The 288,358-nt window shown below is 41.4% G+C and overlaps 1 protein-coding gene across 5 annotated transcripts; it reads right to left on the bottom strand.

Annotated features, from left to right (window-relative positions):
- Positions 1-49,368: 49,368 nt before the first annotated feature.
- Positions 49,369-261,477, bottom strand: ADGRG6 (adhesion G protein-coupled receptor G6). 5 transcript variants are annotated; one of them, XM_077283104.1, is made up of 29 exons: positions 260,596-261,477; positions 248,260-248,360; positions 168,768-169,109; positions 165,105-165,725; positions 148,002-148,070; positions 146,041-146,226; positions 139,691-139,759; positions 135,774-135,848; positions 123,624-123,706; positions 112,579-112,631; positions 107,699-107,764; positions 103,595-103,648; positions 102,530-102,663; positions 102,252-102,366; positions 92,163-92,224; positions 90,297-90,504; positions 89,913-90,078; positions 88,927-89,067; positions 85,604-85,732; positions 83,869-83,914; positions 79,636-79,745; positions 77,992-78,119; positions 76,919-77,187; positions 60,590-60,695; positions 60,087-60,370; positions 59,617-59,718; positions 59,331-59,489; positions 53,204-53,250; positions 50,434-50,570 (listed from the first exon to the last, which is right to left on the bottom strand). In XM_077283104.1, coding segments are annotated over exons 1-28 (3,894 nt in total). In that variant the 5' UTR covers positions 260,598-261,477; the 3' UTR covers positions 50,434-50,570; positions 53,204-53,236. The 5 variants fall into 5 exon arrangements, with proteins under 5 accessions (XP_077139218.1, XP_077139220.1, XP_077139222.1 ...); XM_077283103.1 differs by lacking the exon at positions 53,204-53,250 and having other exon boundaries at positions 49,369-50,570; positions 260,596-261,473; XM_077283105.1 differs by lacking the exons at positions 53,204-53,250; positions 146,041-146,226 and having other exon boundaries at positions 49,369-50,570; positions 260,596-261,471.
- Between the last annotated feature and the right edge of the window lie 26,881 nt (positions 261,478-288,358).

Raw genomic sequence — 288,358 nt, 5'->3', positions numbered from 1 at the left:
TCTATCATTAATACATATTTAAAGGTGATCCCTATGGTCTGCATACCTCTTTCGGTTCTTGTTTATACTATTTGGTATGTTTTAGGTTGACCTTGTAACAAATATACTTTTGTGGTGCTCATCTTAACATTATATATCTAAATTAAAATTCTGCTATACCACTGTACTGCTGTATCTGTACGACATATAACCTATGAGAATAATGAACAGCGCCACATCCACGTGTAGTAGTAGAAAAAAGCTTTCATTCCGCCATAGAGAAATACAACGTTTTGATCAAAGGTAGATCTTTGTCAAGTATACAAAATGGTGCACAGGGCTGGCCTTAAATAGTGTGGAGCTACAGCAAGCACCAATCACCTTCAGATCACAGCCGCCCACTCATACAAGATATTAATAAAAACTGTAAATAACAAACATCAGAAATACAAATGATCCATATCTATTACAATATACAACATTCTAATGTGCATAATCAATAAATACCTACAAACCATATATATACAAAAAGTGTCCATCTAAATATCAACAAATGAGCATACAGCTTCCCCATCTCCATAGTAACCAACATCAAATCGCTGAGGCATGATGTTAATTAATGCAGAGAAATGCAAAAGTATACCTCAGAATGGCCCAATCATACTCTGTAATGATATGTACTTTTGCCCTGTCCTGTATTTGAATAATATGCCATTTGATGTATGTAAAGGTACCTTCACACAAAACGACTTTGTAACGATATCGCTAGCGATCCGTGACGTTGCAGCGTCCTCGCTAGCGATATCATTTAGTTTGAAACGCAGCAGCGATCAGGATCCTGCTGTGATGTCGCTGGTCGCTGAATAAAGTCCAGAACTTTATTTGGTCGTCCGGTCGCCGTGTATCGTTGTGTTTGAAAGCAAAAGCAATGATACCAGCGATGTTTTACACTGGTAACCAGGGTAAACATCGGGTTACCAAGCGCAGGGCCGCGCTTAGTAACCCGTTGTTTACCCTGGTTACCAGCGTAAAAGTAAAAAAACCAAACAGTACATACTCACCTGCGCGTCCCCCAGCGTCTGCTTCCTGACACTTACTGAGCGCCGTAAAGTGAAAGTGAAAGCACAGCGGTGACGTCACCGCTCTGCTGTTAGGGCCGGAGCTCAGTCAGTGTCAGGAAGCAGACACTGGGGGACGCTCAGGTGAGTATGTACTGTTTGTTTTTTTACTTTTGTGCTGGTAACCAGGGTAAACATCGGGTTACTAAGCGCGGCCCTGCGCTTAGCAACCCGATGTTTACCCTGGTTACCCGGGGACCTCGGCATCGTTGGTCGCTGGAGAGCGGTCTGTGTGACAGCTCCCCAGCGATCAAACAGCGACGCTGCAGCGATCGGCATCGTTGTCGCTATCGCTGCAGCGTCGCTTCGTGTGAAGGTACCTTAACTGTTCTCTGGTTTCTATTAGGTGTAATTTATGTTATTTCTTGTGCTGGGAGTTCACCAATAACAATGTCTCCTTCCCCCAATACTTGCAGCCCTAAGCTATAATGTAATTAAGCTTTCTCATCATCACTAGTGAAGGAATAGCCATTCTTCCTCACAGCAGGTGGCTAGTCAAATGTACATACTACGGAGCCGCCCAGTCTAGAATCTTCTGATGGACCCAACCATTGAATAGAAGGTGTGACCCCTACCCCCCTTCATGGGCGGATCCCAGGAGCTCAGACAATCCATTCTTATTTTGAGATCAGATGTGAGTTGATCCTAAAAGGAGAAGGAGTGGGGATTCTTAGCTGAGGCAAGACCCCACGTCCATCTGTGACTGCGGAAGCGAATGGGGCGAGACTTGAGCTGAGGACTAGTGTTGAGCGATACCGTCCGATACTTGAAAGTATCGGTATCGGAAAGTATCGGCCGATACCGGCAAAGTATCGGATCCAATCCGATACCGATACCCGATACCAATACAAGTCAATGGGACTCAAGTATCGGACGGTATTCCTGATGGTTCCCAGGGTCTGAAGGAGAGGAAACTCTCCTTCAGGCCCTGGGAACCATATTAATGTGTAAAAGAAAGAATTAAAATAAAAAATATTGCTATACTCACCTCTCCGAGGGAACCGGCAGCGTTGTTTGCTTAAAATTCGCGCTTTTCTTTCCTTACGTGAAGTCCCGGCTTTGTGATTGGTTGCGTCGCAGTCACATGGGCGACGCAACCAATCACAGCAAGCCGTGACGTAATTTCAGGTCCTTAAGGATTTTAAAATTACGTCCCGGCTTTGTGATTGGTTGCGTCGCAGTCACATGGGCGACGCAACCAATCACAGCAAGCCGTGACGTAATTTCAGGCCCTTAAGGATTTTAAAATTACGTCGCGGCTTTGTGATTGGTTGCGTCGCAGTCACATGGGCGACGCAACCAATCACAAGCCGTGACGTCACGGGAGGCTGGACACACGCGCATTTTAAAATGCGCGCTTGTCCAGCCTCCCGTGACGTCCCGGCTTGTGATTGGTTGCGTCGCGGTCAACCAATCACAAGCCGGGAGGCTGGACACGCGCGCATTTTAAAATGCGCGCGTGTCCAGCCTCCCGTGACGTCACGGCTTGTGATTGGTTGCGTCGCCCATGTGACTGCGACGCAACCAATCACAAAGCCGGGACGTAATTTTAAAATCCTTAAGGGCCTGAAATTACGTCACGGCTTGCTGTGATTGGTTGCGTCGCCCATGTGACTGCGACGCAACCAATCACAAAGCCGGGACGTAATTTTAAAATCCTTAAGGGCCTGAAATTACGTCACGACTTGCTGTGATTGGTTGCGTCGCCCATGTGACTGCGACGCAACCAATCACAAGCCGGGACTTCACGTAAAGGAAAGAAAAGCGCGAATTTTAAACAAAGAACGCTGCCGCTTCCCTCGGTAAGGTGCAGGCTGCGTCGGAGAGGTGAGTATAGCAATATTTTTTATTTTAATTCTCTCTTTTACACATTTTTACATTAATGTTGTTTCGATACCGATACCCGATACCACAAAAGTATCGGATCTCGGTATCGGAATTCCGATACCCGCAAGTATCGGCCGATACCCGATACTTGCGGTATCGGAATGCTCAACACTACTGAGGACATATCTCGTCATTCGTGAGATTGTTTTGGGATCCCTTGGACTCGTGTGGACTATTGCTTTATTAGCTGGCACAAGGATCATCGGGAGGTGCCCCCGTATCTGTTCTGTGGGACTCGTGGAAGGACTATTGTTTCGTTTATCGGGTGCGGGATTACTGGAAAGCACCTCCAGATCTGTTTCTTTACTTGGACTTATTGTGGACTTCTCGTGGATTTGAAGGACATTATGGATATTTGATGTTGTATGCTCCCTGCTTTAATAAATCTCGTTGGATCGTCCCTCGGCCTGTTGTCCCTTCCGGCTCTGCCGTACACCCCATCACATACTCTCTTTCAAAAAATACACCAGATAGTCTGTAGTCCGGGGGGATCACCAATCCATGATCTTCTCACATCATGACTCGGATAGGCATCCCTAAAAATACCCATCCTATGTGCGCTATTATAATCCAGCAGCTGAGCTACGCACATGTCACCTCGTAGCGTCATTGGTGTGTGACTCACAGCCAGGCCACGTAATACACCAGAGACTCCCAGCCAGCGTGCAGGCATGCATATCCACCGGAAGAGGCACCACTACAGATCCGGCACAAAGCCCCATCTGTCGATCATGCAGCACCCACATCACAAGATGGCGTCATCAAGTACCAGTCACCTGACCGGATCACATGTGCACCCAGGATGCACCACAGACCCACGTGTGCATATAACATTACTCAGAAAGACCCCACCATCCCGTTCAGATGCATTACTTTACTGAAGGGAGACCGCTCCTCTATGAATTAATGTCCATCTCCATAGTAACAGACAAATACAGGAGAAAATAGAAAAAAAAGGCAGCCAGCTTATTACTCCTTTTCATAATATCTCAGGCAATTTATACAATCATCAGATCATTACTAGAAAGTAAATGTATGTATAGAGCATTACAAATGATCTTCACAATCTTTATTTATTATTTGTTATATGGCAGATCAAGGAATATGTAGCTCTAAAAATACCAAAAACACAAAAATACATAAAGTCAGGGGGCAGGGGGAGAGAGAATGAACAGTATCTTAACAGTATCTTAAACGATTTTCAATCAAAAAAGTGTCACGGTTTGTCTGGTTTGGTTCTTTTAGGGTTAACTCCTGTAGCCTCACATTGGTCCTGGGTGGACTTTATATAAGTCTCCTTCTGGGAGATTCCTTTGTCAGTTATACTTCCGCCCTTGGCTAAGTGTGTTGACCCCTGAGTGTGCTGTGTGCTAGTTTGTTTGATCTCTTGGCTTTCTGACTCGGTCTGTTCTCTGGATATTGCTTATTGGATTCCCTATTTGTACTTTCTCTGTCCGTTCGTTATTGACCTCGGCTTGGCCCCTACTATCCTTTCTGTCTAGTCCCTTGGTACTGTTACGCTATCCTGTGCTCTGACCCTGGCCTGATCTGTTTTTGTCTCTATCTTTACCCCTTGGTAGCTTTGCTTCTTAGTTGTCTTTCTAGGAGTTTTCCTTCACCTTCTAGTTCCCTGGAGCTTAGGCCACGCCCACTTGCAGTCAGGTAATTCAGGTCCTCTCAGGCCTGGAGCCAGTCTTGCTGGCTCTGCATTCCTGGGAGTCTGCGGCTCTCTCCAGATCCTGTCTTTCCAGGAATTAGTATCGGTGAGTGTCGCTCATATCTCCCACTCTGACATTATAACTGACCGCTAAGTTATTTCTGTGTTTCTGCAGTTTTGGGCGTGTATTGATTTGAGGGTTATGGATCCCATACAGTCTTTGTCTGAGCAGATGAAAAAACTAAGTCAGATGTTTCAGGCCTTAACCCTGGAGCAGCAGGCCCTGGCTCGTTCTCAGCAGCAGGTCACTGAGACTGTGCAGGGAGCATTGTCTTCTGGTGTTCAGGGGGCTATGGCGAGTGACGTTGCGCTGGTGTCTCCAGAACCCCCTGTTAAATTGCCTGACTTTTTCTCTGGAAATAAGAAGGAGTTCAGGGTTTTCAAAGAGGGTTGTAAACTTTTTTTCAATTTGAGACCACGGTCCTCTGGGGATGAAAGTCAGAGGGTAGGGGTCGTCATGTCCTTGTTAAGGGGGTCCCCTCAGGCTTGGGCATTTTCCCTTCCTCCCACCGCTCCTGAGAGAATGTCAGTGAATGCGTTCTTTGAGGCCCTCGGGCATATATATGATGAGCCTGACCGTGTGCGATTGGCAGAGGACATGGTGATGAGTGTCTGTCAGGGGAAGCACTCGGCCGAGTGGTTTTGTACGGAGTTCCGCCGCTGGGCCGCGGAGGTTTCTTGGAACGATGCCGCTCTCCGAGGACTTTTTCGTAGAGGCTTGTCCGAGCGGCTACAAGATGCCCTGGCGTTACACCCTCCACCAAACACCCTCGAGGATGCCATGACTCAGGCCGTCCGGATGGACCGCAGGTTGCGGGCCAGAGGGGCGATGCAGGTGGAGACTCCGTTATTTCTCAGTGGAAAAGAGACTGTTTCTGAGCCTATGGAAGTAGGTGCCCTCAGCTTAAAAGAAAAAGAGAGAAAACGCCGGCGGGAAAAGCAGTTATGTTTTTACTGTGGTGAAGCTGGACACTGGAAGAAGGAGTGTCCTTCTTGCCCATCATCGACCCGGTCGGCGGGAAACGACTAGGTCTGGGTAGTTATCGAGGAGACTACTCAGACCCACAGGTACATTTGTCCTCATTTTCTAAGGTGTTGCTTCATGTGGAACTATTAGTGGATGGTTGTTCTTCTTTTTCGACAGCATTTGTGGACTGCGGCTCATCTATCAATCTGATTGACTCCCAATTGGTCACACGTTGCAAGATAGGGACAGTTAGGCTCAAATCTCCAATCAAAGTGGTGGCCATTGACTCCTCCCCCCTCACAAAAGAGGGAATTCTCTTTATGTCTGATTTGTTTTCGCTCAGAGTGGGTGCTGCTCACGAAGAGAAATTAAGTTGTTTTGTTCTGGACAATCTGCCAGCAGGCTTAGTGTTGGGTATGCCCTGGCTTCAACGTCATAATCCAGTTATTAATTGGAAAACGGGGGAGATTGTTCAGTGGGGGTCTAATTGTTCTAACTTGTGTTCTAAATCTGCATTGTTGGTTAAACCTGTCAAATCTGTGTCTGTGTCGTCTGTCGAGCTGGACGGTATTCCGGAGTACCTGATAGACTTCGAAGATGTGTTCTCTGAAAGCGAGGCTGAGACGTTACCGCCACATAGACCTTTTGATTGTGCCATCGAATTAGTCCCAGGGGCTAAACTACCTAAAGCCCGTCTGTTTAATTTGTCTGGCCCTGAACGCTTGGCTATGAAAAATTACATTGCTGAAAGTCTTCGTAAGGGACATATACGTCCTTCTGTCTCACCTATAGCTGCAGGGTTCTTTTTTGTAAAAAAGAAAGATGGCGGTTTACGTCCCTGTCTCGACTTTCGAGAACTTAATAAAATAACGGTTCGGAATACATATCCTCTCCCGTTGATTCCTGATTTATGTAACCAACTTTCGGGGGCTAAATGGTTCTCCAAACTGGATCTTCGGGGAGCATATAACTTGATAAGAGTCCGGGAGGGGGATGAATGGAAGACTGCGTTCCTCACGTCCGAGGGACTTTTTGAAAATTTAGTCATGCCATTTGGTCTTACCAACGCCCCCGCTATATTTCAGAATTTCATCAATGTTGTGTTTGCTGATCTTATTGGTCGTTTTGTTGTGATTTACTTGGATGATATTCTGATATACTCATCTGACAGTCAGTCTCATCTGATTCATGTACGAACCGTCCTCCAAAGACTTAGGGAAAATCATCTGTTTGCTAACTTAGAGAAATGTTTGTTTTTTGTTCAAGAATTATCTTTTTTGGGGTTAATTGTGTCATGTGAGGGTTTTCGTATGGACCCCAAGAAGGTGCAGGCCATTGCCAATTGGGTACAACCCCGAGATCTTAAGGGGCTTCAGCGTTTCTTGGGGTTCGCCAATTATTACCGTAAATTTATTCGGGGGTTTTCGCAGGTGGTCAAACCTCTCACAGATTTAACACGCAAGGGTGCGGATGTAAAAAATTGGTCCTCATCTGCTGAGGAGGCCTTTGCTGCTCTTAAAAAATGCTTTACTACCGCCCCGGTTTTGGTACAGCCAGATCCGTCCAAACCTTTTATTGTGGAGGTGGACGCCTCTGAGGTGGGGGTGGGTGCTGTGTTGTCTCAAGGGTCCGTCACTCTGACCAACCTCAGGCCATGTGGGTTTTTTTCCAGGAAGTTCTCTGCTGCTGAAAGGAATTATGATGTAGGCAACAGAGAGCTTCTTGCGGTGAAGCTGGCGTTTGAAGAGTGGAGGCACTTTTTGGAGGGGGCCAAACATTCGGTCACTGTAATTACCGATCATAAAAATTTATCTTATATTGAATCTGCCAAAAGACTTACGCCCAGACAGGCCTGTTGGTCACTTTTTTTCTCTCGTTTTCAGTTTACCATAACGTTTCGGCCTGGGTCAAAAAATATCAAGGCTGATGCCTTGTCTCGTAGTTTTCATTCGGTGTCTCCACCTGAGCCACCGTCCTCCATTCTTCGCCCTGGGGTAGTGTTGGCAGGGGTTTCGTCTGAGTTGGAACAAGAGATTGAGGGGGCTCAGTCTCTGGCTCCTGCTGTCAAGCCGCGGGGTAAGTTGTTTATCCCGCTCCAGCTTCGACTTAAACTCCTGCAGGAGTTTCACGAGTCCAAGCTTACAGCTCATCCTGGTATTTCAGCCACACGCCTAGCGATAGCTAAGACTTTTTGGTGGCCTACTCTAAGTTCGGATGTTAAAAAATTCATTTCTGGTTGTGGGGTCTGCACTCGTTCCAAAAACTCTCACGGTCGGCCGGCCGGGGAACTGATGCCCTTGGCAGTTCCTGAAAGGCCATGGACTCACTTGTCCATGGACTTTATTACCAATCTTCCCCTGTCTAGGGGCAATACTGTGGTATGGGTAGTGGTGGACAGGTTCTCGAAGCAGGCTCATTTTGTTCCTTTGACCGCGTTACCTTCTGCTGAGACTTTATCCGGATTGTTTGTGCAGCATGTGGTCCGGTTGCATGGGGTACCCCTGAATGTGGTGTCTGATCGTGGGGTGCAGTTTGTGGCTAACTTTTGGCGTGCCTTCTGTAAAAAATTGGGAATTTCTCTGTATTTTTCATCTGCATACCACCCTGAGAGCAATGGTCAGACAGAACGCACTAATCAGTCTTTGGAACAAATTCTCAGATGTCTGATTTCCGCTAGGCAGAATGACTGGTGTTATGTACTGCCATTGGCGGAGTTCGCTTTCAATAGTCGTGTGAGCCAAGCTACCGGTATGTCTCCTTTCATGATTAATTATGGTTTTAATCCACATTTCGGCGAGTTTTCTCGTATGGATTCTGGATGTCCTGGGGCTGAGGGTTCTGTTCAGAGTCTGAAAAATACATGGGCAGAGGTCCAGCGGAATATCTCCAGGTCTCAAGGGAGATATAAATTTTTTGCTGACAGGAAAAGAACCCCAGGTCCGGTGTTTCGGGTTGGGGACGAAGTTTGGCTTTCCACTCGAAACATTAAGCTGAAGGTTCCTTCAGCTAAATTGGGCCCTAAGTTCATTGGTCCATACAAGATTGTAGAAAAGGTCAATCCAGTTGCTTACAGGTTGTGTTTACCAGTCTCATTCAAGATCCCTAATGTCTTCCATAAATCCCTACTGAAACCTTTTGTGCCAGTTCGGGGGGAGTCTGGGTCTGCTGCGCCCCCTGTCTTGGTGGAGGGACACATGGAATATGAAATTGGTCACATCGTGGATTCCAGGTTGGTGCGGCGGTCGGTACAGTATCTGGTTCACTGGAAGGGGTATGGGCCTGAGGACAGGTCCTGGGTTGCTGCCCGCTCGGTACATGCAGATCGCTTGATTCGTGCTTTTCATTCCAGGTATCCTGGTAAGCCTGGGGGTCCAGTGGCCCCCCGTTGAGAAGGGGGTACTGTCACGGTTTGTCTGGTTTGGTTCTTTTAGGGTTAACTCCTGTAGCCTCACATTGGTCCTGGGTGGACTTTATATAAGTCTCCTTCTGGGAGATTCCTTTGTCAGTTATACTTCCGCCCTTGGCTAAGTGTGTTGACCCCTGAGTGTGCTGTGTGCTAGTTTGTTTGATCTCTTGGCTTTCTGACTTGGTCTGTTCTCTGGATATTGCTTATTGGATTCCCTATTTGTACTTTCTCTGTCCGTTCGTTATTGACCTCGGCTTGGCCCCTACTATCCTTTCTGTCTAGTCCCTTGGTACTGTTACGCTATCCTGTGCTCTGACCCCGGCCTGATCTGTTTTTGTCTCTATCTTTACCCCTTGGTAGCTTTGCTTCTTAGTTGTCTTTCTAGGAGTTTTCCTTCACCTTCTAGTTCCCTGGAGCTTAGGCCACGCCCACTTGCAGTCAGGTGATTCAGGTCCTCTCAGGCCTGGAGCCAGTCTTGCTGGCTCTGCATTCCTGGGAGTCTGCGGCTCTCTCCAGATCCTGTCTTCCCAGGAATTAGTATCGGTGAGTGTCGCTCATATCTCCCACTCTGACAAAAAGTACATCAAACTCAATAGTCCTTAAACATCTCGCTCCCCATGTCCACCGAAAGACACAATAGGATCCTAGAAAAACAGAATAAAATAGAAAAAAGTAAATACCTAAAAAACCAAGTGAAGGCTGACGAAGCCGAAGGCGGTGAAACGCGCATCGAGGCGCTTGTCCGTTCGCAAAAGTTTCAGTGTTTATCGATGACCAGCTGGCAATGGCTATTTATGCTTAGAGCTACACTTATCATATACCTAGTGTCATGTCGGACGCTGTTCAGACCAGGTCATCCGACAGACAGGTTATGGGCCTGAGGAGAGGTACTGGGTACCAGCCTCGGAAATTCATGCGGATCGGCTGGTCAGGTTTTTTCATCGTCGCCATCCAGACAAGCCGGGTCCTATAAGCCGTGAGGGCCCTGGGGTCCCTAGTAGAAGGCGGGTACTGTCATGTCGGACGCTGTTCAGACCAGGTCGTCTGACAGACAGCGGTAATTCCGCTTTTGACCACTATTTGCTCATTGGCGTCTGCTGCATTTTGTCTGGCTGTTCCGGGGTTAATTTGCCTAGTCCTCGGATTGGAAGCTGGGCCATTACCATGGCTTTTAAATAGTTCTCCTGTTCATTGGGTGTTGCCGATTATAGCTTCTGTCTTGTGCGTTGTTATCTCGGTCCGGAGTGGAGATCTGGTTGTTGGAGATTCGTTGCTGGTGGTGTATTTTCCTCTGTCTTATTTACTCCTTCGTATATTTGTATTTATTTTGCCCTGCACATTTATAGTGTATTCCTGAGTGACTGCGGCGTGGTGTATATTTTCCTTTATCCTTGTCTGTGCTAACTGTGGGTATTGGAATATTACCTCTTCACTGGGTGGAGCGCAGAGGTATCAGCCTAGGGTTAAAACAGGAGTCAGGGTGAGGTTCGAGGCCTGGACATGCACACCTTCAGTGTAAACTCCAGGTAGAGGGTCAGTCAGGATTTCCCTAGTCTGAGGGAAACTGCAGGGGCCCGGGTATTTAGCTCTCGCTCACCTAGTCTCCCCGTGACATTATAATCGGCCCAACAACAACAAAAAAAAAAGGGGTTTCTTTGTTTTTGTGTGTGTGTTTTGTCATGGATCCCATGACTTCCATAACCCGCCAGTTGGAGGCGCTGTCAATACAGGTCACTGAGTGGAGGGGGGCAGTGCAGCAACAGGGACTAGCAGTATCTAATGTGCAGGCTGGAGCGACAGGAAGAGTTGCTGAGCCTAAATTTCCTTTGCCTGAAAGATTTACTGGGGAACGCAGTAAATTTGTTTTTTTTCGTGAAGCTTGCAAACTATATTTCCGCATGCGCCCGATCTCCTCGGGTAATGAGGCTCAGTGTGTGGGCCTGGTGTTGTCATTGTTAAGTGGGGATCCCCAAGCATGGGCGTTTTCTTTGCCATCTAATTCTATTGCATTTGACTCTGTGGAGAGTTTTTTTTCCTCTCTTGGGAAAATCTACGATGAACCTGACAGAATGGCTCTAGCAGAATCTAAGATATGCACTATTTGCCAGGGGGAGCGAGTTGCAGAAGATTACTGTTCTGAATTTCATCGCTGGGCGATCGATACACAATGGAATGATCCAGCATTGCGGAGTCAGTTTATACATGGGATTTCTGGAAGGGTTAAAAAAGCCCTTCTGATGTACGAGACTCCTGCTTCTCTAGATTCCGCTATGAGTCTGGTTGTCCGCATTGATCATCGTTTGCGTCAGGGGGAGCATGAGACGCCGCCTGTGGGAGAAGGTTTAGGTTCACGTGAGGTTGCTGCAGGTGAGCCCACGGAACCTATGCAAATCGCAGGGGTGTCACATGTCAAGCGTCAAGCCCCTGAGCTCAGGAAGCAGGGAGCCTGTTTTTACTGTGGTAAAACTGGTAATTTTATTAATATCTGTCCTCTGCTGTCTAAGAAAAATGCAACAGTGGAAAACTTCTAAGCTCAGATGGTGTGGAGGAGACCAATCTGAGCTTATGTATATCCTCCATGGTGGTTTCTCAATGCATGCTCCCAGCTAAGGTTTTTATTGCTGGCAGTGAGCTGCCAATTACTGTTTTTGTGAATAGTGGTTCAGCCACAAATCTCATTGATGAGGAGTTTGCGCGTAGAGCAGGTTTTAGGATTGGAAAACTGTCTCATCCTGTTCGCGTGGTCACCATCAATGCTGCTACTCTCTCTCAGGGGGAGATTACTGAATTTGTGGCTGAGGTGAAACTCCACATAGGAGTTCTACATTCCGAGCGAGTTACATGTAAGGTGCTCAGGAATCTTCCTGCTCAGGTGGTTTTGGGTTTTCCTTGGTTGTCTATGCACAACCCGGTAATTGACTGGAAAACTCAGGACATAATTCGGTGGAGCGAGTTCTGCCAGGAGAATTGCCTGGCCACATGTGTGGCTGCGGTGACTTCAAGCTTTCCGGAGTCACTTCTGGATTTTGTAGATGTGTTCTCTGAGAAGGGTTGTTCAGAGTTGCCGCCACATCGTCCTTATGACTGTTCTATCAGGTTTAAACCAGGGGCCAAATTGCCTAAAGCAAGGATGCTTAACATCTCCAGTCCGGAGAGACAAGCGTTAAAAGATTACATTGCTGAAAGCTTGAGCAAAGGGCACATCAGGCCGTCATCCTTGCCGGTGGCAGCAGGGTTCTTCTTCGTGAAGAAGAAAGATGGCGGATTACGCCTGTGTTTGGATTTCAGGGAGCTGAACCAGATTATGGTACGTGATCCATACCCTATGCCTCTGATACCAGATTTGTTCAACCAGGTGGCAGGTGCTAAGTGGTTTACCAAGCTTGATCTCAGGGGGGCGTACAACCTCATAAGAGTCCGTCAAGGTGATGAGTGGAAGACGGCTTTTAATACCCCTGAGGGTCATTTTGAAAATTTGGTGATGCCGTTTGGGTGTACTCTGCAAAACAGCCTCTTTTTTATTTTTTATTTTAATGTGGGTAGACCCCAAAACATTGCGAATGGAAAATAGAAAATACTGCGGTACAGTTTTAGGGTACGTTCACACAGGACTTTTTTGCTGCTTTTTTTAATGCTAATTTTCAGCTGCTTTTTACAGTACCAGCAAAGCCTATGAGATTTCAGAAATCTCATGCACACACATTGGGTTTTTGTTTGATCAGTATTTTCTGCTTTGCTGCGTTTTTTTGACATAGGGCATGTCACTTCTTTTAGCGTTTTTACTGCGTTTTTGCAGCGTTTTTTCACCCATTGACTTGAATGGGTGATGGAAAAAACGCTGCAAAAGCGCAGCAAAAACGCATGTAGCATTATTTGCTGCGTTATTTGTGCAGAAAAATCATGGCCAGCAGGAAGTGATCTCACAGCCAAGAGCTTAGGGTGTGGTTAGTGAGGTGTGAAGAGTCATTGTGAGCCATTGTGAGGTGTCCTGATTGTGATCTATTGTGAGGGAGTTCCTGGTAGTGAGGTGTGAAGAGCAATTGTGAGCCATTCTGAGGTGTGAAGAGCCATTGTGAGGTGTCCTGATTGTGATCTATTGTGAGGGAGTTCCTGGTAGTGAGGTGTGAAGAGCCATTGTGAGCCATTCTGAGGTGTGAAGAGCCATTGTAAGGTGTCCTGATTGTGATCTATTGTGAGGGAGTTTCTGGTAGTGAGGTGTTAGCCATGTCTTGGTATAGGAGGATGAGCATTAATGTTTCCCAACTAATCATGGAGGTAATATTTTTTTTAATTTGTGATATATCTATCTATCCGATTGTTTGCAATGGTACACTTTGCGATGCTCATGTGCTGTTATGTACATGTTCATGTGTTCTGCATGTGTATGTTTGTATCTTCCTTGTCATGAATGTTGGCTTCATTTCATCTTGCATTTGGTAATTACTTTTTCATTTATTTTTCCAAGGTGGAAGCAATGCCTGTAATTTGGGATGTAGCTTGCCCAAACTACAGTGATCGTCAAAAATAGGCCAATGCGTGGCATGTAATTCGCCGTAAATTGTTCCCCCGCTGGGATGAAGGCGATGCTAAGCTCCACTGGGGTCACTCAACTTTATTATCATGCACAAATAGACAAAAAAACGCACCAAAACCGCACAAAAAACGCATCTATAAGCAGCTGAAAATTGGCATAAAAAACGCAGCAAAAATACGCAGCAAAAAAGTCCTGTGTGTACTTACCCAAAAAAACGCACCAAATACGCACCAAAAAAATGCACCTAAATTAGCATAAAAAAACGCAGCAAAATACGCGGCAAAAAAGTCCTGTGTGAACTTACCCTTAGAGTGGCTAGGTGCGGCTGATATATTTCTATGTTCATTCAAAGGTATGATCAACTCCCATGGGATCCATGCCTGATTCATTTTAATGAATGTAAGCTTGTCCACGTTTTTTGTGGACAGGCTCATGTGCCTGTCTGTGATCACACTTCCTGCTGTGCTAACACATGTTTTAACAGTACACTTTCCACAAGGCAGGCCAGCATCTCCAAGGCATAAAGGGCAAGCTCAGTCCATGTATCCAATTTGGAGACCCAGAAGTTAAATGGGCCAGACCCATCAATCAGTATGTGGATACATGTGAACACATACTCTTCCACCATGTTGTTGAAACTATTTAGCTCATGGATTTGATCCCGTGAGCTTGTGTTTTGTGCTTGGCTTCTATTTCTGTCGTGCCACAGGAGACGCACCTTTTCTCTGGGTGTTTGGGTTCTTTTTTCTGTCTGCAGTCTGTGCAGCAGAACACATGTGTTTTCATTTGTACACCTATCACCTTTTGGGTGCAGCTTTATATTCTGCTCTCCAGCATATTTTTCTCTTATATATTTTGACTTATATGCAAGTCATTATCCTGGAAATAATATTAGTTAATATTTGTTCCAGTAAAATCCATTTTAACATTGGTTTTGTATGTTTTATTGTCAGTCTGTAAAAGTGGCGTAATACTCTGACATTGTTCCCAGCAGAGATCTGGGATTCAGAGATGCTTCCAAGGGTCTTTATGATGATGTTCACATGCCAATTCAGTGCTGTTTTCATTGATTTCAGCAATAGAAACAGGGGGTGGTGCCGTAAAAATGCTTGTTTCCCATTGATTTCCACTATACTCATTACTCGGGTAAAGCACCCAAGCATTACGGTTTACTCGAACCGTAAAGCTCATAACTACTCCCCATGAAACTGTGGTGGTCATGTTGGAAGCGGGAGGAAAAGAATACAGATCTGAGCATAGAAGGCTGTGGGAGGCAAACGGAGATCACAAGGCAAGGTGACCCTACATGAGAGATGCATAGTCAATTTTCAGTCACTGGGTAGAGAGTTTCTTTAAGGGCTGTCCCACACGTCCAGATAATTCCGGTACCAGAATAAATCGGTACCGGAGTTGTCCATGTGCCTGTGAACTCACGTAGGCCATACGTGCGGCACACGTGTGCCGCCCGTATGGCGAGTGGGTACCACACGGAGCGTGTGGTACCCACGCGTGTGGTACCCTGCATCGTGCTGAAGCCGCGATTCATATGTTCCCTGCAGCAGCGTTTGCTGCAGAGAAAATCTGAATCTGAATAATAATGTTTAAAATAAAGATCTATGTGTCCCCCGCCCTCCCACCCCCTGTGCGCCCCCCCGCTATTCAGAAAATACTCACCCGCTCCCACGTTGGCTGTCGCTCCTTCCTGGTCTGGCCCCATCTTCTCCTGTATGCGGTCACGTGGGGCCGATCATTTACAGTCATGAATAGGCGGCTCCACCTCCCATAGGGGCGGAGCCGACTATTCATGATTGTAAATGAGCGGCCCCACGTGACCGCATACAGTAGAAGGCGCGGGGCAGAGAGGAAGGAGTGACAGCCAACGTGGGAGCGGGTGAGTATTTTCTGAACAGCGGGGGGGGGGGCGCACAGGGGGTGGGGGGGCGCACAGGGGGTGGGAGGGCGGGGGACACATAGATCTTTATTTTAAACACTATTATTCATATTTTCTCTGCAGCAAATGCTGCTGCAGGGAACATATGAATCGCGGCTTCAGCACCAGTGGGGGGACAGCGCTTACTGTAGCGCTGTCCCCTGCACGGCACACGGACTGCAAACAGAGAAGGTCCGTGTGTGGTACGTGTTTTACACGGACCCATTGACTTTAATGGGTTCGTGTAATACGTGCGCTCCCACGAACACTGACATGTCTCCGTGTTTGGCACACGGAGACACGGTCCACAAAAAATCAATGACATCTGAACAGATGCATTGATTTTTATGGGTCTACGTGTGTCAGTGGCTCCGGTACGTGAGGAAACTGTCACCTCACGTACCGGAGCCACTGACGTGTGAAACCGGCCTAATGTACACAAATAATGCACTTAATAGTATATTACCAAAGTGCCATTTTTTATTTCCCTTTTCCTTTAAAAAATAGAGACACACAGTTATTGTAATTCAGAAATTGCTTTCAAGACATCTTGGAAAGCCGTTTTATTTCTTATTTCTCAGAGTTGGAAAAAGGACTTTTCCACCCTTCAGATAACGATCCTGCGAACTTAGAAAGATTACTAAACAAACACAAAGTCTGTATCTTTATTTTTTTTCCGTCTAAGGAAATAATATCAATGACCTTAGGTCAGGTATTTCCTGATTCAGTAATTAAGCAGGAAATATCCTCCCTGTAAGTGAGGAACATGGTAATAAATGTTTTTGCAATAATGTCAAACTGGATGTGTGTTTGAAGCGAATAGGGCTGGGTCTCTGATATGTGTGATTTCTGACACGCCATAATAACACATGTATTTTTTTTTTTCTTTTAACACAATGTTCAGCTGTCTTTATCTTTAATTTTAATCTGGCCTTGAAAAATTCAGTCTTTCATTTTATGAGCAGTGAAATTTAATTGCAATCATTCTAATTTCAACTGAATGTAAAAGAGGCAAGATTTAAATCATTTTTACATGGAGAGAACACATTTTGATTATGGATAAGTCAGTAATGGTAGTTGCTATAAAACTAAAGTGACTATAAATCAACCAAATAAACCAAATCAATTTATCTTTTAACTGTAAAATACATTTTCTTATTGTCATAATATCAGATAACTTCTGATCACTGGGGGTCTGTCCACAAGGACCCCCAGCAATCCCAGGGACTGGGCTTTGAAGAGCCTCATCTTGAATGGAATGAAGGTGCTCGTGCTCGAGTTTTGGTACATTCATTGTTGATGGGACTGCCTTAGAAAGTCAAATGTAATACTCAGCTACTTCTGGCGGTCCCCTAGACAATGAATGGAGCAGAAGTCAAACATGTGCACCTACTCCATTCAAGACAGATCTCTGCTCGAATATATTCACCTGAAGAAGGAAGGGACAATCAGTGGTAATGAAATTACACATATGATCCCATTAACCTACAAGATAGTAGCCTTAAGTGGAGCATAGACATAAAGTATCTATGGATGCATATCACAAATACTGCCATTAAAATAAGCAGTGCCAAACCCTATTTTGAAAATAGTGGTCATACCTCTACTAAGAAGCATCACACATAAAAAGAATATCACCGTTTCTAAGCTAAGTGGCAACCTGTACACCTTCCTCACATAAGAGTAAATATGTTCTACATAGTTGACAAAGGGCACCTTATCTCGTTATGTCTAGGATAAGCAGCAGATAATATATTGTTATTAAAGTATATTATTAGCAGGTATTACAGGTGAGTGAATCAATCCATGGAGAATAGAATTTGAGTCAAATTCCTTAAATTCACGGTTTCACACCAACTCAAACATTTGGAGATTCTTTGCAAATTAAAGAAAACTTACCCAGCACCATTTCACTCCATGCTGAAGCAATAGACCTGGGGGGAAGAGAAAAAGGAAAAGGTGACAATCATAGGACTATGTGGGGAGCAAGGATTTAGACAGTTATATTTTAATCCCTTCCTGGCCCTTAGAATTTAGGAAAATGGAGGCTGATGATTCATCCAAAATTCTGAGTTGCCAGAATCTACTGTATGAACTTTGGCTATTTCTAAATACATTTGGTTTGTTTAGAATTGATTCGCTCATCACTGTTGATGAACTATACTAAGGATAGGCTTTAAATTTTAATGTAATGGAAGAACCTTCTGTCTTTCACTGAACGTTGCGCTGCGTTGTCTTCAAGTCTATATTATGGCTGTTTATACAGTGAATTGTGCAATAGGAATTAATGTTGGTTGTGATATGTCAGTTGGGGATGTAAGGTTCAGGCCTGGCTCTGTAGCAGGCCACATGGGGCCCAAATATAGAATTCCAGATTCCATACACATATACTGTATACTAATTAAGGTTGAGTAAAACTATTCACAGGAACCTGGCTCAGTGGCCAGTTTAGTACTCTGTGGCAGCTGGAACAGAGCCATGCAACTACCTACTACCTAATAGACATCCCAAGTGCCTTTCTGATTAGTAGTCACTGTGATGTTACATCATCAAAATGCAACATATTTCATGAAAAAGTCATGACATTGAGCAGGCCTACTAATCAGAGGAGGAACCCAGGATTCTGGCAGGTATTGAAAAGTTCAGTGTTCTAGTTCGGCTACCATGGAGTACCGGGGTGGCCGAGACACCAGGGACCAGTGAATTGTTTTGTTCATCTCTGGTAAGGGTATGTTTCCACGTTCAGGAAACGCTGCGTGTTTGACGCTGCGCAGAGTGCGATGCCGGATGTGTGCAATGAACACATCTGGAATCATTGCATCACAGAAGGGGGCGGAGCTTATGGCGGAGCTGGTTTGCCGCTCCGTCCAAACCGCCGGCCATCGTGAAGGTGGACACATACCCTAATAGCGAAATTGTGCTGCTCTTTAGCCCTTGAAGTTTAGGCCTAGTTTTTATATCTGCGAGCCTATTATTCATTAATTGCAACACACTACTTAATCTCTAACAAATCTACAGTTGATGGGCAAAATGCACGGTGATGCCTTATAAGGTCCAAGGCGGGATTCACATTTGCTTATGGCATCCGATGTGAGAGCATCGGATGCGATATGCTAATGACCCTCGACTCCTGCTTTTCTGCAAGCGGGAACTGAGTCATGCTACTGTGCACCGATCCTCTCATATGACAGAATCAGAGCACAGCTGCAGAGGAGGCACAGAAATTAATTTCTCCATCTTCCCTGCTGTCGGTGTCTGCGTATATCGCACTGCACTCGGGTGGTATCCGAGTGCAGTGCAATGTTTCACTCGCACCCATAGACTTGTATGGGTGAGAGTGAGTCAAGTCCGCTGCCAATCGTAGCATGCTGCTATTCTTCTCTGATGCCGAATTGGCATGAGAAAATAATTGCAGATCTGAGCTGCCACATAGTAAACACTGGGCAGAGTGATATGTGATGTTTTATTGCACAGCACTCAGCTGTGATATATAGTAGTGTGACTCCAGCCTTAAGGAGCGAACCAAGGTTAGTTACAGAGAACGGGCTGCAACAGCCCATTAAGCCCATTTATAGTACAGGGGCACACCACAGACAGTGGTATTGGTCCTGCCTATGATTTTGGGGAATACTGATAATTATTAATGACTGTTGATTCTCAATTTTCTAAACTGAGCTGTTTAATGCATGTATCACCCTTCTATAAAAATTGATAGCTATCAGTAATCTTTTTCAACTGGCTAACATGGTACCAAAACCTTTTTTCATTTCATTTCACCCATCAATAGTGATTGTTTTATATTCTCTTGCTGGTTTTCAATATACTTTAGTGTATAATTGATTAAAAGTTATGTTTCAAGATTACTGACAGCTATTCACAACCTTTACATAGTTTCCCTATTTTTTTCTGTGCATTCTTTGCTGAAAGTTTTTCAAATATTCATTATGGTTTTTGGATTTCTGACATATTTTCAAAGCATAGCTGTACCTTTCTTTTTCCGTCCCCATCACCCATAATGTTTCTTCCACCAGATGTTCTTTTGTAAAAGTTACTGATACAAATTCCTAAGAAGAAAACATAAAAATGTGTTTGCTATGAACGTTTACTAAAGAATGCCTTTTCCTTAAGTTTTCTTAATAAACAAATTTGAGCTAAATGGAAGTCAATGGGTCACCACTTTGTTAATCTGATATGGAAGGCAGAGTAGTTTTTCATCTGAAGATACACTGGGAACCACAGGGCATAGCCATTAGAGATGAAGGGAACTGAAGGCAAACTAATCAAATTTGCAGACGATGTAAAGCTATGGGGAATAGCTAATACTAGAGAACACAGAGAAAGGATTAGGAAGGATCTAAATAAGCTTGAACAATGGGCAGCAACTAACAGAATGGTATTTAAGAGGGAGAAATGTAAGATTCTACATCTGGGCAATAAAAACAAAAATTGCGTATATAGAATGGGAGGAATAGAACTGAGCAACAGCAAGCGTGAAAAAGACTTGGGTATACAAATAGATCAAAGACTGCACAAGTCAGTGTGATGGAGCAGCAAAAAATGCAAACACAGTTCTAGGATGTATTAAGGGAAGCATAGAGTCTAAGTCACATGAAGTAATTATCTCCCTCTACTCCTCCTTGGTCAGGTCTCATCTGGAATACTGTGGCCAGTTCTGGGCACCACATTTTAAAAAAGACATTGAAAAACTGGAGCAAGTTCAGAGAAGAGCTACCAGGATGTTAAGTGGACTGTAGTGATGAGCGAGCATGCTCGCCACTGCTCGGTGCTCGCCCGAGCATCGTAGTGCTCGCGATGCTTGGATCTCGCCGAGTATTTACTCACCACCCTGCATGTTTGGAGCTCTTTAGAGAGTCGATGAACATGCAGGGATTTTCTGCCACACACTGTAATGCCTCAGCCATGTTGGTTGTGGCATTACAGTGATTAGCTGGCCACACAGCGTCATCGGGTCTATATAAGACCTGACGGTGCCATGCTCATCCCAGTCTGCTATGGAATCAGGCAGTGTAGGAGAGTTGCTGCTGAGCTAGAGAGAGATTTGTTAGTGTGGATATACCATAAATAATACACATATCCATCTCAACTAACAGTCCTTCTGAGGACTATTAAAGCTGCAGAGATATCAGTGCTAGGCAGGCAGGCAGTATAGGTCGCAGAATTCAGTGCAATTAGCAAGATGGTCCATTCCAGTTCTGTCTGCTGCTGCTGCCTATTACAGATATTTGCAGACAGTGCCAGGTATCAATGGCCAGGAATAACTTTTTTATCTTAATTCTGATTATTTGCTTTAAAAGCAATCCAGAGAACACAATTTTCAGCTCCATTTGCTTGTTGGCACTGCATAATACAGCCAGATCCTTTCCATGTTTACAGAGCTAAAAATCCAGCTATTTTAAACTGGGGTTTGTCCGTCACACAGATCACATATCAATGCACTCAAAATTGTGCCATTTCAGGGATACATTCAATTTTTTTGCAGTGTCTTACCCAAGTTATTGACACCAGTTTGCTGAAAAAAAAATAGGTACCAACAGGCCAGATATTTCAAACTGTGGTTTGTCCATCACACGGATCACATATCAGTGCGCTCAAAAATGTGCAATTTCAGGGCTACATTTAATTTTTGTGCAGTGTCTTATCCAAGTTATTGACACCAGTTTCCTGGAAAAAAAAAGTTACCTACAGGCCAGATATTTTAAACTGTGGTTTTCTGTCACACAGATCACATTTGCTGAAAATTCAGCTAATTGTAGTCAACGCGGAAAATATTGTCCTCCATTTAAAATGGTCAAGGCGCTTGGCAAGGGATGGGGAAGTGGACATGATGGTGATGTTGATGGTGCATGCAGAGACTGAGGCCATGTGCAAGCTGAAATTGTGCCACAACAAACACCCACATCTTCTCGCCTAACCTTCCTGTCTCAATTACTAGGGGACTGTGGCAGCACACCACTGTTGAACCTAGAGCAGTGTCAATAGGTTGCTGGTTGGATAGCAGATAATGCTTCCATCACCACCACCACCCTGTCTTCCACATGGTCAAGTCTCAGTAGCCGTGAGTCTGGACCATATATTCCTCAACCTGATCCTACTTCCTTCCACCATGCCGAGTGCCCGGAGACAACTGATCCCGCACTTGGACTCCAAAGATCTGTTCACCTTTCCATTTACAGATTCAGGCCTCTCGCCCGGCCCACCTGAAGCGGGGCAATAGAGCATTGCATGTAGCGATGGACAAATATTTAAGCAGCCACGGTCACATTAAGACGAAGGTGGGAAAGTGTCAGAAGAGGTGGACGATGATGAGATACAATTTCCAGAAAGTTAGGAGGAGGACCAGGGTGCAGAAGTGGAAAACAACATGGTGGATGTTATAGTAACTGACTCAACCTGGCAGGAGGACTTGCAGAGTGAGGACAGCAGCACACAGGGGTAGGGAGTAGTGATGAGCGATTATACTCGTTACTCAAGACTTCACGAGCACGCTCCGGTGTCCTCTGAGTATTTTTTACTGCTAGGAAATTTAGTTTTTATTGCCGCAGCTGAATGATTTATCTGTTAGCCAGCATAAGTACATGTGGGGATTCCCTAGCAACCAGGCAACCCCCACATGTACTTATGCTGGCTAACAGATGTAAATCATTCAGCTGCAGCAATAAAAACTTAATCTCCAAGCACAAAAAAATACTCGGAGGACACACGAGCGTGCTCGGGAAATCTCGAGTATCGAGTATATTCACTCATCACTAGTAGGGAGGCATAGCACACCAACAGGCAGGAAGAAGCAGTGTGGTGGCTGCATACAGAAGGCGGACAACCATTCCCCGTAACACCAACATGACGGAAGTTGCCAATCCAACTGTTAGGTCTTCCCGAGTCTGGTTGTTTTTTTTAAAGATGCTAACGATATCCCAAAAAGGTAATTTGCACCACCTGCCAGGCAAACATCAGCAATGGTAGCAAAACTAGCAGCCTGACCACCACCAGCATGATAAGGCACATGGCAGCAAAGCATCTGACTTTGTGGGCCGAACTCAAGGGTCCAGGAACAGTGTCTGCGGGTGACATCACTGCTTCTTCCACTGTTGTGCATGCAATCCCCTTTCCATAGTGCATGCAAGATGCCTCCTGCCCTGCATCTGTCATTGCACACACACAACTAGCACCATCAGCAAGCACGTCCTTGTCCCAGTGCAGCGTTCAATTGTCCATACCCCAGTCCTTGGAACGCAAGCGCAAATTCACAGCCAACACCCCACAGGCCACACTACTAAATTCCCACATTTTGTGACTGTTTGCGCTCGAAATGTTGCATTTTAGGCTCGTGGAGATGGAAGATTTCCGTAACCTGGTGGTGGCAGTGATCCCTCGGTACTCAATCCCCAGCCACCACTATTTCTCCTGGTGTGCCATTACTGCATTACACAAGCACATGCCCCACAACATTTGTCATGCCCTCAACAATGCTGTTACAGGGAAAGTCCACCTAACCACAGACACGTGGACAAGTGCTTGTGGGCAGGGATGGTACATCTCACTGACAGCACACTGGGTTACCATAGTGGAAGCTGGGGCCCAGTTGGACTTTGGGATGGAACACGTCCTGCCAACGCCGAGGATTACAGGCCCTATGTAAATCAGGGTTGCACCACAGTCTACAGCTCCTGCACCTCATCTTCCTCATCCTCTTCAGTCTCTATCTCCGAAATGACCACATCAGTCACAATCTGGAAGCACTGCAGCACGGCCTCAACCAAGCGGCAACAGGCTGTGCTCAAGCTAATATTCTTAAGTGACAAACCGCACAATGCTGAAGAGTTGTGGACAGCTTTGAAAGACCAGACAGATGTGGCTGACACTGCTGAACCTACAGCCAGGCATGGTCATGTGTGACAATGGCCGGAACGTGGTGGCAGTTCTGAGGCAAGGCGAGCTCACACACGTGCCATGCCTATCCCATGTGCTTGACCTCATGGTTCAGCAGTTTCTCAAAACCTACCCAGAGCTTTGGGATCTGATTGTCAAAGTATGCTGTCTGTGTGGCCATTTTAGAAAGTCAGCTACAGCTTCCACTGCCCTTGCCGTGCTTCAATAGCATTTAAGCTTCCGGCTCACCGACTGGTGTGTGATGTCCCCATGCATTGGAACTCTACACTGCAGATGTTGGAAAGGATTTGTGAGCAGAAGGGGGCAGTTGTTGACTTCCAGTATCAACAAGGCCATCGTTATTAAGTTCAGACTCCACACATAAAACCTCAGGGGTGGACATGGATGTGAGATATATGTACCATTCTCCAAAAATTTTAGGACTCCACCAAGGTGGTTAGCGGCAATGATGCCATAATTAGCATCACCATCCTGCATATCTGCATTCTGAAATGCTCTCTGCTCACAATCAAAAAGGATGCACGATGATATGGAGCAAGGAACCATACAGGGTGATTACACACAGCCCAGCCTCATCTCATCCCAACATGAATTGGGTGACAATGAGGAAGAGGAGGAGGAAGAACAGTAGCTAGTTTCATGCGCTATAGATGGTACTAAGTGTACAACTGTCATACCATCTGTTCAGCATGGATGTCCTAAGGACAGGGAGGAGGAGGAGGAGAGCATGGTCAGTCGTCCTCCTAGTGAGGACACAGAAGTCTTGCCTGTTAGCAGTCTGGCATACATGGCTGAGTTTATGCTACGCTGACTTTCTCGTGACCCTTGCGGTATCCAAATTTTGGGTGTCAGTCATTACTGGTTGGTTACACTTCTAGACCTACGGTACAAGGAGAACTTTTTTCTCTTATTCCTGAGGCAGACAGGTCTAGTAAATTGGTGTAGCACCAGAGGGCACTTGTTGCGGAATTATTAAATAAATTCCCATCTGAAAACGTTGGTGGCAGACATCACACTTCCTTGGAAAACGAAGGAGTATACTCCAATCCAGCAGTGAACACTGGCAAAGTTCTGGGAGAATTTTCTCAGACCCTCCCATCACACAGACACTGAGGCGTGGAGTTATTTTACAAGGAGTGCAAAGTTTTGAAAGATGCTGATGGAGTACCTTGCTGACCATACCAATGTCCTTCATGATTCCTCTGTGCCTTATAATTATTGGGTATCCAAGCCGGACACGTGGCATGAACTGGCTCTTTATGCTTTGGAGGTCCTGGCCTGCCCTGCCGCTAGCGTTTTGTCAGAGTAGGTTTTTAGTGCCGCTAGTGCAATTATAACAGATAAGCACATCTGCCTGTCAACTGAAAATGCTGACAGGCTGACTCTTATAAAAATGAACAAGGGCTGGATTGGGCCAGACTCCTCAACACCACTGAATGATAGCAGCGTAACATGATCTCAAATCAATGTCTTTTTTGGGATGTCTACTCCCTGGGAGATTACCTACACTGCATGGGCATCCACAATTATGCAGGTATGATGAGCACACTGTACATGTACCCCAGTTTTGGCATCTGTCTTAGTCATGATTCTCTGGTCTTATATAGTGATTTACACTATGTAGTAACTCTAGTTTCACCCAGCCCTTCAAGTGGCCATCTTTCAAGGTTGTATGAAACTGAGATATCATGGAGTCGTCAGACGAGGAGCCATAAACCCCTAGAATGTAAAAGCCACAAGGATTTAGATCAAACCACCATGGGCAGAGTTTCAGTAAACCTTAATGTTTTACAATGACAAACAGCAAACACATAGAGGCTAAGAACTGTTTGTGAAGTGAATAAACAATTATTTCTCAAGATTGTGTCACTATGAGCATTGTTTGTCACATCTGTAAATGTTTTACAAGAAATTCAACTATGTAATTGTCTGAATGCATTCGATATACAGCATTTTAATCTGGATTCCAATTCGCCATTTGTATATTCAAGATTTGTACATTTGATGCAGCCAAAGTTATGGCTCTCAAGGACAAAGAAATATTTGTATTGAACTACTGAGCCAAACTAACAGCATTGCTGTATCAAATTTATATGAAGTGTATTGTGTCTAATGTGAGCAACCAGGCAACAAAAAGGAGCTCTTTAAGGTACACAAATGTTATGAAGTCTTTGCCAACAAGGATGTGGTTTCACCAATGGGGAGTACCTTTTTTAAAAATATACTATTGCCATCACAGCCCCCCATGCTCAAAATTCGGCGGCCTATAACAGTACAGAACATGTTCACCCAGGTCATGTCGTCGGAGATAAGGAAGAGACATTGCCAGAATCCGAGTTAAGAAGTAGGCCCAATTTAGGGCTTTGGTCCTCTGAGACTTGTAATGGAGGGCATGAGCTGACAAACAATTCCCCAATGGGGAGTCCTTTTTTAATAAATAAAATAGTGCCATCACAGCCCCCTTGCCCAAAATTCACTGGCCTATAACAGTACAGAGCACGTTCACCCTGGTTATCTAGAGGTTCTGGATGATGAAGATGAGGATAAAGAGGAGGATAAGAACAAACAGACCAAATCTGGAAGCGTATACCCATGTGTGGTTGTGACGAGGTGCATGAGAATACACCACCTCAAAACAGAGAATGTATTTGAGGCTATGTTTCGCTGTTTTCACTTGGTGGGTGTACAGAAGTCTTTCCCAATCTAGCCCTTGTTCATTTTTATAAGAGTCAGCCTGTCAGCATTTTCAGTTGACAGGTAGATGCGCTTATCTGTTATAATTCCACCAGCGGCACTAAAAACCTGCTCTGACAGAACGCTAGCAGCAGGGAAGGCCAGGACCTCCAAGGCATAGAGAGCTAGTTCATTCCAGGTGTCCAGCTTGGATACCCAATAATTAACCCCTTACTGACATCGGACGGTATAGTACGTCCGATGTCAGCTCCCCTGCTTTGATGCAGGGCTCCGCGGTGAGCCTGCATCAAAGCCGGGATATGTCAGCTGTTTTGAACAGCTGACATGTGCCCGCGATAGCGGCGGGTGAAATCGCGATTCACCCGCCGCTATTAACTAGTTAAATGCCGCTGTCAAACGCAGACAGCGGCATTTAACTACCGCATCCGGCCGGGCGGCCGGAAATGACGTCATCGCCGACCCCCGTCACATGATCGGGGGTCGGCGATGTGTCAGGACAGTAACCATAGAGGTCCTTGAGACCTCTATGGTTACTGATCGCCGGTAGCTGTGAGCTCACAGCACACCTGCAATTCTACTACATAGCAGCGAACAGCAGATCGCTGCTATGTAGCAGAGGCGATCGTGCTGTGCCTGCTTCTAGCCTCCCATGGAGGCTATTGAAGCATGGCAAAAGTTTAAAAAAAAGTTAAAAAAAATGTGAAAAAAATAAAAAAAATATAAAAGTTTAAATCACCCCCCTTCGCCCCAATCAAAATAAATCAATAAAAAAATCAAATCTACACATATTTGGTATCGCCACGTTCAGAATCGCCCGATCTATCAATAAAAAAAAGCACTAACCTGATCGCTAAGCTGCGTAACGAGAAAAAAAATCGAAACGCCAGAATTACGTTTTTTTGGTCACCGTGACATTGCATTAAAATGCAATACCGGGCGATCAAAAGAACGTATCTGCACTGAATTGGAATCATTAAAAATGGCAGCTCAGCACGCAAAAAATAAGCCCTCAACCGACCACAGATCATGAAAAATGGAGACGCTACGAGTATCGGAAAATGGCGCAATTTTTTTTTTTAGCAAAGTTTGGAATTTTTTTTCACCACTTAGGTAAAAAATAACCTAGTCATGTTAGGTGTCTATGAACTCATAATGACCTGGAAAATCATAATGGCAGGTCAGTTTTAGCATTTAGTGAACCTAGCAAAAAAGCCAAGCAAAAAACAAGTGAGGGATTGCACTTTTTTTGCAATTTCACCGCACTTGGAATTTTTTTCCCGTTTTCTAGTACACGACATGGTAAAACCAATGATGTCGTTCAAAACTACAACTTGTCCCGCAAAAAATAAGCCCTCACATGGCCAAATTGATGGAAAAATAAAAAAGTTATGGCTCTGGGAAGGAGGGAAGTGAAAAACAAACACCGAAAAACGAAAAATCCCACGGTCATGAAGGGGTTAAAAGGCACAGAGGAATCCCAGAGGACGTTTGTATGATCTGCAAAGTATTCTCTCAGCATCTTCCAAACATTGCACTTCTTGTGAAAGCACCGCTCGCCTCTGTCCCGGCACGATGGGAGGGTCTGAGAAAACTGTCCCAAAACTTTGCCATTGTTCTCCTGCCTGAGCTGGATTGCACTTCTGTCTCACTTGCTTGGACTCCTTGGTTGTACAACAAACTCTGATGTCTGCTGCCAATATTCTCACATGAAAATTTTACCGCTACAAGGGCCCTCTGGTACTGCAGCACTTTAGTACTCCTCTGCCTCTGGCAGAAGAAATTGAAAGTTCTCCTTGTAGCGTGGGTCTAGAAGTGTCACCAACCAGTAATGAGTGTCACCCAAAAATGTATAATGCGAGGGTCACGTGAAATGCATCGTGTACCGGCTGGTGGTTCAGCGGTGTCATCCAAGTATCTGACTGCTCTTTCAGCGCTGTCCACAACTCTTCTGCATTGAGCGGCTTGTCACCTATGCAGATTAGCTTCAGCACAGCATGTTGCCGCTTGGCTGAGGCAGTGCTGCAGTGCTTCAAGCCTCTGACTGATGTGTTGATTTCTGAAATGGAGGATGAAGAGGAGGAGAGGAGGTGCAGGAGCTGTAGACTGTGGGGGGAACCCTGATTGATGTATGGCCAGTAGTGTTGAGCATTCCGATACCGCAAGTATCGGGTATCGGCCGATACTTGCGGGTATCGGAATTCCGATACCGAGATCCGATACTTTTGTGGTATCGGGAATCGGTATCGGGATTAATATCAATGTGTAAAAAGAATTAAAATAAAAAATAGGGATATACTCACCTCTCCGACGCAGCCTGGACTTTACCGCCGTAACCGGGAGCCGTTGTACCTAAAAATGCGCGCTTGAAGGGCCTTAGATGACGTCACGGCGCTCTGATTGGTCCGTAGCGGTCGCGTGACCGCTACGCGACCAATCACAAAGCAGTGACGTCACCTAAGGTCTTTCAAGCGCTTGAAAGACCTTAGGTGACGTCACTGCTTTGTGATTGGTCGCGTAGCGGTCACGCGACCGCTACGCGACCAATCAGAAGCTGCGGACGTCTTCTAAGGTATTTCAAGCGCTTGAAAGACCTTAGGTGATGTCACTGCTTTGTGATTGGTCGCGTAGCGGTCACGCGACCGCTACGGACCAATCAGAGCGCCGTGACGTCATCTAAGGCCCTTCAAGCGCGCATTCTTAGGTACAACGGCTCCCGGTTACGGCGGTAAAGTCCAGGCTGCGTCGGAGAGGTGAGTATATCCCTATTTTTTATTTTAATTCTTTCTTTTACACATTGATATGGATCCCAGGGCCTGAAGGAGAGTTTCCTCTTCTTCAGACCCTGGGAACCATACAGGATACCGTCCGATACTTGGTGTCCCATTGACTTGTATTGGTATCGGGTATCGGTATCGGATTAGATCCGATACTTTGCCAGTATCGGCCGACACTTTCCGATACCGATACTTTCAAGTATCGGATGGTATCGCTCAACACTAATGGCCAGCAATCCTCGGCATGAGGAGGATGTGTTCCATCCCAAGGTCCAACTGGGTCTCGGCTTCCACTATGTTAACCAAGTGTGCCGTCAGTGAGATGTATCGTCTCTGCCCACAAGCACTTGTCCACATGTCTGTGGTTTGGTGGACTTTCCCTGTAACAGCATTGCTGAGGGCTCAGGTAATGTTGTGGGACACGTGCTGGTGTAATGCCGGTACGGCACACTGGGAGAAATAGTGGCATCTGGAGACCGGGTACCTTGGGACGGCTGCCGCCATTAGGTTGTGGAAAGCCTCCATCTCAATAAGCCTAAAAGGCAACATTTCAAGCGCAAGCAGAAGAGAAATGTTACAATTTAGGACTGTGGCGTTTGGGGCGTTAGCTGGGTATTTCAGCTTGCTTTCCAAAGACCGGGGTATAGACAACTGAAGGCTGTGCTGGGACAAGGACATGGACGGACTTTATGATGGTGCTGCTTGACTGTGGGCAACAACAGGTGCAGGGCTAGTGGCATCTTCACATGCACGGTGGACTGGGGATTAGCTTCTACACAAAATAGTGGAAGAACCAGTGGTGTCACCTGCAGACAGTGTTGCTAAAGCCTGGGGTTCGGCCCACAAAGTCGGGTGCTTTGCTGCCATGTGCCTGATCATGCTGGTGGTAGTCAGGCTGGTTGTTTACTACCCCTGCTGATGCGGGCATGGCAGGTGCTGCAAATCGCCTGTTTGGGGTTATCTGCAGAGTTTTTAAAAAATAACCAAACTCGGGAAGATCTAACAGTTGGAATGGCAATTTCACTCATGTTGGTGTTACGGGGAATGGATGCACGCCTTCTACCTGTTGCCACCACACTGCTTCTTCCTGCCTGTTGGAGGGATATGCCTCCTTCCCCATGTGTGCTGCTGTCCTCGCTATGCATGCCCTCCTGCCAGGTTGGGTCAGTCACTATGTCATCCACCACCTCGTCTTCCACATCCGCACCCTGCTCCTGACTTTCTGGCAATTGTGTCTCATAATTGTCTAGTTCTTGTGACACTTTCCCAACATCGCCTTCATGTGACCATGGCTGGACAAAGCTTTGGGCAGCTCTACATGCGATCTCGTCTGTCCCCACTTCAAGTTGACCAGCTGACAATCTTAAAATGGAAAAGTGAACAGCTCTTCAGAGTGTCCAAGTGTGAGATCAGTTGTCTCAGGGCACTCGGCATTATGGGAGGAAGGAGGATCAGGGTGATGTATATCCGGGCCACACTCACGGCTACTCAGACTTGACCATGTGGAAGACATGGTGGTGGTGGTGGCTAAGTGACTGGAGGCATTATCAGCTATCCAACCGACAACCGTTTCACGCTGCTCTGGCTTCAATAATGGTGTGCTGCGGTCCCCTAGAAACTGGGACAGGAAGGTCGAGCGAGAAGATGTGGGTCTTTGTTGTGGCCCACTTTCACTTTGGCCACGGCCACGTCCTCTGCATGCACCATCAGCATCACGTCCACTTCCCTGTACCTTGCCCCTTGCTTTGCCCATTTTAAACGGACTACTGCACTATTTCAAAAGCTCAACACAAATGTATTTATTTGGAGCTAAATGATATCTGATCAGTATGCCTGCAAAGCTACAATTTTTCAAAAACAAACACCAGGCCTCAGCCTGATATAACAGACTGTATATAATTTTTTGCTTTTTTTTTGGTGAATTTAAAAAAAAGAAAAAAGAAAAAAGAGTGGCACAAGGCTAGCACACAGAACTATGCTACGTATGCCTGCTGAAATACAATTTTTCTAAACCAGATACAACAGGACTTAGCCTGACATGTCAGACTGTGTTATCTTTTTTTTAGGGTTATATATAAAAAAATTTAAAAAAAAAGAACAAGGCTAGCAGACAGAACTATGAAACTTATGACTGTCAAGCTACAATTTTTCCACCACAGATACAACAGGCCTCAGTCTGACATAACAGACTGTCTTAAATTTTTGGGGAATTTTTGTAGAATTTTTTTCATTGCAAAATAGTGCTATATACATGTAGAGTAACAGACAGCAAAAACAGTGGGAAACCGGCCTAAAATTCCCAAACTTGGAGCACGCAGATATGAGGCCTATCACGGAAATACCACACTGCCAAAAATGAGGCCTGTATTTTTTTTAATGCAAAATAATGCTGTATATAACTAGAGTAAGAAACAGCAAAAACAGTGGATAACCGGCCTAAAATGCCCAAACTTGGAGCACGCAGATATATGAGGCCTGTCACGGAAATACAACACTGCCAAATATGTGGCCTGTATTTTTTTAAATGCAAAATAGTGCTGTGTATAAGTAGAGTAAGAGACAGCAAAAACAGTGGAAAACCGTCCTAAAATGCCCAAACTTGGAGTACGCAGATATATGAGGCATGTCACAGAAATACCACACTGCCAACTATGTGGCCTGTATTTTTTTAAATGCAAAATAGTGCTCTGCATAAGTAGAGTAAGAGACAGCAAAAACAGTGGAAAACCGGCCTAAAATGCCCAAACTTGGAGCACGCAGATATATGAGGCCTGTCACAGAAATACCACACTGCCAAATATGTGGCCTGTATTTTTTTAAATGCAAAATAGTGCTGTGTATAAGTAGAGTAACAGACACCAAAATAGTGGAAAACCGGCCTAAAATGCCCAAACTTGCAGTACGCAGATATATGAGGCCTGTCACGGAAATACCACACTGCCAACTATGTGGCCTGTATTTTTTTAAATGCAAAATAGTGCTCTGCATAAGTAGAGTAAGAGACAGCAAAAACAGTGGAAAACCGGCCTAAAATGCCCAAACTTGGAGCACGCAGATATATAAGGTCTGTCCCAAAAATACCACACTGCTAAAAATGTGGCCTGTATTTTTTAAATGCAAAATAGTGCTGTATATAAGTAGAGTCACCGACAGCAAAAACAGTGGAAAACTGGCCTAAAATCCCCAAACTTGGAGCAGGCAGATATGAGGCCTGTCACGGAAAAGCCACACTGCCAAATATATGGCCTGTATTTTTTTTAATGCCAAATAGTGCTGTATAAAACTAGAGTAAGAGAAAGCAAAAACAGTGGAAAACCGGCCTAAAATGCCCAAACTTGGAGCACCAAGATATGTGAAGCCTGTCACGGAAATACCACACTGCCAAATATGTGGCCTATATTTTTTAAATGCAAAATAGTGCTGTATATAAGTAGAGTAACAGACTGGAAAAAACTGGACTAATGGCCTAAAATGCCCAAACTTGGAGCACGCAGATATATGAGGCCTGTCACGGAAATACCACACTGCCAAATATGTGACCTGTATTTTTAAATGCAAAATAGTGCTGTATATGAGTAGAGTCACAGACAGAAAAAACAGTGGAAAACCAGCCTAAAATGCCCAAACTTGGAGCACCAAGATATGTGAAGCCGGTCACGGAAATACCACACTGCCAAATATGTGGCCTATATTTTTTAAATGCAAAATAGTGCTGTATATAAGTAGAGTAACAGACTGGAAAAAACTGGACTAATGGCCTAAAATGCCCAAACTTGGAGCACGCAGATATATGAGGCCTGTCACGGAAATACCACACTGCCAAATATGTGACCTGTATTTTTAAATGCAAAATAGTGCTGTATATGAGTAGAGTCACAGACAGAAAAAACAGTGGAAAACCAGCCTAAAATGCCTAAACTTGGAGCACGCAGATATAGGAGGCCTTTTTTGTTTTTTGGTGAATTTAAAACAAAAAAAATAGTGGCACAAGGCTACCACACGGAACTATGCTACTGCAGAAATTTGATTTTTCAAAAACAGATACACTAGGACTCAGTCTGACTTAACAGACTGTATTAATGTGTTTTTTCTCTTTTTGGTGAATGTAAATAAAAAAAGGCTGGCACACAGAACTATGCTACGTATGCCTGCAGAGATACGATTTTTCAAAAAATGAAACACCAGCCCTCAGCCTGACATAACAGTCTGTGTTAATTTTTTTGTTTTTGGGTGAATTTATAAAAAAAAATAGCAGTGCAAGGCTAGCACACACAACTATGCTACGTATGCCTTGACAAACTATGATTTTTAAACAGATGCACCAGGCCTCAGTCTGACATAACAGACTATTTTTTGGGGGGGAGGGGGTGAATTTTTTGAAAAAAAAAAAATGAAAACTACAACTATGTACTGTATATAGTAAATAAGCAGCAGCAGACAATTATGGAGCTGTGGAAGGGATGCAGTGGGAGCTATGTACACGCATACAGTGCCTGCAGGCCTTGCACTGATGTGGATATGCTGTGCCCTGCCTACCTAGCGCTGCAATCTCAGGACCCACAAATTAGCCCTAAAAGGGACTGTTTGTTTCTCAGGAGTTGTGGATTTAACAGTTGCAGACCTACACTAACAATTAAAACCACGATTCTGACCCTATCTCGGCAGCAGCTCTCCCTACTCTCGCTGAATCCATAGCTGAATGGGACGAGTAGGGCGGCACCAGGTCTCTTATACTCGGGATGATGCTGTGTGGCCAAGCCTATCACTGCCCAACCACAACAAAGATGGCTGCGGCGTTTCATGGCCTGGCAGACAGTCCCTGCAGCGTGATTGGGTCTCTAAAGTCCACCAAAAATGCTGGGTGGAGACACCAGTTACCACCAAATAATCCCAGGAAATGCTCAGTGTTTGCCGAGTACACAGAGTACACTGATACTCGGGCGAGTAACGAGTAGTGGCGAGCACGTTCACTCATCACTAGTATCCAGACATCCATCGCTTTCACACCCCAGCCTAGCTCGGGTTGCATGGCCAGCTACCTGCGGAACTCTTTGCCGTACCTCCTCCATGCTGAACAGCCATGAGACTTGTGTGAATTATATACTAGATCCTGGTAAGTAAATAGTTCAGAACATCGTTCTGGATGTTTCTGTCCCATAATGCAGCCTAGAACTGCGAAGGCCTGAAGCCAGTTGTTCATCGTTTGCGCTATTTTTGGTCTACTTCTTTCTTATCCTGCCCTCCTCTCCTTATCTATGGACTGTTGGTCTGCTGATAATATCGTCCATATATCCACGCAGTTAAAGCAAAAAATTTGGTATATCTCTAGGTCTACGTTTGTACCTAGTGGGCTAATTCCGCAAAAAAAGCATCATTATGAAGGCTAGCTGATTGGTTTGTTCTTGTGAGTTGATCCGGCATGGCAAGTCAACTGGTGGACTAGCGCCCTGATGGTAGATGACAACTCACTCTCTCCCGTGTTGTGTAAGGCGTGGTACTCGCTGAGTTCGAAACACTTACCGCTGTCATATGCAGGCTGAGTGTCTCCCGGGGGATGAAGGGACTCTGGCTCCCGCCGTAGCGATCATTTGACTTTGGCAGGAAGCCCAGGGAAGTGGAGACAGAGCCCCCTGGCAGGTAGCCGATGGCACAGCACGTGGTTGTTTGAGACAGCCGTGTGCCTGGGCGAGAGTAAGTCCTCCGCTTCACGTTGTAGCGGTGTTTTGTACATGGCCGGTAGCCAGGGGAGGTGAGGGTGAGTATCACCTGCCGGCAGCCACGGATGGGGCGCGTGACAGCGTAGGTTCATCGCGCACCTGAGCGGTTACCGCAGATGGTGTCGCTCTGGCCCTGGTATGGTTAACGGTATGGCTGGGGGCCCCAGGGGGTGTAGATGTTACCCCCCTTTCAACGTCGATGGATCTTGGGGGTGACCTCTGTCTTCTATGGTACAGCCTTTGTTGCCTCTGGGAGACCTCGGACCATCCAGATATGGATGGGGAATGCCATCTAGCGGACCCGTGGTGGCACCTATGAGAGTTGCGTCTGTGACGATATGGGGAATAGTGGGAATGTTGACAGTCTTCGAAGGAGGATGGGGACGGTCTGCGGTGCATATGTCTGTGACTGTCGTGGTTTGTGTTGGGGCAGTTATTTTGGGACTAAAGGGGAGATTGTGCTGGCTGTGGGATGTGACTGGGGGTGTGGGGTGTGATGACGGCGTTGGCACTAAAGTGGCAAGACTAGTCACAGGGAACATGCCAGAGGGGACTGGGGAGTGTGTAATAAAAAGGTCACCAATTTGCATCTGAGTGTTTGGGGGTGTTGGCAGTGCACCATTTATTATTGGTGTGCTAGTGTTGCGTGCAACCATGCGCATGTTGTTTCCATACTGTAATGGTTGCGGAGTTCGCTGGTTGGTCTGGTAGGACCAGTCAGTGCGCTCTGCAACTGTGTGGAAGGTTGAACAACCTGACCCCATGGCCCCCGTGCAGGCATTGCAGCTATATCTGCTGGAGGGATGTTGTGTGCCACGGCGTGGGTGAAGGGGGCCTGAGAACTATGGGAGCTGGCTGCAGGGGCTAGGGAGCGTGGCCTATGAAGGGCAAAGCTGGGTGAGGAGATTGGTGGGGAATCACAGGCTCGCATTGCCCCCTGGGTGGATGCTCGGGCCTGGGGGCAAGGGTCAGGAGTGGGAGGAGCCTGCCCAGGCCACGCAGGCATGAGGGAGGGGAGGTTCCCCAATGCCGAGTACATTTGGGCCTGATGGCCTGGCCCCGTGATGCTGACAGAAAACAGGCCGCTTGATAGCTTGGCCTGTGCAGAGCATGGAGGACGGCAGCGGTGGGCGGGGCTTCCCAGGCTCGCACCGCTCTGGGCAGCAGCGTGAGCCTGCAGGGCAGAAGTGGGCAGGGCTTTGACTGCCTGCACTGAACGCTTGACTGAAGATGGGGTCTGGGGACCAGAAGTGACCGAGGCCTACGCGTTCGCCAAAGCAGGAGCCTGGCGTGAGCAGGCCCAGTGACCGGGCCTCTTGCCGCTAGCAGCAGTACCTGGCGACGACCACGAGACACCCGCCGAACCCCCCGGAGTGTAGGATGAGGCAGCGGCACGGACACGGCGACTTGGATGTGCCGGCCCCCTGCCGACATGCAGCCCCGTGGGAGGAGCACGCAGATCGTCTACCCAGTGGCAACACTGCACCGACCATGGCAGGAGCGCCCGTGGCTGTGGATGGGGTCATATGCTACCCGGGGAGGACGGATTACCCGCCGGCCCAGTAGTGGACAGAGGTGAGTCCACGGACAGGGAAGGGGGAACTGGCAGCCCAAGAGAGGGGGCAGTGGGAGATCAGGAGACGCGGCCCGTGTGACCCGGGGAGAGGTTAGGAAGGGAAGGAGCACTGGGGGAAAGATGAGGGGGCCAGAGAGGAGGCTAGGGGGTCATGAGAGGGCACAGGAAGGTGAGCACCTAGGGACATAAGGGATCATAACCATTGCTCACCTTCCTGTGCTGCTCTCTGCCGCAAGGCCTCGATCAGGGCTTCAGACATAGCTTTAGGGTGATCTGGAATACAACAGCTTCCAGGGAGTCAGCCGGGGAGAAAGAGGAAGGTAATGACCCTGGGCACCTGAATTTAACCTTTGTGGGTGTGGCCGGACACCCTTTCCTCTTTCTTCCCGTTGGTCAGCTGGGCGTTCCAATTAGTGCATCACCTTGGGGGGAGTAGTGCGAGAGGGGAGGTGGCACTACACAGTTTCCTACTAGCTTTTCCCATAAGGGCTCTGCAGTCCGAGGCACGTTCCTTATGCAGTACCGCGTCTGCCATTTTGTTTGAGACATACATGATTAATAGGGATGAGCAAGCACAAAAATGCTCTGGTGCTCGTTGCTCGAACCAAGCAATTTCTAATACTTGCATGCTTGTTTCAAATAACGACTCTAATGGGAGTCAATGGGAAAGCTGAGCTTTTTTTCTGGCAGACCCTACAAAAAGATCTGGGGGGCAGTGAAAATGTTGACGTGGATAGGAGAATTGCTGAATGGAAGAAGAACAGCATGTTGAAGACCCCTGGAAGCATCTCTGACTCTCAGATCCCTGCTGCGAACAATGGTGTCACACTTTTTCTCAAGGAGTTACAATAAAACATTCCAAACCATCGAGAAATTGCATTTTATAGGAAAAAAAAGGTTAAGAAACATTTTTCCTGTATAACAATTTGTATATAAGGCAAAATGTAAAAAAATATATAATTTTAGTAAACTAAAATTCATTTTTCTATTAAAAATAAGACATTTCAATTGAATTTATAAAGGAAGCAAGAACTGTCAAAAGTTAGGGTCTCAGAGGGATTCAGATACACCTTGTATTAGACATAAAGGAGGGCCTCATGCACTTTCTGTTCAAATTCTCATGTATTGGTGCTCCTAGACTCATAAAGGCTATCACTTTTGAGGGCTACATACTAAGAAAATGTACTCTAGATCATGGAATAGTCTATGGGTGAGCAATATAGTACAGATACATTTTTTAACAAGTTTTTGAGGCTTATATATTAACCAAAATTTAACTATGAATATTTAAAAATCTATTGATGAGCAAAATATTATACCGATCAATTTTTTAACAATTTGTTTGAGGTGTATATAACACCAAAATATACCCAAGAATATGTAAAAGTCCATGGATGAGCAATTTAATATCGATACATTTTTTAACAAGTTTTTGGAGGCTGATATAGCAACGAACTGTACCCAAGAAGATGTAATACCCTAATGATGAGCAATATAAGCTTTTTGAGGGTTATATACCAAAGAAATGTACTTCTGACCATGGAATAATCTATGGATGAGCAATATAATAACATTAAAAGTTTGAACTCGTTTTTTAAGGGTTATATACCAACAAAATATACTCCAGACCATGGAATAGTCTATGCATGGGCCATATAATACAGATACATTTTTAACTTGTTTTTTGAGGGTTACATACCAACAAAATGTACCCAAGAACTAATAACACTGTGTGGATGAGCAATATAATACCGATAAATTTATGAACAAGTTTTTTGAGGGTTATATAACAATGAAATATATCTCAGAAGATGAAATAGTGTATGGGTGAGAAATGTTAACTTTTTTGGAGTGTTATATCATAAAATTGTACCCCAGAACATGGAATAGTGTTTTGGTGAGCAATGTAACCCAGCTAAATTTTTAAATCCTTTTGGGGAGTGTTACATATGATAGAAATGTACCAAAGACCACATAATACTCTATAGCTGCAAAATTTATACCCAGCAAAATTCAATGCTTTTTCCGAGTGTTATATATGACAAAAATGTACACCAGACCACACAATAGTGTATGGGTAAGAAATGTAACTCAAAATGTTTTATTGCTTTTTTGGAGTGTTATATATCCAAGAAATATAACTCAGACCACAGAAAATTATATGGGTAAGAAATGTAACCAAGCCAAATTTTTAAAGGTTTTTTATACTGTTATATACCACCAAAATGTGACATAAAACACATAAGAATCTTTGGATGAGTAATCCCATCCAGAAATTTTTATGAGTTTTACATACCACCATACTTCAATAATAACCATTGTGACAGGGTCACTGGCTCCGTATGTGAGGGGAGATATGTGGCACGAAGGTTGCTATCTTGGATGATTTGAAACCCAGAAATTTATCCCCAGCATGTTAGGTGCTGAGGGGATAATCAGCAATTACAAGAGTTTGTTTTTTTTGTGAGTAGGTGTAAGAGATGGGCAGGACGCCTATTCACCATATCTCCACCTCAAGGGTGTGGATGGGGAAGTTAAATATCCAGCTACTGTTTTTTTTTTCTCTGCTATGTGTTTGGAGACAAGGAAGTCTCCAGGATCGAGCTCCAATGGGAATTGAAGGAGTTGAAGTGTGTTGTGTTCCAGAAGGCTGCAGTCATTGTGCAAAGGATTTTTGTATGAACTTCTTATTTTGACTTGTGCCAGAAAAGGCTGCTTTGTATTACTATTTTGCTATCAGATTTATGAAGCAATAAACCTGCCACAAAATTTAATACCGACTATTCCTGTGTCTACCTCTGAGAGCAGCTGAGTGAGTCAACCTCCCATACCATGTTAAACTGTATGGATGACTCACTGAATCTGTAAAAAAATGTAGAACATTAATATTTTGAAAGTGTAGTTGATGTACTAAAGGCTTTAAAGAAAGTGCAAAGTCAGGCAAAAATTATAAGGAGCTTCATCCTTAGACTCCTGAAAGGCAACAACTGACGAGCCTTGTTCAAATATTGAATATTACAAACATTTTATGTGCTGTCTTCTGGTGGTGTGGAAAAGTGTGGGCTAATCCAGGCTTTGTTCATTTTTATGAGAGTGAGCCTCTCAGCATTCTCAGTTGAGAGGCGAAAAAGCCTGTCTGTTATGACCCCCCAGCAGCACTAAAAACCCACACAGACACTAGTGGCAGGGCAGAACAACACCTCCAAGGTATAAAGTGACAGTTCATGCCAGGTATCCAGCTTTGAGACCCAATAGTTGAAAGTAGCAGCCTTTTGGTGTAGTTATAGCCTTCTGGTATAGCACCATTTTAGTAGACCTCTCCACCTCAGGTATGAATAAGAGATGCAAAGTTCTCCTTGTAGTGTGGGACTAGTAGGGTGAACATCCAGTACTCTTTTTGTGGCAAGATTAATGTAATGTGAGGGTCATGGGAAAGGCAGCAGTACATAAAGTTGGCCATATATGCCAAGCTTCATACAGCTATCACTTCTCTGTCTCCACCATGAATGATGACAAATCTCCATTTCCTCCTCCACCCTCTCTTCCTCCTCATACCCATCCTCAGCCCATCCATATAGGGGAGACGGTACGAATGTTGAGTGGCTAATAGCCTCTGTTGCACTAGCCACCAGCTCCTGTTCCTCCTTTTCACCATCCACCTGCTCATTGATACCCTATCCATACTGAACAGATGAGATGAGGGTGGACTGACTAAAATGTCTCTGTGTTATGTCTTCCTCATTCTCCACATGATCTGCATGCAAGGCTTCATGTTTAATTGTGGGCAGTGACTTTTTATGTAGACATAAAAGTGGAATAGTTGTGCTGACTATGGCATCATCGCTGCTCATCATCTTTGTGGAGTCCTCAAAGTCATGGAGAACCAAAAAAAGTCAGACATCCATGTTCACTCTTCAATTGCTATGTGCAGAGGTTGCTCATTTAACATTTAGGCCTGGGGTGGGTGGTTGGGAACTTTATTTTTTTTTGCAACGCTGGGCTGGGACAAGGTTTTGGAACTGCCTGATGATGGTATGTCAAAATATGCAAGCGTAGATGCAGAACATGAGGCATCTGCAGCAGTGTTTTGGACAAGGGATTGGGAAGCACCTAGCACAGGGGAAGATGCAGTGTTGTCACCTGATTGCACCAATTGTGGACCCAGGCATTCGGCGCACCGAGTCGAGGGCTTAGATGACATGTGTCTGATCATGCTGGTGGTGGTTAGATTCTTAGTGGTCAGGCCTTTGCTGATTTTTGGATGGCACAGGTTGGAAATGGCCATTTGGTCTGTCTCAGACCTCTCCTTAAGAAAGTCCCAGACTGGGGAACACCAAACTCTTTGATGGATAAATTCAGGATTAGCGATGCTCTGCGGAAAAGTTGCCTGCCTTGTCCCTCTGGTCACCCCACTGCCTCTGCCTGTCTGTTTCAGTGCTTCTGATCTCTCCCTCAGTGCTGCTGGTCTCATTCTGCATGCCAGCTTCCCAGGTTGAGTCAGTGATGTCATCCACTACCTTGTCTTCTATCACCACATCCTGTTCTCCTGACTTTTTGACTCAACAACAAGACTTATCGGCAACTGTGTCCAATCATTACCTTCCTCCTTATCCCAAATTTGTGGTTCCTCACATCATGTTCTTGTGCCAAGTCTGCTCTAAGGTTTGTGTATCACTAAACAACATGTCATTCTGTCCCTTCAGCATGAAGGTTGGTAGTCTGCAATTAAGAAACTATGTTGTAAGGAGCTCTTCGGAGTGTCCTAGTGTGGTATCACCAGTCAACATGGAGGGAGGAAGGAAGATCACAGTGAGGATTAAGTGATCCAGAATTTAGGCTGGTGAGACTGGACCATGTGGAAGACTGTATTGTGCTTCCAAGCCTGCTGGAAGAATTATCTGCTATCCAACTGACCATTTGTTCACACTGCTCTGGCTTCAGAAGTGGTGTACCATGCCTCCCTGCAAAGTGGGACAGGAACCTGTGTGTCGTGGATGGGCATGTTTCTTGTGCTCAAGCAACAGGCATAGGTACATCTGCCACACGTCCTCATCATCTGTGTGCACCATCAACAGCAGAAAAATGTTTTCATGCTTTTCCCAGTTTTAAAGATCACAGAAAAGTTCACAGACCATGTAACACAGTATGTCTGAGAAACAGAAGTGTATAAAATTTTTAAAAGCTTTTTAGCAGTTTTAGAGATCACAGAAATGTTCACAGACAATGTAACACTGTATGTCTGAGAAATGGAAGCCAACAACATTTTTAAAAGCTTTTGTTCACTTTTAGAGATCACAGAAATGTTCACATACCACGTGACACTGTATATGTACAGGATACCCATAGCGCAAATGATCAACTAGCAAAATTCAAACTAGTTAATACTGGAAAAAAGGGTTGAAAGAAACAATGAGTATAAATACCTATAAAACAATATTTTTATTGCAACAAATAATACCAGCAAACAGATTCAGACAACTATGTAACATCAGAGGCTGCTAGACAATACTGCAGGGACCCATGCCGATAGATCAAATAGTAGTACAATGCAGCAGTAAATGTGTAAATTTTTAAAATCTCTATGAAATGCAGTGATATAAAAGGAAAACTTTCCTAAATGTCAGCAAGACAATGATATATAATAGACAAAATTAAGTGAACTTACATGTATGCAGCAATGTTACTGATGTCTCTGCCGACCCAATGCACAATTCGTTAGAACTTTATCAGGAGTTGTGCTGCTTTTAGTTGTTCCAATAAAAACATCGTTTATAGACATTTATACTCTCAGGATTTTTTTCACCCCTTTGTTCCACATAACACTGTATGTCTGAGAACTGGTAGCCTACAAACATTTTTAAAAGCTTTTTACCAGCTTAAGAGATCACAGAAATGTTCACAGACTATGTAACACTGTATGTCTGAGAAATGGAAGCCTACAAAAATTTTAAAAGCTTTTAAGTAGTTTTAGAGATCACAAAACTGTTCAAAGACCACGTAACTGTGTTAGGGCTAGCGGAACGCAAGCAAATATCAAGAAAGAGTAAGATGCATTCGCAGCCCGGGGTCCACCATGCAGAGATGGAACCTGCTGCCAAGTAATGACGGACTATATGGTGGTACAATGTGGATACACACACGGGTTAACTTCACCCTGTGTGAAGGAAGTGAACCCTGTTGCATCACAAGGCCGCGGTACCGCACCAAGAGCGCAAGCAAGGAGTCTCAGAACTCAATCCCAAGACACAGGATTTGAGTTCATATAGACCTCTTGCGCTCGACACCGCAACTGGGGGTGTCAGAGTGAAAGAAATATTAATAAAGATGCACGAGAGTGCGTGCGGTGCCGCACTGGCGGACACCACTAACCACCCAGGCTTGGGTCAGGAAAGTGCTGTGAAAGCGCACGGCGCCACACTGGCGGTCACAGCAATTAGACGCTGTTTTGTGTGTTACGTGCTGATGGCTAAGTCGGGCGCTAGATAGCAATCATCCACCTTACGCGAGCAGTCATACACAAGGGAGGGGATAATTAATGAACGACTTTCACTCATCAACACACACACACGTTTACAAGTTTACACTAGCGCATTGCCGTGTGGTCATGCGAACATTTTATAGCTGCAGCATGTACAGGACCTTCCCAGAAGGACCAATGAGAGGCTGCCACAGAAGCTGAGCACCTTCAGGACCTTCCTGGAGGACCAATGGGATCTGCTGCAGTATCTGAGCATGTGACCCTCGATCTCCAATGGGAGATCTTGCTCTGGGCATGCTCAAAAGGGGAAAAGCAGGACTTAGTCCCAAAAGCATCTGCTCGCCGCTGCCCATCACTGGCTTCAATGGCAGAAGGTGGAAAAGCAGCAGTAACCCTATGCACAGAGTGAGACTGAGCAAGATGCTGGGACCGACATCTCTGCTGAGCAGACTCCACTGCGGCTGGAGAAGAATGGGAGACCGCAGCAGACATGGTTCGAGATTCCCCCTGTGCAGTGGCGGGAACTCGACTCCTAACACAGTGTACATCTCAGAACACGGTACCAGGATATATATCTTTCCTGCATCTCAGAAACGGAAGCCTACAGCATTTTAAAAAGCTTTTGTTCACTTTTAGAGATCACATACATATTCACAGACTGTAAAACATTGTATGGCTGAGAAATCGAAGCCTACAATTTTTTTAAAAGCTTTTGCTCAGTTTTATAGATCACAGAAATGTACTCCACCCTACAAAATGGTGTATGGCTAAGAAATGTAGCCCAGGAAAATGTTTCAATGACGTTTGGGTGTGTTGTATAACACAGAAAATACCAAAAAGCACGTAATACTTGAGGGATCAAAATATATTAAATTTTTTCAGCTCAAACAAAAAAAACTGAAGCTATATACTGCACGGACTGCACAGGATTAATCCCTGCCTACTGACTGGATTATCTCAATCTCCCTGCTCCTGCGACTCTCTCTCCCTCCCTAGTCTAAATGCAGATTGTATGTAATATAAACGATGGCTCAGCTTCAGCACCAGTATCAATACTACAGGCCTCTGATTCATTACACTGTACACACAGGCCTAGACAAGCACTCTTTCCCTCCAATACAAAGTGCAACAGAGCTGTGCAATGGTGTCAGTGTGCCGAGTCATTTGGCGCCTGTCCTTTTACATTCCCTGATGATGTCAGACAGACAGTCAATCACAGTAATGCCACAACCAAGATGGCAATTGCATTACCAATTGCATTACAGTGACTCACATGCAATCCCCGCATGCTTATTGGCTGCCTAACAAGCATCATAGATGTGGGGATTCAAGTTTTACATCGAGCACCGTCCATTACTCACCGAGTAACGAGAACATCCGAGTACCATGATTCTCGAGTGATAACATAGTATCACCTAGCACGTTCGCTCATTCCTACAGAAGACCTGTAGTTAATTTTTCAAGAAGTTTGAAACAATCTGTCTGCTCAGTTCTTTCAAAAACGACACAGTGTTCAATAAAATTGATGCTGTTTTGAAAGCAAAGGGTGGTCACACCGAGTATTAGTATGATTTCTCTTTTGGTAAATCACTTTACATTAAGTTAATTGATAAAAATAAAGTATTAAACATTACACCTGACTAAAACTTTTGCACAACATTTTTTCCCTATGGGTATTTGTTCAATTGACTATTAGGTGGGATATTGAAAAAGTAAATAAAAGTATTAATATGTTTCTTATGAAAATGTAATATCTAGAATATAAGCTACTACAATGGTAAATTTACAAAAATGCACATCCATACACAGGGAATGTTTTTGCCTCTCCATGGCACTTAGCGCTGAATAATGGCAGGGCTTGATACCAGATGATTGAGCCCTATTAAATCTACATGCTTACAAAAGGGCATAAAGAATGGAGTTGGAAAAGGAGAAAGTAAGATAACATCTGCATATGAGGCTAAAAATATGTTACAATTTCTATCCAAACTGATAAAATAACGCATCCTAAGGGAGTACACCTTGTCACAGTGGGATTGCTTATTCACTTTTTTTTTAATCAAAAGTGTGTCAACTAAGAACCCCATGTTAATACATGTACCGTATTTTTCAGACTATAAGATGCACCGTACTAAAAGACGCACCTAGTTTTTAGAGTTGGAAAATAGGAAAAGTTATATTTGAAGCAAAAAAGTGGTAAAATATTTAATAACATAAATAACATACTATCATATGTGGTGTTATTATATATAATAGCATGTTATTATGTTGGAAGCTACGGGTAGAAGATGGTGCTGCGGTACCAGTGTGGTGTCTGTAAAGTACTATGTGAAGATGCTGGAGGGTGAGTATAAGAATGGGGGCACAGGGCTTATATTTAAAGAACCACTCCAGCACTGAAAAATAATACTGGAGTGCTGCTTTAAGATCCCATGTGAGAACTATAACTCCCAGCATGTCCTGCAGATCCTATGGCACGCTGGGAGTTATAGTTCACCACAGGAGTGGCAAAGTGCTTTTTTGTGTGTTCTAGTGACTATCCTTTTAATTAATCCTTAGTTGTTCAGGCTGTGCAGCCAGCCACACTGTGGTGAGGTAAAGAAGAGCTGGAGCATCCTATGACCACACAGAGCCCTCCCTCTTGTTGTCTCATCACAGGTCATAAGAGGAAGCTAACAGATTCTAGTGGGGAGTCTGAAGGACCTGTGATGACGACATGAAGAGGGAGGGCTCTGTGCTGTCATGTGATGCTCCAGTCCACCCCCTTCATGACCTCACACAGGTCCTTATGCCACAGCACTCAGCATCCCGCACAGCCCAGGCAGGGGCTGTGCTGTCAGGTATGCAGCAATCTTGTCTCCTCTGGCACCCTGCTGCTGCTGCCTCCTCCACTGGACACGCAATCTCCCCAGCGGCTGCAGGAATCCGGTGCTGCTGAAACCATGTGTGTCCGCTGTTTAAGTGAAGGATTATTCATTTGCTGCTCCCCGATCCCTGCTCTGCACTGACAAGTGGGCGGGGAAGAGGCTAATGAATATTCACCTAATTTTAAATATCGGGACCACTTGGTTTCCCCAGTGCTGAATTCCTGCAGCGGGGACATTTTCCTGCCTCCTATGAGTGGGATCCCAGTGCAATCCCACTCACCGTTGCCCCCTCCCCACATATTACATCCGTACCATAAGATGCACCCCACATTTCCTCCCAAGTTTGGAGGAAAAAAAGTGCGTCCCATGGTCGGAAAAATACGGTATTTATGGACATAAAACAGACTTTAAAAAATGCAATTAGGATAATCAATTTGTTGCAAAAAAAAAAGAGTACAAAACACACAAAACTAAACATAAAAAGCGCATAGGCAATAATTAATAGGGCCTTGGCATCTATCATGAAATGTATCCTGCGGTACTCTCATTTTCGATGTCCTGCTCCTATAAAGGAGAAGAACAACATAAATGAAGAATATAGATGTGAGGACAGCTTAAAACAGGTATTTAATGAGACTTTTATCAGAGATGGACATTTGCAATAAAAGTCACTTAGGTATTTGAAAACTACATCAAAAAATGATTGCTTGCTTACATTTTTGAAAAATAAAAGCCGCTAGAGAAATATTCATATTTGTGTATTTATTTCAAAATATGACAATTTTCAGTTTAGAACAAGCTATACATCACATCATCTAAATGACGGAAAGCTTCACACAGTAATGGCATTTCATACAGTGAAAGGAGCATGTGGCGCAGTACAAGGCACTTTCTCTTCATAACCTTACCGAAGACCACACTCCGTTCTTTATCACAACAAGACAAGAATATGCAGAAGCTTATCAAAACAAACATCAAATGACACATTCAAACAAATCAATAAATAAATATATACATAGGAGGCGACATTAGCCACAGGACGCTGAGGCTAACATAAAACAGTATAGCAATGACTAAGGAATAAGTATACTGTACAGTGAGAAATGAATACACTTCAGTGTGAGAGCTGAAAACTGACTGGCTACTACTAATCGTGACACTATTAAAAGTAACAGGCATTAATAGATTAATAGTCTACTACATGGTAGTAAAAAGGAAACAAAACACTATAAAAATAAAGCAACATATACAGGTATGGTTGACCATTTACTGTGATTTCACTGTTCCCTTTTCATATTAAGTATCTCCATATTCTCTTGAAATATGACTATTAAGTACGCATATCTGGTTGATGACAGAAAACGGATATGGTCAGCAGTTAGATATTTAACATTATTTGTTTAGAGAATTTTTATATACTTTTTTTTGCCCATACATCAAAGTGTTTCTGCCAGTTTTATGGCGTAAAACACATTAAAAAGTTACAATCTTTTTGACCTTGCTCATAAATTTTGCATAAATTTTGCAAATTTTAACACCAGTCCCAGCCAGCCCTGTGAAAGTGGGTAGAACATGGGTGTGTTGTCTCGCCTGGCCAATTCATGACAAGTTATATAACTCCCACCAATAATGTTACTCCAGTCCCTGAATGGAGTAACAGTTTTGGTGGGGCACACGAAGGTGCATGAGAATAACAAGAATTCTTGGTACAACTGATGAACACATTAAATCACAGCAAAACTCTTCCCAGTTACTAAACAGTTATAACGTCTCTTCAACAGACATTTATCGCAATTAGAAATATACTTATTTTCCACAAAATTGGTCTGAGACAGTACATAAAAAATGAGTGATGTGAAGAAATAAACTGGTTTCCTTGACTGCATGTCATTAAAAATAATTTTTTATATAAAATATACATAAAGTCACATTACAAGCATAGACGCTGCTTAAAGATGAAACAGTATAGTTTCCATTCAATAAATTAATAGTACACATGAAATTAAGCAGGTTTATAATATATCTTATCACTTATCAGAGAAATCTGCGCTCTGTGAAGATAAATTTTCCCATTACTAAGGTCAGAAATGACTAATGCTGCTAATAAAATTCTATTGAAATGGAAGGGGGAAGGAGGAGTAACAGGCAAACATAGCTGCAAGTTCTCCTAAAACAACAGTTACAGTTGTCCAGTGTCCATAGGACATTATTGTTGCTTGTGATGTCTGACAGCACCTGTCTTGTTTTTTTCTAGGATATTTGTTGCTGATTTATAAGGGCGCTATGGGGTTGGTCTAGGTTTTGCTCACTCCTTCCTGAGAGCCCTGGGCGGGAAGTCAGCTATTTAAACCCCTGAAGGTCTGATCCACTGCCAGTCAATAATTCTGTTATCCTGGTATATACCTCTGTCTGTGCTCCTGTATTTTGTCCAGATTATTCCTGTTCTTTTAGGTTGATATGAGATTTTACTACTTGTTTTATGATTCTGTTATTAACATGACCTCCTGGATCTGACCCGGCTACCTGACTATCCTTCTTGCCAGCTTGTGCCATTAAAAACAGTTGACTCTATGGCCCTAGTCTGTGTAAGTCCAGATCCCTGTACAGTAATTAAAGGGTGAAGGCCAGGGCAACCCCTGGGTTCTGAGAAAGGAGTAGCTTGTGCCAAGCTTGTTCGTGGTAGTCATTTCAAAGCTGAAAATTGAAAGAGTGCACGCATGACAATTGTGAGCACCATCACTTCTTATCTCTGTATGAGGACATCTATGTTCATTCAAGAATTTTGAGAATGAAAGATCAGTCCAAGACGATAAAGAAGTAGATTTCTCTAATAAGTTTAAATTTTTTGTATTTTTCAAATGTACTTTTGATTTATATGGTGGGGGGATAAAATGCCGGTCACTCTTTATGGGTGTAGTCTCAATAACTATATCCCCACATCACTTTTCCCGCTTCAGAAGCTAAGCTGTGGCTTGCCATATATTTCTCCTGCAGTAGCCACTAAAGAGGAAATACAGAATTATATTTCAGAAGTTGAAATGAAAGACTCACCATGTAATACATGGACAGGTCTAATCCACAAGGAGCAGTGCTTAGTAAAGCTCTAATCTGGCTATTATAGAAGGGTCTCAAGCATGTTACCATTTCTTTGACATTTGCTATGTCATAATATAGGGCATTTTGGAATGGAATATCTTCATGGGACAAGAATAATACATGCTTATTGAGTTACCATGTAACTGTATGAACACCATAAAATACAGAAAAAAATCTTCCTTTCAATTAAAATTAGTGCCTTAGTGATCTGAGTTCCCAATTAGGTAAAGCCAATGTGTCTGTCATTGCTTAAAAGCTCCATAAATCTTGTAATACAAATTGTGAGATCAAATGGTTACATTTATGTTTAAATGTATAATCTCACAATCTAAAAGAAAAAACAATGTTATTGCCAAATAAATCTCTTATTTTCTTTTCAAAATTATCACTTCAGTTTAAAAAATAATAGTTAACATTGGATAAAAACTTAGCTAAGAGAGAAAACATACTACATGCTTTCCTTTGCATCATGTAGCTAGAAAAGTGCATAAGAAACATAAAAACTGCTTAACCACATAGCTCTTCACAGTTAGGTAACGTAGAAATATATAAATAAATAAAAGAAGAAGAAAAAAAATACTTGAGAATATCTGAAAAAATCCGAGCCCATGAAGAGCATATGATCTGTGTAAAGGTGAAACGAGTCCAAGCACATAAGATGCACTTTTCAATAGTAATATGAAAACTTCCATATATATATATATATATATATATATATATATATATATATATATATATATATATATAATTTCATTAGTGTTCAAAAGCATCGTTTTTGACAGTATAGAGTTAAATGTATAGAATTTGGCTTTAAACATTTTTGTTCTGTAGTTACACCATTTGCATAAAGATTTTTACTTCTGCACTCTATTGTGAAACATAAAAAAATAACAATTTCCATTCTGTGTTAGTAGAAAAAATAGGAATCGACCCCGAAATTAGAAAATAAGTACTATTCCTAAAATTCTGTATTTTTTACGTAATTACTGTAAAAAATTATGGAATGATTTTAATCATACAAAGTGGACATGAGTGTGGACATATAGGTATGAAGGGTTTCAGAACAGGAAATAGTAACAGGTGGCTCCTTTGGCAATTGGATCATTGAACTGATATCACAACAAGGCAAGTTGACCAGTTAAACAACAATGGGACAGATACTTATATGCATCAATGCTCTGCAGAAAAATCCCTTGCTACACCCTTCAGAAGACACGTTTTGGCTCAGGATCTTTTGGTTAAGGACTAAGATATGAGTATTTGTTAAGTTAATCATCACATAGACCCTTTGGGTGTCCAGTTTCTTTACAGCAGCTGAACCAATGTGAACTGTATTTTATCCTTAGGGTTAGAACTTGGTGATCTGGCATGATGATGTTCTATAGAAGTTTTCGTGAGGATGACAATAGCCCTTGACTTTGTCAATAGCATGATAAATTGGAATAATTGATGTCTGTTCACCATCCACTTGGTTAAATCAGCCCAAAATCTGTCTTTGGCTTTTGTGCTTTCTTCACTTTGGGACTTTCAAAAGGATGCTTTATGATTGTAAAATGCAATAATTTTACAGGTTCTTGAAGCCAGTGTATAGAAAATAAAAAAATGGAGACAATTCCCATTAATCAGTTGATGCTTTCATAGGTGTGACTTTTGTTAAAGATTACTTTACATAAATTCCCTTTGAGTGTTTGTTTTCGTTATAGCTGATGAACCAAAGAAAACTGCTGCATTTTATCCCTAGGATTAGAACTTGGTGCTATGGCTGAATGAGTCTGACATGATGATATTTTTATAGAAGTTGTCCGAGTGAGGATGACAATAACCCTTAACTTTGTCAATAACATGATGAACAGGAAGAATTGATGTCTGTTCACCGTCCACTGGTGTAAACTTGACTGAGGGTCTCTCCCCAAAAATGTAACCTGCAAAGCAAAAAATAGTCATCAACAACTGAGCTTTAAAGTTTAGGACAATTTTCAGAATTGACTGGAAAAAAGTGCAATTACTATAGATAAAATATTTTTTATACTAGATTTTTCAAGATTAAATATTAGCAATTTGAGATTGAAATATCTGAGAAAAAGCTCTAGATAACAGGCTTATGGATATACAAATAGAAATATATTTTGTTTTCTATCTCAAATACTGTGTTATGGGTCTACAAAACATAATGTTCATTTCAATAGTGTAGCTCTTCCATGCGTAATATTTGCTAATTTCTAGTATAAATTTCCATTCACCTCATTTTCTACATTCTATTAACATGATCATAGACGATTCTTTTAATTGGGCAGTTTAGATGACTGTCTTTTGACTCAGACCAAGTGTCCAAGAGAAAAAAATTGCAGCATGCACCAGCCCAATATGGAAATTAGATCAGACTTGCCCATTAAACTCAGTGGGTGCATTAAAAAACAAATGCTATACAGACACCATTCATTTGACATTTTTTATAGACCCATTGCAATTATTTAAAGAGATTTTATGGACACAGAAAAGATCTAGCATTTCAAAACTCTCCTATTACCTTTATATTTATTTTTTTAGTTCCCATTCAGCCCCTTGTATGAATACTTATGCTCTGTTATTGTTTTCATTTTGTACTTCCTGCCAGTTTTCCCTTTGTGCTTCTAAACTACATTTCCCAACAGTCAAAGCTGTATCTGCCCCACAGCTCTCTCCCTCCCACTCTCAGCACCCAGTCACTCCAATTCCAAAGCACCATCCTGAGACTCCTAAACAGTCTCAGACAGAACTTTACTATTATCCTGTTTACTAGTATGAATCTGTGGAGGCTGCACTACATCTGTGGCTTAGATTCTTTCTCCCTTACATATCCTCGGTAAATCACAACAGACTTAGGAACACTAGCCATGTTCCCCCTTGTGACATCATCATTCAAAGCACATAGCTGAAAGTTGCTTGCTGCTTTCTTCAGACTGTCTGGGCTTGACAAACAGGCTATGTTCTGATCAAAGCTCAAACAGAACATTGCTTTGAAAAAATCTTTGTGTTGGACAACTCCTTTAATGACCAGGCAGTAAACATATAGTACATACCTAAGCGTGGTTATTGACATCTTTTAACTACAATAAATTTGAAACCCGCCCCTATATGCACAGGATGACTGTTCAAACCAAATACAGGTATTTGGATCAACTTGTCAGCACCATTCATTTAAATGCACCTCCCGTCTGATGGTTTTCCCTCTCTCCATCCCTACCCTCTTCCTTGACAGCTCTGGCTTCATACATGGAAAACTAGAAGGTGGGAAAGTGCACTTAAGTAGCTGGCACCTTTATTCTGTGCTAACAGACTCCCTTTAATTATGTCCTAGTCACAATAATACTTTTACAATATATATAAGATAAAAGAGTATTAACATAACTGACATAAGACAATGAATAAGAATCAGGTTGATAATCAATATGCAAATATTCATGAAATCATGTTATAAGCAATTATTATAAAATACATTTCATATTCATCAATATTGCATTCGGTTAGACATCCAAGCAGATGACCATGCTGCTGTAATTGAGAGGAAAGAGAGATATCCAGAAAACATTCCCAAGAGCCATCACAGATCCTATCCACAGTTTGCGGTAATAAGCAAGATTTTGAAAGCCCTTTAGATTCAAAAGGTCTAGAAAATGAAGAGTTGTTGTTCTAGAAGAAAGTGACTTCACTGTATGTACCCTTCCGGTCTAATCTTTGAAGACTTGTGTTTAAATTTATGGATGCAGTATATTACTTCACAAATGTGTCCCCCAAAATAGAAAATGTTTTAATTTTTTCAGACCCCAAATCTCTGTTTCCTACATTTTGACTCTCGTAAACCCTTAAAGACTCAACCTGGTTTGAGCCTCTATCATTTCTTTTTGTAATATAATTATTTTTTAAGTTTAAAAAAAATGTTTTTGTGGCTTTATTTTAGAAGGGAGACTGTTTATATTGTGATGGGATGTCAGAGGCAACCAAATATACTGTATGCACCTGACAGCTCGAGGACAACTAAGCATAAGCATATGGACTTACAATAAGAATTCTGCAATATGCAGCTTTTAAGTCTAAGTTAATCCTTTCATAACTCTTAAACAAGATTGAAAATTTGCTAGTTTTAGATAAATTGTTTTATCTGCAAAGTGGAATGGAGACAAGAATATTTTGCTGAGCATTAGTTTTACTATGTTTGCTTGCGAATTAAGGCATTGATAATTAAAATTGTATTTTATAAAGAAAAGCAGTCGCAATGTAAAATGCATCAGCTATATTCATGGATTGAGTTGATACATGCATTTAATGAGAATGTATAAATAGCAAATGCGCAAATTGAAATATTATTTTCACCAACAATTAAGCCACAAAGGAAGGAAAAAGCCATAAGAAAATTTAGGAAATTCAGAGATGAGCATCAATGTCCTAAAATGAAGCAATGGAATGATGAGCAATTCTGATTAGAGAATGGTCCTTTCCATTGTATGACTACATGCAAGAGTACCCATCCCAGCTCTTGATAGATCATGCACCCAACCAACCTTACAGGAGAAATTACCTGGATGTTTCCACCTCTGGTTAAGGGATGCTCTTAGAAGCCATTATCTATGCCATAAACATGGAATTTACCAGTCAATTTAGTAACAAACAGGTTAGTGAAAACCACAAGTTGTAACACAAAACATTAAATGTACACAGTCAAATCCCTACTGTAGTACTGTACAAGTAACACTTTTACAATTAGGTCCAGAAATTTTTGGATACAAATCTGGCATTTTAGCTGTTTACTAATGATGAGCGAATAACACTGTTGCTCTTGTCTCCCCGAGCATGCTTCGGTGATCTCCGAGTATTTATTAGTGCTCGGAGATTTAGTTTTCATTGCCTCAGCTGCATGATTTACAGCTGCTGGACAGCCTGAATACATGTGGGAATTCCCTTACAAACAGGCCTTCCTCACATGTATTCAGCCTTTCTAGCAGCCGTAAATCATGCAGCTGAGGGAAGAAAACGAAGTCTCCGAGCACTAACAAATACTCGGAGATCACCCGAGCAACAATGCTATTCAATCATCACTAATGTTTACCAAAACATATTCAAGATACAGTTATATAATCAATATGGGCTTTAAATGCAGACGCTCAGCTTTAATTTGAGGGTATTCACATCCTAGTTGGAGTAAGGGTTTAGGAATTACAACTCTTTAATATGTAGCTGCATCTTGTTAAAGGGATCAACATTAAGTAGACAATTATCTAAAAAACTCTTTAATGGTCTGTATAGGCTATTTCATCCTTAGTCTATTATAAATTAAGTAGCTAAAAGGTCTGGAGATGATTCCTGATGTTTTATTTGCATTCAGAAACTGTTGCTGTGAACCTATAAAATGCAGTCTCTAGTGGAGAAAAACAAACCATCATTAGGCTGAACAAAAAGATGAAATTCATCAGACAGATAGCAAAAATGTTAGGAGTGGCCAAATCAATGTACCAGTTTGGTACATTTTTCAAATAGAGAGCACTAGTGAACTTGGAACTCAAAAAAGGCCTGGATGTCCACAAACAACAAAATTAGTAGATGATCGCAGAATCTTATCCATGGTGAGAAAAACCTCTTCACAACATCCAACCAAGCGAAGAGCACTCTCCCCCAAGTATGTGATTCAGTTTCAAAGTCTACCATAAAGAGAAGACTTCATAAGAGCAAATACAAAGGAATTGCCGCTAAGTGCAAACCATTATTTAACTTTAAAAATAGAAATGTGGATTAGACTTTGCCAAAACATCTAAAGAAGCAGGCCCAGTTCTGGAAAAGCCTCCTTTGGACAGATGAAACTGAGATCAACCTGTGCCAGAATAATGGGAAGAAGAAAATATGGAGGCTTGGTACGGCTCATGATTCAACGCACACCGCATCATCTGTAAAACATAGTTGAGGAAATGTGATTAAATGGGCATGCATGACTTCCAATGGCAGTGGTCACTAGTGTTTATTGATGTGACTGAAGGAAAAAACAGCTGGATGAATTCTGAAGTGTATAGGGCTATACTTTCTGCGCAGATTCAACCAAATGGAGGAAGGTTGATGGGATGGCACTTCACATTACAGTTGGTCAATGATCCAAAACATACTGAAAAAACAATCCAGGAGTGTTTAAAGGCAAAAAAGTGCAATATTCTGCATTGGCTGAGTCAATCTCAACTCCATTGAGCCTGTATTCCACATGCTTAAGACAAAACTTAAGGCAGAAAGACCCACAAAGAAGCAACAACTGAAGTCAGCTGCAGTAAAGGTCCGGCAAAGCATCACAAAGGAATACACCCAGTGTTTGGTGACGTCTGTGATGTCTCAGGCAGTAATTGCCTGCAAAAGATTCTCTAAAAAGTATAAAAAATTTAAATTTTATTCATGGTAAAGTTAGTTTGTCTAATTACTTTTGAGCCCCTGAAAGGAGGAGACTTTTCAGAAAAATGGTTGCCATTCCTAAAAGTTTCACAGGATATTTTCATTCAACTCTTTTAATTAAACCTGAAATTCTCCACTTCAATTGCATCTTGGTTGCTACATTTCAAATAAAAAACAGTGTCATGCAGAGTGCAAATCGTGACGATTCAATCACTGTCCAAATATTTCTGGAACTAACTGTATGTGCTGAGACTAACTGTAATTTTAAGTAAATGTAATAAACTAAAGCTTTGTCAAATCTTTTAATTTATTACTTAAATTAATATTTTTAATTTATTAGTTAAATTAAACTTTCAACTTTAGTCTTTTTGCTCTAGAAGTTAAAAAAATGGGCCAATAGGAGATATAGAGTGGACCAGAGCGCACAGGGTGATGTCTTATAAAAAAAAAATAGCTCCAGGTAATCTGCTCACCTGAGTGAGTTGTGTAGGCACAATCCCTGAGAAAGCTCAATAATGGTTGTTGCTGCCTCATGGATGAAAATAAACTTCAGGAGGAGGCTTGTAGGTAAAGACAATTCACAGTTTGGGCTGCACTAACTAAAATGAAGATCCTTGATCCAATAATATAAAGAAGCGAAACTCTGAATTGTCTTTACTTTTAAAAAATTGTAAAAGAAGGAACATTTTCCTGCTAATTCCCTATTCAATTCTCACCATTGCTCTTTGCTTACTTGGCTGTAGTCATGACTTTACATTGACATGTGACTGCTACAGCTTATCACTGACGTAAGCAATCACACCATTAAGGTGTTAACGGTGTTTCAAAACTGTAGCTAAGTAATAAAAAAACTGCTGCATTGCATTGGAATAGTGACATTGGTAAATCATGCCTTTTCTTCATATTTTATTTCATTACTAGTGATGAGCGAATAGCATTGTTGCTCGGGTGATCTCAGAGTATTTGTTAGTGCTCAGAGATTTAGTTTTCATTGCCTCAGCTGCATGATTTACGGCTGCTGGACAGCCTGAATAAATGTGGGAATTCCCTAACAAACAGGCATTCCTCACATGTATTCAGCCTGCAGCTGCAGTGAAGAAAACTAAATCTCCGAGCACTAACAAATACTCAGAGATCACCCGAGCGTGCTTGGGAAAATCCGAACAACGAGTATACTCGCTCATCACTATTCATTAAGCTATGTTGGTTCATTTTTAATGTATTTCTAGCAACCCCTTTAAGTGGATGACTCTGTAGTACCAGACTCATCCTGTGATTGAACTCATATTTTTTCTAGTCTAATAAAATCCTTTTAATCATCCTCTAAGCTTGTTTATGGAAGACTAGACCTCAAATCTCAAGTATTATTGGCATTATGTTATGAAGCTTTTATGATTTTCCTCTAATAGCTCTATAAGGTCCTGGTTACTGATGTAAATGATGAGAGGCATTATGCTGAATAAAGTGATATCTGCTTTTCCCAAATGCACTATATCTACAGAACAACCCAGCTAAATAGGTGGTGCCAGCAAGCAATGACAATATTGTCGCTGAATGAATCATTTAACTTAAAGATGTTGTCCTCTACTATTTGATTGATGACCTATCTTTAGGAGTGTTAGGCTGGGGTGCTAGGTGTCAAACCCTGGATGATCAGACATTGATGATCTATTGTACAGTCATCAATAAAAAAGTAGTAGAAAACCTCTTTAATGGTTAGCCCATTAGATGCTGCATTCAATAGCAACCGTGGCATTTAATGTTACCTAGAGGGAAGGGGCTCTAGGTAACCACTCTAGGTAACCACTATGTGACCTCTGTCACTTCATCAGTGATTGATTTTGTCATTCATACCACTAGGGGCCTAGGAAGGAGGCGGAATCAGTTACTTGTTGATGGATTACATATAACTAATAATACAATGCAATTGCAATACAGAGTTTTGCAGTATGATATTTAAGAAATCATAACAATATGAATAAATTTAAATTTAAAAAAATCTTTAAAAAACAGTAATAGAGTAAAATATTGTAAAACTATTTTTTTTTTCCAGTGAGAATCCTCATGTTGCACAAAATTAATGATGTGGACAAAAACACAGATACAGGTGCTTCTCACAAAATTAGAATATCATCAAAAAGTTAATTTATTTCAGTTCTGCAATACAAAAAGTGAAACTCATAGATTATCTAGAGTCATTACAAACAGATCTGTTTCAAGTGTTAATTTCTGTTAATGTTAATGATTATGACTTACAGCCAATGAAAACCCAAAAGTCATTATCTCAGTAAATTAGAATACTTTATAACACCAACTTGAAAAATGATTTTAAAATCCAAAATGTTGGCCTACTGAAATGTATGTTAAGTAAATGCACTCAATACTTGGTCGGGGCTCCTTTTGCATCAATTACTGCATCAATGAGGCGTGGCATTGAGGCGATCAGCCTGTGGCACTGCTGAGGTGTTATGGAAGCCCAGGTTGCTTTAATAGCAGCCTTCAGCTTATCTGCATTGCTGGGTATGGCTTTAATAGGAGCCTTCAGCTTATCTGCATTGTTGGGTATGGGGTCTCATCTTCCTCTTGACAATACCCCATAGATTCTCTATAGGGTTAAGGTCAGGCGAGTTTGCTGGAAAATCAAGCACATTGATACTGTTGTTTTTAAACCAGGTATTGGTACTTTTTGCAGTATGGACAGGTGTCAAGTCCTGCTGGAGAATTAAATTTCTATCTCCATGAAGTGCTCTAAAATTTCCTGGTAGGTGGCTGTGCTTACTTTGGTCTTGATAAAACACAGTAGACCTACACCAGCAGATGACATAGCTCCCGAAACCATCACTGATTGTGAAAACTTCTCACTAGACCTCAAGCAGCTTGGATTGTGTGCCTCTCCACTCTTCCTCCAGACTCTGGGACCTTGATTTCCACATGAAATGCAAAATTTACTTTCATCTGAAAACAACACCCTGGACTACTAAGCAACAGTCCAGCTTTTTTTCTCCTTGGCCAAGGTAAGTCGCTTCAGGCATTGTCTATTGGTCATGAGTGGCTTGACAAAAGGAATGCAACACTTGTAGTCCATATCCTGCATACGTCTGTGTGTGGTGGCTCTTGAAGCAATGACTCCAGCAGCAGTCCACTCCTTGTGAATCTCCCCCAAATATTTGAATAGCCTTTTCTTAACAATCCTTCAAAGGCTGAGGTTATTCCAGTTGCTTGTGCACCTTTTTCTACCACACTTGTTCCTTCCACTCAACTTTCCATTAATGTGTTTGGATACAGCACTCTTTGAACAGCCAGCTTCTTTTATAATGACCTTTTGTGGCTTATCCTCCTTATGGAGTGTGTCAATGACTGCCTTCTGGACACCTGTCAAGTCAGCAGTCTTCCCCATGATTGTGGAGCCTACTGAAACAGACTAATGGATCTTTTTAAATACTTAGGAAGCCTTTGCAGGTGTTTTTTGTTATTTATTCTAATTTACTGAGATAATGACTTTTGGATTTTCATTAGCTGTAAGCCATAATCACCATTAACAGAAATAAACACTTGAAATATATCATTCTGTTTGTAATGACCCTATAAAATATATGAGTTTCACTTTTTGTAATGAAGAACTGAAATAAGTTAACTTTTTGATGATATTCTAATTTTGCGAGAAGCACTTGTATTTTGTATTACCACTTTAATAATAATGTGCATAATAAAGTGCAATTATTGTTAATATCACCGTGAACACCTAAAAAATGCCTGAAAATTCAGAATTATCCACCTAAAAATTAGCTAATCAATGAGTTATATGTACCTCAAAATACTGAAAAATATAACTTGTCATGGTCAAGTCTAAGTAAAACTAGGTTGACAGAAAGTAAAAAAAAAATCTTATGGCTTCCAGAACATGGCAACACAAAAAAAATTAAAATCATAATATAAGTCAAATAAATATGTTATTTGTAACATAGAATATACAGCTTAAAAATAAATAAAGCTAAAATGGTTGTTTTGCCTATCCTTCACCCCTCCTTCAAAAAAAGTTACTCAATTAATTGTAGGTACCAGTTGATGCTACCATTGTAAAATAGTTAACTTGATTTACATATAAGAGTTATGGCTGCAAAAAGAATACAATGAATTGCTAAGAAAAGACTCAGACTGGTGACATATTAGACCTTTGTCAATAGGCTACAATTTTTTTTCAGCATACGGTACATTTCCCTGATATATATGTACATATATATTGGAATAAAATGTCAACAACAAAAATGAATGAAACTCACCTGTGCTACTGTTCCTTTTATTAAAGAATGTATTCGAACTAGACTTTGATTTTGATGTCCAATATGTAGAATTTGAGCCTATGGAACTAGAAGAAAGTGACTTCCCCAGATTATCAGAGCTGACCTTCTTTGTGTTATTCGTGGCTGTTTTACTCCAATCTGAAAAGTAAAATTGTGCCTGACTGTTAGTTTACAACCTTAAATATTGGAAGAGTTTTCAAACTCCCCCCCCCATTGCTGGTAATGTTTTGTATAAAAACCCAACATACAATCCTTTTAACTTTACCTGAATTATCTGGTAGTCGAAGTTTTCCACAGCACAGATGCCTCCTCCATTGTTTCTGTACATTTTCTTTTAATGCACAGTGGAAAACAAAAATGAATAAACCTACAGAGAACAAATAGATTATTGAGAAGGAATTTACAAACAAAGGCACGCTAGAAAACGATGTGAGTCTGTCTAGTACAATCTCTTAGCTTGTAGTGTGAAGTCAGAAGATACAAAAATGTTTCTAAGGAAGGTTTACTATTTTTTGTTTATCTTAGAAAAAATATGGTTATGTCATATTTTACTATATATTTGGCATTTAGAAAAAATTCTTGTATTAATTACCTATTTCTAAATTCTAATAAACAGAACCTCTAATATTAATACACAAGAAAAGTATCCAAAAAGCACATAAGAAAATACAAAGCATAAAACACACAGGACAATGGTGAGGACAGGTTATAGTGCAACCATTTCATACACTGTACCTTGCAAAGAGTTGAATATGGTGAAAAGGTACATAAATGCTAGGGTAGCATTTCCCCAAGCAAAAAAAGCAAAACCCCATGTCATCCCCAGAAGGAATGTCAGGCTGACAACACTGCGCATGTTCCGTAAAACCTCTTCTCTAATACTGCGATTAGTCCTTTTCCCATTTCTTCCACAGATCTGTACCATCACCACGATGAACATGGCTATATTCATCAGGAACATCACTCCAAAATATGCAGCACAGGTCACATAAAAAACGATGTTGCTTTTTATCCAACAGCTGAAAGAAAACAATTGCCTGTGTAAATCAGCAGGTTGTGAAATGTGAGATTCACTTATGAGTCTTCAATCAAAACCATGTTGTCCACCAAAAAGTTAAGCCATTTATGTTCAAGAACAATTCTAGCATCAACAAGAAATGACCATAGCATTTTAGACTTAGGTGGAGAAAATAAATCTATGTGATTTGTCACAAAAATTAGTACTTTAACATACTTACAATGCATCACCATTTCCATCAGAATCCTGCCCATACATGCTTTTCCCATAGGCACTGTCTTTATGTGTACTTGCCAGAACAATTGCAACTACTATGGCAGGAACACCTATAATACAATATATCAAATTAATCTCTAATAAATAGAGAAACTGAATCATAGATAATCACATTGTATAAACAGTTCACAGCCTAATAATAATAATAATAATAATAATAATAATAATAAAACAGGAATGAGAAGGAAGAAAATGAAAGCTTTTCAAATCTGATTTTTTTTCCTCATGTAATTTGAAAAGAATACCAACAAATGACAAAGAAAGAAAAATTAAGGACCCCGATTCATCAAAACAATTTTGCCAAAATTCTGTCTTAAATCACTTTGCTGAAAAACTTTGCAGCTTTTAACATTTTCACGCTTTTTTCACAAAGCTCCATTGACCTGTGGCTCACCGCTAACTAGAAATTATATCCAGTCCCTTGGCGCACTTCCCCTATCAGATGCTACTGATTCATGAAGAGGAGTGTACCTTTCATGAATTAGGTGTCTCTGACTCCAACACACCACCTCAGCAAAACCGGCATGAACATCACCGGTCTTGATGAATTGATGTCTAAATTGGAGAAGATAGACCCAAAAAAAGAAAGATGAGTTAATTCTTAGAATCTTCATGCCTATGTCATTAAAATGATTATTTTTTAGCAAAGGAAGTGTCATCTGATTGCAAAATTCCCAGAAGAATAAATAGTTACTTTCACTTACATTAGTTGTTGCAATTAAGTAACTAAATTGTAGCCTTTATAATTTATTTTGCAGATATTCATTAATGTCTTTAATGCAAATGCTGGAATTTGATTCAGCTAAAAATTTAAATTTCTCTAATAAAATTGAAAATTTCAGGTTTCATTGGAATACAGAGTAAAGCCTTTCCAAATAACCTAATAACAAGGTCCACAAAGACCCTGTCAATCCACCGGGGCATCCAATTGTCTCTGGCATTGGAGGACTTTGCGATCCCATATGCAAGTTTTTTGAATAATATCTCAAACCACAGGTTGAAACTTTGTCCTCCTATGTCAGGGACACTACGGATGTGCTGAATTGTCTTGATGGCATCCACTTGGAGGAAGATATGCTCCTTGTAACTGCAGACATGGAGTCGTTGTATACATCTATTCGGCATCGGGACAGGCTGAGAGCTGCGCAATTCTATCTGGAATCTAGTAATCTTGAGGCGGACTTGAGGGGCCTAGTGTTGGTGTTGTTGTGGTTCATCCTGACTAAATAATAAAGTATAATGAGGAATGGGATGTATCTACTCAAAAATCATAAAAAACCCAATATTTATTAGAATTGTATATAAAATGCCACCAACCTGTGGCTACACCAAAGAAAAACCCACACACACAGTGAAAAAAACTAATGTTGAAGGCCAATGTATGTCCCTATAAAGATGTCTGTGCTGGTAACTACCTAGCTGTGGGGGTTGGCGCCTTAGGGGATGCGTTCTGGCGCCCCCACTCCTCGTCGTCTATCCCTATAATCCTATGAGGCCCTGCCGGTGGCTCCGGGTATCCCCTACCCACACAATGAATCTATTGGTGCCCCTAGAGACTAGACAGAGATCGACCTACAAATAGGGAGTACTAGGCCCCAACATTGTGAATTAAAACAATGAAAATACATGTAGTGGACTTATGATGGCACATAAATAAAATTGATTAGCCACAGCGGGCCGATGGTCGCCCAAACTGCTGTTAACAGCACCTGTTCATATATTGTGTAGATGCTGGCTTTTATAGACAGGCTAAATAATACGGTCAATTACCCCTCTCCCAGCCAGATAATGTCACACCAGGAACAGGCAAAGAATGGCGTACCCAAAAAGCAGATGATTTTATACAGCATACGCTGCTCCGACCATGCCTATACAGCGGTCCTTATTACTGCAATAATGATTAATAGAAAAAGTGGTTCGGGACCATAAATAATCTATTTACAGAGCGAGGGCTCAGCGTCCCACTCGCTTACCAAGCCACAATCAGCATAGATGTATTAAACATGATGGTCCTCTAAAGACAAAACACTTTGTATTTCAATAAATAATTTAAAGTGTCATTGTGCATATTATTGCTAGAGCCCGATATACCACAGCACAGACCCTTTTGTGCTTCAATCAATCATTTAAAGTGTCATTGTGCATATTATTGCTGGAGCCCGATATATCACAGCACAGGCACTTTTATGCTTCAATCAATTATTTAAAGTGCCATTGTGCATATTATTGCTGGAGCCCGATATATCACAGCACAACAGCTGAATCAGTCAATGTGGCTAATACTCATCGTTCCCTGAACGCAGTGCCATCTGCCACATCTCATATTCCGCCTCGACGCGTTTCGCCCCTTCGGCTTATCAGGAGGCCTGATAGTAGTGTCAAGTATCTCGTTGATGAAAGATGAGAATGAAAACTACGATGCATTACCTCAATTTATCCCTTCTGACGCCGGGTTTCCGCGCATACTAATACTTCCGGTTAATCAACCCGGATGTCATGCGCTGATACTTGTTGGTATAGAGGGATGAAGATGCCTTACGGCGCACGCGCCAAGTGGAGCGCATAAAAGCGCCGCAACGTCATAATACTTCCGGTCAAATAACCCGGAATTCGTGCGCTGATGCAAGTTAGAAATGCCTTACTGCGCATGCGCAAGGTGAAGCGCATATGTGCCGCGCAGCTTGCGTATCAATCCTAGTGGCCCAGACTATGTGGATACTGCGCCTGCGTAAAAGTTATTTGCAGGATGCATATAGCAATAATTAGATTCAGTCCTTCGCACAGTTTCCAGCAGCCAATAGGCAATATCTCGCAATCATACCTCTTAATAAGCCCACCTAAGATGTATAAACCTAAAACATGGTTATATTTAGATCCAATGCCTGATGTTCATCTATAATCAAAGGCAAAATACTTGGTATGCTTATTGTATAGCCAATCCCTATGTCTAAATGCAAAGATAAATAGGATAAACCAATGAATAAATAAATAAATGGGCGGCCAGTACATGTAGGTGGAATTGATTCATCTAGATCCTTTGCATCATGATAAGTTGCTCCCAAATTTATGTTCCTATAACCCGCATCTTCCATATAATTGAGGAATATTCAAAGATAGACATACCGATCTATGCAGATTACCCCCTGCGGGGGAGATATCTCAAGAACGGAACATGTTACCAATTTAATGCTTATGGTCCCAAATGCATTTATATTACATTAATCTCACTTTGTAAATTCATTTAGAGAAAATTAAATTTCATTTGTAGAAGAACAATCGCATACAGAGCAAAAAGAGGCTCACAGAAAACACGCATATGATTGTTGCTCATTCAGGCCTTTGGGGGCGACTGAGTCCATTCTGAATATCCACTCACATTCTCTCTGAAGTACCGTCCTATCGAAGTTGCCTCCTCTAGGACTTGGTTTGACCACCTCAATAATTGAAAAGTTTACATCCGTCGGGTTCTCTGGATGTTGTGATCTCATATGTCGAGCCAGGGGGGTATCTCTATTGTGTCTTATATCCCCCAGATGCTCCCCGACTCTCCTGCGAAATTCTCTAACCGTCTTTCCTATATAGTCCTTAGGACAAGAGCAGGAGGCCAGGTACACCACCCCTGTTGACTTACAGTTAGAAAAGTCCCGCTGGAAGAACACTTTCCCGGTTGAGGAGCTCTTAAAGGATTTATTTGGTCTCATGAATTTACAAAATTGGCACCCACCACATCTAAAAAAGCCACATGTTTTCCTCTGTAACCAAGTGCCACTCAGTTTTGGTCGCATGTAGTGGCTGTGCACCAATGAATCCCTGAGTGACCTTCCTCTCCTAAAAGTGATGTCCGGATGGGTGCCCAGGAGGTCCATGAGATCTGGATCCATCCTGAGTATATCCCAGTGCTTCTGTATCACGTTTCTAACCTTTGTATGTTGGGAGTCAAACGTGCCTATAATCCTCATTTTATTAACCTCAGTCCTAGGTTCCTTTTTGTGTAGCAACTGTTGTCTATCCGAATTTGTGGCATTATTGTAGGCTGACTTCAGGATATGTGAGGAATAATTTTTCTCTCTAAATCTATTGAACATGTCTGCTGCCTGGCTATGGAACATTTTGGTGTCCGAGCAGTTCCTCCTCAGTCTTAGGAACTGGCCCTTCGGGATGCCTTTTTTAAGGGAAACAGGGTGGTGGCTATGCCAATTCAATAGGCCATTTGTGCTTGTTGGTTTACGATATATCCTTGTTGTAAGGCCCCCTTCTGATGTTTTAGTTATCATGACATCCAGAAAGGCCAGCTCCTCTTTCTGAATTTCTGAAGTGAACTTAAGACCAACCTTGTTTACATTAAGTTCCGCAATAAACCTGTTGAACTGGAGCTCAGTACCCACCCATATCACAAAGACGTCGTCGATGAATCTGAGCCACATGGCTATGCAGTCATTCCACCAATTTGTGTCTCTGCCAAAAACTGTGGTCTCTTCCCACCAGCCCAGGAACAAATTAGCATACGATGGGGCACATGGGCACCCCATCGCAGTGCCCCTGAGCTGGTGGTAGTGCCTGCCATCAAACTTGAATGAATTATGGGTGAGTATGAAATCAAGAAGATCTACTACAAAAGAATTATGTTCTCTACATGCTATTGACCTTTGCTGGAGGTAGTGATATATACTTTTTAGACCTTCCTTATGTGGTATGCTGCTATATAAGGCCTCCACATCAATGGATGCTAAAAAAGAGTCCTTCTCAAGTTGTATCCCCTCTATTTTTTGCAATAGATCCATAGTATCCCTCAGATATGAGGGTATGGACACAACAAAAGGCCTCAGAATCTCTTCAACATACAGACCACAATTTTGTGTGAGAGAATCCACGCCCGATACAATGGGTCTTCCCTTTAGAGGGTGCAGACCCTTATGTATCTTGGGCAGTGTGTAAAATGTAGCCTGCAGGGGAAACTTGGGGAGCAGAAAATCAAATTCAGATTTGGAGATCAGCCCCTTCAAGAGTGCCTCCTCCAAAATATATCTGAGTTGAGTTTTATATCTCTCAGAGGGGTCCCCCCCCCAGTATTTCATACGTGCTGCTATCCTGTAGTATATTGTTGCACATACTCCAATAGACCTTGTGGTCCATTACTACCAAATTGCCACCTTTATCGGATGCCTTTATGACCAATTGGTCATTCTTTTTAAGTATATCCATGGCCACTCTTTCTTTTTCACTCAAATTGTGGACTGTATCCTCCTCCATATACCTTATCTTTTTAAGGTCTCTCTCCACAAGTTTGAGGAAAATATCGATATTTTTTGTGTCACCTTGGGGTGGCATTTTGGTACTGTTGTTTCTAAGGTTTGTAAAGGGCCCCCTATCTCGATTGGTGTATTGCTCATTTTCCCCCAGTAGTCCCATCAAAGCTTCAAAGCCCTCCACTTCATCATCTTGTATACCTAATTGCATGTAGGTCTCTTTATCGTTGTGCATGAAGAACTTCTTCCATTTTAGTTTCCTGCAAAACAGGTTGAGATCTTTTATCCAGCTAAAACAATTAAATCCCCCAGTGGGTACAAAATTCAGGCCCCTTTGTAGAACATTGTATTCATCACTAGAAAGCGTATATGATGAAAGATTTATAATCTGCCCCCTACCTAGCTGTTTTTTGGTCTGAGAAAATAACCCGTTCTCATCCCTTGTTCTAAAAAAGAGGATGATGAAGAGGATGAGGCCTGCCCCTGCATATCTCTTGAAGTTGATGGGGGGATAGTTGAAACTACTTCTGTTGGCTGATAGGTCCCCCTTCCCCTCCTTCCCCCTTCCCAATTTTATTTATGTGCCATCATAAGTCCACTACATGTATTTTCATTGTTTTAATTCACAATGTTGGGGCCTAGTACTCCCTATTTGTAGGTCGATCTCTGTCTAGTCTCTAGGGGCACCAATAGATTCATTGTGTGGGTAGGGGATACCCGGAGCCACCGGCAGGGCCTCATAGGATTATAGGGATAGACGACGAGGAGTGGGGGCGCCAGAACGCATCCCCTAAGGCGCCAACCCCCACAGCTAGGTAGTTACCAGCACAGACATCTTTATAGGGACATACATTGGCCTTCAACATTAGTTTTTTTCACTGTGTGTGTGGGTTTTTCTTTGGTGTAGCCACAGGTTGGTGGCATTTTATATACAATTCTAATAAATATTGGGTTTTTTATGATTTGTGGTTCATCCTGACTCATAATTTCTTTACATTCAGGGACCAATTTTATCTGCAGTGCAGAGGTACTGCGAGGGGAGCAGCGTATGTGCCTTCGTATGCCAATTTATTTTTGGGCTTTTGGGAGAGGAACATCTTTCTTGAAGGTGTGCACGCGGCTTCCCAGATCCTTGGATGGTATAGATATATAGATGATATCTTGTTTATCTGGCAGGGGTCTGTAGAGAATTTGAGTACCTTTATGTTAGGTTTGAAGCGCAATGACTCCAACATTCGGCTCACATATACATTTCACCGTGAGATCTCTTTCCTTCATATCCTAATCGAAAAACAACATGATGGATTACTTTGTACAAATGTGTTTAGAAAGGAGACCTCGGTGAATGCTTTGCTACATGCCAAGTCCTGGCATACTAAATCCACAATTAAAGCCATTCCAACAAGCCAGTTTCTCCATATTCGGAGGATCTGTTCTACTGATTCATCTTTTGAAAAACAGGCTGTAGACCTTGGAACGATTTAGGAATAGGGGGTACAGCAGAAGATGTACAAAAAGGAACTATTCTAGAGCTAGGGTTACTAACAGAAATGAGTTACTCCAACCCAATAAGAGACTTGGTAATGATTCATCCATCTGTTTCATTTCTACTTTTAATCATCAGTGGGATACAATTTGAACAATATGACAAAAACACTGGTCAGTTTTAAAAACTGAACCTGGGTTGTCTAAATTGATCCCCGATTTGCCACTCATGACTGCACACAAAAGTAAAAAGTTGAGAGATATCCTTGTTAAGTCACTATGTGGCTAAAATCCCTGATCCTTTTAAGGCAGTGTGATGCAGGGACCCCTGTTACAGGTAGGGGGCACTGCATGATCTCCCCAGAATATGCAAGGAGGCGCATTGAGGTCATAGGAATGCATGGCAGTCGCTGCCATAACTACACTGTGTGCAGAATTATTAAACAAGTTGTATTTTAGAGGATTATTTTTATTATTGATCAACAACTATGTTCTCAATCAACCCCAAAGACTCATAAATATCAAAGCTTAAAATTTTTGGAAGTTGGAGTGTTTTTTTTTAAGATTTAGCTATCTTAGGAGGATAAATGTTTGTGCAGGTAACTATTACTGTGTAGAATTATTAGGCAACTTAATAAAAACCAAATATATTCCCATCTCACTTGTTTATTTTCACGAGGTAAACCAATATAACTGCACCAAATTTAGAAATAAACATTTCTGACATGCAAAAACAAAACCCCCCAAAATTAGTGACCAATATAGCAACCTTTCTTTATGATGACACTCAACAGCCTTCCATCCATAGATTCTGTCAGTTGCTTGATCTGTTTACTATCAACATTGCGTGCAGCAGCCACCACAGCCTCACATACACTGTTCCGAGAGGTGTACTATTTTCCCTCCCTGTAGAGCTCACATTTTATGAGGGACCACATGTTCTCTATGGGGTTCAGATCAGGTGAACAAGGGGGCCATGTCATTATTTTTTCTTCTTTGAGACCTTTACTAGCCAGGCACGCTGTGAAGTAGTTGGAGGCATGTGATGGAGCATTGTCCTGCATGAAAATTAAGTTTTTCTTGAACGATACCGACTTCTTCCTGTACAACTGATTGAAGAAGTTGTCTTCCAGAAACTGGCAGTAGGTCTAGGAGTTGAGCTTCACTACATCCTCAACCTGAAAAGGTCCCACAAGTTCATCACCAGCCCATACCAGTACCCCACCTCCACCTTGCTGGCGTCTGAGTCGGATGGAGCTCTCTGCCCTTTACTCATCCAGCCTCTGGCCCATCCATCTGGCCCATCAAGAGTCACTCTCATTTCATCAGTCCATAAAACCTTTGAAAAGTCAGTCTTAAGATATTTCTTGGCCCAGTCTTGACGTTTTATCTAATGCTTCTTGTTCAAAGGTGGTCGTTTTTTCAGCCTTCCTTACCTTGGCCATGTCCCTGAGTATCACACACCTTGTGCTTTTTGATAATGTTGCAGCTCTGAAATATAGCAAAACTGGTGGCAAATTGCATCTTGGCAGCTTCATGCTTGATTTTCCTCAATTCATGGGCAGTTATTTTGCGCCTTTTTTGCCCAACGCACTTCTTGCGACCCTGTTGGCTATTTGCCATGAAACGCTTGATTGTTCGGTGATCGCGCTTCAAAAGTTTGCCAATTTCAAGACTGCTGCATCCCTCTGCAAGACATCTCACAATTTTGGACTTTTCAGAGGCCGTCAAATCTCTCTTCTGACCCATTTTGCCAAAGGAAAGGAAGTTGCCTAATAATTAAGCAGACCTTACATAGGGTTTTGATGTCATTAGACAACACCCCTCCTCATTACAGAGATGCACATAACCTGATTTACTTAATTGGTAGTTGGCTCTCAAGCCTGAACAGCTTGGAGTAGGACAACATGTATAAAAAGTACCATGTGATCAAAATACAACTTGCCTAATAATTCTGCACACAGTGTATAGTGATGAGACAAAGTCCGGTATTATTGTGAATGGCCAGTATGTGTGTCGCAGAGGAAGATACTCTGCTCTGTAAGCCTGAAGTAAGGTTGTTCTGGGACTTGTAGCCCCACAAGTGATTGTGTTGTTTTAGAGGGAGGCTGGCAGGGCTAGTTTGAGAGCTGGGTGGGTCAAACTAGCCACACACACACACATACACACACCACCCATCTATGGGAGTGGTTACAGCTTGGTAATGTGACCAGGGTGTGGGTCACGTGGTACCTGTGTATGGACCTGAATGGATCTTGGCTGGAAGGTCCTGTGAGAGGAAAGGCCTGAGTGTTGGGAGGTCCAGAGTGTGTACTTGATCCCTGAAGAGCACCTGGTTGGGTGTTGGGAGGTCCAGAGTGGGGACCAGATTCCTGAAGAGCACCTGGTGAGGCTGTGGTCCTGAGTGGCCTGGGTGTTGGGAGGTCCAGAGTGGGGACCGGATCTCTGAAGAGCACCTGGTGAGGCCGTGGTCCTGAGTGGCCTCTGTGTTGGGAGGTCATGTGGGTGGACCAGATCTCTGAAGAGAACGAGGTGAGGCCAAGGCCCTGCAGAGCAGGTCACAGCTACTGTGTTGGGGAAGCTACCATCCTTCAGTGGGTCTGGAACCGACTGGTGTATGCCTGTCAGGCAAGTAGGTGATCCCCGTAAGGCAGTTTTCCCAGGGAGAGAGGACTGACAAGGAGTCAGCGGGTGGAGCAGGAGCGCCCGTAAGGTACCTCCACAGACTGTTGGTCCTTATTGTGTTCCATGAACTAATGAACTGTGTGGCATGCGGTCAACCATATCAACTGGACAACATAAGGTCCAGTATGTTTAGTGTCTGTGAGATGAAGCCGTATATGAAGTGATGTAATGAACTGTTCGTGGTTGCGGTTTAAGATAGTTGAATAAACTGGATAGACTGTTTGTGTTAAAAACCGTACACATGTGCATTTATCCCATTGCCAAGCGAGTATTCCCCTACCCATTAGTGAGCGTTATCTCACAGCAGGGAAACAGAGAAGTGGTTGTTACCGTTGCGGGGACTGCTTAGCGTGTAGGAATCTCACCCGCACAACTTTTGTCACCTCAGCAGACGGACAGCAACATTATAAAATTAGGGATTTCATCTCTTGTGAGATGATTCATGTGGTTTATTGTGCCAGATGTACATGTGGACTATTGGATGTGGGACTCACATCCCATGAGTTGAGAGTCAGAACATGTGAGCATGTCAGGGACATCTTGGCTGCCAAGAATGCTGAGGATGCGAGTTCCCTAAAAATGATCCCCCGACATTTTAGAATACGCCATAATTGCAATCCGGCAAATTTTAGGATGTGGGGGATCGACAGAGTCCGTCTGGGCATCAGAGGTGGTGATGCGAAATGGATTCTGGGCTGGCACAACGTGAGTGTCGCTGGATCACAGTCCTGGGTAACATGGAGCCTGCAGGTCTTAATGAACACTTGACTTTTGTTCCATTTTTATAAGATACTTCTCTCTGGATTTATTTTTAATTGTGTGTTGTTTTGTCTTTTTTTATAGTAATTTGACATAACGCTAACACTCTCTGGATCCTGACCTGATGTCCTGTTTCGTAATCTGATTTTGATTGGCCAACCAACTGGATGATGCTCGAGGACCTCATGAATTTCTGGGACATAGTCTTTTAGTCATAGAATTAATGAATAAAATATATATATATATATATATATATATATATATATATATATATATATATATATACATACTTTTTGGTTTTGATTGTGGTTTTCTGGTTTCAACAATATATATTGTACTCACTATTATATGTATTGTCCGTGTTCAATTTTTGGACACTTGGCACTATTGATTTTTATTTTATATCTACATAGTAGTGTATTTATGTTGATGATTTTGTTTTTCACTTTTTTGTTTTTTATTTTCTTTGCCCTGAATAAAGATCCTATATTGAATTGGTGTTTGTTCACTGAGCATTTTCAGCTGCTCTACTATTATTATTACTAGATGGTGGCCCGATTCTAACACATCAGGTATTCTAGAATATGCATGTCCACATAGTATATTGCCCAGTGACATAGTATATTGCCCAGTGACATAGTATATTGCCCAGTGAGGTAGTATACTGCCCAGTGACGTAGTATATTGCCCAGTTACGTAGTATACAGCACAGAGCCACGTAGTATATTGCCCAGCGACGTAGTATACAGCACAGAGCCACATAGTATATTGCCCAGTTACGTGGTATATTGCCCAGTGACGTAGTATATTGCCAAGCCACGTAGTATATTGCCCAGCGATGTAGTATACTGCCCAGCCTCGTAGTATATTGCCCAGTTACATAGTATAATGCCCAGTGATGTAGTATAGGGCCCAGTGACGTAGTATACAGCACAGAGCCACATAGTATATTGCCCAGCCACGTAGTATATTGCCCAGCCACGTATGTCACAGGTTAAAAAATAAAAAATAAACATATACTCGCCTTCCGAGGGGCCCCTTGTAGTTCTGTCGCCTGTGTTCGGTTCAGGCTGCAGCTTCCGGTCTGAGGGTGTGATGACATCGCGGTCACATGACCGTGACGTCACGGCAGGTCCTTCTCGCACAGGTGCACAGGGCCTGTGATGACATCACGGTCACATGATCGTGACGTCATGGCAGGTCCTTGTCGCACACCAACCTTAGCACCGGAACCTGCCGCTTGCATGGACCGGTCACCGGAACGTCGGAAAGGCGGCGGAAGGTGAGCATATAATGATTTGTTATTTTTTAAAATTATTTTTAACATTAGATGTTTTTACTATTTAGGCTGCATAGGCAGCCTCAATAGTAAAAACTTGGTCACACAGGGTTAATAGCGGCGGTAATGGAGTGAGTTACCCACGGCATAACGCGGTCCGTTACCACTGGCATTAACCCTGTGTGAGCCATGACTGCAGGGAGTATGGAGCGGGCGCCGGGCAGTGACTGCAGGGGAGTAGGGAGGGACTAATCAGACTGTGCCCGTCGCTGATTGGTCGCAACAGCCATGACAGGCAGCTGGCGAGACCAATCAGCGAATGAATATCCGTGATGGAAGTTGCCGACAGAAAGATGGAAGTACCCCTTAGACAATTATATATATATATATATATATATATATATATATATATATATATAGACTAGATGGTGCCCCGATTCTAATGCATCGGGTATTCTAGAATATGTATGCGTAGTGTATAGCACAGCCCACGTAGTATATTGCACAGCCACGCAGTACATTGCGCAGCCCACGCAGTAAATTGAGCAGCCCACGCAGTACATTGCGCAGCCCACGCAGTACATTGCGCAGCCCACATAGTACATTGCGCAGCCCACATAGTACATTGCGCAGCCCACGTAGTACATTGCGCAGCCCACGTAGTACATTGCGCAGCCCACGTTGTATATTGCGCAGCCTGTTGTGAGCCCAATGGCAGAGGGTCTCAAAAGTACATACCAAGTCTGCAAACATAAAAAACCAGCTCATAGGGCAGTGGTAACTGGGCTGACAGTATATCTAATCCTAGCACCACAAATAGCAGCAGCCGGGGAACGAGCCTACGTTGGTTCTAGACGTCTCGCACCAGCCGGAGAACTAACTAACCCTAGAAGGGAAAAGATAGACCTTTCTTGCCTCCAGAGAAAAGACCCCAAAAGTAGGATACAAGCCCCCAACAAATAATAACGGTGAGGTAAGGAGAAAAGACAAACGTAAGAATGAACTAGATATTTAGCAAAGAGAGGCCCACTGACTAATAGCAGAATATAGTAAGATGACTTATACGGTCAGCAAAAACCCTATCAAAATTTCCACGCTGGATATTCAAGAACCCCCGAACCGTCTAACGGCCCGGGGGGAGAACACCAGCCCCCTAGAGCTTCCAGCAAAATCAGGAATCACATTTAGTACAAGCTGGACAAAAATAAGAGCAATGCAAATAACCAAAAAACAAGAAGCAGGACTTAGCTTAATTTTGCAAGAACCAGGACCAGCAGACAGGAGCAAACAGAAAGGAACTGATTACAACGATGCCAGGCACTGGACTGAGAATCCAGGAAGTTTATATAGCAACACCCCTGGACTAACGACCCAGGTGGGTGCCAAACTGAGGAAAGACAATCCCAGAGTCATATCACTAGTGACCACAAGAGGGAGCCAAAAAAGTCTAATTCACAACAGCAGCCCACGTAGGACATTGCGCAGCCCAGATTGTACATTGCGCAGCCCACATAGTATATAGCACAGCCCACATTGTATATTGCGCAGCCCATGTAGTATATTGCACAGCCACGCAGTACATTGCGCAGCCCATGCAGTACATTGCGCAGCCCACGCAGTACATTGCGCAGCCCACGCAGTACATTGCACAGCCCACATAGTACATTGCGCAGCCCACGTGGTATATTGCGCAGCCCATGTTGTATATTGCGCAGCCCATGTAGGACATTGCGCAGCCCAGATTGTACATTGCGCAGCCCACATAGTATATAGCACAGCCCACATTGTATATTGCACAGCCCACGTTGTATAGTCACGTAGTACATTGCGCAGCCCACGTAGTATATTGCCCAGCCCATGTAGTATATTGCCCAGCCCATGTAGTATATTGCCCAGCGACGTAGTATATAGCACAGCCCATGTAGTATATTGCCCAGCCACGTAGTATATTGCCCTGCCCATGTAGTATATTGCCCAGCCCACGTAGTATATAGCAATGTGGGCATCATATCCCTGTTAACAAAAATAAATAAAATAAAAAATAGTTATATACTATCACCTTCCGGAGCCCCCGGATCCAAGCGAAGCGGTTACTGACGCTGCTCGTGCGCTCCGGTCTCAAGAGTGCATTGTGGTCTTGCGAGATGATGACGTAGCGGTCTCGCGAGTCCGCTACGTCATCATCTCGCGAGATCGCAGCATGGAGCGGTTACCGAAGCGTCGCAAGCGGGAAATGCCTGTTGTCAATCCGGGGGCCGACGGACGGTGTGTATATAACGATTTTTTTTTTATTATTATTATTTTTAACATTAGATCGTTTTACTATTCATGCTGCATAGGCAGCATGAATAGTAAAAAGTTGGTCACACAGGGTTAATAGCAGTGGTAACGGAGTGCATTACACTGCAGCATAACGCGGTTAATCCGTTACCGCTGCCATTTACCCTGTGTGAGGGCAGACTGGAGGGGATTATGGAGTGGGCACTGACTGCGGGGAGGAAGGAGCGGCCATTTTTCCGCCGGACTGTGCCTGTCCCTGATTGGTCGTGGCTGTTTTGCCATGACCAATCAGCGACTTGGATTACATGACAGAAAGAGGCCGCGACTAATGAGTATCCATGACAGACAGACAGACAGAAGGACAGACAGACGGAACTACCCTTAGACAATTATATAGTAGATAAATTGATTTTTTATATTATTCAAATTTTTGTTTTTATGCACTGTCACTTTTATGGTTTATTTTGCACTGTGACTTTAAATTACCAATAGTAGAGTAGTAGAGTCTTTCTAATGTATATATTTCTACAAATCTTTGCCCCAAAATGGGCGTACCTTTGACTGGGTTTTGATTATTGATCCCGTTTACTACATGCCACTATTTAATTATCTATATATTTATTGTTATGCACTCTGAGTGAATATGCCCCAATTTTTAATTATTCATTTCCATTTTCACTATGGTATACTTACGTTGGGTCTGATTTCTGGTGCGCATGCGTGATGCGCGCGTTCCTGGGCCGCGTCACTGAATGTCTCTTTAACTGGTGCATTCTGGGTATATGACATCTGAGGGGGTTTTCCCCACCTGATTGCACGTGTTGAGGCCGGATGTGACGCGGTCGCGGTTCAGTGACATGCCGCGCATGCGCCGATACAGTTCTGACGGTCGGGATTTAGTATTTAAAGGCAAGATAGTACACCTTTAGCCACAGCCCCCCGAAGAAACCCGCACAAAATGTGCATTGGGGCTGCTGCGCTAGGTCCCCAGGTGGAAAGAAATATGGGTAAGGATAGTTTTTGACTCATTGCACGCATTTGGGTTCCCTTAAAGGGATACATACCTTTTTCATTAGTTGGTCTCAGTTGACCTTTTTGGGATTGGTTTTTAGTACCCATTATATGTTTGACTGCTCTGTATGAGCTAATTGATATTAAGTGATCTTTAAGGAACATTAAGTGACTTTCTTATCTGGGTGCTACGTCTTTCTCTTGACTGACTGATATTTACAAGGGAACAGCCCTATTTGGGTCGCACTTGCACTTTCTCTTGATAGCCTTCATTCTCTGCCCTCCCTTCCACTAGTACTCGGGATCTTGGTGTTTTACACCTGGCTTTCACTAAATTGCTTTATATATCATTATATTTATTATGTCTTGTGTTTGTATGGTATGTGTTTTGTATAAATTTTTAATTTTATCCTTGGGACATTTTGTACTCCTTATTCTTTCTTGTATTAATCATGTCTGTGAGAGTGTCCCTGGCTACTTTAGCCTCCCTTAATATATTATGGAGGGTATGACTATTTAAAATGAACATGGTTTCTGATCTGAGGATTGTGTACAACCTAATAACAAGGTATCACTTCTGGACACAGAGTGCCTCTATGTAATGTAAACTTGTAGGGGCTGAATATGTCTAGGTTAGTGTTGAGCATTCCGATACCGCAAGTATCGGGTATCGGCCGATATTTGCTGTATCGGAATTCCGAAACTGAGTTCCGATATTTTTGTGATATCGGAAATCGGAATCGGAAGTTCCCAGTGTATGGTTCCCAGGGTCTGGAGGAGAGGAGACTCTCCTTCAGGCCCTGGGATCCATATTCATGTAAAAAATAAAGAATTAAAATAAAAAATATGGATATACTCACCCGTCCGGCGGCCCCTGGACCTTACCGATATAACCGGCAGCCTCCGTTCCTAAGAATGAGGAGTTTAGGACCTGCGATGACGTCGCAGCTTGTGATTGGTCGCGTGAGCGGTCACATGAGTGGTCACGCGACCAATCACAAGCCGCGATGTCATCGAAGGTCCTAAACTCCTCATTCTTAGGAACGGAGGCTGCCGGTTACATCGGTAAGGTCCAGGGGCCGCCGGACGGGTGAGTATATCCATATTTTTTATTTTAATTCTCTATTTTTTACATGAATATGGATTCCAGGGCCTGAAGGAGAGTTTCCTCTCCTCCAGACCCTGGGAACCATCCAGGATACCTTCCGATACTTGTGTCCCATTGACTTGCATTGGTATCGGGTATCGGTATCGGCGATATCCGACATTTTTTGGATATTGGCCGATACCATCCGATACCGATACCTTTGAGTATCGGAAGGTATCACTCAACACTAGTCTAGGTATAATTTTCGTTTGTCTGCCACAACCAGGTAAAAATTCCAATGAATTACATACATGTACAAAAAATTCCATTGGGTAAATTTTAAGATTGATTTTGCATTTCCATTGATTATAACAACGCATGTGATACAATCAGGGTGCCAATATCAATAGACTGATACACAATGTCTTCTAGATAACTTACCCCAACCGATAATGCAGAATTTTAATATATATCTTCGGATATACGTATTGAAAACTTTTACAAGTGCTATGTACATGTGTACAGCCTCTAATCCCATCCAAGTGAATGAAGCTAAAAGAAAAAAATGAAGTACTGCTGCCACAGCTATGCAGAGCTCATTAATATCGAAGGAAGCCAACCAGCCATCCAAGAGGAAGAAAAGGTTCAGGAAAAGCAAAGCAGTGCTCAGGTTCATCAAAATTTTCGAAGGGTAATCACGTCTGATTTTTCTGGTGAAAAAAAAAATTGTCAGATTTTACAAAGCAGATAGGTGTGGAGTATAGCGACTGGCTAGAGGCGGAAACTAGACTATGCCATTCAGAGAGGCTAGGACTCCACATTTGGTGGTTTATGAATCAGATACAAATTGCAGCATAACAGAACATTTGTGCTACAATTGAAAGATGTCTGTTCATTGCTGCAATTAGCCAACAATATTTCTAATAGGTAATCAATGAGATGGCACGTGCAGTACTGCAAAGATGTTACCATTACAACCAGCATCTGACTAGGGTACCAAGGGCCCACAAGTTACACTAATTCTTGGAGCCAACTCTACAACTATGTGCAAATGTTACTTGACCCTTATTCTCAAAATTTTCAGTCAAAGCATTCAACATACAGTACATTGGAATGGAAAGCTAGCTGCATTTGTGTGCAGTTGCATCTCCACTGAAGTACTGTATATGGAAGATGCAGACATGATGGGCTGGATTCCATTCACCCAACAGGTGGTGATCCCAGAGGTGGCATAATGCAATGTCCTGTAATGGGTAAGTTAATAAGTAATGGCCACAAAGTGACCAGATATTGGAATGGCATGTACATTTACCACAAAATTGTGCAGTTTTATTTGGAGGATGCAGTTGTGGAGGGCCAAACTCCAAAACCGAGCACCAGTTAATAAACTATTTGAAATAAATTTGGCACTTTCCATTTCCATGTGATTATTTTTACATTTATTAAAAAAACAATAATAATAATAATAATAATAATAATAATAAATGTCACAATGTTTGGATACAAATACTTACTCAAATGCAATGTATGTTAGAAGTGTGGCAGCTGTACATATGGCAGATATTCCACAGCCAATATATGTAATGAATGTAAGTATTTTTTCATTCTGAGGGTCTATATATTGTTGAGTTCTCTGAAGGTCCTGTAAATGATATATATATATACGGTACATAAACACATTTTTCTTGCATGATATTTTTTTATTTAAAAACAGTGCAAAAACATTTACAAATGCAGACATACATACATACAAACACAGACACAGACATACATAGAGCATTTTTCAGATTATAAGACGCACTTCTTTGCCTCACAATGGGAAAAATGGGGGTGCGTTTTATAATCCTAATGTAGCTTTCTGGTGGGGAGGGAGGATGCGGTAGAGCGTGGTACAAGATAGCTGCTGCAGGAAGCTGACTGCAGTGGCAGGAGTGGGGCGATGCTGTGGGCCCGGGCTGGGAGGAGAAGGTGTTTAGTGGTGCGAAGCTGCAACGGACACCGGGCATTCACAAAATGTCAGCTGAATCCCGACACTTCCCATCAATTTGACTCTGGTGGACTTCAGGAAAATGGCTGCCAGAGGTGTCATATGCACAGATTGAAATCTCAGCTCCTGAGATCTTGGCTCCTGAGATCTCAATCTGCGCATGTGCTGCCTTTGGTGGCCATTTTTCCAAAGTCCACCACAGTGAAAGCAATGTGAAGTGCGGAGATTCCGCCAATATTTTCTGAAAGCCCAGAGCCCACCACAGCCTCTAACCGCTGAACACTCCCTCCCACAGCTTCACCCCACTTCTACCACCTCCAGCTTCCTGCAGCAGTGACCCTGCCTTCTGGGATCTTGCTCCATATCAGCCGCCCTCCCCCCAAAGTAAGCTAACGTAAAGGCAGACTGTAAGACTTTAAAAAAAAAGTTTTCCTATTTTCCTCCTCAAAATTTGCGGCGCCTCTTATGGTCTGGTGTGTCTTATGGTCCAGTGCATCTTATAATTGGAAAAATAAGGCACATATATACATGCACATACATATACAGACACATACATACATACAGTATACATACAGTATATACACACACAGACATACATGTATACATACACATACTATTTATAATTTATTAGGTTTACACACGTATACACATGCGAACAAAACACATACACAAATATGCGCACACACATACATGCAAACACAAACACAGGTATACATAACATATACACATATGTACCACATGCTCACACATATATACACACAGACACATACATACATACATACAGTACATACTGTACATACACACATGCACAGACACATACAGACATATACATACACACAAACACACTCTTTCAAACACAAATAACTGGTGAAAAATAGCATCGAAATATACAATGAAATCCTAAATGACATAAAATATTTAATGAAAATAAATCTGTTATATTGGTGGACATTTGAGACAACTTGTGTCTACTTTTTAAAAAATTCTCTTAAATTCCATATGACTTCAAAGGAAAACGCACAATATAAGTCTACGTTTACTGGAAGAAAATAAAAAGTAAAGATAATGTAATATATTCTCAAAATAAACAATTTTTAACATCTTAATTATATGAATAATAATTAATATTTATGGAAAAATTATTAAAAAAAAGATTCATGGACACACTTACCATCAGAATACCAAAATGTGTGAGGTGATTGCATAGACAGACAGTCTCATTCGCATTGGATTCATTTATCAGTACCCTGCAGCCAGATTGGCTCCAGCCACCATTGCCAGCTGTTGAAAAGTAAGAATGAATAATCAGTCGTTAAGGATTTGTTACAACTGAGAAAACAAGATTGTGAAAGTTACATAAAGAAACAAGGATCATATCTTATGTTATTGTTACAGATTTTATTATATTTATGTTAAGCACAGCATTCTTTATACTAAGTAGTAAAGAATAAACTGTCCATTTCCCTGGCGGATATTCAGAGTTTAGTTGATTTAATCACTTCCTTACACCTTAGACATTGGGTTGCAAAGAGAATAATGATATTTAATAAAATGGATGATTATTAACCATATGATAATGGGATGTGAAAGGACTTAATAAGTGAAATAAAAAAAAAGTTAGATCATGGATTTATTTTTAGAATTCTATATTGTAATTTTGCTGATTAAAGTAAGGTATATATTTTTACACCACTATTAACCGGGTATTTATATTAGCTATCCATAATATTTTATAAAACAGAAATGCTTTATAAAATTTGTAATCAATAGAGTACATTGAAAATCTAGTGCCAATATCTTACCCAAAGCAAGGGTACTGTTAGGCTGATCTAACACAATATTTAACAAAAATCATTGGCTAATATGACAATTGGAGGGACTACTGCTCTCAAACATATATCCATATTTTATTGTACAAGCATCATGTATCAACACGCATTCAATTACTAGAAACTCATAGTTACAAAAGATCAAAACTAACATGTACTTTGTAAAATAAAATCTTTAGCTACAGATACAGAGCACAATAGCCTCAACAGTGTGAAAGTTTTCATAATCACAGCTGTTTCAAGTGTATAATAAGACGAAGCAACTTGCCCACTGGATCTGTGGTCTCTAGTGCCAATGTTATTGTACAGTATTTTCAGTGATAGTGCTGCTGCTTTTTCAAGGATTTTTTTTTTTTTAAGTGAGCGATTGAGTATTGTTTCTTTTCTGCGTTTGGCTCATCCTATTATTTGATGGGTTCTTAACTAATTTTAACTTTGAAATTTTTGTGGGATTTTTTTGGAATATGGCTGAGCATCCAGTTTAACAATACATGTAGATATTTGGGTTCCTTGAGTTGTTTTTGCCAAAGAATTGAACTTGCAAGAACCTTAAACTTAAAGGGAACTTGTCACCTGGTTTGGCAGATACGAGAAATGGCCACAGTTTTTCTGGGCTCATATACAGCATTCTATAATGCTGTATATAAGCCCCCAATCAGACCTGTAAGAGAAGAAAAATAACTTTTATTATACTTATCTGGGGGGCGGACAGGTCCGATGGGTGTCGCTGGTTTTGGTCCGGCGCCTCCCATCATCTTACGATCCTCGTCCTCCTGCTTGCTTCATGTGGATAACGTGTCTCTGGGTCATATACACACGCTCCCTGGAATAGTGCTCCTGTGCAGGCATACTTTTCTGCCCTGTTGAGGGCAGAGCAAAGTCCTGCAGTGCGCAGGCGCTGGCCCTCTCAGACCTTTCCCGGAGCCTGCGCACTGCAGTACTTTGCTCTGCCCTCAACAGGACAGAAAAGCACGCCTGCACAGGAGCACGATTCCAGGGAGCGTGTGTGGATGACCCAATGATGCGTTATCCACATGAAGCAAGCAGGAGGACGGGGATCGTAAGATGACGGTATGCGCCAGACCAAGACCAGCGATGCCCATAGGACCGGACAGGTGAGTATAATAAAAGTTATTTTTCTTCTCTTACATGTCAGAATGGGGGCTTGTATATAGCATTATAGAATGCTGCATATAAGCCCTAAAAGGGGGTAGCCGTAACTCGTATCGGCCAAACCTGGTGACAGGTTCCCTTTAAGTTTAAAAGGAACCTGACACCTGATTCATGCTGGCACTATGAAAAAGAGCCTGATTTCCAGATTGGAGCCAGGTGTATTTGCATCTGAAACACTCCAGCATTACAGAGAAAGACATACCTGTCTGCAATAATGCAGCTAGGATCTGATTCATGCTGCCAACAGTTTCTGTGGCACAAATGAGGTGTCAGGTTCCCCTTAAGCTTAAGATTATTCATAGCCATGAATGACTACCATTTTTGTGCATTCTTAAAGATTCAACTATGTATACATAGAAATCTGAAATTATTTTGGCTATGTGTTTCACATACACTGTACGGTTAACGTTTGGTATGTTTTTTCTTTTTAAAAACCTTTGCGAAATTGCTGCAAACTAGCAGTTTTCTGGGGGAGGTGGGGAGGTGGGCAGGGGGTTGAAAACAATTTGTTCATTATAACTTCAAGAACGCTTAAGGGACAAGAGATTTTTTATGCGCTGCAGAAAATCATACATTCTGAAACTCTTGGTGAGGCACACACCCAGCTATATCAGGACACCATGGATATTCTATGCAGATTGACAGCCGTGATCCTTCCTCCTGAGGACACATATTCCAACATTCCTCATGAGGATGGGATTGCACTTACAAATATTTCCTTCAAAATTACAATTCAACCAACTCTGCAGTTTATCATATTTGTGCTCCGTAACAACTATTTCTCCTTTTGGAACAATTTATACTAACAGTGCATGGGCAGCGCCATGGGAAGCATAATGTCCAAACAATGTGCTAACCTATTTATGGCTAAACTAGAGGAGGAGCTATTGCCTTGCTCTATTAAACCTCTTGCATACTTCCTCTACATTGATGATCTGCTAATAATCTGGACAGACTCAAAATATGATCTGGTGACCTTCCACAATAGCTTCAGCAAGTTCGATCAACCACCAACTCACCCTCAACTTCTCAAAGTCCCAAATACATTTTCTGGACACAACCATATATATCAAGGACAAAACCATACAAAAATGAATTTGCCATAAGCCCACAGGACGTCCGGTGTATCTTAAATGGATCAGCTTTCATCCAAGACACACAAAAAACCCTTTACCTACAGTCAAGCTCTGAGGTACATTCAAATCTGTTCAGACAGTAAGGATTGAAAACTACAGTAGCTATCACTGAGGAAAACATTATTACAAACAAGGATACATCCGCTGGTAATAGATGAGCAGATCCACAGAACTACAAGACTCCCAAGAAGCAGCCTCCTGGATTACATTCAAAGGGAACACAACAAGGTGCCTCTTGTGGTCACATACAACCCCCACATGAGCATCCCAAGGAAAATTGGTGCTGATCTCCAACCCATGTTCCACAGAAACCACAGACTAAAAGAAGTATTCCCAGAACTACCACTTCTCTCTTACTTACAGCCTCCTAACTTAAATTACCTTATCACCACCTGTGATAGGCACATTCCTATGTAACAATATAAAATGCAAAACTTGTACTCATATAGTATCAAGAAATACAGTCCACAAACCAAACACAAATCAAGAGTATAAGACCAAGGAATTATTTTCTGTACCTTCTCCAATGTGGTGTACATGATGCAGTTTACCAAGTGGCCTGAGTGTACTTATATTGAGCTGGACATGCTGGACATTTCTCTGGATCTGGACACTGTATGAAGTGTTTAAAAGTCTTAATACTAAAAGGTCATTTTAAGGACAGCAGAGAGAGAAGAGTTTGGGAATACAAACTGATAAAGATGCTCAATTCCTTGACAATTGGACTCAATTTAACACTTGGATTTATGACTCACTACATGGACACAACTCACACCTCCACCAGGCGGACTCCAGATAACTAAGAGAAAATTCCGACCGCCTCTACATTTATAACAAAATGCATAATTTGATTTCCTTAGCTTATCTTTAGGAGGCATCAGCCCTTCCACCTTATGATCTAATGTACATCCGTAATATTTCGCAAACCTTGTGCTCTTATCTTTTTAATTCATTTGTAAACCTGCCTGAAGAAGGAGCCACTGTGCTCAGAAAGCTTGGAAATATATTTTTTCTGGTTAGCCAATAAAGGTATCACTCCGAGAATACTTTTGTCATTTTTGGGTATAAAAGTATTCACAATCGAAAACAATGTAACATATATGTATATAGTATGTGAGAGGCATTCAAATAATTATAAGCATTTATGAGGTTGGATTTTAAACATTAGTGCAATCACCATGTTAGCATATTTATACAAACTGAGGACATGTATGGCTCTTAAAAGGAAGTTAGAACAGGTACAGAAAACAATAATGTGCACCATACCATTTTTGTTTATATCCCAGAAAACACAGGTTGGATCTCCATGTTCCTGAAAGAAGAAGAGACATTTAACAAGATGTTTTGCTAAGTAAAGTCTAAACTGACCAAATGATATACAGCATATCTAGAGTCCCCTGATCACTGTGTGGTGTATTTTCATTTTCAGTCTATCGATTACGCATGCATTCTGTCCTGTTGTTTTTTTAAGGACTACTACTTTAGTGAGGTACTACTCAAATATCCCTCAGTATACTAAGTACAACTGTTGTGTTGAACTTAGTGTTGAGCGATACCGTTCGATACTTGAAAGTATCGGTATCGGATAGTATCGGCCGATACCCGAAAAGTATCGGATATCGCCGATACCGATACCCAATACCAATACAAGTCAATGGGACACCAAGTATCGAAAGGTATCCTGATGGTTCCCAGGGTCTGAAGGAGAGGAAACTCTCCTTCAGGCCCTGGGATCCATATTACTGTGTAAAATAAAGAATTTAAATAAAAAATATTGATATACTCACCTCTCCGGAGGCCCCTGGACATCACCGCTGGTAACCGGCAGCCTTCTTTGCTTAAAATGAGCGCGTTTAGGGCCTTCCATGACGTCACGGCTTCTGATTGGTCACGTGCCGCTCATGTGACCGCCACGCAACCAATCACAAGCCGTGACATCATTCTCAGGTCCTAAATTCCTAGAATGAGGAGTTTAGGGCCTGAGAATGACATCACGGCTTGTGATTGGTCGCGTGGCGGTCACATGAGCGGCACGCGACCAATCAGAAGCCGTGACGTCATGGAAGGCCCTAAACGCGCTCATTTTAAGCAAAGAAGGCTGCCGGTTACCAGCGGTGATGTCCAGGGGCCTCCGGAGAGGTGAGTATATCAATATTTTTTATTTTAATTCTTTATTTTACACAGTAATATGGATCCGATACCGATTCCCGATACTACAAAAGTATCGGATCTCGGTATCGGAATTCCGATACCGCAAGTATCGGCCGATACCCGATACTTGCGGTATCGGAATGCTCAACACTAGTTGAACTGTCTTCAGTAAAGTTGAACTGCTTTTATTTTTGGAGTTGGCAATTTTTTTTTTAAGAAGAACTGTTTTGGCACCCCACATTGCAGTCTGATCCCCCAGTAAAAATATGATACCCCAGGGATTAGTTATAACTGGCTCCTGATTTTAGCTAATAGCAGAAGCTTTTCTGCAGGAATCCTTAGGGTATGTTCCCACGGTCAGTAAACATTGCGGGTTGGATGCTACATACATCCGCAGCATCCAATCCACAGCATCCAGATGTTACAGATTTCAAGAAATCCCATATCTTTTATGTGTGCACCGACGCCCACAGTTTACCTCCGGAGATGGACATGCGGCGTGTCTATCCAGACTGTATATGCCAACATATCTTGTGGAGACGTGAGTTTCTGCAAGATAAATTTTACCCATACAATGTATTGGACGCTGTGATTCCGCACGGTTCAATGAACACATTCGGAATCACCAGCGTTCAAAAGTCGTCGGCACTTTGGATGCAGCAGACATGTGTCCAAAGCGCTGCCAATTACTGACCGTGGGGACGTAGCCTTACTGCTTTCTATACAAGCCAAGTTGTATCAAAAACACTCTTAAGAACACATTCAAAAATTCTACTAATCTCCTATTTTGAATTTTATTTTTTCCAACAAATTCTAATTTAGAATCTCAGAAAAGGTGAACATTACTTACTTGACTGCTCTTGTGTTTAACAGTTATCTTGACTGGATCTGTAAGGTCCTGAATAGAAATGTTTCCAATGCTACATGCAACAACATAACTGTTCAGCTTCTGTTTGTTTTCAGCATTCAATGTAGAATCCTGTTAATGTGTTCAACAGGAAATGTTCTATTAGAATCTTACATTTACCTATTTGTGTAATAGATTTTCTCTCTGCTACTTTTATATCTACAATATGTATATCAGAATACAACCGGAACTTTTAAATTGTGGTGTAATAAATCTTTACTGCCCAAATACAATGATCAGAAATATTATTTCACCTCTTTTCGACATAGAATGTAATACGGTAGTATGTGCTACATTGAGTCCATGGCAAATGTCAGTGATGTTACACAGGATCTTCCTGTAACAGCGATGACTGTTGCATGCTCTTCTTATTAGCCCTTTGTGACCAGGGCAAAATTTTCAAATCTAACATGTCACATTTCTGTGGCAAAAACTCTGGAATGTTTCAACATATCCCGGCGATTCTGAGATTATATTTTTGTGTCACGTTGTACTTTATAATAGTGGTAAATTTTATGATAAGTCCCAAAGTGTTTATTTATGAAAATATCAAAAATTTGACAAAAATGTAAAAGAATTATGCATTTTCAAACTTTGAATGTTTATATAATTGATCCAGGTAGCACACTGGGGAGAAAATAGCGCAAATAGGGATTTTTACGACAAACAAATAAAATAATTATCAGACTGTGGTAATCTAAACCATTAATTAATGCATTTTTTAAGAGTTTATCAGCTGCGGCAGATCTATAGGTAGCCAAACCAATGAAATGAAGATATGGAGAATTTGTGGATTCCTGAGGAAGAAGTGCATGTCAATTCAAAACACATTGAAAAAAAACTGCATGTTTAATAAATTCCCGATAACTGATGTCTTCAATAATCGGCAGTGCAGAAAGAATCCATGAATTCTTCATATCTTCATTGATCAAAATAGTCATATCACACAAAATAGTTATGTCTACATTTACACCATTTCACAAATATCCTTTAATTTTGTTAAATATTTTTAGAAGTTTTAAAAATTAAAAATTTATCAGCAAATTTTCACATTTTTGTCAAAGAAATAAAAAAAACTTATTTTTTGAAGATCTATGCAGTTTTCAAGTGACATTGGGGGACCTACCGTATATATATTGGAAAACCCACAAAAGAAATTATATTTTAAAAACATCACCCCTCAACATACCCAAAACGGCTGTCAGGTAGTTTTTTAACCCTTCAGGTGTTCTTCAGAAATTATTGCAAAATGGAATTATAGTAATTAAGAATATTTTTACCACTAAAATGTTTCTAATGCCTGAACACTATAGCTGGCAGACTCTGAGGCCACACAATCAGAATCTCAGAGTGCAAGTAGGATTAAAGAGAATATCTCAGCTCAGCAAAATAAGATATTGACGGTCATTAACCCCTTCACAATGCGGCCAATTTCCGTTTTTACATTTTCATTTTTTCCTCACCTTTGTCTCAGACAGACATTTCTTATTTTTGTGTCCATATAGACATATGAGGACTTGTTTTTTACGGGATGAGTTGTACTGAATGACACCATTCATATTACCACATAGCGTACTAGAAAATGGGAAAAAAATCCAAGTGGGGAGAAAATGTGAAAAAGACACAATTCTGGCATTGTTTTTGGGAATTGTTTTTACAGTGTACATTGTGTGGTAAAAGATCCTGCACATTGGCACTATTACGGTGATACCCAACATGTCCAGTTTTTCCTTTATTTCAATGGTGAAAAAAAAATCAAGAGTTTTAAAAAAAAATTTTTGGGGGTTGTATCTCTATTTTCCGAGACCCGAAACAATTTCATTTTTTCTGTGTGTGGATTACTTTTTGCAGGGATATAACGTTTTTCAAGCATTTTGGGATCGATATGACATTTTGATCCCTAATTACGGCATTTTACAGCCTTGTTTACAAATGCACCCCAATCTTCTCCATTGATATTTTTTATTGATACTGATATTGGTAATTGATGCTGTAAGAAGCCATGTAAACTATACATTTAGACTTCAACTACAAGTACATTTAGCCCTTCTGATAAATTAAGAACCAGGTTCACTTAAAGGGTAGAATTCTCACCCTAATGGCCTGAAATCAGGTAGAGGAAATGAAGCAACTTTCTATTACAAATACATGTGATCCATAATTTCCCTTCAAATGGGAAACACTTGTTACCTTTTTAACCCTATGTCCTGTTTACAGTATGAAAAGAATTAGATTTTTGTTTCTGAAACTTTGTTTGGAATTCCTTATTAATTAAGAGGGCACATTACAAGTGGATGTGAAATAGGTAAAACCTTTGCTGCTTCCTTAACATAATGGTAATGAAATCCCAAGCTGTAACTAATCTGTTTACAAAGCTTGACGACATATTATAACCCTGTTAGATCATTTCCTATATGGAATGGCTTGGTTCTCTTATCTTATTGGCACTCAATTGTTATGTCAGGGAAACCAATATTTGTACTGCCATAGCGGATGCTGAAAACCTGTTGGGTTACTGTGCTTTTGTCACAACTTTGTTTTTTCTGTACATGATGTACTCTAAATTATAACAACTATCACACATTTATGATTCTAAACTGCTTTCCATAAATCAATAGAAGTGGTGATCCGACACTCTGTAAAATTAGACTTGTCACCCCTCTCCCCCGTCTCCAGCACTAATCATTTTTATTGCATTTTTACAGCCTGGTTGCATCTGTTAAATATCCGCTGGTCAGCTGATAGTCACATGATGTAGAGGTACAGAACACGGTTCCAGCGATGTATTACTTACTGGGCTGCTGGCTGTAGTTTTTATAACATTACTGCTTTATTATTAGATTATCACTAGAGGACTAGTCAACCTGCTGCCATGTAGTCCGCCATATTCATGAGCTCTCTATAACCCCACCCCCCACCACTAATTGGCAGTGCGCTGCCTATTCAGTCTACAGAGAAAGCTGCTAATCAGTGGTGTGGGCAGAGATATGCAGAGCTCAGCATTCAGAGAACTGGAAGAAAATAAGATAATGATTTAGTCAAAGCTGCAGCAAGGAGCCCAGTAAGTAATACATAGCTGGAAACAGGGTCTATGCCCCCACATGATGCTGCCCAGGAAGTAGCAAAAAACTGGAGACAGATTCATTCAATTCCTAAAAGAATTTTTGTATTTCTGATATTTAAACAATACATTCAATGTATACACATGCTGTTGCTCTATAGTGTTTTGTATTTTTTTCTATTTGTTTCAATTAACAAGTACTCGCCTGAAAAAGTCCAGCTTTGCTGAAGAAGGTGAACTGGGCTCTTGAAACGGCATAGAAATCACCTTGACTTAAATTGGACAACAGGCTGGATGGAAGGACGACAGATGCCAATGGATTATCCTGATTTGTCTTCATGTCAACCTGATGAAAAAATGTATTGAAATGTAAAACTCATATTGAAAAGCTTCTTATATCACAGTATTCTTAGCATTTTTTCATATATATATATATATGTGACTTTATGTGTATTTATATATATTATCTATATACAGTGGGTGCGGAAAGTATTCAGACCCCTTTAAATTTTTTGCTCTTTGTTTCATTGCGGCCGTTTGGTAAATTCAAAAAAGTTCATTTTTTTCTCATTAATGTACACTCTGCACCCCATCTTGACTAAAAAAAAACAGAAATGTAGAAATGTTTGCAAATTTATTAAATAAGAAAAACTGAAATATCACATGGTCATAAGTATTCAGACCTTTTGCTCAGTATTGAGTAGAAGCACCCTTTTGAGCTAGTACAGCCATGAGTCTTCTTGGGAATGATGCAACAAGTTTTTCACACCTGGATTTGGGGATCTTCTCCAGTTCTGTGAGGTTGGATGGTGAACGTTGGTGGACAGCCATTTTCTGTTCTCTCCAGAGATGCTCAATTGGGTTTAGATCAGGGCTCTTTCTGGGCCAGTCAAGAATGGTCACAGGACTGGATTTTCCTTTTCTTTTTCAAAAGAAAATATAGTGCATACAAAAGAAAAATTTACATGGCCGACATGACCCAGTCGACGTGTTTCGAGTGCACTAAGCAGTCTTACTCATGACGCTATATTTTCTTTTGAAAAATAAAAAGAAAAGGAAAATCCAATCCTGTTGAGCCGGACTCCAATTTTTTCTATTTGCCATATATAGATACATACTTATGTTTGTGCGTGTGCATGTGCGTGTGCAGTGTTTGTTATGTTAATTGTAAAAACTCACAGTTCACTATACCTTAAAATCGGAACTGTTACTCTGAGCTCCAACGCTGAAGGATGAGCCATTGTATGAGGTAGCATTTACTTTGGAAACTCCTAAACACAAGTTTCGTGACACAATGCTGACAGATGGTCCTGGGAACTGAATCTTTAAAGCTAGAGCTTCTATTGTCTTTAGCGCTCTGAAATAAACACAATAACAGAAGACGTAAGATCTAGGAAAATATGACATAATTGCCATTCACTAACATCTGTATCCATTATGAAGACTTTATTTGTGCAATCTGCATTAAGAAAGGTAAGAATTGCTGCGATTTTAGCTAAGCCATCACTACTGTTGTATTACTCCAAGAATAGCTAATTGATAAATCAATTAAATATTAAGAAATATGGTACTTACTGAGAAGAGGATGTCGCTAATACATTGTCTGAACTGTTTAATATATTGGAAAACACAGTTACAACAGTTGAGCCCAGGTCAGCATTAATGTCAGCAGCATCATTCACTATTTTCTTAAGTGTTTTGACAACATCATTAACTTTCTCCTGCGTTAGCTCCTGGCCGCTCCCAGTAAGATTTAACAGATTGGCCAAATCTTCAGCATCATCTGTAAAATGATACATTGCTTAGTCCAAATGATTTAGGAAATTAAATTCTCTTAAAAGTTGCAAATCTTTATATAGCCATAGTAAAAAAAAATAGATCCAGCACCAGATAAAAATCATCAAAAATCTTTATTAGAATTTCACTAAAAATGTTGTACAGGCAAACTGATGTCTCTGAAACGTTTCGCCTTAGTCAGACTCTTAGTCATAGGTTGTATAGCTTTATTAAAAATGTGATCCAGGCATATTGTTGTTCTGACAGGTTAAAAGTCAGATTGTTAGTTACAGCCTGTAGGACTAAGAGTCTGACTCAAACGTGACACAAACAACAGTATGCCAGTACTACATTTTTAATCAAGTCATAAAGGATATCAGGAAATAACTAGGAGTCTGACTGACATGAAACATGTAGTATGCCTGTACTACATTTTTAATGAAGTTATAATAACATTTTATTGGATTTTTTTTATCTGGTGCTGGGTTTAAACTTTTTACAACAACTATGTGATGTACTGCTTGGAGCCTCACAAGCTTAAAAGGGTTGTCCACTACTAGGACAACCACTTCTTAAACTAAATGTACAGACCAGATAAAATAATAAAGTCTATACTCACCTACCATGCCGCCTCCGTTCCAGCGGTGTCAACACTCGTGGTCCCGGGGCTGTGATGCGCAGGAATGACACTTAATGCCCTTCACCCAATCAGCACTGGTGTCACTGTCTCCGCCATTGGACAAACCGAACATGAAGATCTGCAGCTCTGGCTTCCTCTTCATGTTCAGCTAGTACGAAGCCAGTGACACCAGTGCTGATTGGGTGCTGGCATCACAACACCCCATCACAGCCCCAGGGACAGCGAGTGCCGACACCGCGGGAATGACTCCGGCATGGGAGGGCTTATTTTATCAGGGCCGAACATTTAGTTTAAGAAGGGGTTCTGCTAGTAGTGGACAACCTTTTTAATCAGTGTACTAAAGGGGAGATTACTTGCAGTCTGCATCTAATTAGGTGGTAATGAAGACTGAATAACTATTTTATATGTTTTTTTCTTAAATGAATTTTGTCAACCTCAAATCTCAAATTAACTACTTATACATCCTTATAGTGCACTTAGCTCACTTTTTAGTTTTGCAGCAAAACAGGTTTATCTAATATGCAAATGAGGGCTTCTTGATGAAAGGCTAAGTGCACCATTTGCGGCTACAATCAATATAACATAAACCTTCCCTTAGCTTTATTAGCAATGCCTGTTTTATCAGAGCAAGCAAGTGTTATTGTGGGTGTGCTCTCATCCCTCTCTCCTATCTGCATTGACCACTCCCCACTGTGTGATCCTATGGAAAGCGACTGGATGCTGCAGACAGGAGAGAGGGATGAACACACACCCACACTCACGCTCGAATTTGAAATTATTTCCAGGTGCCATGTAGACCAGTGACTACATATAAGCTGGTATCTACTGCAACCTATAAAAGATTATAGACAGCTGCTATAAAGCATAAATCATCTAAATCTCAAACTGTTTAATAGTGTTTCATGTATAAATATCAGCAGCAAGCTTCTAAGATTAAACTTTGTAACATCTATGCAGGAAAAATGGGAGCAATGTTTTAATTCTGGTTTTCGTTTTATTCCTATTAAAACTGCTCATTTTCTTACCCGTGCAGTTGCTCAGATCCGGTGACCCCCAATAAGAAGTATAGTTGTGTTGTCCCAAATAGCTACAAAGAAAAAAAAAACTTACTACAGGTAAATTGGTAACATCATCCAATAGAACGTTCATGATCTAGACGTAATTCACCTTGAAAATAAATAAAGCAGATTTCCAGACATATTTTAATAGGTTACATTAAAAAATTTGCTGGAATAACTTGCGGACGCCATGTCACGTTTCGAAATTCCCTAATGTGCCTAAACAGTGGAAACTGCCCACAAGTGACACCATTTTGGAAACTAGACCCTCAGGAAACTTATCTAACTGTGTTGCGAGCACCTTGAACCCCCATGTGCTTCACAGAAATTTATAAACTTGAGCAATGAAAATAAAGAAAATCAGATCTTTCCCACAAACATGTATTTTAGCCCCAAATTTTGCATTTTCACATGGGTGACAGGGGAAATTGCACCATACAATTTGTTTTGTAACTTCTCCTGAGTACGTCTATACCCCATATGTGGGGGAAAATTACCGTTTGGGTGCACAGCAGGCTTCGGAAGGAAAGGAATTTTCTGGCATAATTAGCGAACACATGTCGCTTTTGGAGAGACCCTGTTGTGCCTACACAGTGGACACTGCCTGCAATTGACACCAGTTTGGAAACTCAGTAAACTTATCTAGATTTGTGGTGAGTACCTTGAACCCCCATGTGCTTCATAGACGTTTATAACATTGAACAGTGAAAATGAAAAAAAATTAACTTTTTTCCCACAAAAATGTTTTTTAGTCCCAATTTTTGCCTATTCATTAGGGTAACAGTAGAAACTGGACCGAAAAAATTTGCTGTGCAATTTTCTCCCCCATATGCGGGGGAAAACTACTGTTCAGTTGCATGGTAGGGCTCAGAAAGGAAGGAGTGACGTTTTATGATGCAGACTTTGGTGGAATTCTCTGAGGGTGTCATTTCACTTTTGGAAAACCCCTGATGTATATAAATTACCCACAATTGACCACATTTTGGAAACTAGACCCCCCAAGGAATGTAGATAAATGCACTTTGCACCCTCAGGTGCTTCACAGAAATTTATAAATTAGATCCATAAAAATAAAAAAAAAAATCTCATTTTTCCCACAAAAAAATTATTTTAGCCCCCAATTTTTTGTTTTCATCATTTTAACAGAAGGAAAGGGAACCCAAAATTTGTTGTGCAATTTCTCCTGAGTATGCTAATACCCCATATGTGGTCTAAAAATACTTTTGAGGCACAGTGCAAAGCTCAGAAGGGAAGAAGCCCCATATTGGAGTTCAGATTTTGCTGGACTGGTTTGAGGGTGGTATGTCACTCTGGTAGAGCCCCTGAGGTGCCAAAACAGCAGAACCCCCATAAGAGACATCATTTTTCAAACTAAACCTCTCAATGAATTCACCTATGTGTGCAGTAATCATATTGCTATTACAGGTGGGTCACAGAATTTTATACCATTGGGCAGTGAAGAAAAAAATAATTACATTTCTACCACACAAATTTTGTTATAGTCCCAAATTTTGCATTTTCGCACTCTGAGTTGGGTAAAAATAGCATCAAAATGTGTCCCACAATTTTTGCTGAATGTAGAAAAGCCCATATGTGGCTGTACAGTACTGCTTAGTAACACGGCCAGACTCAGGTGTGACAGAGCGCTATTTGCCACCTGGAGCACAGATTTTCCTAGAATAGTTTGCAAGCTCCATATACAGAGCACCTACCATAAGTGCAGAAAAGCAGAATGCCCCCTCAAGTGACCCCATTTTATAAATTATACCTGTTTGTGAATTTATCTTCAGGAGTGAAAATTGCAAGCTGCCGTTGTACTGACCAGTACTTTTGTAGTGACCAGTACATTTTGCCCAGCTCATGCTTCTGGAGACACACCCATATATTAGGCGGGCTTTCAAAGCTACTGAAATGCCAAACATGTGGACGCTATATGTGGTTTAAGCACACTGTGTGGCTCAGAAGGGAGGGGGGGCATTTGGATTTGGGAGGGCTGAATGTGCTGAATTTCTTTTGTGGGTGAGGAGCCATTTTGCTTTTCCAGAGTCTTTGTGCTGCCAGTAACATGGAGGCCCTCAATATTTCCATTAACAGATGATGGACCTGGGTGGTGGATTTTTTTTTGTGGATTGAGTGAAGCTTTTATTGGGAGCATTTTACATAAAGTATGGGATCATATTTAACCTTTGCTCTATGCTGAACACTTACTTTTGGGTTTCCATCTAAATCTCTGAGTGATGTAATTCAGATGAAACCCCCGAAGGATGCATTCACTATAATGAGGCAGCAGAGTTAATCTGGATTCAAACTGGACTTTGTTCCATGATGTCCTTTTTTCCAGAAGTGTATAAAACTGTGGCATACCGTTCCTTTATGCATACCTAAAAAGACAGACACTGCCGGATCAAAGGTCAGACGGCATCCACAGTGTCTCCACCTGCCTCATTACAGGGAATTTTCAGCCAGGGGTTGCATTTGAATCATGTATTTCAGTGATTTACACGGAAACCTTGGTGTAAGTGCTCAGCACGGAGCGCAAGATAAATGTGCAAATGTGAGCCAAGCCTTTGGGAGGCAGAATGAACAAATCAACAGCAGGTGAAGAATTGGTTTTATTTATTTTTATGTCGTTCCTCATGTAGTATAAGTGATTAGATGACTTTATTCTGCTGGTTAGGGCTCATTTCCACATGCGAGGCACACATCCGTATCTCGCATGTGGAAACCAAGCTGTGGAGCCGGCACTCAGGAGCGGAGCGTGCGGCCGCATAGGAACACATGGAGCTGCACAGCTCCGCTCCAAAGTGCCGGCGCCAGAGCTTGGTTTCCACATGCGAGATACGGACGTGTGACTCGTGTCATGATCTCTGCAGGCAGAGATCATAGCAAGCCTATAGAGGGACAAGCTCTCGGAAGATGGAACTATACTGACCATGAACTAAGCCTGCCGCGCAACTAGAAATAGCCAGGTAGCATTTCCTATTTATAGCTAGATGCCCAGCTCTGGCCTAAGACCTAAATAGCTAGCAGAGGGAAATATAAGACCTGGCTCACCTCTAGAGAAATATTCAAAGAAGACAGTAGCCCCCCACATATAATGACGGTGAGTTCAGATGAAACAACAAACGCAGCAGGAAAATAGTCTTAGCAAATTTGAGGTCCGCTTACTAGATAGCAGAAGACAGATAGTATACTTTCATGGTCAGCAGAAAAATACTAACAAAACACCATCCAGAGATTACCTTAAACTCTGGCATTAACTCATAACGCCAGAGTAGCAATCCCTGATCGACGAGAGCTTTCCAGACACAGTAACAAAACTTCAGCTGCGAACTGGAACAAATAGGCAAAACAAAACATGGACAAAAGTCCAACTTATCAGTAGTTGTCTAGAAGCAGGAACAAGCACTGAGAGGCATCAGATAACATTGTTGACCGGCAAGAAACCACCAGAGAAATGAGCTTAAATAGCGACACCCACTACTGATGGAATCAGGTGAAACAGGAAAGAGGATGACAAGTCCAATTCCACAAGCGGCCACCGGGGGAGCCCAGAATCCAAATTCACAACAGTACCCCCCCCTCAAGGAGGGGGCACCGAACCCTCACCAGATCCACCAGGGCGACCAGGATGAGCCCTATGGAAGGCACGAACAAGATCAGAAGCATGAACATCAGATGCATTGACCCAAGAATTATCCTCCTGGCCGTAACCCTTCCAGTTGACCAGATACTGGAGTTTCCGTCTGGAAACACGAGAGTCCAAAATTTTCTCCACAACGTACTCCAACTCACCCTCAACCAACACCGGAGCAGGAGGCTCAAGAGAAGGTACAACAGGTACCTCATACCTGCGCAATAACGACCGATGAAAAACGTTATGAATGGAAAAGGACGCAGGGAGGTCCAAACGGAAAGAAACAGGATTAAGAATCTCCAATATTCTATAAGGGCCGATGAACCGAGGTTTAAACTTAGGAGAAGAGACCCTCATAGGGACAAAACGAGAAGACAACCACACTAAATCTCCAACACAAAGCCGAGAACCAACACGACGATGACGGTTGGCAAAACGCTGAGTCTTCTCCTGTGACAACTTCAAATTGTCCATAACCTGCCCCCAGATGTGATGCAATCTCTCCACCACCGCATCCACTCCAGGACAATCCGAGGATTCCACCTGACCGGAGGAAAATCGAGGGTGAAACCCCGAATTACATAAAAACGGGGACACCAAGGTGGAAGAACTGGCCCGATTATTGAGGGCGAACTCTGCCAATGGCAAAAAAGCAACCCAATCATCCTGGTCAGCAGAGACAAAACACCTCAGATATGTCTCAAGGGTCTGATTAGTCCGCTCGGTCTGGCCATTAGTCTGAGGGTGAAAAGCAGATGAAAAAGACAAATCTATGCCCATCCTAGCACAGAATGCCCGCCAAAATCTAGACACAAATTGGGTACCTCTGTCAGAAACAATATTCTCAGGAATACCGTGCAATCGGACAACATTCTGAAAAAACAGAGGAACCAACTCAGAAGAAGAAGGCAACTTGGGCAGAGGAACCAAATGGACCATTTTAGAGAAACGGTCACAGACCACCCAGATGACAGACATCTTCTGGGAAACAGGCAGATCTGAAATAAAATCCATCGAGATGTGTGTCCAAGGCCTCTTAGGAATAGGCAAGGGCAACAGCAGTCCGCTAGCCCGAGAACTACAAGACTTGGCCCGAGCACAAACGTCACATGACTGCACAAAGACTCGCACATCTCGTGACAGAGAAGGCCACCAGAAGGATCTTGCCACCAAATCCCTGGTACCAAAAATTCCGGGATGACCTGCCAATGCAGAAGAATGTACCTCAGAGATGACTCTGCTGGTCCAATCATCCGGAACAAACAGTCTATCAGGCGGACAACGATCCGGTCTATCCGCCTGAAACTCTTGCAAGGACCGCCGCAGATCAGGAGAAACGGCCGACAAAATTACTCCCTCCCTAAGGATACCTGTGGGTTCAGAATTACCAGGAGAGTCCGGGTCAAAACTCCTAGAAAGGGCATCTGCCTTAACATTCTTAGAACCCGGTAGGTATGACACCACAAAATTAAAGCGAGAAAAAAATAAAGACCAGCGCGCCTGTCTAGGATTCAGGCGTCTGGCAGTCTCAAGATAAATCAAATTTTTGTGGTCAGTCAATACCACCACCTGATGCCTAGCCCCCTCGAGCCAATGGCGCCACTCCTCAAACGCCCACTTCATGGCCAAAAGCTCCCGATTCCCAACATCATAATTCCGCTCTGCGGGCGAAAATTTGCGAGAAAAGAAGGCACAAGGCCTAATGACGGAGCAGTCGGAACCTTTCTGCGACAACACTGCCCCAGCTCCGATTTCCGAAGCGTCAACCTCAACCTGAAAAGGCAGATTCACATCAGGCTGACGCAACACAGGGGCAGAGGCAAAACGGCGCTTAAGCTCCTGAAAGGCCTCTACAGCATGAGGGGACCAATTAGCAACATCAGCGCCTTGTCTGGTCAAATCAGTCAGTGGTTTAACGACATCCGAAAAACCAGCAATAAATCGGCGGTAAAAGTTGGCAAAGCCCAAAAATCTCTGAAGACCCTTAAGAGAGGAGGGCTGAGTCCAGTCACAAATAGCTTGCACCTTGACGGGATCCATCTCAATGGAAGAGGGAGAAAAAATATACCCCAAAAAGGAAATTTTCTGGACCCCAAAAACGCACTTAGACCCCTTCACACATAAAGAATTAGACCGCAGAACCTGAAAAACTCTCCTGACCTGCTGGACATGAGAGTCCCAGTCATCAGAAAAAATCAGAATATCATCCAGATATATTATCATAAATTTATCCAGAAAATCGCGGAAAATATCATGCATAAAAGACTGGAAAACTGAAGGGGCATTAGAAAGACCAAAAGGCATGACCAAATACTCAAAGTGGCCCTCGGGCGTATTAAATGCGGTCTTCCACTCATCCCCCTGCCTGATCCGCACCAAATTATACGCCCCACGAAGATCAATTTTAGAGAACCACTTAGCACCCTCTATACGAGCAAACAAATCAGTAAGCAATGGCAATGGGTATTGATACTTAACAGTGATCTTATTCAGAAGCCGATAATCAATACATGGTCTCAAAGAGCCGTCTTTTTTTGAGACAAAGAAAAACCCAGCTCCCAAGGGAGAAGAAGATGGACGAATATGTCCCTTTTCCAAAGACTCCTTTATATATTCCCGCATAGCAGCATGTTCCGGCACAGACAAATTAAACAAACGACCCTTTGGATATTTACAACCCGGTATCAAATCTATGGCACAATCGCACTCACGGTGCGGAGGTAACGACCCAAGCTTGGGTTCGTCAAAGACGTCTTGATAATCAGAGAGGAACTCAGGGACTTCAGAGGGAATGGACGACGAAATAGAAACCAAAGGTACGTCCCCATGAATACCCTTACATCCCCAGCTCAACACAGACATAGCTCTCCAGTCCAAGACTGGGTTGTGAGACTGCAACCATGGCAATCCCAGTACCAAATCGTCATGTAAATTATACAGCACCAGGAAACGAATAATCTCCTGGTGATCCGGATTGATACGCATGGTTACTTGTGTCCAGTATTGTGGTTTATTATTAGCCAATGGGGTGGAGTCAATCCCCTTCAGAGGAATAAGAGTCTCCAAAGGCTCTAAATCAAAACCACAACGATTGGCAAAGGACCAATCCATAAGACTCAGAGCGGCGCCAGAGTCAATATAGGCGTCCGTGGCAATGGATGACAAAGAGCAAATCAGGGTTACAGACAAAATAAACTTAGACTGAATGGTGCCAATGGAAACAGACTTATCAAGCTTCTTTGTACGCCTAGAGCATGCCGATATAACATGAGTAGAATCCCCACAATAGAAACACAATCCATTCTTCCGTCTAAAATTCTGTCGCTCACTCCTGGACAGAATTCTATCACACTGCATACTTTCTGGCGTCTTTTCCATAGACACCGCCAGATGGTGCATCGGTTTGCGCTCCCGCAGACGCCTATCAATCTGAATAGCCATTGTCATGGACTCATTCAGACCTGCAGGCAAAGGGAACCCCACCATAACATCCTTAACGGCATCAGAGAGACCTTCTCTGAAAGTTGCCGCCAAGGCGCACTCATTCCACTGAGTAAGCACAGACCATTTACGGAATTTTTGGCAGAAAACTTCAGCTTCGTCTTGCCCCTGAGATAGTGCCATCAAAGTTTTTTCTGCCTGAAGTTCCAAATGAGGTTCCTCATAAAGCAAGCCCAAGGCCAGAAAAAACGCATCCACATCGCGTAACGCAGGATCCCCTGCTGGCAATGAGAAGGCCCAATCTTGAGGGTCACCCCTGAGCAAGGAAATCACAATCCTAACCTGCTGAGCAGGGTCTCCAGCCGAACGAGACTTCAGGGACAAATAAAGCTTACAATTATTTCGGAAATTCTGGAAGCTAGCTCTATTCCCTGTGAAGAACTCCGGCAAAGGAATTCTCGGCTCAGATACCGGAGCATGTACTACAAAATCTTGTAAATTTTGTACTTTCGTGATGAGATTATTCAAACCCGCAGTTACACTCTGGAGATCCATTATTGTCAGGTGCACACAGAGCATACAGAGATTAGGAGGAGAGAGAGAAAAAAGACTGCAGCAAGGCAGACTGGAGGAAAAAAAAAAAAAAAAAAAATTCCAGCAGACTTCTTATAACTCTCCTTTCTCAACCTGGGTCTTTAACACTTTAGTGGGCCGGTCAAACTATCATGATCTCTGCAGGCAGAGATCATAGCAAGCCTATAGAGGGACAAGCTCTCGGAAGATGGAACTATACTGACCATGAACTAAGCCTGCCGCGCAACTAGAAATAGCCAGGTAGCATTTCCTATTTATAGCTAGATGCCCAGCTCTGGCCTAAGACCTAAATAGCTAGCAGAGGGAAATATAAGACCTGGCTCACCTCTAGAGAAATATTCAAAGAAGACAGTAGCCCCCCACATATAATGACGGTGAGTTCAGATGAAACAACAAACGCAGCAGGAAAATAGTCTTAGCAAATTTGAGGTCCGCTTACTAGATAGCAGAAGACAGATAGTATACTTTCATGGTCAGCAGAAAAATACTAACAAAACACCATCCAGAGATTACCTTAAACTCTGGCATTAACTCATAACGCCAGAGTAGCAATCCCTGATCGACGAGAGCTTTCCAGACACAGTAACAAAACTTCAGCTGCGAACTGGAACAAATAGGCAAAACAAAACATGGACAAAAGTCCAACTTATCAGTAGTTGTCTAGAAGCAGGAACAAGCACTGAGAGGCATCAGATAACATTGTTGACCGGCAAGAAACCACCAGAGAAATGAGCTTAAATAGCGACACCCACTACTGATGGAATCAGGTGAAACAGGAAAGAGGATGACAAGTCCAATTCCACAAGCGGCCACCGGGGGAGCCCAGAATCCAAATTCACAACAGACTCGCATGTGGAAATGAGCCCTTAGAGCGATTACATCAACACTAGATTTACATCAGGTTTTTCTGTTTGGCTACTGTCACACACTAAATACACTTTTTTGCCAAGCCTAGTTTTTGCATCACCATATTTTGAGAGCTATAATTTTTCCGCAGCGGATTTGATAAATCCGCAGGGCAAAAACACCATGTTTTTCCTGCGGATTTACCGTGTTTTTTGTGTGGATTCCACTGCGGTTTTACACCTGCAGTTTTCTATTATGAAGCAGGTGTTTAAACCCGCTGCGGATTCCACACACAGAATTGACATGCTGCGGAATGTAAACTGCTGCGTTTCCGCACGTTTTTTTCCACAGCATGGACACAGCGTTTTTGGTTTCCCATAGGTTTACATTGTACTGTAAACTCATGGGAAACTGCTGCGGACCCACAGCTGCAGATCCGCAACAAAATCCTCATCGTGTGCACATAGCCTGATTGTTTGTAAAGCATAGCAAAGCAGAAGCCTTGCTATGCTTTACAAATTGTCAGCGCTGCACTGACAGACAAACTTGCTACACTATGATCTGAGCATGGTGTAGCAAGTTTGCTAGCTTTGGTGACCTGGATGTCATCATGATGACATCACGTCACCATGACAATGATCGCGGGTGTGATGATCGGAGATCAGAGGGTGTTCCTTCCCTCTGCATGTCTGCTAAATACTGCAGTCGATATCATTTGCAGCATTTAGGGGTTAAAGTGTCAGCAATGGTGCTGGCACCGCTCCTGCACTGAGTGCCGGGTGTCAGCTGTCAGAATCAGCTGACACTCGGCAGTGAACGCACAGCCTCTGTGCACACATATCATCATCATCGAAGGTTGGTAGGCACCAGCTATCCTGGACATATGGATACGTCCAAGGTCATAAAGGGGATAAAGAACAATTAATTTTAAACTCTTCCTTATTTCACTTTATGCATTACACTACATAGTTTAAATTAAAGCATTTCTCTAATAAAATCTGAATCTGAATCTGATTTATAATAAAATATTAGCTACACAACTATTTATTGTACCTTTTCAAGTTAATACCATTCAAGGTTTAATCTGTGGAGTATGTCTCCAATCACTGCAAGCTATATAATCTAACGGTACAGTGAGGCTAATGTCAATATACAGTAGGTGTAATTCCTCTCCTGACAGCAGTGATCAGAGATTGTGCCATTTGCTGCCGTTTAACCATTTAAGTTCCGCAGTTAGCTCTGCTTGATAGCAGAAAGCTGCCAATCAGTGGTGGGGCGGGTTTATACAGAAATCATTAATATAGAGCACTACATGGCAGCAGGTTTACTAGTCCTCTAGTGATAAAAATCAAACTAATAAAACATTTTACCAAAACTACAGCCTAGTAAGTGATTTAATGGTGGCATCACGGTCTCCATATCAACATTATGCTGCTCTCAGATTAGGTGGCAAAAACCTTGTGACAGATTCCCTTTAAGATTTTTATAGCGAAATACACACATTGGCCCTTTGTTAGAGAAGTTCACAAATGTCTCACCATGTCCTCGATGCTGTGTATCCAGAATTTTTTGGACATTGTATAAATGCAGTTGTTGTTGGATTTGTTTGCGGCCACACATATAAAGGTGGATTTTCTTGTTGTTCACAAAGTTCTAACAGAAAACAAAACAATGAGGGAGATTTGTCAATGATGCTGTAGCAGGATTGCTTTTATGGGTTGGTGAATACTGTACAAACTGCACAGTATACATCATTTGTAAATGGGAGTCTACGGGTGTCATATCTCACCGTGACCTGCATGCTGTATCCACTTACCAACTCGGTAAACTTCAACTGCCTGAAGGGTCAGACCAGGGTGGGAGCTTCCATTAATCCTTTTTAATATATCATCCTTTTCCAAAACAATGTTATTACTATTGTTATACACGAGAAGGGCCCAGATATAGTAACTGCAAAATACATAGGATATTGTCAAGAGATAAGTAACTTTGGGGATTCCTATAAATATAAAGAAGATACTGTAAGTGTAGTGGTCCAAATGTATATTCTTCACTTTCACGGAATGGGTAGTGTTTTTATTTCTCAATTGAGGGATGTTTCTTAAAAATTGCAGAACAAGCAAAACTGAATAATTTAGAAATGTTTTTGCCCCATCCTCTGTTCCATCACAAAAGGCAGATATAAGATGTATCACTGCACTCTTCTCACACAGTGCTCATCGTCTCATCAGGGGACAGTATTTATTGACCCCCTCACAGGGCTTAACTTCTTTCCCTCAGACCCTAGGAAGGCGCTCGTAATCACCCTGTCTATTCACTGTCGAACTATTCCTGTATCTTAATGGGGTTATCAAGTACTAGGACACCCCCTTCTTGATCTGAATATCTGGCCCTGTGGAAATGAAAAAACTCAGAGTCATGGCCGAAAGTGTTGGCAACTTTTAAATTGTTCCAGAAAGTGAAGCATTTCTCCCAGAAAATTATTGCAGTTACACATATTTTGTTATACATGTTTATTTCCTTTGTGTGTATTGAAAAGCACACACAAAAAAAAACTGAGAAAAAAAAGGCAAATTGGATATAATTTCACACAAAACTCCAAAAATGGTCCAGACAAAATTGTTGGCACCCTCAGCCCTCAGCTTAATATTTGGCTGCACACCCTTTGGAGTAAATAACTGCAATCAGTCGCCTCCTATAACCATCCACAAGCTTCTTACACCTCTCACCTGGAATTTTGGACCTCTCTTGTTGTGCAAACTGTTCCAGGTCTCTCATATATGAAGGGTGCCGTGCAGAATAAAGTTCATTTTCACCAAATACTTACCATGTGCACATACCCTTAGACATGGACATACACCCATTCCACTTGTAAATTTACCTTTCATTTTTGTCTCCGGGACTTCTGGGAAATCTTGCAAGATTGCTCTGAAAACTAAAAGCAAAATATGATTTTTAGCTGGTCATATTGAAAGTATGAGAGAAATATGTGTGTGGAGCTGAACCCACCCCACACTGGGCAGATGCCTGCTGTGCTTCGCAGCCAGCATCTGCTTCTAGCAGCAGTGATCAGAGCTTGCGCAGTTCACTGCTCTTGAACTATATAGTGCCGTAGTTAGTAACTGATAGCAGCATTTATATGGTCTGCTTGCTGCTGCGCTCATCCACAGCACACTGGATCCCATAGCCCTCCCTTCCCAATACACAATTGCAGGGAGTTGAAGGGTTACTATAGCAGCTGGGGGCCAGCTGAAGGCCCAAATGGATCTTAGTCCTCCTCTGAAGTCTTGCCTCAGGTTAAAGTCCAAAAAGAAAAATGAATTAAAATGCCAGAACTGCTGGTTTTGATCCCTCCCCCATAAAAATGCTCTAAAAACCAATAAAAGTGTCATACGTATTCCAAAGTGGAATCAGTAAAAACTACAGAAAAACCTTCATACAGCTCCTTCGACGGTAAAAAAATTGTCACAGGGTTTTTTTTTTACTTTTTCACCCCATTTGGAAGTATTTGCCATTTTTCAGTATACCATATGCTAAAATTCCCCCTTGACGAAGCGACAATCATGCTTGTGAAACGCGCATCGGGGTGAGTGGTCATCCCGGGACTGGACTCAAACAGAGACACTGTTATGGGTAATTAACCCCTTATTTTGTTAGTGTGTGTGTCTCTTTGAAACAGCGCTGTACCATGAGAAATTAACTGTGTCGTTTTTGGCTTAGGATTAATGGCATGGTTTGCTATTATTATTTTTCTACGATACTAGGATTGTGAGCCCATGATTTGACATATTGTTCAGGTAGACATCGTTCTCAGCACTTTGTTACATTTGTCCCGGTTGGTGGCAGCTCTATAGTATCACCTTTTAGGATCAATCTCTATGAATATGATATGTAATTAAAACACTGTATTTATTTATGTATATCATTTTTGTATCATGTGTATTTAAAAATAACTTTTTTGACATAAATAAATAATGGGATTTTTTAATATATGAAAACTCTAGTTCTCCTGTTTCTTTAATGCTAAAATTACTGTTGCAATCCAAAAAGCTCATTTTGCAAAAACTAAGCCCTCATATGACTATGTGGATGGACAACTAAAGAATGTATGACTCTTAAAAAAAGCGACCAGGATACAAAAAGGAAAAATCACCAGGTCTTGAAAGGGTTTAGTGATCATACAATAAATATTTTTATAGAAAATTTAAAAGGTATGTAGCAATGTATGTGTATGTCTGTGTATGTGTGTACTGTATGTGTCACAAAAAAAAGTGGACGCAATAATTTAAATAGAGAGGGAATCCATCTCTGAAAATCAACCATCATTTTCTGGGGTGTGTGCCGCACCTCGAAACGGCGACCACCACTAGACCACCTCAAGGCTCAGGTCATATGCATTATCTCTATTCACACCTCTTATTCTTATTCTCCTGACACTGCGGATGATCCTGTGTTGCATGGTGCTTATAGGCCATTCGTTCATACTAAGTATATGTTGCATGTTGTACACATTTATCTTCTTTTTTATTGTTCTTCACTTTTTGTCACATTTTTGTGCGGGCACTCTAGCATGCAGTGCCTATTGTTGCCATTCACTGTTTAATAAAGGCATTTTTTTATTAATCATATTGTCCCTATCTATTTTCTGTTTTGACCCATGTTCCTAAGTTTTTTACGGTTTCTCCACCGTATGTGTGTATATGTGTTTATCTGTATGTGCATGCATGTGTGTGTGTATGTGTACGTATATGTGTGTGTGTGTATGTATGTATATACGTGTTTACGTCTGTGTATGCGTGTATGTGTACAGTATGTATGTGTGTGTATGTATGCCTGCGTATGTGTGCATGTGTGTGTATGTGTTTATCTCTATGGGCATGTATGTGTGTGTATGTGTTTATCTGTATGTGCATGTATGTGGGTGTATGTGTATTTGTGCTTATGTGTGTGTGGATGTTAGTTCTGTGAATATGTCTGGCTCTCATCATAACATCATTTATAAGGATCAGAATAATTTATCCATTTTTTAATACTATAAAAGTATCAAAAATCAAATAAAAAATGCACATGCATGCCAGACAGACAAAAAAGAATCAAAGATGAATCATTGCTATATTAACCAATATATAATTCTCATAACAGAGATAATTTATTTGGGAAAGGAAAGGTGAATTAAGGTGACAAAAATAAAATTTGATAAGTTTCATATATAACAATTGGAATACAATGTAGGTATGTGATCCCCAGTAACAATAACTATAGATTTTATGTACATACAATCCATAAAAACAATGCTTACACTATTTATGGGAATACATTACATGGTATATTTCACAGCAACACATTATACAGTGCAGCTGTTACTATTATAGCCCAAATAAATATTGCCATTGCCCAGAGCTGATTACAAGCCGTTCTAAGTGATCTCATATGATCCTTATTTAAACAACAAGATGTATAACAAATCCTACATTGTTACTATAATCAACGCTGTATATTAAAGCAACCACCATCAAATATATGTTCCTTTGTTTTGACAGCTAGAGATTGTTTGTGGCCAGAGGCCCACATCATTTACAAATGCAGTGTTTAGCACTTAGGGTTTCCCACACAAAATACCACCTTTGTACAACCCGTTATGATATTTTAATTACCTAGAAACTATTACCGTACATAAATAACACTTATTTAGTGTTCCCACCTTTAATTAAAAAGAGATTAAGATAAATACATTTACCTTCTGACACCATTTGATGTTTACATAAATGTGATCTTAGCATTATTGAACATTTGATCTTAAAGGGGTGGTCCGAAATCCAAAGTCATTTTCCTTCTAAATCCATATATCTAGTTAGTGCCATAATCTAAACTGTTTTCTAATATACTTGAATTAAAAATACTCACTGTTCCCTAAATACACTGTCTGTTTTTCTATTTTATTTTCAATTACTTTTTCATGACGCCTCCTTTGGGAATCCCAGTTCATGCTGGGATACGTAAACATAGCTTCTTCAGGGGGAGAGGCTGCTGTCACTTGCAGGGGCAACGCTGGTCTCTGCAAGTTAGGTATTCTGACAACACGCTCTGTTGCTGACTCGGTACTGCTGATCTGAGCCGGCAACAGAGCGCACACTGTCTTTGTGTACATCGCACAGTGCACATTGCACAGGGACCAGCCCAGTCATTGATGACGCTTCATTTCAGGGAAGGGGAAGATACTGCGGCAGTGACGGCAGCCTCTGCCGCTGATGACGCTTCATTTCAGGGAAGGGGAAGATACTGCGGCAGTGACGGCAGCCTCTGCAGCTGATGACGCTCCATTTGAGTATTGAGAGTGCACTGGGATACTCAAACAAAGCGTCACCAAAGAGAAAGTGAAATAAAAAAATAGAAAAGCAGTTAGTGTGGTTAGGAAAGGATAGGGATTTTTTAATTCAAGTACATTAGAAAATTTCTTAGATTATGGCACTAAATAGATAGGGATTGAGGAGGAAAATTACTTTGGACTTCGGACCACCCCTTTAAAAGAGATTGTGAGCTAAAGTTTTTTTTAAACATAATAGAAGATGGTAAAACTATAATCAGTTTTCTGGTCATGTGAGCATCCAGGTGCATACATCCTTTCTTCCCTATTCTGTGCTACCTTCTTTCCTATTAAAGAACGCTAGCTACAAATCCAGACCACTTTACTATTAATGTAATGGCCTTTTTTCATAGTAATAGGAACACCCATATTCACCATGGGCAATATTAATGTAAATTGTTCCTATTTATATTTTAATTAATTATTAAGGAAACAGTTGTCACACAAAAATAGGAAAAAATGTAGAGAGACCTTTATGGGAAAAAGTTTGAATTATTAATTTTACTGTATCTCCATTGGTAGCTCTAATAGTATTTATTTATTGTAGAACCAATTACAATTTAATAACCCACCAACGGACATCCCAGTTCAGTGAACTCATATGTTACTCATTCTACTCACCTGTTATCAATGACTGACGACACATCTCTAGTTCGGCGACTAGTTCCATCATTTACGGGTGTAACACTGGAAGAATAAAGAAAATAGCAACAATAGCGTCTTTTGATTTCTGATTCTGAATTTTGCAGCAATCTTTAAAATGATACCGTCATTTTAATTTTTAATGTCATTTTTATTTCATAAATCAATAGTACATGTGAAAACAGTCAAGTTTGTAGTATATCTTACCATAGAAATCTGCATCTTTCTCATCCAGGACTGATCACTATTCCTGGGTAAAACCTAAGTTCAGTGTAGACAGATTGTTAATTACTCAGATAAGAGATGATAATATTCCATGAAGGCCAGAGGGGGTAGGTGTGAAGAACTGTGTCAGGAATACAAAAATGTTTGCCCACAGGTAGATCTGTGATAAAAGAAAGATAATAGATCTACCTGTGGCCAAACATTTTTGCATTCCTGATCACAGCATCATGGACATGAAATTACTGGTATTAAAAGGTAGTTTCAGATCTCAGAGAGACAGAAAAATTTGGGAGCACAAACTTATGACAACCTTTGATACACTCAGAGCAGAAATGAACGTGTCGCATGTGTTTATGTATTTCTATATCTACTAAGGAATGTGCTCCTCAGACTATTTGGGGGCATCACAACCATGGATCAGACCTCAATCACAGGACAATAAAACTTTCACACTCCTTATCCATGAGCTGTTCAGTATTTAAGGCCAGCACTGTTTCTCTGTTGATAGTTCTTCTTCAAGTCACTTGTCTTATCTATATCATTATTCCCATGCCTGTTGTGTATGAATATGTGAATCAGATTTTATGTTATTCTATGCCTGAGTAGTCTCGAAAGCTTGCAATTTGCTAACATCTTTTCAGTTAGCAATTACAAGGTATCAACCGCTGAAGACTCTCAAACCCAGGAATTGAGAATTTTGAGAATGTATGAACACAGTACTGGAGGAGAAAGAAGCAGATTTATTTGATAAGATATATTACAAAGTCACTTATTTTCATGTATGCTATTAATGTATTAAATAAAAATTAAAACAACAGTCACTGTTTAACCTTTTAAACCCATTTTCCGTTTTTGCGTTTTTGTTTTTTGCTCCCCTTATTCCTAGAGCCATAACTTTTTACGTTTCAGTCAAAATGGCCATGTGGGGGCTTGGTTTTTGCAGAACAAGTTGTACTTTTGAAAGGCAAAAACAGGAAAAAGTTTCCAAGTGCGGTGAAAGTACAAAAAAGTGCAATTACACAGTTGTTTTTTTTTTTTACCATGTTCACTAAGTGCTAAAACGGACCTGCGATTATAATTCTCCTTTTCATTACGAGTTCATAGACACCAAACATGTCTAGGTCCTTTTTTATTTAAGTGGTGAAAAAAATCCAAACTTTGGTAAAAAAAAAATGGCGTCTTTTCTGAGACCTGTAGCATCTCCATTCTTTGTGATTTGGGGCTGATGTTTTTATTGACACTATTATGGTGTAGATAGGTTCTTTTGATCGCCAGTTATTGCATTTTATTGCAATGTAGTGGCGAACAAAAAAAAGTAATTCTGGTGTTTTGACTTTTTTTTCTCATTATGCTGTTTAGTGACCAATTTAATTCTTTTTTCATATTGATAGATCAAGCAATTTTGAACGCAGGGATACCAAATATGTGTATATTTGATTTTTTATCGTTTTATTTTGAATGGGGCGAAAAGGGGGTCATTTGAACTTTTATATTTTTTTATTTTTTAATATGTTTAAAAACTTTTTTTTTTACTTTTTGCATTCTTCAATAAGATACAGCACTCTGAGAACAGCCAGCTTCTTTGGAAATTACCTTTTGTGGCTTACTATCCTTGTGAATATCTGTCTTCTGGACATCTGTCAAGTCATCAGTCTTCCCCATGATTGTGGAGCCTACTGAAATTGACTAAGGGACCTTTTCAAAAGCATAGGAAGCCTTTGCAGGTGTTTTTTGTTAATTATTCTAATTTACTGAGATAATTACTTTTGGGTTATCATTGGCTGTAAGCCATAGTCATCAACATAAATACACACTTGAAATAGATCACTCTGTTTGTAATAACTCTATATAATATATGAGTTTCACTTTTTGTTTTGAAGAACTTAGATAAATTAACTTTTTGATGATATTCTAATTTTGTGAGAAGCACCTGTAGTTTCAGCTTACTCCAAAGATTTTCTATTGGGTTTCGGACTGGAAACCTACTAGGCCACTCCAGGACCTTGAAATGCTTCTTACAGAGCCATTCCTTAGTTTCCCTGGCTGTGTGCGTCACGGGGTTACCACGACAGTGTGGCACCAGAAGATGGCAGCTTCTGATTGCTCCCACTCGACGAATCACTTTTCCTTCATTTTAATGGTGTTTATTCCGTCTGGCTGAACAGTGGTTAATCGGCCATGTTGGAAATCTCTGTGCAACTGAGCTCAGTTAGCCACTCCTTTCCTCTTTACAATCTGGCTCTGATACAAATCCTTGTCAGAGCTAGCCTTTGCTGCATGGCTTAAGGAGGGAGAGGTGTTCATTTGAGAAGTGTTAGATGAAGTTATCTGTGACTATTGCTTGGTTTGTAAGTGTAGTGTAGTGTAGTTTATTCCCCTACCTCCACTCCCTGTGCAGTCCTCTGTTATATGTGAGTGAATATTTTGTATGCCTGGAGTTTTCTGTTACCCCTTGTTTGTGTTGCCTTGTTTGTTGGGTTGGTGTACTATGGTGCACAGTAGTGTCCCTCTTCTCTGGGTAGGGGAAATGAACAGATGGAGGGCTAACTCAGGAGATAAGGCAAGGGTGGAGGCCCCAGCATCTTCACCATTAGAAGTATCCCAGGGAGTAGGGCAAGCTTGGGCTCCCCCAGTGTTACAGACAAGGTCCTGGGTAACCCGACAGCTGTGTCATGACAGTATGTTTCGGGTCATTGTCATGCTGGAAGACCCAGCCACGACCCATCTTCAATGCTCTTACTGAGGGAAAGAGGTTGTTAGCCAAATTCTCACGATACATGATCCCATCTATTCTCGCTTCAATACGGTGCAGTCGTCCTGTGCAGAAAAGCACCCCCAAAGTATGATGTATTCCACACCATGCTTCATAGTTGGGACAGTGTTTTTAGGGTTGTACTCATCCATCTTCTTCCTACAAGCACAGCGAGTGGAGTTGAAACCAAAAAGTTCTATTTTGGTTTCATCTGACTACGGGACTGTCTCCCATGCCTCCTATGGATCATCCAGATAGTCATTGGGGAACTTCAAATAGGCATGGATATGTGCTGGGGTGAGCAGGGGGACTTTGCGGGCTCTGCAGGATTTTAATCCATGACGGCGTAGTGTGTTACTAATGGTAATGTTTGAGACTGTGGTCCCAGCTTCCTTCAGGTCATTGACCAGGTCCTCCCATGTAGTTCTGGGTTGATTCCTGGCCTTTCTCAGAATCATCTTTAGCCCATGATGCTATGTTGGAGTGTGATTGTGAGTGGACATGTCTCTTTTATACAGGTAACAAGTTCAAACAGGTGCAAATAAAACTGGTAATGAGTGCATAGTAGGAGGGCTTGTTATAGAAAAATTAACAGGTCTGTGACAGCCAGAATTCTTACTGGTTGGTAGATGATCAAATACTTATTTCATGCAATAAAATGCAGTTTAATTAATTAAAAATTATACTATATGATTTTCTGGTTTTTATTTTTAGATTCTGTCTCTCACAGTTGTAGTGTACCTACGATAAAAATTACAGACCTCTCCATTCTTTGCAGGTGGGAAAACATGCAAAAATAGCAGTGTATTTCCTCATACGTGTATGTAGATTATTTAGTGATCTTAAGGTAAATGCCATTTTGCACATATTTATGGATATATTCAGTATTGTTCTCCAATATTCTCCAGGGCAGCACGGTGGCTCAGTGGATAGCATTGCAGCGCTGGGGTCCTGGGTTCAAATCCCACCAAGGACAACATCTGCAAGGAGTTTGTATGTTCTCCCTGTGTTTGTGTAGGTTTCCCCCCACATTCCAAAAACATACTGATAGGGAATGTAGATTGAGAGCCCCACCGGGGACAGCGATGATAATGTGTGCAAACTGTAAAGCGCTGCGGAATATGTTAGCGCTATATAAAGATTATTAATATTTTCACAAATTCAGAGATTTCCAATTACCAGCATTTGGTTTCTTATATTTGTTTTTGGCCTATTTATCATTTGTGATAGGACAAGGCAGATTTGTTGATATTAATGAGATCTTATCATAACCTTAGCCAAGGGCTGTTGCTACATTTAGCTAAGAGTACTTGTTAAAGGGATTTTCCAGTTTCAGAGAACCTCTTTCTTCTGGCCCAGATTGATTTAATAAAGCAAACGGTGCTTTTATGACCCTACTCAGGACCGCCACTGAGTCTCCCCTGGCATTTGTTACTTCCTGAACTGCTGACTTCATGTTGACAGTGCTACAGCTCGGGGAGCTATGTGGCTATAGCTGCTTAGAGCGGCTGAGTTCACTGATTGCCGGCAGTGCTGTCCTCATGACGTCAATAATAACAATAACAGACACAGGGAGCAATGGCGGAGACTTAGTGCTGGACCCCGGAGGGCGAGTAAAGCTGGATTTGTTTTTGTTATTTTAAACAAACTGCACATAGGGATACTTTTTTTTCCAATATCGCAAATCCCATTTAAGTGCTTTTAATTTTATAAGTAATCCATAATTTCATAATGCTTAATAAAGTAACATAATTCCCCAAAATTATTGTTATTATTGCAAAGTAGGAAAAGTATGCTGTAAATGTAAATTAACCGTTATGTACAAAGTTTAGCACTACTTTTTAAATGGTAGCCCTTTATTGAAGAGCATCATAACACTTACCTGATATTTACAACAAAAACCTTGTAGTCCCAGTTCCGAAAAGTGTGATTCAGCTGAAAAATAATACAAAGGTTAATCTTCCCATTTACTTTTAATATGATCTTTATTTGTATAAGCAGATCTGACATTAGCACTGTAATTGAAGCCTCAGGTTGTTCTGTAAATTCTAACTGGATATATTCTGCTTCAAGCATATCACTTGAAAATGTAAATAGTTTTTCTGTTAGATTTTTTGGGTTCTTGATTTATTTAGCATTAATGTAATATCCTAACCACCTAATCTTGTTATATTCACTGTTGACTCAAGTGTACTGCGTAGGTTTCCTTCTAAGAATGACTAAGTCAACCAAAACTACAGGCTATCAGAAGTTTTGGCTAATGCTCTGCTCCTTTATACACAATACTCAGCATCCGATCCTCCGATGGTACCATGTACTGAAAAGTACTACAATACTGCAACCTGCATGTCACTTCAGGGACAGATCAGAACACTCCAGAATGCTGATTGCTCATTAGTCATTACCTCTCTTCCTTAGGTTGGTCAACCAGGGAGAGCAATGATGCTGCTGCATAATAGCCAGAAAATGATTGGTTACAGTGTTAGGGTTTTTTTTTACACAGTGGCTCTACCCCTCCCCAAAAAAAGCGTAGCTCAGGTAACGAGCTGTGCTGTGATTGGTGGACTGCACCACTGCATGAGGAGATAGGTATAAGATAGATCCTTGCTGCTGCTCGAGACCCACTCACATTGTTAGTAAATGTTCACAGAGGCAGACTCAGTTATCATCCCTAACTGACTATTCAGAGGTAATATGAGTGGTGTTGACTGACTGAGAGCCTTTTTTCTCCATAATTTAAGTAATTCCTAAGTGAATGATGCCCCATGACCCTCAGACATAATGACAATCGTAGGGGTTAGGTAGATGGCCCTCAATCAGTCAAAGCCATTTGAGTTATAAAATAGATAACCATTTGAGGTATAAAAGATAACATATAGGGCTATAAATGATTTAAAGATGTACTCCCATCAAGATTTTTATCCTCTTATTGCATTGCAGTCATCATAATATATAACACTGTGTTCTTACAATTGCTCATTTTTCCTTTCTATCAGCAAATTCTTCTCTTTTCTTAGCTATGTAGAAACAGGTAGTCTCTAGCTCCTGCATTTATCATTCCCTTCTTCAACTTCTTACCTAGCTGCTCCACTCCTTGCCCTACCAGGGTCTTTTGTAGTGACTTGTGACTCATACAGGGAAAATTGACCTCTTGTTTCTACATACAGCTTAAAAGGATTTAGCTAGTCAGTTTATGATTGTGTGATCTCAGATATCTTATTGAAAATAATTATTAGCTGGGTAGAAGGATAAAATGAGCAATTGTAAGTACACATTATTACAGAATATGATGATTGCAATATATTAAGAGGATACATTTTCTTTAACCCCTTAAGCCCCAAGGGTGGTTTGCACGTTAATGACAGGGTCAATTTTTACATTTCTGACCACTGTCCCTTTATGAGGTTATAACTCTGGAACGCTTCAACAGATCCTGATGATTCTGACACCGTTTTCTCATGATATATTGTATTTCATGATAGTGGTAACATTTCTTCGATAAGACTTGCGTTTATTTGTGAAAAAAATGGAAATTTGGCGAAAATTTTGAAAATTTCGCAATTTTCCAACTTTGAATTTTTATGCCCTTAAATCACAGAGATATGTCACACAAAATACTTAATAAGTAACATTTACCACGTTTACTTTATAACAGAACAATTTTGGAACCAAATTGTGTTTTTGTTAGGGAGTTATAAGGGTTAAAAGTTGACCAGCAATTTCTCATTTTTACAACACCATTTTTTTTTTAGGGACCACATCTCATTTGAAGTCATTTTGAGGGGTCTATATGATAGAAAATAACCAAGTGTGACAGCATTCTAAAAACTTCACCCCTCAAGGTGCTCAAAACCACAATCAAGAAGTTTATTAACCCTTCAGGTGTTTCACAGGAATTTTTGGAATGTTTAAATAAAAATGAACATTTAACTTTTTTTCATACAAAATTTTCTTCAGCTCCAATTTGTTTTATTTTACCAAGGACAACAGGAGAAAATGGACCCCAAAAGTTGTTGTACGATTTGTCCTGAGTATGCTGATACCCCAAATGTGGGGGTAAACCACTGTTTAGGCGCATGGCAGAGCTTGGAAGGGAAGGAGCGCTATTTGACTTTTCAATGCAAAATTGACTGGAATTGAGATGGGACGCCATGTTGCGTTTGGAGAGCCCCTGAATGTGCCTAAATATTGAAACCCCCCACAAGTGACACCATTTTGGTAAGTAGACCCCCTAAGAAACTTATCTAGATGTGTGGTGAGCACTTTGACCCACCAAGTGCTTCACAGAAGTTTATAATGCAGAGCCGTAAAAAAAATCATATTTTTTCACAAAAATGATTTTTGCCCCCAATTTTTTATTCTCCCAAGGGTAAGAGAAGAAATTGGACCCAAAAGTTGTTGAGCAATTTTTCGTGAGTACGCTGATACCCCATATGTGGGGGTAAACCACTGTTTGGGCGCATGGCAGAGCTCGGAAGGGAAGGAGCGCCAATTGACTTTTCAATGCAAAATTGACTGGAATTGAGATGGGTTGCCATGCTGCGTTTGGAGAGCCACTGATGTGCCTAAACATTGAAACTCCCCCAAAAGTGACAAGTGACACAATTTTGGAAAGTAGACCCCCTAAGGAACTTATCTAGATGTGTTGTGAGAGCTTTGAACCCCCAAGTGTTTCACTACAGTTTATAAAGCAGAGCCGTTAAAATAAAAATTATTTTTTTTCCCACAAAAATTATTTTTTAGCCCCCAGTTTTGTATTTTCCCAAGGAGAAATTGGACCCCAAAATTTGTTGTCCAATTTGTCCTGAGTACTCTGATCCCCCTTATGTGGGGGGAACCACTTTTTGGGTGCATGGCAGAGCTCGGAAGGGAAGGAGCGCCATTTCGAATGCAGACTTAGATGGAATGGTCTGTGTCATGGTTCCCAATGGCAAGGGAACGTAAGAAACATTATGAAACATTAACAAACAAAATTTTGAACCATCATAGCAAGATTATTTAAACCTGCAGCCAAACTCTGAGGATCCATCTTTAAACAGGTGAGCTCAGAGCCATTCAAGGATTATAAGGAGAGAAAGGCAAAGGCTGTAATTAAAGCTGAAATACAACAGATCCAACTATGGAGCAAGCATAGAGGAAAAAGGGAGAAAAAAAAAAATTTACAGACTTCTTTTTTCTCTCCTTTCTTCTGCCAATAAGTTTAACACACGGCCGGTCATACTGTCATGGTTCCCAATGGCAAGGGAATGTAAGAAACATATAAGTAACGAACGAGCTCTCGGGTGATGGAAACTCGAGTTGACCGTGAGCTAAATCTACCACACAACTAACAGTAGCCAGGGAGCATACCTACGGCTTCCTATATGCCACGCGCCAGCCGGAGGACTAACTACGCCTGGTAGAGGAAGAAACAGACCTGGCTTACCTCTAGGGAAATACCCCAAAAGATGATAGCAGCCCCCCACATGTAATAACGGTGAATTAAGAGGAAAAGACATACACAGTATGAAAGTAGATTTAGCAAAGAGAAGTCCACTTACTAGATAGCAGAAGGATACAAAAGAGGACTTCACGGTCAACTGAAAACCCTTTCAAAAACCATCCTGAAATTACTTTAAGACTCCTGTGTCAACTCATGACACAGGAGTGGCAATTTCAGCCCGCAAGAGCTTCCAGCTACAGAGAATTACAAAAACTGCAAACTGGACAAAAGGTACAAAACAAAAGGACAAAGTCCACTTAGCTGATCAGCAGACTAGTAGCAGGAACATGCAACCGAAGGCTCTGGTTACAATGATGACCGGCAAGGAAATGACTGGAGAGCAAGGCTAAATAGGAAACTCCCAAACACTGATGGAAGCAGGTGAACAGAAGAAGCAAAGTGCAAACAAGTCACCAGTACCACCAGCAACCACCAGGGGAGCCCAAAAAGCGGATACACAACAGTACCCTCCCCTTAAGGAGGGGGCACCGAACCCTCACAAGAACCGCCAGGGCGATCTGGATGAGCCCTATGAAAGGCACGAACAAAATCCGAGGCATGAACATCAGAGGCAGTTACCCAAGAATTATCTTCCTGACCATAGCCTTTCCATTTAACCAGATATTGAAGTCTCCATCTGGAAATACGGGAGTCCAAGATCTTCTCTACGACGTACTCCAATTCACCCTCCACCAGCACAGGAGCAGGAGGTTCAGTAGAAGGAACCACCGGTACCTCATATCTCCGCAACAACGACCGATGGAACACATTATGGATAGCGAAAGATGCCGGGAGGTCCAAACGAAAGGAAACAGGGTTAAGAATCTCCAAAATCCTATAAGGACCGATGAACCGAGGCTTAAATTTGGGAGAAGAAACCCTCATAGGGACAAAACGAAGAAGACAACCACACCAAGTCCCCAACGCGAAGGTGGGGACCAACACGACGACGACGGTTAGCAAACTGCTGAGTCCTCTCCTGGGACAATTCCAAATTATCCACCACTTGTCCCCAAATCCGATGCAACCGATCCACCACCGCATCCACTCCAGGACAATCCGAAGACTCAACCTGACCAGATGAAAAACGCGGATGAAACCCTGAATTGCAAAAGAAAGGAGAAACCAAAGTGGCAGAACTAGCCCGATTATTAAGAGCAAACTCCGCCAACGGCAGAAAGGCAACCCAATCATCCTGATCCGCAGACACAAAACACCTCAAATAAGTCTCCAAAGTTTGATTAGTTCGCTCCATCTGGCCATTGGTCTGAGGATGGAATGCAGACGAAAAGGACAAATCAATGCCCAACCTGGCACAGACTGCCCGCCAAAATCTAGACACGAACTGGGTACCCCTGTCAGAAATGATGTTTTCCGGAATACCATGCAAGCGAACCACATTTTGAAAAAACAGAGGGACCAACTCAGATGAGGAAGGCAACTTAGGCAATGGCACCAAATGAACCATTTTAGAAAAACGGTCACACACCACCCAGAAGACAGACATCTTCTGAGAAACAGGGAGATCCGAGATAAAGTCCATAGAGATGTGCGTCCAAGGCCTCTTCGGAATAGGCAAGGGCAACAACAACCCACTAGCCCTAGAACAACAAGGCTTGGCCCGAGCACACACATCGCAAGACTGCACAAAAACACGCACATCTCGAGACAGGGAAGGCCACCAGAAGGATCTAGCCACCAAATCTCTGGTGCCAAAAATTCCCGGATGACCTGCCAGAGTAGAAGAATGAACTTCCGAGATGACTCTAGTGGTCCACTCGTCAGGAACAGTCTACCAGACGGACAACGATCAGGTCTATCCGCCTGAAATTCTTGCAAAGCACGTCGCAAATCTGGAGAGACAGCAGACAAAACCACTCCATCCTTAAGGACACCAGCAGGTTCAGAATTCCCAGGAGAGTCAGGCTCAAAACTCCTAGAAAGAGCATCTGCTTTCACATTCCTAGAACCCGGTAAGTACGAGACCACAAAATTAAACCGGGAAAAGAACAATGACCAACGTGCCTGTCTAGGATTCAGGTGCCTGGCAGACTCCAAATAAATTAAATTCTTGTGATCAGTCAAAACTACCACCTGATGTCTGGCACCCTCAAGCCAATGACGCCACTCCTCAAATGCCCACTTCATGGCCAAAAGCTCCCGATTACCAACATCATAGTTTCGCTCGGCGGCCGAAAATTTTCGCGAAAAGAACGCACAAGGTCTCGTCATCACTGAGCAGTCGGAACTTTTCTGCGACAAAACCGCCCCCGCTCCGATCTCGGAAGCATCGACCTCAACCTGAAAGGGAAGAGAAACATCAGGCTGGCGCAACACAGGGGCAGACAAAAAGCGGCGCTTAAGCTCCCGAAAGGCCTCCACGGCAGCAGGGGACCAATTGGCAACATCAGCACCCTTTTTAGTCAAATCCGTCAGAGGTTTAGCAACGCCAGAAAAACCAGCTATAAATCGACGATAACAATTAGCAAAGCCCAAGAATTTCTGGAGACTCTTCAGAGAAGTAGGCTGCGTCCAGTCGTAAATAGCCCGAACCTTGACAGGGTCCATCTCAATAGAAGAAGGGGAAAAAATATACCCCAAAAATGAAATTTTTGGAACCCCAAAAACACACTTTGAACCCTTTACACACAATGAATTCTCCCGCAAAACCTGAAAAACCCTCCTGACCTGCTGAACATGAGACTCCCAGTCATCAGAAAAAATCAAAATATCATCCAAGTACACAATCATAAATTTATCCAAATATTCACGGAAAATATCATGCATTAAGGACTGAAAGACAGAAGGTGCATTAGAAAGGCCGAAAGGCATTACCAAATACTCAAAATGGCCCTCAGGCGTATTAAATGCGGTCTTCCACTCATCCCCCTGCTTAATTTGCACCAAATTATACGCCCCACGAAGATCAATCTTAGAGAACCACTTAGCCCCCCTTATGCGAGCAAACAAATCAGTCAGCAAAGGCAACGGATACTGATATTTGACTGTAATTTTATTCAGGAGACGATAATCAATACAAGGCCTCAGAGAGCCATCCTTTTTAGAGACAAAGAAAAAACCGGCTCCTAAAGGTGATGAAGAAGGACGAATATGTCCCTTTTCCAGGGACTCCTTAATATACTCGCGCATAGCAGCATGTTCAGGTACAGATAGGTTAAACAAACGACCCTTTGGAAATTTACTGCCAGGAATCAGATCTATGGCGCAATCACAATCCCTGTGAGGAGGGAGTGAACCAATCTTAGGCTCTTCAAAAATATCACGATAATCAGACAAAAATGCCGGAATCTCAGATGGAATAGATGACGAAATGGAAACCAAAGGAGTGTCCCCATGAGCCCCCCGACATCCCCAGCTTAACACAGACATAGCTTTCCAGTCAAGGACTGGGTTATGAGACTGTAACCATGGTAATCCAAGCACCAAAACATCATGTAAATTGTACAACACAAGGAAGCGAATCACCTCCTGATGGTCTGGAGTCATACGCATAGTCACTTGCGTCCAGAACTGTGCTTTATTACAAGCCAAAGGTGTAGAATCAATACCCTTCAGAGGTATAGGGACTTCCAGAGGCTCTAAATCAAACCCACAGCGCCTGGCAAAGGACCAGTCCATAAGACTCAGAGCGGCGCCAGAGTCCACATAGGCATCCACGGTAATAACTGATAATGAACAAATCAAGGTTACAGACAATAAATTTGGACTGTAAAGTGCCAATTGAAATGGACTTGTCAACCTTCCTAGTACGCTTAGAGCATGCCGATATAACATGAGCAGAATCACCACAATAGAAGCATAACCCATTTTTACGCCTATAATTCTGCCGCTCGCTTCTGGACATAACTCTGTCACATTGCATTTTCTCTGGCGTCTCTTCAGAAGATACCGCCAAATGGTGCACGGGTTTGCGCTCCCGCAAACGCCGATCAATCTGAATTGCCATTGTCATGGACTCATTCAGACCTGTAGGCGCAGGGAACCCGACCATAACATCTTTAACGGCATCAGAAAGGCCCTCTCTGAAATTTGCCGCTAAGGCGCACTCATTCCACTGAGTAAGCACAGACCATTTACGAAATTTTTGGCAGTATATCTCAGCTTCATCTTGCCCTTGAGATAGGGCTATCAAAGCTTTTTCAGCTTGAATCTCCAAATTAGGTTCCTCATAAAGCAACCCTAACGCCAGGAAAAACGCATCCACATTGAGCAACGCAGGATCCCCTGGTGCCAATGAAAATGCCCAATTTTGAGGGTCACCTCGCAGCAAAGAGATTACAATCTTAACCTGCTGGACAGGATCTCCTGAGGAGTGAGGTCTGAGAGAAAGGAATAATTTACAATTATATTTGAAATTCAAAAACCGAGATCTATCTCCGGAAAACACCTCTGGTGTAGGGATTTTAGGTTCAGAAATAGGAGCATGTATAACAAAATCTTGTAAATTTTGAACCTTCGTAGCAAGATTATTTAAACCTGCAGCCAAACTCTGAGGATCCATCTTTAAACAGGTGAGCTCAGAGCCATTCAAGGATTATAAGGAGAGAAAGGCAAAGGCTGTAATTAAAGCTGAAATACAACAGATCCAACTATGGAGCAAGCATAGAGGAAAAAGGGAGAAAAAAAAAAAATTTACAGACTTCTTTTTTCTCTCCTTTCTTCTGCCAATAAGTTTAACACACGGCCGGTCATACTGTCATGGTTCCCAATGGCAAGGGAATGTAAGAAACATATAATGAACGAGCTCTCGGGTGATGGAAACTCAAGTTGACCGTGAGCTAAATCTACCACACAACTAACAGTAGCCAGGGAGCATACCTACGGCTTCCTATATGCCACGCGCCAGCCGGAGGACTAACTACGCCTGGTAGAGGAAGAAACAGACCTGGCTTACCTCTAGGGAAATACCCCAAAAGATGATAGCAGCCCCCCACATGTAATAACGGTGAATTAAGAGGAAAAGACATACACAGTATGAAAGTAGATTTAGCAAAGAGAAGTCCACTTACTAGATAGCAGAAGGATACAAAAGAGGACTTCACGGTCAACTGAAAACTCTTTCAAAAACCATCCTGAAATTACTTTAAGACTCCTGTGTCAACTCATGACACAGGAGTGGCAATTTCAGCCCGCAAGAGCTTCCAGCTACAGAGAATTACAAAAACTGCAAACTGGACAAAAGGTACAAAACAAAAGGACAAAGTCCACTTAGCTGATCAGCAGACTAGTAGCAGGAACATGCAACCGAAGGCTCTGGTTACAATGATGACCGGCAAGGAAATGACTGGAGAGCAAGGCTAAATAGGAAACTCCCAAACACTGATGGAAGCAGGTGAACAGAAGAAGCAAAGTGCAAACAAGTCACCAGTACCACCAGCAACCACCAGGGGAGCCCAAAAAGCGGATACACAACAGGTCTGCAGGCGTCACATTGCTTTTGCAGAGCCCCTAATGTACGTAAACAGTAGAAACCCCCCATAAGTGACCCCATATTGGAATCTAGACCCCCCAAGGAACTTATCTAGATGTGTTGTGAGAACTTTGAGCTCCCAAGTGTTTCACTACAGTTTATATCACAGAGCGGTGAGCAGGCGCTGTTAAGCCACCTCCCTGCAGGACCCGAATGTAGCCCCATGGCCATTTTGGATCTGGGGCCTGCAGGGAGGAGATGCTCTGTAAAAGGTGAGCACATCGCCTTGTACCGAGGGTCCCAGGGAAGCACGCAAGGAGCCCCCTCCCTGCGAGATGCTTCCCTGTACCGCCGGAATGCTGCAATCATGTTTGATCGCAGTGTTCCAAGGGTTAATGTGCCAGGGGCGGTCTGTGACTGCTCCTGGCACATAGTGCCGGATGTTAGCTGCGATAGTAAGCTGACACCCGGCTGCGATCGGCCACGCTCCCCCCGTGAGTGTGGCTGATTGCATATGACGTACTATCCCGTCACTGGGAATTAAGTCCCAGGTCACCTTGATGGGATAGTACGTCATATGGGATTAAGGGGTTAAGGGAGTATTTCTTTAAGATCTACTTTCCAATCTCAGCCACTGTCAATAAGTGTAAGGGCATGTTCACATGTAGATTTGCTGATAGTTATTTAACAGTATACCTGCAGCAAAATCCTCATGGGTTACATTTTGTTATGGACCTGCTGCAGATAAAATGTGTGAAGAAACCAGGACACTTCTGGTGAAGGAGGGCTATAGGTAAGTATTAAAGTGATATCTATTAGAATAAGTATTGGAGGTTACAGTAAAGATAGACTCTGCAGCTGTTGCCTCATTGTAAGCATGGTGGCCCCCAAAAATGATCTTCCCTTGTAGGGTCAAAGTACTCCAATCTGACACTGATAATGTGTATTGAAATATACATAAACATTAATATATTATGCGTTAGGTGTCGAGTTCCCGCCGCTGCACAGGGGGAATCTCGAACCATGTCCTCTGCGGTCTCCCATTCTTCCTCAACTGCAGAGGAGCCTGCTCAGCAGAGACATTGGTCCAAGCATCTTGCTCAGGCTGATGCTGTGTATCTGGTTACTGCTGCTGTCCCAGGTCCAGCATTTGTCAGCGGCGAGCAGACGCTCCTAGGACTAAGTCCTGCTTTTTGTCTACTGAGCATGCCTGTGAGATGACCACTCATTGGTTGTCGGAGGTCACATGCCCAGGTCCTCAAACGGCTCTGATTGGTCCACTGGCAAGGTCCCAGAAGGCTGCAACTATAAAAGGTTTGCATGGCTGCTCGGCCATGCGCTAGTATAATCCGAAATCGTGGTGTGTGTGGATGCGTGTATGTTACAGGTAAAAGCTCCTAATTATCCCCTTCCCTAGCATTGTTGTCTGAGTTCTGGGTGATTTGAGCTACTACAGCACCAGTTAGTGCATACCAGCACAGTGCATGATAAACAAGCATCTACTCTACGTCATCGATCGTGAGGGGGTTAAATAGTAACCTTAGTAGTGTTTGTTATTAGGGAAATCTGCTTTTTTCACCTTCTGGATTGATCATTCATTCTCAATTCATGGTTAAAATCTGAATACAATGAAGACAGACGTTCCTATTACTGACATTGGTCCTTTTAAAATTCTATGGAGATAGGAGGGAAGGAGCTAGAAGCATAAACAAACATTCCGCTGAAGGTACACCAGAAACGACGGTCACAGTTCTCCATAGAACTTTATTAGCACAAACTGCCATCTCCTATCTCGGTAATAGGAAAATAGGTCTTAATTGTACAGATCTCTCTAATAAGATACATTGCAAATATCTTATTTTCAAGTGTCATTTATTGTCACTATCAATTTATGGAAAAAAATTAAAACAGCTACACTCTTTAAGTATAAATTATTTAAAGTCATACATAATCAAATACAAATTATATTAGAAAGGCTTGTTCATAAATTCTAGTAAGGGACATGTATACTTACCCATTGTGACACCAAGCTTTGGACTGTTAACTCGTTAGCAACATCACTGACCACAGTAATAGAAATCCTATAAAATGTCCCACCTGTTCAAAAACATGATAGTCAAGTTAAGACCTTCCATACATTAAGCAGGCACTGTGCTGTCTTTATATTAGTAAATAGCTGATCATAAAATTATGATTGGTTAATCTACTGCTATTTCCTTTGCAGACTTAGGATTTCTAATACAGCAATGTTAGTAAGAAAAAAAGTGAACTATATTGCACTTTTCTATAGGTACAAAATGGGTTAATCGACATCAACACCAAAACACCTTGCTTTATTGGACTGATTTACTTTTGGAAAAACTAGCTCTTAGTATTCTGTTGAATAATTTATAAGAGTCAAAAAAGATGGTATTTGTTGGACTCAAAACATGTTTTTAATTCATATGTATAACTGGGGGGCCACAAATTCTTTATTGCACTAATGTTATATGTTTCCCCCTTTAAGACAGCCAGGACAGTCTTTTCTGGAGAACATAAGTATGGTCATGTCATTACTAACACATGACTTAAATAGTTTCATGGCCTTCTGGGTATTTTTATGTTGACACTATAAGAACATTGAGGATGGAATAAAATATATGTGTGTAATTCTAAAAAATGTTAGGACAGAGGGTTTAGGTAATATAACAAAAATCTGAATTATTTTACTAGTCCTAATTACTAATTATATCAACATTGAGTACTTTAGTTGATGCAGCCATCCTGGTTTGGCCCATCACTTTGCTCCTTTTGCTCCCCATCCCACAGGAACTGAATTCTTAGCAAACAATTCAAAGAAACATCATGTCCTACATTCTTTTATATATCAAAAAATGTCTGCAGACAGTAAAGGTGGCCATTTTGTTATTTTATTAGACCACCAGCCTTCAATATATAGATACAATTTGGTGAGGAACCAATACTAATTTGGATGTGCTTACTTCGAGGGAATATTGTGGTTTTCAGGAACCAAATCATCCAAATTATCCTGTTTCCAAAAGATTATTGTGAACTCCTCCTGTATTTGTTAGTTGTCTTTTAACTTCTATACTTGTACAAACTGCTACAAAAAAGCATATAAGCTACTTACACTTGTGATCTATGTCAAATTCGCAATTATGTTTGGACTTAGGCCAAATAAAACAGTATTTTAGGGACCACAAACTCATGAGTTATGTTTATTAGCATTCATTGTGGACTTTAATTTTTTTAAAAAAAATTACAGGCCAAGGTCACACTTCATCATTTATAATTTCTTGTCTTTTTTCTTTGTCTTCTGTTTTTTTTTTTTATTAGATTTTTGCACCAAATTGTTTAATAAGTTGGCGCACAATTAAAATCAAAAATGTTTCTAGACTTTCTAGCAACAAAGTCTCACATTATCCTCATAATCTTGCAAAACTGAAGGAAGAGGGGGTGATGTAATGGGGGTGGGACAATGGTGTGAGATTCACCAAATGTTTCATTCATGTTTTCATGAATCTTTCTACAACATTTTAGAAACAAATTTGTCCAGGAAAAATAAAAAAGACTTAAAAAAGAAAGACAACTTAAAAAACATCTGAAAACATATAGAGAATAAGGTACAAGTACTAAAGCCACTAAAATACACGTACATTTCTCCAGAAACATGGAGAAGCAGCAATGTTGATTCAGGACCATGTGGTTATATATGTTCTTTAATTCCAGTAAAATACACTGGATCTAAATAATAAATTCTGTGCTTCTAGGTTGTTGTTTTTTACACTAGATGACATCAAATTACATCAAGTATTAGTACAATGTAATACAACTAGACTTAAAGAGAGCCTATCACTTACTGAAAAAATGGGTTAAATACCTTGCAAAAATCCCTGAGCTTTTACGACTCTGATGCTTTTCTCATTTTATACTGTGTCGCTCTATTGCAGAGATATTCCTGGTTGCTTATTCGGGAGCGCACTATGTGAAATTTCTGCCAGCAGTTAAACTGGCATTTTTTCAAAGTCTTCTGTGGGGACATGCACTTCCAGTCTTGCTAGATGCTGCCAATCACAGCTCAGCAGCACCTGCGACTGCCAGACTGCTAGTGCTGTGATTGATAGAGATTGAGAGGGAGGCGTGAAAGTGTATACCCTCAGAGAAGACTATGGAGAAACACCTAGTTGGACTGCAAGCATAGATTTCACATGCTGTGCTCCTAAAGCATCAAATGTGAGTATCTGTGCCACGGAGTGATGAAACGCAAAATGGAAAAGAGACAGAATTGGAGGAGCTCGGGGATTTTTACAAGATTTTTAACTCAAAGTTTTTGGAGCAATTGACAGATCCTCTTTAAAGGAGACTGCAAAGAATGTTGACTCAACATGTTCTGGTCTAAAAAAATAAAATAAAATAATTGCTAATTTCATATCTTTTAGCAAAATGGTACATAAAAATAGTGAAACAAATAAACAGCTTTTTTTCAAGTTATTTTTTTAATTTCAATTTATATATCAAGGAACTGGGCTTTAAAATGGTTTTGCTCTGTAATGCATCTTGTGAATCTGTGACATGTCAGTAACGATTTGCAACAAGTATGACACAAAATGTAAATGTGTCATCAAATGACACTAAAGTAATTTAACTGCACTCCAGTTGATGTGCAGGAGGATCAAAGCAGTCTTGCAAATGTAGCACAAATTGTACAAGTAAGTTTTAATGAAGTGTGACTCAAGTAACAAAAAGAAATACAACTCGAATATTGACAGGATCCCATTGATAGAGACTAAGTCTGCACAGAGAGCTTTGTAAGATTTGAGTTACCATATATTTCAGAAACAGCGCTACTCTTGTCCACTGGTTGTGTTGGACTAAACAGCAACAACAAGACAGTCCACGGTCAATAGTGGTGCTGTTTTATGAAAAAAACAGACATTTTATTTGAATCTTCTACAACCTATTTAAAACTCATCTAATTTGCAGAGACAAGTGAATCAATGAGGAATGAGTTCAAGTCAACTTTCCTGAAATTTGTGGATCCACACCAATTCAAACACTTTGCAACTGTATTTACACAAAAAAGGTTGGCATCCACTTTGGTGAACCATTTAGGGTTGGCGAACAGTAAAAAAGACCTCTAAAACTAAAACCTCACGGCCCACCTCTCCGGATGCCCTGTTGCTTGCTGTCTGCAATTGGGCCATCTTCTTTCTGCTGTCATAGGTTACATCTTTGGCTTTTTGACTATAGTCCAGAACTTCCAGGCTTGGTGGTTTCTGTGTGCCGTAAGGTGGCGCCACAGTCTTACAACGCCCAGTGACTGGCCCAGAAGTCCTGGCTTATAGTGAAGAGAATGGAGATGTTGCACGCGAAGACAGACATTAGAAGATTGGATGTGGCAGACAGAGAGAAGCCGGGCAGCCAGTGAGGTGAGCAGTTTTGCTTTTTACATTCTAAGTTTATTATGCTCTTGGCTCTGAAGAGGGCATAATATGGAACATTCACATTTATCCGTCACAAATTGAATTTTTTGGGAAAATTAAGCTAAGCTGGTGCATTTGATAATAAGTGAATAATTTAGCTTTTTTTTTTTTTTACAGAAATGGGTCAGCACTAGTTGTCAAGCCATACTGGGAGGTATAGTTTCACAAACGCTTGAGATGCACAAGATAATTACTATTATTCAACAGAAACTGATTATCTTAAACCCTGACATTCTGTACACATCTTTTCTCTTCCTCTTTTTTATTACTTGGAAGGATTTCTTTTTCACGTGCAGAAATGTTCCTATTTTAACAGTAATTATGATGAATTAAGTCCTTAAGTCAGTGTATGACCTCAAAGATTTAAATGACATTTAGTCACGCACAGTCAAATGTAAAGCGGAGACATCTATAAAATTGACTCCAGCAGTGTATGTGAGTGCATCAATCCTTTCTTTTACTATGTCCTCAGCTTTGGGTTGTAAGAACACACCCAACCACTGTTTTACAGCATAAATACATGGAAGGGACTTGTAAACACTACACTCACATCTTTCTTTATGTCAATTGCTGTATTTGTTTTTACATTTGTAAATTGTAGACATAATTACAAAAAACTATAAATCTAATTATGAAGATGTGTTTATGTGTCTTGCATTCCTCCTATATGCTTACTTTAATTTCCTGCTACAACATAGGTGATGCAAATGGGGTCGCATGTAAAGCAGAATCATTATTAAGCATTCAGAAAAATCTGCATTAAAACATTAAAATGTGGCTACTAAAATGTTATAGCATACACTAGATTCTGGCATATTATTTTGTATTTTTCGGACTATAAAATGCACTTTTTTCCTCCAAAAAATTAGTGGAGAATAGGGGGTGCATATGGTCCAGATGTACCTGCTGTGGATGGGGAGAGGGGGGAGCTGCAGCAGCGGAGCAATGTGCCACAGGAGGTAGGAGTTTGCTGCTGCGGCTAACACCTGTGCCCACTGCTAAAGAGAAATTAATATTCACTGTTCTCCACGCCTTGAAAGTAGAGAGCAGTAAATATGAATTTCTCTTTAATAGCGGACACGCTGTTAGTTGCAGCCGCCAGCTTCCTGCAGTGGCTGAGCTCTGAAGTGTGTCCGCTACTCAAGGGAATAAGTATTCACTGCTCTCCACTCCCATAGGCATGGAGAGCAGTGAATATTCATTGATCTTTGATAGTGGGCACAGTAACCTCAGCCGCTGGCTTCCTGCAGCCGCCAGGCGACTACGTGTGCACGCTACTAAAGGGAATGAAAAATCACTGCTTTCCAAGCCCATAGAGGGATGAGGAGCCATGCATATCAGGATAGGGATGACAGGGCCATGCATACCAGTATAGGGATGAGGGGGCCATGCATACCAGGATAGGAATAAGGGGGCCATACATACAAGGATGGGGGTGAGGGGACCATGTATACTAGGATAGGGATGAGGGGGCCAGGCATAACAGGATAGGGATGAGGGGGCCATGCATAACAGGATAGGGATGAGAAGACCATATACACCTGGATTGAGGCCATATACAGCTCTGGCAACAATTAAGAGACCACCACATCAAAACCCTGTCATGGGCAGCCCAATCTCCAGACCTGAACCCCATTGAAAACCTCTGGAATGTAATCAAAAGGACGATGGAAAGTCACAAACCATCAAACAAAGAAGAACTGCTTACATTTTTGCGCCAAAAGCAGTGTGAAAGATTGGTGGAAAGCATGCCAAGACGCATGAAAGCTGTGATTAAAAATCATGGTTATTCCACAAAATATTGATTTCTGAACTCTTCCTGAGTTAAAACATTAGTATTGCTGTTTCTAAATGATTATGAACTTGTTTTCTTTGCATTATTTGAGGTTCGAAAGCACTGTTTTAAAAAAATAAATAAATTTGACCATTTTTCTTTGTCAGAAAAAAAATACTAAATTTATTGCTTGGAAATACGGAGACATGTTGTCAGAAGTTTATAGAATAAAAGAGCAATTTACATTTTACTAAACAATATACCTATAAATTAAAAATCAGACAAACTGAACATTTTGCAGTGGTCTCTTAATTTTTGCCAGAGCTGTATATACCATATTTCTAATCTATGCAATAAATCATGTATACACACAGTGGATTAGTTGTGCACACATTAGATTCATAACATATTATTCCACTATATAGCTGAGAGTCAATTTACATTGCAAGATTATCGTTAACAAGCATTCTTCATGATAAATTTGCAGTCAAAACAGGCTGCTGATCACCCAACGAAAAAACAAAATGCTCTTGGCAATGCAACATCCTGTGTAAATAGGACGGGATGCCAAGACCAATGGCTGACTATATGCAATGAAGGCTTTATTACAAATCTTTCAGTCTGCAACTAAAGCGGGGTTGGCCTGTGTAAAATGGCTGCTAAATAGGCTGGGGATCATGGAATCATAGAATGGTAGAGTTGGAAGGGACCTCCAGGATCATCATGTCCAACCCTCTGCTCAATGCAGGATTCACTAAATCATCTCAGACAAGGAATTCCAGATTCTCACTGCCCTAACAGTAAAGAATAATCTTTTGAACTGCAGAAAAGATCATCGTTCTCAGCAGCACATTGTCCTGTGTAAACAGGATCTGTGCTGTCGAGAACAATTGCAGCCTACAGTATGTGCACTGAACGTTAAGTTTTCTAAGAACTCTCATTAAAAACAGTGTAGAATAAAGAAATCTCTTGCATATCTCTAATGTTTGGCATAATTTTAAAGATGATGCTTTCATACAACACTGCCCTTATGCATAGCTTGTTCTGAGTCTGTTTAAAAAATTGCTGAAATTACCAAAATTACAAGTACTGTAGTTAAGCTTATTATAGTATAATTGTTAAACAATTTACTATTTCAACTGGTCAATATTAAAAATTAGCATTTCCATTTAACTAAAACAAGGCCAGCACAGTGGCTCAGTTGTTAGAACTCTTTCTTTGCAGCGCTGTGGTCCAAGGTTCAATCCAGCCAAGGACAACATCTGCAAGGTGTCTGTATGCTTTCTCTGTGTTTGTGTGGGTTTCCCCCAGGTATTCCAGCTGCCTCCCACACGCCAAAGACATACTGATAGGGAACGTAGATTGTGAGCCCCAATGGGGACAGTGATGACAATATCGGTAAAGCACTGCGGAATATGATATTGGTGTATAAGTCAGCAAAATAAATAAACAACTAAAGCAAACTATTCTATGGATATTATATGCCATAGAATGGGACAAAATACTCAACTGCAAAACAAAAGTTGACATGAAGTCCAAACTTTGCAATCTCCTTATAAGTATATTAATATAATAAAGTTAAAATATATTACTTTTAGTGGAGAATTTATGGCAGAATCACAGCATAAATATTATCTACTAATTAATATTTATATTTAGTACAATGTAAATGATTTGATTAATTATTTTTTGAATAATATTGCATATCAGTGCTACTTTTCTACTACAAACATTTAGCAGCACTAAAGTTTCTTCAAGCAATTATCTATTGAAAGATAGAATGACTATCATTAAGGGGGTGTCTAGTCTAGGAAGATACATCTACATACTGCTGTTAACCTCCTGTCCACAGAAACAGGTAACATCAGATAGATGACTGCACGGGCACAGCAGGTCTGGTGGAGCCAATGGAATTGCTTCAAATGATCCATTGCTAACAAGCTTTTGACTGGTGTTATTAAAGTAATCTTCTTGATGCGTAGGCTGATGTGAAAATCCAGTTTCGGAAACAAGAGAATTCTCCTTTATAAGATCTGTCAGTTTGGAGTCTGAAAATCCTAATGTGGCAAAACTTTGTGAGAGATGCTCATTATCCAAGCTCGTTAACATTTCTGTTTGTGTTTTTCCCAGAATGCCGTTTGACTCTCCAGGATTTTCAGGGATGGTTGTAATTTTCCAGTAATTCCATACATTATTTATTATTGAGCTTGTAGTCAGATGAGAAAACTGAGCAGCATTTACATCACTCTGGGTCTTTATGGTTAAAGATGGTAACCTGGTTCTTGTTGATATTTGTTGACCATTACTCATCAAATGGGTTTCAGATGTGGTTGATAAGAGATTATATTCGAGCGGGGGTGTAGCAATATAGGTGTTGTATCTTATTTCTAAAGACTCTTCCTTACTGAGAAAATTACTTTGCTTTAATGAGTCATCATTAATGCCACTACTTGCTGTCAAGATACTGATTTCACTTGCTTGGAATGTTATATCTAAAATTTGCAGTGTACCCTGAGGTTTGATAAATTCTGGATGAGCAGAATGTTGTTGATGTTGTTGCTCAGGATTAATCAAAACCTGAATAGTGCATGGCACAAGTTTCATTTTGTTAGCTCCATCAGAAGACTTTTGACTACCAAAAGACTGTTGTGAGGAATGATCAATTATAGAAGTGCTTAGGTCAATTTCACCTATATTTCTTTCAACCTTTAACTGTGTCATGCTTTCTAAATTTTTCATATCTAAATAGTTGCTTGGCATTATATTTGATGTAAAGTTATCATTACCTACTGGTTGGGCAATAAATGTTGATGGCAGATAATTTGATAATGTCTTTGTTGGGGTCAGGTTAAATATTGTGTTTATTTGTGAAACTCCTGCAATGGCATCAGTGGATTCAACTAAATACAACTTTTCAGCTTCTAAAAAATCATCTTCACCAGAAAATTCCACTGCGTCAACATGTTTTTGATACTCAATGAGCTCAATAGTTGGATGTGGGCTCACAATTTCAGTAGATGAAGTATCAAATGGAAGTTCAGTGGTTGGACCAACCATGTACAATTTGAAGTTCTCACTGTTTTTTTCATAGTTGAGTATAAGGCTCTTCCACTGATTGTCTGACACATCATAACTTGAGGTCATCATATGATATTGTTCTTGCCCCCTTGAATTCAAAATATCAGTCTTTTTTGTTTCAGTGAAATGCATAGTTTGTCTATCTAAGGGCATACTATCAAGATTTAATACTGTACTGTATAATCCTTCATGATGTCTTGTTCTTGTTGGCAACAACTCTTGTACCAGTGTTGGATATAATGGATCTTCCATATTGTTGATACTTACATGGTGCATATTTGCTCTGTGAGCCAATAAGCTTCCAAGAGACAGTTTTGATTGAGTAGGCAATATGTTGTATACTAAAGTACAACTGGAGACAGGATCACAAGACTCACTGCTGGTAAATAAAATGTTCTGTGCATATACTGAGTCCATTACATGATTCCTTAATAAAGAAGGAGCCAAATTATTTGATTGGGTGCTTTGTGCATCATATGGAGATTCTGTAGATACACTAACTTTATCCTCCTGAACATATTTTGCTTCGTCTGTGTTTTTCATACCAGGTATCTGAGAGTTACTTGGAGTTTGAAAACTATAAAACCTTTCAAGTCCTTTATTATTTGATCTTCCTGACTTGACTTCCTCTGTTGGTGTCACCACAGAGTATAGCATATCTGTGTCATTTATTAAAAATGGTAGTTTACTTGTATTGTTCCTTTTTTCAGATGTGCTTTCAGTGTTATTATCATGATTTCCACTTGCATGATCACGATAGAAATACTCTGATGTCTTTTTGCTGTATTCACTACTATACTTTACTACACTTTTAGCATTCAAGGGTGGAGTAAAATTGTCAAAGTTATGCATAATCCATTGGGGCCACCATGTTTGATTTATTTTCATGTTATTAGCATTGCTAAGCTGTGTTCTACTGAAAGACATATTATCTGGTTCCATTATTGAAGCATTATGCCATTCATTTTCACTTCCAGATCCTGCTGTCTCCATTTTTGAAAATTCATCTTCTCCAAATAATAAAGATGATTTGCTTGAAACATCCTTTAAAATAGCTAAAACACTACTAGATAATACTGTGCTAGTGGACCTGTTTTCTTGAATTGCTTCACCCTCTGTACTGACCATTGTTGTTATCCTATGATTTATAGATGATGTCCAAATTGAAGGGGTTGTCATTAACCAGAAGTTGATTGGTATTTTGCTTGTTGTACTTTTTTCAGAAGATGCTGGTCTCTGTTTCACTGGCCACACTATTGGGGTAGAAATAATCCCTATACTTCGTACACCTTTGATTTTTGAGTCTTGCATTTGTTGCTGCCATCCTTCCCAAGGACGGGTAACTAGGTTTCTCTTCATTCTGATGGGAAATGTAGCAGGAATGTTGAGTTCCTGCAGATCTGTATATGTTATGCCATACAATAAATGGATTGAAAAAAAGCAGTTACTTGCAACAAAAATAAATTTCTGTCAACTTGGTACACAAAATTTTACTTGAAATATATGTGATTATAACATTACATTGATCATGTACACTAGTTCACTTCAGAGGTCTAACAATTAAAATCTAACTTTGAACTTTGGTGCACCTAAGTCAAACCTTCAGTTATATCTTAGAAATTTCCAGATGCTGAAATTTCCTTATAAACTGTAACATTAATGACAAAATGTCTCTGGCTTGCCATTCAGTCTGTTTCAAGTTACATGTAGCATTTGGAATTCCCAATAATCATGCTATAAATATGTTTCATGAATATATAAGTGTAGGCTTTGCTTTAGGTTACCAAACATGAACTTCCCATTACTGCTTTCCAGACATGTAGACTAGAGAACTTTAAGTCCTTCTAAAAAAGAGTTACCGTTGTTCTAATTTTTATTACATAAATCAATAGAACACGTAAAACTTTGTAATATATCTTATCATAGATATCTGCTTCATACTCTGCCAGGAGTTATCTTACACATTCATAATTCTCAATTCATAGATAAAATCTGTATTCAGCGCAGACAGATTTTTCCATTACTGAGATAGGAGATGACAGTTATTGCTGACAAAATTCTATGTAGAGGGAAGCGAAGAGGAAAAGGAGCTAGAGGCAGAGCCCATCCCTTGTCCATCCTCTTCCCTTATCAATAGTAACTGTCATCTATAATTTCCATAACATAAAAATATGCCTGTATGGAATTCAGATTTCACTCGTGAATTGAGAATTTTGAAAAGAATAGAGAAAGAAGCGGATTTATCTGTTAAGGTAAATTACAAAGTTCCTTATGTTCATGTCTACTATTGATAACTGAAATAAAAGTGAAAATATTCCCTTTCCGGGACATCATGGCATGTCAATAGGATATGGCATCACTTCTTGGTCACAGGAGGTTTGATTTCTAGCGTACTTGCCAAGCCTGAGTATAAAGGAGCCACAGCTCTGATACAACACTTTATCAACTTTCCAGATTTCCAGGTAACCGGCAATGCCGGAAATTGCAGCTGACACCACAAGCTTGGAAGGAACTGTGTGAACATCGCAGTCGGGAGCACCCCTGTGAGAGCGACAAACTGTGAAGTAGTGCTACAGCCCCTTCAATCTCAGGATCAGTAGAGGTCCTACAGGTCAAACCCCCAGTGACCATTAAGTAATGGCATATCTTAGTGAAATGCAATCGTTTCTGGTACAAGGAATACGCCATTACGGTAATTAGTTTATGTTATTTCAGTCATTTTAAGTATTTAGGTTATTTTCTTAGTAAATATTAAAGCCTCAAAATATTTAAAGAAAAGTTTTATAAACTAAAATTAATATTTAGAGGTCATGTTTAATAAAGGGGGCTATTTGGTCTAGAAAACCCATTTCAAATACCCTATAAGGGAATGCAGTACCCCCGTCTATTAATTGTAGTTAAAACTGGTTAGATGAACCAACTCTCATTCACATCTCATTGATTTATAAGAATGGTAAAATATTTTATTTCCTACAATGATGCCGCAAGGAAACTGAATATTTACTTATGGGTTACCGCTGTAGGATCTAGCAGCAGGACACCCTTTGAACAGATTATTGCCAGGGAACCCTTTTAATAAAAAGTTATTTTTCAAAGTGGATAATTCTTTTGAATAAAAATTTGCTTCTCCAAATTTCTTGTCTGTAAATTACTTGTAGGAAAAAAAGGGGATTAATTTAGATTTGCATTGATTACAAAGACCTTATTGCTGGAGACAAGCAATATACACAATATTAACAACACATGACACTATAAAAAGAAAAAAATTGCAATGTCTGTATTCTATACTGATAATACCCATGCTCCATGTGCAAAATATTTTATTCTATTTTCATAACCGATGTATCATTCAGCATGCATGTAGGCAAGTATAACAGAAAAACAAGTGTCACATGACTCTATCTTCATAATTCATATCAAACTTTAATTAAGAAGAGTATAAATCCGGTTTGTCAGCTATGATGAGTTTGACACCAAAGGCGTCTGTACTTGGCATCCCTCTATCCCTATTAACTTTGTGTAACACAAATACATTGTATACTGTAAACTGCATAAATGGACATCATAAGGAGCCCCTTGGTTATATGCAAAAATATAATATAGCCAGAATTCATTAATGTAATAATAATAATAATAGAATCACCACTACATTTTAAGATGACCTAAAGGTGGAATAAGGGGAAAAAGTGGTGCACATTACAGCCATCCATATTTTCATAAAATCGGCTTTCAAGTTGCTCCATACAGAATCTTTAGTTAGTGTTTTCTAATATATATCAAATATAAACCATAAAATACATTAGCAAACATTATAATATGGGTTTCTTACCAGGCTCTGTGTTATCGACCGTGATATTAGTCATGTTAGTAGTTATCATAGTAGATGGTGAAGCTGTTACGATAGCTGGGAAAAACACAATAAAATGTGAGCTCGAGTAGTGACACTAGGAACCATTAATTAGGTAAAGCATTGGTTGTGACAATAAATTCAGTAATCTAGGCAGGTAAGGTTATTGTGCAGTAAAGCAATAGGTGCCATTCAATAATTTGCATAGTATACATATGGATAAGGATGTGAACCATTGGGGATAGCAGTGATCATTAGGCAATGCTCACTCAGGGTAGGTTTTTTGCAGCAAGTCTACCACTGTTTGATACATCTGATTGGAGCTTCCAAAAATCCATGCACATGCTGGAGAATCTCTATAGTCAGACTTATGAAAGTTTTTTTACAATTTCAGAAATTCTGCAGTTTGTCAACATACCCTTATCCTAATTGATATTACACATTGTGGCTACGTAATTAATTGCTGTCATTCATTATTGCCAGACTTATAAAAAGCAATGCTGTGAAAAGCTTGCAAACCACAATTCTAAACATTTGGAAGGAACACACAAAGAAATTCAGGATATCCATCAAATTGCTTGATACAATTTTTTTCACATAGATAATAGTGCAATAATGCCTCCTCTAAAATAGCTTGTGTGTGCAGCTTACATTTACTTTCATGTCATTTCAATAGATTCTAATTGTTGCTTCTGTCACTTCTCTGACTTTTTTGGAGCAACCTCCTTATAGGGGTTATCCACTGCTGAATAAACCATTATTAAAGGGCACAGAAAGGTGACGAATACATGCAATTCACCTCCCAGACCAGCCTAGCTCCTTGGTAGTTAGCGCGGTGTCCCCCACCAGCTTACTAGTGATGCGGGAGGCATCATGTCACTGCTGCAGCCACTCGACAGATGTTGATCCCAATCGACCAGTGGGAAAAACAGTGGTGACTTTGGAGGAGTGATACAGGTGCAGGTTATACATTTTTATCAAACTTTTGCTTTTTTTTCTCCAGATTAATTGACAAGCAGAAAGAAAAAAAATTCAGTTGCTGGCTGAAAATTATTATTTAACCCGAAATCAACTACTGTTCCTGAATATTATCACTAATATGTATTTTACTTGGTACAATTATAAATCTCTAAGGATATGTGTGGGGTTCTGCAACATTATAATTACTAAATATGTATTAATATATACTACGCAAATACATTAATAACATATGTGGGTGCCAAAAAAAAATAAAAAATTCTACCTGGGAATAAATGACAGTCAAGGTGATAAATAAAATAATGCTGCTTTGATGAAAATAGAGATAATAAAGTAAAGTAATAGTAAGTAATAGATCCCAGCATAACATGTCATGAGATCGCACACAATAACGACATGACAACAAAGTGCCAAAAGGCAAATTACCAAGGCACAAATAGCCTTCCTCACCTGATGCGCTTTTTACATTCTTTAATCTGGGGCTGAATGGTTTCCTTTGTTTTCTACTTTCACCACACACATTGGGTCTTCATTTTTATTCTTAAAAAAGTTTTCAACCTTTAAAAAAATGGTCCCCAATTGATTGGATACTTGTAAGAAAACAAACACCTATAGTATTCATCATCTCCAGGAACTGCACCGTATCCCAGTAACTACAGCACACATCACCACTGCAGCCAATCAATGAGCCTGGCGGCTCATACTCTTTACAGTAGCTGAGCCATTCAGCTCTGTGATTGGCTGCAGACGTGATGTGTGTTGTTGGCATGTTCTCACCGATGCAGCCTAAAAACGAGACTGGAGCAATGGAAGGGATCTGGCACCACCCCTGGGGAAGATGAGCAGAATATGGTTAGTTACAAGTATCCAATCCTATGGGGACCACTTTTTTGAAAGTATGAAAACCGTTATATTGTATTTGTATATCAAATATTCCTAACGATCTAGTCATTTAAAAGGGTTTTATGATTCTCACATTGCTGCTACATTTCATTTTAAGTGGTTCCACTCTTGATGATTTTATTTGGTGTTATTTGGGAACTAAAAAGTATTTTAGCAATAATTTGATTGGTGTGTTTTCTACTTTAAGTACATACAGGTGTATTTTTCTGATTGGTGTGTGAAAAAAATACCGTATTTTCCGGCGTATAAGACGACTGGGCGTATAAGACGACCCCCCAACTTTACCAGTTAAAAAATAAAATCTTCTTAAAAGTTGGGGGTCTTCTTATACACCGTATGTCGTCTTATAGGGCCGGTGAATATGTGCCTTTTGGGGGGGGGGGGAGTGATCCTGATGAGGACGAGGGGGCGTCTCACAGGAAAGTGAGTATCCCCCATTACCTTATCATAGCGCTGCAGCGTGGGGTCTCTGTGCTGGGAGCGGCGGCTGCTGTGCTGTGGCGGCTCCTCTTCTGCAGTGTGGGGCCTCTGGTGCTGTGGGGCAGTGGCGGCGGCGTATCTTCATGCAGTCGGGGCTCCTCCGGCATCTCAGCCTGGAAGCCCCGCCGGCAACTCCATCGGTACAATGCGGTCAGGTGGCCTCCGGGAAAATGGCCGCTGCTCAGATTCAGATCTCGTCCCGAGATCTCGGGAGACGAGATCTGAATCTGAGCAGCGGCCATTTTCCCGGAGGCAGCTCAATAGGTGCGATGCGGTGGCCCGGCCGCTGGGGGCTGTGCATGCTCAGATTCAGATCTCGTCCCGAAATCTCGGGACACGAGATCTGAATCTAAGCAGCGGCCATTTTCCCGGAGGCCAGCGCATTACACCGATGGAGTTGCCGGCGGGGCTTCTAGGCTTTGAGATGCCGGAGGAGCCCCGACTGCATGAAGATACGCCACCGCCGCCACCGCCCCACAGCACCAGAGGCCCCACACTGCAGAAGAGGAGCCGCCACAGCACAGCACAGCAGCCGCCGCTCCCAGCACAGAGACCCCACGCTGCAGCGCTATGATAAGGTAATGGGGGATACTCACTTTCCTGTGAGACGCCCCCTCGTCGTCATCAGGATCACTCCCCCCCCCACCCACCATATACACCCGGCGTACAAGGCGATTCCCGGCGTACAAGACGACCCCCGACTTTTAAGAAGATTTTCAGGGGTTAAAAAGTCGTCTTGTACGCCGGAAAATACGGTAAATAAGTATGAGTGCAGCTCAGTCATTATCATTAAAGGTCAAATGTTCTCATTTGATAAATGTGTTAAATCTAAACAAAGCAAGTAATTTAGATACAATTGGAAAATAATCTTCAATACAAATACGTAAAAATTAGGGAAATATGTTGACCTTGTAGAAACTATTAATCAAACATGGAACTTAAATTGACATAAAATGTTTGACCAGATGGGTTATCATAATCTTATGTGTAATAATATAAAGTCTCTAAACAGATTTACATGTTTACAAGATGATTGTCTATAATATGATGTTAGTCTCAATTGTGGGTGGTGAGATATGGAGCCTGAAAGTCGAAAGTTCAAAACATTGTTACCCTATTACTCATCACTGTAATAGCTATGATGTATGATGACGGCTTGATAGAATAGGTGATAAAACAGTGGGAAGGAGGCTGATTGCTGGAGCCACCATTAATCCTATGCAGTTTTTATACCTCCCATAAATTTAATGAAAAGAGATGTATTCATGTTGTCAAACCTCCATATTCAATGTTTTATAACTTATCTGTTGAAATCTAGCTGTCAGGATAAACTGTTCATACAGTAATACTTTTAGTTCCTTTGGACTGTCGTAATACTTTTAGTTCCTTTGGACTTTCAATAACAAAAAAATAAATACCAATTATATAAAGATGAATTTAGAAATTCAAAAAGTCCTGCTTGCCTTAAAAGAAATGAGCAATTTGCAGATTAATCCTCTTTCAATTTCAACTAGATAATTCATGATATAAATTCTTACCAGATACTGGGCTATACGTGGTTATGTTAGTAGTGATCAAAGCGGATGACAAAGAGGGAGTTACAGTAGCTGGCAAAAATATAAACAAACAAATGAATGAATGAAAAGACTGATAAAAAAGAAGTATAATGACAAATTGTAAGATGTAAATAAGAATAATCTTCATACTAGAGAATAATAACTATTGTAACAATTGTTGACAATAGTTACAATATTTATATATTTGGCTTTAATTCAAGTGGAATATAATCTATACAACACATACGAAATTGATTTTCACCTTATATTCTAAAGCAAGGATCTGAACTTTGGGAAGCCATAAAGCTATTATGGTAAAAGGGATAATACTTAAAGACAGTGTTCTAATAAGAGATATTTATGGCACGTCTATGATCCATAAATGTCTTACAGGTATGGCTACAAGATAGGGGAGAAGGAAAGGGATGACCAATAATGCATATGTTGCTGATTGAAATGTAGACAATTGAGAGTAAATGGCAAATATTAAAGGGAACACGTCACCCCCAAAATGGAAGTTGAGCTAAGCCTATCGCCATCAGGGGCTTATCTACAGCATTCTGTAATGCTGTAGATAAGCCCCTGATGTAACTTGAAAGATGAGAAAAAGAGGTTAGATTATACTCACCTGGGCAGGCGGTCCGATCTGATGGGCGTCACGGTCCGGTCCGGGGCCTCCCATCTTCTTACGATGACGTCCTCTTCTTGTCTTCACGCTGCGGCTCCGGCACAGGCGTTCTTTGTCTGTCCTGTTGAGGGCAGAGCAAAGTACTGCAGTGCGCAGGTGCTGAAAAAGGTTAGAGAGGCCCAGCGCCTGTGCATTGAAGTACTTTGCTCTGCCCTCAACAGGTCAGACAAAGTACACCTGCGCCGGAGCCACAGCGTGAAGACAAGAAGAGGACGTCATCCTATGAAGATGGTAGGCCCCGGACCAGACCGCGACGTTCATGGGACTGGACCGCAGCGGGGACCGCCCCTGTGTGAGTATAATCTAACCTCTTTTTCTCATCTTTCAGGATACATCGGGGGCTTATCTACAGCATTCCAGAATGCTATAGATAAGCCCCTGATGCCGGTGGGCTTAGCTCTAATTCCATTTTGGGGGTGACAGGTTCCCTTTAAAGGATCTTTACTAGATGGCACATCTACAGTAATCATACTTGCCAAATATATATTATTTCATTCACTATCATTTGATGACTTTCAACTTGTTTTAATGTACTGTTTAAAGGTACTGTATAATGATATATTAATTTGACTCATAAGTTGTCAAAAACTAGAAGTTAAAAATCCAAAATAGTTCAGAGCTGAAATGTGGTGCATTTCCTGTTCTTATACTTTTCAGGAACCAAGTCAGTGAATGTATATTTATGGCAACATGCTGACTTTTCCTGATCAAGTTGAGGGAGAAGTATCAAAACTGGTGCAACTGAAAAATGAATTAGTCATACATCTCATTATTTAGAGGCACTTTATAAAATGGATCATTAGCAGGAGCAACTAATCTTCTTTTCTTTTACAGCAGTTTTAAAATACTTTCCCCATGGGCTTGGGTTCTTCAAGCATGCCTTTTTGAAAAGATGATGATATGTTACTATTCTTGTCCATATTAAAATAATTGATATATATAAAAAAATATATATTATTCTAAATGTATCTTTAAAGATTATCTTGTGAATGGGAGAAAGCTTTTGATACCATTTACAGTCATTGTACAATTTATGGAGCAATGGCACATCTAGTGTGCAATGCCACCAAGAATTATCTAATTGGACCCCCAAAATCTGATATTGATAACCTTTCCCCAGCATAGCTCATTAAAGGGTTATTCCCAAATTACAAGTTATTGTTTATCAATAAGATCACTGGTGGTGTAAACCCAAGATTGGGGGTTCTGCATCTCCATCTTGAAAGGAGAGACAGTGAATATGCTCCACCTCCATTAAATACATTGCCTATGGGACTGTTGAAGAAACTCACAGTACAATGCATGGAGTTGAGATTGAGCATGTGCACCTCTTGAGCTTCCCACCAATCCACATTAAGCTGCGGAACCCAAATCCCAAGGTTCAATAATAATAATAATAATAATAATAATTTTTATTTATATAGCGCCAACATATTCCGCAGCACTTTACAATTATCAAGATGTCAGGATTGTTGAGAATCCCAGTAGTCAGACCACCCGTGGTCAGTAAGTTTTCCATATCTTATGAACAGGGAATTGCATGACATTTTGTGACTTATCCTAAAATATCAAAGTCTCTAAAACAGATCTTAAAAGATAATGTTATTATGGAAAAAACAGCATACTTAACATGTTAACAGCAAACAAAGCAGTAATGAACGTATGCATTTGTAATGCATAACAAGCAAATGATGATGGATACACAAAATATACAGATGGTTATTTGTGTTAAGTTTGAATAAATTTGTTGATCCCACTTTCTTCTATGATTGTATATGATTTACCATTAGAAGTTATGGTTGATGATGAAGGTGTGACCAGCAGAGGCATAACACTAGATAGAATTTGACCAAATAGCTATCTCTCACGACTAGTGTTGAGCATTCCGATACCGCAAGTATCGGGTATCGGCCGATATTTGCTGTATCGGAATTCCGATACCGAGATCCGATACTTTTGTGGTATCGGGTATCGGTATCGAAACAACATTAATGTGTAAAATAAAGAATTAAAATAAAAAATATTGCTATACTCACCTCTCCGACGCAGCCTGCACCTTACCGAGGGAACCGGCAGCGTTGTTTGCTTAAAATTCGCGCTTTAACTTCCTTACTTGAAGTCCCGGCTTGTGATTGGTCGCGCGCCGCCCATGTGACCGCGACGCGACCAATCACAGCAAGCCGTGACGTAATTTTAGGTCCTTCAGGATTTTAAAATTACGTTCCGGCGTTGTGATTGGTTGCGTCGCGGTCACATGGGCGACGCGACCAAGCACAAGCCGTGACGTCACGGGAGGCAGGACACGCGCGCATTTTAAAATGCGCGCGTCTCCTGCCTCCCGTGACGTCACGGCTTGTGATTGGTCGTGTCGCCCATGTGACCGCGACGCAACCAATCACAACGCCGGAACGTAATTTTAAAATCCTGAAGGACCTAAAATTACGTCACGGCTTGCTGTGATTGGTCGCGTCGCGGTCACATGGGCGGCGCGTGACCAATCACAAGCCGGGACTTCAAGTAAGGAAGTTAAAGCGCGAATTTTAAGCAAACAACGCTGCCGGTTCCCTCGGTAAGGTGCAGGCTGCGTCGGAGAGGTGAGTATAGCAATATTTTTTATTTTAATTCTTTATTTTACACATTAATATGGTTCCCAGGGCCTGAAGGAGAGTTTCCTCTCCTTCAGACCCTGGGAACCATCAGGGATACCGTCCGATACATGAGTCCCATTGACTTGTATTGGTATCGGGTATCGGTATCGGATTAGATCCGATACTTTGCCGGTATCAGCCGATACTTTCCGATACCGATACTTTCAAGTATCGGACGGTATCGCTCAACACTACTCACGACTTCTCCTATGAGAGAGCCATTGTCAGATCCCTCCATCATTGACTTATCTCCCAGAGTATAAAACAGTCATCTGTTAGACACCTAACATGCTGGATCCTTCTCTTTCCTGACATCATCTGTTGAGAGATGGAAGTCAGGGGACCCCCATGTAAGTTAAACTGTTAACTTATCCTGCTGCATCAGTTTTACTTAAACGCATATAGGGGCTTTAAGAAAGGTCTTGATAATTATCTGTTAACAAATATTATTAAGGGTTATAAATTAATTATCCTAGCAATCACTGATCACAAGGAATCACAAGGAAGGTGATTCTCTGCCTTTGGAGGAGAGAAGGTTTTTCCACCAACATAGAAGAGGATTCTTTACTGGTAGGGCAGTGAGAATCTGGAATTCCTTGCCTAAGGAGGTGGTGATGGCAATCTCAGTCAAGGGGTTCAAGAGAGGCCTGGATGTCTTCCTGGAGCATAACAATATTGTATCTTACAGTTTTTAGGTTCTTTAGAAGGACGTAGATCTGGGGATTTATTCTGATGGAATATAGGCTGAACTGGTTGGACAAATGTCTTTTTTGGGCCTTGCTAACTATGTTACTATGTTAGTGATGCATCAAAGGTTGAACTTGATGGTCCTGTGTGTCTTTTTTTCAACTACATGACAAAAATATAGTTTAGCCTCCTCATGCAGAACTGTTTTTTGTCCCAATGACTTCCTTAACCCCTTCATGACCTTGGGATTTTCTGTTTTTCCGTGTTCGTTTTTCGCTCCCCTCCTTCCCAGAGCCATAACTTTTTTATTTTTCCATAAATATGGCCATGTGAGGCCTTATTTTTTGCGGGACGAGTTGTACTTTTGAACGACATCATTGGTTTTAGCATGTCATGTACTAGAAAGCAGGAAAAAAATTCCAAGTGCGGTGAAATTGCAAAAAAAGTGCAGTCCCACACTTGTTTTTTGTTCGGTTTTTTTGCTAGGTTCACTAAATGCTAAAACTGACCTGCCATTATGATTTTCCAGGTCATTACGAGTTCATAGACACCTAACATGACTAGGTTCTTTTTTATCTAAGTGGTGAAAAAATAATCCAAACTTTGCTAAAAAAAAAGAAAAAAAATTGCTCCATTTTCCGATACCCGTAGCGTCTCCATTTTTCATGATCTGGGGTCGGTTGAGGGCTTATTTTTTGTGTGCCCAGCTGGCATTTTTATTAATACTATTTTGGTGCAGATGCGTTCTTTTGATCGCCTGTTATTGCATTTTAATGCAATGTCACGGTGATCAAAAAAATGTAATTCTGGCGTTTTGAATTTTTTTCTCGCTACGCTGTTTAGCGATCAGGTTAATGCTTTTCTTATTGATAGATCGGGCGATTCTGAACGCGGCAATACCAAATATGTGTAGGTTTGATTTTTTTTCTTGATATTTTTTACTTTTTTTTTTTTACTTTTGCCATGCTTCAATAGCCTCCAAAGGAGGCTAGAAGCTGGCACAACGTGATCAGCTCTGCTACATAGCAGCGATCATCAGATCGCTGATATGCAGCAGAAATGCAGGTGTGCTATGAGCGCCGACCACAGGGTGGCGCTCACAGCTACCAGTGATCAGTAACCATAGAGGTCTCAAGGACCTCTATGGTTACTATTCAGAAGCATCGCTGACCCCCGATCATGTGATGGGGGTCGGCGATGCGCTCATTTCCGGCCGCCCGGCCGGAAGCGCCAGTTAAATGCCGCTGTCTGCATTTGACAGTGGCATTTAACTAGTTAATAGCGGTGGGTGAATCGCAATTTCACCTCCTGCTATTGCAGGCACATGTCAGCTGTTCAAAACACCGCCGGAGCCCTGCATCAAAGCGGGGTATCTGACCTCGGACGTACTATCCCGTCCGAGGTCAGAAAGGGGTTAAACCATTGTATATCTAGACATCTATCTCAAGCAACTTAGTTTTGTTGCGTTGTAATACATTTGGTATACTGGTCTTCAATCATTAATCTGCAGCATAAAGTATATGGTTTGTCTATGGTGACTGATTCATTATCGGGGGAAAAGCCAAGGCCATCTTATAACTATGTATAGAACTATTAAACGGAATCTGTCAGCAGGTTTTTGCTATGTAATCTGAAGACAGCAGGAGATAGAGACAGAAACACAGAATTCAGGGATGTGACACTTGTCAATGTGAGTGCTGCTTACTTTCTGTGAAGAATTTATCCCTAAGTGATTAATATTGCAGGACTACACTAGTCTGTCCCACCCCCTCCTGTGATAAGCACCTCACGGTCTATGGACTTTGTACACAAAGAGCCTGGGTTAGTTTCCTCCGCTCTGCTTCATCTTGATTGTATCAGAAACGCTGCACCCAGTAAGCTAGGGGATATATCGCTGAATTTAGCTTCACTTTACCTACAATAGGCTGCTCTCAGATAAGGGAGCAAAAAGGTGCTGACAGATTCCCGTTAAGGTGGCATCTGCAGTAGCCTATCAGGCCATTCTTGATGCCAGATTTCATAACATTCAGGTCATACTTAATCAAATACATGGGTAAATCCTCTGGTTTTGCCTATTAGAATAATGGAAATTATGAGTGTCTATGTCTCTTTTGGGTTCTGTCCTAACCCAACATGTTTTCACACTATTTTTCCCACTAACTAGGATATGAAGCAAACATTTTTGTTTTTTATGTTTATTTCTGTAAACCATCTGAATATTTTAGAGTATAGATATAGAATGTATCTAATGTTTTTGTCACTTTTTCAAGTGAAAAAACTCACATAATATGGAAGATGTGAAGTCTTACCATACATGGTAGTGGAAGCATTAAAGCCAGGAGTATTAGTGGTGACAGTGGTTGGTGAGGAGGTAGTTGTATCAGGTGAAGAAGCTACAGTAGATGGTGAGGTTACGGCAGGTGATGGAGATGAAGTTACTACAGCTGATGATGAAGTTATAGCTGATGTCATTATAGAGGACACTACTGTAGATGCTAATTAACACAAGAAAAAAGTAAACTAGGATGAAATAAATGGAAGCATCCTTGCATAGATAAGAAATATAGCTGGTCACTAAAGATTTGAAAACTTTACAATTAAAAAAGACAGGGCACTATAATGATGTAAAATACTGTGAAACATTTAAAACATATGAATACATTTTTCATTTCCAAATAAATATTGTGGTACTATAAATTAAAACTTTTCTGTAAGTTGAAAAACACGTCTTGAATTATATCTGAGACTTTGCACATGAAATCAGTGGTGACTATTTTGTTATAGATGATTCTCCGAGTCAAAAAATATATACTTACCATCATAGGATAAATGATATTACAATATTAGCATAACAATATGCCATGGCTAAAAAGAACATCCAGGCTACATAAAATTGTCCTGTCGATGTTTGTTTAATACATGCAGAATTGCAGTTTGCCATGACACAAAGGTCTCACGAGTAATACAGCTCTGTAATAGTCTAGGCATCTAAGGTTGTCTTTCCCTGTTCCACAGAGTAAGCGAAAAATGTTTTATTTGTCTTGCTGTCAAAATACGGGTCTTTCTGTACCCTGTCTACAACAATTACAATTCTCTGAAAAAGGAAACATTCTACTCCAACAAATATTAGCAGGCAGCAGTGGTCTATGTGCACTACCGCAGCTGTAATAATAAAGTATAACCCCAGTGACACTAAATAATGGGCGAGGATGGAAAAGGTCCTACAGCTAAGCTGCATGAAAGGTCAGAAGCCCATTGTCCTACATTTCTGCAATAATCTAGTATATTCCTTGTACTGATCAAAGCATTTTTTAAATTCTACTTCACTTCTACTTTGGAGTTTTACAATCTGGCAAAATCAACATTTTTTGCTTGACTATTTTAAAGCCCTGGCTTAAAGTGTAAAAACCTGTACTTTGCGTTATTCCAGTCACTTCTCACAGTTAACACAGGTGTTTGTACATGTACATTCATAGTTTTACAATAACAAAAACTCAAATGATAATAGTCAAAAGAACATTATAAAATGTTTAGATAGCCAGACAGAGAGCTATAGTGGCGGCTTAGTAGGTAAGAGCCCTGGGTTAATATTCCATCAAAGACAAGATTTGCATGGAGTTTTGTGTTGTCCTTGTGCTTGTGTGGGTTTCCTCCCAGAAGAGATAGAGAATGTATTTTGTGAGCCCAAGTGGGGACAATGGGCCTGATTCATCATTTGCATTTATTTTGGCACTTTTTTTTTATCTTGTGGTTTTCACTTATGTTTATTGTGCCCAATCCATCAAAATGTTGAATGCCGTTCATAAATTTTGCACAAAGTCAAAACTGGCCTTATTTTCTGTCTTTAACTATTTTTGCAACTTTTAAAGTAAAAAGTCAGATATTTTTCAAAATGTTGTACAAAATGCTCAAAAATTTCTGATGTATATAAAATCACTTCAGGGGGAACTGAGGCACATTTGGAATAAATGGTTTTGAAAAGTCACAAATGATGGATCAGGCAAAAAACATTTGGAAACCTTAACCATGCGCACAGTGGAGAACTAAAAAAAAAGAAAAAGAAAAAAAGGAGAGCACATAAAATAGACTTCAAACAGCACAAATGGCAAGATTAATTTGACGGAAACAAAAATTAGGCGCAAAACACCAAAAAGAGCAAGTATTACGAGCAAGTATAATAAATATGATAGGTAGATTCTAATATTATAAATCTTTGAAAACACCATAAAAATGGATACTTTAACACTTGACTATCATAGTATTCTTGTACCTTGACAGAGACCTGCCAGTTTTTCACAAGTAGTTGGTTCTGTTGAAGCAGTTGTTGGCAAAAATGTACCTAAAAGTCCAAAAAATAAGAGATTCATTATTAGAATTGCTTCTGTATATAACACAATAATGTCATGACAAGTCATGTGTTTAATTATGGTATTCAGCCGGTCTATATGTACATATATTTATTCATATAGTCCAGCTGTATGCAATATATAGATGTATATATGTATAGAACCTTTTAGTGACAGGTTTGGTCTGATTTATAACCCATTAAGTTTTGAACCAGTTGAAACAATATTTTTTCATCTGTCGCCTCAATACTTCATGACGGCCTTTTCAGTTTTCACTTCTTGTATCATTATGCTTTCACTGTACATATACATAGCAGTTATGTTTTTTTCTCCATTCACCACCTAGAGCAAATAACATATTAACTGTGTTATAATGGTGAGTACCGTTATGGAGACACCAATTATGGTAAATGTGACCGGTCATGTAATAATCATTGTATTAGTTTTTTTTTACAGGAAGGAACAACATTTCTGGCTAAAAACAGCAATTTTGTTTTCTAGAATATTTTCTTTTCTACTGTTGAATCACATTGTAACCAAGTCCTCATCTATATTGTGCCCACCATGATTCAAACTGCTCTACACCAACTAAATGTTCTGATTCTATATAATATTAATTGAACTTAAAAGGAATCTGTCACCTGAAAGAATGCTATTTACCTGCAGATATTGGGTTAATCTTCAGGTTATTAGCATTGTGAACTTGCCCGGTGCCCTCAATGTGAGCCCCGCTGCTGGAATAAGTTAACGTTATTCCTCCCAGCAGCGTTCAGTCACCGCGCTGTGTATAGAAAGAGACAGTTGTAAAATCACCCCTGGCACTAACTGGCAGCTAGCCCTAATGCTGGATGGGCTGTTAGTCAGTGCCGAGGGCGCAGTTACAGGCGCCGCGCTCTATACACTGAGTGGTGATTGAACCCGCCCCGGAGCCATCCCATAACTGAACACCAAATGCTGCCAGAATAAATACTGTAAAGTTAAATTCCTCCAGCAGCGGGGGTCTAAGTGTCGGTGCTGGACAGGTTCAGTCAGTATGCTATAAAGCTGCAGATTAACCCCATATCTGCAGGTTAATAGCATTTTTTCAAGCGACAGATTCCCTTTAAAGGAGTTGACTCATTGCAGACACATCCAGGATGTGATATATTAGTGGCATCAAAGGTAATTAGCTATTTTTTTCTGAGGAAATAAAACCACAGCTATACATGTTCTCTGCAGTAGTACAATGGCTATTAATGGCCAATCTTGTAATATCATGATGGATAAAGTCGGCCAGCATGCGAGTAAACAATAACAATAGTCTATCAATTCTGGTTTAAAGAGACTGGTCCCAAAATGGGGGTTCCTTTCTATAATGTCCATACTGTATTACCTAACAGGGCATATGAATAGGGGCTGTCTTCAATCACATCTGCATGAGAGAGGTTGCTACTAACATCACGGAACACTTGGAGAACAACTTGCATGCTGCACAGAAGCTGTTAAAACCTGTTATTTTATAGTGTTTTTATTACTCTTGCTATTCAAAGATATGCTATGAAATGTCTTTTTAGCCCCATAAAGCTTTTACAGGATACAGGGTAATGAAAAGTGATAATGGGTTCCTGTTAAGGAAAGATAAAAATTGTATAGTCACAGGGTCAGTCATATGAGTCACTCAAAATAAAAAATATCACAGAAAGTACCTGTTAGCTTCTTCTTTACCCTATACTGTTTGCAGATACATTCCCTGTGCCCAAGAAAACTATTGAAACTGACAGCAAATGGGCAACAATCACTAAGCTTTAGAAAATATTTGTCATACTCAGATATGGGACAACTTACTGTAATTGGATACAATTACATTCAATGCTACTTCCATGTTACTGTGAGTTGTTTCATCTTCATCTACCTTGACATTATTTGAGAGATGCATCTTCTGTAGCAACTGCAGGACAATGCAGGGGCTTATGTGACCCTTATTAGTGTAATGCCCAAACAGTTTCACCAATCACATACACAACCAAGCTCAGACTTACCCAAAGCGAACAAGTGAATAGCACGGTGGGCCTCGGTGTAGGAATGAACTCTGTCTCTGACCCCACTAAATGAGCAGTGCAATATATTCAGAGGTAATGTAGAGCATCTAATCATTTATTTAATAAAATATAACTTTTAATAAAATGTAGATGCATATTGTAGGCTAGCAGACCATGTTGTACACACCCTCCCAGACCTCACTTACTTCATTTGGCCACATTGGTCCCTTCCTACCTAAACATCTGGCATCTTCTTGCTGTTTTTTAAAGTGGCTGTCCAGTACTGGTATAAATGGCCTATCCTTAGGACAGTACGTCAGTACAGATTGGCAGAGGGTGAGACATGCAACATTCCCACCAACAAAATTTTATCAAGTTCCTCAGCAGCCAGATGTTCACATGTACTATACGGAGCCAGAACATCATAACTCTTAAAACTATGCACATTGAGATGAAATGCAGCTGAGCAGCAGAATTGCAGAACTGCCAAAACATATTGTACAGAGCTGTTGTGCTCTGGCTTCATATATAGTGTGTGCTCAATTGTTAGGCAAGTGAGCATTTTTACCATATCATCATTCCTATACAGATTTTCCAACTGCAAGCTGTATAAACTCGAATGCTTATTGGATGAAGCAAATCAGGTGATGGGTATTTGTGTAAAGTGGAAGGGTGTGCCCTAAGGATACAAAACGCTTTTGTCAAAGTGTGCAGAATTATTTTGCAGTTTCTTTTCCTCATGCAAAATGGGCCAAAAAAAGAGGCTTAACTGACTCTGAAGGTCAAAATTGATTACAGGTTTTACAGAGGGGTGAAAATTGTTAATATAGATTAATAAAGGCATAATCACAGAACTTTCAAAAGTTTTTATTCATATAGTCAACAGAGATGTAAAAATTATGTTGAGGAACAAAAGACGTATATTAACTGCCAAAATTTGAGAATAAACATATGTGAAGAGACCAAGAACCTATTATCCTCCAGTGCTGTCATATTCTAGAACTGTAACCTTTCTGGAGTGCCCAGAAGGTGTCCAGTGCTCAAAGATATGGCTAAGGTATGGAAGGGTTAAATCTGACCACTTCTGAGCAAAACACATAAGTTGAAATTAAAAAAATTCCAAGCCATTAGATATACAATTGAACCCTGTGAAGATGGTCATCAGGAAGTGGCTTAAATTTGGCAAAACATTAATTAAAAACTGTGACATTACGTAAACAAATTTACAAAAAGACAAGAAGAAAATTGGCATATGAGGTTGCCAAAAGGTGGAAGCAACAAGAGAGGAAAGGCTGAAATTTCTGGCAAGTATCGGTTGTATGCTGCATGTGACAATAATCTCTCATATTATTCATATGTCTGGTATATTGAGTAGAGTGACAATACACAGGCCTTTTCTTACAAATAAAAACATCCAAAACTATCTAGGTTTTGCCAAAACCTACAACACATCTATCAAAAGCATGTGAGAAAATGCGTTATGGTCTGATGATACCAATGTTGAACTTTTTGGGCACAATTCCAAAAAGCATGATTGCTGCAAAGCTAATACTATCTATCAGATAAAGAGCACCGAGCCCACAGTGAAGCATGCTGGAGGCTGCATTATGATCTGGAGACATTTTTCAGCAATTAAAACTGGGGCTTTATTTAAGATGAAGGGAATTATGAACAGTTCCAAATACAAGTCAATTTTGAAACAAAACCTTAAAGCATCTGCTAAAAAGCTGAAGGTGAAATGGAATTACATCTTTCAGCATAGCAATGATCTTAAGCATATCTCGAAATCAATAGAAAATTTGTTTCCCAGAGGAAGACCAAAGTTTTGGAATGGCCCAGCCAGAACGTAGACCTGAATACAATTGACAATCTGTGGATTGACATGAAGAGGGCTGTCCACAGGAGATGTAGTGGCAGATTGATCTCTTCAATGAAATGGCATCAGTGAAGCCGCATGCACAGATGTAGATGTTAGTTCAATTAAATCTCTAAAGGATGTAATTGAGCCGAGATCTCAATCTGCGCATGGGTCACTACGGGGCCATTTTATTGCAGACTGCTAGGACATCATGAGCCACCCCTGGCAAGGGTGGTGCTAATGCAAAATTTCAAACAGGAGGCAAGTCACTCACAAAAGCAGTGACCTATCATACAGATACCAGAGACCGGTAGAGGGGCTAGGATAGAAGCTGAAGACCCTACCCACAGTTCCATCTATATTCATCTTAAAGGGAACCTGTCACCACGTTTTTGGAAGATGGGATAAAAATAGCGTTAAATAGGGGCAGAGGTGGGCGTTACATTAGTGTGTTTGTTATGCGTTTATTACCCACCTAAGTTGCCGAAATACCTTTGCAAAGTCTCCGTTTTCGCCTGTCAATCAGGCTGGTCTGGTCAAAAGGGCGTTGTCTTCCCCCAGATTTTGCGTAGTTTTCCGTTGGTGGCGTAGTGGTGTGCGCATGCCCAAGGTCCCGAATTCTCTGCCAGGGGATTTAAAAGAGCGCGCTGTTCGTTTTCATTGGTGATCGGTGGGCGCGGCCATCTTCCTTTGGCCGCGCGTGCGCAGAAGCGGCGCTCTGCTGGCCGCGGCTTCAGGAAAATGGCCGCCGCGATATCCATCTGCGCACGCGCGGCATCCCGCGGCCATTTTCCTGAAGCCGCGGCCAGCAGAGCGCCGCTTCTGCGCACGCGCGGCCAAAGGAAGATGGCCGCGCCCACCGATCACCAATGAAAACGAACAGCGCGCTCTTTTAAATCCCCTGGCAGAGGATTCAGGACTTTGGGCATGCGCACACCACTACGCCACCAACGGAAAACTACGCAAAATCTGGGGGAAGACAAGACGCCCTTTTGACCAGACCAGCCTGATTGACAGGCGAAAACGGAGACTTTGCAAAGGTATTTCGGCAACTTAGGTGGGTAATAAACGCATAACAAACACACTAATGTAATGCCCACCTCTGCCCCTATTTAACGCTATTTTTATCCCATCTTCCAAAAACGTGGTGACAGGTTCCCTTTAAGTTAATAAATCAAAGACTTCAAAAACCATAACAAGGATTTGTTCACTAAAGTTTTCAATTGATTCTGTATTTCAGCACCATTATGGTCATGCCTTTACTTTACATTGGTAAATAATGCTGACATGTTCACTTTGAAAATAACTGCTACAGAATGGGGAACTAATTTTTAAATTTATTTTAGCAATCCTTTGTGGTCATACATAAAACAAATAGTTAAAACAGACATCTATTTCTCTTATTTTCTCTCTGATGTTACCCTTTATCAGCAAAAAAATAAAGAGAACATGAAAGTGACATAACATTTAAGCACTATGAATCTTGAAAAAAAAGATATAAAACTTATTTGAATATCCAAATAAGAAAAAAAAAATCAGATTTTAAACTGCATGTTAAAAAAAAATGTGGATGGTCAGGAATCAGGTAAATCTTGATTTGGTTAAGGGTGTGCATATTTATGTAATCACAAATTATTGTTCTTTTACCGCCTGAAAATAATTCAGTTCATTAAGCAGGTGAATTGTACAGATTATGGCTGACAAGGTGAAAAAAGCTCTGAAATTATTCTTCTTGATGATTTTTTACATGACAAAAATTGGCATTTTAACAGGGGTGTGTAGACTTTTATATCCTATAGTTTACATTAAAAACGTTGAATTAGCTATTTTCTCTCTGTGTTTACATACTAAAACTGCATTTAGACAGCCCAATTGTGGCTATTAAATGATCGCAAATCAGCTACATACAAGTTCATTGGGAGCAATTTAATACCCTACTCAGTTACTAAATTTTTTGCACCTAGTTAATAATAATTTTATTCATATAGTGCCAACATATTCTGAGTTCAGTCACTTGACTTTGTTTTCCAAGTTGAAGGTATGGTTTTTGGCCGCAAGTCTTCAATGGCCGAACTTCTCTCAACAGCAACTGGGTGTAGCTGGGTCCCACTTGTTGCTGCAGGTTCTGCATTGAAGACACTAATAAAGTCCTTCAGATTTTGAAGAGAAGGAAACATGATAAGACTTATCAGCTGCAATAAGTTTTCTTGGCCGACTGCTGTGTCTTTGGTCCTTAACTTTGCCTATTTCTTGGTATCCTCAATGCTCAGAAATACACTGCTCAAAATATAAAGAGAACACAAAAATCCCACATCCTTGATATCACTGAATGAAATATTCCAGTTGTAAATCTTTATTTATTACATAGTGGAATGTGTTGAGAACAATAAAACCTAAAAATGATCAGCGTAAATCACAACTAATATCCCACGGAGGTCTGGAGTTGGAATGATGCTCAAAATCAAAGTGGAAAATGAAGTTACAGGCTGATACAACTTCAGTGAAAATGCCTCAAGACAAGGAAATTATGCTCAGTAGTGTGTGTGGCCTCCACGTGACAGTATGACCTCCCTACAATGCCTGGGCATGCTCCTGATTAGGCAGCGGATGGTCTCCTGAGGGATCTCCTCCCAGACCTGGACTATAGCATCTGCCAACTCCTGGACAGTCTGTGGTGCAACGTGATGTTGGTGGATGGTGTGAGACATGATGTCCCAAATGTGTTCAATTGGATTCAGGTCTGGGGAACGGGCGGGCCAGTCCATAGCTTCAATGCCTTCATCTTGCAGGAACTGCTGACACACTCCAGCCACAAGAGGTCTGGTATTGTCCTGCATTAAGAGGAACCCAGGGCCAACCACACAAGCATATGGTCTCACAAGGGGTCTGAGGATCTCATCACGGTACCTAATGGCAGTCAGGCTAGCTCTGACAAGCACATAAGGGCTGTGCGTCCCTCCAAACAAATGCTACCCACACCATTACTGACCCACTGCCAAACCGGTCATGATAAAGGATGTTGCAGGCAGCAGATCGCTTTCCACAGCGTCTCCAGACTCTGTCACTTCTGTCACATGTGCTCAGTGTGAACCTGCTTTCATCTGTAAAGAGCACAGGGCGCCAGCGGCGAATTTGCCAATCCTGGTGTTCTGTGGTAAATGCCAAGCGTCCTGCTCGGTGTTGGGCTGTGAGCACAACCCCCATCTGTGGACGACAGGCACTCAGATCATCCTCATTGAGTCGGTTTCTAACCGTTTGTGCAGACACATGCACATTTGTGGCCTGCTGGAGGTCATTTTGCAGAGTTCTGGCAGTGCTCCTCCTGTTCCTCCTTGCACAAGGGCTGAGGTAGCGGTCCTGCTGCTGAGTTGTTGCCCTCTTACGGCACCCCACTTCTCCTGGTGTACTGGCCTGTCTTCTGGTAGCGCCTCCAGCCACTGGACACTATCCTGACAGACACAGCAAACCTTCTTGCCACAGCTCAAATTGAGGTGCCATCCTGGATGAGCTGCACTACCTGAGCCACTTGTGTGGGTTGTAGAGTCTGTCTCATGCTATCACGAGTGTGAAAGCACAACCAGCATTCAAAAGTGACCAAAACATCAGCCAGAAAGAATTGGTACTGAGATGTGGTCTGTGGTCCCCACCTGCAGAACCACTCCTTTATTGAGTGTGTCTTGATAATTGCCAATAATTTCCATTTGTTGTCTATTCCATTTGCACAACAGCATGTGAAATTGATTGTCAAACAGTGTTGCTTCCTAAATGGACAGTTTGATTTCACAGAAGTTTGATTTACTTGGAGTTATATTCTGTTGTTTAAGTGTTCCCTTTATTTTTTTGAGCAGTGTATATGCAGATATCTATTTATCATAAAACACCATCAGGGAGGCATCTGATTAGCTCTATATTTATACTACAGTGGACAACAAGCCTAAATATATAGTCGGGACTCACGACCAAAAGTTTTGCATTTTTTTTAAAAGTGTGATTACTTCTGTCTGGTTTTTGTGATGCCATTTTCCTGGCGATGAATTGAAAGTGCATGAAGTTGTTATCATACAAGATCTTAATTTTAAACAAAATGCCCCAGAATGTAATGTATGTATAGTCATTAGTGTTGAGCATTCCGATACCGCAAGTATCGGGTATCGGCCGATATTTGCGGTATCGGAATTCCGATACCGAGTTCTGATACTTTTGCGATATCGGGAATCGGGATCAGAATGCTTATTCATGTGTAAAATAAAGAATAAAAATAAAAAATAGGGATATACTCACCCTCTGACGCGCCCTGTTTGTAACCGCTGCAACCGGCAGCCTCCGTTCCTAAGAATGAGCGAGTGAAGGACCTGCGATGACATAGCGGTATTGTGATTGGTCGCGTGAGCGGTCACATGAGCGGTCATGCGACCAATCACAAGCCGCCACGTCATCGAAGGTCCTTCACGCGCTCATTCTTAGGAACGGAGGCTGCCGGTTAACACCGCCAGGTCCAGGGTCCGCCGGAGGGGTGAGTATATCCATATTTTTTATTTTTATTCTTTATTTTTTACATGAATATGGATCCCAGGGCCTGAAGGAGAGTTTCCTCTCCTTCAGACCCTGGGAACCATCCAGGATAGCTTCCGATACTTGTGTCCCATTGACTTGTATTGGTATCGGGTATCGGTATCGGCAATATCCGATATTTTTCGGATATCGGCCAAAACTATCCGATACCGATACTTTCAAGTATCGGAAGGTATCGCTCAACACTAATAGTCATTTAATTAAAGGAAACTGACTGCCAAAAGTTTTGCATATACTATTTATTGATCTCAACATAGAGAGTAATTAATTGTTTACAATGCTCTTACTTTAATTACTGCACCACACCGACGGGGCATTGAAGTCACTCCATTTACAAATCTACAAACAATTCATCTTTATTGCTGTAGGTACGGGCACCAACTCGTCACCCCAACTCATCCCAAAGGTGCACTTATAGGGTTTAAATCAGGTGATTGACTTGGCCATTGCAGCAGGCGAACATTTTTCTTTGCTAACCACTTTTTAATAAATTGGATGTGTGCTTAAGATCATTGACATGCTGGAATTTCTAACCCCTGCCTACTTTGCTTTTACGATGTGGCACCATTACATTCTCCAGTATATCCTTGTACATGGTAGCGTTCATCTTTCCATCAATTCTATGCAGAGGAACAGTGGCAGATGCAGAAAAGAAGCCCCAAATCATGGCATTGCCACCAACATGTTTCACTGTAGGTGTTTGGTACCTTACATCATTATGTTTTCCAATTGGGCAGTATATGTAATGCTTGCCATCACTACCAAACAGACTGAACTTGGATTCATCCAACCACAACACCTTAGACCAATCTGACTCTTTCCATTGGCTGTGTTCTTTAGTAAACACAAGTCGGATCTTCCGATTCTTTGCAGAGATGAAAAGCTTCTTGAGTGGAACTTGTGCATTAATTCCTATTGCTCTTAGCTGTCACACCACAGTTTGGCGCCTCACTTTGACCCCATATTCTTCATTCATTTCATGCAAAATCTGTCCAGCACTTTAATGAACATCAGAAACTGACTTTTTCTTAATAATGTAATCAACTTTGGAGGATCTTTCCTCTGATCGTCCACTTCCAGGTTTGTCAGCTGTTCTATAACATTCTCTTTCTTTCTTTATTACACCGTGACACTTGACTCTGAGAGTAGTTGATTTCCATATCTACCTCTTTTTTCTTTTGCCTGACTTCACTCTCAGAATAATAAGCATCCTGGCATCTGGTGGTAAATTTGACTTTATCTTTGCCATGTTTTAACCATAAAACACACAAGCAAAAATAAAAAATAAATTTTAGGCAAAATTCAACTATCCATGACAAATTATGCAAAACGTCTGGTCCAGCAAAAGTTGAAAACTAACACATAAAGGGATAAAACATTGGCAAACACAATTTTCATCCTTATAGCATTTGCTTCCAGTTTACTAAAATCCCCAGGAATATGGCATCACAACAACCAGACAGAAGTAATCACACTTTTCTAAAAAATATAAAATTTTTGGTCGCCAGTGTACAGCGAATGTCATTAAAATTGATCTTCAGCGTAAAGAAGAAAAAACAATCTTGAGAGTTTTGATATGGCCTTCCTGATCACAATATCAGTTATTCTGTCTGGGGTTACATGAATAGACTAAAGAATTTGCAATAGCCTACATCAACAGAATATCTGTGGTTAGTTCTCCAAGTTGTTTGGAACAACCTCCCTGCCAAGTTCTTTCAAAAACTGTGTGCAAGCGTACCTAGAACTGGTGCTTTGGTGCTATTTTGAAGGAAATGAGTGGTTACAACTAGTGATGAGCGAATATACTCATTACTCAAGATTTCCCGAGCACGCTCGAGTGACCTCCGAGTATTTTTTAGTGCTCGGAGATTTAGTTTTCCTCACCTCAGCTGAATGATTTACATTTCTTAGTCAGCTTGATTACATGTGGGGATTCCCTAGCAACCAGGCAACCCCCACATGTACTTATGCTGGCTAACAGCTGTAAATCATTCAGCTGCGGCGATGAAAACTAAATCTCCGAGCACTAAAAAATACTCGGAGGTCACCCGAGCGTGCTCGGGAAATCTCGAGTAACGAGTATATTCTCTCATCACTAGTTACAACAAATATTGAATCAATTCTCCATCACTGTGCCTGTCTCCCTATGGGCATAAATACAAAAAACAGTGTTAAGTGTACTACTTAAAGTCAGATTCAGGAGTGTACTTGTCTGATATCTTGTGAGCCTTCGCGGGCAGGGTCCTCTCTCCTCCTGTACCAGTTATGACTTGTATTGTTTAAGAATATTGTACTTGTTTTTATTATGTATACCCCTCCTCACATGTAAAGAGCCATGGAATAAATGGCGCTATAACAATAAATAATAATAATAATGGTTGCTTACATTAACAAGGGCCAGCAGATTTTATACCTTCATAAGAGATGTGCACAAGATCATTAATTGGTGCAGCCTCTGCTGACTGCTGCATACCAATCAGTGCTGTATACATATGGCAATGCAGAAAAGACAACTCTTCTCTCTCCGTCACTTTCAGATAACAGAAATGTTGGGGTTCCCTTTCACCATGGGAATTGTTTGACAAGTATTAATCTAGAAGAAGGCCAGTGAGTGAGAGGGGATTGAAAGAAGATATAAAAATGTATGATTTTTTTTTAAAGACTGGTTCCACCTCACGCGCCTTGCCGCCCTACACACTTGACCACTAGTGTATAATGACAATTTTAAATTAAGCTGTGTCTGTAGTCACTACATGTGCTATTGGTTAGTGATGCCACCATGAGGCACTGTAATCTTGATAAACGCTTTGTGATACAACATGCATTAGAGACAGCTTGGTGAGGAATTCCATAACTCTATGTGCATCCATGCCAAATCAAAGTCCTCTAGATGTGTACTATAGAACTGAACTAGCATGCTGGATTCAAATTCAAGTGAACATTTATTTTAAAGGAATTATCTCTCTACAGAGAATTGTTTTTATGGCTTCCACTATACCCTTCAAACAGCTGATTGTTTGCTAGGAACAATCAGTCTGATAAGTATTTTTCTTGTAATGGCAGCTTTAGGAGAAATGTAGCATTCAATGATGGTCATTCGCTGGCTCCTGAGGTGGAGATCCTCTTCTGTGATGTTTATAAGCCTTATTAGGGCATATGGACATACCTTTATAAAACAAACAGATGCCCGGCCTTATTTATTCCCAAAATTCTATAAGAGTCACATATTTAGAAGCATTAACTGGTGTAAAGTCAGAAATGTGAAAAATGTAATTTAGCTTTTTCAAAACACAATAAGGAAACCAAAAGACAAGCAAAATACATCTACAATGTATGGCAACCTATGGTAAAGTACAACCTGGCTTTGTTCCTAGTAAATGTATGCTTCACAAGGCCCAGTTTAATGGAAGTGACTGAAAATAGACTGAATTAACAGGTCTATTCGTTTTCAGACAACTTATTTCAGTTTTAGATGTTGCTCATTCTAATGATCTTTGTACAGTGACATGGATTGTTCTTTGAATCTCTATATAGTACATATTTCTATCAGCTCAATAAGATGCATTCTTTTTTATTCACTTTCTAGAGTTTGTTCGGTTAGGAAGATGTTTTCTCTACAGCCACAATTGTAAAATCAGTTGATGGGTTACAAACCCTCGACTCAGAGTCAACATTTAAATAGTAGTTTCAAACCACTTGATCTCATTATTTAATGAGCTAAGTAGGCAATCTACTAAATTATGTACTCTTACCAATTTGAAGTGCCAGCCACTACTTCTCCCTCCTGTCTAACCTGATGTTTACTGCCTGTTGTTAAGTGTAATCTGACAAGCAGTGAAGATACTGTTAGGCTCTGGGATTTTTCCACTGCACGGGATAGATCCCAAGCCTTGTATGGTGCTGTGGTCTACCATTGAGACCCGGCCGCTGGGATGACTGCTCAGCACATACTCCGGTCTCAGCGTCTTGATCAGGCTCGTGCTGTTCGGCTGGTTCCTGCTGGCGCTCTGGAGACTAAGTTCAGAAATCACCCTACTGAGCATGCTGGTGATGTGGTGACGTCACATTGGTGGTCGGTCACCAGATGCTCTGGGGATGTGGCAGCTCCTGATTGATCCACGAGCAAGGTTCTGTCCGACTGGAGATGAGCTTAACATATAAAAGGGTCTCAGTGCTGTACGCTACCATTTGTGTTGGTGTGTGTGAGTTGATATGCTACCACTCTGTCTGCATGTGTGTGTCGTGATCTTGCTCAACTTGAGCTAGTTAGGGTTTTCGCCGCTTGGCATCGAGTATCTGTATCCAGTCGTCTGTGCAGTTAGCACAGCTGAGTTACAGAGCAAGCCCAACCACAGAGCCTTTTTGCTCTTGTTGACTCTGCATCTATTCCGTTACTGTGTACGAGTGACACAGCTCTATTGCAAAGCATTTATTCGGTTACTGTGTGCAAGTGACACAGCTCTATTGCAGAGTATATATTCTGTTACTGTGTGCGAGTGACACAGCTCTATTGCAGAGCATTTATTCCATTACTGTGTTCGAGTGACACAGCTCTATTGCAGAGTATATATTCTGTTACTGTGCGTGAGTGACACAGCTCTATTACAGAGCATTTATTCCGTTACTGTGTGCGAGTGTCACAGTTCTTTTGCAGAGCATCTATTCCGTTACTGTGTGTGAGTGGCACAGCTCTGTTACAGAGCATCTAATCCGTTACTGTGTGTGAGTGGCACAGCTCTGTAGCAGAGCATCTCTTTTTTGTTTCTGTTTACATGTTCTTTTCTGGCGCTGTTCATGGAGTGGCATTTAACTCTGTGTGTGCTGGCAATCGCTCGCTTTGTGTTCCCTCATTGTTCACACTAGCTGCAGTTAAATATCTCTGCATGGTGGATCCCGAGTTGCGATAACACTTTATTACTATATTTTATGTAGTGTGATCCGCTAACCCTAATAGTATACTAGCCCCAGAGTCTGGCTAGCAATGGCAGATGAGCAGCAACTCAAGCGGTATATCCAGCAGCTTGAGAACAGGCTGTCCACTCTTGAGTGGATGGCTACAGCTGTGGATATTAATGCTGTGGCAGCACAAGCAGCCAGAAAAGCTGCTACTATGGTTTCTGCTTTGGTGTCAGTTACACCTCTACCACCTTTTTTGCTCCCCGACAAATTTTCTGTGGACAGCAAGGTCTGCAGAGGTTTCATTAACCAGTGCTCAATACACCTGGAGTTGCTGGCTGCACTGTTCCCAACTGAGCAAACCAAGGTAAAATCGTAATTTCTCTTTTGTCAGGCAGAGCATTGGAATGGGCCACGCTGTTATGGGAGCGAGGTGACCAACAGATCCTAAACGCCTCTCGTTTTTTGGGTCCCTGAAGGAGGTTTTTTTGGGGCCACAAGTAATCCATGATACGGCACTCCAACTTCTGGCATTAACTCAGGGTTCGTCCTTAGATAGTCAGTTTTCCATTCACTTTCGTACTCAGGCTTCCAAGTTGGAGTGGCCTGATAAGGTCCTGTTGCCTATTTTTTGGAGGGGTTTTGCAGATCATGTCAGGGATGCTTTGGCCACTAGAGAGATTCCCACTACTCTGGAGGAACTAATATCCATCTACATTTGTATAGATCTCTGGCATGCTGAACGGGGATTGGAGCGAGCTCAGAGTGAGTTGGCTTCGAACTTTGCTAATCCCTTGAACCCTCCAATGCAGTTTGTTGACCCTGCAGAGCCCATGGATATCTCCCAGGTGGAATCTAATACTCACTCAGTACATCTGCAACTGACTTGTTTAACCTGGAGACAAGTCGGCCATTTAGCCAATAAGTGTTCCAAGCATCAGAAGCAGTCACAGCGTCCAGTGGCTTTAGGGAGAGGCTCACTGGTCCCAGTAGACATGGCTTCCAAATTGGCCTTTTGGGTCTTGTTAATGTTTTGGTCAATTACTCTCAAAGCTGAGGCTTACATGGACTCCGGGGCAGGGCCAATTTCATGTCTGCTACCATCGCTCAATGGCACACAATTCCTGTAGTGATGCTTCCTAAGCCGATGTCCATTCGGGTGGCTAATGGGTCCATTTTACCAATCCTGATTTCCCATCAAACTATACCTCTTACTCTCACAATGTCTCCACAACATCAAGAGATAGTTTCTTTTCTTGTTGTCTCTGGGGGTATGGATGAGGTACTTCTGGGGATGCCTTGGCTGTGCCTTCATTCCCCCCAGATTGATTCGGCAACAGGAAGCATACAAAAATGTTGTAGCTTTTGTGAGAGGCTGTGTCTGAAGGCTGAGGTACCCCCGGGCAAGTTCTATGTACCACTTAGAGCTTTAGCCAACCAGCAAAGACACATCTATGCCTCCCAGCGTATAGCAGCTTTCAAGCATGGCAGATGTCGTCGGGGAGGGAATGTTAGCGCGAGGGGTAATGTTAGGCACTGGGATTTTTCCGCTGCATGGGATAGATCTCAAGCCTTGTGTGGTGCTGTGGTCTCCTATTCAGGCCCGGCCACTGGGATGACTGCTCAGCACAATCTCCAGTCTCAGCGTCTTGCTCAGGCTCATGCTGTTCATCTGGTTACTGCTGGCTCTTCAGCCAAGCCTATGGTAACTAACGGTAGGCGACAAACGAGTGCTTTAGAGACTAAGTCCAGAAATAACCATACTGAGCATGCTGGTGATGTGTCGATGTCTCATTGGTGGTTGGTCATCAGCTGCTCTGGTGATGTGGAAGCTCTGTATTGGTCTGCGAGCAAGGTCATGTTCAGCTGTATATGAGCTTAACATATAAAATGGTCTCAGTGGCACACACGGGTGAGCTAATATCATTTGTATTGGTGTGTGTGAGTAGATACGCTACCACTCTGTCTGCACGTGTGGGTGTTGTGATCTTGCTCAGCTTGAGCTGTTTAAGGTTTTTGCTTGCCACTTGGCTTCCAGCAGCTGTATCCAGTCATGGGTGCATTTAGCACAGCTGAGTAAGGCTGGGGTCACACTGCGTTATGGCAGTCCATTAGACGGATTGTGCTACACAGTGGCATAATGCTGCCATTAACCCCTATTATCGGTCGCATCGCCAACGCATGCCATAATCGGCATGGGCTAGCGATGTGCCGTCATTCAGTGATGGAGCCTTAGACGAGGGCTGAAGCGTCTGACGCTCCATCACCGCTAGCACAGATGAATCATCTGCGCTAGTGGTATAGCATAACGCGATGGTGTGTATGCTATAGCGTTAACGCAGCCCGTCAACGCTATGTGTTGAACGGGCTGCTGTAACGCAGTATGAACCTGGCCTTACAGAACAAGTCCAACCGCAGAGCCTTTTTGCTCCGCTGTGAGTTTTACAGGGTCTTGTTTTAGTTAACGAGCGTCAGCATAGTATTTTCCTGTTGACTCTGCGTCTATTCCATTACTGTGTGTGAGTGACACAGCTCTATTGAAGAGCATTTATTCCGTTACTGTGTGCGAATGACACAGCTCTATTACAGAGCATTTATTCCATTACTGTGTGCGAGTGACACAACTCTTTTGCAGAGCATCTATTCCGTTACTGTGTGCGACTGACACAGCTCTGTAGGAGAGCATCTGTTTTGTTTCTGGTTGCATGTTCTTTTCTGGTGCTGTTCACGGAGTGGCATTTAACTCTGTGTGTGCTAGCAATTTCTCACTGTGTGTTCCGTCATTGTTCATACTAGCTGCAGTTTAATATCTGTGCACAGTGGACCCTGGGTTGCGATCAAACTTTAATACTATATTTTATTTAGTGTGATCAACTAACCCTAACAGATACCAATACAGATTAGAGAAATTAGTGATGGGTCATTGTCTAGCTATTTCTTCTTTAGTGTCTGTCAAAACTGCATACAGTCATAACAGAGATGCTGGCTTTTAGTTTGTGCCTTTGAAGCTACTAAACAAACCTTGTGTAATGCATGCTGGGAAGTGAGGGAAAGGAAATGTCAGCATATATAGTGCCGAAGGAATTGGAATGAAATCTAGTATGTGCTCTAAAAGTAGTTTTCATTTGTTGTTGGAGATGAGGACAGTATGCTACAGGTATTATGTGAAAAGGCAGGTATATGTTATATTCTTTGTGCCATTTATAATATTTGTACCTTCTTCAGTAGTAGAAGAGTCAGTAAACCTTCTCATATGGTAATGCCTGGCTGTGACCACAACTTCTGTTGCCCCTATTTGAATAGCCCTGCTTGGACCATGAACCTGGACTGAATAAATATAAATGCTAAGCTATATGTTTGCCTAGAATGTAAGTTTGTTCTGTAGAATTTAGGAAATAAGTTTGTAAACACATTAAACAATGCAGGAGAATCCCCACTGAACCTAACAAACACCCATATTACTGCATGGCGTCAGTCCACTTTAATGGAACAGAGGAATTGGTGAAGAAACAAGAATAATCCTACACATTAATAGCTTCCCTGTCTCTCATTGCAATTTTAACATTCCAACATATGTTGTCAATAAGGAACACATGACTTATATGTTCTTACAGATGAACAATAGTCTAAATGATACCAGAGGGAGAAAAATTACAGAAGAACATTTGTAAAACCATACTCACCACAACTAAGGTTGCTTTCTGCTTTCCTTGCCCATGATGGGATGTTCCATAAGTCATTTTCCCAATTTATAACATTTCCCTTTACTTCACAGCTGAGATTTGCAAGAGTACGTGAATCCATTGCAAAGTCCCAAAGACGGAAGTTGTAAATATCCCCGTGTAGTGGCTCAATTCCAGAACTGTAGGAGCCCAGTGTTAAATTCCCATTACCTGGAATGGAAAGGTCTTTCGCGTCTGGACAGGAAACGGCTTGGTAGCTATTTTTTGTGCTCACAAATACATAATCTGAACTACTATTCCAGATAACACACAGCTGTTGAAATGATTCTGTAAAGAAGTCGTTACTGCCATCTAAAAGCAGGGCGGGATCAAGAATGCATGGAACATCCAAGACCGTCAACACGTGTCCATAAGCTTCTTTTCCCAAGCTTAGAAGGTCTTTGTTTGAGGTATGGTAAGAAAAAGCTCTCCAGTTCTCTATGCTGTTGTTGGTTTTGGTAGCCTCAAAGCAAATAGTTAATTGTTTTAGAAGAGGAACCGATACTTTGGACGACAAAGAGACAAGACCTGAACTTTGGTTTTGTGGAATAGTGACTTTTTGGTTTTGCAACGACACAGCGACTACAAAAAAAAAAAAGAATAGGAATTAATCCCAAAATCATGAAGCAAATAAAAATCTTACATTTCAGGAATAAACTATTAAGAGGTGGTGAAGCAATATGAAAAAATACTTGTAATGTTAACCCTCCGTCAGGGGCAACTGATCTGACAGGCGCAGCTCACTTAGTTTCATTTCTCTATTTTCAGTGGTTTGTCTGGGAAACACCCTCCTCCCAGTACCTTCCTAACTTGAAAGGCTGTGTGAAACCTGCGAAGCCTCTTGTGCTGCAGAGCTGCAGGAGATCAGATATCAGTGTTTTGGCTTCTCAGGCTCATTGCCCCTGAACACATCACACATTTGACGATTAGAATTTGCTGTTTTTATTCATCCCAATTGTTTTTTTAGCTTGTTTTATGAATAGCTAGTGCTAAATTTGTGGATTTGTCATAAAAGGTTTTGTTAGAAATAAGATTGTGCTTGTCAGGCACATTGCGCCCTAACACATATTCTCTCTCGCTTCAGCTTTTCTTCTGAAATGGCGAGGAGAATATTTGACTTGTCCTTCATGTTGAGCAAGTGCAAAATATACTGATTGATGATGAGACAGACCCCTTACAGCTAGAAGATTTAGGGGAAGAAAGTGACATTGATTCAGAAGATGATGTGGAAGAATGTCCAGATGTGTCTGATACAGATCAAGATGGAGAGAGTGAGGAGGATGCTCAAGACATAGAAACATATTACTTTTCTGGTTATTAAACATTTTTTTTTACACCTGATTATATGTATTCTCATTTATTACATTCCTATTAAGGTAACTGATCACTTTTAGAGCATTGAAATTTTTAAAAAAGGAAAATATAGCCAATTTTCTAGCCTGTGCCGGACAGGCGCAAAGCCCCTAAACTCGTTATGAAACATATTGACCCTGACGGAGGGTTAATTAACTTTCTTTTCACTTAAAAAAAGACACCGGTATGGTATTCAAACACTTTGTGAATAAAACATCTTTTCCTACTAATCCTTTCTGGAGAATTGATTCACTCCTGCAGTGCAGCCCACCTACATGTTTATCCAACTGGATCCAATAGTAATTAAAAGACATCTTATATGGTCCCTACAGAACATTATTTTAATTTACAGTATATACTTATAGCAAATGTATTGTTACTTCTTTAATGGCGTTGTTCTTTTAGATCACTTATAGCCCATATCTCACATTAGTCCATATGGACATCATAGTGATGGTCCTTTTCTCAGGATAACCATCTGTTAATAACAGTGAGGTGCTGCTGCAATGAGGACTATGGAATAAAACATTTCTCCAGCAGTGACCGAGGTAGGAGAAACGTGCTCCTGCAGAGATAATTGTTGTTTGTGAGGGATTTCAGACTTCGGACCTTTTAACGTCCAAGCTAATTTTACTCTTCGATCCACACATAATTATTTTCTAAATCAACAATGTTACAATACAATGGTGTGCACACTAACAGCTCATGCAAGATTTATTATTTTAGTGGATTATCTTCCGGATAAAATGACAATATTATAAAATGATTACTTCAAGCTCTGGGCAGATCTTAAAGGGGTTGCTTCGAGCTATTAATTAAATTTCAAATAACTTTTAAAAACATGCAACTTTGCAATCTGCTTCCTAGTTAAAATCTTTTCCATTCTCAATAAAATAGGGGTTTTTAATTTTATAGACTACAGAATGTTGAGTAGGTTAATCACTGCCCTGCAGTGGCCGGATACCTAAATATGGAGCATGCAACGCTTATATTATCAATGCTTAAGAGCATGCAAGAACTGCTCTGAGCCTGGCTGGTGATGGCATGGGACTGCACAAAATCTGGACCTATCTGCTGGTCGGAACTGTTAATCTTCAAGAGAGAACTGCTCACTGCAACCAGGAAGTTAGGAATTTGGAAAGCAGTGCGCTCATGAAGAAGATTGGAACACTCCTTTAAAGGGGTTGTCCAGACAAAATAACCTTTGCCCATGGGAAGGAATATGTAAAAAATAACCAAACATAGCAATAATCATCTATCAGTATCCATCTTGATACATCACAGGATGCTTCATGGTTTGCACAGAGACAGGAAGCAGTGCCTGCACTGTATCCAAGTGGGTGACGGTAGGTGAGTATGGCCGAGATGGCTATTTATTTTATCTTGCTCAGACAACACTTTTAACTCCTGTGACAACATTTTCATCATAGGTTGCTATCCTTATTGTGAAGCCAGCCATGTTGCATCTGCCTGTAACTGCAGTGACCATAGCTCAGCTGTGATCACAAACAGTTTAATGATTTAAATGTCACTGTTAATCTACGACGACACATGGTATATGATATTATACCATACATGGTACCATTATATCCCAAAAAAGTCCAATCAAAATGAAAAATGGTTTAAATCACACGTTAAACAAAAAAGGAAAATAAACGGAAGCGCTAGAATTGCCAGTTTTTGCTCACTGCACTTGGCAAAAAAATGCAATAACAGTTAATAGATGTACCCCTTAATTGTATCACTAAAAACTTCAGCTCAAGGCCCAAAAAACAAGCCGACACATGGATAGTATTTTTTTACAAATTGCATAATTTTTTTCACAACTAAAAAAATTTCATGAATAACTGGGCAAGTTTGGCATTGCTGTAAACATACTGACCTGAAGAATCATGTTGCCAGTTTATTTTTGCTATACAATGAATGTTGTAGAAACAAAACCCCAAAAACTACTAAATTTTTTTTTTAACAATTTCACTGCACTTAGAATTTTTTTTTTACCGTTTTACAGTACATTGTATGGTAAAATGAATGGCGCCATTCAAAACTACAACTCATCCTGCAAGAAAAAGCCCTCATATGGCTATATCGATGGAAAAATGGAAAACAGGTTTGGCTCTTGGAAAAAGGGGGAGGAAAAAATGAAGTTACAAAAAAGAAAAAATCCTGGGTCCTTAATGGCTTAACTTATATGTTGCCTTTTAGCAATGTTTCTTCAGTAATCTCAGGTAAAGTAAAGTAAATTCACAAATTTAATCCATTCATACTTACTGATATTATATGTGATTGAAAATCCTTTCTTCTGGATGCTAAAGTCACTCACAAAAGTAATGATCATCACATCTCCGGTTGAATTAAAGGAGAGACCTTTAGCTGTAATTCCGCAAAATCTTGAAATAGTTTCACCGTTGTTTATTGAGAGAGAATCGTACATACAGTTCTGAGCTTCTTCAACTTCAAAGTCCACAAACGTGACTTGTATTATAAATCCAATCGGTGCACGTATTATCCACCGGCAATCCTGACTGTTGGGGTACATTTCGGGGTAGCATGGTGAGGTGAAGGATCCAGAGGGGGCGGTAAGTTCTAACTTACAATTGGCACAGCCTAATACTGTCGGATAAAAAAAAGATATAAAACATGTTAGATACAGCAACATATATGAAATACAGGCATAAAATAGGCAGAGTAAATATTCTCAAAAATTGATGCATTACTTATATACAACTAAAGCTTCCTGCACAAGGCTGTATTACAGATCTGTATTGCATCCATGATATAGTCCACATAATCTGCTTTGGGGCCATACTGTGCTTTTTATTTGTGCCTCGCATTTTATATAGAGGTACAGAGATTACATTTTCTTCCCTGGAAGCAATGCCTAGAGAAAGATATGGTGCCCCAAGGAGGCACCATACAGGTGACTATCATGCTTTGTTCATAAGCACTTAGTCTGCAGATTTTTTACGTAAGGCCAGAGTCACACTAAACGTATGAAGAAGTGAGTTCATTGGCCGTGAACTCGCAGGACCTGTCAGATGGCACCGCAAGTAAGAGAACTTTATCATGCAGGAAAATAGGCGAGATTATAAGTATGGCTTAATTAAGAATATTAAAGGTGTCTGTGTCATTCTGTCAATTAGATGACTTTTTTCTGGGTGTCCGTGTTTTCTTGCAATGTGACTATGGGGTTAATAATGGGGTTGTCTTATTGACGCCTTTCCATTACTAACCTCTGGGCTTGATGTCACTAGAAAATACAAAGGTGAAATCAACCCCCCAACTATCACCTCACTTGCCACCGATACTGGGCAAGTGGGGAAAGTGAGGCTAAGTGCCAGAATTAGCGCATCTTAGAGATGCACCTTTTCTGGAATGGCTGAGAGCTGATGTTTTTAGCTTGGAGGGCGATATCCATGGCCCCTTCCTAGGCTATTAATACCAGCCCACAGTTGTCTGCATAGCCTTTGCTGGTTATTAATCATAGGCGGACCCTACATAATTTTTTGGGGGGTTACACATTTTAATAGCTAGTAAAGACTAATTATACAGCTGTGAAATGATATTAATAGCCTTACAAGCTCCATGGGTATTACCCCCTTCTCAGGCTATAAACATCGCCCCCTCAGCCATCGGTTTTCCCTCTGCTGGTTACGAAAATTTGGTGGGAACCAACGCCATTTTTTTTCAGAAAAATAATCTTTTATTAATTAAATACATGCGCTGTAATTTGCACACACACTGTAATTGTATTTGTCACTGATATCTATATATCTACTTATTCCATTTGTATTTACTGTATGTAATCCACCTCTTCTATCCTGTCGGCTCCTGCAGTGATTTTACAGAACACAGCAGATGAATTGCCGGCTTATCTTCTATCTATCTATCTATCTATCTATCTATCTATCTATCTATCTATCTATCTATCTAATATGCATACATATATATGTGTGTATGTCACTGACATATATATATCTATGTATTCTATGTGTATACATCTATTCTATCTATTCTATTCTATTCTAACCTTTCAGCATGATTTCACTGTATGCGGCACATGAATTGCCGGCTTTTCAAATACACTGGTGAGTAAAAATCGGACAGCACTCGCATGGTCCGAGTAGTGTGCGATTTTTTTCTCACACCCATAGGCTTCCATTGGCGAGTTTCGGCGGTGACTTGGTGACAATCGCAGCATGCTACAATTTTACACGCATGCTGAATACACCAGAGAAAATAAATGGTGATGTGAGCTGCCCCACAGATTAATACTGGTCCGAGTGCTATGCAATGTTTTTTCGCATAGCTCTCACCCGTATCTACAGTAGTGTCATGCCGGCCTAAGAAAGAGCATACCATGTATAAATTTAAAGGAGGTAGCAAAACAAAGGATTTCCAGTTTCATGATAATTACATAATGAAGCACCCAGCAACCTATGCCAGAATCCATATGTCACAGAACGACTAGGCCATGCAACAAATTGGGCTACTCTCCAATATATCAATTTTAGATCTTCTTTATGGTTTATAGTGATTTATGCATCTTGCTCACTTCACCACCCTTTTAAATAGGTAACAACCATATTTTTCTTTATTGTTTCTATAGGTGCAGGGGTTGCAATTGCATCTAGGCCCTAGAGTTTATGGAGCCCAAAAGGTCCCAAAGGGCCCATATGGAAAGAAAATTACTATTAAAGACTTTACAGCTTTTGCATTGGGGCCCACAAGTTTCATGTTACGCCACTGTCTGTTGGTACTGTACAGTAAATGGAAGATTTTCAATTTCTGACCTGTTTATATCAAAAGTAAATGTAATTTTCCATCACAGATGCTGAAAATCAAATGCCTATCTCTGAATAAAAACAGCATTATCTAGGCTCATTCTATCCCATGTTGAAAACTGGCTAAACCCGTCTGACAGCAGTGTTCACAAAGCGAACAAAAGTACAGCAAGACATTTTGACATTAACAGAAATTACTAGAAGTCATATTCCTGTTCATAAAATGCTCTAACTAGAAATACATGCTATGTCACACAACCCACATATGTCAACAGAGAGAGACCTAGGGACCTTAAAGAATGCACATCTTCGCACCTTTAAGTCCGTCAACATTTTCCCTGATGATGCATCAAGTCCCAAAAACACATTTGTTACGACTGTATATCACAAACTAGTAAATATAGTAATATAGTAAATTTAAAAAAAACGTGAGTTTGCAGAAATCCACAACTTCTTGCTGTTAGGGTTGGCTGATTGCACTGAATAAAAATAAATAGAAAAGGGCAATCACAACCCGGGGTACACCGTGCAGAGATGTATAACTGCTGCTAGTGAACAATGGCGGAACTAAACAGCAAGCGATCACCTAAAGTGCACTGTGTTGAAAGCCACAGAGTGTGAACAGGACTCAGAGTACCCAGCTCAGTTGCTGCACGGAGTGGTACTGCAGGTAGTAAATAGCATACTAAACCCTGTTAAACATCACAGGGAAGTAGCACAAAGGTGGAACTCGCTCTGCAAGTAAATGGGGCTAACCACACATGGGAAGCAGACACTGTGTAAAAGAAAAGAATTCAAGTGGTGCTAGGTGCAAGATCCTGTCGCTTTCTCAGAGAAGTCTAGCCTGAGGGTTGGACTTGCTCTCTAAATCAACTGTGCTAACCGCGCACATAAAGGAAAGAGATGCAAAGCCAAGGAGTAATTACCCAGTCATAACCCTACCTGCCCACGTAGTACTCTCTGCGTATAGAGCAACACACTCAAACATGTAACCAGAGTGGTAGAGCATCCACTCGCATACACCACACATTAATGATACTAGCGCACTTGCATGCGCTGCTGGAGGTCTTTTATTCACAAGGCTCCACCCCAAACACTCATGCCCAGTCGTCCGAGACATCGCCTGTGGGCCAATCCGGAGCTGCCACCTCACCGGTGCAGCAACCGTCCGACCACCAAGGAGCAGACACTACATCGCAGACATGCTCAGTAGGGTCATCTCTGGACTTGCATATCGCTGGTTACCATAAGCTTGACTGGAAAGCCAGTAGCAACCAAATGAATACCATGAGCCTCAGCAAGATGCTGGGACCGACGTCTGTGCTGAGCATCACCTGCAGCAGCCGGGCAAGAATGGGAGACCACAGCAGCAGGCAATGCCTGGGATCTATCCCGCGCAGCGGGAAAATCCCAACGCCTAACATTTGGTTTCTAAAAATTCCGTTAGATGTGCATTAGTCATTAGTTCATGGTTTTTAAAATCCAAATTTCCTTTTTAATTTAATCACATGACTAGAGATTAGTTTACATATTACAATTGAATTTAATTCTAGTCAAATATTACAAAAATCTGCATTCGACAACATTCAGATTTTTTGTAATTCGTCTCCACACAGAGTCACCTAAGTAGTAGCTGGTTAGCCACTGTTTTATTTCTGTAATGGGCCATTAAAAGATTAAAAATAAAAAAAATACTTATAGTCCCCTTAATGCTCACCTCTTTGGGTCCTGCACTCTTCACCATCTCTCATTCAGTCCTTGACACATCTTAATATCACCACCACAGAAAGCAGTATCCCATGGCTGCTCTCACTAGCCTGGGACTTCTGCTCCTAGTGTGGCCTGGGATGTTTACACACATGCACGCACAAGGTAAGAACATCATTACATCATGACCTTATGGGCCACATTAGAGACGCAGGTCCTGTACTAGCATGAATATGCCTGGGACAGTGGTAGGTGGCAAATTACCATGTCAATGATGGGTAGCAAATGTAAGAAGATGACCGAGGACCAGAAGAGGGACGGTGAAGAGTGGATTGGCCAGAGAGGTGATCAGTAAGATGAGTAAAAGTTTATTTTTCATTTTCTACATCTTACATTATGCTCTTGACTCAAGAGAGACCCCAGCACAAAAGGGATATTCAATTCACAGTGAATAACTTTGTTGCAAATCGGATTTCTCTGGAAGATCCATGTAATTTGAAGAATTAAAATTTTGTCAGATCCACTCGTCTCCTCACACGATATTAAATAATAATAATTTAATTTATGTAGCGCCAACATATTCCACAGCACTGTACAATAAGTGGACAATTAAGATGTTACTGAGTAATACATAGTTTAACAATTACAGGAGGAGTGAGGGCCCTGCTCGCAAGGTTACAATCTATAAGGAAATAGGGGGGACAGTAGGTCAGTGTTTCTCAACTTCAATCCTCACAACCCACCAACAAGTCAAGTTTTCAGAATATCCTTAGTATTGCACAGGTGATAATTTCATCCATCACCTACTCAAGCATTAATTCCACCAGCTATGCAATACTAACCAATGACCTGATGGTGAGTCTTGAAGACTCGAGTTGAGAAACACTGCATTAGGTAGAATGTGCTTGTTATGTAATGTCCAGTGATCATTAATATTATGAACTATGTTATATCATATATTATGAAACTGAGTAAATTTTTTATACACAAAGTGCTATAAAGTATTTGCACCCTTACAATGGGTTGGCTCACTTAAGTTTTGTTACAGTACAGAATTTATGAATAGGTTATTTCCCTCTTTAAGGTTATTGAATTTTATTGCATTCTGCACTCTTCAAAACTCAGTCAAAAGTAAACTCCAACTAGTAGTTTATTATGGGTTTATAGCAATGTATTAGCATTCTTATAATGCAGCATCTGTCAAGTTATTAAAAGCTCCGAACTAACTAATAGCAGTCCTATTGCATTTACACAGAATGTTCTGATTATGTGACAACACGATTCCTTTCCAAATAGGATCAAAAGTGTTCGCAAACATAACAGCATGTTCATATGGTTCATGAAAAAAGGCACATTAAAACAATGTGAGCCAGTAGTGGAGAAAAAAAATATCGAGAGGCTTTCTCTAAAACTACGCTTTGTGCGGACCTGGCACTGTTTTTTCTAAAATTAAATTACCTAGAATATGAACGTTTTGAAAATGTCTGCCATGGAAAGTAACAAATCTTGGCCAGGGCTCGGAAAAATGCTTTTAATAAAATTGTTACAGACGTCTTCAGGGTATATATAAATGGATAAACAATAAATGGCATTTTCCTCTGGTATGTAGGTTGGTAATGACATTGTAATATTTGCATGAATATTGTATTAACACTGTCATTCATTTCGATAGACCTTTTCTTACGGGTCCAATTTTTAGTGACAAAAAGTTCTGCACATTGCCTAAAGGATCTGTGTGCTTTCTATATGATGTTCACATTCTCCGACTAACAATGCTGTCTTTTCTAATGTGCCTGTGATACATTAGAGAATCATTTAAAATTAATTTCTCTTTAAAGGGTGTTGTCTGGTCTTAAGTTACAAAGTCTGCAGGCACTTTATATGACTACAGACTTGTGAATCCTCACAGTATGTGCTCCGGTGCCAGCGGCGGAAGCAGCGGGAGAGTGATCAAAAGTATGTGAATTGCATACATGTTACGTGCCGACTAGATGAGAAAGGCTTCTTTCAATGCAAGTATATTAAGCGAAGTTGGATATAGTCTAGTTGGAATGTGGCGGGAAGTATGCAAATCGCATATGTGCGGTCACATGACTTCCTACTCCCGGAGCCGACACCATAGAATCCTTGGGCACATAATGCCCTTGTGATATGAGGATTTCCAGCTGCAGAGAAAATATAACTTCCTTTTCTCCTTGTAGACACACTCTCAATTGCACTGGTGACAGTGTTTACAATATCACTTTTTTCTTGTTCTCGTTATCTATAACATGAAGAATATTCCAGAATTACTTTTACAATGTATCTATCAGCAAGATTCTGCCTGCTAAACTATATATTTGGTCGTGTAACTCTTTCAAAAGCAAGTCCAGCAATACATCTACATGGCGAGTCCGTTCTTCCATCACTGAGAAATCAGAGTTTAAATTGATATGCAAATGAGGGTGATATTCTCTGTCACTCCAGCTCTATTCCCTGCCCACCACCACCTCCTCCTGCTTGACTGACTGCCTCTATGCTGTGCAATTAGACATGTACTTTCTGTATGAGCCACCCAATATGAGCATCATTTGTAACGAGCGTGTCATAGCGGACTACCACCGTAGAGATTCAAAGTAGAGCAATGTTTTGCATAAACACAGGGCACAAATAAGTTTACTACCACAATCCTATTGTTTTGCTAAACACAGATAGATTCACAAGATGAAAATTCTGTATTTACTTACCGTCGTGAGGCTACTACTACTTTTCATCACGTTAGAATAATATTAAATAACCTGAGTCTAACAGTAAAGATTCTCCTCCAGTGAACCCTTGTCATGTCACTGAGCATATATCATTGGAACATATCTACACATACAAGTCTTTCTGCTGAAGCATATCAAAATTTTGTATTGAAAGTAAAAATGAATTTTTGAATAAAAACATTCTTTAGCAATTATATTCTATTAGCGCAGGTGCATATGAGAGTATTTTTGATCCAGGTGTGAGCCCACAATACATCGTTAGTCTATAGGGCCGTGTACATGTCACATATTTTCCTCAGACAGTATCTGTTCGAGGAAAAAAATCGCTGCCTGCTCGACTTTGATCCGATATTCAATCGCACTCGGCCATGCAAGTCAATGAGTCCGTGGAAACCGTCAGACGGAACTCAATTGACGTCTGACTGACCGATTTACAAGACATAGTGGAAAAGATGGAGAATTTTTTTTTCTGCAGATTTCTGCTCCTATAAGTTAAATTTGGTCACTTGCACTTTTCTATTATGTTTTTTGGGTGTATTTTTTTTACATGTTGTTTTATGGCATTTTTAATGCTGATTTTTTTTGTCTCTTTTTAATATGCTATATTTTAAATCAAGTGGTTTTGTTTTTGATTCTTCCTGGTGTTTTACACTGACAAAACTTCACTGATACAGTTGTGTGTGGAATTCGATTTTTGTGCGCTTCCCCAGCAACGATGCAATGCATTTTTTACCTGCGGATTTTCCTAATATAATGCAATTTAATGGAGAAAATCTACGTATAAAATTCAGCATACTCGCAAGAAATTGACTTTGTGGATTTTAAAAATGCACCACAGCTCAGTTCACGCAGCATGAAAAAAAACACAGTGGGCATGCGATTTCTATAAATCCCATATACTTTGCTGGAAATGTAAAATGCTGCATTTTTTTTTTTACAGCAAAACTACGCAGCTTCAAAACCTCATCATGGAAGCATAACCTTCACACTTTGCCTGAACTAAAATATTATTTTACGGAAAGAAAATTCATTTTTCAGCTGACACTTTTTGACTCATAACTTTCTAATTTTTCCTTCCAGTTAGTAACATGGGCATTGTTGTTTTTTTGAAAACAAAATGTATTTTATGTTAGAACCATGTTGGGGTACATATTATTTGATTTGTATTGGTAATTTTTATAGAGAAATTGGAGAAAAAACATCAAGTTTTCCACAGGTTTTTGTGAGATTTTTGGGGTTATTTATAAAAATATAAACCTTTTCCTAACAATAAAATAATGAGAGTACTTTGATGAAAAGTTTTGTTATACTACATTATCTTAATTGAATTGAAGTTTACTTTGTCCTCTTAATGGACTAGAAGCTGCCAGCCTTAGATCACTTAGATACTGCTTTGTAATGTATTATACTTTGACATATTGTCTAGGTAGCTGCCTCCAACAGACCTGATACCATTGTCAGCCTTTGGACTGTCATAACAAAACAGCAGCCCCCAGCGATTATGCTACAGGGAGCAACAGGTAGACAGAAGGAGTCACCTCCCTCTTGCAAAACTTGTTTTTCCTAACAAAAAGTGTAAGAATGGTTCTACAGAGCAGTCCACTTTGTAAATTCTCTCCACTTTGGCCAATAGATGAGGATCCTAAACAAAGGACCTTATCTGCTTATTATAACAAATTCATTTTCTAAGCTGGACAGCAGCACTAAATATGCCTTCACCACCTTCATTCATGAAGTTACTACTACTATGCAATAGAGCACAATATACATAAAGACATAGAGATAGAGTTACACTTAAGCAAATATTTTATCTGGCACCACAACAGTGTCTAATATCTGCTATGAACATGCAGTACTCTAGTTATGTAAAGACATTAAATAAAGCCAGTAGACCTTACAGGATCGTATTGAGTTGTATCCATATGCTTATGAAGTGTTACTTTTCATGTTTGTAGAAATCAAAAATTATATTAAAGTGAGGCTTCACCACTAACCTAATGTTAGGGTTGGCGGAAAGCACTGAGTATATATATATGTATAAATAGGTGCATTCGCAACCCGGGGTCCACTGTGCAGGAGAGGAGCCTGCTGCTGGCAAATTACGGCGCTATATGGCGGTATAAGCGAACTCTGTTAACTCCACAGAGTCGCTAGAAATAAGATGCTGTGCCCTGTTAGTGTCACAGGGGAACCCAGCTAACTGCTGAGCTGATGGCAGTCAGTGGTCACGCACCCAGAAAAGCACACAAACACTCCTCTCCGGAGGTGCCGGTATTCTAGGGGCTTATTTCAGCCGGGTCCCTGAATACATACATGCAAACTCCTCACCGGAGGTGCCAGTATTCTAGGGGCTTATTTCAGCCGGGTCCCTGAATACACACATACAGGTGCGACCTCAATTAACAAGCTCATGACATGAGGTGATGCTAGCGCATGGCTGTGCGGCCATGCAAACCTTTTATAGCTGCAGCAGCTTCAGGACCTTCCTAGGGAACCAATGGAAGTTGCTACAGTCCCTGAGCAACTTCAGGACCTTCCTAGAGGACCAATGAAAGCTGCTGCAGTACCCGATCATGTGACCCTTGACCTCCAATGAGAGGTCTTACCTTGGACATGCTCAGTGTGTGCAAAGCAGGACTTAGTCCCAGAAAAGCCTGCTCTCCACTGACCAGTGCAGGCTACAACAGCAGAGCCTGGAAAGGCAGCAGTAACCCTTTGCACAGTATCATACTGAGTGAGACGCTGGGACCGACGTCTCCGCTGAGCAGGCTCCACTGCAGCTGATGTACAATAGGAGACTGCAGCAGACATGGCTCGAGATTCCCCCTGTGCAGCGGGGAGAACTCATAGTAACATAGTAACATAGTAACATAGTTAGTAAGGCCGAAAAAAGACATTTGTCCATCCAGTTCAGCCTATATTCCATCATAATTAATCCCCAGATCTACGTCCTTCTACAGAACCTAATAATTGTATGATACAATATTGTTCTGCTCCAGGAAGACATCCAGGCCTCTCTTGAACCCCTCGACTGAGTTTGCCATCACCACCTCCTCAGGCAAATAATTCCAGATTCTCACTGCCCTAACAGTACAGTGAGAATCTGGAATTGCTTGCCTGAGGAGGTGGTGATGGCGAACTCAGTCGAGGGGTTCAAGAGAGGCCTGGATGTCTTCCTGGAGCAGAACAATATTGTATCATACAATTATTAGGTTCTGTAGAAGGACGTAGATCTGGGGATTAATTATGATGGAATATAGGCTGAACTGGATGGACAAATGTCTTTTTTCGCCCTTACTAACTATGTTACTATGTTACTATGTTACTATGAGTTCTCCCCGCTGCACAGGGGGAATCTCGAGCCATGTCTGCTGCAGTCTCCTATTGTACTCGACTCCTAACACCTAATAACTCCTCTCAGTACCCATCAGAAAGAGATCCATCAGAATACAGAACACTACATTCTATGGTAGAATACAGTCTGCGCATGGAATACACAATACGGGTTGTAATACAGCAGTCTCATCTGCCAGGTTCCAGATATTTATTTAAAAAACTTGGAGGCACATTATGGGCATGTAGAAGGCTGTCTACCTCTTTTTAGGAATGTCTATGACTTTGATTTTTACTGGTTTAACATGTAGACAATTTACATGCAGACATGCAGAAGCAATTTTCATTTTATTTGTCTCCATTGTTTTGAGAGCTGATTAAATTAATCTAATCAATTTTCAAAGCCCCAAAAATGCACTTATACCATACAGCAGAATTTATATAATGCTTATAATTGAAGCCTGGATGAATACAACTTAAAGTATTAAGTGAAACATCATTCTTTGCTTTTCTTACCTAACCATTTAATCCCATGAAAAAATAGCTGCAAGCAATATTACACATATTATTAAATTTTATTCTGGCTGAAAACAAGACACTTAAAAGTTAAAACAATATCACCCGGAAGGTGAATGTGCTGGCACCATTTTTCTCTTGCTAAAATGTTCTAATTGAAAATGTCAAGGTTGTGTTGTACATTCTGTAACATATATCCAAGTATATTCTGATTTCCAGTATCAGCATGCCACCTTGCTAATATAAGAGGGAAAAATTATCAAGACTGGGGCAGCTGGGGAAAAGTTGAGTTGTGCATTTTTCTTACAGTGAAAATATTCACCTGCAAAACTGAACAAAAACTCATTGTGAAAACTTATCCATATAGTTTATGACAACATTCATTTTACTTTATCAGGTTTTGAAAAATGGAACCAAAACAATCCAAGTGGGTTAAAATTGTGAAAAAGCTCCAATTCCACAATTGTTTTTCCGATTTTGTTATGTCATGGTACAGTAAAATTGATCTGACAACATGATTTTTCAGGTCAGTATAATTATGACAATGCCAAATTTATATTATTTTTTAGTATTCTTAGTAGTGATGGGCGAATCCCTGAAAGTTCTGGTCCGGCGGGTTCGGTTGAACAGGTAAAAAAAAGTTAGGTTCAGGTAACAAAACAGTACCCAAACCCAAACCCCATTCAAATGAATGGGGGGCCCGAACATCCAATGTTTGCCATGCTGTCATTTGCATGACAGTGCAGCAAATACTGCCTCTGATCGGTGATAAGATCATTACCGTCAGTCAGAGAGCCGTAGCTTGCATGTTGTCAGTTGACAGCGTAAACCCGCAGCTGTGACCGAAGGTAAAAAGTTTACCTCCGGTCACAGGTGTTGGGTTATCAGACTACTACTCCCATCAGCCGATGCCTGCTGCTGCTAATAACAGTGAGAGCAGGCGGTGACTGCTGGGAGTATTCATCAGCCGGCACAAACTTTATAAATATATTTTTTAAAAATGGCGTTGGTTCCCCTGTATTTTTTATAACCAGCCAGACAAAACTGATAGCTGCAGAGCTGTGGGCTGCAACTCTGAGCTGTCAGCTTTAGCAAGGCTGGTTATCAAAAACAGAGGGATCCCCACTCCATTTTTTAAAATTATTTAAAGAAATAATAAAAATAAATGGCATGAAGTACACCTATTTATCACAACCAGCCAAGCTAAAGCAGACAGCTGGGGCTGGTATTCTAAGGCTGGTAAAGGACCACGGATATTGCTCCCAAGCCTAAAAACTGCAGCCCTCTGCCACCCCAGAAAAAGAGCATTTATTAGATGCGCCAATTCTAATTCTTATTCTTTGCCCAGCTCTTTCCACTTGCCCTGTGGCAGTGGCAACTGGGGTTCATATTTGTGGGATTGATGTCACCTCTTTAGTGTCCGTTGACCAGTGACCAGCAGTAAGATTAGAGCCACCATTGTTTCTGCATGACAGCGCGAGAAATCCTCGGTGTTTGGGGTGGCGAACTGAAACAGTAGCACAGTCTTCCAGTTAAAGACTGTGTTCTGGGTCCATACCCAAACAGTAGGTGTTCGGTACTGACCCTGAACTTTACTGTTCAGCCTCGTCCATTTCTAATTGTTTTATATTTTAGTGGTGAAAAACAATTCTCAAATTTATTTCTAAAACTATTTGTTTGTGCCGCCCTGTTCTGAGACACATAACTTTTTTATTTTTTCGTCTATTAGAGTACCTAACAGTAATTTTTATTTACACCATTTTGGGATACAAACAATAGATTAATTGAGTGGTCTGACGGCAAAGTCATTTTCCTCCTAAAACCCTATCTACTGAGTACCATAATCTAAACTATTTTCTAATATACTTGCATTAAAAATTCACTATCATTCCCTAACTATACTGCGATTCTATTTTGTTTCTATGTTTGCTTTTTGATGACACTTCGTTTAAAAATCCCAGTGCATGCTGGGAAACGCAAACAAAGCACCATCAGGGGACAGAGGCTGCGGACAATGCCTTCTCCCTTAAAGGACGCCTCATCAGTGGTGTTCGTTTCAGGGGCTGGACTAGTCCCTGTGCGCAGTAGACTATGCAATGTGCACAGTAACAGCATGCACTCTGTTGTCGGCTCAGATCAGCAGTAATGAGCTGGCAACAGAGTGGGTATCACCATTCCCATCATGCAAAGGCTATTCTGACACCGCTCTGCTCTCTGCTTGTTACTGCTGATCAGAGCCAACAACAGATTGTGCGCTGTTACTGTGCACATTGCATGGTGCATATCATGCAGGCACTGGCCAAGCACCTGAAATGAGCATCATTGATGATGCTTCATTCCAGGGAGGGGGCAGGGGCTACAGCAGTGACAACGGTCTCTGTCACCTGATGATGCTTCATTTGAGTGTCCCAGCAAGCACAATAATTTCATTGTAAAAGAAGTAGGGGAAAAAAATAGAATAGCAGTTAGTGTGGTTAAAGAACAGTAGGAAATATTTAATGCACGTATATTATAAAATAGTTAAGATTATGGTACTAAATAGACATTTAGGAGGAAAATGACTACCTCTACCACCCCTTTAATCACTTTTTATTGCAATTGTTTTTACTGAATAATTGCCAATATTTTTTTTTCTTTTTGGTGTTGAATGTATGTTTTAAATAATTTTATATTTTGACAGGCTGGATATTTGTGGCTTTTTTAATTAATATCTTTAATTAATATTAACATTCCTTTTCTAACTATCTCACTTTGCATTGAGAAGTTCTGGGCTCTTGAATACATTTTCTTTGATCTATCCTCAATGCTCAGTGTTATCATATAGTATATCATTATCATCCTTAAAGCAGTATTTCACACCCCAAACTATTTATATGAGCATGTAGCCCTTTCAAAGACAAATCCAGCAATACCTTAATATGGCCAGTCCGTTCCTTTATTACAGAAAATCAGGGTATTAATTAATATGTAAATGAGGCCGTAGGTCTAAAGCCTCTGCTACTCCAGCTCAGTTCCCTGCTAAGTGCCAGTAATTTTATTTAAAAGGTTATTAACATTTTTACATAATCTTCTTTGATTGGTGTCAGACTGCAGAAAGCCACAGGAGTCCTGAGAACATGGCTTCCTGCAGTCCTTCCTCTCTGAATGGAGAGGTAGCTGGGTATGAGCACCACAGCTCCAGTCATTCTCTATTGTTCTTCCGGAAAAAGTCGACTGCTCTACTCCACTATCTCCCGCAGAGCCATAAAAAATTAATAGTGGAGTTGTGCACATGTCTGTATTCAGACAAGGCTTTACATAGCGCCTTTACTGGGATCACAGTTATGGAACCTCTAGTTTTCAGAAAGTTATAACTTATCTAATAGGAGATAACCTTTAAAGATATAAATGCCCTTTTATTTTCATATTCAAACAATATATTAACTGTTTCTGTAGGTCCAGAAAGTGGTTTTGATGGAAGGATTAATTTTTAGCCTTTAAAACAGTAAAAGCAGAAAAAAACAAAAAGAGAAAATGCCAAATCTTAAAGCTTTGGAATTACAGTACTTTATTTTTTACCAGGGGTTTTTAAAATATTAGAAAATAGCTTTAACCCCTTCACGACATGCCCGGTACTAGTACGGCGCATGTCATGTCTTCCCCTTTGATGTGGGCTCCGGCGGTGAGCTTACATCAAAGTCGCGACATGTCAGCTGTTATGTACAGCTGACATGTGCGCGCAATAGCGGCAGGTGGAATCGTGATCCACCTGCTGCTGTTAACTAGTTAAATGCCGATGATCGCTGTTATGTAGCAGAGCCGAACCAGTTGTGCCAGCTTCTAGCCTCCCATGGAGGCTATTGAAGCATGACAAAAGTATAAAAAAAGTTTTCAAAAAAATGAAAAAAATAAAAAAAATATAAAAGTTTAAATCACCCCCCTTTCACCCCATCCAAAATAAAACAATAAAAAAACAAACATACACATATTTGGTATCGCCGTGTTCAGAATCACCCAATCTATCAATAAAAAAAGCACTAACCTGATCGCTAAACAGTGCAGCGAGAAAAAAATTTGAAACGCCAGAATTATGTTTTTTTGGTCGTCGTGACATTGTATTAAAATGCAATAATGGGCGATCAAAAGAACGTATCTGCACAAATGTGGTATCATTAAAAACATCAGCTCAGCACACAAAAAAATAAGCCCTCACCCGACCCCAGCTCACAAAAAATGGAGACTCTACGGGTATCGGAAAATGATGCAATTTTTTTTTTTTAGCGGCAAAGTTTTACATTTTTTTTTCACCACTTAGATAAAAAAACAACCTAGACATGTTAGGTGTCTATGAACTCGTAATGACCTAGAAAATCACAATGACGGGTCAGTGTTAGCATTTAGTGAACCTAGCAAAAAAGCCAAACAAAAAACAAGTGTGGGATTGCACTTTTTTTGCAATTTCACCACACTTGGAATTTTGTTTCCCGTTTTCTAGTACAAAACATGGTAAAACCAATGGTGTTGTTCAAAAGTACAACTCGTCCCACAAAAAATAAGCCCTCACATGGCCGTATTGACAGAAAAATAAAAAAGTTATGGCTCTGGGAAGGAGGGGAGCGAAAACCGAAAACGCGAAAACAAAAAAGGGCTGCGGCGTGAAGGGGTTAAAATCCTGAGAAAAAGGAAATTATTTCCCCTCTTGTATTTATTTTAGTAGTATCCTACTTGAGATAGCCATTATAAAGATTACAAGATCTGTGCGGTTCCTGTGAAAATATAAATTAGCTGTGCCTGTAGCTGAGAGATGCGAAGATTGGCCACCTACTTGCAGAAATTGCCAAAGGTCTGAGAGCACAATGTAGAACGTAGGATCGGTCTAGAGATGGGCCACGTTGTTCACAATAGACACTTGAAAACCATTTAGAGACTACATGAAATATATAAATACGAAGATTTATAAAGGAAGTTTCAGAAAGTAGTGGCACTCACCAGTTTGCTGTTCCAAAGTGTTTAATTCATGTGCAGCTTAATACAGGCACATACTTGGATGTTCGGGGGGTGCGGGGAGTGCAGGAGTGCCTGTATTAAGCTGCACATGAATTAAACACTTCGGAACAGCAAACTGGTGAGTGCCACTACTTTCTGAAACTTCCTTTATGAATCTTCGTATTGCAACACTTATAGGTAGTTGTGCACCATAAATCCAGTTGCTCCACGCTTGACCGCACCTGAATGAACCGTTGTGATTACCAGTCCTCTGGCTGCGATCAACGCGGACCTAGTGCCGTTCCCCTTCCAAGGATTCTCACGTTGAAATGTATAAATGTGTACAAGTATCTGATGGCTGTCAATGACTATTGAGTATACATCATGTCCTACGTGAGTCTATCCAAAGAGGAGTTTTGTGTTTACTCATAATTACTGAGGCACAAGAGAACTAGGGGGTTTCTAATCTGCAAGGTAACTGTTGCCACATAGCCTTTTATTAATTAGGTTTTCAGGTTGAGAAAACACCTGTTCCCTGGCTGCAATTTCTAAAAAATACTAACTGCACTTTATTCACCTTCCCTGGGTTCAGTGCCGAGTCTCCGCTGCTCCCAGTTTCTGGTATTTTCCTCTGTGTTGCCATCACGTCGGCTCAGCAGCACTGCAGCCAATCAAAGAGCTCAGCAGCTCTGAGCTGCTTGTCACATCAGCTCTCGCAGAGAAGCAGAGCTCACTTATTGGCTGGGAAATTCGATTCGCTTCAGCGTTATTCTCATTGAATTGATTGTCCCATTTTATGCTCTAGTTTTTATGTAGAAAATTTTAAAAAAACATTTATACCCACTATACCACTCACCTTTTCAAATCCTCCACTCTGCACTGCCCCCGACACACCTTCTCATCATCATCTTTGCCAGCACTGAATTCCTAAGCATCTTCACACTTGACCAGTTAAACTGAATTTTTTTCAACACTTTGATGGCCTTTTATGGTTCAGAAAAATAGCAGCAGGGCGACATTTTGCAGAATCTACACAGAAGTGAATTACAAAAAATCTTTTCCACTCACATATATTTGCTCATCTCCCAACAGTTTATTTTTTTCCACAACCCAAATGGACAGTTTCGTTTTTTTCCGCCAAAAAACTCCTTTTAACTTATAACCTCAAATTCATCAAAACCGCTGGTCACAATGAAGGGGTATACTGATGTCAGGGTTGCACGCCTCATAACGAATTAGACACATCTGAAATTGGTGCGCGCCTAGCCACAAATCTTGCTTCAGTCACAGTATATACGTGTATATTATGTTACAATAAATCTAAAGACTTATAAAGCTAAAAACATCATAGACATTAATTTGTCATGGTAACTATATATATCTATATATAGATATATATATATATCTACATAGATATAGATAAAGATGTATAGTAGTCTTCTATTCTTTAGACTACATGTAACACATAATGAAAAAAAGAAACGTATGCTACATAAAAGTCAATTGTGGAGCGTATTTCCATTGCCCAAGACTGTCAATACACTCTTATTAATTAAAATGGATTTATAGTGTGTAAATAAATATGGAGACAGCACAGGTTTCTTGCTGAGCTGCAATACGGAAAGGCTACAAATGGAAGCAGGCTTGTCAGGTTTTACAGTGCAGTAATCAGACCATTTTGTTGCACGCCACCCTCTAATTGGCAAATAAATGAATGACATCATATGTAAATGCTCATTTTAACAGCTGACAGATGGTGGAAAACCTATAAATGTTGCAATTCCATTCTCAAAACTAAAAAGTGTAATTTTCTTGGTTCATTTAAAGCATAAAAAACATTTTATTTGAATGCAAGTGATTTACTGTATGTCAAGTTATGTCATATATGCTGTAGAACAAGGACAAACGAGTTTCAGGTCATAAAGGTAATAAAAAGCCTTAAGTTAAAATAAGTGGCTTTTTGGAAGTGTTTATGATCTTTCTAAGAAACTTAAGCATTCTAGGAATGACACATATTGACGGATTAGTCAATCAAAGCTGTAAATAGCATAACTCAACCTCCATATGCCTATACGCCTCGTTTGTGAAATATTATACATTGCACTAAAGAGAAACAGAATCAATGCTACTTTACAGATTCTCAGAGGCAATGTTGTAAGTGAACACAGAGTGAGGACTGAAAATCATAAAATATTCCCCGTTTTCTGCAGCTACAAGCCAGCTTTGCTGTATATGCTGGGACACAATTAGCAGAGGCTGAGGAATTTAATAACAGCACTAAATGGACTCATCCGGCCAAATATCCCCCCTCTGCCATTTGCAGAAACTTTATTGAAGTGTTCCATCATTTTCTTGAAAAGGTAACTATCCCTGACATTTCTCTCTGAATAAGCTAGAGGGGGTTGTTCCTTTTCAATTAGGTTTCTATCCCAGCTGCAGTTTGTTATTAAAAAAAAACAACCTATACTCACCATCCCAGGGTTCATCAGCAGGTTTTCGTTGCTGGTCCTGGGGTCTGGCATTAGCTGATGTCGAGTCGACAACACGGTAGCCAATCAGTGAGCTCAGTGACTCTGCCAGTGTAAACAGAATGCTCCCATCAGGGCCACTGAGCTCACTGATTGGTTGTTTTGCTGTTGACATGACATCAGCACCACATCCAATGGGAAGACAACATTGGTCTTCTCCTATTCTAGAAAGACAATTGCTCTACATAGGGTTGAGCGAAACAGATCGGCCAATTTCAAAAGTCGCCGACTTTTGGGAAAGTCGGGTTTCGTGAAACCCGACCCGATCTCACTGTGGGATCGGGTCAGCCATCGGCGATCTTCGCTCCAAAGTCGGGTTTCGTTTTTTATATATATATATATATATATATATATATATATATATATACAGTATATATATATATATATATATATATATATATATGTCATTGAGACACACACATATATATATATATATATATATATATATATTTACTTCAGCGCGATATATGTAAAAAGCCGGTAATTCAATTGCAGAGGGCGCATCACCGCGACTGAAGGTAACTATAGCTCATTGACCTACATTTCCTTCATTCCCCGGGGTTTACAGGCACGAGCACAGCTGCATTAGCAGAGCTCCTGCCTGTAAAATATTTTAACCCTTTCAGATGGATTTACATTGTGGGACGTTACAGATCTACAGATGGTATGTATATGGTTGGTTTATTATGTTTCCTTTGTTACAGAGCGAGGGTCTTCAGGTGGATTGAGAGAACAATAAAATATTACAACAACCTGTGTGTTTATTTCATTAAAATACTTTGCAATATTGTGTGTGTGTGTTTTTTTAACCATTTCATACAATTGGATTAATAATGGATAGGTGTCATAATTGACGCCTCTCCATTATTAATCTGGCTTAATGTCACCTTACAATAGCAAGGTGGCATTAACCCTTCATTACCCCATATCCCACCGCTACACGGGAGTGGGAAGAGAGTGGCCAAGTGCCAGAATAGGCGCATCTTCCAGATGTGCCTTTTCTGGGGTGGCTGGGGGCAGATGTTTGTAGCCAGGGGGGGGGGGCAATAACCATGGACCCTCTCTAGGCTATTAATATCTGACAATTAACAGCAAAGTCAGCCCTTTAAATCCTAGTAAAACTTAGCATTTATTAATACACCTAAAAATAAAAACATAATTCAAAATTGTATACATAAAGTGCTCATAATTAACAGTGCACTAGATAAAAAATGGCACAATCTCACCCAAATTGTTAGCTGGCCCTCAGATGCTGCTCCATATACCAAGAGACCAGATGATGGGGAGAAAGGACATCAAGACCAAATAAACGACATGGGGGGGGAGTGGGGAACACGGGGGCCTCTCTTACCCTGTCGTGCCCTCTGCAGTCAACTCCCGCCCTTACAAGGGCAGTACCCAAGTGTGAGCCTATTTTTCAGTGCCCCTGGTCAGATATAGCCTCCCTGAACAAAAGTGTGTATCTTCCCTACGCGTTTCCCCACCCATTTGGGGGGTTCATCAGGGGAAGTTTAACCGGGCTAAAGAAAACCGAACGAAGTCACCTGCAGTGGCAGGGTATGACCTCTCTGTATGCCGAGATACTGTGTATAAGAAAAAATGGTCTCCCCATATTAATATCTGCCCTCAGTCACTGGCTTTACCACTCTGGCGGAGAAAATTGTGCGGGAGCCCACGCCAATTTTTTCCGCGATTTAACCCTTAAATTTAATAGCTACAGCGCCGAAATTTTGCACATACACACTACTAACATTAGTAGTGTGGAATATGCAAAAAAAAGGGGGATATGACATGGTTTACTGTATGTAAACCATGTCTCATATCATGTCGGGTTTGTGCAGGAGAAATGAAAAGCCGTCAATTGAATTACCGGCTTTTTACATATATCGCGCTGAAGTAAATATAAAAATATATAGATTTTCCATTACCTTGCATTGGGTTTTGTGTTTCGGCCGATCCCCGACCCCGACTTTTCAAGAAGATCGGCCGATTTCACTTGACTCGACTTTTGAGAAAGTCGGGTTTTGTGAAACCCGACTCGACCTCAAAAAAGGAAAAGTCGCTCAACCCTAGCTCTACATTTATTTATGAATACATTCAATACCTATGTGGTTTGTCAATTCCCCACATGAGGGAAAATGGGAAAACTTGAGCATATAACCAAGAAGGATACTTGTCTAGGCTAGGAGTAATTTGAATTTGTCTTTTAGATCTGAAATCAGTGTTAGATCAGGACCATTGTTTTCCCATGTTTACACAAAACCTAAAAAAGATCTTTACCCAAAATCTATCACATAACTAAGTTTTGTTCTCCACCACCAATCCTCTACCAAAAGATATTTTGTTTAATACATTTTTTCACAATTTTTCCACACCTGGATTTTTTTCTCCCCCGTTTTCCAGTACACTATGTGGTAAAATGAATAGTGTCATTCTAGAGTACAACTCTTCATGCAAAGACAAGCCCTCCTATGTCTATGTGAACAGAAAAGTTATACCAGTATGGCTGTGGGAAGAAGGGGAGGAGAAAATGGAAATGCAAAAATGGAAACTGGTCGAGTCGTGAAGGGGTTAAAAATAAAATATTACCACAATTGTAGTTCAGCCCTTACATCTCATTGTAGGTTTGGTACGTGCAAAGGTTTGAAAGACAAAGAATTCTATGCATGATGTAAAGGGCAGTTTATCCTCATGATGAAATGAAAAGTAAAAAATAAACTTGACATTCCACTTGCAAATTTCATTACGATGCATCTGCAAGTGATACAACCTGTTATTCAAGTATTACGTAAATTAACTTATAATTCACTTCTCCAAGTATCTGGAAGTAGAGTAATGCAATAAAATATCTTAGGTGCCTGAAAAGGTCCAATGACTATGAAGGGCTGTAATAATAACACCAACCAAATATGTTAAACTGGGTCGTCTCTAGATGTAATGGAAATTGGTCTCCATTTAGAAGAAAACATATCCTTCTTAGTCCAATATTTATCATATACAGTTAGGTCCATATATATTTGGACAGAGACAACATTTTTCTCATTTTGGTTATAGACATTACCACAATTTAATTTTAAACAAAACAATTCAGATGCAGTTGAAGTTCAGACTTTTAGCTTTCATTTGAGGGTATCCATATTAAAATTGGATGAAGAGTTTAGGAGTTTCAGCTCCTTAACCTGTGCCACCCTGTTTTTTAAAGGGACCAAAAGTAATTGGACAATTGACTCCAAGGCTATTTCATGGACAGGTGTGGGCAATCCCTTCGTTATGTCATTCTCAACTAAGCAGATAAAAGGCCTGGAGTTGATTTGAGGTGTGGTGCTTGCATTTGGAAGGTTTTCCTATGAAGTAAACATGCGGTCAAAAGTGCTCTCCATGAAGGTGAAACAAGCCATTCTTAAGCTGTGAAAACAGAGAAAAAACCCATCCGAGAAATTGCTACAATATTAGGAGTGGCAAAATGTACAGTTTGGTACATCCTGAGAAGGAAAGAAAGCACTGGTGATCTCATCAATGCAAAAAGACCTGGGCGCCCATGGAAGACAACAGTGGTGGGTGATCGCAGAATAATCTCCATGGTGAAGAGAAACCCCTTCACAACAGCCAACCAAGTGACCAACACTCTCCCGGAGGTCGGCGTATCAATATCCAAATCTATCGTAAAGAGAAGACTGCATGAAAGTAAATACAGAGGGTTCACTGCACGGTGCAAGCCACTCATAAGTGTCAAGAATAAAAAGGCTAGACTGGACTTTGCTAAAAAACATCTAAAAAAGCCAGCACAGTTCAGGAAGAACATTCTTTGGACAGATGAAACCAAGATCAACCTCTACCAGAATGATGGAAAGAGAAAAGTATGGCGAAGGTGTGGTACGGCTCATGATCCAAAGCACACCACATCATCTGTAAAACACGGCGGAGGCAGTGTGATGGCTTGGGCATGCATGGCTGCCAGTGGCACTGGGTCACTAGTGTTTATTGATGATGTGACACAGGACAGAAGCAGCCAAATGAATTCTGAGGTATTCAGAGCCATACTGTGTGCTCAGATCCAGCCAAATGCAGCAAAACTGATTGGTCGTTGTTTCATACTACAGATGGACAATGACCCAAAACATGAAGCCAAAGCAACCCAGGAGTCTATTAAAGCAAAGAAGTGGAATATTCTTGAATGGCCAAGTCAGTCACCTGATCTCAACCCAATTGAGCATGCATTTCACTTGTTAAAGACTAAACTTCAGACAGAAAGGCCCACAAACAAACAGCAACTGAAGACCACCGCAGTGAAGACCTGGAGTAGCATCAAAAAGGAGGAAACACAGCGTCTGGTGATGTCCATGAGTTCAAGACTTCAGGCAGTCATTGCCAACAAAGGGTTTTCAACCAAGTACTAGAAATGAACATTTTATTTAAAATTATTGAATCTGTCCAATTACTTTTGGTCCCTTTAAGAACAGGGTGGCAGATGTTAAGGAGCTGAAACTCCTAAACCCTTCATCCAATTTTAATGTGGATACCCTCAAATGAAAGCTGAAAGTCTGAACTTCAACTGCATCTGAATTGTTTTGTTTAAAATTCATTGTGGTAATGTATATAACCAAAATGAGAAAAATGTTGTCTCTGTCCAAATATATATGGACCTAACTGTATTCTCTAATGATGTCAAACTCTATGTTTTTTAAAAAAAATTAAATTTTTGGCCTTTGATGTTGAACATTTTTTGCTTTATAAAATAGATTAGGATTACCAAAGAATGGCTGTGAACTTCAGAGTCCGCTCTGAACTTTGACTACCGGAAAGCACCTAAAATGACTGAAATCGGACATGTCTTCATAGTATGTGAAAATGAATAAAAGCTGCCAAATCAAATTTTATTTTAGTGTGTTCCCATCACATCATCAGTACTAGATGATTCCATATGCCTTTTAGCTTCTCAAAGAAAATAGCAAAATACTGAATGGATCCATTGTATCTCTGTGCAAATTAATCAAGTGGTCATAGTTTCTGAATGTATGAAACAATAAAAGCCCTATTGAAAAGCCTGGTTGAATAATTTGCCCACACCAAGCTGCCATTCTTTGAGCTCTCATCATTTCTTTCCTCTTTGGAGTCAGAGATCTGGCTGACCAAGTGAGATATATGGAGATGTCATCATTAGCAGCATCTTTTTGTAATCTTGCTGTTAAGGCAATTTCACAATGTTACTCTTTTTCCGTTTTCAAGTGGTCAACATGTCTTCTCTTAGCTTTTATTAGTAGTCAACATACTGGAAAATAGAAATTCAAAATATACGCAGAACAGAGAAACCTTAGTAGAATGTCAAATCTTGATTCAATTGGATTATAATAAAATTAGAGACCTCTTAATACTTCATATAATGCTCCATGAAAGTTGTTTTTCTCTGAGTGTTTGCACTTCATGGGTTACATCCTTGAATCCAATGAAAGTCTAAAATACAATTTAATAATTTTGCACAAAACTTTAAAAACATAAACCATCGAAAAACAGGAAATATCCTGCTGTTGTGTTTAATAGGCTTATTTTGCAGTAAAGCTTAGTCTATGTTTTGGTAATTTTGCCAACAATTTGTACACATAAAAACTATGCATTATAAAACATATAATAGCAAAACCTGGCAATCATTTATAAAAACGTTGGAGGCATTGCCAAACTCATAATCATTGAGGCACAGAGGTGTATTGAAGCTTTTTTTTCCCTTTTTTCATATACATATCTTGTTTCTGAAAGGGAAAGTCATAAAAGAACCAAGCTGCGATTGCCAGCAGGGGTGTAGCAATCACAGTCATGGAGGGTGCGAACGTGACCAGGTTGTGCAGTTGGGGGGCTCACCAACACTAGCGCTTATATTAGGTGGATGTTTGTCTGGGGATGCACATTCAGCTGAAAAGTATTGCTGCACAGTGACCTGCTGGTTGCCGTCACTGTAATTAACACTGCCGGCCAAATAGAGGCCTCCAGCTGACTTCTCGAGTGGGGTGTGACAGTGACATCATGCGCCCTCTAAGTTAGCTATAAACAAGGACACTGCACATGATAGGAGAAGGGTAAGGTATGAAGAATCGTTAATTTGTTTTACATATGTTAGAGAAGAGCAGCAGAACGGGCAACAAGATTACTAGAACAGGCCAAGGATGAAGGACATTATATCAAAAAGGTGCCGAGAATGAGGGACATTATACAAGGAAGGGGCCCAGCATGGGGAACAATATACCAGGGAGGGGCTCAGGATATGGGCATTATACCAGGAAGGAGCATGGCCCAGGATATATACTATATTATACAAGGTGGGCCATGTATATGGATACACCTTAATAAAGTGGGAATGGTTGGTGATATTAATTTCCTGTTTGTGGCATATTAGTATATGTGGGAGGGGGAAAACCATTCAAGATAGGTGGTGACCATGGTGGCCATTTTGAAATCAGCCATTTTGGATTCAACTTTATTTTTTCCAATGGGAAACTTATTGAGAACTTCACAAGAAAAACAATGGTGTGCTTGTTTTAACGTAACTTTATTCTTTCATGAGTTATTTACAAGTTTCTCTTTGTTTACAGCCATTGACATGTCGCAGAGGTTAACACATGTGGAGTGGATAGAAATTGTGTTGATGTCTGGTGAACGCAGCACCCGGGTCATTGCAGCAGATTTCAGTGCAAGACTCCCTACGCAAGAAAACTGTCACCATTCCCATGTTATTTAGGTGTATCCATATAAATGGGCCACCCAAAAAAGTTTGCCTCATCACTGAACATAATGTTCTGTTTAAACTGAGGGCCCTGTTCACATTTTTGTTTTGCCTATTCTGCAAATTCAGTGCGCCGATCTGGGTCATCGTTGAGATGCTGCAGCAGCTGGATTTTGTAAGGGTGCCATTTGTCAGTAGCTAATATCCACCAAAGAGATGTTTGACTGATGCCAGATCGACGCGCAAGGTGTTTTGCATTGAAATCTGCTGCAATGACCTGGGTACTGCATCACCACTAGTGTTGAGCGATACCGTCCGATACTTGAAAGTATCGGTATCGGAAAGTATCGGCCGATACCGGCAAAATATCGGATCCAATCCGATACCGATACCCGATACCAATACAAGTCAATGGGACTCATGTATCGGACGGTATCCCTGATGGTTCCCAGGGTCTGAAGGAGAGGAAACTCTCCTTCAGGCCCTGGGAACCATATAAATGTGTAAAAGAAAGAATTAAAATAAAAAATATCGCTATACTCACCTCTCCGACGCAGCCGGGACTTCAGCGAGGGAACCGGCAGCATTGTTTGTTTAAAATTCGCGCTATTACTTGGTTACGTGAATTCCCGGCTTGTGATTGGTCAGGTCGGCCATGTTGCCGGGACGCGGACCAATCACAGCAAGCCGTGACGAAATTACGTCACGGCTTGCTGTGATTGGTCCGCGTCCCGGCAATATGGCCGCCCTGACCAATCACAAGCCGTGACGTCACGGGAGGCTGGACACGCGCTCATTTTAAAATGGGCGCGTGTCCAGCCTCCCGTGACGTCACGGCTTGTGATTGGTTGCGCCGCGGTCAACCAATCACAAGCCGGGAGGCTGGACGCGCTCATTTTGAAATGGGCGCGTGTCCAGCCTCCCGTGACGTCACGGCTTGTGATTGGTTGACCGCGGCGCAACCAATCACAAGCCGGGAGGCTGGACGCGCTCATTTTGAAATGGGCGCGTGTCCAGCCTCCCGTGACGTCACGGCTTGTGATTGGTTGACCGCGGCGCAACCAATCACAAGCCGGGAGGCTGGACGCGCTCATTTTAAAATGGGCGCGTGTCCAGCCTCCCGTGACGTCACGGCTTGTGATTGGTTGCGCCGCGGTCAACCAATCACAAGCCGGGAGGCTGGACGCGCTCATTTTGAAATGGGCGCGTGTCCAGCCTCCCGGCTTGTGATTGGTTGACCGCGACGCAACCAATCACAAGCCGTGACGTCACGGGAGGCTGGACACGCGCCCTTTTTAAAATGAGCGCGTGTCCAGCCTCCCGTGACGTCACGGCTTGTGATTGGTTAATGGCGGCCATGTTGCCGGGACGCGGACCAATCACAGCAAGCCGTGACGTATTTTCGTCACGGCTTGCTGTGATTGGTCCGCGTCCCGGCAACATGGCCGCCCTGACCAATCACAAGCCGGGACTTCACGTAACCAAGTAAAAGCGCGAATTTTAAACAAACAACGCTGCCGGTTCCTTCGCTGAGGTCCAGGCTGCGTCGGAGAGGTGAGTATAGCGATATTTTTTATTTTAATTCTCTCTTTTACACATTTTAACATTAATGTTGTTGCGATACCCGATACCACAAGAGTATCGGAATCCCGGTATCGGAATTCCGATACAGCAAGTATCGGCCGATACCCGATACTTGCAGCATCGGAATGCTCAACACTAATCACCACCCATCTTGAAAAGTTTTTCCCTCCTATATACTAATGTGCCACAAACAGGAAGTTGATATCACCAACCATTCCCATTTTATTTAGGTGCATCCATATACATGGCCCACCCTGTACTATACAATACTAAAAACCATATTGAAAGACAAAGGTTTTATGACTCATCAGAAAACATATATAACCTGTTTAACGTCTTGGGAACACTGTGTATAAGAACATTTGATTTATTATTTTATAGAAAAATAGCTAAGAAATTCTAGAACATAATTTACATGATCTTGAACACTGAAAATAAAGGACTAAAGGTTCTCTTATTAACATCCCTAAAAAATCTAAAGTGGTTGCCCAGGACATAACTGATAGCCTATCTTAGGCATAAATCATCACTATGAGACCAGTGAGGGCACTTCAGTGGGAGATAAACTGTAGTACTCGACAGTTGCAACCAGGCAATGCACAGGGCTGCTGTGTTCCCCCACCATAAGTTGCTTATATCCAGTTCTCCTGAAGAAGAGGTCAGTTAATTTCTGATTGTAATAGATGTTGGACACCCACTGATCACATATTGATGACCTACCTTACAAATAGGTCATCAATTGTTAAATCCTTTAAAGATTGCTATTCACCATGCAGTATCCTTTTAACAAATAGTAGAATTTGTCATTATTTTATGTATCATTTGCTTCCCAATGGGGATCAGTAGCAGTTAAATCACTGCTGAGAAAGCTGCATTGCCCTGTAAATAGTATTCCAAAGTACTGACCTAAGAGGCCAAAAAATATCTTGCAAAATATATCAGAAATATTGGAAAGCAGATAAGATTTATGCAGGTTACTAACATTCTCATTTTCTTTTAAAAAAGGTTTATAATAAGGTTATTTTTCTGATGGAATTTAGTTGTTAGTATCAATTGATTTTTTATATAGTCTAATAGGCTTGATGGTGGATCACTGGGCAACACTAAAGTCTTAGATCTAAGCTTGACCACGGGCAGAATAATCTGTGAGAGGTTAATTGCCTTCCTCGGAGGTTGGATGTGTGTGAGAGACAGGGAAATTAGATTGTCAGTCCCAATGGGACCTATGAACTAACGTGACAGATTTACCATCTGTTAAAATGAGAAATACAATATTATTATTATTATATGACTTTTATATATTCCTTGTTAAGTCATAATTCCACCACTAGGTTTAAATATAAATGTGAACTCAGAAATGTTGATTATCTTTATTATTATTTATTATTATTATTATTATTATTATTATTATTTGACTTTTATATATACCTTGTTAAGTCATAATTTCACCACTAGGTTTAAATAGAAATGTGAACTCAGAAATGTTGATTATCTTTATTATTATTATTATTATTATTATTATTATTATTATATGACTTTTATATATTCCTTGTTAAGTCATAATTCCACCACTAGGTTTAAGTATAGATGTGAACTCAGAAATTTGTATTATCTCTTACAGAAGCATACAGTAGATAATTTGGAATATTAAGCACAAAGAAAATACTCCGAGAGCCAAGTCAGGGTCCATTCTCCATCTCCTAATTATTTGGTTACCTGCCAGTAAAAATGGTTATGGGAACAAACACATCAACTGGATAAACCTTTGCTGACCCATTGAACAACTTAGCACAATGCGCACTGCCAGTAGATAAAATTATGGATTTCCTCATAGTTAAAGGGCAAGGTGAAAATCCTGTGTTCCACCCAGTTTGACTAGAAATTATTTGTATTGGCATTTGTGGGGGTAAGTTAAAAATATAAAAAACAAGATAAAATGTTCTTTTGTTAATTTTTGTAAGCAGAACAATCATGTCAATACAACAAATGTATATTTTAAATCAGATAAAAGTCTTGTTAGGATAAAACCAGACATTTCACGGATGACAAGGCATTGATTTGCTCACAGAGCACAAAGGAGTTTAACAGCATAAAGTGTATTGGCCAGCCATAGACATAAGTGGTGTAGGATAGTGCTTGTAAAACAATTTACTGTTTGTTAAAATTTGCAACATATTTTGAGCAATGTAATTTTTTTCTCTTGTTTACAGCGTGTTGCCTAAGCGACCGATCACCGCTGCTTTCTTGCTTGTAAGGACTGCACTGAAGCTGCCTAGGACCAGGAGATAGCAGTGGGCTGCAGAGATCCCAGCCAGCTTCAGCTTCAAGCAATGCTTTCAAAGCTCAACAGGAAGGAACTTGTAAGTAGGGATGGGTGAACCCGAACTGTAAAGTTCTGGACCTGTGCCGAACATATAGTGTTCGGTCACAAGGTCCCAAACCCGTGTAAGGCTATGTGCACACGCTCTGGATTTTTCTTGTTTTTTGCGCTTTTTTTCGGCAGTTTTCCGCAGCAAAAACGCTTAAAAAATGAATACATTAAGCATCCCATCATTTTTAATGCATTCCGCAATTTTTGTGCACATGTTGCTTTTTTTCCGCGATAAAAATGCATTGCGGAGATATACGCAGCATGTTCATTAATTTTGCAGATTTTTTGCGGATTTCCCGCTATTCATTGCATTTTGAAGCTCCGGTAAAAAACGCAAAAAATCTGCTCAAAAAACGCACACAAAAAAGGCAACCCCCACATGTACTTAGGCTGGCTAACATATGTAAATCATTTAGCTGCAGCACTTAAAACTAAAACTCCGAGCACTAAAAAATACTCGGGGGACCCCCGAGCGTGCTAGAGAAATCTCGAGTAATGAGTATATTCGCTCATCACTAGTTATACACAGCCGACGCTGAGTCTCTGCCGATGCTCCCAGTGTCCAGTATTGGTGGCTGTGCTGACACCATGTCGACAGTGTGAAAGCCAATCATTGAGATCAGCAGATCTGCCAACGTAGACAGAAAGCCCCGATACAGAAGCTGATTGGCTGCCACGTTGTCGATTTGTCATCAGCACTGCAGCCAATACTGGACACTAGGAGCAGTGCCGGAGAATCAGCTCTGGACCCAGGGATGGTGAGTAAAGCATGGTTGTTTTTACATTGTGAAACGAATCATGTGAGGTTCACCATTTCAGCATGCCTGGCTACAATTACAACAGGTCAGGAACTTACGAAATAGATGTTGGTTTGCAGTTTTGCACAGTTGTTAAGTAACAAAATTATACAGCATTTTACATTTAAAGCAACCGTAAACCTAAAATAGATTAGAAACTATATGTTTACAAATTGCAAGTTCCTTTACAAGCTCCCAAAACATGTTTTGATTTATAATTGTCTTGTTCTTTATAAAATTGTACATATCATAATGGAGTGTTCCAACAATTAATATCCCCCATCTGTAGTGAAGGGGATAACTTACTGATCACTGGGGATATGATGCCTAGGAGTCCCAGCTGTGAGAATGTGGCTCTATTGAGACCTGTCTTGAATGGTGCAGAGGGTATTTCCATCAGTCTCACAGACAATGAAAGGGGCTGGGGGTTGGGCATTCTGCAGAGCATGGTTTTGAATGGAGCCAAAATGTGTATACTCCTCGGAGATCGGACCACCAGTGATCAGTACGTTATACCTGATTAAAAAGATGGGGGATACTTATTAATTAAGCTAATACCTCTTTAAGAAACAGGGCTTTATATCGACTACAAGGAGATAAGCTATCCCCCAACTAGATACAGGATAGTAATGTTCATTGTATAGTTAGAAAATTGTAATTGTGTCATTGAGTCCAACAGTAAAAGGATCTACAATCTGTATACAGAGTTGGTTGTCCACTCCCTGGCAAGCCTTTTTTAATGGGTCCAAAGTGAAATATGAATGCTGCAGCCGATCAGTTTCCACTGATTGGCTGTGGTGCTCACGTGACTTCCTCACTGCATGTTGATCCCAGGTGATCTTTGGACAATGCAACGCCAACTGCAGAGGAGGATTCATGGTCCAGATGAACAGCTATTTATTCAGCTCCCTGAGCTCATTATGAAGGGGTTATCCATCAGTGGAGAGTGGTCTTGACAGCATCATTACTGTAGGGCCCCTTCCCACAAGGACCACAAGTATGACCAAGCAAATTATTGAGTAGAAAAGTATGGGGCCTTATCAAAGTCAAAACCACAGCATTATTAGACAAAACATTTGCATATACTATATAAAATAACAAACCCTGATAATATTAATAATGATAATAATAACTACATCTATGGCACCATGTGAGTTGATTTGCTTAAAATAAAATATTTTTATATAATGGAAATATGTTTAGATTTTTATTAATATTTAATTCCAAATGTGTAATCTTCACAAGCTTTAAAAAGAAATTTACTATACTGACAAAGTTAGCGCACGGCTTCTTATAAATTGTGTACAAACAGATATTAATATAGATAAAAAAAATGTTGAATCATTTTAAATATCAACAAGAGAAACAAACTGAAACATCTATGACCAGTTTATTGCTGTTGCAGAAGAAAAGAATGTTATATTCACATATTTTTTGCAGCTATTTCATACATCCCCTGAGCATGTAATGGCATTATAATTAGATTTGTGGATCATTTCCCACTGGACTGTTTTATCAAGGAAATGCAAAACTATGCACAGACTTATAAAAGTAGGAAATTACCCAGGGGGAAAAACAAGAAGTTTCAATGTCTAGCATGAGTCTTGTACAAGACGTTCTTCCTTAAAGTGGCTGGGACATTATGTCTTAAGTGCAATGATTACAAAAGCTACGAAATTTTGTGAAACAAATTTTTGTGCTCTTTTTTGTTTCAGAACCTAAACGGATACAAAACTTGACTACACTTGACTGGTGCAGCCTGGTGGGCTTATGAGGTTGGCATGTGACATGGGGTTCTACATTATTCTTAATAGGGTTCTCATTATTTTTAATAGGGTTCTTCTCGTTAAGAATAGCTAAAGACTCCCCAACTAGTGTTGAGCGATACCGTCCGATACTTGAAAGTATCGGTATCGGAAAGTATCGGCCGATACCGGCAAAATATCGGATCCAATCCGATACCGATACCCGATACCAATACAAGTCAATGGGACTCATGTATCGGACGGTATCCCTGATGGTTCCCAGGGTCTGAAGGAGAGGAAACTCTCCTTCAGGCCCTGGGAACCATATAAATGTGTAAAAGAAAGAATTAAAATAAAAAATATCGCTATACTCACCTCTCCGACGCAGCCGGGACTTCAGCGAGGGAACCGGCAGCGTTGTTTGTTTAAAATTCGCGCTATTACTTGGTTACGTGAATTCCCGGCTTGTGATTGGTCAGGTCGGCCATGTTGCCGGGACGCGGACCAATCACAGCAAGCCGTGACGAAATTACGTCACGGCTTGCTGTGATTGGTCCGCGACCCGGCAATATGGCCGCCCTGACCAATCACAAGCCGTGACGTCACGGGAGGCTGGACACGCGCTCATTTTAAAATGGGCGCATGTCCAGCCTCCCGTGACGTCACGGCTTGTGATTGGTTGCGCCGCGGTCAACCAATCACAAGCCGGGAGGCTGGACGCGCTCATTTTAAAATTGGCGCGTGTCCAGCCTCCCGTGACGTCACGGCTTGTGATTGGTTGCGCCGCGGTCAACCAATCACAAGCCGGGAGGCTGGACGCGCTCATTTTAAAATGGGCGCGTGTCCAGCCTCCCGTGACGTCACGGCTTGTGATTGGTTGCGCCGCGGTCAACCAATCACAAGCCGGGAGGCTGGACGCGCTCATTTTGAAATGGGCGCGTGTCCAGCCTCCCGGCTTGTGATTGGTTGACCGCGACGCAACCAATCACAAGCCGTGACGTCACGGGAGGCTGGACACGCGCCCTTTTTAAAATGAGCGCGTGTCCAGCCTCCCGTGACGTCACGGCTTGTGATTGGTTAATGGCGGCCATGTTGCCGGGACGCGGACCAATCACAGCAAGCCGTGACGTATTTTCGTCACGGCTTGCTGTGATTGGTCCGCGTCCCGGCAACATGGCCGCCCTGACCAATCACAAGCCGGGACTTCACGTAACCAAGTAAAAGCGCGAATTTTAAACAAACAACGCTGCCGGTTCCTTCGCTGAGGTCCAGGCTGCGTCGGAGAGGTGAGTATAGCGATATTTTTTATTTTAATTCTCTCTTTTACACATTTTAACATTAATGTTGTTGCGATACCCGATACCCGATACCACAAGAGTATCGGAATCCCGGTATCGGAATTCCGATACAGCAAGTATCGGCCGATACCCGATACTTGCAGCATCGGAATGCTCAACACTATCCCCAACATGTTCAAAAAAATTATTCGCTCATTAAAGGTTTGGCCATCACTTTTTTATTGATGATTTATCCTTAGGATAGCCCATTAAAGTCTGATCGATATGAGGTGAGATGACACCCATCACCCCCACCGTTCAGCTGCTACCAGACAGAAGTTCATGGACACTGGTGGAAGACGGCAACTCAGTAATTTCCTTAGTGACCGCGGCCGGGTCCTGCAGATCCAACCTATATAGAGGTGGTTCTGCAGTAGCTGTCTGCGACCTCTATTGTATTAACGGCAACCGGTAACAGCTGATCAGATATTGATGGCCTATCCTAAGGATAGATCATCAATAAAAAAAAGTGGCCAAACCCTTTAAATATCTTGGAGTTATTAAAAAAAAGTGCCTATATGCCTTAGTTAGTAGCAAGTTAGTCTTTGAATGACCATCTCATGGACTGCACTATTTGAATGCACAAGTATTACTTTACATATGTAAGCCCTTAGTGTATGTGCATGCACATCATTAAGAAAACCGAACACTCATTGATCTTTTTCTACGTGATGAACCTTCAGGAAAGAGCTAGCGGTCTATTGTCTTTGCGGCAGCTCCACCACCAGCATCTTTTTTCTGTAATTTGTAGTATAATAAGCCATTTCTTCAACCCTTTCATGATATATGTACCCTGAAACAGTTAAAATAATTTACAAAAGGCATTGTCATTTTTACACTGTTGTGGACTATGTTCATTTTTTTGCTGTGCTTTTTCAGGCGGATTTCAGGTAGAAAAATGCCTGAAAAAGATGTGTGCCCAATCCCTTAGAACAGTGGTTCTTAAACTCCAGTCCTCACAGTCCCCAATAGGTCATGTGTTCCTGATTTCCAAAGTGTTGTACAGGTGAGAATTCCTGATGCCTTCATCATACTTCCATCACTTGTGCAATGTTACGGAAATCCTGAAAACTTGACTTGTTGGGGGCTGTGAGGCCTGCAGTTTGGGAAATACTACCTTAGAATGATCCTATCATCCACTTAATAACTCTTACAAAAGCATAATAAGGATTCATGAGTCATGACTCAATAACACCAGTATGCCATATACAGCTCTGGCAAAAATTAAGAGACCACTGCAAAATGTTCAGTTTGTCTGATTTTTGTCTTTATATGTATATTTTTGAGTAAAATGTAAATTGTTCTTTTAGTCTATAAACTTCTGACAACATGTCTGAATTTCCAAGCAATAAATTTTGTATTGTTTTTCTAAAAAATAAAAATGGTCCAAATTAAAAAAAAACAGTGCTTTCAGACCTCAAATAATGCAAAGAAAATAAATTAATAATCATTTAGAATCAACAATACTAATGTTTTAACTCAGGAAGAGTTCAGAAATCAATATTTTGTGGAATAACCATGATGTCTAATCACAGCTTTCATGCGTCTTGGCATGCTTTCCACCACTCTTTCACACTGCTTCTGGCTCAAAAATGTAAGCAGTTCTTCTTTGTTTGATGGCTTGTGACTATCCATCATCCTCTTGATTACATTCCAGAGTTTTCAATGGGGTTCAGGTCTGGAGACTGGACTGCCCATGACAAGGTTTTGACGTGGTCGTCTCTTAATTTTTGCCAGAGCTGTACATCCAATGCTGAGTCTGCACTGATGCTCCTGAAGTCCTGCGGAAGTGCTGACACCATGTTGACACTGTGGTTGCCAATCATTGAGCTTTGCGGCTCCGGTCATAGAGAAGTAATGCCCTTGCTGAATGGCTTCTGTGTTGTCAACATGACATCAGCTCTGCAGCCAATACCAGACACTGAGAGCAGTGCTAGAGACTCAGCGCTGGATCCAAGGACTGTGCGTAAAGTGTGGTTTGGTTTTTTGATAAATTGTATCCAGGGGACAAAGATTTTCTGAAAGGAGACAACCCTATTAAGTCCTGTAGCATCTTCTCAGGCAATGCACTCTAACATACTCTAGTGATCCTTAGTGCATAATTCTCAGACCTACAGTATCCAGTGATTCTGATCAAGAGTCTTGCAACTTCTGAATACTTCTGGAATTATAAATGACACAAGGTTGGTATGGAGCTCCGTTACAGACTCAGGATTGTAATGATTCAACAAGCGTTTATGGACAAAGACTTCCCATCATGTTCAATGATGCGCTAATTATGTTCCTGGGAGTTATAAATAGTCCTTATATGTCCCAGTTTGCAGCAAATTAGTCTTTTTGAGACCATCTCGGGGACCACAATATTTGCATATTATTTCACCTTGTAAGAAAGGCATAATAAGATTAATAATGATACTTAATGACTCAATAACTTCAGATATGTCATGAAACAGGAAAAAGTCTTCTGTGAAAATTAGCAAGGATCTATTCTTGGTTATTGAGTGAGAATGAAAGCTGAGATCTGCACACCATTTCTATCTACTGTACATAACATGGTGCAATGTATCTAAAATATTTTATCAATGCACCTGACACCAATATGATGTTACCTTTATGTGTTTAGCCCTAATATTTTGAAACTTTGAGTACATAAAAAATACAGGGATGTATTAAATCGTTCATGTCTGGCTGGATCTTCCCCAGATGATAGTGGCCTGACAGCTGATGCTGCTGGGCTGATGATATGTGGTATCCGGATCTGCAAGTGCTGGCACTTTCAGTTCTCAAAACATAAGAAGCCAAAAGTCATAGCATGAACAGCAGATGCACGACACTGAATATACCGTACCAATTTAGCATTTTTTATCAACTCCCACATATCAAAAGATACTGGAGTTAGCTAACTATCTAATAAACTCATCTGTATGTGTGTGTGTATGAAATGGGAGAGTAGGCTATTAGCCACCAATGGCAAATACAGGTGGGGGATCTTTTACATGGGCAGATATTTAACTTTTATAATGTGCTGATCAGCTGAAAACCACATATAAGTCTATTTACATGCAGATTCATCAGCAAGTACAAATGTATACATTACCACGCTAGTGTGATTGCTCATCCCCGTACAGTTTGAAGATTCTTGCCAGTAGAGTCCCTGTTTACAGGAGGTGACATGTGGCTATCCAAAGATACCAAATACCGTAATCAATTGCTAATTGTTAGCATATTGATATAAGGCAATGATTAGAAAACAGTGTTCATTCGGCCGACCAATGGCTCGTGAGGGCAATAATCAGAAAACAAAGTTTCTATGAATGGTCATTCAGCCAACCAATGGCTCGTGATGGCACTGTTCCTATGAACGGTCATTTGGCCAACCAATGGTTCGTGAGGGCAATGATCAGGAAACAATGTTCCTATGAACGGTTATTTGTCCAACCAATGTCTCGTGAGGGCAATGAACTGGAAACAATGTTCCTATGAACTGTCATTCAGCCGACCAATGTTGCGAGATGGTAATGATCCAGAAACAATATTCCTATGAACGCTCATTAGCCGACCAATGTCTCAAGAGGGCAATGATCCGGAAACAATGTTCCTATGAACCGTCATTCGGCCAACCAATGTCTCGAGAGGGCAATGATCCAGAAACAATGTTCCTTGGAACAGACATTCAGCCGACCAATGTCTCGTAAGGGCAATGATCCAGAAACAATGTTCCTATGAACTGTCATTTGGCCAACCAATGGCTTGTGAGGGCAATGATCTGGAAACATTCCTATGAACGGTCATTTGGCCAACCAATGGCTTATGAGGGCAATGATCTGGAAACAATGCTCCTATGAATGGTCATTAGGCTGACCAATGTCTCGAGAGGGCAATGATCCAGAAACAATGTTCCTAGGAACAGTCATTTGGCCGACCAATGTCTTGTGAGGGCAATGATCTGGAAACAATGCTCCTATGAACGGTCATTTGGCCAACCAATGGCTTGTGAGGGCAATGATCTGGAAACATTCCTATGAATGGTCATTTGGCCAGCCAATGGCTTATGAGGGCAATGATCCGGAAACGTTTCTATGAATGCTCCTTTGGCCGACCAATGTCTCGAGAGGGCAATGATCTTGAAACAATGTTCCTATGAATGGTCATTTGGCTGACTAATGTCTCGATAGGGCAATGATCAAGAAATAATGTTCCTATGAACAGTCATTCAGCCGACCAATGTCTCGAGAGGGCAATGATCCAGTAACAATATTCCTAGGAACGCTCATTGGCAGACCAATGGCTTGTGAGGGCAATGATCCAGAAACAATGTTCCTTGGAACAGTCATTCGGCCGACCAATGTCTCGTGAGGGCAATGATCCGGAAACAATGTTCCTATGAACAGTCATTTTGCCAACCAATGAATTGTGAGGGCAATGATCCGGAAACATTCCTATGAACGGTCATTTGGCTAACCAATGGCTTGTGAGGGCAATGATCCAGAAACAATGTTCCTTGGAACAGTCATTGAGCCGACCAATGTCTCGTGAGGGCAATGATCCGGAAACAATGTTCCTATGAATGGTCATTTGGCCAACCAATGGCTTGTGAGAGCAATGATCTGGAAACATTCCTATGAACAGTCATTTGGCCAACCAATGGCTTATGACTATGAGGGCAATGATCCGGAAACGTTCCTATGAATGGTCATTTGGCCGACCAATGTCTCGAGAGGGCAATGATCTGGAAACAATGCTCCAATGAATGGTCATTAGGCTGACCAATGTCTCGAGAGGGCAATCATCTGGAAACAATGTTCCTATGAATGGTCATTTGACAGACCAATGTCTCGTGAGGGCAATGATCTGAAAACAATTTTCCTATGAACCGTTATTCTACCGACCAATGTCTCGAGAGGGCAATGATCTGGAAACAATGTTCCTATTAATGGTTGTTCAGCCGACCAATGTCTCGTGAGAGCAATGATCCAGACACAATGTTCCTATGAACCTTCTTTCGGCCAACCAATGGCTTGTGAGGACAATGATCTGAAAACAATGTTCCTGTGAATGGTAATTCAGCCGACCAATGTCTCGTGAGGGCAATAATCTGGAAACAATGTTCCAAAGAATGGTCATTCAGCCGACCAATGTCTCGAGAGGGCAATGATCCGAAAACAATGTTCCTATGAACGGTCATTCGGCCGACCACTGGCTTGTGTAAAAGTATCCTGAATGAGTCTTTGTACAAAAGTGCAGAATATACTGGTGACATGTAAATAATGGTAAGTGCTTGTCTACACTTAACACCTTCCTGCTCTGCACTTTAAATGGTGGTTGTAGCTGGGGCTTAATCCCCTGAACTGTACATTTATAACAATGAAAATGCAAATTCACTGTAGTTGCCAGCAAATACAACTGAGATGTAAATTCACTCCCACCAGCTCATGTCAAGTGGCTGAAATTGGGCAAGAATGTAATTCTAGCTGTTAAAACTCCTGAGATTATAGTGATTTTTGTCACTGAACCATCATTGCGATCACTAAAATGTATATTTCTGTGCTTTGTAGCTACATATTTGTGATAATCTCCAGTATATTATAATAAAATGAAATACATTTATAAAATGCTGAAATGATTTTACTTTGCATTCTTCACAAAAACCTGGCTGTACATTGGATACTGTGTCCGGTTTGCCTATACCAGGTTTACATATAAAAATATTGTTTTTCCATCTCCGTATCCTATTACGGGAATATAACTATTGTTTCCATTCATTCCTATTAGCTAGCTTATCTGCATTAGTTTCCACGTTAAAGTTGCTGACATCAGCAGATATGTGGACTTTGGCTTCTGAGATTGGCTTTCACAATTGCACAATATTCAGTCTCAGGCTAATTGATGACTATTTTTTCCTCATAGGCAACTTGAAAACAATTTGCCTGAAGTATATTAGTAACAATAATAGCTTCTGATTAAGATTTTCATTAAGATACTGTACTTAGAACAGCACCCAATGAAACAGGAACGTCAAAATGACTGCATAAATAATAAATAGGGAACCCATGTTGCACACAATGAGCCTACCAACAGACACAACAGTGTACAAACAGAACATAGCCCATACTAACAACATAAACCCGCCTTTGAACTTATCATGCAATCTCTTAAAGGGGTTGTCCACTTTAATATATATATGACAAAAGCAATCATATGTATTGACAGATGCCTAAGAAAGTATATATATATATATATATATATATATATATATATATATATATATATATATACACACACGGCACAGACCAAAAGTTTGGACACACCTCATTTAAAGATTTTTCTGTATTTTCATTATATACTTAACAAAAAAGTATTTTAAATGGGAGTGTTGTAAGTACCTGAAGAATGGAAGAGGCTGAGCATGAGCACTTCCACTCCATTCAAGGCGTGGCTGCAAATCTCATCTTATGGGGTCCATTGCCCTATTTTTGAGCTCCAAAGAAGTCCAAGTGATCAAACCCCTATATAGCTATCCCCTATCTAGTTGGTCGGGACTTGCTTTTTTTCAGGAGAGGGGTTGGGGAAATAACCCTTTAAAGCTTTAAAAGTTACACAGCGCCCAATTTAAATAAAAAAAATGCTGCTCTTTATAATCAGTGATCACTCATCATTCTGGCCAAGAGATGAAGATTCTGATCAGGAGAACTCTTGATAACTAGAAATTACTAATAGGCAAAGTTCACAATTACTATACACTCACCGGCCACTTTATTAGGTACACCTGTCCAACTTCTTGTTAACACTTAATTTCTAATCAGCCAATCACATGGCGGCAACTCAGTGCATTTAGGCATGTAGACATGGTCAAGACAATCTCCTGCAGTTCAAACCGAGCATCAGTATGGGGAAGAAAGGTGATTTGAGTGCCTTTGAACGTGGCATGGTTGTTGGTGCCAGAAGGGCTGGTCTGAGTATTTCAGAAACTGCTGATCTACTGGGATTTTCACGCACAACCATCTCTAGGGTTTACAGAGAATGGTCCGAAAAAGAAAAAAAATCCAGTGAGCGGCAGTTCTGTGGGCGGAAATGCCTTGTTGATGCCAGAGGTCAGAGGAGAATGGGCAGACTGGTTCGAGCTGATAGAAAGGCAACAGTGACTCAAATCGCCACCCGTTACAACCAAGGTAGGCCTAAGAGCATCTCTAAACGCACAGTGCGTCGAACTTTGAGGCAGATGGGCTACAGCAGCAGAAGACCACACCGGGTACCACTCCTTTCAGCTAAGAACAGGAAACTGAGGCTACAATTTGTACAAGCTCATCGAAATTGGACAGTAGAAGATTGGAAAAACGTTGCTTGGTCTGATGAGTCTCGATTTCTGCTGCGACATTCGGATGGTAGGGTCAGAATTTGGCGTAAACAACATGAAAGCATGGATCCATCCTGTCTTGTATGGAGCATCTTTGGGATGTGCAGCCGACAAATCTGCGGCAACTGTGTGATGCCATCATGTCAATATGGACCAAAATCTCTGAGGAATGCTTCCAGCACCTTGTTGAATCTATGCCACGAAGAATTGAGGCAGTTCTGAAGGCAAAAGGGGGTCCAACTCGTTACTAGCATGGTGTACCTAATAAAGTGGCCGGTGAGTGTATATCTAATTGATTTATTTAAAGGGAATCAGAAATCCACTACCTAATCTGACAACAGCAAAGTGTCCCTGATTCCAGCAATGTGTCACTTACTGGGTTCTAGTTTTGATATAGTCTTAATTATAGTTTTGATATAATCACAGTTTTATCTGCAGTGAATTGTCACTAGAGGAATATTAAACCTGTTGTCATGTAGAGAAAAGAGCCCAAAAAGGAGGGTACACTTTGATTATTCTCCACCATGCCACACACCACAATGGGGGGAGCTTCCAGGGGAGAAATACACCTACTCGAGGTACTTTAGGACACTCCAAGAAAACTGGATATATGCCATACAAAAACAGTGGAGTACACGTCCATAGATAAATAATTACAATTTTATTAGAACGAAAAATCACCAAAATACAGATATGTACATGGAACAATATAATTTTATCACTTATTCAGATTAAGAGGAGCCGATTAGCACAGACAAAGACTAGTGTGGGTCTCGAAACGACGCCATATACCGCCATAAAGTGCATAGTGCAAATCTATAAGGGTATTCTTACTGGGGGAGTAGTAAGCATGTAAAGGACAGTATATGAGCCCTGTACACAAGCTCAAAAAAGTGTCATAAGCATATCCAAACCCCCCCCCCCCCAGGTTCTTACCCGTGTATTGGCGTCAGACAGAGGACCACGGTGTGATAGAGTGATAAAATTATATTGTTCCATGTACATATCTGTATTTTGGTGATTTTTCGTTCTAATAAAATTTTAATTATTTATCTATGGACGTGTACTCCACTGTTTTTGTATGGCATATATCCTGTTGTCATGTAGTCCTTAATATTTATGAGCTTTGGATAACTCTGCCCCCACAACTGATTGGCAGCTTTCTGCCTATGCACAGTGTACACAGAAAGCTGATAATCACTTGTGTTGTCGGGTTTATACAGAGTGAAGTATTAAAAGAACTGGAAGATCTGAGGCAAATAGAACAAATATACACAAAATAAAACAAGACCCTGGCAAATAATACAGTACTGAGATCAGGGTCTCTGTCCCTACATCATGCATCTCACAGATGGTATAGAAAAAATCTGGTGACAGATTCCCTTTAACTATCTTTATTTTTCTCTTAGGCTCTATACACGCTAATCATATATTGTGCCATTTCCCATACCAATTTTTATTTTGGCCAAGAATGGAATGAGAAATAACTTCTATAACTGTTTATAAGTTCTATTCTTATTTTAGGCTAAATGATTAAAGTGATTTTATTCTGAAGTACAGGAGTAATAATAACCTGGGAGAGCTACACAGATATGTTATGGATTAGAAGACTGACAGATGACTGGAAACATGCATTGATTTACATACTGCAAGGATTTATTCGGGTAAAAAAAGTTGCAATATGAAAGCATTAGTTGTTACAGGAAAGCCATTGTTGTGCAAGTCATCTATGGACGGAAGAATTGCATAACGATAAAAATATATAAAAACGTATAGCAGCTACAGCTTTTATCATTTAACAAATCAATTGAAAAGGATCAATATCATTTTATTCTTAAATTTGCTTTGAAAGCTCCAAAAAAGTTGCACATCGCAGCCTACAGCTCCTAAGGGTATGTGTCCACGGGCCGTATTACATCCAGATTAGCTGCGGATTGAACGCTGCGTACAGCCACAGCGTTCAATCCGCAGCATCCAGACGTTACAGCATAGTGGAGGGGATTTTATGAAATCCCGTCTCCACTATGTATGCGAACACGCACCCGGCGGCCCTGCGATTCTGGACATGCGACTCGTCTTTTTAGAACGCAGCATGCCGCTGCGCCACAAGGTAAAACACAGGGCCCTATGTGTGGGGTGCGATGATGCCGGATGTGTGCAATGAACACATCCGGCATCATCGCATCTACAGAAGGGGGCGGCGCTTTGGGCGGAGCGAGTTTTCCCGCTCCGTCCAAAGCGCCGGCCATCCTGAACGTGGACACATACTTTTAGACATCTTCTAGTCTGAAACTAGTGAAACAATCGGAAACTTAAATGGAACCTGTCGTCTGATTCATGATGCCCAAACCACAGTCAGGAGTACATTTCTCTATAAAGCTCCAGCGTTTCAGAGAAAATATAGTTAGAAGATCCAGCTAGTCTGACGCTAGTCTCTTCTTAATCCAAGTGTGTGAGAGTCTTGTTCTGAGACTCATACACTTCCATTGAGAAGTGACCTGTGGTCCTCACAGCAAACACTTCAGGCACTGGAGAAGATGGCATCAGGTATTTTACTACATGCAGGGAATATATACTGCTGATACCTATTCAATGGTGAAATAAAAAAAAAAACCTGATGTAATAAAGAAGTCAAGATTAATTGGTATTCAATGTCTATATAATGCTGTCATAAAAATAACCCTGCCATCTGTGGTGCCAGAAGCGGATGTGACCTCTGCAAACACACGTTGGACACCCTTATTGCCAGCCCTAAGTTTCATAGTAGCCATTTTGGAATTTTTTCTCATTTGTAAAATTACATGGACTCACCGCCGGCACTAAACGACGGCCATTCAGTGAACCTTTACTGCTCGGCAGTCGGTTAAATGCTTGCTTACACAGGCAGACAGCGGTAAAGGATGCGCGCTGACCGATCTCTAATAGTTCACGCAGTGCGAACAGACTGCCTTAGCTCTCGCAGTGCGAGTCCTGTGTACACATTATTTTTCTCGTTCGTCAGGTAATCGACTGCCTGTTTACAATGAAAGTTTACCGTGAATGAGCCTTCATAAGATTGCTCATTCCTGATAACCTTTCAGTGTAAAAGCAGCTTAAATCTACGTGCCAACTGACCCTACCATGGAAGGACAGTCAACATCTGTCATTATGTATAAGATAATGCTTTTCTGCACAGTATTAAGGAATTTATAGGTGGAAATAGAGCAGATCTGAGAATCGGTCCATTTCAGACCAGGAATGTGTATCTTTGAGGTAACACCACAAAGTCAAGGAGGCAGAGTCATAGCGGTCTCCCTGAGCATACTGTTCAAAATACATGTGATTGTCTGCTGTACTTAAATACTAAATCTACATTTATCATGACTAATATACAGTGAGGTGTGACACTTGTTGAATTACAGTATGGAAAACTACAAAAATACACTAATAATTCAAAAGCTTGGACATTGTTAACCATGAGCGGGCTGATCCCCACTAGGAGAAGTACTGTGCTTTTGTTTTGTTTCGCTTGTTTGTCCAGAGGACCGTGTTTATTTTTCCAAGCTTGGTTTATGCTGCCTTTAATAAACCAAGCTCGTTCTTAAAGAGATAGTGTTCTGTTTCTACGCCTGTGTCCAGCTGAGTGAGCCGCTCTACCACATTACGTAGTCCTGCTTCTATTTAGTTCTCTTGTATGTATGAATTCATGCATGTTAGGACTTATGGGCAGTTTTTACATTAAGAAGTGCAGTATGGGTAAGAATACCTGAATATGAATATGGTGCAAAGTGATGAAAATTATGCCATGTAAAATAAAAATGTGTTCTTTATAAACTGGTTAGCCAATGGTCATCAAAATGGTGACTTGATGTAGTGGCTGTTCTGCCTTTAGGTCCATTTTCACGGCCTGACAGGCACCACTCTGATTAGTAAATATTTGCCCAATGGAGATTCTTTAATAGCCTGTTTACACAGGCAGACAATGGTGAATGATGAGTAATACTCTGAATAATCTCTAATAGATTAGTGCACCTAAGCTGCTATTTTTCTCAGCAGCACGAGTCTTGTTTTACACAGGACGATGCACTTCCAAAAATGATGATCTTATGTGATACACAAAAGATAATTTCACCCCACGAACGAGTGTTTACTTCATTCGACAGGTGATTGGCAGCCTAGTTACAGTGAGAGATTTTTGCCCTGTCCATAAAAAATCTAAACTAATCTGATTTTTTTTAACCTGAAGCAGTTTATGCAGATTAATTTGATTGTAATTATTATCATTTTACCGTTTACATTGAATGCAGCCAATGTCTTCATATCAGACGTATGAGCTGTAAACATGTATCACATATATCATAATGATTTATTATGGTTTTCCAATGTGTCTCTGAAAAATATTGTCTATCCTTGATTGTATTGTAAACAGTCCAACCCAATCTACCTACTACAGATACTCTCCGGATGGACTGATCCATCAAAGTATTTAAAGGATCTGGGCCATGACTCAATAATGAATGCCAAAGACAAGCAGAAAACAACTTTGGAGCTAATTATAAGCCAATAGGCTTTCATTTTTCCAATTTGCTGTGCAATTTGGGATTGTCCTAATTGGTTAAGTTCTAACCTGGCCAATCTAGTAAATCCTATTAATATTATATCACGGCACTAATTTGGAACTAAGGCTGGGTTCACATTGCGTTAATGGCAATGCGCTGACGGCATCCGTTACATAGCGGCACTAACGCTATGTAACGGATGCGTTGGCGCACCCATTAGCTGCCATTATGTAGCGCATCGCTAACGCATGTCATAATCGGCATGCGTTAGCGATGTGCCGTCATTCTGTGACGGACCCTCTGACGCGGTCTGCAGCGTTTTCGGGTCCATCACCGCTAGCACAGATGAAGCATCTGCGCTAGCGTGATCGCATAACGCGATCTTTAAAAGACACTTGCGTTGCGCAGTCCGTTTAACGCATGCGTTGAACGGACTGCAGTAACGCAATGTGAACCTTTCCTAACGCTATGACAGAAAAACAGAAACAGTGAAAGTCAGCTTTGGAAATAATTCCAATGTAAAAAACGTAGATTTAAATGTGAAGAACCTTGTTAGATTCTTGTATGATTACTGGTGGTGGAAATCAGACCTGTTAGTTCCTTATGACTACATTTCCTTAGGTTGATTAAACTGTTGCACATCTACTTCCTAAAGACGTAATCAGCATTTAAAATAAAGAAATGTTTGTGCCACCGGCGCATATTTTTTCTGTTTGTCACCGACAGCGTTCTTATCCTAGTGATCTAATGAACTCATTCATGACACTTTGTCCTCGTTCATCAGACACTAATCTCCACAATCATTTCCCTGTATTGAAATCAGCTTTCTCCAGCTTGCTCCATAAATCACAAGTATATAAAGCAACAGATTTAAGCGATTACTTGGCAAGGTCTCACTTTTTTCCTCTCTTGTTCCTTCCAGATAAATAGGCTAAGAAATACTCATGAACTGTATGAAGAGTTCAGTGTATCCCAAAACTTTTTTTTCAAATACTGAATGAGTCGGAAACAGTAACATATTATCACAGATTTCCTGTCCTGTGGGAATGAGTCTTTTTCATGTTCTATCCCTGTGGGAAAGTGTTCCTTTAACTCTATATGCCACTTGGGGATATATTTCTAGCTTAAGATTATGTAGGTTACTCATAGCTGATTATTATATATAAAATATGTGTCTTGCAATGAAAATTTTATCATTTCCAAAAAGAATGGGCATAGAAAACAAACATTTTTTTTCATATACTATTATTTCTTAAATAGGTTTGTTTTAAAGTTGTTTGGTCTCAATCTCCTCGTGGTAGGCCCAAAGGTGGCCCAAAAGTATTTAAAGGGGTTGCTCCTTTTCAACTATATGTGCCTCGCTGCATTCTGTCTACTCTACAATGCTCTGTTCAGAGCCACTGAGCTCCCTTATTGGCATCAAGGTGACAACTGCACTGTAGCCAATGCCACATACCGGGAAGAGTGGCAGAATCTCGATGGTGGAACCAAGTGAGTTTAGCATGGTTTGTCTTTCTAAAACAAATGCAGGAAGGGATGAATTATATTTGAAGAGGAACAACCTATCAAACTATGGTGAGATGCAGGGGGAGGGAGAGGGACGAAGGACCTTACCACACTGAAAATGTGTAGCTGGAAATTTGGCCTGGAGTTCCTTCTGAGGGTGTCGTTTCCACTGGTGATCACAGGAAGGTAAACAAAAAATGGGGAAAGATTCCGGCACAACCATCCAGGGATAAAATTGATTCTTTATTTAAACGTAATTAAAACATTAAAAGGCGAGGCCTCGTACCTAATTACCCTTAGGTACGAGGCCTCGCCTTATAATCAATAAAGAATCCATTTTATCCCTGGTTGATTGTGCCTGAATCTTTCCCCATTTTTCGTCAACCTATCTAAGAAGTACAAATGGATCCTGTTACCGTGCATTAAACATTTACTACCCCAAATTTCTATTAACATCCTCAGCTCAAAATGGCATGCTTCAGTTTTTTAGGCCCGAAAAGAAGAATTATCTTCAAGAAGCAGTTTTAACCCATTCACCCTTGAGCCTGTTTTCATCTTCCTGACTGAGCCAAATTTTACAACTGTGACCACTATCAATTTATGCGGTAGTAAATATCAAACACTTAAAAGGATCCCAGTGTTTATTAGACGGCTTTTTTTGTGACATATTGTACTTTATGACAGGGATAACCATTAATCAATACGACTTTGAGAAAAAAAATGGAAATTTTGTGAAAATTTATCAATTTATCAATTTTAAAATTTTTCATTTTTATGCACCTAAATCAGACAGTTATATGACACAAAATAGTTAATAAATAAGATTTCCCACATGTTACGTTTACATCAGCACAATTTTTGAAACGTCTTTTTTATTAGGAAGTTTTAAGTGTTAAAAGTTGACCAGCGTGTTTTTAGGGACTACACCACATTTGAAGTGACTTTTAGGAGTCTATGTGACAGAAAATACAAAAAAATGACACCATTCGAAAATCTGCACCCCTCAAGGTACTTAAAACTACATTCAAGAAGTTTAGTAATCCTTCAGATGCTTTACAGGAACTAAAACAATGGGAAAGGAAAAAATGAACATTTTACTTTTACTCACTAAAATTTTACTTTAGACCCAATTTTTTTATTTTCAAAAGGGCAACAGGAAAAAATGGACCCCAAAATTTGTAGTGCAATTTGTCCTGAACATGCCGATACCCCATATGTGGTGGAAAAAACTTTGGGCACATGGCAGGGATCGGAAGGAAAGTAGCACCATTTAAGTTTTTTAATGTAAAATTTACTGGAATAATTTGCGAATGCCATGTCACGTTTGTGGAACTCCTGATGTACCTAAACAGTGAAAACTGTCCACAAGTGAAACCATTTTTGAAACTAGACCTATCAGGTAAATTATCCAGATGTGCAGTGAGCACTTTTAACCTCCAAGTGCTTTACAGAAGTTTATAACGTTGAGTCACAAAAATAAAAAAATCGTATCTTCCCCACAAAAAAAACATTTACCCCAAAATTTTGCATTTTCACAAGGGTAACAGGAGAAATTGCACCATACAATTTGGTGTGCAATTTCTCCTGAGTGCAACGATACCCCATATGTGGGGTAAAACAACTGATTGGGCTCACAGTAGGGTCCCCCACACATGACACCATTTTGGAAACTAGACCCCTCAGGGAACTTATCTAGACGGTGATGAGCCCTTTGAAACCCCAGATGCTTTACAGAAGTTTATAACATTGAGCGTGAAAAAAAAAAATTCCCACAAAAAATATTATTTAGCCCCAATTGTTTTTTTGTTTCACAAGGCTAGCAGGAGAAAATGGACCTTAAAATTTGTTGTGCAGTTTCTCCAAAGATATCCCATATGTGGTCGAAAACTACTTTTGAGGCACATTGCAAAGCTTAGAAGGGAAGAAGTGCATACTGAAGTTCACGTTTAGCTGGACTGGTTTGGGGGTGCCATGTCACATTGACAGAGCCCCTGGGGTGCCAAAACAGCAGAATCCCAAATAAGAGACCCCAATTTGCAAACTACACCATAGAATTAATCTAGGGGTGCAGTGATCATATTGACACCACAGGTGGGTCACAGAATTTTATACCATTGGGCAATGGAGAAAAAATAATTACATTTTTAGCACTAAACTTTTGTTTTTGCCCCAGATTTTACATTTTCACACTGGAAATGGGTAAAAATGGCACCAAAATTTGTCCCACAATTTGTGCTGAATGTAGAAATACACCATATGTGGCTGAACAGTACTGCTTAACCACATGGCAACATTCGGAAGTGACGGTGTGTTATTGGCAAAGAGCATTCCTTCCCTCCTGTGTCTTGCTGTATGGCTAAGCAGTACTGTTATACATGCAGCATTCTGGAGTGCAGAATTTTCTATAATAGTTTGCGGACTACATATACAGAGCCCCTAAGTGCTAGAATTCCCCTTCAAGTGACTCCATTTTGGAAATTATACCCCTTTGGGAATGTAGCTACAGGTGTCATGATGATTTTGTTTTAATGGGTGTTTTCCAGAAACAAGCAGCAGTTGACACTACAGAGTGAAAATTTCAAACTGCCGTTGTAGTGAACAGTACGTTGTAGTGACCAGTACATTGTGGAGACCATTAAATTGTGAGCAGCTCTTGCACCTGTAAATTAGGCTGGCTCTTACTGCTAAAGAAATGCCAAACATGTGGACACAGTTTAGGTACACTGGGGCTCAGAAGGGGGGTGGGCATTTGGATTTGAGAGCTCTACGTTTGCTGAATATTTTTTGGGAGGCGAGGGCCATTTCGCTATTCCATAGCCTTTGTGCTACCATTAACCTGGAAGCCCCATTTATTTCTGTTAACAGATGACGGACCTTAGTTAGCACTTGCTTATTTTGTGGATCACTTTTATTCTGCGCTCCATGCTGAGCACTTACAGTACATCGGAGTTTCCATCTAAATCTCCAAGTGACATAATCCAGATGAAACCCCCAAGAGAGGCACTCACTATAATGTGTCAGCAGAGTTACTCTGGACTCCACATGGCTTCTGTTCAGTGGTATCCTTTTTTTCAGAGGTGTGGAAAACTGTGGCTGACGGCATTTTTATGCACACCTAAAAAGATGGACACTGCCGGATCACAGGTCAGATAGCATCCACGGCACCTCCATCTGCCTCATTATAGGGCATCTTCTGCAGGGGGTTCCATCTGTTTCACGTATTTCTGAGATTTGCATGGAAACCCTGGTGTAAGTATCAAGTGCAGAGCACAGGATAAAAGTAGGCCAAGCCTCACTGCAACCTTTGGGAGGCAGAATGAAAAAATCAATAGCAGGTGAAGAATTGATTGATGATATTTTCAGTGATACCATTTTTATTTACATTCACATTTTTTATTTTATTTTATTCCACTTTTTGTTTGGCGGTATGATTATATAGCAAAGTTTTTTGCCTTTTTTTTAAATATATTTACGGTGTTCACTAAAGAGGTTAAGTAGTGGGACAGTTTTATAGGTCAGGTCATTCTGGATGCGGCGATAACAGATATGTGTACTTTTATTGTTTTTTTTATAATAATATGTATTTATGGGTACAACATATTTTATATATTTTTTGATTTTTTGATTTAAAAAAAAATATATTTTTAATACTTTTTTACTTTTTTTTTCAGTTTTTTACTTGTTCCTTCCCACTATGGGACTTTCATTTTCTGCAGTCTGATTACAGTTGTAAGGTACAGCAATGAATGGTCTAACTAACTTGCCAATGTATGGCAACTAGTGATGAGCGAGTGTACTCATTGCTCAGGTGGTCTTCGAGTATTTATGACTGCTCAGAGATTAAGTTTTCATTGCCTCAGCTGCATGATTTGCGGCTACTAGACAGCTTGAACACATGTGGGGATTCCCTAGCAACCAGGCAACCCCCACATGTACTCAGCCTGGCTAGCAGCTGTAAATCATTCAGCTGCCGAGATGAAAACTATATCTCCGAACACTAACAAATACTCGGAGACCACCCAAGCGTGCTCAGGAAAACCCGAGCAATGAGTACACTCGCTCATCACTAATGGCAAAGAATGGGACCCTGCGATGATGTCACTGGTTCACTGATCCAAGGGCAGAGGGGTTTTTGTTTCCTTTGCCTGCTTGCTAAATGCAGTATTCGCAGCATTAGGAAGTTAAAGTGCAGGCACCGCTCCTTGTCCTGAATCAGCTGACACCTAGCAGCAATTGCCCATGCACAGCCCCCTGTGCGCGGGTGATTGCCATGACATACAGTATATATACTGCATTGGTCGGGAAGTCCTTCCCAACAATGATGTATATATACTGCAAACGTAGGGAAGGGGTTAAGTTGTTTCGTACATAATCTACACTAGAGACTAAAAGGAGTTCTCTCTCTAAAACAACCCCACTAGGGCAAATCAAGGTCAGAGAAGTGTGATCCAATTTGGTGACCATCTTCTGGCAGCTAAACTAAAACATGACTAAGAAACAACTATCATTGTGGTTGTAGCTCTTTAAACGCTCATTCACCCAAAAACAATTTAACCCAAGCAGAAGATACAATATTGTGCAGGATTTCTAGTAGAGAACATGAAGTAATATACCACCAGTCTCCAATGGCAGCAGCTGCGTAATCTCTCAGGATCAAGCATATTAAAATCCAAAATATTTGCTCTTCTTTCTCTACATGCACTGACAAGATGCCCCCCTACACATTAGTCATCCAATTCTGGCAAATATGATGAGCTGAGCCTACTCTAGAGTACAGTACAGTAATTTATGTGTGTGACCAGCTTAAAGCTGAACCCAAGGTGATGGGCTGATCGCCAGACTGGATACATGTAGGGTTAACAGGTAAGCAAGAGATTCGTGACAGGATTGGAGTGCTGAATATCCCACGGCTTATGTTATAAATATATATTTAGGTATGGTGTCTTTCTTCTGACATACAAAGGTTTGTTACGTAAGCAACATAATTACTGAAGGGCATGTTTACCGCTTTAGGTTACATAATGTGTTCCTTCTTAATTGTAAGCAAAAAGTTACGTTAGTCCACAGACCCCCATTAAATCCAAGCTCCCATGTGAATAAGCTACACAACTCATAAAGACATTACAACATTTCTTCATAGGCAGATACTTTGATCAGCTGGCAGTCTGCATAGTGGCCCCAGCAACAAAAACCCTCTAACAACAAGCCAGAAAAGTGTCAACACTGCTGAAACCAGACTTCCGAGCAATATGCCTCTAAGTGTGACAAAACATCCTCGCTCATGCAATAAATAGGCAGCACTTATACCAAGGCTTGAAACCAGCTTATCAGTGCAGATGGACATTGTCACGTGTTTTATTTTATCATTTTGTTCTGCTAAATATCCACAAAATTAATACAATAAATGATCATATTAACATGCAGTATCTGAAGGGTATAATGTTTATTGGAAAGTGTATTTCTTATGTTAGCATGTCTGCATTAACCACATATTCATAAAACTCTACTGATATTCTATAATCTCTTTTTTAGTGAAACCACATTTTTAAAACATTTTTTAACTTTGAAATCTATAACATGACATCTCTGAACATTTGGAAGAGCAAAACTGGGTATTCCTATTCCTATCAATATCGAGGTTGGAAAGTTTTGATGAAATTCTATTAATTTTTAGATATAACGCTATTGCTAACAGCATAGAAGAAGATTAATAAAATAGAACTTTTTTTACCTATCACCTACACATGACGGGAGCATTGCTGATGCTCGCTGCTGTCTGACACAGCAGTCGGATGTGGTCACACCTTGCTGTGGTTAAGACATGTTAAGATCTATTCAAAACTGAAAAAACACTTCCCCTTGAAACAATGCATTGCAATATTATACACAGCATAGACGTATGATGGATTTTCTGACTGATTAAACGGTTATTCCCAAAATATTAAAAGGATTGTCCAAAACCTTACAATTAATGTAATACTAATGTCTAACAATTTAATTTAAGAAAACCTTTCTGATATACTTCTATTTAAAATTTCCAACTGTTCTTTCTCTACTCTGGCTTACCGTCTGTGCTTTTTTTATTACTTCTAATGACGTGTTATTTGGGTATCACAGTATACACTGGGTATTCTCAAACGGGCTGTCATCAGGGGGTGACGCTTTGACCACTGCCACAGCTGCTGTTCCCACTTTGAAATAAGTCCTTTTCAGGGATTTGGCTAGTCTCTGATATTCTGAGCATGTGCTGGCTATCAGTTCCGAAGCATGCTCAGTATGCACTTCCTGCTCGCCACTCCGTTACTACCAATGCACACTGACAGTGTTATAAAGAGAAGTGATGAGCCAGCAAGGTAGTACCAACCTAAGGCAAGGTAGTACCAACCCCTTTAGGTTATCACCTATCAATACTCAGAACGCTGATCTTCGGATCGCAGCTGGGGGGTCCCAGAATTCGCACCATTAATTAGTAAGCTATCCCCTATGCTGTAGCTGGGGATAACTTAATATTTGAGGAACAATCTTTTAAAAGAAGAATATTGTATTACACATGAAAGTTTAGTCATACAACCAAACTTCAGAGCTGTATATACTATAAAATTATAGCAGAAGATTAGGGATTTAGATAGTGGAACTCTTGGGGTAAATGGATGCCCTACAACATTCCACTTAGCAGGCTTGTGTGTATCTGAATTGAGACAGTATAATTTTAGATTGTGACAAAAGGTAAAAATACAAAATAAGCAAAAGAAGCCAATGTCTATCGGGCTTAACCTGGATATGAAATGTCTCCTAAAGTCATCGTGCGGATATAATAGAAGGCACCATATACAAACAATGCAGTCCATACAACAGAATGTGCACTCAGATCAATAAGCTCAGACTCAGAGCACCTTCCCGAGGCAAGAAAAGAGCAGTCTGACTGAGCTGATGACCTGTAAAAGGGCCATCAAACCTGATTGCTAAATAAGGCAGAAGGTACAGGATACTTGTCAGGATAGATCGGCCTACCCTTCTCTCCCCACTGCTGCAATCAGGCCTTGTGATCAGGATTGGATGGAAAAATGTGCTTATATATTATACATTTGCTGGGTCATAAATCAGATTAAAAAAAATACAATGCTTATCATGTAACCACACAGCTGTAATGACTTGAAGAATTTATTTAAAAATATGGAACTGTACCACAGACTTGACAGAAATTGCTTTTCTCTATATTCTTATAGAAAGAAAACACACAAATACACAGTGATTTCCATGTTTCCCCAAATAGCGGAGAAAAAAAATGCAAATTTTCCTACGTAACAGAATGTTTTATGCAGCTAAATTAGTGAAAAAAAAAGTATGACTGCTAAAATATAGAGAAGCATAAATTAAACAAACTGATTTTTCATTAAAGGGGTATTCTCACATTTGGAAGTTTTTGGAATAGGGGATAACTTCTCAATCAATAGGGTCAGACCACTGGAACCTTCATTGATCCCAAAATAAAGGACTTTTATGTGTGAATGGCGCAGTTGAGATCAGCGGAGTCTTAAGGATAGGGGATCACTTCCAGACATGCAAATCCCTCTTTAAGGCTCAGACAGGCCTTATCATTAAGGGGTTAACAATGTAATGCAAAAGAGAAACCCTATGTCTTAGTTCCTGCATTGGATGCATACATTCGTCTACATGTTGCTGTAAGAGAAACAAAGTAGCCTGGAGATGTCACGGCGGTGACTCGCATGCCTCTGCAGTGCTGCCCTACTTACTGTGGTCTCCACTTGGCTTCTCCTTGTTTCAGGACGTCTTGTTGAGTTGCCTTTTGCAGCATTCCTCTGCACTGCTGCCTCAGCATATAGCTTTCATTTGGCCTTAGGGGATCATGGCCAGTCTGTGCAGGAATTTAACCCTGCTGTGTCCTGTAGACATGAGGCTTCCTGGCCTATCCTGTGCCACCGGGGTCTATATTAGGCAGCAGTTCTCACCACTCTTTGCCAAAACATTAGTTGCTAGTTAGTTCATCTTCTAGTGTAATGTTTATGCATTTTATTGCATCGATTGCTCAGTTATCAACTTGGCTTGTATACCCATCCTGCATGACATCTCCGCCCCTGACCTCGACTTTGTACTCTGATCCTGTGCTGCCTGCTACAACCTCAGACTGTATGACTACACTTCTGTCTCACCCTCCTATATCATGTGCACCTCTGGCCCTCCGGCCAGCTACTGCAATCCCGGGGACTGCCATGGAATGGTATCTGCTGACTACTAACAGCTAAGCCTATCCTCACCATCAGAGGCCCAAGTGAAGACCTGGTAGACAATTAGTCACACCCCACAAGGGTAAGCCTGACCCATAGCTTAGTGGATTCTCAGCCACCAGAGTTACAGCAGATCTGATAAAATTAAAAAATTTTTTTTCCATAATTACATAAACATGTCTAAATTAACAAACTAAGGTCCATTTAACAAGAATCGGTTGACTATATTGCCTCACTCCTTGACCTGTTCATAGAGGCCTTACAGCAGTACATCCTGTTATAGGCAGCACATCCCTTTTTATACAGGGTGATGTGCTGCCAAAAACAATTATTTTTATACCGTCATAAACAATCCAATCACTTGTCTAACAAATGTTTTGCTCGTTTTTACATTGGCCAATAGTCAGGAAAATGCTTTCATTGTCGGCTCATCTAACTGTACCTTTGCTTAGATTTGTTTGTACTACCATGCGGCATTATACAACCTTCCTATATAGCAGCTACAGGTTATTAACTAAATCATATGGCTGCCACAAGGCCTTAAGAGAGAAGGACACAGCTACTGAGAGACAAGATCTGTGCAAGACTTCCGTGTCCAGTGGAAATGGAAATGCTAGGGAAAAATGGGGAACTGGCATTATGATCATGGAAAGGTTGTGGAGAAAAAACATTAGGTCATTCTGTCCTGGGAGGTAAAACACAGCAGTGTAACTGGAAATCCAATCTGATGTTCTTTCCCCACTCACTAACTGGAACACGGGAGCAAAGTATGAAACATGCACCCACATAATGGCCGGCAAGTATAAACCCCACTGCTGCTGCTGGGCTAAATGCTGTAATAAGATTATTTTTTTTATTTTTTTTTTAATAATCTTGCTTGCATCTCATGCTTTACAACATGGGAGCTAACAATACTTTACATACCGCTGGCCTGTGCAGAATTAATTAAAAGACCACTGTACTGCCATGGTTCTAGAGGATAAAGTAACTTCTGTCAAGACCAAAGAACTAGTAGGAGCTTTATTCATAGAGAAATATAGTAACTGCTGAGTTTATTACCCAGCCGAACAAAAGCATATTGTATCCAGTTCATGTGTCCGCTCAGTGTATTTAGCCAGTGGAGGGGAATGACTAGGTCAACTTCAATCATTCCTAAATATGTTACATTATCCAGTAACAGAGTAATCACCAAAAAACATGTGCAGTATGTGATATGGGAAGAGTGAATCAAATATTCCATCATTTCTGTGGTTTCACAGTTTGGTCACTTTGCCAGTTTCATTTGAATATTTGCCCTTAGAATAACCATAATAATGATAAACATATGGAAATATTAATTTGAGCCAACATTTTTTAACATTTCATAGAAAACGTCTTTTTTTTTCTTGAATACCGAAAGAAGTTAACTGCAATATAAGTTGGTATTCATGCAAGGTGTAGGCACATGTTCACACTGGCCACTAAACAGACAAAACCTAAGATAAAAACAAAATGAGAAAATGCCCTGCTGTAAATAAATAATGAAATGAAAATAATATAGGGTACTCAGTTAACAATGTTTTGATAAAAAACACGTAAAAGCCACCCCACCGCATCAAGGTGACTCTATTCGCCCTAACCTCTAGTATTAAAAGTTTACCATATGTCAAATGACATAAATGTGAATATTATCTTAGATTTTTTTCGGGAAGTCCAGTGGTCGAATGTTAATAAAAAAAAGTCACAAAAGTCAATAATAATAATAATAATCTTTATTTTTATATAGTGCCAACATATTCCGCAGCGCTTTACAATTTTGCACACATTATCATCGCTGTCCCCGATGGGGCTCACAATCTAAATTCCCTATCAGTATGTCTTTGGAATGTGGGAGGAAATCGTAGAACCCGGAGGAAACCCACACAAACACGGGGAGAACATACAAACTCCTTGCAGATGTTGTCCTTGGTGGGATTTGAACCCAGGACCCCAGCGCTGCAATGCTAACCACTGAGCCAATATTAGCAATTATATGTCCCCCTGCATTTTGAGAAATAGTTGGGTAAGAAAATGATAGAAGGTCAGGATCAGACAAGCATGGGAAAAATTGTCCACTTTTCATCCAGAAAACTTGGCTGATTTTCATTTATATTGTCATCCATGTATCTGTATTTTATGTCCAAATGACATCCGCGTGATTAATTTTTATACATAAATATGGTAGTTTAAAATGTGCACGATCTAATACAGTTTCTTAGGTTAATGGAAATGTCTCCATATAAATTGGATTCAATTCAGATGTTCCATATGAGATCTGATTTTTTTGTGCAGCCATAGACTTAAATGGGCGAGTCTCATCCAATATGTGGAACAGAATATTGCATGCTGCAATTTGTTTCTTATGGACACTCAGTCCGTGTGTGAAGTAGCTGTCATCTGAACAGTCCTAAAAATTATATTGGTCAGTGTGCTGTCCTGATTTTTAATCAGACAGTGCATGTCCGTATAAAATGCTTGCCTGAACAAGCCCTGAAACTAATTTTTGAGGCAATAACTTCCATATTTTTGAGGCAATAACTTCCATATAGGTTTATAGCTGAAGTTAGACATCTGTGTCCCGTCCGAGAATGGACGACAATGCACTGATTGGCTGCTGGTCTCCCGTACTGAACTTGACACCCTCATAAGCATATATGAGGCTGTCAGATTAAGGTCAGAAGATCTATGACCAGTCTGTACTCAGACCATGATACACAGATGTCTGAATTTGATCTAAAATAGCTAATTCATAAAGTCTGTTAAACTGGCATTATAGACACCAGATTACTAAGTACTAGCTGCTCTAAAAATCAATTGAACCATGGAGTCATGGGACAAAAATGTACATTGCATTGATCACAGATAGATACATATTTATTAATCAGATTATTATGGCCTTAAAGGGGTTATCTGGGAATTTTGTCTATTTGGTTTATATGGGGCTAAAAACTGGTGCTAACTACCTGCCTGTTCTGCATGGTGACAATCTCTGCTCAGAGTGGTCATGGACCGTTCCTGCAGGCAATTTTCCTTCTTTTGTGGATGTCTTGTCAACAGAGCAGGGCCTTCTCTTCTGGTCTGATCTATTGACAAGGTTTGTCTCTTGATGTCATGCTGATTGACAGCTGACTGCCTTCTGACCTACTGTGGGAAACAGGCTGTCAATCAGCATGATGTCTGCAGTGACGCCCTGTCGATACAGCAGCCTACAGAAAAAGTTGCTATGTTGATGCGAGGTCAAAAGCAGTAGGAAAGGCACAGATTGTTGTCGGGCAGAACAGGCAGTTGGTTAGCAATTACCATTGCCTACCAGTAAGTTCTTAGCGCCGATATGAAAAAAAATAACCAAAGTCCCTGATAACCCTTTTAATGGATCCACCTGGTTTCATTTCAGTTTAATTTTGTTTTAAGGAATAGAATATGTTGATCTGGCTGTCAAAATGTAATGGAAAACAATATGACGAGCCCCAACAGTTAAGTAAGCCGACTCTTACTGTAATATTTTCTCTATCATAAAACATACATATTGTCATAGTTGTGGCATAAAATCAGCTTACTGTAACACAGGTCTTGAATTGTTTTCTATTTTTCTAAGGGTGGTCCTTGCTGAGCACTGATTACTTTAAGCAAAGTCATAGCGAACATATGGCATTAACATTGATCACTCTTAGTTAACACCTCGGGGGTGTTCATTCTTGATAATACAAATCAGACAACTTTGCAATTTAACTTTGCACTAGATGAATTAGAACAAATCTTCTGTGATGTAATTTGCTCTTTAGCTCCTACATGTTGAATGGATTTGGAAATGCTTTCCCTATTTATATCATTGGAATGGAATTTTAACAAGGAAAATTTTCCAGATGAGAATTAGGAATTTTGGAAATGGAATGTGTAACCAAATGTTAGTCTTCTAAATACCTATCGTCATGCTGGTAGTGGGCACAGCTGGGAAAGGCTGGCAACATTTCACCAAGGAAAGATATGAATAATACAAGCTATTCTGATAACAAGAAGACTCGTACTAGTGTAATGGTTTACGTCCTTCAGGTAGAGTTGTCATTATTCATAGTCAGTAAGCATTACCTTAGTGTTGCGCAACAACTCCACCATGAAGGAAAATGCTTTGTCGGTCATTGGGAATCAATTCTCCTACATCAGTAACTCAGTGTAGGATTGGGTAAAGCATTTCAATGCTCTGCTTTGATTCGGATTTAGCTGTTTTGCTTACCCTGACACCTAGCATCTTTCAGTAGTCTGAGATCGGAATGATTCCATACCATTAAAACAACAACTTTTGCAATTTTTTTCATCTGTGAAAATTTTCACCCAGTTCCATGAAAATCAGTGATCTGAAATGCACAACTCAGTCTTAAAACATCTTCAAAGGAAACCTGCCAAGGGGATTAAGCCCCCAAACTCCCACCAACATGTTATCCAAGATTGTAATAGGTTCCCAATAATATTCTTCTATACTACGGCAGATTTATTATAATGCAGAGACAGAATGCAGTATTCAAATGTCTGTAAGGAGCAGAGCTGCTCTCATGAATAGTCTTATTGGCTGGTCCCACTTCTGGTTTAATTGTAAAAAGTACCACAAGCCAGGTTAGGGTGCACCTTCCATCACTGCACATGTGTCAGATACCACTGGAGATGGCTTGTGATAATATCTTACATGTCGGCAGTCTATTAAGCAGGGGAGGAACGAGCTGGCAAAACTTCATGAGAGTGATACCACCCTCAGAGCATTTAAAGTTCTTTTTCTGTTCTAGAAAAACATCATTGTGAGCATACCACTGGATGTTCCTGAATAACTGTCTGGTGGCAATTTGTAGCATAAATTCCACTGATAGAACCTCTTGAATACATTGCAAACATTTATTTTTCGTGTTGTAAGAATTCTTAGAACTTGACCTATCAAGACATCCTCTTTCCTTATACTGTACATTATTATTGTTACACCAGACTCCCTCTACTAGAGAGAATGGAGAACTGGTGCTAGAGTACTATCCTTTCCTTCAATAGTAAAATCTTATACCTGGGGCACTCTGCACAAATTAAAAGAGCTGTGCTAATTGGACAATACCTTTATTTTTTTTTATTATAAGTACCCGTAGTAAGTATATATCAAATGTTAATTCTTGTTTGCAAATTTTCCACAGTAGAAGTGTTATACTACCCGGACAGACTGCTCACCATATCCCCCTCCCACCTATTTTGTATAGCGTTTTTAATTCAGGATGAAAAGAAAGCTGGAGAGTGCTGCAGTTTCCAAACTAATTTATACGTATTTTGTGGAACTTCCCCTATTAAGCTGAGCACCACCATGTCTGTAGCTTTATTCTATTCACTGCTGGACCCACCCCCGAGGAGCAGAACTTGTAATCCTCGTTTGACATCCTAATCTTACCTCTACATTACACAGTTACCATGATGAAAATATGATGTGGGAATTGTAAAAATTCACTAAAACGAAAGGTTACAGTGTAACTAACTGATCAATACTTTGTTTTATTTATAAAGTAATGTGGTATTTGCTTTGACAAGTGAGTCACAACAGCAAGTGACTGCTGTACAAGCACTATTGTCCTCATGAACAATATAGGCAGAAAGGTGCACTGGTTTTATAATAGATGTAATGTTATCACATGTATCATGTGTTCACAGCCATCAAACTGGAGAGTATAATGTTGCAAGTTTTAACTGAGATTAATATACAATTACTGCAAACTGACAGCTAAGTCTAACACCAAGTAAAGATATGAAAAAAGTGACATTGATTTCCAAGTGCGGGAAATGTTACTTTTTGTTACAACATTGTGCTCTTCCGGAGAAGGCCACATAATAATGTCAAATGCTACATTAACTAAAATACTTTGAAAAATACTTTCCTATGTGTGGAGTCTTAGGTTAATTTAGATGACAGAAAGTAAAGGCATGTTATGAATGATTAAAAACACTAATATTTTAGCAAAGACAACCAACAAACTTTAAAAAACAGAAAAACTGTCTGCATGTTATGATGAGGCTCTGCTGAAATACTGAGAAATTCCAATGACTGTTTTCCCTCTTCTGGCTTTTGTGCAGCATTGTCCTATAGACCTCCTGTAGTTTGTAACTGAGTATAGCTAGTGGTCGGTGGTACACTCATTCAGCCGATAGGTCCACCTGCCCACTTAGGCGCCACTGCCAGACACCCCTGTGATTCTTCCCCTTGGACAAAATGCAAACAATGCAGTTGATTGGTGAGTACTCGGGAAGCATCGCTAAGTACAGATGAGCGTTACCAGTCCAGGAAGTGAGGATCAATATTTTATTTTCCTCCCTGGGCCTGTTAATAATGGGTTGTCCTACATTAGACAACCCATTTGAAGAGGATTGTCAGCACTAGTGATGAGCGAGTGTACTCGTTGCTCGGGTTTTCCTGAGCACGCTCGGGTGATCTCCGAGTATTTATGACTGCTCAGAGATATAGTTTTCATTGCTGCAGTTGAATGATTTACAGCTATTAGCCTGCTTGATTACATGTGGGGATTCCCTAGCAACCAGGCAACCCCCACATATACTCAGCCTGGCTAATAGCTGTAAATCATTCAACTGCGGCAATGAAAACTTAATCTCCGAACACTAACAAATACTCGGAGAGCACCCGAGCAACGAGTATACTCGCTCATCACTAGTCAGCACTCCTGACAGGTCTGCTGTTATTTTTCCTCTACATGCCTAAATACAACGGCAGTTGGGTGCTACTGTGTCAGATTCTACATGCTCTGATGACAAAGAGTATGGTAAAAAACATTTGTCATTTTTTTACTGAGACAGACTGAAAATGACAAATCCTCTTTAAACAAGAAGTAAGGAACCAGGAACAAGTAAGTTGACATGCCATAACAAAGACAGGTGAATCCAGTAAGAAGTTCTACTAGTTTCCTGCAGACAATACTGAGAATCTTCTATTGTTTGCCTGAATGACTTGATGTCAGTTCAGTTCAAATTGTGAATAGTCTATTAAGTATTGAATGACTTCTGAAACAGGTGTGGCAAAACATCAGCGCAGATTTCTTTTTCTGGTGTTCACATGGACTGTTAAACCAACATTCACCAGCCAGTAACATGTATTCACTTGTATCAGTACAGATGGAAATGTGGATATGCATTATATCAATGCAACATCAAATTGCAAAAGACTTAGAGGTTATTCTTACAGTTAATGGTTTGTGATGCAATCAAGCCGGATGGGTATGACACTGACAGTAAGTTGCAGAAAATTCTTGAATTTCCGCACATATGTCATTTATATTATATGACATAATAGTGAGGCTTTATCTTCTTACGATTTCCTTCACACTTGTCTTTGTTTTACATAATTTTTCTTACCAGAAATATCATAAAAGCATTTTTTCTGCATTTTCTTGATTTTTTTTTTCACATGCATTTTTTCAAAATATTTAGAAAAAAATTTATTTCAAAAGGGAAGCACAAAAATGACTAAAAATGCACAAACTCAGCGAAAAATCCTCCAAAAATATACTGCCTGTACTGCAATTAATATATTTCTATTGACTTCAAGCAAACATATGGTTGTTTTTTGCAGCAAAAACTGCTAAGGAGAAGTGTTAGAGTAAGGCCGGGGTCACACATGCGTGTTTTACGTACGTAAGAGCGCAAAAACTACGTACGTAAAACTCGCATTACATACGGCACAATGCTTCTCAATGGGGCTGCTCCTATTAGCCGTATATTACGGTTCAGTATTATACGGCTTTCTACGGCCGTACAAAATCGCAGCATGCTGCGTTTGTCAGCGTAAATAATACGCCAATGAAAGTCTATGGGGGCGAGAAAAATACGGATTACACACGGACCTGCAGTGTGACTTGCGAGAAATACGCAGCGGTGTTAGTGAAAAGTCGGTAATTCAATTGCCGGCTTTTCATTTCTCCTGCACAAACCCGACAGGATATGAGACATGATTACATACAGTAAACCATCTCATATCCCCATTTTTTTTGCATATTCCACACTACTAATGTTAGTAGTGTGTATGTGCAAAATTTCAGCGCTGTAGCTGCTGAAATAAAGGGTTAAATGGCGGAAAAAATTGGCGTGGGCTCCCGCGCAATTTTCTCCGCCAGAGTGGTAAAGCCAGTGACTGAGGGCAGATATTAATAGCCAGGAGAGGGTCCATGGTTATTGGCCCCCCCCCGTGGCTACAAACATCTGCCCCCAGCCACCCCAGAAAAGGCACATCTGGAAGATGCGTCTATTCTGGCACTTGGCCACTCTCTTCCCACTCCCTGTAGCGGTGGGATATGGGGTAATGAAGGGTTAATGCCACCTTGCTATTGTAAGGTGACATTAAGCCAGATTAATAATGGAGAGGCGTCAATGATGACACCTATCCATTATTAATCCAATTGTTGGAAAGGGTTAAAAAAGACACACACACATGATTTAAAAGTAGTTTAATTAAATAAACACAGCGGTTGTTGTAATAATTTATTGTTCTCTCAATCCATCAGGAACACCCTCGCTTGGAAAAATAATAAACGCACAAGATACATACCTTCTGGTGAACCGTCTCGTCCCACGAAGTAATCCATCTGAAGGGCTTAACTAATATTACAGGCAGGAGCCCTGCTAAATGCAGCGGTGCTCGTGCTTGTAATTCCCCGGCGAATGAATGAAATGTAGGTCATTGACCTACATTTCCTTCAGTCGCGGTGATGCGCCCCCTGGTGGATGTCCTCATATGACCTGGAGCGTGGGAAAAAGTTCCCAGGCTGCAGTTCATGAGAACATCCACCAGAGGGCGCCTCACCGCGACTCAATGTAAGTACAGATCACTGCTTTCCTTTCAGCACCCGGGGATTACAGGTACGAGCGAGAGGTTTATCGCAGCTCGTGCCTGTAATATTAGTTAACCCCTTCAGATGGATTACTTCGTGGGACGAGACGGTAATCTCGCAGTACGGATGCCATACGGATTACATACGGAGGATGCCATGCGCAAAATACGCTGACACACCCTGACTACGGATCAATATTTTGGGAACATTTCTCCGTATTACGGCCGTAGTACGGACGTATAATACGTGGCGTATTGTCTTACGCCATGTGTGACTCCAGCCTAACACTTCTATACAAAGGTTATTGATGTAATGAGATATTTTCTAATGCTGGTATATCACTTTCCACTCCTATGACACTTGATGTGCCACTTTTCTGTGTTCAATGGGTGTGGGGCATGTTCTTCTGTTTTCATTTACTGAATACCACTCCTATTTCTGCTTTTGTACCATTTAAATTCCTGCAGAGCAAGTTGCTAATGGCTATGCACAAGCTTCTATAGATGAGCAAATCAATTGAAGACAAGTTAAATTTGTCTCCAATTTCACATGAAATTCAGATTACCATAATCATAATTAATTAATTAATGTAAATAAATCAAAAAGGCGGCTGGGCAGCCACCATTTCACTGGATTCTACAAGGTTGGAAAACGATTAAAAAAAGTTTTTAAAAATGAATATTTAACTTTCCTGGGCTCTCACCCTGGCTAAATGGCTAAAAATAAAAATAATGAAGGGGTTTATGTGTCACATCCTCCTTAAACAACTGATTGGTATTGGTATTAGTATTGGTGGGGAGAGTCAGAGCCATTGGTGGACACAGACAAAGAGATCCCTGTGCAAGAACAGTATACGGGCCCTTTGTAACTCAATAGCTCTTCATAATGCCCCTGCTTTGGAGGTCAAAATGGTCCCCCTTAACTCTCGGGCCCAAAGCGGCTACATAGGCTTCACCAATGATAGTCCATCTTGGGTCAGGTCCCCACCAATTTAAAATTGACACCACACACGTATACAAATTGAAAGTAGATCTATCAGGCCAAGTTTATCTTCTAATATTAAAAATGAGCGTTACTACTGTGAAGTCGATAGATCTGGATTAAAGGCAACCTGTCATCTGTTACATGGTGCCCAAACTGTGGGCAGCATGAGTCAGCCACTGGCTGTATGATCACAGTCATGAATGCTTGTCTCTGAAACCCCGCAGGATTAACTTACTTTTAATAGCCACCGGGGACCGAGCATTACCAATGACTAGTAGTATAAGCAGGTCCCGGGCATTTTCTCCCTTCCTGCTCCCAGTGACAGGTCTCTGCCTGCATATATGTATAGTCAGAGTTTTTTCAATCACTGTCAGCAGGTGGGAAGGACCCGCCTGTACATCTTGTCACCCGTGCAGCTCAGTTCCCAACGGCTATTAAAAGTATGAGTTAATCTGAAATGCCGCAGTGTATTAGAAACAACCATAATTGTCTGGGATCCCACAGCCTGTGGATGACACATGCTGCCCATGGTTTGGGAAGCATATATCAGCTGACAGGTTCCCTTTAAACCAAATTAATGTATGCCAACTGTCAACCTAACCACAAGCCAAAGGAACTTCTGGACTTTGGTATCAGAAAGCGCAACTTAAAAATCAGCAGTATTTTATGTTCTTCCTCTAGATTTAATGCTAATATCCCACAGTAGGAAGTCAATAGGTCATTTGTGATGATTGTGCTTGAAATTGTTTTAGAACTTCGATCCAATGACAAATCTTTTTTCCCTGCCTTTAAAAACAACATGACCACTGTGAATAGATACCTTTTATCTGCACTTGTCAATTAATATAAGTATAAGAGGAAGAAATTAGGTTTTGGATGACACATTATGGAATAAATAAATTGGGTTCAGTGCACAAAACATACTTTATGTTTTGCTGGAACAAATATGTGGCAAAAGATCAGGAATAAATGCACAGCACCAAAGTGATAAAGTAATTTTTTATTTTCGGACTGGACATTACACTTATTGAGAACTGGCAGAATTTTCTCCCTATTGACTATGAAGGGAATGTCAGGGCTCGGAGCAGCTTGGTTCGCTGCTATCTCAGACGTTACACATTCTAATTACATTTGATCACTGGAATTTCCCCCTTCCTATTGTTACACCCCTCTATTTAAAACATCATGTCCAGTTCCCAGTCAAAGGCAAAGTTTTTGGTAGTGTCAATCATATCCATCATCAAACAAGTCCTAGTCATAGCTGATAAGTGGTGAACAAGAGATATCTCACTTAGCGATTTACCAACGATCACGACCAGCGATATGACCTGGCCGTGATCGTTGGTAAGTCGCTGTGTGGTCGCTGGGGAGCTGTCACACAGACCGCTCTCCCCAGCGACCAACGATCAGGGGAACGAGTTCGGCATCGTTGAAACTGTCTTCAACGATGCCGAAGTCCCCCTGCAGCACCCGGGTAACCAGGGTAAACATCGGGTTACTAAGCGCAGGGCCGCGCTTAGTAACCCGATGTTTACCCTGGTTACCAAAAAAAACAAACACTACATACTCGCCTTTCGGTGTCCAGGTCCCTTGCCGTCTGCTTCCTGCTCTGACTGACTGAGCCGCCGTACACTGAGAGCAGAGCGCAGCGGTGACGTCACTGCTGTGCTCTCACTTCTCACTGTACGGCCGGCAGTCAGTGAGAGCAGGAAGCAGACGGCAAGGGACCTGACGGACATCAGAAGGCGAGTATGTATTGTTTGTTTTTTTTTACATTTACGCTGGTAACCAGGGTAAACATCGGGTTACTAAGCGCGGCCCTGCGCTTAGTAACCCGATGTTTACCCTGGTTACCAGTGAAGACATCGCTGGATCGGTGTCACACACACCGATTCAGCAATGTCAGCGGGGCCTCAACGACCAAAAAAAGGTCCAGGCCATTCCGACACGACCAGCGATCTCGCAGCAGGGGCCTGATCGCTGGTACGTGTCACACATAGCGAGATCGCTATGGAGGTCGCTGTTGCGTCACAAAACTTGTGACTCAGCAGCGATCTCGCTAGCGATCTCGCTATGTGAGACGGGGCCTTAGGGTCCCTTTCCACTTGCGAGGAAAACGGACGCGTGCAATCCGATAAAAAATCGGATTGCACTCGGACCAATGTTAGTTAATAGGTGGCTTTTCATTTGCGATTTTTTTCTCAGCCGAAATCGGACTGAGAAAAATCTGGATCGGCTGAGAAAAAAATCGCAGCCTGCTGCGTATTGCTGCGATTCTCGGACGAGACTCGCCAATGCAAGTCAATGGGTGCGAGAAAAAAATCGCACAGCACTCGCACCATGCGAGTTCTGTCCGATTATTACGCACCAGTGTCCTTTGAAAAGCCGGCAATTCAGCGCGGTGTACAGTAAAATCACACTGACAGGTTAGAATAGAGTAGATATATACACATAGAATAGGTATATATACATATATATATGTCAGTGAGACACCTATATATGTATATTTATATTTAATGCAGCGCTAGATAGCTTAAAAGCCTCTAATTCAATTGCCGGCTTTTTCCTTCTCCTTCACAAACCCGACATGATATGAGACATGGTTTACATACAGTAAACCATCTCATATCCCTTTTTTTATTACATATTCCTCTTCACTAATGTAACAAGTGTCTGTGTGCACAATTTGGGGGATCTAGCTATTAAATTAAAGGGTTAAATTGCGGAAAAAATTGGCGTGGGCTCCCGCGCAATTTTCTCCGCCAGAGTGGTAAAGTCAGTGACTGAGGGCAGATATTAATAGCCAGGAGAGGGTCCATGGTTATTGGCCCCCCCGTGGCTAAAAACATCTGCCCCCAGCCACCCCAGAAAAGGCACATCTGGAAGATGCGCCTATTCTGGAACTTGGCCACTCTCTTCCCACTCCCTGTAGCGGTGGGCTATGGGGTAATGAAGGGTTAATGCCACCTTGCTATTGTAAGGTGACATTAAGCCAGATTAATAATGGAGAGGTGTCAATTATGACACCTATCCATTATTAATCCAATTGTGGGAAAGGGTTAAAAAACACACACACACATGATTAAAAAGTATTTTAATGAAATAAGCACAGCGGTTGTTTTAATAATTTATTGCTCTCTCATTCCATTTTCAGACCCTCGCTTGGCAAAACAATAAACACACAAGATACATACCCTCTCTGATGAACTGTCACGTCCCACGAAGTAATCCATCTGAAGGGGTTAACTAATATTACAGGCAGAGCTGCGATAATCCACTCGCTCGTGCCTGTAATCCCCGGGTGCTGAAAGGAAAGCAGTGATCTATACTTACATTCAGTCGCGGTGATGCGCCCCTGCTGGATGTTCTCATGAACTGCAGCCTGGGAACTTTTTCCCATGCTCCAGGTCATATGAGGACATCCACCAGGGGGCGCATCACCGCGACTGAAGGAAATGTAGGTCAATGACCTATAGTTACCTTCAGTCGCGGTGATGCGCCCCCTGGTGGATGTCCTCATATGACCTGGAGCGTGGGAAAAAGTTCCCAGGCTGCAGTTCATGAGAACATCCAGCAGGGGCGCATCACCGCGACTGAATGTAAGTATAGATCACTGCTTTCCTTTCAGCACCCGGGGATTACAGGCACGAGCGAGTGGATTATCGCAGCTCTGCCTGTAATATTAGTTAACCCCTTCAGATGGATTACCTCGTGGGACGTGACAGTTCATCAGAGAGGGTATGTATCTTGTGTGTTTATTGTTTTGCCAAGCGAGGGTATGAAAATGGAATGAGAGAGCAATAAATTATTAAAACAACCGCTGTGCTTATTTCATTAAAATACTTTTTAATCGTGTGTGTGTGTTTTTTAACCCTTTCCAACAATTGGATTAATAATGGATAGGTGTCATAATTGACGCCTCTCCATTATTAATCTGGCTTAATGTCACCTTACAATAGCAAGGTGGCATTAACCCTTCATTACCCCATATCCCACCGCTACAGGGAGTGGGAAGAGAGTGGCCAAGTGCCAGAATAGGCGCATCTTCCAGATGTGCCTTTTCTGGGGTGGCTGGGGGCAGATGTTTTTAGCCACGGGGGGGCCAATAACCATGGACCCTCTCCTGGCTATTAATATCTGCCCTCAGTCACTGGCTTTACCACTCTGGCGGAGAAAATTGCGCGGGAGCCCACGCCAATTTTTTCCGCCATTTAACCCTTTATTTGAGCAGCTACAGCGGCCAAATTTTGCACATACACACTACTAACATTAGTAGTGTGGAATATGCAAAAAAAATGGGGATCTGAGAAGGTTTACTGTATGTAAACCATGTCTCATATCCTGTCGGGTTTGTGAAGGAGAAGGAAAAAGCCGGTAATTGAATTAGAGGCTTTTATGCTATCTAGCGCTGCATTAAATATAAATATACATATATAGGTGTCTCACTGACATGTATATATGTATATATACACATTCTATGTGCATATATCTACTCTATTCTAACCTGTCAGTGTGATTTTACTGTACACAGCGCTGAATTGCCGGCTTTTCAAAGGACACTGGTGCGTAAAAATCGGACAGCAATACGGATGTCATACTGATGTCATACGGATGGTGCGATTAAAAAATCGCATGGCACTCGCATAACACTCGCATGACACTCGCATGACAATCGCATACGTTCCATCCGTTTTTTCGGTCCAGATTACGGACCGTTTTTTATCTCGCAAGTGGAAAGGGACCCTTAAGGTGAAAGTAACCAGGGATCTGGAAGTCCTTTTAATCCTTTTAATTCCAGAATGTAAGCTATAATCCCCTGGGGGTCTACTTTTATGTCATATATGCTGTGGTGTGTTTTCATGAGAATCCTGTAACTTTCCTTTGTCTCGAGTCACACATTGTAATGCAGATGTAGGAAGCTTCAGAATAACTCAGAATTCTTTATCGGGAAAAAATAAAATCGTCATTATTTGTAATATTATAATCCAAACTTAATGTGTTTATAATCGTTCAGTAAAGCAAAGCATTAGGATTTATATTTATTTTATGGCCCTGGTTCTTTAATTTGAGGAGTTCACAGAAAAATCTGATGTTAGTATATTCATGGGCGGACATACTGCCTGTTCAATCAGTGTGGCTGCACCGGGGCCCAGAGGCTCCAGGGGGCCCCTACAGGGTGGCTAATAAAGAGGGCAATCTGACCAGTTTATCTGGCCCTGAGGCTCTGGGGGGCCCCTGGCCAGATTGCCCTCATGTGCGGCGGGCAGGGAGCAATCCCTGCAGCTCCGCTGCCTGCAAGAGAAAATGGCAGTGGAGCGGAGCTGCAGGGATTGGATCCATCCTGCTTCCTGCCCACACTTCCTGTCTCACAGAGGAGTGGCTGAATGACATAATTCAGCGCCGCGGCTGTGCGAGACAGGAAGCTGCCGGCGATGGTGCTGCTTCAGGATACCATGCGCAGAGGTAAGGTGACATGTGTGTGTGTGTGTGTGTGTGTGCAGAGTGGTGAATGGTGCTGTGTGTGTAGGTGGAGGAGAGGGCAATGATGGGGGTGATGGGGCAGAAGGCAATGTTTGGGTTGAAGGAGAGGGCAATGATGGGGCAGAAGTCAATGATTGGGTTGACAGAGAGGGCAATGATGGGTGTGATGGGGCAGAGGGCAATGATTGGGTTGATGGAGAGGGCAATGATGGGGTAATGGGGCAGAAGGCAATGATTGGATTGACGGAGAGGGCAATGATGGGGGTGATAGGGCAGAATTAAATGATTGTGTTGACGGAGAGGGCAATGATAGGGGTGGTGGGGGAGAAAGCAATGATGGGGTGGTGGAAAGGGCAATAATGGGGGTGGTGGGGAGGAGGAAATGATGGAGGTGGTGTAATGGGAATGATGGGGGTGGGGGTAAAGACAATGATGGTGGCATTGGAAAGGACAATAATAGGGTGGTGGAGAAAAAGCAATGGTGGAGGTAGTGAAGAGGGCAATCATGTCAGTGGGGGAGAGGGCAATAATGGAATGCAGGGGAGGAGGACAATGAGGGGTGTGAGGGATTGGGATGGCAGGAAGGGGGATTTATAATGGATTTAGGGATGGGGGAGGTGGAGGAAGACGTTATTATTGATTATTATGTCTAACACAGTCCCTTAGTATAAAGTGTACTGACTTATTATTTATAGCACAGTCCCTTAGTATATAGTGTACTCACTTATGTATATCACAGTCCCATAGTGTATTGTGAGGCAGTGACCCCTGTTACAGCTAAAGGGCAGTGTTTGTGCTCCCCAGAATGCGCACAGAGGCGTGTGAAGGCCATAGGTGTGCATGGCAGTCGCAGGTGTAGCTGTGATTGTAATGTGAGGTAGTGACTCGTGTCACAGGTAGGGGGTTGCTGTGTGTTCTCTCCAGGTTGTGCATGGAGACAGATGGAGTCCATAGGTGTGCATGGGAGTCATGGATTTCCAGTCTGGGTTTTCCATGTGGCTGAAAGTCACAGGTTTGTTTGTTAAAAGCCCTACAGTAAGAGGTATGGGTGTGCCAGGTGTCAGGTGTGTGGTGCAACGTCAGTGTCAGTCTGGAGTGTGCTTGTGTGCAGAGCAGAGGCCTGAGTGCATGGAGGCACAGGCCAGCAGAGCCAGCACCCAGGGCAGCTGAATAACCTGGCACCCACAGCATATACAGCGATGCAAGTCATCCATGGTATTGGTCTTGGATGTAGACAGTCCTGTGCCCGGAGGTGGACGTCCTGTGCCTGAAAGTGGACTGGCATGGGTAACGATTGCAAACAGGTGGATATGGTGCCTGGCTGCTATCTGGAGGATATCCTAAGCTGTGTACGGCTGTGTGAGTAGAGAGACTGTGATACAATGATGAAGGACACCCACGGGAACTAGTCAGAGGAGGACTTGCATGTGTAGTGTCTGCAACATATGAGGCTGTGTATGGAGACTATAATATGGTATGCGGTCGCCCCACAAATACTGGACAAGGAGAGGTCTGGCGTGTTTAGGGACTGCAATCTAAAAGTCATATGTTATGTATTGCTATGAACTGGTGTGAACTGAACACTGATAATATAGAATGAAGTTATATGCACTGAAATAATATGAATTTGTCTGTGAATTGGACTGTAATGCTGTGAGGAAACACATTAAAGAGACTTTGTGTTGGAACTTTGTGGGTCACTGCCTCTTCACTGTGTACGATGCTACCGGAGCATTACAGTATAGTGTACTTACTTATTATGTATAACACCATAATTATATAGTTTCCTCTTTTGTTATGTTTTTTATTATTATTATTATTATTATTATTTATTTATATAGCACTATTAATTCCATGGTGCTGTACATGAGAAAGGGGTTACAAACAGAGTTACAGATATAATTTACAGTAAATATGTTTACAGTGACAGACTGGTACAGAGGGGAGAGAGGACCCTGTCCTTGCGGACTTACATTCTATGGGATAGTGCGGAAGATACAGAAGGTCAGAGGTGCTGCAGCTCTGGCGGTGGTGAGGCGGCTGCTCTGGCGATGGCGATGTTTAACACCATCCCTTATTACGTACCATCCTCTCTAGTTATATATAATGCCCTCCCTTATTATATAGCTTCCTCTGCTGTTATGTTCAGTGCTGTCTCTTACATAGTGTATTATTGTTATTTTTTTATTCACAGCACCCTCTTTTATTACATATTCCCCTCTCTTTTTAGATATAAAATGACTACTGATGGAGGAACCGGTGACCAGACTACCAGTCCATCAGCTCCTCCTTTAGAAAAGAAGCTTTCCCATGCTCCATCAGCCATCATTTTATTATACAGCTATCAAGACATGATGGTATGTAATAAAAAACAGGGCTCTATAAAATCCAATATGTAAGGAATGGTGCTGTACATAACAAGAGAGGGCACTGTATAATAAGGGATGGCAATATACATGATAAAGGAGACTATATAATATATGCATGTAGAGTATGTGTGTGTGGCGCCCTGGAACTTTTCAACCTTTTCCCACATATCATGCTTCAAACATAAAGAAACCAAATGTAAATTTTTGGTTAAGAATAAACAACAAGTGGAACACAATTGTGAAGTTGAACGAAATTTATTGCTTATTTTAAATGTTTGTGGAAATTCAAAAACTGAAAAGTGGGGCGTGCAATATTATTCGGCCCCTTTACTTTCAGTGCAGCAAACTCACACCAGAAGTTCATTGTGTATCTCTGAATGATCCAATGTTGTCTTAAATGCCTAATGATGATAAATATAATCCACTTGTGTGTAATCAAGTCTTCGTATAAATGCACCTGCTCTGTGATTGTCTCAGCGTTCTGTTTGAAGCACAGAGAGCATCATGAAGACCAAGGAAAACAACAGGCAGGTCCATGATACTGTTGTGGAGAAGTTTAAAGCCGTATTTGGATACAAAATGATTTCCAAAACTTTAAACATCCCAAGGAGCACTGTGCAAGTGATCATATTGAAATGGAAGGAGTATCATACCACTGCAAATCTACCAAGACTTGGCCGTCCCTCTAAACTTTCATCTCAAACAAGGAGAAGAATGATCAGAGATGCAGCCAAGAGGCCCTTGATCACTCTGGATAAACTGCAGAGATCTACAGCTAAGGTGGGCTGTCTGTCCATAGGACAACAATCAGTCGTACACTGCACAAATCTGGCCTTTATGGAAGAATGGCAAGAAGAAAGCCATTTCTCAAAGATATCCCTAAAAAGTGTTGTTTAAAGTTATGAGCTACCTGGGAGACACACCAAACATATGGAAAAAGGTGCTCTGGTCAGATGAAACCAAAATCGAACTTTTTAGCAACAATGCCAAATGATATGTTTGGCGTAAAGGCAACAACTCATCACCCTGAACACAACATCCCCACTGTCAAACATGGTGGTGGCAGCATCATGGTTTGGGCCTGCTTTTCTTCAGCAGGGACAGGGAAGATGGTTAAAATTGATGGGAAGATGGATGGAGCCAAATACAGGACCATTCTTGAAGAAAATCTGTTGGAGTCTGCAAAAGACCTGAGACTGGGACGGAGATTTGTCTTCCAACAAGACAATGATCCCAAACATAAAGCAAAATCTACAATGGAATGGTTCACAAATAAACGTTTCCAGGTAGTAGAATGGCCAAGTCAAAATCCAAACCTCAATCTAATCGAGAAACTGTGGAAAGAACTGAAAACTGCTGTTCACAAACGATCTCCATCAAACCTCACTGAGCTCGAGCTGTTTTCCAAGGAATAATGGGCAAGATTTTCAATCTCTCGATGTACAAAACTGATAGAGACATACCCCAAGCGACTTGCAGCTGTAATCGCAGCAAAAGGTGGCGCAACAAAGTATCAAGTTAAAGGGGCCGAATAATATGGCACGCCCCACTTTTCAGTTTTTGAATTTCCACAAAAAATTCAAAATAAGCAATAAATTTCTTTCAACTTCACAATTGTATTCCACTTGTTGTTGATTCTTCACCAAAAATTTACATTTTGTACCTTTATGTTTGAAGCATGATCTGTAGGAAAAGGTTGAAAAAAGTTCCAGGGAGTCTAATAATTTCGCATGGCACTGTATATATATATATATATATATATATATATATATATATATATATATATATATATATATATATATATATATATATATATATATATATATATATACACTCACCGGCCACTTTATTAGGTACACCTGTCCAACTTCTTGTTAACACTTAATTTCTAATCAGCCAATCACATGGCGGCAACTCAGTGCATTTAGGCATGTAGACATGGTCAAGACAATCTCCTGCAGTTCAAACCGAGCATCAGTATGGGGAAGAAAGGTGATTTGAGTGCCTTTGAACGTGGCATGGTTGTTGGTGCCAGAAGGGCTGGTCTGAGTATTTCAGAAACTGCTGATCTACTGGGATTTTCACGCACAACCATCTCTAGGGTTTACAGAGAATGGTCCGAAAAAGAAAAAAAATCCAGTGAGCGGCAGTTCTGTGGGCGGAAATGCCTTGTTGATGCCAGAGGAGAATGGGCAGACTGGTTCGAGCTGATAGAAAGGCAACAGTGACTCAAATCGCCACTTGTTACAACCAAGGTAGGCCTAAGAGCATCTCTGAACGCACAGTGCATCGAACTTTGAGGCAGATGGGCTACAGCAGCAGAAGACCACACCGGGTACCACTCCTTTCAGCTAAGAACAGGAAACTGAGGCTACAATTTGTACAAGCTCATCGAAATTGGACAGTAGAAGATTGGAAAAACGTTGCTTGGTCTGATGAGTCTCGATTTCTGCTGCGACATTCGGATGGTAGGGTCAGAATTTGGCGTAAACAACATGAAAGCATGGATCCATCCTGCCTTGTATGGAGCATCTTTGGGATGTGCAGCCGACAAATCTGCGGCAACTGTGTGATGCCATCATGTCAATATGGACCAAAATCTCGAGGAATGCTTCCAGCACCTTGTTGAATCTATGCCACGAAGAATTGAGGCAGTTCTGAAGGCAAAAGGGGGTCCAACCCGTTACTAGCATGGTGTACCTAATAAAGTGGCCGGTGAGTGTATATATATATATATAATTATATATACAGTATATATATATATATATATATATATATATATATATATATATATATATATATACTGCAGCTTTGTCGCCTTAAAAGGAGGGGGGTCCAGACACATTTCCTGCACAGGGGCCCCAAGCTGTCTGTGACCGCCCCCGAGTATATTGAATATGAATTGTTTAAAAGGAGCTTTCATTAAATACGATCAAACTTTGTAACTTTATAACTAACGTTCTGTAATAAACACAGTCAGACTGTGGCTGGGCGGGAACATGGATTGTTTACATTGCTGCATCCTTGTATATCGCTATTAGGGTAAACTATGTGCGTTAGAACATATATGCAAATATAGAATTAATTCAGTGGCACTGTGTAGGGAAGATATTTGTAGACATTGTTCTTTGCCTCCAGTTAGCAACGCAATTTCGTTTCCTCGTATAACACACACTTCTTAGGAAAACCTGTAAAGGGAACCTGTCAGTTCCCCCTGTCCCCCCACAACCAGCAGGAGTTGTGTCTGCATATGCAAATTCCCTGCCTAACAGTCCCTTTATTACATTACATACATAAACAGATCTTTCGAAAAATGGTTTCTAAAGTGTGTAATGTAATTAAGGATAATAAAGGGACTGTTAGGCAGGGAATTTGCATATGCAGACACAACCCCTGGTGGTTCTGAGTGCACGGGGAACCTGACAGGTTCCCTTTAACCTGTAAGCATGGCTTTAGAGTATTGAAGAAACCAGAACAAACCAATGAGCGCACAAAGAGCAAATAAATGAATGCTGCCGCAGCTGGAATAACATGTAGAATCCCTGTGCTACAAAATTGTATTAAAGGTTATTCCTATCTTCAAAATCTTATTCCAAAATGTAGTAGGTATAATAACAATAATATTAGCAAATACCTCCAATTTTAAATGTAGTCTAGTTCTTCTGATTCACTATATCGTTTACCCCATATGCAGAGCATTGCAGTAGCTTAGAGATCCATGATTATGATCACTAACAACTAACTGTCACTATTTGAGTGGCCGTAACCATGGATACCAAAGCTACTACAATGCCCTGCAAATGGGGTAATCGACATAGCTAATCAGAAGAACTATACTACATTATTAGTAAATACTGAAATATGATCTGCGGTTGGGAATACCCTTTAAACACATATTCTATATGTTGATTATCCTTAAAATGGTTGTATGAGACTAGAAGAAAGGTATTTTATCCAAGAAATAGGCTTATTATCAGGAAATGTAGTGACTGTGAATAATTCAGTACACATTTGTTAACGTGATCTGCCGTGTAAACAATTCTTATTCCTATTCCACCCTCATTGATAGTCTGTGAGATCAGCTCTAAGGGACTGAATTGTAGTCACATTCCTACTATACAAAACGTGAGAAAATAATTCACATGAATGAGGCTGCATTGCAATTCCTGCAGAGCAGTAAGGCTTCTTACACACTTCCGTCGTTTAGGGGCCATCGCAATGCGTCGTTCTGTGGAAAAAACATATCCTGAAAAGTTGCCCGCAGGATGCGTTTTTTGCACATAGACTTGTATTACCGACGCATCGCGATGTATGGACACACGTTGCATACGTCGTGCACTGGATGCGTCGGTATTTGGCGGGCTGTCGTATCGAAAAAACGTTCAAGGGAAAGTTTTTTCATACGTTGTGTCTTGCATTTCCTACCGCGCATGCCCGGCCGTAAATCCGCCTCCTCCTCCCTGGGACTTTACAGTGGGCAGCGGACGCGTTGAAACACTGTGTCCCCTGTCCACGTTATGCAGAATTTGCCCAACGTCCGATGACCCCGTACCGACGGAAGTGTGAAAAAAGCCTAAGTCAGTTATGGAGAAATTAGGCTGCCGTCATTCATTTCAATTATTTACAATGCCTAGACATTCTGGGTTAAAGCCATTCTAACCAATCGGTGTTCTCATAGGAGGACACATTCACTGCAATGAATTCAATAGAAATCCAGTTGAATGGGATGTCGGAGATTAAAATACTGATGGCTAATGCATAACATAGATCATCGATATGAGATCGTTAGCGGCCTGACATCCATTCCCTAACGATCAGCTAATATCTGAACCAGCAGTGACCAGATATAAAGAATGTATGGAGCAGAACACCGCAGATTTGTACATTGTTCAGTGGCCACTGCCAAGTATTTCAGTCTATATCCCATTCACTTGATATGAATAAGTAATCCATATAAGAGGCCCAGTCAATCCCTTGTCTGGGACTAGCATACACAATAGATAGCAACCATACACATTAGATATTGGCTGATAGCTATCTATCCTTAGGCCATGTGCACACGTTCAGTGTTTTTCGCGTTTTTTTCGCATTTTTTCGCTATAAAAACATGATAAAAACGCAAAAAAAATGCTTACATATGCCTCCCATTATTTTCAGTGTATTCCGCATTTTTTGGGCAAATGTAGCCTTTTTTTCCGCGAAAAAATCGCATCGCGGAAAAAAAGCAACATGTTCATTAGAATGCGGAATTGCAGGGGATTCCGCACACCTAGGAGTCCATTGATCTGCTTACTTCCCGCACGGGGCTGTGCACACCATGCGGGAAGTAAGCAGATTATGTGCGGTTGGTACCCAGGGTGGAGGAGAGGAGACTCTCCTCCACGGACTGGGCACCATATAATTGGTCAAAAAAAAAAGAATTAAAATAAAAAATAGTCCTATACTCACCTTCGATGTCTTCCCGCCTCTCCACTGCACGCTGTCGCTTGAAGGACCTGCCGATGATGTCGCCGTCTTGTGATTGGTCGAGACCGGTCATGTGACCGCTCACGTGACCGCGACGTCATGGAAGGTCCTGCGCGCGCACACCATCTATACGGAACGGACGCCGGTGAGGAGATCAGCTGTCTGCGGGTGAGTATAAGCATTTTTTTTATTTTTTTTAAACATTCTATCTTTTACTATAGATGCTGCAAAAGCAGCATCTATAGTAAAAAGTTGGTCACACTTGTCAAACGCTATGTTTGACAAGTGTGACCAACCTGTCAGTCAGTTTTCCAAGCGATGCTACAGATTGCTTGGAAAACTTTAGCATTCTTCAAGCTAATTACGCTTGCAGAATGCTAAAAAAACCGCGAAAAAACGGAAAAAAAACGCAAAAAAAAAAAATGCGGATTTCTTGCAGAAAATTTCCGGTTTTCTTCAGGAAATTTCTGCAAGAAATCCGGACGTGTGCACATACCCTTACTCCTCTCCGTTTGGCCGAGCACTCCAGTGTTCTCTGTGAGAGAGTCACTGTCAGACTCTTCAGGAAGTAGTTTCTCCAAGAAATCAAATGAGTTGAAATTAAACAGGCCATATCCCTTGCTCCGTAATCATTATCTGTTGGGGAGAGTCAGTTGGCCCTCACAGTTGTTAAGATTGTCAGGCCGAATAAGTCATAATCTGTAACAGATTATTGTCAGAAGAAAAGTAACAGCACTTAAAAAGGCTTCTATGGACAGGCTTTGCACTAGTCACTCTGTCTACTATGTTTCAGCTGAACTATGGCCTTCAACAGGGATCTCGACTCATGGAAAGCTCCTGGGTTGACTTCACAGAAAGGCTGCTGGCCAGTGGAGTGGGCTGGCAGATGGTGTTCAGAAAGCCAGGTCAGTACCAAGAGGTCAGGATAGGACGAAATCATAGTTAAAACACGAGGCCAAGATCAGTAATGGGAATCAAATGAACTGAGCAGGACCAGAAGAACAAGAGTGAGCCAACGGAAGGAAAACTGACAAGGAACATTCTTTGGATTTCATTTGGGAAGGACTCTTCCCATAGCTCCCAGCAGAGACCTCTTAACAAGAGAATAATCAGCTCACTGCAGAAACTCAGGCAGTAGATGGAGTTCTAGCAATATTAGGCTTTGACCAAAACATGTTGGCGTCACCAACAGGCATCCACAGTGTTTGTGCGGTGCTGCCTAGCAATAGGAGAAAAAATGGTAGAAGCGTCATCAGACATAATGCTGCAAAGTCAAACAAATCTCTAAAGAAATAGTAATTTGTATAGAAGATGTCATTTCTGTGTTGCATACTAAACAATACAAAATATTACATGTGCATCACAACTCAGCTCCGCTTCTTTCATAAAGTAAGCCCTAGCCACCATCCATCAAAATATACTCCACCTGCTGTCGTCTAAGTATTTCTTATTTAGGACTACTATTTGGACGTGCTTTTGGGGCGGATTCCATAAATAACACGCTGTCACACAAAAGAAGACCTTAGGCAATTTTTGTCCCAGACAAAAGAAAGTTTTACAGTCATCTTGTTCATTCAGTTTATTAACAATGTTGTGTACTGAATGTTCTGATTCTGCTTAAAGCCTTAAACTTTTCTGGGAAAAATAATCCTCTTGATACATATTTTTATGGTACAAGTTATTGATCTTCATAACCATAGCAATCCAGTGTTAGTGTATCAACGCAACGATCGTAACGTCTGGAAACCCAACTCAGACATAAAATAAGCAAACAGTTTACCCTCCAAAAATAAAAGTGAGATAAAAAAGAAAGAAAAACTTACCAGTGCGCTGGACGCAGGTAATATAAACAGCAATAAAATAGAGCATATGCTGCATCTTCCTTTTCCAGTGATTACTCCACATTCCACTTAAGGGGGGTGTCCTGTAAAACAAGAAAGGGACCATTTATAGAACTGTTCTCTCCCCAGAATCGGACGTCTCTTCTTTAGCTAATGAAGTGTTTATGAAGTATTAACATTCTGACAGCTACTGCTCACTCACATCTGTGATACTATTCATGATGCTGAAAGTGATATTTGTATTGCACACATTGCTTACGAAGGCTACACGACGTGCAACAGTTACACTCTGGAGCAAAATGATCTAATAAAAGCGGAAAAAGATCTGTTGTCTCTACACTGATGAACATGTCTCTGTACACCTTGCTCTATAGATTAATGTCATGGATCAGTGATATACTGTAGACAAATAGTCTAGCTTACATACAGGGGTTTTTACAATCAGAGCTATAATGAGCAAAACGGATAAACCTGACACAGAAATAATTATACCATTACTGTATTAAGAAGAATTTTAACAGATACTTGTTAATTTGACAGCACATTTTTTCATATTTCTCCATTAAATCTAAAACAAAAATGAAGCAATTCTGAAAATATTCCACTATCTTGTCTAAATAGCATCAATGAAGAGTTAGAAACCATTTGATTAATCTGATCCTGACGTCATGTGTTATTTTTCATTCTCTGCCTCCTCTTCTTCCTACCTTTGTTTTGTAGGGCTCGCATTCACAAACCAGTAGGATATGTTATGAAAGTTTTTTCATTTTTATTCTTTATTTTTGGGCATTGGAACAGTAAAACGTGCAGCCTAAAATTAGTCTGGAAAGTAACATTGAAAAGTGTGATTCAGCTCTGTTGGTTTTCCTACTAGAGATGTAAAATTCGGGGTCCGCACAGGACACCTAGTGTCCGTTGCTGAACTCCGAACACAAATTTCTCCCGGAAATCGGTTTTAGTGTTCAGATTTCCAGGCAAAGGAGAGTCAAAGAGAGAATTTTACAAAATGATAGTTTGGGTTCCCATTGACTTTTATGCAGTTTGGGTTCTGGGTAAAGTTCCTGTAGAGTTCTGGTACTCGAACCGAACTTTGAACTAAAGTTCGGTCGAACCTGACAAACCCAAACTTCCATGTTCGCTCATGCCGATATACAACATGTAAAATTTTGCACAGTTTCTCAAACTTGGTGTTATATCCATGCCTGTAGAGTTATAGTGCGGGTCAGTTCACATAAATACACATATAATGGGACAGAAAGGGTATGGTTATTGAAACCAAGGAGTCGCTGACTTAGCTGTCCACCTAAGCTCGTGATTCCTTCAAAATAAGTGGACTCCACCACATTGGAGGTCCTCATTCCGTGATTTTTTTATGGTTATAGAAACCTTAATGGGCAGCCACAAACACCAATGCTAGGGACACAGTTCTCACAAACAAGGGACACTGTAAATAATTTCAAGAAGACTTGAATCAGACTTTAAATAGCAGGTATAATTATTTAGGACAACCTCAGGACATAACACAATTTAAAGAAATGGAACACCTGACATTTTGGAGCTGGTAATGGTAGTTTTTTCATGAGACAAAATTGACTACAAATGTTTTGAGGTTACCGCTTTGCTTTAAAGATATTTAGGTCAAAACTTGATGAGCGTGTTTTCCTTCAGGCTGTGGAACTATGAACGTCAACCATCTTAGAATGCTCTTCTGTGACGTTATGGTCATATGTCATCTGTAAGGGTCTGTTCACCCTAATTATTCCCAAACAGAATGGGTGACAGCAATCAGGATTCCTACAATCACAAAACCATTCACTACATGAGACACTCACTCATTTTCAGCAAATTTAAGAACATTTGTAATATGTACTATTTGGACAAAAGCAGTGGGACAGGCCTTTCAATTAATGAATTTAGGTTTTTCATTCAGTCCCATTGCTAAAATAATATAAATCAAGCACTTAGCTAGCAGTCTGCCTTTCCAAACATTTGTGAAAGAACGGGTCCTTCTAAGAGCGCACTGAATTGTAGTGATATTGTTATAGAAATCCAGCATTGCAAGAAGTCAGTTTGTATAATTGCTTCCCTCCTAAATATTATACCATCATTAGTGTTGAGCGATACCGTCCGATACTTGAAAGTATCGGTATCGGAAAGTATCGGCCAATACCGGCAAAGTATCGGATCCAATCCGATACCGATACCCGATACCAATACAAGTCAATGGGACTCAAGTATCGGACGGTATTCCTGATGGTTCCCAGGGTCTGAAGGAGAGGAAACTCTCCTTCAGGCCCTGGGAACCATATTAATGTGTAAAAGAAAGAATTAAAATAAAAAATATTGCTATACTCACCTCTCCGAGGGAACCGGCAGCGTTGTTTGCTTAAAATTTGCGCTTTTCTTTCCTTACGTGAAGTCCCGGCTTTGTGATTGGTTGCGTCGCAGTCACATGGGCGACGCAACCAATCACAGCAAGCCATGACGTAATTTCAGGTCCTTAAGGATTTTAAAATTACGTCCCGGCTTTGTGATTGGTTGCGTCGCAGTCACATGGGCGACGCAACCAATCACAGCAAGCCGTGACGTAATTTCAGGCCCTTAAGGATTTTAAAATTACGTCCCGGCTTTGTGATTGGTTGCTTCGCAGTCACATGGGCGACGCAACCAATCACAAGCCGTGACGTCACGGGAGGCTGGACACGCGTGCATTTTAAAATGAGCGCTTGTCCAGCCTCCCGTGACGTCCCGGCTTGTGATTGGTTGCATCGCGGTCAACCAATCACAAGCCGGGAGGCTGGACACGCGCGCATTTTAAAATGCGCGCGTGTCCAGCCTCCCGGCTTGTGATTGGTTGACCGCGATGCAACCAATCACAAGCTGGGACGTCACGGGAGGCTGGACAAGCAATCATTTTAAAATGCGCGCGTGTCCAGCCTCCCGGCTTGTGATTGGTTGACCACGATGCAACCAATCACAAGCCGGGACGTCACGGGAGGCTGGACAAGTGCTCATTTTAAAATGCGCGCGTGTCCAGCCTCCCGGCTTGTGATTGGTTGACCGCGATGCAACCAATCACAAGCTGGGACGTCACGGGAGGCTGGACAAGCAATCATTTTAAAATGCGCGCGTGTCCAGCCTCCCGGCTTGTGATTGGTTGACCACGATGCAACCAATCACAAGCCGGGACGTCACGGGAGGCTGGACAAGTGCTCATTTTAAAATGCGCGCGTGTCCAGCCTCCCGGCTTGTGATTGGTTGACCGCGATGCAACCAATCACAAGCCGGGACGTCACGGGAGGCTGGACAAGCGCTCATTTTAAAATGCGCGCGTGTCCAGCCTCCCGTGACGTCACGGCTTGTGATTGGTTGCGTCGCCCATGTGACTGCGACACAACCAATCACAAGCCGGGACTTCACGTAAAGGAAAGAAAAGCGCGAATTTTAAACAAAGAACGCTGCCGCTTCCCTCGGTAAGGTGCAGGCTGCGTCGGAGAGGTGAGTATAGCAATATTTTTTATTTTAATTCTCTCTTTTACACATTTTTACATTAATGTTGTTTCGATACCGATACCCGATACCACAAAAGTATCGGATCTCGGTATCGGAATTCCGATACCCGCATGTATCGGCCGATACCCGATACTTGCGGTATCGGAATGCTCAACACTAACCATCATATATCAGTGGTATTATTGGAAAGTATCATTAACCCTAGAATGTGTATCGGGGGCCCCGGTGCTTACTTTTTTTGCTATTATCTGCAAAATTACTTTAGTTAGAATTTTGAAACCCTAGCTATTCCTCAAGTATGTCGTTGTTGGTAATATCCAGTTGTTCATATAATTTTTTTGATAGTCATTTTGGTGTAACAATGCTTTTTTGGGGAAAACCGCATCTGTATGGAACGGGGGCCTTTTAGGCCCCTGCTATTTTTATCATGTACTCAGCAGTACAAGAAATGTAGCTGCAGCTAGTTTACTCTAGATTTATATACCTTTGTGTGTTTTTCATATCTTTGAAATTAGGAAAAAAAATTTTGGGGGTGTTTTTTGCAAAAAATTCTAATTAAAATGTTGTATATTATTCCTATATTATTTTGCAATTTTGAAATAAATTTGTAAAATATAATTATGTGAGTTTCTCCTGATGAATTGTATGGGGGCCTAAAAGGCCCTCCTTTACATAAAAGTGTAGATTTGTGACTTCACACTTTCTAGGGTTAAAAACATTTAGGAACAATAGTAACTCAGCTTCAAAGTGGCACACCATGTAAAATTAGAAAGCGGGGATGACGAGAGCTGAAGAACACTGTGTAAAAGTCTCAGATGCTCTGCTGACTCAATAACTGCCGAGTTCCAAACCTTTTTCAGCATTAACATTAGCTGAGCATCTGCATTTAAGCCGTATATCACCAAGCACAATGTTGTATAGAATGGTGTAAAGCACACCCCACTGGACTCTGGAGCAGATGAAATTTGTCTATCTGGCTTTTCTATCTGGCAGTCTGATGAATGAGTCTGAGTGTGGTGAGCGTAAGGAGAACATTACCTGCCTGACTACATTGTGCCAACTGTATAATTTGGTGGAGGAGGAATAATCGTATAGGGTTGGTTTTCAGTTGCTGGATGAGGACTTAGCTCAGGAAAATCTTAATGATTGAAAGTATCAAGATATTTTTAAAAATTTTATGCTTCCAACTGTGTGAAGAGTTTGGGGAAGACCGTTTTCTGTTCCAGAATGGCTGTGCCCCAGAGCACAAGGCAAAGTCCATAAAGGAATGGTTAAGTAAGTTTGGTGTGGAAGAATTTGACTGACCCTTGCAAGGCCCTGAACTCAACCGCATTGAAGACCTTTGAGATGAACTAGTCTTGAAACTGAGGTCTTCTTGCCCAATATCAAATACTGTTCTAGATGAATGGGCAAATATTCCCACAGACACCTTACAATGTCTGGTCAGTACTCCACCTTGTGGAAGCAGAGTCAACGGACAGCGAAACGTGCGTCGGGGTGTGGGTGCTGGCGTTTTAGTACCGGGTAAGATGATTTTCTGACTGTGCATCATACAAATGAATTTGTGGAACCTTTGATGATTGCAATGTCACATTGGTTTTGGACCTTGGACTCTTGACCACAAACCACGCAACCTTGGGCATTGGTATAGATATGGACATGGGAACAGTATAATGACTGAAGGGACTTTTTGCTTACAGCAGGGGGCATTGCAATGTGACTAAGTTCAACGAGCGAGTCCTCATCTTACCATTACTAAGTTTGTTACTGTGAATTGAGCTATACTTTGTGCTAAACGCCACCACTTTATGTAGTGTTCTTTATAGTACATGGTTTTATCTGTCTTTTTGTATGTTCATTATTGTGTCAATAAAGATTTTTATATATATTTTTTAAAAAACAAAAACAAAACCCATTTGTACTCCTATTTGAGATACAATGTTTTTGGAGGAGTAATATGTAATCAATTGTGTCACTTTTGGCGCACTATCTAAATATGAGCCTGGGTTTTGTTGTATTAATGTCTTGTAGAAAGCCTTCCCAAAAGAATGGTAACTGAAAAAGCTGTAAAATGGGGATCAGCTCCATATTAATGTGTATGAATTTAGAATACGATGACAAAAAATGTAATGTGTAGGTTTCCTAATACTTTTGCAAACCGTGTCTCATCAGAGAAAAATGATACTTCTCCATTAACTCATCATTTACTCAGGCTGCTAGCTCAGTGAGGAATCAGATTGCAGCTGCTTTTTAAAATCTATGTAGAGAGAAATGGAGAGTAGAAGAGGGGATGGGAGAGAGACACACAAAGAACGGCACAGAACTAATTTCTAGTATTATCTCCCACCAGTGCTGGATTCACAGCTGCACTGCTCTATAATGCCCCATAAACCCTTCACACTGCTGCTTCTAAACATGTGATATAGAGGCAGGGTAGCAGGTATGCCTCGAGTCTCCTTGTACTGTGTATGGAAGGCATCCTAACAGTTAGTCTTCAGGTACAAACTCACAGACAACTCACATTTACAGTAAGAGTCTTCAGTAGGGAACACTGGTGTAAAAACGCTACAAGTCATGCAATGGCCAGAAATAGTATAATTCCTCGAGTACACACTACAGCTTATTCCTAAAAGTAATCTGAAATTACAGCTACTTATCAAATAATCATTTTTGCATAATGAATATTGTCATTAAATAACCAAAAGGTACTGTAAAATCTGAAGCTGTACAAAATCCCATTCTTAAAAGAGTACAATATAAATCATGGCTACACCATTAAAAGGTAGACGGGTTGCCTACAACAACTTGTTCTAAATGCCAATTTGCTCATTATTTGAGGAATGACTTATATTGGCTTTTATATAAATCTGCCTGATCAATGTAAAACGTGAAGTTCGGTAACTTTCTAATACTTCTGTATTTCAATTCCTCATCATCTTTAAGATATTGCTTGTTCTCAGTGAAGGACAAAACTGAGACAGTAAACCTGCCCCGAATTACACCCTCTCCCAGCGGGTATTTCGCTACAATTGTATCCAATCTAGGCAAATCTCTTTGTTCTCTAAACTCGAAACCCCACAGAATCTGCAAGTTCTCTGCCAGCAACCATTGTGAACAGAACATTTTATGCTCTGTGAAATATCCACATGAAATTATTAGATTTTACAAATCCCGAAATGTTCAATATTGCCATGGATTTAACCCAATTAACCCCATTATATTTTAGTGCTGATAATCGACATTTGGATCTTGATGTCATTTCACAGCATAAATAAAAGTTTCAGCATCGACTTTTCCCTTTGAAAATCATGGCAAATCAATACCATAGTCAATGGGCATTGTTAGGACCTTCGAGTCCAGAAAATAAAAAAAGATGGATCCTTCTTTATAAAAAAAAAAAGCAAAAAATGACAAGTATTTGTTTATTTGTTTGCTTCCATGTTTAACAATAGAATATACAAAGTAGAGTAACCGACATATTATGGTGAAACTTGCTAGCATAGTACAGTGCGGCCATTCACCCTGGGTGAACAGAAACCTTCCTTTCTTTCTGCTATGACAGTACTGCCAAGTGCTGAAGCAGATTAGACAACTAATGCATCTTTCTATCATACGGTTGGCACTCGCTCTCGTGACGCAAGATATAATAGATTCTGAAGCGGCAAACAGTACTTGCTATTCACTTGTATGGCAAGGCTAGAACTGTGAAGCTTTGATGAAAGGAGTTATACATCCTTAGGCTTTAGCAGTGCCAACCAAGACGACAGTCGTGCATGCTGCGTTAAACCCAAACCATTTGAAGACCATTTATTTTTAGTTAGCAAAATCTCAAGTTTTCGAACATCTTTCTTAAAGTCAGCAGGCCACAATCTTACACAGCAGCAAGTTAATCAAACTTCAAAACACTTTACCAAATCTCAACTGCAAACATGCAAAATGGGGACCCTGCCATAACCTCATAGTCTAGAATTCTGCAGGGACCAAGTGGAGTAAAAATGTTGCAGGCATTGCTGGTGTGGGTCCTTGCCCAGGGCACGGAGAGGCAACAGTAAATCAATGAACAACTAAATTGGTTACATCGATAATTCCATTTTTTTACAATTTTTTCTGGATGCAACCAATATTACACAAAATCAATTAAATTAACCCCTACCAGCCTTGGCCTTTTTTGCTTTTGAATTTACGTTTTTGTCCCCCTTTCTTCCAAGTGTTATAATTTTTGTATTTTGCCATCAACATAGAAACTTGAGCCTTAACTTTTGCTGTACAAGTTGTAGGCTTGAATGACACCATTCATGTTATCATGTTATGCGCTGAAAAAAAAAAAGTACAGTGAGATGTTGAAAAAAAAATTACAATTCCACCTTTGTTTTTGGCAGCATGATTCCTCGGGTCCGTACGATTGCAGCAATTCCAAACTTGACTAATTGTCCAGTTATATTATATTTCAATGTCAGAACATTGTAAAAACATGATATAATTTGTATAACAATTTTCTGAGACCTGGAACTATTTTATTTTGTCATCAAAGGGTTTCTTTTCTGCTTGGCAAGCTGTTGTTTTCATTGGTAGAATTTTGGGGTACACGTGACTTTTGTATTGCATTTTAAGCGGAGATACAAGGACTGAAAACCAGTCAATGTGGCGTTTCTGTATTTTTGTTTTATTTTGTTTTTAGTCTTTAACATATGGTTAAATAATTGAGAATGGAAATCGTATATGAGCTAAGGCCACCGGCATCAGGCGCCGAGCCTCTCTGACCTTTCCCGGCGCCTGTGCACTGCAGTACATTGCTCTGCCCTCAACAGGGCAGACAAAGTACGCCTGCACAGGAGCAGCGGAAGGAAGACAAGAAGAGGACGTCATTGTATGAAGATGGGAGGCGCCGGACCCAGACCGCGACACCCATCGGACCAGAACAGAACCGGGACCGCCCCTGGGTGAGTATAATATAACCTGTTTTTCTGACCTTTCAGGATACATCGGGGGCTTATCTACAGCATTACAGTACGCTGTAGATAAGCCCCTGATGCCGGTGGCCGCAGCTCATATACGATTTTTGGGGTGACAGATTCCCTTTAAATATGTTTTACTTCTATTTTTTACTTTTTTTGTATTGGGAAAAGGGGAGGGGGGATTAAAACTTTTATGTTTTTTATTTTTTTTAATGATTGATTGCCTGAATTGATGCCCCACCTGATTGCACTAGTTAAATTCAGATTTCAGCAGCATTTAAGTGGTTAAACAGCAGTGACCAGACCTAGCTATGATTTCTGCAGTTAACTCTATAAGGCTAGGGTCACACAAGCATATGTTCTTCTGTGCGAGAGAATCGGGCCAATTATGTCAGAGTTTGATCTGAGTGTCACGTCAGTGTGATCTCATTCTCTCACATGTGTGGGGAAGATGAGAAATTAATTTCTCCATCTTCTCCATTGCTCAGATGACATCCGAGTGCAGTCTGATGCTTTCACATGCACCTATAGACTTGAATGGGTGAGTGCAATCCGACTATTAGATGCAGATCTGAGTTACCCCATAGAATAACACTGATCCGAGTTCTATGAGATAAAACATCGGATAGCACTCGCTGTGTTATACGCTCGTGGTGAGCGAGCCCTAACACAACATACAGCACTTACAGTCTGTAGTGTATGCTCATCTCCTTACACCTTCACCATGCATGGGCTGTACCTGGCAGAAAGGGGTTAACAATTTATCTCCAAAAAATGTGAATGGTCTCTACTGTTTGCATTTCCTTTTTTGATCCAAACCATGTTTTAGATGAAAGTCTATAGTGTTACATAAAATGCACAACATACAAAGCATATTAACCAGGCATATTATGTGTATGGTCATTTTTCATGCAGGCTTTTATAGGAAAACCACATGAACAAATGTTCTGAATTTTTTAATGCTTGAAATCTATGGCTTTTTTGTTGTAAAACGAAGGGTGTGATAATGAGGCTGAGGGGTCTAATACATTGACTATTAAGATTTATTCATTATTTCTAATGTATGCCTTCTGGAAGCCAACTACCTCCATATGAGCTATTAGGACTTACGACCACCACTACTCGGCCACCAGTTTTGACCTTTTTGCTGAGCTGCTACAAAGAGCGATTCTCTTGCTATCGCTGTATTGGATGTAATATTACATCTTCTAGGAGGTGACTAAATCTACGGGAAGCAATTCAAGACAGCATGTACTCAACTAATGCGTAAGGGTCATAAGAATCTGGCCTAAGTAAGGGCACCTTCCGATCTGTCCGTGCTTGAAGAAATAAGAGAATGGTGTATTTATTAGGAGGGCATTCCCCCTGTTCTCCACACTTTCACCCCACCGCTCTATACCATATGAGTATACCAACAGCCTATCAATCAGCGCCCTTTAAGACATTTCAGCGGGTGCACAGATAGACTAGCCCCATTGTCATTCATTCATTGTCAGTCTTTTCCATGCAAAATCTGCACAAAATATGAACCGGTTATGGATTGGTGACTCCCCAGTCGCTGCAACGCCACTACCCCAATGCTCTATGGCAATCTCCGGGCCTCAAGCGATGGGATTTCTTAGGTAAGTAATGAGTATGTCAATAAGTTTGTTGGACATGGTAGCCAAACAACTGGGGGTCTATGCTGCAAACAATATAAACCATATGACGACATCACAAAGTAGCATTGGTAGCAAAGATTAATCTACCACTGAGAAAATCAGGTCCGCTTACCCACAAGCCTATATAAAATCATAGACAGCAGATGAGTTGTGCCAAATGAGAATAGCCCTGCTATTTCTGGCTAAATAGATTATTTCTGCTCTTATTTCTGTGTATTATTATATACTCATGTTGTTGTTGTTCTTGTTTCCAAATCAGCCAAGATCAAAAAGACATTTATGGGACATAAGATGATTAGATACCAGCAGGCAGCCATTGAACTATATCTAATACTTCTACATAAGCTATGACTATAGAGGTTTAGTATTATGTTATAAGGAAATGTACAGAAGCTTCCCCCACACTTCTCTACTTGGCATGTAGCAATTCTGTACACTGGCCACAATAAAGGCATACGGGCACTGACTATGGGCACAGCAATTTTTTTAGTTCTTCACTAAAGTGTAAATCTTTTGCAAACCTAAGGAAGTCTGTAAGACTTAGTGTTGAGTATTCTGCTGTCCCACACCACAAGACGAATAGCCGCACTCACCAGCCACCAGTAATAGCTAATTGGGCACCAAACCGACAGTGAAATGCTAGCACCCGTATAAGAGTGAGCTAGCAAGGCTTTCCAGCGGACTGATCACTAAGATAAGAACTTACAAAAATGGTGATTGTCATACAAATTGGCACCGTGCCATGCTATGTGCGCCACTGCAGTAAAATATCAGTTTTGTGGTTGGGTACTAGGAGCAGAATCAGGAAACAAAGGGCTACAAAGTACTGTAAGGATTAATTTTTAGCGAGGACACAGATTTGGTAAAATGCAGCAACCAATATAGACGAGGAAACACAAGTAAGTCAGAAATAATTACAAACACAGTCAACAATATTCATCATTCTAGAACTCTATATATATTGTAATATGAGATGTCAGTAGTTTGGTTATTGGTAGATTATAGGATGTAATTTAGACACTGGAGCATTAATACTCCATATTGTAAATTATGGTAGAGCTACAGAATTCTCATCATGTCTAGGGCTACATTTAGTGGTTGTAAAGGACGATGATCTCTCCTTCATGCTAAGAGCGTCATATTGTAAAAATTCCGAAAATGACACACTATACGACTACTACATGAGCAATGTAATTAATGTGACAGTCGTCAGTACTCATACATTATCATTAGTATGCATCACTGCCCGGTGATCTGCAATATCCACGATATTCATTGCAACATCCTATATCTTTATGTAGCAGAAATAGGGATGTAGTCATTTATTAAGTTTGCCTCGGAGTTAAAGCCCGATTCAAACCAGATGTTGTCATCTGTCTGAAAAAAGTGGATATATCTACTTGTCATATCTAATTAACTTAGATTAATTTAATTTTTGCTATAAAGTCTATACTTTTTTAAAGTCTTTATTAATGTCTTAGAGAAAACACACCACATAGAGAATAGAACTAATTACTACACTAAGTCAATTAATATATTAAAAATTACAACTGTATCCACAGGTACCATGAATTTACTCAACAAGGCACAGAAGAACATTCTGTAAAGTCATGAACTTTAATAGGTTTTGCCCTAATATTAGTATTTCCTATGAAATAACTTGAGTCCACATTTCCACAAACATTAGGTGAATTCCATCTACAACTTATTACTCTTTGCTCCATCTAGAAAAGTCTCACCAGGCTGAAGCATCCAAGAATAATTCCTTCCTCCCAACTGAAAAATATGTCAATATTTGATCTGGATTGTATTCACAGCCAGAAAACGAGGAGTATTTTAATAAATTTAATTTACTGCCTAATACAAAAAATCTTCCTGTTAATATCCAACCTGCAACTAATGTTCAATAAGAGCATGCACAAGCCTTTACATGCACAGAAAAGCTATGACGAGTTGTCTAGTGCTAGTACTTATACCCTGAGGGACATCAAGTGGGAACATTTCTAATAAAACTACCATAATATATGCAAAAGAAAAAATACTATACATGATTAGATAGATAGATAGCTAGATAGATAGCGTAAGTTTATGTTTCCTGAGTTGCCACCAGGATCTGGTGCTTCACCATACCTGGTACCAGGCAGGTTGCCTCTGAGTGTGTGTTCTCCTAGTGCTAAAAAAATACTTACATTGTGGTGTAGATTTCCAAGTAGTCCTTATTCCACAAAGTACAGCATGTTACTCCTAGAGAAGCTTCCTTGAAACCTGCTGGGCTTGAGCTAGATATTCTTCAGCCTTCTTGTCAATCATGCGAAGTGGACAGAGAGAGGGAGCTTATGCCTTGTGGCTGCGACCAGGGTAGTCCCAGTGGAGATGTCTGCGGTGACCAGCTGTGGACGGTAGTGGTGTGTCTTCTCCTGCAGCTTGTACGTAGGCAGAAGTCCTCAGCTCGGCTCTCTGACTCGGTGCTGCAGGCTCTCAGAACAAGTGTAGCTCAGTTTCACATTACAGCTCTTGGATTGCAAAAGTAAAACCTGCTTCTGTCTTGGGCTGAGGCTGAGTCAACTGCAGAGACAGGAATGAATGACTGATGAGATGAGGTGTACTCCAGGTTCCTTATCTATGTAAAGTTCCCCAAAACTTAGATCAACCAAGCAGAACAGGGTGGGAAGTTCTTATGAGCTGTTCTCAGATGCTCGCCAACTCTGTTCTTGGGTCCAGAGAGACTTTTTTTTTTCTTTGGAACTATTTGACACTCCTCTGTTCCCTTATCTCTTCCTCCTGACCTCTTTCTTTGGCATTGTTTAGTATGACAATCTTTCAGTAGGCTGATTAGGTTTCTTCTACAGTATCTGCTTTTTTTCACAGTCACTGGCTGTCCACACTTTCCAATTTCATCCTATTTCAGCTCCTCTCAAGTCTCTTCTCACAGTGCTTTGCTTCAAGTTTTCAGAGCTTGTGTCAGTCCTCCAGGTGCTGGAGCTTCTGGCTGCTCATAACCTGTTGCTCAGGCTGCCTCCCATGTTTTTACTGTCTTTTTACTCTGTGTATGGTGGACAGGGCTGCTGCTGAGACTTTTCCAAAGAGACTCTATTCAGTACAGCCCCACCCTAACTGGTAACCCCAGCCACAGCATTTATCCCAGCACTACACCAAGCACCTCATACAGCGTGTAGCATTTCTAGCACTTCTGTCCTTAAATAGTGCTATCATTCATAATAAATAAGATAAATGTTTTCTGTGAATTACTTCTTGAGAGTCGTCTGCAGCATCTCCCACATTCTTGGCATTAAAGTTACAATAAGTTTACAACATTCTTTTATAATCTATTTCTGACTTTTAAAACTTTTCTCATTGGAGAAATATTGTATATTTGTAATATTACATAAACATTGCGGTATTTTTTAATTTTCCTTAGCAATACAACATTTTTGGTTGTCTTATTTAGAAGTCTTTTATGAAAATACCTTCTAAGTATACAGGAACACAAAGCTTTATGATTAGCGATGAGCGGACCTGTGGAAGTTCTGGTTCTGGTACCTGGCCCAAACTTTAATTCAAAGTTCTGTTCAGGTACCAGAATTGTACCCAAACTTGAACCAAAACCTGTCCCCATTGAAAACAATGGGGACCCAAACTTGTGAGCTGGAAAATTATTCTCTCTCAGAAATTTCTCCGAACTTAGCAACGGACTTCTGGGAGAAGTCCGTTTTCGGCATTTAGCACCACACTAACAGTCCGGTACAAACCCCAAACATTTAAATTCGGTTAGCTCATCTCTATGATATCATTTTCTCCACCTGTTCAAATCATGATGCTCCATTTCTCCAGCACTTCATCTATTTTATGATACGTCTGCACAATGAGGTTATGGTGAGTTTTTGACTTTGGTGTTTTCACAGAGCAAAAAAGTACAGTAGCTACTTACAGTTTCATCAAAATGGATGGGATTTATAGAAATCTCATGCCTACTGTGCTTTCTTTACACTGCATAAACTGACCTGTGGTGCCTGTTTGAAATCCACAAAAAATTTTTTTCTCCTGTAAGGATACTGATTTTTGTGTGAAGATTTTCCTCATACACTTGAATTAGATGTGAAAAATCCACAGGTAAAAAAACATATATAATGTGAAAGAAATTTCTTAAAAATGCCGTAATCACAAATATGGAAATTGAAGGAATAGAGTTTGCGGTATCGTCCAGTCGCTGCCACAGAGGGGGACGAGCAGGTAGAGGTAAACTTACTACGGTATTTTACTAATCTCTATTGCCCTTAAACGACGCGTTTCTGAGACAGTCCATCCCCTTCATCAGCTATATCCAAACAGGAAGTCACCTCTGGCATATGTGCTGGACGGAGATGATGTGGCACTTCCATTTCATTAATAAACCCATTGGTTCCAAACACAGTATATTCATGTGCAGTTTACCCTTATGAATTATAGAATCTCCAGAAAACAGTACATGGCGGGCATAATGTAAAAGAATACAGGTAATTAAAACAAGAAAAAACAGTAGAAATCTAAATATAAATATAATGACTGCAAAAAATAAATAATATGAAAAAATGTAACAAAAATTAAAACGATTGGATCATTGTACCCACTACAGAAATACTTAATTCATACCTAATTGTTCTCTCTATACATTCGAATATTACTTAAGAAATATTGGTGTATAGTGAGGAATAATCCTATTCTATCCAAGATACTGCCAAAAAATCCCAGTATAGTTTTTAGGAGGAATAAAAGTTTTAAAAACCTTACTGAAGACCCCCATTGTTTTATTGTGTGTAAATGGCGTTTTATTTTGTGTTTTACCCTCATGTAGGCTGCAGTTTATGGTTAGTCAGGGGAGACATGGTTAACTATAGGGCCAGTCCCTACTGGGGAGGAGTAATGGGGACCTGTGTGTGAGTTCCTGGTTTTATAGTTGATTGACAGTGAGCTTTAAGAAAGGAAGGACACCCCCAGAAAACATGTATCATCATTGGATGTGTGTGGAAGTACCAGTCGACAAGGAAGCAAGTCATTCCGCAAGCAATTCTACAGTGGCGGTAGTTTTCCTCATCGCAGTTAAGTTGGGGCACCTAAGCTAGAAGAGGCACAGAAAGTCTCAGTGACCTGGAGATCAGCAGTGAAAGAATATGGGATCAGCCAGGTTGGGGCACGTTCATAAGGTGGTAGCTAGCCCCCTTACACCGTTCACAAGAATGCAGCAAGGGTACAGTAGCACGGCATAGCACATTGACCTGTGTGTCGCTGTATCGGGAAGATGGAGGCCCCTAATGTAACCTACTATGCATCTGTAACGTTCCTCACAAGGGATGTGCTGCCATCCAAAACTGTTCTGCACCTCTGTTATGTAATTCAGAGGAAAAAGCCAAGCATTGTTCCTCCTACCCTCTGTATATAAGTTCTGATGTCAGTAAACAAGACTTTATTTTTCCAAAGCCGTCTGGTTTCCTCATCGGGAAGCTAATTGGGTCTGGTGCTGTACAAATGGTGACAGAACATACCCTGAAGGTGTCCACACGTACACAAGGACCCCTATGCAAGGTGTTTAAAGGCACAGAATTAGATGTCGGACAGCAATTAAAAACAATTAAAATTATATACTGTATATCTATATATATAGTTGCCTAAGGGCTTTTCTGTCTGTCCTGGAAATCCCACGTCTCTGATTGGTCGAGGCCACCTGGGCCTCGACCAATCAGCGACGGGCACAGTATCGACATAGATGTCATAATGGAAATCCCGCGTCTCTGATCGGTCGAGGCCGCCAGGCCTCGACGAATCAGCGACGGGCACAGTATCGACGTAGATGTCATAATGGTTGCCATGGCGACGATGATGTCATAGAGGTTGCCTCGACCAATCATCGACAGACACAGTCTGCCGCTAATTCTGGAATCATCATTGTCCATATACTACAGGGACATGCATATTCTAGAATACCCGATGCGTTAGAATCGGGCCACAATCTAGTATATTATATATATATATGTATATCTTGAAACAGAGACACATAAGAGATGTATTAGTATACTAGATAACAAATCAATATGAAGCCAGTGTCACACCTGCGAAATAAACAAATATTAATAATGATGATTGTAACACACTGGTGCTAAGAGAAGTGGCACCGAAGCTGCTGAGACCAAACAGATATTGTGCCACCTCTGTCACTGGTTAATAATTACAGGAAAATAAAGGTATCGCGCTAAAAGGCGCCCCGGCCGGAGCTAGCCGACCCTAATCCCTGCCCTATTAACCCCTAATGTGCTGAACCTAGCATTGTTATCTATCTAAACATGGCTGCAGGTACTCTTTGTTTGGCACATTAGGTGTCAATAGGGCAGGGACTAGAGTCAGCTATCATATATCTAGCAAGAAAGGGCGGTAACCCTGACGAAGAGGGACGAAGTCCCTCGAAACGCGTTGGTTGTATTTTGCCCCAGCTCCATAAGCCTCGTGATGTCACACGCTACTGAGCACTGTCGGCCATTTTTTTCCTGCACATCCAGGGACGTCACCGGCCGGGGCGCCTTTGGCTCTGCGCGTTTCTGTTTGCTCCCGCCGCCCAGATACCGGAGTATCCTGCACCCACGGTCTACCCACTGGATCGGGATGGCATCCCACGATTAAGACTCGGGGAACTCACAGATAAGTAAGCATTTATCATTTACCATATGAGACCGCTACTAACAGCATTGCACAATACTACTATTATTAGTCTATTAGTATATTAGTCTCCTTGATTGATGAGGCTTATGGTTGACAGCCAGTATGGCACAAGGTATTGCTTTTAGCGTGATACCTTTATTTTCCGGTAAATATTAATAATGATAGTATTATTGGAACACGTGTATTCCTAAAATGACCAAATCCAAACAAATTCAAATAATTTACACCATCAATATGTAAGATATATGGTATATGAGGCACATAAATCAAAATCACACAGCAAAAAGGGCCACCACCAATAAGAAAATATTCAAAATATAAATATATTTGTTTATTTCTCACGTGTGTCTGTCGATCCTTTTTGATCTGTTATAATGTATATGTATATATATACTAGCTGTTTCCAGCCAGCTAACGCTCAGCATGCTCATTGCTATCTAATTAATGCTGCTGGTGATTAAACTAAAGTAAATAATGACAACATTCAATAGCGCTTACACAGGTGGTAATTTAACTTAAAATGAAGTTAACAATAATAATCATTAAAAATCTGAATAATACTAAAAATACATTTTATTCACAGTGTAAAATCAAAAACAAACTGGATTCAGTAAGATGTGCGTTTTTTATTCACTCCATCATCTAAACAAATTTCATAACGAAACATAAATTAAGTAAACATTTCTCTGTAAACACAATTAAATGTATAGTCATTTTCGTCATTTTCAAAGATCTTTCCTTGACTTCTACCAGGTACAATTTAATGTGTGGGGATGGGATTGTGTGTCATAATGTGGTGGGGGGGCGGGATTATGTGTGGTAATGTGGTGGGGGGGCAGGATTATGGGTGGTAATGTGGTGGGGGGATTATGTGTCGTAATGTGGTGGGGGGCGGGATTATGTGTGGTAATGTGGTGGGGGGGATTATGTGTGGTAATGTGGTGGGGAGCGGGATTATGCGTGGTGATGTGGTGGGGGGTGGGATTATGCGTGGTGATGTGTTTGGGGCCGGAATATGTGGTGATGTGGTGGGGCGGAGCTACTGTGCAGGGGGCGGGATTAGCGAGTGTGATGTGGGGGGCAGGATTATGTGTGGTAATGTGGTGGGGAGCGGGATTATGTGTGGTAATGTGGTGGGGGGCAGGATTATGTGTGGTAATGGGGTGGGGAGTGGGATTATGGGTGGTAATGGGGTGGGAGGGCGATATTATGGGTGGTAAAGGGGTGGGGGGCGGGATTATGGGTGGTGATGGGGTGGAAGGGCGGGATTATGGGTGGTGATGGGGTGGGGGCTGGGATTATGGGTGGTGATGGGGTGGGGGGTGGGATTATGGGTGGTGATGTTTTATGGGTGGTGATGGGGTGGGGGGTGGTATTATGGTTGGTGATGGGGTGGGCGGGTGTGATTATGGGTGGTGATGGGGTGGGGGCGGGATTATGGGGGGTGGGGGGTGGGATTATGGGTGGAGATGGGGTGGGGGGTGATATTATGGGTGGAGATGGGGTGGGGGGTGGGATTATGGGTGGAGATGGGGTGGGGGGTGGGATTATGGGTGGAGATGGGATGGGGGTGGGATTATGGGTGGAGATGGGGTGGGGGGTGGGATTATGGGTGGAGATGGGGTGGGGGGTGGGATTATGGGTGGAGATGGGGTGGGGGGTGGGATTATGGGTGGAGATGGGGTGGGGGTGGGATTATGGGTGGAGATGGGGTGGGGGGTGGGATTATGGGTGGAGATGGGGTGGGGGGTGGGATTATGGGTGGAGATGGGGTGGGGGGTGGGATTATGGGTGGAGATGGGGTGGGGGGTGGGATTATGGGTGGTGATGGGGTGGGGGGGCAAGATTATGGGTGGTGAAGGGGTGGGGGGAGGTATTGTGTGCGGTGATGGGGTGGGGGGCGTGATTGTGTGCGGTGATGGGGTGGGGGGGTGGTATTGTGTGCAGTGATGGGGTGGGGGCGTGATTGTGTTCGGTGATGGGATGGGGGGCGTGATTGTGGGTGGTGATGGGGTGGAGGGCAGGATTATGGGTGGCGATGGGGTGGGGGTGGGATTATGGGTGGTGATTTTATGGGTGGTGATGTTTTATGGGTGGTGATGGGGTGCGGGGCGCGGGGCGGGATTATAGGTGGTGATGGGGTGGGGGGCGGGATTATGGGTGGTGAAGGGGTGGGGGGTGGGATTATGGGTGGTGATGGGGTGGGGGGGCAAGATTATGGGTGGCGAAGAGGTGGGGGGGCTGGATTATGGGTGGTGAAGGGGTGGGGGTGGGATTGTGTGCGGTGATGGGGTGGGGGGGTGTGATTGTGTACGGTGATGGGGTGGGGGGGGGATTTTGTGCGGTGATGGGGTGGGGGCATGGTTGTGTTCGGTGATGGGTTGGGGGCGTGATTGTGTGCGGTGATGGGTTGGGGGGCGTGATTGTGTGCGGTGATGGGTTGGGGGGCGTGATTGTGTGCGGTGATGGGGTGGGAGGGTGGGATTGTGTGCACTGATGGTGTGGGAGGGCGGGATTGTGTGCGGTGATGGGGTGGGAGGGCGGGATTGTGTGCGGTGATGGGGTGGGAGGGCGGTATTGTGTACGGTGATGGGGTGGGAGGGCGGTATTGTGTGCGGTGATGGGGTGGGAGGGCGGTATTGTGTGCAGGGATGGGGTGGGAGGGCGGGATTGTGTGCGATGATGGGGTGGGGGGCGTTATTTTGTGCGGTGATGGGTTGGGGGCGAGATTGTGTGCGGTGATGGGTTGGGGGGTGAAATTGTGTGCGGTGATGTGTTGGGGTGCGGGATTGTGTGCGGTGATGGGGTGGAGGGCAGGATTGTGTGCGGTGATGGGGTGGAGGGTGGGATTGTGTGCGGTGATGGGGTGGAGGGTGAGATTGTGTGCGGTGATGGGTTGGGGGCATGATTGTGTGCGGTGATGGGTTGGGGGGCGGGATTGTGTGCGGGGATGTGTTGGGGCGGGATTGTGTGCGGTAATGAGGTGGGGGCGGGATTGTGTGTGGTGATGTGGTTGGAGGCGGAGCTACTGTGCAGGGGCGGGATTAGCGAGTAATCACGATGCCTCATATATAGATATATATATATGTATATATATTGATACATCTCTTATATGTCAGTGTGTCAAGATTTTTTTTTAATTGTAATTGCTTTTAATTGATAGGTATAGCCCCAATAAATATTTTTACATTTACATACAGATGTACAAATATTTATAAAAGCATGTCTTAATCACATTATTGCATTTACAGAGATCCCAGAAGCCCATTAAAAGATCGGTAGTTACAACATAAGATCTCTATGCAGTAAAACACTTTGAGACTCCACCTCGAAATTAACAGTTAAACTATTTGTAAAGGGGTTATGTTCAATTCAGCATTAAATCACATTTCTGATTGCTCAAAATTAAATAATTTTAAGTAACTGAGACCAAAGAAAAAAAATATTTAAACAGTTAGTAAAATCCAATCTCATTAGTATGAAAGGTGCCAAAAGAAAATTAAAGTGCTGTCTAAGCATTAAACACAAAACTTTAAAGATTACCTTATTAATAGAGGTGTAAGTATAGTGAGTGCAGGGGTTGCACCCTGGCCCCGGCATTCTGGGTGACCTAAAAGATTCTTTTGAACTATATGGAAAGACCAATGGTAACATAGTAACATAGTTAGCAAGGCCGAAAAAAGGCATTTGTCCTTCCAGTTCAGCCGAAATTCCATCAGAATAAATCCCCAGATCTGCATCCTTCTAAAGAACCTAATAACTGTAAGATACAATATTGTTCTGCTCCAGGAAGACATCCAGGCCTCTCTTGAACCCCTTGACTGAGTTCGCCATCACCACCTCCTCAGGCAAGGAATCCCAGATTCTCACCGCCCTAACAGTAAAGAATCCTCTTCTATGTTGGTGGAAAAACCTTCTCTCCTCCAGACGCAGAGAATGCCCCCTTGTGACCGTCAGCTTCCTTGGTATAAACAGATCCTCAGAGATATATTTGTAATGTCCCCTTATATACTTATACACGGTCATCTTTTTTCTAGACTAAATAATCCTAATTTTGCTAATGTCTCTGGGTATTGTTAATAGTATTAATGACTTGTGAAAGATGACTTTTTAAAGCCCACCCATTCTTATATATGAAGTCTAAATGCTTTGAAACATTTTATTAACCCCTTCCTGACATCTGACGTACTATCCCGTCGAGGTGGGGTGGGCCCGTATGACCACCGACGGGATAGTACGTCATACACGATCGGCCGCGCTCACGGGGGGAGCGCGGCCGATCGCGGCCGGGTGTCAGCTGCATATCGCAGCTGACATCCGGCACTATGTGCCAGGAGCGGTCACGGACCGCCCCCGGCACATTAACCCCCGGCACACCGCGATCAAACATGATCGCGGTGTACCGGCGGTATAGGGAAGCATCGCGCAGGGAGGGGGCTCCCTGCGGGCTTCCCTGAGACCCCCGGAGCAACGCGATGTGATCGCGTTGCTCCGAGGGTCTCCTACCTCCCTCCTCGCCGCAGGTCCCGGATCCAAGATGGCATCCGGGTCCTGCAGGGAGGGAGGTGGCTTACCGAGTGTCTGCTCAGAGCAGACACTTGGTAAGCCTGCAGCCCTGCACAGCAGATCGCCGATCTGGCAGAGTGCTGTGCACACTGCCAGATCAATGATCTGTGATGTCCCCCCCTGGGACAAAGTAAAAAGTTAAAAAAAAAATCCCCACATGTGTAAAAAAATAAATAAAAAAAATATCCTAAATAAAGAAAAAATATATATATATTATTCCCATAAATACATTTCTTTTGCTAAATAAAATAAAAAAAACAATAAAAGTACACATATTTAGTATCGCCGCGTCCGTAACGACCCAACCTATAAAACTGCCCCACTAGTTAACCCCTTCAGTAAACACCGTAAGAAAAAAAAAAAAAAACGAGGCAAAAAACAACGCTTTATTATCATACCACCGAACAAAAAGTGGAATAACACGTGATCAAAAAGACTGATATAAATAACCATGGTACCGCTGAAAACGTCATCTTGTCCCACAAAAAATGAGCTGCCATACAGCATCATCAGCAAAAAAATAAAAAAGTTATAGTCCTGAGAATAAAGCGATACCAAAATAATTATTTTTTCTATAAAATAGTTTTTATCGTATAAAAGCGCCAAAACATAAAAAAAATGATATAAATGAGATATCGCTGTAATTGTACTGACCCGACGAATAAAACTGCTTTATCAATTTTACCAAACGCGGAACGGTATAAACGCCTCCCCCAAAAGAAATTCATGAATAGCTGGTTTTTGATCACTCTGCCTCACAAAAATCGGAATAAAAAGCGATCAAAAAATGTCACGTGTCCGAAAATGTTACCAATAAAAACGTCAACTCGTCCCGCAAAAAACAAGATCACACATGACTCTGTGGACTCAAATATGGAAAAATTACAGCTCTCAAAATGTGGTAACGCAAAAAATATTTTTTGCAATGAAAAGCGTCTTTCAGTGTGTGACGGCTGCCAATCATAAAAATCCGCTAAAAAACCCGCTATAAAAGTAAATCAAACCCCCTTTCATCACCCCCTTAGTTAGGGAAAAATTAAAAAATTAAAAAATGTATTTATTTCCATTTTCCCATTAGGGTTAGGGTTAGGGCTAGAGTTAGGACTAGAGTTAGGACTAGAGTTAGGGCTAGGGTTAGAGCTAGGGTTAGGGCTAGGGTTAGGGTTAGGGCAAGGGTTAGGGCTAGGGTTAGGGTTGGGGCTAGGGTTGGGGCTAGGGTTAGGGTTAGGGCTAGGGTTGGGCTAGGGTTAGGGCTAGGGTTAGGGCTAGGGTTAGGGCTAGGGTTAGGGCTAGGGTTGGGGCTAGGGTTAGGGCTAGGGTTAAGGCTATTGTTACGGCTAGTGTTAGGGCTAGTGATAGGGCTAGGGTTATTGCTCGGGTTAGGGCTAGGGTTAGGGCTACAGTTAGGGTTTGGGCTAAAGATAGGGTTAGGGTTTGGATTACATTTACGGTTGGGAATAGGGTTGGGTGTGTCTGGGTTAGAGGAGTGGTTAGGGTTACTGTTGGGATTAGGGTAAGGGGTGTGTTTGGATTAGGGTTTCAGTTATAATTGGGGGGTTTCCACTGTTTAGGCACATCAGGGGCTCTCCAAACGGGACATGGCATCCGATCTGAATTCCAGCCAATTCTGCGTTGAAAAAGGAAAACAGTGCTCCTTCCCTTCAGAGCTCTCCCGTGTGCCCAAACAGGGGTTTACCCCCACATATGGGGTATCAGCGTACTCAGGACAAATTGTACAACAAATTTTGGGGTCTATTTTCTCCTGTTACCCTTGGTAAAATAAAACAAATTGGAGCTGAAATAAATTTTGTGTGAAAAAAAGTTAAATGTTTATTTTTATTTAAACATTCCAAAAATTCCTGTGAAACACCTGAAGGGTTAATAAACTTTTTGAAAGTGGTTTTGAGTACCTTGAGGGGTGCAGTTTTTAGAACGGTGTCACACTTGGGTATTTTCTATCATATAGACCCCTCAAAATTACTTCAAATGAGATGTGGTCCCTAAAAAAAAATGGTGTTGTAAAAATGAGAAATTGCTGGTCAACTTTTAACCCTTATAACTCCGTCACAAAAAAAATTTTGGTTCCAAAATTGTGCTGATGTAAAGTAGACATGTGGGAAATGTTACTTATTAAGTATTTTGCGTGACATATGTCTGTGATTTAAGGGCATAAAAATTCAAAGTTGAAAAATTGCAAAATTTTCAAAATTTTCGCCAAATATTCATTTTTTTCACAAATAAACGCAAGTTATATCGAAGAAATTTTACCACTATCATGAAGTACAATATGTCACGAGAAAACAATGTCTGAATCGCCAAGATCCGTTGAAGCGTTCCAGAGTTATAACCTCATAAAGGGACAGTGGTCAGAATTGTAAAAATTGGCCCGGTCATTAACGTGCAAACCACCCTTGGGGGTGAAGGGTTTAAAGGGGTGATCTGATGAAAACAAGCTATCACCTATCAATAGAATAGGTTATAAATTGTTGATTATGGGGGTCCAAACGCTGAGACTACTTTTGGAGAATGCATGCCCAAGCATCACTCCATTCATTTACTAAGGACGGTGGCAAGCGTGGAGCAAGCACTCTATAGGCATAAAAGTCCCTCTGTTCTGCTGATCGGTGCAGGGCACAGCAGTCGGACATCCAGCGATCAATGAGTTATTACTTATTCTTTGTACAGGTGATAACTAGAGATGAGCGAATCTGAATTGTAAGGTTTGCGGTTTGTACAGACACCTAGTTTTGGGTGCTGAACTGTGAACACGGACTTCTCCGAGAAGTCCATCTTAGTTTTCGAAGTTCCGAGAGAAGTCTGGGGAGAGAGACAGACTTTTGCTGCCCCTTAGCTCTTACTACGATCTTTTACAGCACCAAATATTGGGCCCCTGTTGACTTCTACTGGGTTCAGGTTCAAGTTCGAGTAGAGTTCTGGTACCCGAAATGAACTATGGAATGCAGCTCACTCGAATCTGAAGAAACCAATCATCTGATAACTTGTTTTCGCTGGACAACGACATATCATGCATGTTTCATATCTGTATACTTATCTTTTCAAAATGCTCCTTGGTTCCTCTTCCCGTATATCATTATTTCTGTTGTCCTTTAGCTTGGCTTTTATGCACTGTAATGAAAAGGTAATATACTGGAATACATTGGCATCCACATGGTTACCTGTGTGAGGATCATCTGCCCTTTGAACTGGCCAGTAATATATTAATGCAGGATTGGGGATATAAAGGTCCATAATAGTCAGAGTTTAAAGGCAATCTCTAACCAGGTATTTGACACCTAATCTAACAGCGTCATAATGTAGTGACAGTGACCCAGACTCCACCGATGTGCCACTTATTGGGCTGCTTGCTTTAATTTTTATAAAATCTCTGTTTTATCAGCAAGACATTATCACTAGAGGACAAGAAAACCTGCTGCTGTGTAGTCCTCCATATTCATGAGCTTTGTATCACCCTGCCCCCACCACTGATTGGCAGATCCCTTCTTATGGTGAATGTACATAGAAAGCTGCCAATCATTGGTGTGACGGAATTATACAAAGCTCACTGCAGAGGCGTAGCTGCTAGGAGTTAAGCTCAGCGACACACGTCTGAGTGGACCTCTAGCCTAGGTAACATGTGTACAATTACTGTGGCACACCCCAATGAGAGTGGGTAAAAGTGAACCTCAGCAGATGTCCATGCCGTTACTGAAAAAATAGCTATGCAAAGACCCAGACCGCTATTACCCCCATACAATGACCATAAAGTGGTAGACACCAGTTGTGCAGAACAGATTGAGATTACAGTACAGTTTTGGATAGGGATTTACAGGTGATATTCAGAGAACTGGTAGATCTGCAGCAGATTGAAATTGTGATTTTATGAAAAATGCAACATGCAGTCCAGTAAGTGATACATTGCTGGAATCAGGGTCTCTGCCTGTACATCATGCTGCTCTAAAAACCTGGCAACAGATTTCCAAGGTTAACAATGAAGGCTTAACAATAGAGAGACAAAGTGGGATTTATGAATTATTAAAAAAGTAAAATAAATGGAAAGAAAATAAACGCGGAACTAAGAAAAAATATACAACATGTGGGTTCTCCCTATACGCATTCAGAAACTAAACAACAATTGCACATGTACATACTTTTCTTGCATTTAAAATATTTTGCTGTAAGTAATATAATGTACAAAAATTGTGAAATATTACCACTTAATGCATGGCACAATGTCAATTTGCAGAACTTATTAATCATGATCCATATAATCCTTCTGGTAAGGCCGGAGTCACACTTAACGTATGAAAAATCGGTCCGATTCTTTTGCCCGAGAATCACACAAATGTTCTCGGTATGGTGATCCGTATGTAATCCATTTCCAATGCGGTGATGCGATTTCCTCGCACCTATGTATCCGTATGACATGTGTATGGCTTTACATTTCTCACTGCTTTTCCTCATTGAATTTAATGGCTCAATGGGTTGAAATGAGAAAAATGTGTGCGTATTTCTTGCAAGTCACACGGATGATCCGTGTGGTGTGCGATTTTTTTCTCGCACCCATAGACTTGCATTGGCGAGACTCGGGCAATATACGCGTAAAATCGCAGCATTTTGTGATTTCACTCGTATGCTGAATACGCCCGAAACAAAAAATGGTGATGTGAGTTTCCCCATAGATTTTTTACTGGTCCGAGTGCTATGCGATGTTTTATCGCACAGCACTCGTCCCTATTATACGCTCGTGTGACGCCGGCCCAATGGTGAGGAAGTAGTTTTTTCACGGTCCATATATTTATATTAAGCAGACAGAGAGGCAGTGGATATGTCCTGCCGACTTAGCTAGCTCAGGCTAAGTTCACATTTGCGTTCGGGGGCTTTGCGGAGGGCTGCGTACTTCCTCGTTAAGCTCCACATACTTCCGCGGACTTATGCGTGTTTCCTGCTTACCTATCTTTAACATTAGGTATGCATGACATGGGGATGTATGCGGATGTATGCACATGCATTGTTTTGACGTGCCCCCGACCGCACGAGAACGCAACAAGTTGCGTCTTGTGTGGACGGTGGGCTCATCAAAACAACGCATCCGCATACAACCGCATATCCTGCGTACCCAATGTTAAAGATAGGTACACAGGACGCATGCAGAAGTATGCGGAAGTAGGCAGGGCTTAAAGGAGGAAGTACGTAGCCCTCTCCTCTGCAAAGCCCCCGAACGCAAATGTGAACCCGGCCATAGGCCTCTTTCGCATGTCAGTGTCTCCAGTACGTGTGGTGACAGTTTTAACATGTACCAGAGACACTGACACATGTAGACCCATTCAAATGAAGGGGTCTGTGCACATATCTGTGTTTTTTCACGGACTGTGTGTCCGAGTAACCCATACGTTGACATGTCCATTTTTGTGCAGTTGCACAGATCAAATGGACCCATTCAAGTCAATTGGTCCATGTAAACACGTACCGTACATGGATGCCATCCGTGTGCCGTATCAGTACCACACGAACGGCTGCCGGGGAAGAAGCACTACAGTAAGCGCTGTTCCCCGGCGGCGGGTGCTGAAGACACTCTCATCATTCTCCCTTGCTCTGTAGGCGATTGGCGTGAGCAGAAGAGAATGATGAGAGTTATATTAAAGTCAGAATGATGACAGTAGGTGGGGACTTTTGTGACTCTTACTCCGATCATCTGACACCTGCTGCCGCTAATAACAGTGACAGCAGGAGCTGAATGAAAAACCCGGCATGGGTTCCCCCCTATTTTCTTGAACCAACCAGGTAAAACAGCTGGGGGCTGCAATCCTCAGCTGTCAGCTTCAGCAACGTTGGTTATCAAGAATAGAAGGGTCCCCACACTGTTTTTTTAATTATTTAAATAAATAATTTTAAAAAACGGCGTGGGTTCCCCCCCATTTTTGACAATGAGCCTTGATAAAGCTCACAGCTGGGGGCTGGTTTTCTCAGGCTGGTAAGGGGCCATTGATATAAATCCCCCAACCTAAAAACAGCAGCCCGCAGCTCCCCAAAAAAGGCGCATCTGTAAGATGCGCCAATTCTTGGGCTTTGCCCGGCTCTTCCCACTTGCCCTGTAGCGGTGGCAAGTGGGGTTAATATTTGTGGGGTTGATGTAACCTTTGTATTGTCAGGTGACATCAAGCCCACAGCTTAGTAATGGAGAGGTGTCTATAAGACATCCAGGTTGAAAGCTAATTATCCCCATGACATGGATTACGGCGTGGGACAGAACGATGGACAGGTATGGTATATTGTTGTTTTTTAATTTTATTTTTATTGCAGAAGATTGAGGGCTTTGGTGGAATTAGGCGAGGTCGTAAGTATGGTTTAATTGAGGATATTAAAGAAGTTTTGTCGTTTTTTCAATTAAAGGATTTTGTTCTGGCTATGTCTTTATTTAACATATAATTATAGAATTAGTAATGGATAGGAGTCTTATAGACGCCTCTCTATTACTAAGCCGTGGGCTTGATGTGACCTGACAATACAAAGGTTACATCAACCCCACAAATATTAACCCCGCTTGCCACCGCTACAGGGCAAGTGGGAAGAGCCGGGCAAAGCCCAAGAATTGGCGCATCTTACAGATATAGGGCGAGTGGGAAGAGGCGAGCAAAGCGCCAGAACTGGTGATTCTAATAGATGCGCCTTTTCTGGGCAGCTGCGGGCTGCTGTTTTTAGGCTGGGGGGACCTATATCAATGGCCCCTTGCCAGCCTGAGAATACTAGCCCCCAGCTCTGAGCTTTAGCAAGGCTGGTTGTCAAAAATGGGGGGGACCCCACGCCGTTATTTTAAATTATTTATTTAAATAATTAAAAATCAAAATCTTCCAGATGTGCCTTTTCTGGGGTGGCTGGGGGCAGATGTTTGTAGCCAGGGGGGGCCAATAACCATGGACCCTCTCCTGGCTATTAATATCTGCCATCAGTCACTGGCTTTACCACTCTGGCGGAGAAAATTGCGCGGGAGCCCACGCCAATTTTTTCCGCCATTTAACCCTTTATTTCAGCAGCTACAGCGCTGAAATTTTGCACATACACACTACTAACATTAGTAGTGTGGAATATGCAAAAAAAAAGGGATATGAGATGGTTTACTGTATGTAAACCATGTCTCATATCCTGTCGGGTTTGTGCAGGAGAAATGAAAAGCCGGCAATTGAATTACCGGCTGTTCACAGATATCGCGCTGAATGAAATCTAAATACAGAATATATATATATGTGTCTCAATGACATATATATATATATATATATATATATATATATATATATATATATATATATATATATATATATACATATATACTGTATATATGTTTTAATGAACATTTGAGCACATAAATCCATTAGATGTCGGTTTTGCAAGCCTGCGCGAAAATCTCGCAGTACGGATGCCATACGGATTACATACGGAGAATGCCATGCGCAAAATACGCTGACACACTCTGACTACGGATCACTATTTTGGGAACATTTCTCCGTATTACGGCCGTAGTACGGACGTATAATACGTGGCGTATTGTCTTACGCCAAGTGTGACGCCGGCCTTAGAAGTAAAGGAGAGATTAAAATCATTATTATTCACGTATTTTATGAAGTCCGTAATCAGCATATCATCCCCCTTACAAATTATAATCAAATCGTCGATATAGCGACCAAAAAATACAATGTTATTAGAAAAGGTATTATTCTCATTGAAAATATATTTTTCTTCCCAAACCGCTACTGTAATATTGGCTAATGAAGGGGAACATTTCCCTCCCATACTAACGCCCTTTTTTTGAATAAAAAACAACCTGTCAAATGAAAAATAATTATGGGTCAACAAAAAAGAAACTGAATCTATAATAAAAGATTGAATCTCCTGTTTGTACGTGCTGTACTTATTGAGAAAATATGACAGGCTGGTTAGAATTATATTATGTGGTATGGAAGGATATAAACCAACCACATCACAGGTGACCCATGTATAATGTGAAGACCACAAAAAGCCATCTAATGTGGCAATGACTGCAACTTAGTTGCTGTTTCCCCTTATAGAAAATCTACTGACAGCAACTCAATTTAGGAGGCACACTCTTGCCACCCAAAACATGTAATTAAGAATATACCAGTGGGTGAATTTATCAGGCTCAAAAGAAATTGTAGTTCAGCTGCACAATTCACACAGGAAACTGAGTCTGCAATTTTCAGACTTAAAGATCGCGGTTATCCTAATTGGATGCTACACAGAGCAAAATCAGTGACAAAAGACATTGATAGGAAGTCTTTATTATGGAGTGATAATGAGGATTCAGGGTCTCTTTCTATGAACCCCAACAAGAATAATAATAAACTTACAAAAATTTAAAGAAAAGGGTTTAATGAGAATAAACACACAGAGTCTGCCTCTCACTCTCTGAGTACGATACATTTTTCCACAGTTTATAGTCCGCAGTATGCAGAAATAATTCAAATTGTGAAAAAGTATGTTCCTATTTTATACAATGATGTGAAGCTAGCACATATTTTAGATCGTACTCACATACGATATCTTGCCAAAAAAGCACCTTCCTTACGTGACATCCTATCTCCGAGTCTTTATCTCAACAGTAAATTGACTGCAGGAAATAGTGCCTGGTTAACATATAAGGTTTTTTTTAAATGTGGTCACCACCCGTGTAAAACGTGTAATTTCGTAAGAAAAACTACTAGTTTCACCTCTAGTGTGACAGGCATTACTTATCCGATTCGAACGCACATGAATTGCAACTCAGAAGGTGTCATTTACTTGATAGAATGCGATTTATGTAAACTGCAATATGTGGGCTGCACAGTGGGCCCTTTAAAAAGAAGGTTTTGTAAGCATATCTCAGAATCTGCACTTAATAATACATCACATAACATTTCTGCAGTCTCTCACCACTGCAAAACAATCCATGCAGGTAACACCAGCATGATTAAAGTGACTGCTATTGAAAAAGTGCATAAACCCCCTAGAGGTGGTGATCATAGACGTAAGATGTTAAATCGTGATTGAATCCTTTTGGATATTTTCTCTACAGTCAAGGGTGCCCTTAGGGCTGAACAAATGTCTTGACCTCATTTTGCAGTTAGATTAATGTAATAATCTCATGTCTTTATTTAATATAATTAAAAAAATGTTTATTTTTTTATTTTATTTTTTTTATTTTTTTGTGTGTTTTTTTTTTTTTTTTCCTCCATAAGAAGGTGATATTAAATATTGTACACACTGTGAATTGGTTCTATTATTCCGGCTAATGTAATTTTTTGATACACCGATGTGGTTCTTTTTCCATGGACATGTCTTTCTCTTTTGCGGTTCACAGGGGGTTAATATAATGAATGTTCTGATTGCCCACCTGAGTTTTAATCTAAGCACTTGTTGTTTTAGTGTTCTGTGTTGTATAAAATGTTAATATGTGGTTCCATTTTCATGCCATGACTAAGACCTGATGGTCGAAACGAGTCGGCGTTGACCACCTGGGAACCCCATCTCTTTTTTGCAAATGTTTGCATTTTAAAGTGTTTCTAATAAATTGACTTTTTAGAAGATCCATGCTGGAGATTATTTTTTCTTTTTCATTGCTGGCCTTAGACTTAGGTTCAGTCGGCAGGATATGTCCACTGCCTCTGTGAATGCTTAATATGTGGACAGTGAGAAAATTGCTTCATCACTATTACCGTACGGATTATATGGATTATAACCAATACATTCTGCAAAAGAACATTGAGAATATGGTGAATATGTGCGATGATGCTGGGTGGGGACCAACTGTGCCACGGGCTGGGCTTACCCTGGAGGGGTGTGACTAAGCGATTGCATGGTTTTCACTGGTGATGAGAATAGGTTTGGCCGCAGGTAGTTGCCAGGTGTCACTACAGGGCAGGTCCCGGACCTGCAGGAGCTGACTCATGAGTCAGAGCAGGTACGCAAAATACAAGAGAGTGAGACAGGAGTATAGGCAGGTGGTCCGAGGTCAGGGAATTCAGCACAGGATCACTATAGAAAGTAAGGGTCAGGAATGGAGAGATCAGACAGAATGAGTAAAGAAGCCAGGTCACTAACATGAAAGACGAGACAAGAAAGCACACTGAAGACAGACCGGGACCGGAACCTAAGTTCAGGCAGGGAAATTGTAGAGGAGCAGACTAAAATATCCCCTGCTGGCAGAGGATAACATGGGGAAACCAAACCCTGCAGGCAGGGCCGGTTTTAGGCAAAATGGGGCCCTAGGCAAAAGTTAAAAATGGGGCCCCAAATGCTAACAAATTGCACCATCACACAGAAACATTTCGGTTGTAGTTACATGTGCCGATGTCAGGCCACTAAACGAGTGTGATTAACAATATTGAAGTCATTCAACGCTTGTTTCTGGCCACTTTACACTCACTGAGGAATAATGATGGGGACAGAATAATCACTAGTAGATCAATCTGTCCACATACAGTACCATTTTAGCAGCATATTTGCAGTTTTCACCGGGCGATGTGCTGCTGAGAACAATGATTTTTGTTGCGGCATAACTAATCCAATCACTCGATGAATATCTTGCATTTTGCACTCCCCCTAGTTCTCTATATAGTATAATATACTTACATAGTCCTCCATCTATATATATAATTGTCTAAGGGTTTTTCCGTCTGTCTGTCTTTCTGTCTGTCTGTCTTTCTGTCTGTCTGTCTGTCTGTCTGTCTGTCCTGGAAATCCCATGTCTCTGATTGGTCGAGGCCGCCAGGCCTCGACCAATCAGAGACGGGCACAGCATGGCGACCATGATGTCATAAATGTTGCCTCGACCAATCAGCGACGGGCACAGTCTGCCGCGAATTCGCCTCGACCAATCAGTGATGGGCACAGTATCGACGTAGATGTCATAATGGTTGCCATGGCGATGATGATGTCATAAAGGTTGCCTCGACCAATCAGCGACGGGCACAGTCTGCCACGAATTCTGGAATCATCATTGTCCATATACTATGGGGACATGCATATTCTAGAATACTCGATGCATTAGAATCGGGCCACAATCTAGTATAGTATAATTGTCTCCCCCTAGTCCTCCATATAGTATAATGTACTCCCTCTAGTCCTCCATATAGTATAACACACTCCCCATAGTCCTCCATATAGTATAATAAACTCCCCATAGTCCTCCATATAGTATAATACACACCCATAGTCCTCCATAGAGTATAATACACTCCCATAGTCCTCCATAGAGTATAATGCAGTCCCCATATAGAATATAATTCTGACCTGGTATAGTATAACGCAACCCCCCATAGCATATAATGCACCTCCCATAGAATATAATGCAGTTCCCAACAGAATATAATACTGTGTGTTTGTAATAAACATATATATATATGCGTTACACCGTACATGCATAGTTACACATACATATACTGTCCATGCAAACACACACATACTGTGCATACATGTAGCGCCCCCACTGCCACAGGGCCGAGGGGTACCCGGTACCGGGCCTCTGAGTCTCTGCTCTGGGGTTGTCATGGTGGCTAGACCCGGTCCGTGACCCTGCTGAGGGGCGCCCAATGAAAGGTGTGGGTGGTGATGATGAAGTGGTGCGGTGCAGGTCGCAGTAAATAATGAGGACACCAGGTTGCAGTCTCTTTACCTCTTTACTGAAGGCTTCAGGATCCTCAGTCCGGAATACGGTTAACCAGGCTGCGCAAGTCCGGCCGGTCCGATGGCACCTCCAGAGTTCCCTTTGCAGGTGGATATCTGTGCCTACCTTCTAGCGCTTGTGTGTTGTGGTCCTCCCCTGCTGTGCTTACGGGATAGTCCCCACAACTGTTGTGTCTGTTTCTGAAGTTCCCTCACAACTCGATTATAATGTTCTTCTTCGTCCCCCAGATGATATGGCTAGGACGCACCCGTATGACAAGTAGGCTCGGAGCTCTTCCTGGACCCTAGTGTCGCCCCTCTCCTGTTGTTGCCCCCTATGTTTTCTTAGGTGATTTGGGTGAGACAGCCCGCCTATAACTGACTGTCCTGCCATAGGTTTGAAGTTAGGCCTGGAGCTCTATACTTCCTCGGCGTTCCGGCCACCGGCTGCGCGCCTCAGTAGGATGTTGCCTCGTCTTACAGCACGACTCCTATTGGTGTTTCTCCTTGTTGCGTTGATCTCGTTTCTCACTCAGCACAATAAACCTTGCTTCTTGTCCTTTCTTAGGGTACCGCCGCGATCAGGTGCAGGCGCGGTCCCGTAACGTTCTCTCTGTTCGCTAGGCCTCTGTCAGGATCCCACCCCTGACAGGGACCCCCCTGAATCTTCCCCTGCAACACCCTCTGCCACAGGATGTTGCCTGGTTCCAACCCAGTCAGCTTCTAACTAACTTCCTATCCAACCCCCAGTTTTACCAGATTGTGAGGAGTGGCCTAATACATAGCACCCTTAGCTCCCCCTGGAGGCCAGACTGTGAAGTGTATTGGTGTCTGTGATACCTGGTCAGGTGAACTCATTCAGTGCCATCAGACGTACCATAGCCCCCCTTAGTGGCGGAGCATCAGTACTGCAACGACCAGGACTCTGGGGTGCTGCACTCCCCCCCCGGTTAAATCCAGTACTCCTGGACTGGGAAGAAAACAACAATACATGTCAGCAAACAGACATACAATTTTGAAATACAGTAACAATAAGCAAATTTGAACAGAGCTTCCCTTTATGGGAGGTGAGGACACTTGAACGTTACAAACATGGTTAAATACTTTAAATAACATACTATAAATAACTTTTTCTTACCCAACCAGGTATTCTACTAAGTGCAAATTTTTGAACAATAATTTAACGTTGCCTTTAAGGACGTACACGCTGAATCCACTAAAGACCTTCCTATAAAACACTATAAGGCTAATAAACTTTTCCTTCATTTTCCATCTTTACATCTGCAGGACCGCCTGTCTATCTGCCCAAGGCCTACTGCCTCTCGTTCTGTTGCAGGACCGCCCCTTTCCGCCCGGGCCTACTGCCTTTCTGCTACTATACACAGTATAGAACGTATCATCCATCTCTCAGTTCAAGATCACTGAGTAGTGTTGAGCGATACCTTCCGATATCGGAAAGTATCGGTATCGGAAAGTATCGGCCGATACCGGCAAAATATCGGATCTCGCCGATACCGATACCCGATACCAATGCAAGTCAATGGGACGGAAATATCGGAATTAAAATAAACCCTTTCTTTCCTTGTAGGTTCATTCTACATGAAGGAAAACAACTAAGAATAATGTAGGATGTATTGGGGGAGGTGGCGGAGAAAATAAAGGCATAGAGGTTTAGCCCAATCAAATAGAATAGCAGGAATTTTAAAAAAAATTTAAGACGTTCGGAGTTACAAAGATATTGACTATGTTAAGATTTTTTTTATTTTGTCAGATATTGATGTTTCACTACTTCCACGCCCTTCACCCTCTTTTTTACTTCTCCCACACTTTCTTCATCATCATCAGCATCTTTGACATCAAGTTCTTCTTCACCTTATTCATATTCTTCTTCATCTTCTACCTATAATTTATTTTTGTTACATTGTTCATATTCTTTTTATTTAACTATTATTCTTCTTCATATTCAAGTTCTTCATCATATTCTTATTTGTGACAGGCATTCCCGTAGTTGTTATCTATAAAAGTTTGAAGATTACACCTTCCGTTCTGCCTGTCACAAAAGAGTTAGATTTGTCCGCATTCAGTTTGGCCTGCAGCATCAGGCTTTATCCAGAGGCACCACGAGGAGGAACGGACTCACCCCCATACACTGCTTAGTCTTCTGCTTATAATTTAGATAATATCTTTTGCTCTGATATTTAGTGTTATGCTTCTTCTGCTCTTTGTTCTGCAGCCTCTTGTTCTTCTGCTTCTCGGTCTCCCATGTCGTCGTTGTCTCCAGGGTCGTCGTCATCTCAGTGGTTGTCATCTCTGGTGTCGTCGTCATCTTAGGGGTGGTCTTCCGGGTCATCGTCTTTAGGGTCTTGAACTTGGAAATGTAGCAGAAGGTACAAGAAGGCTGAAAAAATGCCGAGAAACAGCTGATGGAACTGGAACTCGGATGGATACCCAAAGGTCCACGAGCCAATGGAACTACCAAGGACCAGCTGATGTTACTGGAACCCGGTTACTAAGCAGGAGGTACCCGTGCCTGAAAGCACTACCAAGGACCACCTGACGTTGGTGGAACTCGGATACCCAGAGGGAGGCACCTAAGCCAAAGGCTCTGCCCGGAACCAGCTGACGGTACTGGAACCAGGATGGGGAGCAGAAGGTACAAGAGCAAAAGACACTGCCGAGAACCAGCTGACGGTACTGGAACCCAGATGGGTAGCCGAAGGTCCAGGAGCCAATGGAACTACCGAGGACCAGCTGACGTTACTGGAACCCGGTTACTAAGCAGGAGGTACCCGTGCCTGAAAGCACTACCAAGGACCACCTGATGTTGGTGGAACTCGGATACCCAGAGGGAGGCACCTAAGCCAAAGGCTCTGCCCGGAACCAGCTGATGGTACTGGAACCAGGATGGGGAGCAGAAGGTAAAGGAGCAAAAGACACTGCCGAGAACCAGCTGATGGTACTGGAACCCGGATGGGTAGCCGAAGGTCCAAGAGCCAATGGAACTACCGAGGACCAGCTAACGTTACTGGAACCCGGTTACTAAGCAGGAGGTACCCGTGCCTGAAAGCACTACCAAGGACCACCTGACATTGGTGGAACTCAGATACCCAGAGGGAGGCACCTAAGCCAAAGGCTCTGCCCGGAACCAGCTGACGGTACTGGAAACAGGATGGGGACCTATTCAAGCTTGTCTTCTTAGAGCCCCAACTAGTGGGGTTGGAGCAAAGGGTCAGCAGGGGGAGCAGAGTGTAGGCCGAAGCCTGCACTGGAGGCATTTGGAGGTCTGTTGTGTCTGCGTGGCATTTGCAGGACACGATGCCGGCTACACAGCAGGGGAACAGCTGGCATTGCTGAACCCCACTGACACATTGGCGGGTGTTTTTCTCTGTGCAGCTATCACTTCCGGGCGCCAACTGGCGGTGTTAGAGCCCAGGGTCAGCAGGAGGAGAGGGAGCAGATTGTAGGCCGAAGCCTGCACTGGCGGCAGCTTTGTGTCTGCGTGGCGTTTGCAGGACACGTTGCCGGCTACACAGCAGGGAAACAGCTGGCGTTGCTGAACCCCACTGACACATTGGCGGGTGTTTTTCTCTGTGCAGCTATCACTTCCGGGCGCCAACTGGCGGTGTTAGAGCCCAGGGACAGCAGGAGGAGAGGGAGCAGAGTGTAGGCCGAAGCCTAATTGAACCAATTTTAAAGGTAACCTTTAACCCCCCCTCAGGTGTTACAAACTAGAAGAGCCACACCTTGTGCAGCTGTAATGCTGCACAAGTCCAAGGTTGCTCTTTAAGTTTTGAATCTTGCAGACGCTGAATGAAACACGTATAACATTTAGGCCCTTATACAGTCAAACTGTCTTGGAGGCGTGATTTTCCTTCCTAATGAGACGCAGCACAGCTGTCAAAAATCCCACCTTGGTGCTGGGCGCAGCCTCCTGAGCCTCGTTATTAGCTGTACAGGAGTCTGCGCTGTCGTGTTATCCCTTGGCCATGCGTTGTTAGTGCAGCGCCCCAGAGTCCTGTTCGTTGCAGTACTGTGGCTCCGCCACTAAGGGGAGCTATGGTACGTCTGATGGCACTGAAGGAGTTCATCTGACCAGGTATCACAGACACCAATACATTTCACAGTCGGGCCTCCAGGGGGAGCTAAGGGTTCTATTCATTAGGCCACTCCTCACATACTGGTAAAACTGGGGGTCAGGCAGGAAGTTAGGACAGAAAGCTGACTGGGTTGGAACCAGGCAACACCTTGTGGCAGAGGGTGTTGTGGGGGGAAGATTCGGTAGGGCCCCTGTCGGGGGTGGGATCCTGACAGAGGCCTGGCAACTTGAGAGAACGTTACGGGACCGTGCCTGCTCAGCATAGCGGCGGTGCCCAAGGAAGGATTAGAAGCTAGATAGATTGTGCTGAGTGAGAAACGAGATCAAAGCAACAAGGAGAATACCAGTAGGAGTCGTGCTGTGAGACCGAGGCAACATCCTACTGAGGCGCACAACCGGCGGCCGGAACGCCGAGGAAGTATTCATACATCTAGCTTCAAGGAATACTTCGAACCAACGGCAGGACAGTCAGTCATAGGCGGGCTGTCTCACCTAAATCACCTACGAAGACATAGGGGGCAACTTGTGGAGAGGGGCGACTCTAGGGTCCCGGAAGAGCTCCGAGCCTACCCGTCATACGGGTGCCGTCCTAACCGTAACATCAGGGAGGGACGGAAGATTAGCAGGACATCATCTAATCGAGTTGTGAGGGAACTTAAGAAACAGACACAACAGTTGTGGGGACTTTCCGTAAGCACAGCAGGGAAGGACCACAACACATAGCGCTAGCAGGAAGGCACAGATTTCCACCTGCAAAGAGAACTCTGGAAGTGCCATTGGACCGGCCGGACTTGCGCAGCCTGGTTAACCGTATTCCGGATTGAGGACCCAGAGATCTTCAGTAAAGAGGTAAAGAGACTGCAACCTGGTGTCCTCGTTATTTACTGCACCGCACCACCACCACCATCCACATCTATTACTGTACGCCCCTCAGCAGGGTCACGGACCGGGTCTAGCCACCGTGACAACCCCAGAGCAGAGACTCAGAGGCCCGGTACCGGGTACCCCTCGGCCCTGTGGCAGTGGGGGCACTACAACTTGGCGTCACGAACAGGATCTACTTAAGCCTGAAGAATCAGGTCATGTGTGCCTTGGAACTGTGATTTATTATATTTGGACTGTGATTTATTGCAAAGACTGTGCCGCGCCATTTACCGCCAAAATCCACCGCCATTACAGCGCTGAGGAGAGCACAGGAGAAGAAGAGGGGCGTGAAGTGGGCGTGAACAAGCTGAAGAGCGCGAAAGACAATGGCCGCCCAGTCTAAATATTGTTGCATCTTAAGGGCGGGCCCATCAAAAGGGGAGATCCGCCTCCTGATCTTCTATGGCGGGCGGAGACCGAAGAAACGAAACTATGACCCAGAGGAGGTGGGACTGGAGACTAGAGAAGGCCTGCAGAAAAGGATGGCCCCGCATGGACCCCCGTCACCAGAGGATTACTCTGATATGCCCCCGCTGGAGGATCTGGATCCGTGGGAGCTGTCGATGGGGCATCCTTTGCCTGCGCGGTCCCCAGCCCGTGTGCCTCCCCCAGGAGAAAGGAGTGACGCTGGAGGGGTTACCCTAGGTAGGGGTACTGAGTGCCGCGACCCCCAGGGGGACCGCCTCACCTCTGCACCAGGCCCGGCCGCTGCTGTTGCCACCAGTGCCCCAGCATTCCCGCCGCTGGATCCCAAGGAACCGAGAGGACCAGACATGGGGCCCTTCCCTTGGGGAGAGTACAGGAATCACCTGGTTGCAGAGTTCCAGTGGGAAGTGGAGCGGGAGGCGCGTGGTGAGCTGCTGGAGGGCTCCCTGCCGAAGTGGGGCGTCGTCATTGTTTACCTGCCCCAGACAGAAAAGGGCTTCGTGCAGGAGATCGGGACAGCCCTGAGAGTCTGCATCACCCGGGATGAAGTGGAACCCTGCCTGTGTGGAGACGGCGCCAAGTCCTTCCTGAAGCCGGGGGATGTGGTCACATACCGCCGGCACCTAAAGGGGAGCAGCTGGTGGGCCCGGGATATGCAGCGCTGCACCGCCATTCTGGTGGTATCCCGAACCGAGGGGAAGGAGCTCGCCGCTGAGGCCGCTGCTGCCGCCGCCGCTGCTGCCAGCATCATCCATCGACCCACACAGACCCTCATTGCAGCGCACGACCTGATCGTGCAGAAGACCCAAACCCACGGGGTACACCTGGCCGCGGGAGTGGACTTGGAGTTCAGCCTATCCGGGCCGCAGAAGGCCACCTGCCAGGTAAAGCCTCGTTGGGGGCTGCCAGAAACTGAGTAGTGAATAAGTTTTAATGACTGTAAATAAGTTAACTGTTTTCACCATGTTGCTGCTTAAACCCGTCCAGGGTTATTCTTAAAGGGATCCCTTTGTTGACCCGGGATCCCTACTGCTTTTTTTGGTTATTTCTATTTTCTTCTTCGTTATCAAGAACTGCCGCAATCATGAACAGTGCATGATACAAACTGCTTGTAAATAGTTTGCACCTTCTTAAAGGTGCTCCCTACTGGTTTTACTTAAAGAAGGACTCTTTGCGAAGATACCGCACCGGAGCCTTTGCTGAGTATGGACTGGTGGCTTGAGAAGATGTGCTACCTCATAGAGACTTGGTTCCCTCTTAAAGGGGATGTTCACTCATTGCACTTAAAGAATGGTATTGCTTTAAGACAGATAGATAGCAATAATGTCTCTGTAAAAGGAAAGTGATGATGATGCTTACATGTAAAAGTTATATGTATCCAACTAGTTGATTGTAAGAAATGATTGGTAACGTTGATAGAAAAATGAGGACAGAAAGTGAACCCGTACGGGGTTAGTCAGCGAGTCCTCTTAGGAGCCATGTAAGGATGGCTCAGTGATTTCAAACCGAAAGTAAATGTTATGTTCTATACTGTGTATAGTAGTTGAAAAGGCAGTAGGCCCGGGCTGAAAGGGGCGGTCCTGTAAAGAAAGGAGAGGCAG

Source organism: Ranitomeya variabilis, chromosome 2 (genome assembly GCF_051348905.1).
Source record: "Ranitomeya variabilis isolate aRanVar5 chromosome 2, aRanVar5.hap1, whole genome shotgun sequence".
Classification (NCBI taxonomy): domain Eukaryota; kingdom Metazoa; phylum Chordata; class Amphibia; order Anura; family Dendrobatidae; genus Ranitomeya; species Ranitomeya variabilis.
Note: the sequence above shows the minus strand (reverse complement) of the source record. Positions and strands in the feature narration are given on the sequence as shown.

Excerpts from the sequence above, each read along its gene's own strand:
- ADGRG6 (XM_077283103.1), bottom strand. Across the intron at positions 139,760-146,040 it reads TGCTTCCACTACCATGTATG|CTACTGTAACTCCCTCTTTG; the intron begins GTAAGACTTCAC and ends TATTTTTGCCAG. Across the intron at positions 102,664-103,594 it reads CCCGGAGACAAAAATGAAAG|TTACTATATCTGGGCCCTTC; the intron begins GTAAATTTACAA and ends TGTATTTTGCAG.